Source organism: Leucoraja erinacea, chromosome 3 (genome assembly GCF_028641065.1).
Source record: "Leucoraja erinacea ecotype New England chromosome 3, Leri_hhj_1, whole genome shotgun sequence".
NCBI classification, from domain to species: Eukaryota; Metazoa; Chordata; class Chondrichthyes; order Rajiformes; family Rajidae; genus Leucoraja; species Leucoraja erinaceus.
Genome location: NC_073379.1, coordinates 5,263,520 through 5,478,305, shown reverse-complemented (window position 1 = coordinate 5,478,305; position 214,786 = coordinate 5,263,520). Strand labels below are relative to the sequence as shown.

At 46.7% G+C, this 214,786-nt stretch overlaps 2 protein-coding genes and 1 long non-coding RNA gene across 3 annotated transcripts; 2 read left to right on the top strand and 1 right to left on the bottom strand.

Moving 5' to 3' along the window:
• Window positions 1–9,171: 9,171 nt before the first annotated feature.
• On the bottom strand, window positions 9,172–122,212 carry LOC129694963 (thrombospondin-4-like). The gene is made up of 22 exons (XM_055631704.1): window positions 121,973–122,212; window positions 114,533–114,739; window positions 97,922–98,169; window positions 84,548–84,650; window positions 79,455–79,537; window positions 78,777–78,828; window positions 66,473–66,660; window positions 63,119–63,256; window positions 59,546–59,623; window positions 57,629–57,781; window positions 54,195–54,299; window positions 44,909–45,016; window positions 40,227–40,386; window positions 38,823–38,941; window positions 37,176–37,228; window positions 33,364–33,557; window positions 29,459–29,637; window positions 28,510–28,558; window positions 25,225–25,421; window positions 19,629–19,801; window positions 14,993–15,132; window positions 9,172–9,408 (listed from the first exon to the last, which is right to left on the bottom strand). The coding sequence occupies exons 1-22, from the start codon at window positions 122,055–122,057 to the stop codon at window positions 9,362–9,364; spliced, it is 2,859 nt and encodes a 952-aa protein (XP_055487679.1). The 5' UTR covers window positions 122,058–122,212; the 3' UTR covers window positions 9,172–9,361.
• Window positions 122,199–130,505, top strand: LOC129694973 (uncharacterized). Its single transcript, XR_008723090.1, has 3 exons — window positions 122,199–122,329; window positions 125,485–125,656; window positions 126,993–130,505. It is a non-coding gene; the product is annotated as an uncharacterized LOC129694973 (long non-coding RNA).
• A 5,232-nt stretch (window positions 130,506–135,737) lies between these two features.
• Window positions 135,738–166,539, top strand: mtx3 (metaxin 3). The gene is made up of 9 exons (XM_055631696.1): window positions 135,738–135,852; window positions 139,569–139,638; window positions 143,643–143,719; window positions 146,266–146,358; window positions 146,583–146,765; window positions 150,086–150,162; window positions 154,970–155,127; window positions 162,267–162,346; window positions 164,856–166,539. The coding sequence occupies exons 1-9, from the start codon at window positions 135,772–135,774 to the stop codon at window positions 164,913–164,915; spliced, it is 879 nt and encodes a 292-aa protein (XP_055487671.1). The 5' UTR covers window positions 135,738–135,771; the 3' UTR covers window positions 164,916–166,539.
• The last annotated feature ends 48,247 nt before the right edge of the window (window positions 166,540–214,786 follow it).

Here is a 214,786-nt window from a genome sequence, read left to right as displayed (position 1 = left end):
TTATATCGCAAGATAAAACAAATTTAATTAGCAATGTCACAGCCAAGTCGTTCGAGCAAATAGGTGTGAGGCCCAATGTGTGGCTGTGAAACAAGTAACTCTACTGGAAGTGTGCGTGTGTGTGTGTGTGTGTGTGCTGCTTTTTGCCAAAGGCTTGGCATACTGTTGGTTGGTCAATTAATTTCTTTCATTTCGCTAAGTGACAACTGCGCTGGCGTGTTAAACCGTTTTAAATGCTCGCTGGTAAATAAAGAAGAGTGTTGGGTGGCATCTTAGTTGGAAAACCCCATCGGCATTTCTGAGCCAAATTGGCATTCGCAGCTGTGCTTGCCACCACTGCAATGCGTGGCTGTATTTGACATTCTCCTTTAAGATTATGTTGAGTGGAAGGGAAAAGGGAAATCTTCATGAACTATCGTTCATGGCCCTCAATAAACTGGTGCGGGCGTGTGGCAAAATGTAGCGGGTGATGAAAAGGGTAAAATTACTGGTTCACATTTATTTTGGGCAGAAGATTTACAGGAAAAGTGTGAATGTTTGGAATGGGCTGTGATTGTGCCACTTTTTGTCTGGCCCGAACTTAAAGATCAGAGCTGGTTCGGGTCCCCGCGTGTGACGACGTGTATGTGATTGAGACTCCCCCAAAACCCTTTTTGTGCCTAAGCTAGCGCAGCATGGGGGGGAACTATAGTTGTAGACGCAAGCAACTGCAGGTGCCGGTTTGCACGCGAGAAGAACAACAGAAGTGCCGGAGTAACTCAGCAGGTCTGGGCAGCATTGCTGGAAGATATGCATATGTGGCGTTTTGGGTCGGAACCATTCTTCAGACTAGAAAACTATAATTGAAATCATTTAACTGTAGAAGCTTGCACACATCAGTCTACTAGGTGGAAGAACTATGTTTTTATGGTGACAAGAACTGGAATTTAGTGGGTAGATAATAACAGAATCTTGCTCTTTAACCTCTGTCTTGTGTGGGTGTGAGGTGCAGGAGTGCTAAATGGCCAAAATGCCTTATTAAAATACCAAAATAAAGCTGTAATGCTTTATTGACAATAATCTGCCAACTTTCCAATAGCATTGCTGCCTGGCACTAACCATGCTCTGTGAAGCGTTGTGTAGGGAGGACCTGCAGGTAGATGATGGTTTAGACCACAGATAGACACAAAGATGCTCTCCCGCATTTCAGTGGAAGCCGGAGCAAACATCCCAATTGACAGATGTCTGTAGATAGACGCAAAATGCTGGAGTAGCTCAGCGGGTCAGACAGCATCTCTGGAGAGAAGGAATGGGTGATGTTTCGGGTCCAGACCCTTCTTCAGACTGAGAGTCAGGGGAAAGGGAAACGAGAGATATAAACGGCGATATCGAGCGATACAGAACAAACGAATGGAAGATATGCAAAAAAAAAGGTAACGGTGATAAAGGAAACCGGCCATCGTTAGCTGTGGGCGAGCATTATACCAGAAAGAGTTAACTTGAAGCGGAGAAGCTACCTACTGTGATGTTGACACACTCAAAGGATCTGGCAACTCATTAAACGTTAAGCAAGCATAAAAACGTTCAGCTCTCTGAACGCTGAAGGTGAAAACTCTGTGGCAGATTTTATACAGGGGCCGCCCCTCTGTTACTGCACGGACCATTTGTGAGAAGGTTGGAGAGGGAAATAAGCAAATGATCTGAAGTGATGTTGCAATTTCTGGGGCGAGTCAACAGTAATATTTAAAGTGTCGTTGAATAGCAGCTGTAACATTTTGGCTTTTGGGGTTGCACCTTTGTGGATGTTCTTGCTTGCGTGAATGACAGAGGGGGAAATGCGATCTTTTTAATGCACGATTGCAACTATCTAGTACCAGCTTTTACATGGATAGAAGTTTAGAATCTGGAATACCTGGGCAGCACGGTGGCGCAGCGGTAGAGTCGCACCGTGTCACACTCCAAAGACGTACAGGTTTGTAGCTTAATTTGCTTAGTATAATTGTAAAATTGTCTCTAGTTTGTGTAGGGTAATGTTAGTGTGCGGGGATCGCTGGTCGGTGCGGACTCGGTGGGCCAAAGGGCCTTTTGCCGCCCTGTATCTCTAAACTAAACCTGATGTCTCCATGACATCTTGAATTGTGGCTCTGTAAAGGGACAAGTTTCCAGAGAGGTTTCTTAGAAACCACCAAACTCGCATGCATGCATTTTTGAAAAATCATCCAGGTATTGCAGTTACTTTCACATCAAGTTAAATGAATATTTCTAAATGGTATTTTCTCCCCTCTGGTTCAAATGTTGACGGTCTGTGTGATCTCTGGCAATTATAAAGTATTATTCTCTGTCGTTTTCTTTTTAAACAAACACATTCTTCAATACTGGTGCTAATATTGACATGCCTGCCCATTTGGGACGGGCGCGTTTTGTATGTTGGAAGCTTTTGTATTTTCCTCGTTGCCATTCCTCCTCACCTTCCAAGTGTCCCGCAAAATGCTGTCTTGTCACCACCTCCTCATGATGAAGCTAATGCCATTCAGGTTTTAAATTACTTTTTCTTTAAAGCAAATGAACCATGGGCATGTGGGCCTGAAGCGACAGTGTCTGCACCATAACGCAAGCCAAGAATTTTAAAGAACCGGTTTTGTTTAACAACAGCAGCATCATTTTTAATTGTGGGACACTTTTTTAAAAAACATGTTTAAACAAAAAAATCTCGATTGAAATAGCAATCTTTTGATATGATGATGATAATGCCGTAGCACCTTGTTATTATCTGCGTGGCTGTTTTTTTTAAATATGCCTTGTTTATTGTCTGTTTTAATGTTGAAGAATTATTTGCCAGCCCCTCTATTACTGATAAGTTCATGTTCATGAGTGATGGGAGCAGAATTTCCCCATTCGGACCATCAAGTCTACTCCGCCATTCAACTACGACTGATCTATCTCTTCCTCCTAATCCCATTTTCCTGCCTTCTCCCCATAACTCCTGACACCCGTACTAATCAAGTATCAATCCATTGACTTGATTTCCACAGCCGTCTGTGGCAATGAATTCCACAGATTCACCACCCTCTGACTAAAGAAATTCCTCCTCTTCTCATTCCTAAAGTACTGTCCTTTAATTCTGAGGCTATGACCTCTGGTCCTAGTCTCTCCCACTAGTGGAAACATCCTCTCCACATCCAGGCCATTCACTGAATCGTCTTCAATGTACGGTTCATTGAAATGTAGGTTGAGAACATGGTGTTGGTGCTGGATACGCAAGTTTATCACTGGCAATACAGCAACAAATTAGATCTTAAATATTTCTGTGGGAAGATCATACAATTAAAATTTGTCTACAGTCTGAAATATTATGCCGCTTTGCTGACTTTCGAATTTACAATTGTAAGTTGTTTGTATTTCAAATGCTCAATAAATTGGAATTCATTTCTTTCTGAACTATTATTTTGAACCATGTTTAAAAACCTACAAAAGATGTCACACTAATCCAGATCTGCATTCTTAATTTATTGGTCAAATAAAATTGCACGATCTTAAATGAAAAAGACCATTTGTATTTTTATAGCAGATTTTATGCTTTAAGGATATCTCAAAGTGATGCGTGATTATTTCTATACAGCAGGCTCCACCTGATGAGCAACTCATCTATTTATTTTGTGTGTTGATTGAGAAATAATCTTTGGCCAGGACCACTGGCAGAAATTATCATAGACAAAGAATAGTACAGCATAGGAACAGGCCCTTCGGCTCACAATACTTGTGCTGGACATGATGCCTAATTAAACCAATCACCTCTGCCTACACGTATAGTTTAGAGATGCAGTGCCGACCAGCGATCCCTGCACACACCAACACTATAGGGACAATTTTTTAAAACATTTATACCAAGCTAATTAACCAACAATTCTGAACGTCTTTGCGAGGAAACTGAAGATTTCGGAAAAAAAACACGCGGTCACAGGGAGAACATGCAAATTTTGTACAGACGGCATCCGTAGTTGGGATTGCACCCGGATCTCTGGTGCTGTAAGGCAGCAACTCCCCTGCTGCGCCACCGTGCCGATCCATATCCCTCCATTCCCTGCATATCCATGCGTCTATCCAGAAGCCTCTTAAATGACTCTATTGTATCTGCCTCCACCACTCCACTGACAGCACATTCAAGACATGCACCACTTTGTTTTCCAAACAAAAACTTCCCCTGCACATCTCCTTAAGACTTTGCCCTCTCAACTTAAAGCTATGCCCTCTATTTGACATCTCCACCCTGGAGGGATGTATGTTTCCATATCATGTATCATATAAAAATTGTCAAGAGTGTTTTATTGTCATATGAAACAGTGAAATTGTTAAGGGTCTGTCCCATGAGCATGCGACTCCATGCGGCAAGTGCAACATAAATCCCGCAGCCGCCTCGATGCCGTACGCACGGAGGTCGAGTGAGTGACGTGAAGTTCATCGAGTGAAGTCCGACGGGCGTAAGGCGGCTGCGGGCCGGCAGGCCGTTGCCGCGCAGAGTTTTTGAACCCGGTCAGGTTTTCGGAGCCCCGCGCGATGTCGGGACCAGCTCCACACAATTCCATATGGTTCCAGCGATCGAAGTGGGACCGGCCCCGCGAGGCTGTACGACTCAAGCGACCACGTTAGGTCGCGCTTGCCGCATGCTGGTGGGACCGGCCCTTTAGGTCGCGCTTGCCGCATGAAGTCGCATGCTCGTGGGACATGCCCTTTATACTTGCTGCAGCACAACAGAATATGTAATAATAAAAAAATAATATATAGGAAAACCCCCATAATAAATAAATAAATAATATTATATTATAATATATAGGGGGAAAAAAGAACAAACCATAATAATAATAATAGTCTATTGGAGTTCAGAGCTTATGATGTTATTGTGTTTAATGTGTTTAACAGCCTGATGGCTGTAGGGAAGAAGCTGTTCCTGATCCCGGACGTTACAGTTTTCAGGCTCCTGTACCTTCTTCAGTGGTGAAATGGTGGCAGTGGTGAAATGAGTGTGGGGTGATGGACTGGGCAGTGTTTACATCTTTTTGCAATCTTTTCTGCTCCTGGACGCTCATTTTGCCGAACCAAGCCACGATGCAACCAGTCAGCATGCTCTCTGCTGTGCACCCGTAGCAGCTCAAGAGAGTCCTCTTTGACATACCGACTCTCCGTAGTCTTCCCAGAAAGTAGAGGCGCTGATGTGCTTTCTTTATAATTGCATCAGTGTGCTGGGTCCAGGAAAGACCGTCGGAAATATGCACGCCCGGGAATTTGAAGATTTTGACTCTCTCCACCATCGTCCCGCTGATGTAAACGGGATTGTGGGTCCTCAACCTTCTCTTCCAAAGTCCACAATCAGTTCTTTGGTTTTGCTGACATTGAGAGCCAGGTCGGTGTGCTGGCACCATATGGTCAATCTCACTTCGATACTGTGACTCATCCCCATCTGTAATTCGTCCCACAACGGTGGTGTCGCCAGGGAACTTGAAAATGGAGTTTGCACCATGTCCGGCTACACAGTTATGAGTATAGAGTACAGTATAGAGTTTACAGTATCTGTAAGTGGCTCAATTGTAATCATGTATCGTCTTTCCGCTGACTGGTTAGCACGTAACAAAAGCTTTTCACTACCTCAGTACACGTGACAATAATCCAAACTAAAACTACACATGGTTACAATCGAGCCGTCCACTGTGTACAGATGCACAATAAAGGGAATAATGTGAATAACGTTTAGTGCAAGGTAAAGTCTGATCAAAGATAATCCGAGGGTCACCAATGAGGTAGATAGTTGTTCAGCACAGCTCTCTGGTTGTGGTAGGATGGTTCAGTTGCCTGATAGCAGCTGGGAAGAAACTCCCTGAATCTGGAGGTGTGCGTTTTCACACTTCTGTACCTCTTGCCTGATGGGAGAGGGGAGAAGAGGGAGTGGCCAAGGTGCGACTGGCCCTTGATTATGGTGCTGGCCTTGCCGAGGTAGGGTGAGGTGTAGATGGAGTCAATGGTTTGTGTGATGTACTAAATCGTTTTACAGTATAGTACTAAATGGGCAGCTTATTATGCAGTCAGGTCCCTAGATTGCACAGAGCCACAGTCGGGCTCGAGTGCAGACCTGCACAGTGTACCTGCCACTTCAAATGATTTCCAGCGCAGGCCAAGGGGTAGAGAGCTCGCTAGTTGTTTCTGCAACAATCCCAAAGTGAATTGTACGGAAATAGCCTGAGTATTATCACTAGGACAATAATCAGCGAGTTAGTTTGAAGCGAACGTCTGGAACGTCAGAGAACACTGTGTTCGGAATAGTGCCAGGAAAAATACATGTGTTCTCAGTAGGGTTGCCAACTTTCTCACTCCCAAATGAGGGACGAAAGGTCAAAATAAGGGACTAATTCCCGACGGCAATTCGTTGACCGACTCGCCCGTGGCTGGATGAATGATGAGTTGACCCGGGCGTGGGACTGCACACAAAGCCCAGCCGGCGGGCCAGCTGAGGAGTTTTGGCCCGGGGGCCCTGCGTGTTCTGCTGCACGCAAAGCCCAGCGTCCCATCCAACTCATGGACCCATGATCGGCCATGAGAGGGGGGGGGGGGGGCGTATCGGCGGTAAGCGAAGGTCCGAAGATCGGACAGCTGGCCGGGCTGCTGACCGAAGGGGCGCTGCTGATGCACTCCATGGGCTGCACTACGTTGGGCCGGAGTTCCCCCCAATTGGCCCTCCCTAACCCCAGGATCGTGGAAGCAGCAAGCAGCCCCTTCAGATACTGGTAGAGGCGCAGCAACCTCGTTACCATTGGCAACGTCCCATCTTGTGTCATTGTGGCGGTCGGCAGCCAGCTTGAGAGCCCATTGTGATTGGTGCACTGTGAGAGGCATTGTGACATCATCACTGTGAGAAGACTAGAAGCTGTATGTGAGGACGCGGTTTTCACACGCACGTGCATGCACGCACGCACGCACACACCTAGTTATATAGAGATGACCCAGCTAGAACAATGAAATTCTTATGGGCCTGTCCCACTGTACGAGGTAATTCAAGAGTTTTCCCGCGTTTCCCCTGATTCGAACTCGGAGAATTACAGTAATAGCTCGTAGGTACTCGGGGCTCTCGTGGACATGTTGAAAAATCTTCATGAGTCTTCATGAGCTTACCGAGTACCTGCTGTTAGCGTTACGAGCTGCTAAGAGGCATCCCGAGCTCCGACGTACCCGCTACGTGCATTTTACGTGCTTTCCACGAGTTTGATTTTTTTTTTAAAACTCGGGAGAGCTCTTGAATGAACTCGTACAGTGGGACAGCCCCTTTACTTGCAGCAGCACAACAGAATATGTCAACATAGTGCACTGTAAACAATATAAAATAAACAAGCTAGAAACAAGAAGTCCAGTGTGTATATACACATACTCACAAATATATATGTATAGATTATGTGTGTGTGTGTGTGTGTATATAATGAGTGAACAATGAGCCAACTACAGCTGTTTTTGAGTAGTCATACAGCGCAGAAAGAGGCCTTTCTGCCCATCTTGTCCATGCCAACCGAGATGCCCCATCAAAGCCAGTCCCATTTGCCTGCATAGACAGTCATACAACACGGAAACAGGTCCTTCAGCCTACTTGCCTATGCTGACCAAGATGCCCCATCTACATAGTCCCAACTGTCCGCCTTAAGGTCATAAGGAATAGGAGTAGAATAAGGCCATTCAGCCCATCAAGTTTACTCCGCCATTCATCCTTGGCTGATCTATCTCTCCCTACTAACCCCTTTCTCCTGCCTTCTCCCCTTAGCTGTAGGGAGAAGTTGAGTAGGCTGGGACACTATTCCCTGGTGCGCAGGAGGATGAGGGGTGATCGCTTAGAGGTGTATAAAATCATAGATTGGGTAGATGCACAGAGTCTCTTGCCCAGAATGGGGGAATCGAGAACCAGAGGGAAAAGGCTTAAAGAATTTATAGGAAACTGAGAGGTAACCTTTTCATGCAAAGCACGGTGGAACGGTCTGCCGGAAGAGGCAGTTGTGGCTGGGACTATCGCAACTTTTAAGAAACATTTATAGATAATAGATAATAGGTGCAGGAGTAGGCCATTCGGCCCTTCGAGCCAGCACCGCCATTCACTGTGATCATGGCTGATTATCCCCAATCAGTACACCGTTCCTGCCTGCTCCCAATATCCCCTGACTCTTTAAGAGCCCTATCTAGCTCTCTCTTGAAAGTATCCAGAGAACCGGCCTCCACCGCACTCTGAGGCAGAGAATTCCACAGGCTCACATCTCTGTGTGAAAAAGACAGGTACATGGATAGGACAGGTTTAGAGGGATATGGACCAAACACAGGCAGGTGGGACTAGTGTGGTTGAGACATTGGTTGGTGTGGGCAAGTTGGGGCGAGGGGCCTGTTTCCATGCTGTATCACTCTATGACTCTATGTCTTACGAACATATGACATAGGATTGACTTGGACACCCCCCGTATAATATTCTTCAAATTAAAGTTGACATTTTACCATCGTTTTACCAGCAGTTCAGTACATAGAAAAGCCTTTTACAAAAGTTCACATGCTATGGGAGTAGAATGAGCCATTGGGCCCATCGAGTCTACTCTGCCATTCATTGATGATCTCTGCTTCCAAATCCCATTTTCCTATCTTTTCCCCATTACCCTTGACACTCGTTCTACTCAACAATTTGTCTATCCCTGCCTTAAAAATATCCACTTACTTGGCCCTAAGCAATCCGATTGAGAATAAATGCAGCCTCGTTGGTGTGGCTGGTATTCGGTTATGAGTCGTGAATCTGTGGAATTCTCTGCCACACCAGGCAGTGGAGGCCAAATCACTGGATGTTTTCAAAAGATAGTTAGATTTAACTCTTAGGGCTACAGGAATCAAGGGATATGGGGATAAAGCGGGAACGGGGTACTGATTTTGGATGATCAGCCATGATCATATTGAATGGTGGTGCTGGCTCGAAGGGCCGAATGGCCTACTCCTGCATCTACGTTCTATGATTCTATATCTATGTTTCTATATTATGAGAGAAAAAACTACTTTGCATTGCCATGACAATAAATAAACTTGCCATTAATAGCTGATTTAATTATTTGAAATATTTAAAGCTAATATTAATTTTTTAGTATTTTGTCATTAGACAATAACCAAACATGAAAGAATGTGATTAAACGTGGCTTCTTCAAATTGTTTATTGTGGTTTTTAATACATATCCAACCTGACTGACTCAACGACAGACCACCTCTGTGGCAATCACCTTTCAATAACACATTTCATTTTTCACAGCTGTTTTTCCCACTTCAGGATATTCAGGACCATCTCCACACGGATTTCTCCTCCACTGTCTTTCCTCTCGCAAGGGATTGGCTACAACCGCTGTGCTCCGAACGCTTGGAAGTCCTCCGGAATGGTATCTGGAAATAGAAGCAGGCACGTTAATGGCAATAGACAATAGACAATAGACAATAGACAATAGGTGCAGGAGTAGGTCATTTGGCCCTTCGAGCCAGCACTGACATTTAATGTGATCATGGCCGATCATTCCCAATCAGTACCCCGTTCCTGCCTTCTCCCCATATCCCCTGACTCCGCTATCTTTAAGGGCCCTATCTAGCTCTCTCTTGAAAGCATCCAGAGAAACCGCCTCCACCGATTTCTGAGGCAGAGAATTCCACAGACTCAACACTCTCTGTGAGAAAAAGTGTTTCCTCGTCTCCGTTCTATTCACGTACTCTGGGCAAGAAGTTCTGCGCATCTACCTGATCTATTCCTCTCATGATTCTGTACACCTCCAGAGGGGGGGTGGGGGAGATTGCAACATTCACGTGGTCCGCCCTGTTTCGACGAATGCAATCAACCTGGCGTGCTCAATCAAATAGAACAAGTTGGCATTGTGGGCCAAGACCAAGATGGTGTTCGGCACGGGCATTGTGGGCCGAAGGTTCTCTTCCTGTGCTGTACCGAGAACGAGGTGGATCGTTGAGAACGTTGGGGGGGGGGGGGGGGGTCACGGCAGGTGGGGGGGGGGGGGGGTGAGGAGAAGGGAAGGGCAGTGGGGGGGAAGGGGGGGAAGCTGCTGCGGCAGGCAGTCGACAGGACCTTTAGGTGCACTTTTTTGTGACATCAACGGCACCAGAAACCAAAGATCCCATAGCGAGCAAGATAGATCACTCGACGAAAAAAAGACGTAGTACGGTCATGGGAGGATTCATGAGTAATTTTCGGCCCCATTTCCGTAACCGGCTTCCGTCTCCGCACCAAAGATCCCATCACAGCGGAGCAAAGATAACTAGTGCGGAGACCACAAGCCGGTTACGGAAACATCCTCGTAAAGATAAAAGTTATTTGGTGAAAATCTTCTCCTCATTTTCAGAATTACAATTTATTAACACAAACTGTTCCCCCGCAACGTTGATTACACTGCGAGTCGGGTGGGGTCGGGTTACTGAAATGGATGAAAAAAAGGCCCACGTTCCACTCCGTTGCGTACTACACGTCAGCCCGTTGCATTTAGAAGGAGTGGTCTATCTTGCTCCGCTATAGGATCTTTGCCAGAAATGAGGCAACTCTGATGTACTGCCGAGGTGAGGTCTGCTGTATAATTTTACTGGGTTGTATACACAACAAAGCATTTCACTGTACCTAGATACATGTGACCATAAGGTATCACTGAAGCATTCTCTCCTCACTGCCACATGCTAGAGTGAAATATGTGTGAAGTATGTCTGATCTGACGCTATGATTAACTGCACATGATTTTCACTTTGAAGAATGGATTTTGCTGCTGTTTCTAAGCCAACATTGTGAAACTTAATGTGTGAGCGGGGAAGGACAGACAGATGTTCACCCAGTGATGTGTTATAGAGGAAGGAAACAATTATCACCTTGTACTTTTCCAACACGCAATTTTCTGTCGAATGAATATACCACGTGGGTTTTTTGTACGATTAAAAAAAAATGTAATTCAAGTGTTTCAATGTGAATACTGTTAAAAGTCTATTTTAATCATTTCAGCTGAAGTTAATCTCTCAAACAATTAAACTTTGTCCCAAGTAAAATGCACCTTTGTAAAATGTTATCATAAATGTTGGAAATTGAGTGTAAAAACATATGAAGGGGCAAGTCTTTACTGCACCCAAAGGGAGGAAGGAGAGGGGTTATAGGTTTAATTTAGAGATACTGCATGGAAACAGGCCCTTCAGCCCAGGGTCCTGGGATGGTGGGACTGTCATACGTTGAAAGAATGGAGCGGCTGGGCTTGTATACACTGGAGTTTAGAAGGATGAGAGGGGATCTTATTGATACATTTAAGATTATTAAGGGATTGGACAAGCTAGGGGCAGGAAACATGTTCCCGATGTTGGGGGAGTCCAGAATCAGGGGCCAGTTTAAGAATAAGGGGTAAGCCGTTTAGAACAGAGATGAGGAAACACTTTTTCACCCTGAGAGTTGTGAGTCTGTGGAATCCTCTGTCTCAGAAGGCAGAGCCGATTCTCAGAAGGTAGAAAGCCGATTCTCTGAATGCTTTCAAGAGAGAGTTGTGCCCCTGTCCCACTTAGGAAACCTGAACGGAAACCTCTGGAGACTTTGTGCCCCACCCAAGGTTTCCGTGCGGTTCTCGGAGGTTGCAGGAGGTTGCTGGAGGTTGCAGGTAGTGGAAGCGGGTAGGGAGACTGACAAAAACCTCCGGGAACCGCACGGAAACCTTGGGTGGGGCGCAAAGTTTCCATTCAGGTTTCCTAAGTGGGACGGGGGCATAAGATAGAGCACTTAAAGTTAGCGGAGTCAGGGGATATGGGAAGAAGGCAGGAACGGGATACTGATTGTGGATGATCAGCCATGATCACAATGAATGGCAGTGCTGGCTCAAAGAGCCGAACGGCCTACTCCTACACCTATTGTCTTTTGTCTATTGACCAGTGATCCCCGCACATTAACACTATCCTACACACACTAGGGACAATTTACACTTACACCGAGCCAATTTACCTACAAACCTGTACGTCTTTGGAGTGTGGGAGGAAACCGAAGATCTTGGAGAAAACCCACACAGGTCACGGGGAGAACGTACAAACTCCAAACAGACAAGCACCAGTAGTCAGGATCGAGCCTGTGTCTCCGGTGCTGCAAGCACTGTAAGGCAGCAACTCTACCGCTGCGCCACCGTGCCACCCTTTAGCCTTCGTAAATTGCCCCCAGAGTGCAGTGAGTGGATGAGAACGTGGGATAATATAGAACCAGTGTGAACGGGAGATCGATGGTCGGCGTGGACTCGATGGGCAAAAAAAAACTATTGTTGTCGTATCGTTCATAAATACACGTTATAGAATCAGGCCATTCGGCCCATCAATTCTACTCCGCCATTCAATCATGGCTGATCTGTCTCTGCCTCATTACCATATTCTCCATTCTTCTCCCCATAGCCCCTGACACCCGTATTAATCAAGAATCTGTCAATCTCCGCCTTAAAAATATCCATTGATTTGGACTCCAGAGCCGTCTGTGGCGAAGAATTCCACGGATTCACCACCCTCTGACAGGATTAATCACTTGTGACGGAACTGGAATTGAGAGGTTATAAGGAAATGCCTTTATGCCTAAATTAAGAGGAAGATTAATTTCAGATTTGAAGGATTAAAAATGATCTGGTCGTACCCAACAAATGACTAGTCACATGGTTTCCCAAGTACAGCTTCCCAAATTGCAAACTTGTTTTGATTAAATTCATATAATTGCTACTCCTCTACCACAATATCTAGTTTACTCCGCACATCCTTGGAAGATAGCCCGCACGCAGCCACGAAGGCAGACGTGACCACGATGCACAATAATACAGAGACGCTGCCCGACCCACTGAGTTCTTCAAGCTCTTTGTGTTTGGCTCAGTAGTTGAGTATAATATGGTGGCGCAGTGGTAGAGTTGCTGCCTCACAGCGCCAGAGATCCGGGTTCGATCCCGACTACGGGTGCTGTCTGTACGGAGTTTGTACGTTCGCCCCGTGGCCTGTGTGGGTTTTCTCAGAGATCTTCTGTTTCCTCCCACACTCCAAAGACCTTTCAAGTTTTGTAGGTTAAATTGGCTTTGGTAAAATTTTAAATTGTCCCTAGTGTGTGTAGGATAGTGTTAATCGCTGGTCGGTGCAGACTCGGTGGGCTGAAGGGCCTGTTTCTGTGGACGGCTCGATTGTAATCATGTACTGTCTTTCTGTGGACTGGTTAGCACGCAACAAAAGCTTTTCACTGTACCTCGGTACACGTGACAATAAACTAAACGTTAGACTTTAGAGATACAGTGGAAACAGGCCCTCTAACCCACCGAGCCCGCACTGTCCAGCATTCACCCCATACACTAGCACAATCGCACCCCTTAGAGACAATTTACAATCTACAGAAGCTAACTAACCTACTAACCTGGAAACCCGGGCACCCGGAGAAAACTCAGGCGATCATGGGGAGAACGTACAAACTTTGTACAGACAGCACCCGTAGTTAGGATAGAACCGGGGTCGCTGGCGCTGTAAGGCCGCAACTCTACCGCTGCGCCACCGTGCCATCAGTTCCTCATATTCCACAATCTCTCAAACCTGTATTTACATCGTCTTAAAATACTGCCAATAATTTAGCCCGCACAGCTCTCAGGGTAAAGAATGACAGGAAATGACCATTCAAGAGAGATGTGGAGACTAGAACAACAAGCTCTCCTCGACAGCTTTGACTGTTCGTGCATTTGTTCAGCCCTGTAAAGTTTTGAGTTTCGAGACACAGCTTGGACTCTGGCCCTTCGGCCCACCAAGTGCACACCGCCCATCGATCACCCATTCACGCTAGCTCGATCATCCAACTTTCTCATCCACTCCCCACGCACCAGGGCTATTTTTACAGAGGTCCATTAACCTACAAACCCGCATGTCTTTGGGATGTGGGGGGGGGAGGAGAGCGGAGCACCTGGAGAAAACACATGCGGTCACAGGGAGATGGGCATAGAATGCTGGAGTAACTCAGTGGATCAGTCTTCATATCTGGAGAAAAGGAATAGGTGACGTTTCGGGTCTGGAGCCCGCTTCAGACTGCCTTGTCACATGGGGAACGTGCAATCTCCACACAGACAGCACCCAAAGTCAGGATCGAACCCGGGTTTCTGGCACTCGAGGCAGCGGCTCTCTCTACCTCTCTCTCTACTCAACCTGAGGAGCAACCTGTGCGAATGTCATAGTCATAGAGTGATACAGTGTGGAAACAGGCCCTTTGGCCCAACTTGCCCACACCGGTCAACATGTTCCATCCACACTATTCCCACCTGCCTGCGTTTGGTCCATATCCCTCTAAACCTGTCCTAACCAAGTACCAGTCTCAATGTTTTTTAAACGTTGCAATAGTCCCTACCTCAACTACCTCCTCCGGCAGCTCGTTCAATACACCCACTACCCTTTGCGTGAAAAAGTTACCCCTCAGGTTTCGATTAAATATTTCCCCCCCCTATGTCCTCTTGTTCTCGATTCCCCTACTCTGGGCAAGAGAATCTGTGCTTCTATCCGATCTATTCCTCATGCTCTTATACACTTTCTAAACTCACTATGGGCCAAACGCAGGCAGGTGGGACTTGGACATGGTGGCCGGTGTGGGCAAGGTGGGCCTGTTTCACACTGTATCACTCTATGACTGTTTGACTCCATGACCTCTGTAAGATCATCCCTCATCCTCCTGTGCTCCAAGGAATAGAGTTCCAGCCTGCTCAACCCCTCCCTGTAGCTCATCAGGCCCTCGATTCCTGGCAACATCCTTGTAAATCCTCGCTGCACCCTTTCCAGCTTTTGACCACATCTTTCCTCTAACACGGTGCCCAAAAGCTGAATGTAAAACATAAAATGTTTTCTGTGCAATGTCTGAAGCAAACTTTGTTCTCTTTGATGATGTCTGTGCATTTCCAGATGTCGTCTTGCCTTGAGCGCCCATCCCCTACACCAGCAGCAGGTGTCCGTGAAGGACATTGTTTCTTACCGTTGCAACGATACTTGAGGTTGGACCAGATGATGTTTTCTTGAGAGAAACAGAAGACGCCCAGCCGACCTCCTCTCATGGTGCTGTCTATCGTAACTCCAGAGTCAGCCACCAGATCCGAACCTTCGTAGAACTGTGCCCTGATGAAAAAACAGAAACACCAAAACCCATGTAAAAAGCTTGCCTTTACATTTAGTCTCCATTGCTGCTGTAAATTTGGAAACTTTGTGGTTCAATGGTTGGTTCATTATTATCACGTGTGCCAAGTACAGTCGCCGACTTACTCGCTCCCAAATAAGATTCAATATTCAAGATTCAATTTAATTGTCATTTGGACCCCTTGAGGTGCAAACGAAATGCCGTTTCTGCAGCCCTACATTACAAACAAATAGACCAAGACACAACATAATTTACATAAACATCCATCACATCGCTGTGATGGAAGGCCAAAAAAAAAAGCCCCCCCCCCCCGATGTCAGAGTCAAAGTCAAAGCCCCCGGCTGGCGATGGCGATTGTCCCGCGACCATTAAAGCCACGCCGGGTGGTGCGAGGTCGCACACCGGGTCTTGGTGTTAGAGCCCCCGGCGTGCGCTCGCAGAGTCCCGCGGCCATTCCAAGCCGCGCGGGGCGGTGATGTCAGGCCCCGCTCCAGGAGCTCTTCAACCCCACAACTCGGGCGGGAGAAGTCGCCGTTGCGGGAGCCCTGAAAAGCGGTCTCCCTCCAGGGACCCGCGGGCTCCCAGTGCCGCCGTCCGCCAGACCCGCAGTTGCAGCCTCCGAATCTCCGGAGGTCGGGCCGCAGCAGCAGCAGCGCTCCACCAGCGCTCCACCCGCTCTGGACTCAGCCAGCTCCGCGAAGGTGAGGTGAGTCGTCGGCACCAGAGTCCCCGGTCTTCTCATGTTGGAGGCCGCTCCACGTTGCAGCCCCAATGACAACGGAGACCCGACAGAAAAGATCGGGTCTCCCGTGCAGGGAGAGATTTAAAAGTCACCCCCCCACACACACACCCCAACAAAAAATAACAAAAACTACATAGAAACATAGACATAAAATAATAAAAACGCGGACGGGCTGCAGAGGCTGCTGCTGACGAGAGTCGCGCCGCCTACCGTCTTTAAATAAGGGACAAGAGGTCAAAATACGGGACAAATTCCCGACCGACTCGGCCGTCGCAGGGCGAATGGTGAGTTGGCCCGGGTGCTGGACTGCACACAAAGCCCAGCCGGCAGGCCAGCTGAGGAGTTTTGGCCCTGACCGCATAGTCCGGCGCCCCATCCAACTCGTGAACCGATGATCGGCCATGAGAAGGAAGGGGTGGTGGTGTCGGCGGTGAGTGAAGGTCCGAAGGTCGGACAGCTGGCTGGGCTGCCGACCAACGGGGCCACGGGCGAGGCGCTGCTGCTGCACTCCATGGGCTGCACCACATGGGCTGCACCACGTCGGGCGGGGCCAGACGCGGCGCTCCGCCCCGACAGTCCCTTCGACCCGAGTAGTAGCAGTCAAACATGGGACATGGGTTGTCCAGTATGGGCCAAACCAATTTAGCCCAATATACGGGATGTCCCGGCTAATACGGGACAGTTGGCAACTCTAGTACCAAGGTATGTGTGAAATTATTTTTTATTGCATACAGATCAGTAAGAAGATCATTGTCATGCATCAGTACAATCCCCGGTTTAGTAGAGAATGCACACAAACAGCCCACTGAGGTTATATACAAGAATGGCCAGTTTTGGGGCACCGTTCCCCAGTCCCCGCTGTAGCTGCCGCAAAGGCACGTTGCAGCCGTCACCTCCGTCCGGATCGTCCCGTGAACCGTCGTCCCTCTCCTCGTCCGGCCCAACTCCAGCCCACGTGACCCAGGGGGTCAACGCCCCCGGTTCTTCTTACCAGCCCTTTGCCCAGCGTCCAACATCGCGGTCAATGATGGCGCCGACTCACAGGAGAGGACGGACCACGTGGTTAGTGAGGACGCCCTTCAGCCCATCAAGCCCATGCCGACCATCGGGGTCACCTCTTCACACTAGTTCTGTGTGTTCCCAGTTTCTCGCTCGCTCCTTCAACATTAGGGGCAATTTGCAGAGGGCCAATTATCCCGCAAAACCGCACGTCATGGGGATGTGGGAAGAATCCAGAGCACCCGGAGAATCCCTGGAGCACCCGGAGCGGCACGGTGGCGCAGCGGTAGAGTTGCTGCCTTGTAGCGCCAGAGACACGGGTTCGATCCTGACCACGGGTGCTTGTCCGCTCGGGCAGTTTGTCCGCTCTCCCCGTGACCACGTGGGTTTTCTTCGGGTGCTCTGGTTTCTTCCTACATTCTAAAGACATGCAGGTTTGTAGGTTTAAGAAGGAACTGCAGATGCTGGAAAATCGAAGGTACACAAAAAAAGCTGGAGAAACTCAGCGGGTGCAGCAGCATCGATGGAGCCTGAAGAAGGGTTTTGGGCCCGAAACGTCGCCTATTTCCTTCGTTCCATAGATGCTGCTGCACCCACTGAGTTTCTCCAGCAATTTTGTGTACCTCAGGTTTGTAGGTTAATTGGCTTCTGTAAAACATTGTAAACTGTCCCTGGTAACGTGGGTAGTGTTAGTGTACGGGGATCGCTGGTCAGCGTGGACTCGGTGGGTCCAAGGGCCTGTTTCTGTGGAGTGTATCTATCTAAAGTCCCTCTAAAACCCACGGGGTCGGTCACAGGCAGAAGGTGCAACATCCGCACAGGTTACACAGGATCGAACCCAGTTCTCTGACGCTGTGAGGCAGCAGCTCTACCAGCTGCGCTGCTGTGGTGCCCTTGAATTTAATTTCCCCACAGCTACGACATGCCTGATCTCACACAGTGAACCAAAGTGTCCAATTACAGTTGAATAGGAAGCAGATGGTCTCAGATATGGCTGAACCCATGATGTGTATCGAGCCACTGTGCCACACTAGCTGGAGGCAGAGATACTGTTTGCTGCTGAGTGTTAGGAAGCCAGTTGATGTGGGGGGGGCTGGGTTATATTCACCAGGATACGCAATAGTACTGAATCCCCACATACCTTCTGCCCAGTTCCTGGTTCAGGCTGAGAGTCTGATCCACAAAAATGTGTAAGCAATTTAATAAATAACATTGTTATCTTCTGGATTGGTTTCAACCGCCTGAGGGGGTTTCTGTTAAAAGCAATTTTCCAGTATTTTGTTTTTAGCTAAGTTTCTAACTATCTTTCAATGTACGCACATAATGAATTATGATTTCCTTTAATCCAACAATTGGAGGACATTTTGTGGCACCTTTTTGGTCCTTTACGGGGCTGTCCTACTTGGCGATTTTTCCGGCAACTGCCGGCAACATTGACTGACGTGTCAGGGTCGCCGATAAAACGTTGCGCCGTGATGTGGCGTGGCGCAGCGTAATTACGCATTGACGCACGGTGTTTCCTCAAGTGTCGCAACAATGTTTTTTGTTGCCACTGGATTTTGAAATGTTCTAAATCTTTGGGCGACCCTGATACGTCAGTCATTGACGCCGGCAGTCGCCGGGAAAACACACCAAGTTGGACAGGCCCTTTAGTTCTTCCCTGCTTTTGTTATATTCTTTAGGGCCCTGTCTAATCTCTGCTTCCCTAACCTTACACTTGCGATCTTGTGTGAGCTAAGCAAAAATAAAATTGCTGTGCAGTGCATACATGACAAAGAACCATTGATTTTCCTTTTTTGACGAGATATCAAATATCTCTCATCAACCAACCTGAACCTTTTCATATTTGTATTAACTTGTTTTGAAGCATCTTCTGGAGTATGATTCTAAATCAATTCAGATTGATGCTTGGATTAGATAGTCATAGTCATAGAGTGAAACAGGCCCTTCAGCCCAACTCGCCCACACCGGCCAACAATGTCCCAGCTACACTCGTCCCACTTGCCTGCGCTTGGTCCATATCCCTCCAAACCCGTCCTCTCCATGTACCTGTCTAACTGTTTCGTAAACGTTGGGATAGTCCCAGCCTCAACTACCTCCTCTGGCAGCTTGTTCCATGCACCCACCACCCTTTGTGTGAAAAAGTTACTCCTCAGATTCCTATTAAATCTTTTCCCCTTCACCTTGAACCTATGTCCTCTGGTCCTCGATTCCCATACGCTAGGCAAGAGACTCTGTGCATCTACCCGATCTATTCCTCTCATGATTTTGTACACCTCTATAAGATCACCCCTCATCCTCCTGCGCTCCATGGAATAGAGACCCAGCCTGCTCAACCTCTCCCTATAGCTCACGCCCTCTAGTCCTGGCAACATCCTCGTAAATCTTCTCTGAACCCTTTCAAGCTTGACAATATCTTTCCTATAACATGGCGCGTATTAATTATAAGGAGAGACTGGACAGACTTGGAGTTTTATTTCCTGGAATGCTGATGTGGGGAGCTGGGTAGAGACCTGATTACTCATACAAGATTATGAGAGGTATAGATAGGGTAGCCAGTCCAAACCTTGTACCAGGTACATCGCTCAAAGATGAGAGGGGCAAAGCTAACAAGAGATGTACCGTGATGTTCTATGTTTTATGTTCTATTTTGACTCCAGGTACAGTTGTATGTAGGAAGTACCTAATAGAAAAAAAACTGGCCAATCTATAAAGATGAATAGATTCCTACTTTACCTGATGTATCCAATTTGGGGTCGATGTTGCAAGAACCAGCGGTAAGAGACCTTGTCTTTCCAGCCCACGTCTCTGGGATCTTTCCATAGTAGTCGCACCTGATCAGTGGTGTCTCCAGTGTGCCAGAGTGCATTCCGTAGATGCTCGCCAGGTCCGGTGTTGGACTTGACTGCCTACAGGACCAGTGTTGACAGCGTTACAGGGAGCATTGCAGAACAGCAAATACCCATCAACATCGCACAAGAGCGGCTACAGAAAGCTTCACTCCCCTGCAATCAATTACCATTTTCCACTATAACATTTCAATAGGGCGGTCACGGTGGCGCAGCGGTAGAGTTGGTGCATTACAGCTCTTGCAGCGCCAGATACCCAGTTTCGATCCCGACTATGGGTACTGTCTGTACACAGTTTGTACGTTGTGGCCCCGTGACCGCGTGGTTTTTCACCCGAAATCTTCGGTTTCTTCCCACACCCCAAAGAAGTACAAAAGGTTTGTAGGTAAATTGGCTTGGTGTACATGTAAATTGTTCCTAGTGCGTGTAGGATAGTGTTAGTGTGCGGGGATCGTTGGTCGGTGCGGACTTGCTGGGCCAAAGGGCCTGGTTCCGCGCTGTATCTCTAAACTAAACTAAACAACAAAAGCTAGACCAAACATTTTAAGCTACCAAGACAACATGTGAGGCAATAAATAATGGTGGATTTAAATAATGGTTCAATTTGACTCGATTGGACTAATAACTACTTTGATGAACAGTGAATAACTTTTGATGTACTTTTATGATTTTTTAATTTCATTTTAAATGTTTTAATTAATTGATATTTAAATGTATATAAAAATAAATTGATTTTTAATTTTAATTTAATTTTGACTAACATTGACACAGCGCAGCGGTAGAGTTGTTGTCCTAAAGCGCCAGAGACTAGGGTTCGATCCGTGAACAGCGTGAGTTTCATGTTTACAGTTGATAGGAGCAGAATTGGGCCATTCGGCCTATCAAGTCTATTCTGCCATTCAATCATTCAATCTATCTCAACCCCATTCTCCTGCCTTCTCCCCATAACCCCCGACACCAGTACTCATGAAGAATCTATCTATCTCTGCCTTGAATATATCCATTCACTTAGATCCCCACGGCCTTCTGTGGCAAAGAATTCCACGGATTCACCACCCTCTGACTGAAGAAATTCCTCCTCACCACCTTCCTAAAGGAAAGTCCTTTTATTCTGAGGCTATGGCCTCTGGTCCTGGATTCTTGCATGCATTAGTTCCTAGTGTGTAGGATAGTGTTAGAGTACAGGGTGATCGCTGGTCAGCGCAGGCCTGGTGGTTCCGAATGGGCCTGTTTCCATGCTGTAGCTCTAAAACTAACACTATATTCAAGGAACTTGTTTTTGGATGTTATTCACACCTCACTGTGAGAGAGTCACTTTACAATCCTCCTTGCCACTCTAGCAAGCCAGTCAGAAAGTTCGATGGGATAGTTAACCAGAACTTTTACAGACACGAGTTAAAATGCACTCGGAAGTGCACGGGGATTTTCCACCAAAATATTTGTATATTATCTCACTTGTGGTCGGGAACTCGTGTAGAAGAGGAAGAAAAATGAACCAGAACTTTTCGACCTGCACAGCATTCAATTACAGAAATCATAATATCCCGTAAATGCCTAAAAAGCGAGCCCCTTAGAGCAAGGGTTCCCTCTTAGTTTAATTGGCCTCAGTTTGTGGCAGTTTAGAGATACAGCTCTGTGGAAAAAAGTTCTTCTCATCTCGGTTTTAAAGGATTTCCCCTTTATCCTTAAGCTGTGACCCTTGTCCGCCCCTAACATCGGGTCCAATCGCCGCATCCAGCGATCACCCTAGTTTTGTAAGTTTCTATAAGATCCCCCCCTCTATCTTCTAAATTCTAGTATATCTATCCAGTCACTTAAGACAGTCTCACCCAATCAGTCTGGTGAACCTCTACTCCCTTAACACACTCGGGGAGACAAAACTTACAGGTGTGCCAATACAACTAAACCTCCCTGCTCCTATCGACTTTTGCGACACATCTTTAGGGATGTGGGAGGAAACCGGTGCACCCAGAGGAAACCCACTCAGTCACAGGGAGAACGTGCAAACTCCACACAGACTGCACCCGAGAACCAGTGTCTCTGGAGCTGTGAGACAGCAGCTGCGCATCTGTGGCTCCCCTCTGCGCATCTGTGCCTCCCTCACACTGTTGCTTGGTGGACTCGCCTGTAATTACTTGCATGTGTAGGAAGGAACTGCAGATGCACGGTTTACACTGAAGATAGACACAACATGCTGGAGTAGCTCAGCGGGACAGGCAGCATCTCTGGAGAGAAGGAATGGGTGACGTTTCTGGGAAAGACTGAAGAAGGGTAATTCGTTCTACCCAGTAATTAGTTGCAGTTGGCCTGGAATCAACAGACTAAACTTATGGAGATGCAAGGCATAGACAGATAGCAGTCTTGTCAATATTCATGCCTTCAGTGAGCTGGAAGAGAAACATTTAAGACACTTGGATAGGTACATGAATAGGAAAAGTTGGAGGGTTATGGGGCAAACGCGTGTAGATGGGGCATCTTGGTTTTTTCAAGTTTTAGTTTTGGAGATACAGTGGGGAAACAGGCCCTTCGGCCCACCAAGTCCGCGCCGACCAGCGATCCCCGCACATTAACACGATCCTACACGCAACTAGGGACAATTTTTACATTTACCAAGCTAATTAACCTTCAAACCTGTACATCTTCGGAGTGTGGGAGGAAACCGAAGATCTCGGAGAAAAACCCACGCAGGTCACGGGGAGAACGTACAAACTCCGTACAGACAGCACCCGTAGTCGGGATCGAACCCAGGTTTGCGGCGCTGCATTCGCTGTAAGGCAGCAACTCTACTGCTGCGCCACCGTGCCTCCATGGACGAGTTGGGCGAGTTTCATGCTGTATACTCTGTGAGAAGTGCCCGGTAGAACTGGAAAGCTTAAGTTGAATGGTAACAAAGATCTACTTGAGGGATTGTGCAGTAGCTGAGTGAGGCAAGTAGGAGGAAAATGTTATGAAGATGGAAATTAGAAGATTTGGGATGGGATGGATATGCGATCCTAATATTTTGGTACATGGGTACTGAGTATAGAGGTTGCAGTAGACACAAAATGTTGGAGTAACTCAGCGGGATAGCCAGCATCTCCGGAGAGAAGGAATGGGTAACGTTTTGTGTCGAGACCCTTCTTCAGACTAGTCAGGGGAGAGGGAAACAAGAGATATAGATAATGATGAAGAGAAATAAAGAACAATGGATGAAAGATATGCAAATAAAAAAGTAACGATGATTCAAGATTCAAGAGAGTTTATTGTCATGTGGCCCAGATAGGACAATGAAATTCTTGCGTTTAAGAAGGAACTGCAGATGCTGGAAAATCGAAGGTACACAAAAATGCTGGAGAAACTCTGGAGAAACACAGCATCTAGGAGCGAAGGAAATAGGCAACGTTTCGGGCCGAAACCCTTCTTCAGACAGAAATTCGTGCTTTGCTTCAGCACAACACAATAGAGAAGGCATGAATACAGAACAGATCAGTGTGTCCATATACCATTGTAGAAATATATACACACATGAATAAATAAACTGATAAAGTGCAAATAAACAGATAATGGGCTATTAATGTTCAGAGTTTTGTTTGAGTTAAGTTCAATAGCCTGATGGCTGTGGGGAAGTAGCTGTTTCTGAACCTGGACGTTGCAGTCTTCAGGCTCCTGTACCTTCTACCTGAAGGTAGTGGGGAGATGAGTGTGTGGCCAGGATGATGTGGGCCTTTGATGATACTGCCAGCCTATTTGAGGCAGCGATTGCAATAGATCCCCTCAATGGAAGGGAGGTCGGAGCCGATGATGGACTGGGCAGTGTTTACTACTTTTTGTAGTCTTTTTCGCTCCTGGGCACTCAAGTTGCCGAACCAAGCCATGATGCAACCGGTCAGCATGCTCTCTACTGTGCACCTGTAGAAGTTCGAGAGAGTCCTCCTTGACAAACCGACTCTCCGTAATCTTCTCAGGAAGTAGAGGCGCTGATGTGCTTTCTTTATAATAGCATCAGTGTTCTCGGACCAGGAGAGATCTTCAGAGATGTGCACGCCCAGAGCTGTAAACTGCCCAAGCGAAATATGAGATGCTGTTCCTCCAGTTTCATATTTTGCTTGGGCAGCTTACAGCCCAGTGCTATGAATATACCTTAGATTTAAGGTGAGATGGGAAAAATTTAAGAGGAATCTGAGCGGCAACTTCTTCCCTCAGAGGATGGTGGGTGCATGGAATGAGCTGCCAGAGGAGCTATTTAAGGCACGGACTATTACAGCATTTAAAAGACACTTGGACAGATACATCGATCTAAAATGTTAGGAAGGAATGGACCAATAGGAGAGAACATGGGCATGTTGGACGGCATGAATGAGTTGGGCAGAAGGGCCAGTCTATGAAAGATAACATTCCCTGCAAATCACACAGGATTTAGCTTGTGACTCTAGGGAGAATTATTCTTTGGTACTTGGCCGAGATAAAAACCTAACTGCATTAAGAGGGGATACTTGGAGATGACAAGATGAAAGATTCATGGAGCTGGTGTGGGTGGGGGGTGTGGCATGGTGGCAGGAAGTGAAGAACGTTGGGTCTCTAGAGGTCATAGAGTCATACAGTGTGGAAACAGGCCCTTCGGCCCAACTTGCCCGACACCGGCCTACTTAACTCCCACCTGCCCGCGTTTGGCCCATATCCTTATATAATATTCTTAAGGGGTTGGACAGGCTAGATGCAGGAAGATTGTTTCCGATGTTGGGGAAGTCCAGGACAAGGGGTCACAGCTTAAGGATAAGGGGGAAATCCTTTAAAACCGAGATGAGGAGAACTTTTTTCACACAGAGAGTGGTGAATCTCTGGAACTCTCTGCCACAGAGGGTAGTTGAGGCCAGTTCATTGGCTATATTTAAGAGGGAGTTAGATGTGGCCCTTGTGGCCAAGGGGATCAGAGGGTATGGAGAAAAGGCAGGTACGGGATACTGAGTTGGATGATCAGCCATGATCATATTAAATGGCGGTGCAGGCTCGAAGGGCCGAATGGCCTACTCCTGCACCTAATTTCTATGTTTCTATGTTTCTATCCCTCCAAACTTGTCCTATCAATGTACCTGTTTAACTGTTTCTTAAATGTTGCGATAGTCCCTGCCTCAGCTATCTCCTCTGGCAGCTCGTTCCACACACCCACCACCCTGTGTGTGAAAGTTACCTCTCAGATTCCTGTTAAATCTTTTCCACTTCACCATAAACCTATGCCCGCTGGTCCTCGATTCCCCTACTCTGGGCAAGAGACTCTGTGCATCTACCCGATCTATACCTCTCATGATCTGATACACCTCTGTCATTAGATCACCCCTCATCCTCTTGTGCACCAAGTTATAGAGTCTCTGCCTACTTATCTTGTCCCTAGAGGTCACACCGTCTAGTCCTGGCGACATCCGCGTGAAAGCTGGGGAGTATTCAATCTAACCCACATGAACCTCCCTAGTGAAGCTGGCCTATTGCCAATGGAACTAGATGCGTACCTTGAGCTGGATGCCGGGTTCGGCCACGGCACGGAAGGGGGTGGCCTGCCAGTAGGTCTGCTCCGTCTGCTTCCACATCACCACGTAGAAGCTGGAACTGTCCTGGTATCCGAAGATAAACCCAGCGTAATCGTCATCGGTCATGGTGTTGACATGGAACGTGCCTTCAAAATCAACTCCATTGAACGCCGTATAGCCTGCATGGTGACAATAGACAATAGACAACAGTCAACAGGCGCAGGAGGAGGCCATCCGGCCCTTCGAGCCAGCACCGCCATACAATGTGATCATGGCTGATCATCCCCAATCAGTACCCCGTTCCTGCCTTCTTCCCATATCCCCAGACTCGCTATCTTTAAGAGTCCTATCTAGCTCTCTCTTGAAAGTATCCAGAGAACCGGCCTCCACCACAGACTCACAACTCTGTGTGGAAAAAGTGTTTCCTCATCTCTGTTCTAAATGACTTACCCCTTATTCTTAAACAGCGGCCCATTGATAAGATCCAGCCATCAGTCATAGAGCCATTGATAGTCACAGTCACACAGAGCACAGGAAGAGGCCTCTCGGCCCCACTGTAACAGTAAGGGACAGCAGATGCTGGTTTATACCAAAGATAGAAACAAAATGCCACAGAAGGCTGTGGAGGTTAAGACAGTGGATATTTTTTTAAGGCAGAGATAGATATATACTTGATTAGTACAGGTGCCAGGGGTTATGGGGAGAAGGCAGGAGAGTGGGGTTGAGGGCGAGAGATAGGTCAGCCATGATTGAATGGCAGCGTAGTCTTGATGGGCCAAATGGCCTAATTCTGCCCCTATCACTTATTAACTTATGGAGTAATTCAGCGGGTCAGGCAGCATCTCTGGAGATCTCTGTTTGAGAAGGAACTGCAGATGCTGGAAAATCCAAGGTAGACAAAAGTGCTGGAGAAACTCAGCGGGTGAGGCAGCATCTATTGAACGAAGGAAATGGGCAACGTTTCGGGCCAAAACCCTTCTTCAGACTGATGTAGGGTTGGGGGGGGGGGGGGGAAGAAGAAAGGAAGAGGAGGAGCCAGAGGGCTGAGGGAGAGCTGAGAAGGGGAGGAGACACTAAGGGCTACCGGAAATTGGAGGTCAATATTCATGCCGCTGGGGTGTAAACTGCCCAAGCGGAATATGAGGTGCTGCTCCTCCAATTTCCGGTGGTGCTCACTCTGGCCATGGAGGAGACCCAGGACAGAAAGGTTGGATACGGAATGGGAGGGGGAGTTGAAGTGCTGAGCCACCAGGAGGTCAAGTAGGTTAATGTGGACCGAGCGGAGGTGTTCGGCGAAACGATCGCCAAGCCTACGCTTGGTCTCACCGATGTAGATCAGCTGACATCTAGAGCAGCGGATGCAATAGATGAGGTTGGGGGAGGTACAGGTGAACCTCTGTCGGAAAGACTGCTTGGGTCCTTGAATGGAGTCGAGGGGGGGAGGTAAATCGACAAGTGTAGCATCTCTTGTGGTTGCAAGGGAAAGTGCTCAGGGAGGGGGTGGTGCGGGAGGGAAGGGAAGAATTGACCATGGAGTTACGGAGGGGGCGGTCTTTGCGGAAGGGAGAAATAGGGGGAGATGGGAAGATGTGGCGAGTGGTGGGGTCACGTTGGAGGTGGCGAAACTGACGGAGGACTATTTGTTGTATGTGACGGCTAGTGGGGTGGAAGGTGAGGACTAGGGGGACTCTGCCCTTGTTGCGAGTGGGAGGATGGGGAGAGAGAACAGTGTTACGGGGTATTGTGTGGACTCACTGTGGTGGATGTTAATACGAGTTTATTGTTGTTTTTATTGTATTATATGTATGACTGCTGCAATTTCGTTCAGACTTCGGTCTGAATGACAATAAAGGCTATCTAATCTAATCTAATCTAATTTAATTGAAGAAACCCTGGTGTAAGCCTCATCTATGGTGGGGGAGGGGAACCCCCGTTCCCTGAAGAATGAAACCTCTGCTTGGGTCGAGTCTCAAGAAGGGTCCCAACCAGAGGCGTCAGCTATCCATATTCTCCAGAGATGCTGCCTGAGCTGCTGAGTTCCTCCATTGTGTGTCTACCTTTGGTCCAACTCCCCGTGCTGACCAAGATGCCCCATCTGCACTAGTCCCACCTCCCCACGTTTGGCCCCCCTCAATCTTTCCTGTCCAATTGTCTTTTGAAAGTTGTTATACTTCCCGCCTCAACTACCTCCTCTAGCAGCAGGGGCGGACATCCTTGGGGGGACGGGGGGGGGGGGGGGGGGGTGTGGGGAGGGGGGGGGGGGGGGGCCCCCACTTTGAGAGGTGGGGGACAATCCCCCCCCCCCCCCCCCCCCCATGTTTTGTAATCCGTATTTTAACAGACGCTTTCTAAGTGTTCGTGTCCCCCCGCATGTTTTGACAGCGATTTCCGTGCCTGAATAGGGGCATTGGTGTTGCATTAATCAACGTGCTTGGTCCACAACAGATCTTTGGAAATATTAACGCCAAGGAACCTGACGCTCTGAACCATTTCTACATCAGCACCATTGATACTGATTGGGACAGCAGTAGCTGCAAAACTCTTTCAGTCAGGATAAGGGCCGTAATACTGGGGCTCTGTGAGACGCTGGTCAGGCGGCACTTGGAGTATCGTGAGCACTTTTGGGCCCCATATCTGAGGAAAGGGCGTGCTGGCACTGGAGAGGGTCCAGAGGAGGTTTACAAGGATGATCCCAGGAATGAGTGGGTTAACCTACGATGAGCGTTTGACGGCACTGGGCCTGTACTCTCTGTGGAGTTTAGAGGAATGAGGGGGAACCTCATTGAACCTTATCGAATCGTGAAAGTCCTGGATAGAGTGGATGTGGAGAGGATGTTTCCACTAGTGGGAGAGTCTGGGACCAGAAGCCACAGCCTCAGAATTAAAGGACGTTCCTTTACAAAGAAGATAGGGAGGAATTTCTTCAGTCAGAGGGTGGTGAATCTGTGGAATTCTTTGCCACAGACGGCTGCGGAGGCCAAGTCGGTGGGTATTTAAGGCAAAGATTGACAGATTTTTTGACTAGTACGGGTGTCAGGGGTATGGGGAGACGGCAGGAGAATGGGGTTAAGGAGGAAGGATAGATCAGCCAGTTTGTGGGTTAATGGTGGAGTAAACTTGATGGGCCGAATGGCCTAATTCTGCTCCTATAACATGAAGTTTTGAACTTACGACTGCAATCAAACATTGCGTTCCTCTGGCAATTAGCTATGATGATGCTATTGTTTCTGTACAAGGTGAATGAATGCATTATATGATGTTACTTACCCACAGCCAGGCCAGGATCACTGTTCATTGTCTGTACTATTTCCATTCCCTGAAACAAATCAATTGGGTTAGGGAAGGTTACACAATAACCTACACATCACCTTTAGCGCAGTACAACCTGGCAAGGCACTCTACTAGAATGACAATCGAACAGACTTCATGTAGAGCCAAGGTTGGAGCAGTGCGCAGCGGTAGAGTTGCTGCCTAAAGGGCCGGTCCCACCAGCATGTGACTCCATGCGGCAAGTGCGACCTAAAGGGCCGGTCCCACCAGCATGCGCCTGCGTGCGGCAAGCGCGGCCAAACCAGAAGCGGGGGGCCGCGCGGAGGTCGTGTGAGTGACATGAAGTTCGAGCGAAGTTTACGCGTGGGTCGCAGGGCATGTTTCAGCACTGTAACTCCAAACTAAACTAAACTAAACAATGTATATTCTGTTTGGTGTCGGGGCATGTGGAAACTTGCAAAAAAAAGGTAAAGGAACCACCAGGGTAAAGAAGGCTTTTGAGCCGGAAGCCAAGTGTAATAGCAAGGAACTGCAGAAGCTGGTGCGTCATAGTGATACAAACTGGAAACAGGCCCTTCGGCCCAACTTGCCCACACACCGACCAACATGTCCCATCTACACTAGTCCCACCTGCCTGCGTTGGACACATGTCCATCTGAACCTGTCCTATCCATATACCTGTCCAAATGTTTCTTAAATGTTACAATAGTACCTGCCTCAACTACAGTTCGTTCCATACACCCACCACTCTTTATATGAAAAAGTTATCCCTCAGCTTCCTATTAAATCTCCCCACGCCCCCCCTTTCCTTAAATCTATAATTCTTGACTCCCCCACTCTGGGCATGGGACTCTGTGCGTCTACCTGCCCAATCCCTCTCCTGGCTGTTAGTATAAGACTGTACCCAGTATTAAGATGACATAACGTTGTTCATATCAACTCTCACCTGGTTAAGTACCACCCAGTTTGGATCAATTTGTGCATCGCCTTCAGGATCGAGGACAACGGTCTGGTACGCCCTGAAATCGGTTAAAGTCACCTCTGCATTCTCAGGGCAAACATCTATTCTGTCAATGATGGTGTCCTGATCAAAATCACCTTCACAGATGTCCCCAACTCCGTCAACTAAGTGAAATAAGTAAAGTTGTGCCATTGTAAAAAAGTAGACACACAACGCCAGAGTACGTCTATAACTTTTCATAAGGCATGATAATTCATGTCAACAATCGAATGTTGCTAAATTCAATTGAATTGTTTAATTAATAACCATCAAATTGTTTAATTACTAGCTATCCAAACGGGTTATAGAGGAAAAGCCACGAGCAAACACCTGAGATTTGAAGTGTTTAAGAAGGAACTAAGGATGCTGGAAAATCTCAGGTACACAAAAAAGCTGGAGAAACTCAGCGGGTCCAGCAGCATCTATGGAGCGAAGGAAATAGGCAACGTTTCGACCCGAAACGTTGCCTATTTCCTTCGCTCCATAGATGCTGCTGCACCCGCTGAGTTTCTCCAGCTTTTTTGTGTACCTGAGATTTGAACATCTTTTAGGTTTAAATTTCTATTTATTATTGTCACGTCATAGCAAAAGGGTTTGAGTATAGGAGCAGGGAGGTTCTACTGCAGTTGTATATGGTCTCGGTGAGACCACACCTGGAGTATTGCGTACAGTTTTGGTCTCCAAATCTGAGGAAGGACAATATAGCCATAGAGGGAGTGCAGGGACGGTTCACCAGACTGATTCCTGGGATGTCAGGACTGTCTTATGAAGAAAGACTGGATAGACTTGGTTTATACTCTCTAGAATTTAGGAGATTGAGAGGGGGATCTTATAGAAACTTACAAAATTCTTAAGGGGTTGGACAGGCTAGATGCAGGAAGATTGCTCTCGATGTTGGGGAAGTCCAGGACAAGGGGTCACAGCTTAAGGATAAGGGGGAAATCCTTTAAAACCGAGATGAGAAGAACTTTTTTCACACAGAGAGTGGTGAATCTCTGGAACTCTCTGCCGCAGAGGGTAGTCGAGGCCAGTTCATTGGCTATATTTAAGAGGGAGTTCGATGTGGCCCTTGTGGCTAAGGGCTTCAGAGGGTATGGAGAGAAGGCAGGTGCGGGATACTGAGTTGGATGATCAGCCATGATCATATTGAATGGCGGTGCAGGCTCGAAGGGCCGAATGGCCTACTCCTGCACCTAATTTCTATGTTTCTATGTTTCTATGTAACGAGGTACAGTGAAAAGCTTTGTTTTGCCTGCTGTCCAAACAGATCAGAGAATACTATACATAAATACAATCAAGCCAAACTCAGGTACAATAGGGAGAGCAAAGGGGAAGACACAGAGGGCAGAATATAGTTCTCAGCATTGTAGTGCATCAGTTCCAGAGACAATGTCCAATGTCCGCAACGGGGTAGAGGTGAATCAGACAGTACCCTAGCTTATAGAAGGACCATTCAAAATCCTGGTAACAGATGGGAGGAATGCTTCTTGCATAAAACCACTCTTTCCAAATCTGACTTAGGACGGCATTCACGAGCAATATTTTATTGGGTTCAGAATTAGAAATGAAAAGCTTTCCGTTCTAATAGCGGCGGAAGTTGCTCCAACTTAAGTTAGCACAATCCAACATAATTGCATAAGATGGATGACAACTAAAATGAAGGATACAGATCAGGAGATTTCCACTTCATTTACTTCTACAACTTTCGAAGTCTTAGCCTGACCAAACCACATCTTTGTACCACCAGACTCAGGAACCGTTTCTTCCCCTCTGCTGTCAGGCTTTTGAACGGTCCTCCCATAAGCTAGGGTATTGTCCGATTCAACTCCACCCCATTGCGGACATTGGACTTTGTCCCACCAGCACAGAGCACCTCTGTCCACAAAGCTCTTTGGCTGCAGCAGTAATTAGGCTAGAGTAGGAAAAATCCCCCCCCGCCCCACTCCCCAGGATGTCTCTCACCCTTACGTAAGCAAGGTCACACGTTCACAAGTTATAGGAGTAGAATTAGTCCATTCGGCCCATCCAGTCCACTCCGCCATTCAATCGTGGCTTATCTCTGCCTCCTAATCCCATTTTCCTGCCTTCTCCCCATAACCCTTGACCACCCGTTCCAATCAAGAATCTGTCTATCTTTGCCTTAAAAATATCCACTGACTTGGCCTCCACAGCTCTCTGTGGCAATGAGTTCCACGGATTCACCACCCTCTGGGGTCAAGGAAAGCGTGTTCACGTCGCGGCCCTGTCTCCACCAATCGTTCCACCACCGCGCACAAGGAGCGACAAGATAGACACCACTGTACGTAGATGCCGAGAAGTGTGTTCAACTCTGGCTGAACAACTTCTAATCTTGTATGTGGACTCGATAAGAAGGCTGCCCTCTGGCTAAAGAAGTTCCTCATCAGCTCCTTTCTCAAAGAGCGCTTGCCCTGACATGAGATATACGATGGCATGACCTCCATATTTTCAACACTGAAACCATCGGAATGTCCATAACCCACCTGGTTCTTCAGCAACGTTGTGCCCGTCCCACTTATGCCTCTGTCCCACTTAGGAAACCTGAACGGAAACCTCTGGAGACTTTGCGCCCCACCCAAGGTTTCCGTGCGGTTCCCGGAGGTTTTTGTCAGTCTCCCTAATGGTCGAAAGTGGTTTCCGCTTCTTTTATGTTGCGGTTGCGATGCCAGTTGAAGGTGGTGGTTGCCGGAGGTTGCCGGAGGTTGCAGGTGGTTGCAGGTGGTTGCAGGTGGTTGCAGGTGGTTGCAGGTGGTTGCAGGTGGTTGCCTTCCACTACCTGCAACCTCCGGTAACCACCTTCAACTAGCATCGCAACCGGCTTTGACTAAAAAATGACCGATTTTTAAAAAGGGAACCTATTTTTTTTTTTTTTTTTTAAATAATCGGCGGAACGTAGAAGAAGCAGAAACCAGTTTCGACCAATGGTTAGTGTCGCTAGATCCCGTGCTGAAACTTACAATCAGAGGCAAGAAGATGGTTTAGATATGTCGAACAATGAGGCAAATGTTGATGTAATCTGATGCTGGCTGCATTGAATAATTACATCAAATAAAATAGTGAGTGTGTGAGTTAAGTAGTGGTAGGTTGGGCAATGTTGATGGACAAGGGATCTGGGAAAGCAAATCTGCAGCTGTAACGCATTTAAGAAGATAAGTGGTATTTTTGGCCTTTGTTACAAAGAGGCTTTGAGTACAGACAAGTCAATGAGAAAGCGGGATAATATAGTACTAATGTGAAAGGTCAGAATGTATTCAGTGGGCTGAAGGGCCTGTTTCCATGCTGTATCGCCAAAAGTCAAACTAAAACTAAATCTTATATATTTAAGAAGGAACTGCAGATGCTGGAAAATCGAAGGTAGACAAAAATGCTGGAGAAACTCAGCGGGTGAGGCAGCATCTATGGAGCGAAGGAAATAGGCAACGTTTCGGGTCAAAACCCTTCTTCAGACTGAAACGTTGCCTCAACTAACCCCTGATCTATCTCATTGATGACCCTCGAACTATCTTTGATCGGACTCTACTGGCTTTACTTGAACTGAACGTTATTCCCTTATCTTGTGTCTGTACACTGTGAAAGGCTCGATTGTAATCATGTATTGCCTTTCTGCTGACTGGATAGCACGCAACAAATGATTTTCACTGGTACCTCAGTACACTGGTACCAGTTCACTGGTAATTCAGGACAATAAACTCAACTGAACTGAACGGAAAGGTCAGAATGCCGACCAAGATGAACTGAACCACCTTCACCACCTCCGCTGCAGCCAATGTTGGTGTTGCCATGATGTGCCAATTAGTTTTTCCCTCGGGCACAGCAGGGCTTCCCATACTCACAGTTATCGTCCTCCTGGCCAGGATTGGCGACCAGTCTACAATTATCTGGGCCAGGCGGGAAGACATCAGGGATTCCGTCATTATCATCGTCATCATCGCACTCATCTCCAAGCCCATCCTTGTCAGTGTCAAGCTGGGAGCTGTTGATGATGGTGGGGCAGTTGTCGTTGCTGTCCTGGTGCCCGTCTCCGTCGCTGGCAATACAAAGAAACACAGCAACATCTTAGCCACGCCATTCCTTTTGTTTAGTTTGAATGAATACGTTTATTGGCCAAGTACGAACACATACAAGGAATTTGCCTCGATGCTCCGCTCGCAAGTAACAACACGACATACAGTAAACAATTAAAAATAAAACATAAAACATTACAAAATTTCGAAATTTTACGAAACTCGATGCTCCGCTCGCAAGTAACAACACGACATACAGTAAACAATTAAGAATAAAACAGTATAATTTAAAAGTGTGAATGAAATAAAATGCCAGAGCATAAGGAGGCTACAGACTTTTGGTTATGGAGTAGAGCTACCCTTCGTGGAAAAAAGCTGTTTCGAGTTGCAGCGCGGAAACAGGCCCTTCAGCCCACCGACCAGCGAACCCCGCACACCAACACTATCCTACTCACATGAGGGACAACTAATTTTACCAAGCCAATGAACCCTACAAACCTGCACTTATTTGGAGTGTGGGAGGAAACTGGAGAAAACCCACGCAGGTCACGGGGAGAACGTACAAACCCTGTTTAGACAGCAGCCGTAGTCAGGATCGAACTCGGGTCTCTGGCACTGTACCCCTGTGCCACCGTGCCTCCCATTATTCTCGTTCTCAATATCTCTTTTTCATTCTGGTGGTGGGTGGGTGTATGGAACAAGCTGCCAGAGGAGGTAGTTGAGGCTGGGACTATAACTGCATTTAAAAGGCATTTGGTCAGGTACATGGATAGGAAAAGTTCAGATGGATAAAGGACAAACGCGGGCAGGTGGGATTAGTGTAGATGGAGCATCTTGGTTGGCGTGGGCATGTTGGCCTGTATCCATGCTGTATGAATCCATGAGCCCCAAGTAGATGTTCTATATAGGGTTGGAGTAACGCAGTGTGTCAGGCAGCAACACTGGAGAAAAAAGATCAGTGATGAGTGGGTACCCTTCTTCAGACCGAGGGGTGAAGAGGGAGTGGCCAGGGTGGGACTGGTCCTTGATTATGCTGCTGGCCTTGCTGAGGCAGCGTGAGGTGCAGATGGAGTCAATAGAAAGGTGGTTGTTTGGCGTGATGGTCTGGGCTGTAAATCGAGTTGGATTCGTATTTGTCTGCATAGTCGTGGATGGATAAAGAGGATAGATGGGGGCTGAGAGCGAATCATTGCGGGGCAACAGTGTGGAGGATTATTGTAGAGGATCATCTAGATTGTGCCCATGATAATCTATGCACTAGAACGGTACTTGATATTAATGGGAGCGCAAAACATCAGAGTTCAAACTTGCTCCATTATAATGTTTTTATCCGTTGAAATTTTGGGCCCCATATCTGAGGAAGATGTGCTGGCGCTGGAGAGGGTCCAGAGGAGGTTTACGGAAATGATCCCAGGTTAACATATGATGAGTGTTTGTCAGCACTGGGCCTGTACTCGCTGGAGTTTAGAAGGATGGGGGTGGGAGAGGGAACCTCGTTGAAACTTTCCGAATAGTGGAAGGCTTGGATGGAATAGATGTGGAGAGGATGTTTCCACTAGTGGGAGAGTCTAGGATCAGAGGTCGTAGCCTCAGAATAAAGGTATGTATCTTTAGAAAGGAGAGGAGGAAGAATTTCTTTAGTCAGAGGGTGGTGAATCTGTGGAATTCATTGCCACAGACGGCTGTGGAGGCCAAGTCAGTCGATATTTTTAAAGCAGAGATTGACAGATTCTTGATTAGTTCGGGTGTCAGGGGTTATAGGGAGGCAGGCAGGAGAATGGGGTTGGGAGGGAGAGATAGATCAGCCATGATTGAATGACGGAGTAGACACGATGGGCCAAATGGCCTAATTCTGCTCCGAGAACCTATGAGCATTATTGAAATGTTTATCAAGATTTGTCAACAAACGAAATAATTTCCACTTCATTTAAGGTTAAGTTACACAAGGGTTGGGAAATATTATTGATGTCACTGGTGTTTTAAAGGTTGTTAGACGCTCTTGATTCACGTTTGTCTTTATAGTTGGGTGGCCAAGCAAAACATTTGCAGAGGTGGATTTTCAATCCATCCCATTGATATTTGGGACGGCATTTACTTGCGTCATTTTCCACCTCATAGATTAGAGAACTGCACGCAAGGAACACAAATTTGGGTTGGTTTCCTGGCAACCGAATGTCTGACAAACAAATTTTAGTTTCGAGGCACAGCATGGAAACAAGCCCTTCGACCCACTGAGTCTGTTCTCACCATCGATCACCCGTTCACTAATTATACGTTATCCAACTTTCACGTTAAGACTGGTCACAGAGGCCAATTAACCCACAAAGCCGCGCGCCGTTGGGATGTAGGAGGCTACTGGAGCAGCTGGAGGAAACCCACATGGTCACAAGGAGAACGTGCAAACTCCACACAGACAGCACCCGAGGTCACTGGTGCTGTGAGGCAGTGGCTCGACCACTGTGCCTGCCTCAACTATCTCTTCCAGCAGCTCATTCCATAGACCAACCACCCTATTTGTGAAAAAGTTGCCCCTCAGGTTCCTAATAAATCCTCTGCCCTCACATTAAATCCATGTCCTCTGGTTCTCGATTTCCCTACTCTGGGTAAAAGATATTGTGCGTTTATGGATGAATGAATTAATAAGTTTATTGGCCAAGCATGTACACATACAAGGAATTTGCCTTGGTGCTCCACTCCCAAGTATCATCACGACATAGTTAACCATTAAGAATGCGCAAAGTTACACAAGGGTTGGGAAATATTATTGATGTCACTGGTGTTTTAAAGGTTGTTAGACGCTCTTGATTCACGTTTGTCTTTATAGTTGGGTGGCCAAGCAAAACATTTGCAGAGGTGGATTTTCAATCCATCCCATTGATATTTGGGGACGGCATTTACTGCGTCATTTTCCACCTCATAGATCACAAGGAACACAAATTTGGGTTGGTTTCCTGGCAACCGAACGCCTGACAAACAAATTTTAGTTTCGAGGCACAGCATGGAAACAAGCCCTTCGACCCACTGAGTCTGTTCTCACCATCGATCACCCATTCACTAATTATACTCCCAAGTATATCCCTTTTATTTTATTATTTTTATTTTTCCTTTTTTTCCCCTCTCTTTTTCTTATACTTTTTCACGAACTATCACTTTCACCACCTTACCCAACTTTCTTTATCTCTCTCGTTCTTGCTTCTACTACATTTTTATTATTAAATAAAAAAATAAGAAGTTGTACATGTTGTAATATAATACATAATGTATTATATTATTTGATTTATACTACTGTGTATGACTTCTAATAAAAATATTAAAAAATAAAACATAAAACATTAAAACAATAAGAATAAAACATTATAGTTTGAACCTGTGAATGAATGGGATTTTCACAGACGACACAAATGAACAAACACATACAAAACAGCAAGGAGCAGTACGCCATGGCAGCCATCTTCAGTGCCAGCCATTACCCGATCCATTCCCCTCATGATCTTATACATCATGCTGCCTGACGCACTGAGTTCCTCCAGCACTTAGTGTTTTGCCAGATTAGCCTTTAGATTGTAACGTTAGAAGTTCCTACGTAAGGCATTTCAGGTTCATATCAAAGATATCTGATCACAAAACAACCAAGAAAGTACCTGTCTTGATTTGTGTCGCAGGAATCTCCAACAAGGTCATTGTCGATGTCTGACTGTGAACAGTGAAACAAAATCATCGGGTGTTAGTGGAACAGGTCACAAAGCTCTTTACTTACAAAGGAGATTCTTTGTTCTGACAGCGCAGTATTCTGTGCACCATCGCACACACATAGATTCAGATCACAATTTGAAACACTTAAGGGCCGGTCCCACCAGCATGCGACTGCATGCGGCAAGCGCGACATAACGTGGTCGCTTGAGCCATACGGCCTCGCGGGGCCGGTCCCACTTCGATCGCCGGAGCCGTATGGAGTTGTGCGGAGCAGGTCCCGACATCGCGTGGGGCTCCGAAAAACTGACCGTGTTCAAAAATTCCGCGCGGCAATGGCTTCCCGGCCCGCAGCCACCTCGACGCCGTACGCACCGCCTTGACGGGCATACGCAGTGTCTTGACGCCGTACGTCATGCGCGAATTTCCCGCGGACTCCGCTCGAACTTCGCGTCACTCACTCGACCTCCGCTTCCGGTTTGGTTGTGCTTGCCGCATGCAGGCGCATGCTGGTGGGACCGGCCCTGTACAGGGATCACTCGACCTCTGCGCGGCCCCCGCTTCCGGTTTGGTTGCGCTTGCCGCATGCAGGTCGCATGCTCGTGGGACAGGCCCTTAACCAACAGGAGCAATTAGAAAATGATTTTTTTTCCTACCAACTGTTTAGAGATCATGGTGGCACAAGCATTAAAGTTGCTGCCTTCCAGCGAATGCAGCGCCGGAGACCCGGGTTCGATCCCGACTATGGGTGCTGTCTGTACGGAGTTTGTACGTTCTCCTCGTGACCTGCGTGGGTTTTCTCCGAGATCTTCGGTTTCCTCCCACACTCCAAAGACGTACAGATGTGTAGGTTAATTGGCTTGGTAAATGTAAAAATTGTCCCGAGTGTGTGTAGGATAGTGTTAGTGTGCGGGGATCACTGGTCGGCACGGACCCGGTGGGCCGAAAGGCCTGTTTCAGCGCTGTATCTCTAAACTAAACTGAAAGATACAGCGTGGAAACAGGCCCTTCGGCCCACCGAGTCCATGACGACCAGCGACCACCGGTATACTAGCTCTGTCCTACACACTAGGGACAATTTACAGAACCCAATTAACCTACAAACCTACATGTCTTTGTAAAGTGGGAGGAAACTGGAGCACCCGGAGAAAACCCACGCGGTCACGTGGAGAATGTACAAACTCCGTACAGTCCCTTCGGCCCAACTTGCCCACACTGGTCAATAATGTCCCAGCTACACTAGTCCCACCTGCCCGCGTTTGGTCCATATCCTTCCAAACCTGTCCTATCCATGTACCTGTCTAACTGTTTCTTAAACGTTGGGATAATCCCAGCCTCAACTACCTCATCTGGCAGCTTGTTCCATACACCCACCACCCTCTGTGTGAAAAAGCCACCCCTCAGATTCCTATTAAATCTTTTCCCCTTCACCTTGAACCTATGTCCTCTGGTCCTCGCTTCTCCTACTCTGGACAAGAGGCTCTGTGCATCCATCTACCCGATCTATTCCTCTCATGATTTTGTACACTGTGTTTGGCCCAAATCCCTCCAGTGCATGGAGTTTGCACAGGGTTAATGTCAGGTTTGCTCAGCCAGACCTGGTTTGGGTTGATGACATCCGGACAGCTGTCACAAGCATCTCCCACGCCGTCGTTATCCTTGTCCTTCTGGTCCACGTTGGGAACCCTCTGGCAATTGTCCAAGAAATTTTTAATCCCTACGGGAAGATGCAACAAGCGTCACCAAAACGTTATTCATCGTCAAAGCAAAATACACACACCGATTTTGGAAATTTTACACATCTCCATTAAACCTGCCCCTCTCACCTTATAGCTGTGCCCTCTTGAGACAAAGAGTTATAGTGTGATACAGCGTGGAAACAGGCCCTTCGGCCCAACTTGCCCACACCGGCCAACAATGTCCCAGCTACACTAGTCTCACCTACCTGCATTTGGTCCATATCCTTCCAAACCTGTCCTATCCATAGAAACATAGAAAATAGGTGCAGGAGTAGACCATTCGGCCCTTCGAGCCTGCACCGCCATTCAATATGATCATAGCTGATCATTCATCTCAGTATCCTGTACCTGCCTTCTCTCCATACCCCCTGATCCCTTTAGCCACAAGGGCCACATCTAACTCCCTCTTAAATATAGCAATCCATGTACCTGTCTGACTGATTCTGAAACGTTGGGATAGTCCCAGCCTCAGCTACCTCCTCTGGCATCTCGTTCCATACTCTCGCCACCCTTTGTGTGAAAAAGTCACCCCTCAGATTCCTATTAAATCTTTTCCCCTTCACCTTAAACCCCTGACATCTGGTCCTCGATTCCCCTCCTCTGGGCAAGAGACTCTGCGTGCAGTCTGAAGAAGGGTCTCGACCCGAAACGTCCCCCATTCCTTCTCTCCAGAGATGCTGCCTCACCCGCTGAGTTAGACCAGCATTTTGTGTCTACCTGCGTCTACCTGTGTAGTGTTGGACATTTCCACCGTGGGGGGGAAAGGTTCTGACTGTCCACCCTCTCTATGCCTCTCGTAATTTTAGATGCAACAATTGGGAACTCCGATTATTGGGAAATGGGTGAACATGCGGGGATGAGAGCGGTTGACTGCGTCGTAGATTTCCACCCAGAGAGTTGTGAATGTGTGGAATTCTCTGCCACAGAAGGCAGTGGAGGCCCATTCACTGGATGTTTTCAAGAGAGAGCTAGATTTAGCTCTTAGGGCCAGCGGAATCAAGGGATATGGGTAGAAAGCAGCAACGGGGTACTGATTGGGGATGATCAGCCATTATCACATTGAATGGCGGTGCTGTCTCGAAGGGCCGAATGGTCTACTCCTGCACCAATTTTTTTTCATGTTTCTAATATGATACTCCACTGTTCCAGTCATAGTGTCATACAACAGTGGAACAGGCCCTTCGGCCCAACTTGCTCATGCTGACCAAGATGACCTGTCTCCACTAGCAACTATGTTTCTGCTGGGATGAGATAAAAACTAACCGTCGCCATCCATGTCTTCATCGCAGGCATCACCTTTCCCATCATTATCCGTGTCTCGTTGATCATTGTTAATCGACAATCGACAGTTATCACAAGCATCGCCATAGTTATCCTCGTCAGTATTCAGCTGATTGATGTTGCGGACCAGCACGCAGTTATCCTGGAGAGAGATGTCAGTGTTCGTAAGTCAATGTTCGATGATGTCCTGGATTAGGTGGAGTGTTATGGGGAGAAGGCTCAGCAGAAAGGGGTTAGGAGGGAGAGAGATGCATCGGCCATGATTGAATGGCAGAGTAGACTAGATGGGCCGAATGGCCTAATTCTACTCCTATCCCTTATAAACTTGTATTAGGAGATAGGAAGGTTGTACCTCATCTCTGTTATGTATGTATCATCCCCTTTGCTCTATTTTATTTATTTATTTACTTTTATTATTTATTTCAAACAGAATAAAAAAATAAAAAGCAAGTGTGAAACAGCGTACAGAAAACAAAACAAAAATATTTATAAAGTGTCATAAACAATATCGATAAATATATCTATTGTACTTGAGTTTGTACTGATTGTATCTAGCTTTGGTACATCTTAGTTTTGGTTTTTAGTTTTACACGGTAGCACAGTGGTGAAGTTGCTGCATTACAGCGCCAGAGTCCCAGGTTCGATCCCGACTACGGGCGCTGTCTGTATGGAGTTTTTGTACGTTCTCCCTGTGACCACGTGGGTTTTACCCAGGCTGCTCCGGTTTCCTCCCGCACTCCAAAAATGTACAGATTTGTAGGTTCATTTGACTGGTGAAAATTGTGAATTGTCCCCAGTGTGTGGATAGTGCCAGTGTACGAGGAATGTTGGGGGGCAGGGACTCGGTGGGCTGAAGGGCCTGTTTCCCTGTTGTATCTCCAAACCGAGCTTAACAAAGGCGTAGTTTAAAAATGGACCTACAGATCTGTACGTCTTTGGAGTGTGGGAGGATACTGTAGCACCCGGAGAAAACCCACGTGGTCAAGGGGGGGAAACATACAAACTCCGCACAGACAGCACCTGTGGTCGGGATCGAACCTGGGACTCTGGCACTGCAAGGCAGCAACTCTACCGCTGCGCCGCCATGCAGCCCCAATACAACCTGATCTGTTTGACTAACATGCAAAAAGGAAGCATTTCACTGCAATTAACTTAAATCTAAACCTAAAAGCAGCCCCAAGACTGCAGCACCCGAGGCATTGGTTACAAACTGGAACAACAGGTCTGCTTGGATAGAGTTGCTGCTCCCGGCTTTAACTGATGCTGTATGAGTTTTGCCAAGTTACTTTGCTTCATCAGCAGACACACAGTGCGAGAGTTACTCAGTGGGCCAGGCAGCATCTCTGGAGAATTTGGACAGGTGACCTTTCAGCCCGGGATCCTTTTAGAGACTGATCTCTTACATAGAAAGTAGATGCAGGAGTAGGCCATTCGGCCCTTCGAGCCCATTCAACATGATCATGGCTGATCATCCAACTCAGTATCCTGTACCTGCCTTCTCTCCATACCCCCTAATCCCTTTAGATAGATAGATAGATAGATAGATAGATAGATAGCCTTTTATTGTCATTCAGACCGAAGTCTGAACGAAATTGCAGCAGTCATACATATAATACAATAAAACAACAATAAACACACATTAACATCCACCACAGTGAGTCCACCCAGCATCTCCTCACTGTGATGGAGGCAAAAGTCTTAGATCTGCAGTCTCTTCCCTCCTCTTCTCCCTCTGCGCTGAGGCGATACCCCCACAAGGGCCACATCTAACTCCCTCTTAAATATAGCCAATCAACTGGCCTCAACTACCTTCTGTGGCAGAGAATTCCACAGATTCACCACTCTCTGCGTAATCTTGCTTCAGCCTAATTTTTCGGGTGGTGCAGCTGCTTCAATCAGCTGCGGACCCCCTAACGACTGCATCTAAAAAATAGACCCGACTTGGTCTAGAAAATAGACCCGACTTGGCCGGGCCGTGTAGGTTTGTTTCCCGCCCGGCAACAGTCAATCTTGCCGGTGCGGGGAGCGACGTCGGGCACAGCTGTTCTGTGCTAAAATAGCCGTTTGGGAATCCTCTCCAGAGGATTCGCGGTAACTGCTGGTGCTGGTTCTGGCTGCAATATTTCTGCAGTCTCTTCTCCAGCTCCTGCAGCTTCTTGTATTTCCTACCTGCAAGGTAAGTGGACATTTTTTTGCAGTCTCTTACCTGCTTCTTTGCCTTTCTCTCTAGGGAGACGTTGTCTCCCACTTCTGACTCGTTCAATGCGTGTATGCGATATGACATGCATGCGCGTAGCGGGTTTCTTTCATGGAGTCCCTCACGTGACTCCGAAGTAAAATTCCACAGATTCACCACTCTCTGCGTAATCTTGCTTCAGCCTAATTTTTCCCATCTACTTCAACTCTAGTAGAGTTGGCCTTTGGGTCACAGGATGCTCTTTGGCAGTCTTATCCAGTGTCCAGGGCGGTACGGTGGCGCAGAGGGAGAGATGCTGCCTGGAAACACCAGAGACCTGGGTTCGATCCTGACTACGGGTGCTGTCTGGACATAGTTTGTCCGTTCTCCCTGTGACCACGCGAGTTCCCCGGGGCGCTCCAGTTTCCTCCCAACACCCCAAAGACATGCAGGCTTTGATTTGTCCTTTTCACACCTTTCATTCTCTTGTTCCTTGTACCTTTTCATATTTCCCTCTCCCCTGACTCTCAGTCCGAAGAAGGGTCTCGACCTGAAACATCACCCATTCCTTCTCTCCAGAGATGCTGCCTGACCCGCTGATGTTACTCCAACATTTTGTGTCTATCTTCATGTTAAATCTTCAATGGGCCACAGTTTAAGAGTAAGGGGTAAGCCATTTAGAACGGAGATAAGGAAAAGCGTTTTCACCCAGAGAGTTGTGAATCTGTGGCATTCTCTGCCTCAGGCCAATTCTCTGGATGCTTTCAAGAGAGAGTTAGATAGGGCTCTTAAAGATAGTGGAGTCAGGGAATATGGTGAGAAGGCAGGAACGGGATACTGATTGTGGATGGTCAGCCTTGATCACATTGAATGGCGGTGCTGGCTCGAAGGGCCGAATGGCCTCCTCCTGCACCTACAGTATTTTCTCTGTTTCGATGTTTCTAACTCATCGATGCCGTTGGTAGGTTAATTGGCTTCGTTAAAATTATACCTAGTGCGTAGGATAGTGCTCGTGTGCGGGGTGGTCACTGGTCTGCATGGACTCGGTGGGCCGAAGGGCCTGTTTCCGTGCTGTATCTCTAAAGTCGAATGGGAAAGAATGGAGATAGGGTACTGGCCATTCCCACTTTGCTCATTCCCACTTTTATGGAAGTAATTGACGGTGCAGTGGCCGTGGCCATTGAACCAAAGTCTTTCAGGTTCAATCTCAGGTCATGAGTCACAGCCAAGCCCTCTCACACGGACACTTCTGCACAGTTTACCTGTCGGCGCAGCCCAGATTAATTGCCTCTTCCCGAGAGTTAGTCACTAACCAGGCCTCGACTCAACCTGCACTTCGTTGAGTCACTGCCAGGTTGCCAGCTGGAGGCTGAGACTGGGTGAACCTGACTGAATTTGTTCCAGCCACCATCATCGCCTGCTGTAAATGCTTAACGCAGATTCATTCTGTACTGACTTCTATTGCACACACACGCGCACACACACACACACACACACGCAGGCGCAGGCACACACACACAGGCACACACACGCAGGCACACACGCGCACACACACGCACACACACAGGCACACACACACGCACACACACACACACACACAGGCACACACACACGCACACGCACACACACACGCACACACACACACACACACACACACACACACACACACACGCAGGCACACACGCGCACACACACGCAGGCACACACCCAGGCACACACACCGATGCACAAGCAAATGTGCTCACATGCACGCACTCATGCACACACGCACACGCACAGGCACATACAGATGAATGTGCAAACGTGTACACACACCCACTAATACAGGCACACACTAGCACGTACGCACACACATGCGCACACACACATGCACACATTCACGCACACACACGTGCACACACACGTGCACACACACATGCATACACGTGCACACACACACACACGCGCACACACACACACACACGCGCATACACACACATTCATGCGCGCGCGCACACACACCACTCCAATCCCATCAGATAAAATGTAAAGAAGTGTGAAAACCTCCAGTTTCAGGGGCAGTTTCTTCCCAGCTGTTATCAGGTAACTGAACCATCCTAGCAACAACAGGAGAGGGTTGCTGAGTGACCAGAGGACAACACCTGCCAGAGTAGGTAGTTGAGGCAGGTACGAGAAGCAACATTTAAAATATATTTGCACAGGTAAATGGATAGGACAGGTTTAGAAAGATATAAGGGCCGAATGCAGGCAGGTGGGACTCGTGTCAATGGGGCATATTGGTTGGAATGGGCAGGCTGGGCCGAAGGGCCTGTTTCCACACTGTATCACTCGTGGCTCGATGGAAACAGGTCGTTCGGCACAGAATGTTCATGGATGAAGCCCATTTTTGTCGTTAATGCTGCTGTTGCCGTGATGCCTTTAACCAGACACCAGAGATGCTGACTGTAATCATTGCCCGGTTAAACCCGCCATTTTGTTAAACACGCACCTGCACGTTGAAAATCCCATCTCCATCTGCATCATCATCACAAGCATCGCCTCCTCCATCACCATCAGCATCTTCTTGCCCAGAATTAGGAACAAATATGCAATTATCCTGAGTTTGGAGAAAGACAATGAGAAAAAAGTTACCTTTCAGTGAAATGTCTATTTTTAAATTACTTGGACTGCTTGAGTTCAATAGTAAGAGCTAGATAGGGCTCTTAAAGATAATGGAGTCAGGGGATATGGGGAGAAGGCAGGAACGGGGTACTGATTGTGGATGATCAGCCATGATCACATTGAATGTCGGTGCTGGCTCGAAGGGCCGAATGGCCTACTCCTGTGCCAGTTGTCTATTGTCTAAAGCGACACAAATCAGAAGAGTAAAACTGCTAGTAGTAAGTTCATAGGTCCATAGGTTCTAGGAGAAGTTCTTGGAGCAGAATGAGGCCATTCGGCCCATCGTCTACTGTCATTCAATCATGGCTGATCTATCTCTCCCGCTTAACCCCATTCTCCTGCCTTCTCCCCATAACCCCTGACACCCGTACTAATCAAGAATCTATCAATATCCTAGTTTTTAAATATCCATTGGCTTGGCCTCCACGGCCGTCTGTGGCGATGAATTCCACAGATTCACCGCCCTCTGACTAAAGAAATTCCTCCTCATCTCCTTTCTAAAGGTACATCTTTTTATTCTGAGGCCGATTCGGAACGCCCGGGGAAAAGCAGCAACTACACCCCAGCGCCAACATGCTGCCCTGTCCTACACCTGCTATATACCATTCTATACTAAACACTAGGGACAATTTACAGAGGGCAAATTAACCTACAAGCCTGATCGTCTTTGGAATGGGAGGAGGAAACTGCAGCGCCCGGAGAAAACCTGTCCGATCCATGTACCTGTCTAGTTGCAGTCACAGGGATCACCAGTTCCCAACGCATCACCGGTTCCACGCTCCCCTCCATTGAGTCTGTCCAAAGCAAGCGATGTCTGCGGAGGGCGCTCAGCATCGCCAAGGACTGCTCTCACCCCAACCATGGACCGTTTACCCTCCTACCATCCGGGAGGCGCTACAGGTCTCTCCGTTGCCGAACCAGCAGGTCGAGGAATAGCTTCTTTCTGGCGGCTGTCACTCTACTCAACAACGTACCTCGGTGACTGCCAATCACCCCCCCCCCCCCCCCCCCCCCCCCCCCCCCCCCCCCCACTTATTATTATTTATTCAAATCGTTTGCTATGTCGCTCTTCAATGGAGATGCTAAATGCATTTCGTTGTCTCTGTACTGTACACTGACAATGACAATTAAAATTGAATCTGAATCTGAATCTGAATCTGACGGAGAACATACAAACTCCGTACAGACAGCACCTGTAGTCTGGGTCCAACCCGATTCTCTGGCGCTGTAAAGGGTCTTTCCTACTTACGCGGCCTTTACAGGTGACTGCCGGCACCCGTGATAGGTCAGGAGAGGTCTCCTAGGGTCGTGAGAGGTCACCCGCGACATGTCGCCTGGGGTCGCCTGTATGGTCATGAGAGGTCTCCAAAGAGTCGTAGCATCTTTCTGGTCACCGCTGAATTTTCGACACGTTGAAAATTTCGGCGCCCTATCACGGATCCCGGAAGTCGCCTGTAAAGGTCGCGGAAGTGGGACAGGCCCTTAAGGCAGCAACTCTACCGCTGCACCACCGGTAGGCCTTTTGATTTTTGCTAAGCAAATGCTTCCATGAAAATGAAAGCCTAATTGCTTGCCAATATCTTCCGCAGTTAAAAGAAAAAAATGGGTTAAATAAAAACTGGAATGGAAACTCAACCTCTGCTGCCAAGCTCTATTTTGGTCGAAACGATGTCATTCCTCTTCCTAAGTAAAGAGGCCCAGTGAACAAGAATTAATATTCTCTTCCCATCTGCTCTTGGCATAAAATAAAAGCAGAGAATACGGGGAGAGCAATGTTGTGGAGAAAAAAAAAACACAGATAATACGCGAGATCAAAATGAGTTCATATGTGTTTAGGGGCGGCACGGCGGCGCAGCGGTAGAGTCGCTGCCTCACAGCGCCAGAGACCCAGGTTCCATCCCGACTACGGGTGTTAACAGTACAGAGTTTGTACGTTCTCCCCGTGACCTGCGTGGGATTTCTCCGAGATTGTCGGTTTCCTCCCACGCTCTGAAAACGTACAGGTTTGTAGGTTAATCGGTTTTGGTAAAATTTGCAGATTGATCGCAGGTCAGCGAGGACTCGGTGTTTCCACGCTGTGTCTCTAAGCTAAACTAAAAAAACTAACCAATGCATGATTACAATCGAGCCATTCACAGCGTACAGATACGTGATAAAGGAATAACGTTTAGTGCAAGGTAAAGCAGTCAGGTCTTTGAATCTCTAACGCCATCTTACTGCCAACACATTTACTGACATGTACAGTGCATTCAGAAAGTATTCAGACCCCTTCACTTTTTCCACATTTTGTTACATTACAACCTTATTCAAAAATGGATTAAATTCAATTTTTTTATCATCAATCTACACACAATGCCCCATAATAAAAAAGCGAAAACAGGTGTTTGGAAATTTTTGCAAAGTAATTAAAAATAAATAACTGTAATATCACATTTGCACAAGTATCCAAACCCTTTACTCAGTACTTTATTGAGGCACCTTTGGCAGCAATTACAACCTCAAGTTCTTGGGTATAACACTACAAGCTTGGCACACCTGTATTTGGGTCATTTCTCCCATTCTTCTCTGCAGATCCTCTCAAGCTCTGTCAGGTTGGATGGGGAGCGTTGATGCACAGCTATTTACAGGTCCCTCCAGAGATATTCGATCGGGTTCAAGTCTGGGCTCTGGCTGGGCCACTCAAGGACATTCACAGACTTGTCACAAACCCACTCCTGCGTTGTCTTGGCTGTGTGCTTAGGGTCATGGTCCTGTTGGAAGGTGAACCTCTGCCCCAGTCTGAGGTCCAGAACGCTCTGGAGCAGGTTTTCATCAAGGATCTCTCTGTATCTCTCTGTACTTTGCTCCGTTCATCTTTTCCTCGATCCTGACTAGTCTCCCAGTTTCTGCGGCTGAAATACATCCCCACAGCACGATGCTGCTGCCACCATGCTTCACTGTAGGTATAGTATTGGCCAGGTGATGAGCGGTGCCTGGTTTCCTCCAGACTTGACACTTGGCATTCAGGCCAAAGAGTTCAATCTTGGTTTCATCAGACCAGAGAATCTTGTTTCTCATGGTCTGAGAGTCCTTAGGAGTGGTTTCTGTCTGGCCACTCTACCATAAAGGACTGATTGGTGGAGCGCTGTGGATATTGTTGTCCTTCTGGAAGGTTCTCCCATCTCCACAAAGGAACTCTGGAACTCTGACCATCGGGTTCTTGGTCACCTCCCTGACCAAGGCCCTTATCCCCCGATTGCTCAGTTTGGCCGGACGGCCAGGCTCTATGAAGAGTGCTGCTGGTTCCAAAGTTCTTCCATTTAAGAATGACGGAGGCCACTGTGCTCTTCGGGACCTGCAATTCTGCAGAAATTGTTTTATACCCTTCCCCAGATCTGTGTCTCAACACAATCCTGTCTCAGAGGTCAACGGCCAATTCCTTCGTCTTCATAGAAACATAGAAAATAGGTGCAGGAGGAGGCCATTCGGCCCTTTGAGCCAGCACCGCCATTCATTGTGATCATGGCTGATCGTCCCCTATCAATAACCCGTGCCTGCCTTCTCCCCTTATCCCTTGACTCCACTAGCCCCTAGAGCTCTATCTAACTCTCTCTTAAATCCATCCAGTGACTTGGCCTCCACTACTCTCTGTGGCAGGGAATTCCATAAATTCACAACTCTCTGGGTGAGAAAGTTTTTTCTCACCTCAGTCTTAAATGACCTCCCCTTTATTCTAAGACTGTGGCCCCTGGTTCTGGACTCGCCCAAAATTGGGAACATTTTTCCTGCAACTAGCTTGTCCAGTCCTTTTATAATTTTATATGTTTCTCTAAGATCCCCCTCATCTTTCTAAATTCCAGTGAATACAAGCCTAGTCTTTTCAATCCTTCCTCATATGACAGTCCCGCCATCCCAGGGATCAATCTTGTGAACCTACGCTGCACTGACTCAATCACAAGGATGTCATTCCTCAAATTAGGAGACCAAAACAGTACACAATACTCCAGATGTGGTCTCACCAGAGCCCTATACAACTGCAGAAGAATCTCTTTACTCCTATACTGAAATCCTCTTGTCATGAAGGCCAACATTCCATTAGCTTTCTTCACTGCCTGCAGTACCTGTAAGCCAACTTTCAGTGACCGGTGCACAAGGACACCCAGGTCTCGCTGCAACTCCCCCTTACCTAACCTAACCCCGTTGAGATAATAATCTGCCCCATTGTTTTTGCCACCAAAGTGGATAACCTCACATTTATCTATATTATACTGCATCTGCCACGCATCTGCCCACTCACTCAACCTCTCCAGTTCACCCGGCAACCTCCTAACATCCTCTTCACAGTTCATACTGCCATCCAGCTTTGTGTCATCCGCAAACCTGCTAGTGTTGCTCCTAGTTCCCTCTTCCGAATCATTAATATATATGGTAAACAGTTGCGTCCCCAACACCGAGCCTTGCGGCACTCCACTCGCCACTGCCTGCTATTCTGAAAAGGAGCCGTTCACACCTACTCTTTGCTTCCGGTCTGCCAACCAATTTTCTATCCACGTCAACATCCTACCCCCAATACCATGTGCTCTAATTTTAGTCACCAGTCTCTCGTGTGGGACCTTATCAAAGGTTTTCTGAAAGTCTAGATACACTACATCCACTGGCTCCCCTTCATCGATTTTACTTGTCACATCCTCAAAAAAATTCCAGAAGATTAGTCAAGCATGATTTCCCTTTCATAAATCCATGTTGACTTGGACTAATCCTTTTACTGCTATCCAAATGCCCCATTATTACCTCTTTAATAATTGAATCCAGCATCTTTCCCACCACCGAAGTCAGGCTAACTGGTCTGTAATTCCCCATTTCCTGTCTCGCTCCTTTCTTGAAAAGTGGGATAACATTAGCTATCCTCCAATCCACAGGAACTGATCCTGAATTTATTGAACATTGGTAAATGATCACCAATGCGTCCACTATTTCTAGAGCCACCTCCCCGAGGACCTGGGATGCAGTCCATCAGGCCCAGGGGATTTATCATCCATCTGTCCCATTAGCCTACCCAATACTATTTCTCACCTAATGAGAATTTCTTTCAGTTCCTCTACCCCCTTAGATCCTCTGTCCTCCAGTACATCTGGGAGATTGTTTGTGTCTTCCTTAGTGAAGACAAATCCGAAGTACCTATTCAACTCTTCTGCCATTTCCTTGTTGCCCATAATAATTTCACCCGTGTCTGCCTTCAAGGGACCCACATTTGACTTTGCTACTCTTTTTCCCTTAAAATATCTAAAGAAGCTTTTACTGTCCTTCTTTCTATTCCTGGCCAGCTTCCCTTCGTACTTCATCTTTTCAGCCCGTATTGCCCGTTTTGTTTCCTTCTGTTGTCCTATGAAAGTTTCCCAATCCTCTGGCTTCCGGCTACTCTTTGCTGTGTTATACGTCTTTTCTTTTAGTTTTATTCTATCCCTAACTTCTCATGGCTTGGTTTTTGCTCTGACATGCACTGTCAACTGTGGGACCTTCTATAGACAGGTGTGTGCCATTCCAAATCATGTACAATTAATTTAATTTAGCACCGGTGGACTCCAATCAAGTTGTAGAAACATCCCGAGGATAATCAATGGAAACAGGATGCACCGTAGCACATTTTAAAGTGTCATAGCAAAGGTTCTGAATACTTATGGAAATATGATATTTCACATTTCTTTTTAATTGCAAAAATTTCTAAACACCCGTTTTCGCTTCTTCTTTCAGGGGTATTGTTTGTAGATTGATGATAAAAAAAATTAATTTAATCCATTTTAATATAAGGCTGTAACGTATCAAAATGTGGACAAAGTGAAGGGGTCTGAATACTTTCTGAATGCACTGTATTTTGATTACACATTAGATCAAAATGACCTTGAAGCTCTGTTGGGGGAGTCCAGAACCAGGGGCCACTGTTTAAGAATAAGGGGTAAGCCATTTAGAACGGAGATGAGGAAACACTTTTTCACACAGAGAGTTGTGAGTCTGTGGAATTCTCTGCCTCAGAGGGCGGTTCTCTGGATGCTTTCAAGAGAGAGCTAGATAGGCCTCTTAAAGATAGCGAAGTCAGGGGATATGGGGAGAAGGCAGGAACGGGGTTCTGATTGGAGATGATCAGCCATGATCACAGAGCCACTGTCTGAAAAAAGCTCTGAGAATAGCTAAGGACAAACTGCACCCCCTCCACACACACCTGGATCTCCTGCCATCAGGCAAGAGATACCGTAGCATCAAAGCCCGGACTACCAGACTGCTAAACAGCTTCCTGCTACAGGCTGTGAGGCTGCTAAACAGTCACTCTGTACTCACAGTCACCTGGTTCTGCGGCTTTGCACTGACATTTTAATAACTCTGGCACTGGCCACTCAAATCAGCTGCCCTGGACATTTTAATGACTGTTTTTACTGTATTTTAATGTTGCTGTTTTACCTGCTTTTAACTATTTATACGGTTTCATCAGGGACTGGATTGTTTTTATTGTTATTATGTGTGAAATGTTTTAAGTTTCATCTGTGATGCTCCGGTATTCCCTGGGAAACGTCTTCTCATTTTGCACTGTACAACTGTTGCTTTGCAAGATGACAATAAAGGTTGATTGATTGAATGGCGGTGCTGGCTCGAAGGGCCGAATGGCCTACTCCTGCACCTATTGTCTATTGACCCCATTGTGGACACTGGACTTTTTCTCTGGAACTGATGCACCACAATGCTGAGAAAATATATTCTGAACTTTGCATTTCACCTTAGCTCAACCTATTGTACTTGAGTTGGACTTGATTGTATTTATGTATAGTCTTAACTGGCCAGGTCATAAGGTCATAAGGAATAGGAGTAGAATTAGGCCATTTGGCCCATCAAGTCTACTCCGCATTTCAATTTAGTTTAGTTTAGTTTAGAGATACAGCGCGGAAACAGGCCCTTCGGCCCACCGGGTCCGTGCCGACCAGCGATCCCTGCACACTAACACTATCCTACACACACGAGGGACAATTTTTACATTTACCAGGCCAATTAACATACAAAACCTGTACATCTTTGGAGTGTGGGAGTAAACCGAAGATCTCGGAGAAAACCCAAGCGGATCACAGGGAGAACGTACAAACTCCGTACAGACAGCACCCGAAGTCGGGATCGAACCCGGGTCTCCAGCGCTGCATTGGCTGTAAGGCAGGGACTCTACTGCTGCGCCACCGTAACTGTGACTGATCTATCTGATGGCTGATCTATCTCTCCCTCCTAACCCCATTCTCCTGCCTTCTCCCCGTAACCTCAGTTTGGATACCATGCAAAACTAAGCTTATCCATGGTACCTCGGTACACTGCTCATTTCATTGCAAAAGGATTTGAGTATAGGAGCAGGGAGGTTCTACTGCAGTTGTACAGGGTCTTGGTGAGACCACACCTGGAGTATTGCGTACAGTTTTGGTCTCCAAATCTGAGGAAGGACATTATTGCCATAGAGGGAGTGCAGAGACGGTTCACCAGACTGATTCCTGGGATGTCAGGACTGTCTTATGAAGAAAGACTGGATAGGCTTGGTTTATACTCTCTAGAATTTAGAAGATTGAGAGGGGATCTTATAGAAACTTACAAAATTCTTAAGGGGTTGGACAGGCTAGATGCAGGAAGATTGTTCCCAATGTTAGGGAAGTCCAGGACAAGGGGTCACAGCTTAAGGATAAAGGGGAAATCCTTTAAAACCGAGATGAGAAGAACCTTTTTCACGCAGAGAGTGGTGAATCTCTGGAACTCTCTGCCACAGAGGGTAGTTGAGGCCAGTTCATTGGCTATATTTAAGAGGGAGTTAGATGTGGCCCTTGTGGCTAAGGGGATCAGGGGGTATGGAGAGAAGGCAGGTACGGGATACTGAGTTGGATGATCAGCCATGATCATATTGAATGGCGGTGCAGGCTCGAAGGGCCGAATGGCCTACTCCTGCACCTAATTTCTATGTTTCTATGTCTATGTTTCTATGTTACACATGTCAATAATAAATCCTTGGCACTCGTTGCAATATTAAACCTAAACCTAAAGCTAAGCATGCATCAATCAAAGCCACATGCTGTGGGTTCCAGAGAAAGACACAAAGTGCTGGGGTAATATTGAATGGCGCTGCTGGCTCGAAGGGCCAAATGGCCAACTCCTGCACCTATTTCCTATGTTTCTACGTAACTCAGCAGGTCCAGCAGCATCTCTGCAGAACATGGACAGGTGACTTTTCAGGTTGGGACCATTTCATGTTCTCCAAAGATGCAGCCTGACCCGCTGAGTTCCTCCAGCACTTTGTGCCTTTCTTTGGTACACATAGTCTTTGGGTCTCTTGCCCAGAGTAGGGGAGAATCGAGAACCAGAGGACAAAGGTTTAAGGTGAAGGGGGATAGATTTTCCAGGAATCAGAGGGGTAACACACCAAAGGGTGGTGGGTGTATGGAACGAGCTGCCGGAGGAGGTAGTCGAGGCAGGTACAATTGCTATGTTTAAAAAGCAATTAGAGAGGTTCATGGATAGGACAGGTTTGGAGGGACATGGGCCAAATGCAGGCTGGTGAGACTAATGTAGATGGGACATGTTGGTCAGTGTGGGCAAGTTGGGGCTGAAGGGCCTGTTTCCACACTATATCACTGTAAGAGTCTATGACGCACCAGCTTCTGCAGTTCCTTGCTATTACACATGGCTTCCGGCTCTAAAGCCTTCTTTACCCTGTTGGTTCCTTTACCTCCTTTTGCAAGTCTCCACATGTCCCTTAACCAAGCAGAATATACATTGTTTAGTTATTTGGAGACACAGCGCTAAAACAGGCCCTTCGGCCCACCGAGTCTATGCCGACCAGCGATCCCCATACACTAACACTATCCTACTCACTAGAGCCAATTTACAGAAGCCAATTAACCTGTACGTGCTTGGAATGTGGGAGGAAACCAGAGCGCCTGGAGGAAACCCACACAGGTCACAGGGGAAAAAGGTACAAACTCCCTACCGACAGCGCCCGTAGTCAGGATGGAACCCGGGTCTCCGGCGTGCGAGGCAGCGACTCTACCGCTGCGCCACCGTGTTCTCGTGAGAGAATCCCATCGATTCTGGGGCGGAACGTGCAGCGAGCGTCTACTAACCTTTCTACAACTCTTGTCAGCGCACCTCAGCTCCTGGTCAGGATATCCGTCAATGTCAGTGTCTTTGCCACAAGTGTAGCCGTTTCCAGCCCAGCCGATTCCACACTGCGGAGAGGCACAAAGACACTATTAGCAGCCTGTCACACACGTAGCTGAAGGCTAGACCGCCCCTCAGCAGCAAAACACCCCCGCTGATCATTAAGTTATTGTACAGGCACCTTACGTTTCAGAGAGAGTTAGATTTAGCTCTTGGGGCCATAGGAATCAAGGGATATGGGGGGAAAAGCAGGAACGGAGTACTGATTTTGGATGATCAGCCAGGATCATATTGAATGGCGGTGCTGGCTTGAAGGACCGAATGGCCTACTCCTGCACCTATTTTTCTATGCTTCTGTGTTTTTGTGTTTATGCAAAGCACCTTTCTAGCCTGGGCCTCCTCCACTGTCAGAGTGAGGCACAATGCAAATTGGAGGAACTGCACCTCATATTTCGCTTGGGCAGTGGTATGAACATTGACTTCTCTAACTTCAAGAAACCCTTGCATCCGCTCTCTCTCCATCCCCCTCCAACCAAATCTTTGTACTAAGTTCAAAGTCATCTTGTTGAGTCTCATTGTCTGCAACTCCTTTTCACCCCAGCCTGTCATCGCTACTTTATTGCATGTCCTTCATTCATTAGTTCTATATCTCTCTATATTACCACCTAGATCTCTTGTTTCTCTTTCCCCTGACTTCCAGTCTGAAGAAGGGTCTCGACCCGAAACGTCACCTATTCCTTCACTCCAGAGATGCTGCCTGACCCGCTGAGTTACGCCAGCATTTTGTGTACCCATTTCCCTCTCCCTGTTCACCGTGGACAGCATGATTGTACTAATGTATAGTTTAGTTTAGTTTAGAGGTGCAGCACGGAAAAAGCCCCTTCGGCCCACCGAGTCCACGCCGACCCAGTACACCAGCTCTTTCCTACGCACCACGGACAATTTACAATCTTTACCGAAACCAATTAACCTACAAATCTTTGGATTGAGGGAGGATACAGGAGCACCCTGAGAAAACCCACGCGGTCATGGGGAGGACGTACAAACTCCGTACAGACACCGCCCGTGGTCTCGACGCTATTTATTCAGTCAGCCCACCACTTAAAAAAAAAAATTTTAATCAAAAAATGTATTCAATTATAACCATATAACCATATAACAATTACAGCACGGAAACAGGCCATCTCAGCCCTACAAGTCCGTGCCGAACAACTTTTTTCCCTTAGTCCCACCTGCCTGCACTCATACCATAACCCTCCATTCCCTTCTCATCCATTTGCCTATCCAATTTATTTTTAAATGATACCAATGAACCTGCCTCCACCACTTCCACACCGCTACCACTCTCTGAGTAAAGAAGTTCCCCCTCATGTTACCCCTAAACTTCTGTCCCTTAATTCTGAAGTCATGTCCTCTTGTTTGAATCTTCCCTATTCTCAAAGGGAAAAGCTTGTCCACATCAACTCTGTCTATCCCTCTCATCATTTTAAAGACCTCTATCGAGTCCCCCCTTAACCTTCTGCGCTCCAGAGAATAAAGACCTAACTTATTCAACCTATCTCTGTAACTTACTTGTTGAAACCCAGGCAACATTCTAGTAAATCTCCTCTGTACTCTCTCTATTTTGTTGACATCTTTCCTATAATTGGGCGACCAAAATTGTACACCATACTCCAGATTTGGTCTCACCAATGCCTTGTACAATTTTAACATTACATCCCAGCTTCAATACTCAATGCTCTGATTTATAAAGGCAAGCATACCAAAAGCTTTCTTTACCACCCTATCTATATGAGATTCCACCTTCAAGGAACTATGCACGGTTATTCCCAGATCCCTTTGTTCAACTATATTCTTCAATTCCCTACCATTTACCATGTACGTCCTATTTTGATTTGTCCTGCCAAGGTGTAGCACCTCACATTTATCAGCATTAAACTCTATCTGCCATCTTTCAGCCCATTTTTCCAAATGGCCTAAATCACTGTAGACTTTGGAAATCCTCTTCATTATCCACAACACCCCCTATCTTGGTATAGAAACATAGACATAGAAATTAGCTGCAGGAGTAGGCCATTCGGCCCTTCGAGCCTGCACCGCCATTCAATATGATCATGGCTGATCATCCAACTCAGTATCCCGTACCTGCCTTCTCTCCATACCCCCTGGTCCCCTTAGCCAGAAGGGTCACATCTAACTCCCTCTTAAATATAACCAATGAACTGGCCTCAACTACCCTCTGTGGCAGAGAGTTCCAGAGATTCACCACTCTCTGTGTGAAAAAAGTTCTTCTCATCTCGGTTTTAAAGGATTTCCCCCTTATCCTTAAGCTGTGACCCCGTGTCCTTGACTTCCCCAACATCGGGAACAATCTTCCTGCATCTAGCCTGTCCAACCCCTTAAGAATTTTGTAAGTTTCTATAAGATCCCCTCTCAATCTTCTAAATTCTAGAGAGTATAAACCAAGTCTATCCAGTCTTTCTTCATAAGACAGTCCTGACATCCCAGGAATCAGTCTGGTGAACCTTCTCTGCACTCCCTCTATGGCAATAATGTCCTTCCTCAGATTTGGAGACCAAAACTGTATGCAATACTCCAGGTGTGGTCTCACCAAGACCCTGTACAACTGCAGTAGAACCTCCCTGCTCCTATACTCAAATCCTTTTGCAATGAAAGCTAACATACCATTCGCTTTCATTACTGCCTGCTGCACCTGCATGCCTACCTTCAATGACTGGTGTACCATGACACCCAGGTCTCGTTGCATCTCCCCCTTTCCCAATCGGCCACCATACTTCATACTGCATCTGCATACTTATCAATTTACCACCCCTTCATCCAGATCATTGATGTACATGACAAACAACAAAGGACCCAACACAGATCCCTCTGGTCACCTGCTAGTCACCTGCCTCCAACCCGACAAACAGCCATCCACCATTACCCTCTGGCTTATTAAGAAATAATAATTATACTACAATAAAACAAGCCGGAACCCACCACCATACGACAATACAAACATATATCCATAATAACCTACTACGCAACTATGATACAATCCTTATTGAGGATACAATCAACACCCTGCAGAGCCCAGCGGTCCCGGAACTCCCTCAGGGTGCCCGTAGACAGGGCGTATTCCCTTTCCAACCCCACCCGGGCACGGACGTAACCCCGGAAAAGGGGCAGGCAGCCGGCTCGGGTAGAGCCCTCCACCGCCTGGCGCCGTGACTCGCGGATGGCCATCTTGGCCAGGCCCAGGAGCAACCCAACCAGGACATCACGCACTCCATGTACACACGTGGTACACAGACTCTTCCAGCCCGCAACAGTGGCAGGCGGCTGGCGAGTCTGCGCTGAACCACTGGTGCACGCGACGCCTGTGTGTTGAACTCACGATACAAATGATGACACCGTCTCTCTCCAGGAAGCACTGTGCATTGGCGTGGCAGGGGTTCAGCAGCCTGTTGTTGCAGCTCTTCTCAGGCTTGCAGCCTCTCACTTGGTTTCCGGTGTATCCACCCTCACAGTCTCCACATCTGAACGAACCCTGGAACAATCAGCAAAGGAATACATTGGCAAACTGTCCGGTGTTAAAGCAAAGCACTGCGGGCGCTGAAACTCATAAAGCAAACTAACGTGTGTGGGAACTAGTCAGGAAGCAGCCACGGTGAGATAAAAAGAGGTCATGTATAAAATCATACGATCATATATAAAATCCTGCATAAAACCATGAGAGGAATCGATCAGGTAGATTCGCCCACTCTGGGCAAGAGAGCCTGTGTAGGTGAATCGAGGACCAGAGGACATAGGTTCAAAGAGAAGGGGAGAAGATCAAATAGGAATCTGAGGGGTGACTTTTCCACACAAACGGTGGTGGGTGTATGGAACAAGCTGCCAGAGGAGGTAGTTGAGGCTGGGACTATCCCAACGCTTAAGAAACAGTTTGACAAGTACATGGATAAGACAGGTTTGGAGGGATATGGACCAAACACGGGTAGGTGTGACTAGTGTAGTTCGGACATTGTTGGTCGGTGTGGGCAAGTTGGGCCGAAGGTCCTGTTTCCACGCTGTATCGCTCTATGTCTATCATATCTTAGTTCAATTACCTTCACCAGTACATAATTCACAACGTTTAAGAAACATTTGGACAGGTACATGGATATGTCAGGTTTAGAGGGCTATGGGCCAAATGCAGGCAGGTGAGACTAGTGTAGGTGGGGCATGCCAAATGGCCCGTTTCCACTGTATGGCTATGAATGTCCAACTCCCTGAAAGTGGCATGATGGCTACTAGGGATTTAATACATTGGCCATCATCACTCTTGACTCATATAGGGAGAGGTTGGGCAGGCTAGCACTATAAGTCCTTGGAGCACAGGGGCTGAAGGGTGACAATAGACCATAGACAATAGACAACAGCGATCTTGTAGAAGTGTATAAGATTACGAGGGGAATAGATCGGGTAAATGCACAGAGTCTGTTACCCAGAGTAGGGGAATCAAGAACCAGAGGACATGGGTTGAAGGTGAGATGGGAAGGTATTAAGCACTCCTTGCAAGTTCATGAGTACAATACGATACCATACGATAGAACTTTATTTACCCCAGGAGGGAAACTGATCTGCTAACAGTCATAAAACACAAAATACATGAACATGAAATTAAAGTGACAAGTGGAAAGGATTGGGGACGTGCAAAGATTGGGGAGGGGGAGGGGGGTAAAATCGGTCTCAGTCTACCCCATGACAGAAGGGGGAGGAGTTGTACAGTTTGATAGCCACAGGGAAGAAGGATCTCCTGTGGCGTTCTGTGCTGCATCTTGGTGGAACCCCAGTCTGTTGCTGAAGGTGCTCCTCAGGTTGACCAGTGTGTCACGGAGGGGGGTGGGCGAGCTGTATTGTCCAGGATGCTCCGCAGTTTGAGGAGCATCCTCCCCTCCAAGACCAACCTCACCATGAATCCAACTCCAACTCAGCCCCCAGGATGGAGCCAGCCTTCCTGATGAGTTTGTTGACCCTATTGACAATGCAAGAACCAAAGGCAGAGAGATTGGAGCGGTAGTGGAAATAATGTGACAAGTGATGGAAGATCTGGGTCACGATTATGGTCAGGATGGAGCATGGAATCATCCTTCAATTTCCTCGCCATCGGCAAATCTATTCTGGTCAGGGAGAGGAAGAGAAAGAGAGAGGCAGTGAGAGACACAGTGCTGTAGGGAGAGACCGAACGGGGTCAAATGGAATAGGATGTACCACACAGGCAAAGTCAGTGTCGGATGTGAAGTGCATTGGAAGCACTGATCGAGGATCTTACCATGGTGTTGATACACTGGGAGTTGGGGGTACAGCCTCCATTCCTTCCATCGCTGCATTCATCCATGTCCACGCACACCTGCACGGTCAGGCACATTGCAATTTGGTTAGTTACACTGCTCATGGACCTTAATGCTCAGTCCTTCTCACCTTCTGGAGCTTAGTTCAGCCTAGTCGAGTCTAGTTTCGTTTTAGTTTAGTTTAGATAGACACAGCGCGGAAACAGGCCCTCTCCGCCCACCGTGTCCACGCCGACCAGCGATCCCCGCACACTAACACTATCCCACACCCACTAGGGACAATTTTTACATTCACCGACGCCGATGATCCAGCTTCGCGGCAAGAGGGCCTGAAAACACCGGGTTGGCCGAGGAGGCCAGATATAGGCCCCGACCTCGGGTGGACTATGAGGGGGAGAACTGGATATTTTTTAGTGCCTTCCCTCACAGTGAATTCTGCTGTGGGGGGACGTTTCATGTTGATTTCTATAGTGTACTGTTTCTGTGTCTTTTTTCTTTTTTCTTTTTCTCTTTTTTTGATTTGTATGGATTTATTGCATTGATCTGTTCAATTAATTTAATCAATCTCTGTAAAGCACTTTGGTTCAAATACTGGTTTTGTTGAAAAGTGCTATATAAATAAACATTATTATTATTATTATTATTATACCTGCACGTCTTTGGATTGTGGGAGGAAGCTGAAGATCTCTGAGAAAACCCACGCGGTCACGGGGAGAAGGTACAAACTCCAGACAGACAGCACCCATAGTCAGGATTGAACCCGGGTCTCTGGCGCTGCAAGCGCTGTAAGGCAGCAACTCTGCTGCTGCGCCACCGTTCCACCCACTGCAGTGGCAGTTCGTTTTGCTAGATCGGTGTGAAGTTTTGCAGAAACTCTTTCTCAAATCCTTCTCTCTACAGTGTGGAGTTTTCAATGCACTGGTAATGCCTATTGGCTTAATTCACTGCCTGTGCTTGTTTCTTGCAGCTGTTAACTTATTTTAAATCACTGCCTTAAAATACCTTTCGATTAGAATGAATTGCAAAATCCGTTTGTCTCTTATTAAAAATAATAATTAACTGGGCACATAGAAAGAGCTGCCAGAGGAGGTACAGAAACAGGTCATTTGGCCCAACGTGCCCATGCTGATCACCATGTCCCATCTACACTAGTCCCACCTGCCAGCATTTGGCCCATGTCCCTCTAAACCTGTCCTACCCATGTACCTGTCTAAGTGTTTGCTAAACGTTGCAATAGTCCCTGCCTCAACTACCTCCTCTGGCAGCTCGTTTTACCCACCCACCAGGCTTTGTGTAAAAAAAAAGTTACCCCTCAGATTCCCATTAAATCTTTCCCCCCTCACTTTCAACCTATGCCCTCTGGTGTTCAATTCCCCTATGCTCTGCAGAAAACCCGATTCATTCTCCTTATGATCTCACAGCGAACCTCACGGTAAGATACTTTACGATACGATAGAACTTTATTTATCCTAGGAGGGAAATTGATCTGCCAACCATCGTAAAAACATGATTTTTATGTGTCCACCATAAAAACACAAAATACATGAAACATGAAATTAAAGTGATGAGTGGAAAGGATTGGGGTTGTGCTGGGGGGAGGGAGGGGGCAATCAGTCTCAGTCTACTCCAAAGATCTTATAGCGGAGCAAGATAGACTACTCCTGCTAAATGCAATGGACTGACGTGTAGTACGCTATAGAGGGGGATCATGGGCATTTTCCACGCCCATTTTAGCAACCTGAGCCTACCTGACCCGACCCGACTCGCACTGTAATCAATGTTGCGGGACAACAGTTTGTGTGGGTCAGATTCATAAATCTGTCAGTTCAAACTTCTTGTCAAGAATAAAATTTGATTCTGGTAATTGTCTTTTTTAATGTTTTTTAAATCATTTCTTTTTAAATGGCTCACAAGCAGTGTTTGAGTTGATTTTGTAGTAACCGGAACCGACCCAACTCGCAGGGTGATTGACAGGGGGGGACTTTTTGTGCGTGATTATAGGGTTAGATTCATAATTCTGTTAGTTCATAATTCTGTTGATTCTTGTTAAAGAATAAAATGTTTATAAACACACATACATGAAAATTATATAAATGTATATAATACACACAATTATATTTCTTCTAATGCAATAATGAACTTTATTTCAGACTAGACAAGGGACATTAAATAAGAAACATTGTCTTGGGGCACTCTCTCTCCTTGCTGCCCCGGGCCCCGCACTCTCTCTCCCCGCTGCCCCGGACCCCGCACTCCCTCTCCCCGCTGCCCCGGGCCCCGCACTCCCCGGACTCTCTCCCCGCTGCCCTGCACTCTCTCTCCTCGCTGCCCCGGGCCCCGCACTCTCTCTCCCCGCTGCCCCGCACTCCTTCTCCCCGCTGCCCCGGACCCCGCACTCTCTCTCCCCGCTGCCCCGGGCCCCGCACTCCTTCTCCCCGCTGCGGATCCAATCTTTGGCCTGAAGCAAGAAGGCGGGAGCAAGAAAGCGGAACAAGATGGCGGAGTCAGGTTGCTAAAATGTGTCCTATAATCTCCCATGAATCCGCCCATGAGCGTACCTCACGTTTGCGTGAGAGTAACCCATCTTGCTCTGGTATAGGATCTTTGGTCTACTCCACGACAGAAAGGGGAGGAGTTGTACAGTTTGACAGCCACAGGGAAGAAGGATCTCCTGTGGCGTTCTGTGCTGCATCTTGGTGGAACCAGTCTGTTGCTGAAGGTGCTCCTCAGGTTGACCAGTGTGTCACGGAGGGGGTGAGCTGTATTGTCCAGGATGCTCCGCAGTTTGAGGAGCATCCTCCCCTCCAAGACCAACCTCACCATGAATCCAACTCTACCCCCACCCCCAGGATGGAGCCAGCCTTCCTGATGAGTTTCTTGATGCTATTGGCGTCCGCAACCTTCGCCCTGCTGTCCAGCACACGGCAGCGAAGAAGATGGCACTGGCTACCACCGATTGGTAGAACATCTGCAGCATCTTACTGCAGATGTTGAAGGAGCCTCAGCGTTCCTGGACCAGTCCCGCTTACTATCCAGGTGCACTCCAAGGTATTTGTACTCCTTGGTAAACTGCGCATCCACGCCATTGATGGAGACAGGGGACATAGAAACATAGAAACATAGAAATTAGGTGCAGGAGTAGGCCATTCGGCCCTTCGAGCCTGCACCGCCATTCAATATGATCATGGCTGATCATCCAACTCAGTATCCCGTACCTGCCTTCTCTCCATACCCCCTGATCCCCTTAGCCACAAGGGCCACATCTAACTCCCTCTTAAATATAGCCAATGAAGTGGCCTCAACTACCCTCTGTGGCAGAGAGTTCCAGAGATTCACCACTCTCTGCGTGAAAAAAGTTCTTCTCATCTCGGTTTTAAAGGATTTCCCCTTTATCCTTAAGACACGGGTGTTCCTCTCCTCCTAAAGACCACCACCACCACCACCAACTCCTTGAGGACTCCTTGCTGGCTGTTCACTACTAACCCACTGGTACAAAATACCTTTTCGGCCATTGAGGTTTTGTGCAAAGAGTTTGTGCTTTGCCTGAAGTTTACCTGTTTATGTATCCTTGCGTGTTCCACTCCTACTCCTGACACGCTACGGCCAGTGTAGCCCGCTGGGCAATCCTCACACTTGTAACCTGGGAATGTATTCACACAGCGAACTCCAGCAGAACACGGGCTGATCCGACACTACAAGGAAACAACATGAGAATGAAAGGAGGTAGACAAAAATGCCGGAGAAACTCAGCGGGTGAGGCAGCACCTGCGGAGCGAAGGAAATACGCGACGTTTCGGGTCGAGACTCGAGACTTCAGGCTGAAGAAGGGTCTCAACCCAAAACGTTGCCTATTTCCTTCGCTCAGCAGATGCTGCCTCACCCGCTGAGTTTCACCGGCATTTTTGTCAACCTGCGATTTTCCAGCATCTACAGTTCCTTCTTAGAATTAAAGGACGTTCCTTTAGGAAGGAGATGAGGAGGTAATTTTTTTCAGGCAGAGGGTGATGAATAGGTGGAATTCAATGCCACAGAAGGCTGTGGAGGCCGTCAATTAATATTTTTAAGGCAGGGAACTAAACTAAGTTACAGAGATAGGTTGAATAAGTTAGGTCTTTATTCTCTGGAGCGCAGAAGGTTAAGGGGGGACCTGATAGAGGTCTTTAAAATGATGAGAGGGATAGACAGAGTTGATGTGGACAAGCTTTTCCCTTTGAGAATAGGGAAGATTCAAACAAGAGGACATGACTTCAGAATTAAGGGACAGAAGTTTAGGGGTAATATGAGGGGGAACTTCTTTACGCAGAGAGTGGTAGCAGTGTGGAATGAGCTTCCAGTGGAAATGGTGGAGGCAGGTTCATTGGTATCATTTAAAAATAAATTGGATAGGCATATGGATGAGAAGGGAATGGAGGGTTATGGTATGAGTGCAGGCAGGTGGGACTAATGGAAAAAAAGTTGTTCAGCATGGACTTGTAGGGCCGAGATGGCCTGTTTCCGTGCTGTAATTGTTATATGGTTATATTGTTATATGGGAAAGATAGATAGAATTCTTGATTAGTACGGGTGTCAGGGGTTATGGGGAGGAGGCAGGAGAATTGGGTTGAGGGGGATGGCTAGATCAGCCATGATTGATGGCGGAGTAGATTTGATGGGCCGAATGGCCTCATTCTTCTCCTATCACTTATTAGACACAACTCCTGATGAAAAGTGCTTGTGAATAAAGGCTAATGCGGTTTAGTTTAGAGACACAGCGCAGAAACAGGCCTCTCGGCCTACTGAGTCCGCGCCGACCACTGATCCCCATGCACTAGCACAGCAGACAGTTTGCAATTTTAACCAAGCCAATTAACCTGTACGTCTTTGGATGAAAACTGGAGCACCTGCGGAAAACCCTCCTCCTGGATCATGAAGAGAACGTACAAACTCCGTACAGACAGCATCTGTAGCCAGGATGGAACCCGGGTCTCTGGTGCTGTAAGGCAGCAACTCTACCGCTGTGCCACCATATGGATAAATAAAGATTTAGAAATAAATTGATATGTGTGTTTCTTGGTAAATTATAAGGCTAGGCTTGTATTCACTGGAGTTTAGAAGGATGAGGGGACATCTTATAGAAACATATACAATTATAAAAGGACTGGACAAGCTAGATGCAGGAAAAATGTTCCCGATGTTGGGCGACAGATAGCGCAATGGGCTAAGTGTTTGGCTGGTGACCGGAAGGTAGCCGGTTCGAATCCCGCTTGGAGTGCATACTGTCGTTGTGTCCTTGGGCAAGACACTTCATCCACCTTTGCCTGCGTGTGAATGTGTGTGAATGTGTGTGAATGTGTGTGAGTGATTGGTGGTGGTCGGAGGGGCCGTAGGCGCAGATTAGCAGCCACGCTTCCGTCAGTCTGCCCCAGGGCAGCTGTGGCTACAGAAGTAGCTCACCACCACCGAGTGTGACTGAGGAGTGAATGAATAATGCGATGTAAAGCGCCTTGAGTATCTAGAAAGGCGCTATATAAATCCCATCCATTATTATTATTATTAATGTTGGGCGAGTCCAGAACCAGGGGCCACAGTCTTAGAATAAAGGGGAGGTCATTTAAGACTGAGGTGAGAAAAAACGTTTTCACCCAGAGAGTTGTGAATTTATGGAATTCCCTGCCACAGAGGGCAGTGGAGGCCAAATCACTGGATGGATTTAAGAGAGAGTTAGATAGAGCTCCAGGGGCTAGTGGAGTCAAGGGATATGGGGAGAAGGCAGGCACGGGTTATTGATAGGGGATGATCAGCCATGATCACAATGAATGGCGGTGCTGGCTCGAAGGGCCGAATGGCCTCCTCCTGCACTTATTTTCTATGTTTCTATGTTTTTATGTTTCTTTGTTTTTATAATCAAGAATCGGCATGGTGAACAAGGGTCCTCCCACACAATGTCATAGTGGTAGAGTCCCCGGGATCGATCCCAACTATGCGTGCTGTCTATACGGAGTTTGTATGTTCTCCCCGTGACCTGCTTGGCTTTTACCCGGGTTCGCCAGTTTCCTCCCACACTCCAGAGACGGACAGGCTTTAAAGGCAGTAAAGAAAGTGAATGGTATGTTAGCTTTCATTGCAAAAGGATTTGAGTATAGGAGCAGGGAGGTTCTACTGCAGTTGTACAGGGTCTTGGTGAGACCACACCTGGAGTATTGCGTCCAGTTTTGGTCTCCAAATCTGAGGAAGGACATTATTGCCATAGAGGGAGTGCAGAGACGGTTCACCAGACTGATTCCTGGGATGTCAGGACTGTCTTATGAAGAAAGACTGGATAGACTTGGTTTCTACTCTCTAGAGTTTAGAAGATTGAGAGGGGATCTTATAGAAACTTACAAAATTCTTAAGGGGTTGGACAGGCTAGATGCAGGAAGATTGTTCCCGATGTTGGGGAAGTCCAGGACAAGGGGTCACAGCTTAAGGATAGAGGGGAAATCCTTTAAAACCGAGATGAGAAGAACTTTTTTCACACAGAGAGTGGTGAATCTCTGGAACTCTCTGCCACAGAGGGTAGTTGAGGCCAGTTCATTGGCTATATTTAAGAGGGAGTTAGATGTGGCCCTTGTGGCTAAGGGGATCAGGGGGTATGGAGAGAAGGCAGGTACGGGATACTGAGTTGGATGATCAGCCATGATCATATTGAATGGCAGTGCAGGCTCGAAGGGCCGAATGGCCTACTCCTGCACCTATTTTCTATGTTTCTAAAGATTAATTGGCTTGGGTACAATTGCAAATTGTCGCTAGTGGGCGTAGGATAGCGTTAATGTGCGGGGATCGCTGGTCGGCGCGGACTCTCTTTCCGCGCTGTAGCTCTGAAGTAAACTAAACTAATCAGATAGAGGAAAAGGAAAACGACAGCAGCCATTTTGGTGTTTGACTCTCACCTCATCTTCATCGGTACATCGGATTCCATCGCCCACAAACCCCTTTGGGCACGGTCCGCACCGGAATCCATCCTTCGTGTCCACACACTTCACCCCACGGAAGCAGGAGTCAGTGGCGCAGCGCGGTTTAGGGGTGGTGGGGACCACGGGCCGCATGTTCAGCTCCTCCAGATCGGTTAAACCAATACCTACAATAAGAAATGGGACATCAAGTAACCGTTGTGTCGGTGCCAATTTTGTGTCGGGAAATCACATCTGAAACGTCAAAGGCTTGAGGGCAGGGCGTAGGGTCACAATCAGAATCAGAATCGCACTTAATTTGCCAAGTATGTCGTGCAACATACGAGGAGTTTCGTTGGCCTGGTCAGTCATACAATTCAAAGCAACAAATCACTCAAAAACACATTTTAACATGAACATCAACCACAGTGACTCCTGCACATTCCTCACTGTGATGGAAAGCAAAATAAAGTTCAAGTCCCTTCCCTTAGTTCTTCCTCAGTCGTGTAGGTGCAGGAGCAGGCCATTTGGCCCTTCGAGCCAGCACCGCCATTCAATGTGATCATGGCTGATCATCCCCAATCAGTACCCCGTTCCTGCCTTCTCCCCATATCCCCTGACTCTGCTATTTTTAAGATCCCTATTTATCTCTCTCTTGAAAGCATCCAGAGAACCTGCCTCCACCGCCCTCCGAGGCAGAGAATTCCACAGACTCATCACTCTCTGTGAGAAAAAATGTTTCCTCGTCCCTGTTCGAATACTACTTATTCTTAAACTGTGGCCCCTGGTTCTGGACTCCCCCCAACATTGGGAACATGTTTCCTGCCTCTAGCGTGTCCAAGCCCTTAACAATTTGCCATGTTTCAATGAAATCCCCTGATGGAAAAATGTATGTAACTTATTTCCTTGTGTATTCTATCTGTGTCTGTACAAGATTGTTTACCAAAACTGCCTAGGGCACAAGTAATTGACAGGTCTCGGTCAAGAGATTAAGAGTCTATCACAGAACTTGCAGAATGGCTAATCTTGCTCCGGTGTAACTTTCCACAGCTAAATGTTATTTCCTTTGAATCCCGAGTGTCCTTGTTCATTACCATTTGTCTGGATGCTTTTTGTCTAAATCAATGTATTAAAGAGATGGTTTTCAGCATTAGCTCAGAGAGGACTCCCACATACACTTGGGCTCTGTGTGACTCTCTCTCTCTCAATAAAGTTCGTTCAGTTTCTACCGCTGTTTTTGTAATAGTCTTTGTTGGAATATTTCTAACATACCCTCTCATCCTTCTAAACTCCAGAGTGTACAAGCCCAGCTGCTCCATTCCCTCAGCATATGACAGTCCCGCCATCCCAGGAATTAACCTTGTAAACCTACGCTGTACTCCCTCAATAGCAAGAATGTCCTTCCTCAAATTAGGGGACCAAAACTGCACACAATACTCCTCAAGTGTGATCCCACTAGGGCTCTGTACAACTGCAGAAGGACCTCTTTGCTCCTATATTCGACTCCTCTTGTTATAAAGGCCAACATGCCATTCACTTTCTTCACTGCCTGCTGTACCTGCATGCTTTCTTTCATAGACTGATGTACAAGGATCCCCAGATCCCGTTGTAATTCCCCTTTTCCCAACTTGACGCCATTTAGATAGTAATCTGCCTTCCTGTTTTTGCTACCAAAGTGGATAACCTCACATTTATCCACATTAAACTTCATCTGCCATGCATCTGCCCACTCCCCCAACCCGTCCAAGTCGCCCTGCATTCTCATAGCATCCTTCTCACAGTTCACACTGCCAGCCAGCTTTGTGTCATCTGCAAATTTGCTAATGTTACTTTGAATCTCGTCATCCAAATCATTGATGTATGTTTTTAAAAGCTGCGGTCCCAGCACCGAGCTTTGCGGTACCCCACTAGTCACTGCCTGCCATTCTGAAAGGAACCCGTTAATCCCTACTCTTTCCTGTCTGCCAACCACTTCTCTATCCATGTCAGCACTCTACCCCCAATACCATGTGCCCTAATTTTGCCCACTAATCTCCTATGTGGGAGAAAGTTCAGCTACACTACATCCACTGGCTCTCCCTTGTCCATGTTCCTAGTTACATCTTCAAAAAATTCCAGAAGATTAGTCAAGCATGATTTCCCCTTCGTAAATCCCTGCTGACTTGGACCGATCCTGTTACTGCTATCCAAATGTGTGGCTATTTCATCTTTTATAATTGACTCCAGCATCTTCCCCAAAACCGATGTCAGGCTAACTGGTCTATAATTCCCGGTTTTCTCTCTCCCGCCTTTCTTAAAAAGTGGGATAACATTAGCTACCCTCCAATCCACAGGAACTGATCCCGAGTTTATAGAACATTGGAAAATTATCACCTATGCATCCACGCTTCTAGAGCCACTTCCTTAAGTACCCTGGGATGCAGACCATCAGGCCCTGGGGATTTATCAGCCTTCAGTCCCATCAGTCTATCCAACACCATTTCCTGCCTAATGTGGATTTCCTTCAGTTCCTCTGTCACCCCAGAAAACCAGATCCTCTGGTCACTAGTACATCAGGAAGATTGTTTGTGTCCTCCTTAGTGAAGACGGATCCAAAGTACCTGTTCAACTCATCTGCCATTTCCTTGTTCTCCATAATAAATTCACCATTTTCAGTCTTCAAGGGTCCAACTTTGGTCTTAACTAATTTTTTCTAGGGTCTACTTTCTCACTTTACTTCCTTCTCTAACTTCTTTTCTAAGGGGCTTTCTTTTCCTTACACTCTTGCACTTCACGACTCTTGCGCACTTTCTTTACTTTCCTTACTTCTATCTTTTTCTTAAAGCTCAAAAAAAAAATGAAACGGTACAAAAAATGTATTAAGATATATGTTGTGTAGTATTGTAATTTACCGTACTTCTAATTAAAAAATAAATAAAAATAAAAAAATAAATAAAAACCTAATTTTTTCCTCCTCACATACCTAAAGAAGCTTTTACTATCCTGCTTTATATTCTTGGCTAGCTTACCTTCGTACCTCATCTTTTCTCCCCATATTGTCTTTTTGGTTATCTTCTGTTGTTCTTTAAACATTATCCAATCCTCTTGCTTCCCGCTCATCTTTGCTACGTTGTACTTTTCGCTTTAATTTTTATACTGTCCCTGACGTCCCTTGTCAGCCATGGTCGTTCCTTTCTCCCCTTGGAATCTTTCTTCCTCCTAGGAATGAACTGATCCTGCACCTTCTGTATTATTCCTAGAAACACCTGCCATTTTTGTTCCACTGTCATCCCTGCTAGTGTATCTTTCCAGTCAACTTTGGCCAGCTCCTCCCTCATGGCCCCATAGTCCCCTTTATTCAACTGCAACACTGACACCTCCGATCTACTCTTCTCCCTCTCCAATTGTAGATTAAACCTGACCACGTTATGGTCACTGCCTCCTAATGGCCCATTAACCTCGAGGTCCTTTATCAAATCCGGTTCATTACATAACACTAAATCCAGAATTGCCTTCTCCCTGGTAGGCTCCAATACAAGCTGTTCAAAGAATCCATCACGAAGGCACTCTACAAAGTCCCTTTCTTGGGGTCCAGTACCAACCTGATTTTCCCAGTCTACCTGCATATTGAAATCTCCCATAACAACCACAGCATTACTTTTGCTACATGCCAATTTAAACTCCTGATTCAACTTACGCCCTATATCCAGGCTACTGTTTGGGGGCCTGTAGATTAGTCCCATTAGGGTCTTTTTACCATTACAATTCCTTAGTTCTATCCATACTGACTCCACATCTCCTGTTTCAATGTCACCCCTTGCAAGGAACTGAATTTCATTCCTCACCAACAGGGCAACCCCACCCCCTCTGCCCACCTGTCTGTCTTTTCGATAGGAGGTGTACCCTTGAATATCCAGTTCCCAGCCCTGGCCCTCTTGCAGCCATGTCTCAGTAATTCCCACAACATCATACTTGCCAGTTTTTAACTGAGCCTCAAGCTCGTTCACTTTATTCCTTATACTCCGCGCATTCATATACAACACTTTGACCTCCGTATTCACTTCCCCTCTCGCAATTGGCCCTGACCTTACTCTGTTGTCCATTCTCGAACTTTCCTTCCCATTAATTCGAGAATCTTTTGTAATTTTTCCTGTAGCCACTTCCCCTTCAACTCCATCTTTATACTCCCAATTTGTCAACCCCTCCCCCCCACTATTTAGTTTAAACCCACACGTGTAGCCCTAACAAACTTGCCTGCCAGAATGTCGGTCCCCCTCCAGTTAAGGTGTAACCCGTCCCTTTTGTACAGGTCACCCCTGCCCCAGAAGAGATCCCAGTGGTCTATAAATCTAAATCCTTGCTCCCTGCACCAGCCCCTCAGCCACACATTCAGATCCCCTATCTCCCTGTTCCTGTCCCCATTAGCACGAGGTACTGGAAGCAATCCAGAGATAACCACCCTAGAAGTCCGGCATTTCAGTCTTCTTCACAACTCTCTGAACTCATGTTGGAGAACATCCTTCCTCTTCTTCCCGATGTCGTTTGTGCCCACATGCACAAGTATTTCCGGCTGTTCACCTTCACTCTCGGGGACGTTCAGAATTTGGCTCGTGACATCCTGAACCCTGGCACCAGGGAGGCAACAGACCATCCTCGCATCTCGTCTGCCGCCACAGAATCTCCTGTCCGCTCCTCGGACAATGTAGTCACCCACCACTAGGGCTCTGCCCGATGTCGGTCTCGCCGGTCGAGTCCCATCTCCAGGAACGGAGCCACCGACGTGTCCGCCGCTCGGACTGGAAACATGGTCTTCCCCGGACAGTTCCCAAGAGGGCGTACCTGTTTTCATTAGGCACAGCCACCTGAGTCTTCTGCACTCCACGATTTCCACCCTTTCTCTCCATCTCTGGATCTTCCCGTATCCTCGGCGTGACTATCTCACCATAGGACCTGTCCAGGAAACACTCGTTTTCCCGGATGGCCCTGAGGTGATCCAGCTGCTTCTCCAGTGCCCCAACACGTTCCTTTAGGAGCTGAAGCTGGACACACACTTGCCACAGTTGTAGCAGCCAGAGGCTCCATCTGTGTCCCTGGGCTCCCACATTCTGCAAGCCTCACACTGTCTCATCCGCCCCCGACATGTGTTCACCGCGTTCTGTCCTCTCGCATTTTATGTGTAGCCTCCTCTCCTCAGCCAAAGACTCACACTTTTCTCACAGGGCACTTCCCTCACAAGGCCGCTCCCTCACTGCCGCTCCCTAAGAGCCATGCCTCGAGCCCCCGTTGACGGGACAATCTTGACTCCCATAGCCGGCGGCATTCGGGCCCTCCGCATCAAGGCGAACAGCTACCCCCATGCTGGACGATCAAACCTCGCGTCGGGGCTGGTCGAACCTTCCACTACGTCGGTGCTCCCGACTAGCCTCTCCCGAGACTGCGAGCCCTTGATGGTAAAGTCCACGGTGGGAGCGATCCCAGACAAGGGATCAACTCCAATGTTAAGTCCGCGCCCCGCGATAGGGGTCAAAGTCAGTCCAAGGAGGTTTCCAACTACATGGACGTTAGGCCGCAGAGCTTCCGGAGAACGTGACCCGAAAATTAATCACATCTCCGGCAAGGTAAGAACTTGAAAATAAAGTTTCCCCCGATCCCTTCCCCCTCCCCACATAAAACAAACCGAAGAACATTAAAACAAACTTTTAACACACTAAAAATAACAAAAAGAATGGAAAAACAAACAGACTGCTGGCAGAGCAGCCATCGCCCCGGCGCCCCTGGTGGCATAAAGGATAGGAGTAGAATTACACCATTCGGCCCATCAAGTCTACCCCGCCATTCAATCATGGCTGATCAATCTCACCCTCCTGACCCCTTTAAGGTGAGTGGGGCAAAGTTTAAAGGAGGTTAAACCAGCCTCAATTGACTCCATCTACATGTCACGCTGCCTCGGCAAAAACCAGTCTCACCCCGGTCACTCCCTCTTCTCCCCGCTCTCATCAGGCAAGAGCTACACAATTTTGAAAGCGCACACCTCCTGATTCAGGGACGGTTTCTTCCCAGCTGAACCGTCCTCTCCTCAGCTAGAGTCCGATCAGGAACTCCCATCTACCTCGTTAGAGCACTTTGAACTATCTTTAATCAAACTTTATCAGAAATTCCTCCCCATCTCCATTTTGAAGACACGTCCTTTTATTCTGAGGCTGCGCACTCTGGTCCGGGACTTTCCACATACTGGAAACATTCTTTCCACATCCGAGGCCCACTGTGTCTCCCATCTTCCTTCCTCGAAAATATCCCAGGGCCCTACCTCAATCTGTCACAGTCTGCCCTCTCCTCATTCTCATCCACTTCACCTCCCGGTACTTTTCCACCGGTCCCTCCTTCTCCTCGCCTGCCACTCCCCTCTCATCAGCCCAACTCTCCTCACCTGTTGCACTCAGTTGCCTCTGATTACCAATTAACCCGGTATATAGACTCTCCTCACCATTCACACAGTGCCAGATTGTTCTCAGCATTCATGCAAGACTCTCCAGCGATTTCCCGACTGACTACACGGATTCGAACCTGCCTGCCCCTGACCATTCCGTCCTGTCGTCTTCCCGGATATCACCTCAGCCTTCTGTCCCCGACGGCCTTCGTCCCGTACTTCCTGGTTTCTGTCTGCCTCTCTCCTGGGCTGTTTGGTGTATCCCTGCAACGGCTCCTCGACTTCCTGCCTGGCTTCGACTCTCCTTTCGTCTGTCCCTCGCTGGTTTGTTTGCATCGTGTGTTGGATCTCCTGGTTACCGGACCTTCCGCTACCCCGACTACGTCTCCTGCCTGCCCCTCTTCGGAACCCTCGCTCAATCCTGAGCCTCTGTGTGAGTACGGTGTACCCATTCCTGTGTTTCTACTCTGTGCTACTATTGGGTACAGGCTATACCCCGTTACATAATCCCGGTTCCCTCTCTTGTCAACCCAAGATCTTGCCTGATCTAACACCCTCTGCCCTGTTTATTAAGTGAACAGCAGGGATGTGTGAATGATCAGCCATGATTACATTGAATGGCGGTGCTGGCTCGGAGGGCTGAATGGCCTACTCCTGCACCTATTGTCTAAGTGGGGTGGCACAGTGGCGCAGCGGTAGAGTTGCCGACTCATGGCGCCAGAGGCCCGGGTTCAATCCTGACTACGGATGCTGTCTGAATGGAGTTGCCACTTTCTTCCCCTGACCTGCTTGTGTTTTCCCTGGGAGCTCCGGTTTCCTCCCACACTCCCAGCTAATTGAATGTTGGCCTTCGTAACAAGAGGATTTCAGTATAGTAGAGAGGTTCTTCTGCAGTTGTATAGGGCTCTGGTAAGACCACATCTGGAGTATTGCATACAGTTGTGGGCTCCTAATTTGAGGAAGGACATCCTTGTGATTGAGGCAGTGCAGCGTAGGTTCACAAGATTGATCCCTGGGATTGCAGGACTGTCATATGAGGAAAGATTGAAAAGACTGGGCTTGTATTCACTGGAGTTTAGAAGGATGAGGGGATCTATTATTGAAACATATACAATCATAAAAGGACTGGACAAGCTAGAAGCAGGAAACATGTTCCCAATGTTGGGCGAGTCCAGAACCAGGGGCCACAGTCTTAGAATAAAGGGGAGGCCATTTAGGGCTGAGGTTAGAAAAAAAATTTTTCACCTAGAGAGTTGTGAATTTGTGGAATTCCCTGCCATAGAGGGCAATGGAGGCCAAATCAAGATTCGAGATTCATGTGGCCCAGATAGGACAATTAGATTCTTGCTTTGTTCCAGCACAACAGAATATAGTAGGCATAAATAAATACAGAACAGATCAGTGTGTCTATATACCAATAAATATATATATATAAGTATATATATTAATAAATAAACAGATAAAGTGCAATGGGCTATTTAACTGTTAAAGTTTTGTTTGAGTTGAGTTTAATAGCCCGATGGCTGTGGGGAAGGTGCTATTCCTGAACCTGGATGTTGCAGATTTCATCCTCCTGTACCTTCTACCTGAAGGCAGCGGGGAGAACTGAATGGATTTAAGAGAGAGTTAGATGGAGCTCTAGGGACTGGTGGAATCGAGGGATATGTGGAGAAGGCAGGCGCGGGTTATTGATTGGGGAGGATCAGCCATGATCACAATGAATGCCGCTGATTGGTGGAAGCTGACAAGAGGGAGCAGCTTGTATCCAGGGTAAGAGGGGTGTATGAGGACCAGGGCAGTTTGCTGTTCTAGATGCCAGATGTGGGAGATCAAGGAATCTGACAGACGTCCACATCTGCGCCAGGTGCGTCGGGATGGGGCTCCTAAGGGACCGTATTAGGAACCTGGAGCAGCAGCTCGATGACCTCCGTCTGGTCAGGGAGAGCGAGGAGGTCATTGAGAGGAGTTACACGGAGGTGGTCACTCCAAGACCACGGGAGGCAGGCAAGTGGGTCACGGTTGGGAGAGGCAAGGGGCAGAGGCAGGGACTGGCGAGTACCCCGGTGGCTGTACACCTTGACAATAAGTACTCCTGTTTGAGTACTGTTGGGGGGGACAGCCTACCTGGGGGTAGCAACAGCGGCCGGGCCTCCGGTACAGAGACCGGCCCTGTTGCTCAGAAGGGTAAGGAAAAGAAGAGGAGGGCATTAGACTCTATAGTCAGGGGGTCGGACAGGCGATTCTGTGGACGCAGTCGGGAGACCCGGATGGTAGTTTGCCTACCTGGTGCCAGGGTCAGGGATGTGTCTGAACGTGTCCAAGACATCCTGAAATGGGAGGGAGAGGAGCCCGAGGTCGTGGTACATATAGGTACCAACGACATGGGTAGAAAAAGAGAAGAGGTCCTGAAAGGAGAATTTAGGGAGTTAGGTAGAGAGTTAAGGAGAAGGACTGCAAAAGTAACAATCTCGGGATTACTGCCTGTGCCACGCGACAGTGAGAGTAGGAATGGAGCGAGATGGAGGATAAAAATGAGTGGCTGAAGGACTGGTGCAGTGGGCATGGATTCAAGCTTCTGGATCATTGGGACCTCTTTTGGGGAAGGTGCGACCTGTACAAAAAGGATGGGTTGCACTTGAACCCGAGGGGGACCAATATCCTGGTGGGGAGATTTGCAAAGGCTACTGGGGAGACTTTAAACTATAACGGTTGGGGGGAGGGACTCAAATAGAGAAAGCTAGTAGACGGTGTGTGAGGCAGGAGGCAGAGAAGGAAAGCATTCTGACCCAACATGTAGGGGGGAAAGAAGAAAACTATAATAAACAGAGAATAAGAGGTGGTGGGGTTCTTAAATGGGTGAGCAGAGAGACAGAGGGGTGTAAAATGAGGGTAAAAGCAATAGGTAGCAAGGTGAAAAGTAAAAGTGGCAGGCAGACAAATCCAGGGCAAAAATCAAAAAGGGCCACTTTTCCACATAATTGTATAAGGGGTAAGAGTGTTGTAAAAACAAGCCTGAAGGCTTTGTGTCTCAATGCAAGGAGCATTCGTAATAAGGTGGATGAGTTGAATGTGCAGATAGCTATTAATGATTATGATATAATTGGGATCACGGAGACATGGCTCCAGGGTGACCAAGGCTGGGAGCTGAACATCCAGGGATATTCAATATTCAGGAGGGATAGACAGAAAGGAAAAGGAGGTGGGGTAGCGTTACTGATTAGAGAGGGGATTAATGCAATGGAAAGGAAGGACATTAGTTAATTCAGAAACAATGGTTCTGAACTTAAAGAAAGGTAACTTTGAGGGTATGAGACGTGAATTGGCCAAGATTGACTGGCAATTAATTCTAAAAGAGTTGACGGTGGATGTGCAATGTGCAATGGAAGGCATTTAAAGACTGCATGGATGAACTACAAAAATTGTTCATCCCAGTTTGGCAAAAGAATAAATCAGGGAAAGTAGTGCATTCGTGGATAACAAGGGAAATCGGGGATAGTATCAAACCAAAAGATGAAGCGTACAAATTAGCCAGAAAAAGCAGCATACCAGAGGACTGGGAGAAATTCAGAGACCAGCAGAGGAGGACAAAGGGCTTAATTAGGAAAGGGAAAATAGATTATGAAAGGAAACTGGCAGGGAACATAAAAACTGACTGCAAAAGTTTTTATAGATATGTGAAGAGAAAGAGATTAGTTAAAACAAATGTAGGTCCTTTGCAGTCAGAAACAGGTGAATTAATCATGGAGACCAAGGATATGGCGGACCAATTGACTAACTACTTTGGTTCCGTCTTCACTAAGGAAGACCTAAATAATCTGCCGGAAATAGCAGGGGACCGCGGGTCAAAGGAGATGGAGGAACTGAGTGAAATCCAGGTTAGTCGGGAAGTGGTGTTGGGTAAATTAAGTGGATTAAATAAATCCCCAGGGCCAGATAGGCTGCATCCCAGAGCACCTAAGGAAGTAGCTCCAGAAATAGTGGATGCATTAGTTATAATTTTTCAAAACTCTGTAGATTCTGGAGTAGTTCCTGAGGATTGGAGGGTAGCTAACGTAACCCCACTTTTTAAGAAGGGAGGGAGAGAGAAAACGGGGAATTACAGACCAGTTAGTCTAACATAACGGTAGTGGGGAAACTGCTAGAGTCAGTTATTAAAGATGGGATAGCAGCACATTTGGAAAGTGGTGAAATCATTGGACAAAGTCAGCACGGATTTACAAAAGGTAAATCATGTCTGACGAATCTTATAGAATTTTTTGTGGATGTAACTAGTAGAGTGGATAGGGGAGAACCAGTGGATGTGTTGTATCTGGACTTTCAGAAGGCTTTTGACAAGGTCCCACATAAGAGATTAGTATACAAACTAAAAGCACACGGTATTGGGGGTTCAGTATTGATGTGGATAGAGAACTGGCTGGCAAACAGGAAGCAAAGAGTAGGAGTAAACGGGTCCTTTTCACAATGGCAGGCAGTGACTAGTGGGGTACCGCAAGGCTCAGTGCTGGGACCCCAGCTATTTACAATATATATTAATGATCTGGATGAGGGAATTGAAGGCAACATCTCCAAGTTTGCAGATGACACTAAGCTGGGGGGCAGTGTTAGCTGTGAGGAAGATGCTAGGAGACTGCAAGGTGACTTGGATAGGCTGGGTGAGTGGGAAAATGTTTGGCAGATGCAGTATAATGTGGATAAATGTGAGGTTATTCACTTTGGTGGCAAAAACAGGAAAGCAGACTATTATCTAAATGGTGGCCGATTAGGAAAAGGGGAGATGCAACGAGACCTGGGTGTCATGGTACACCAGTCATTGAAAGTAGGCATGCAGGTGCAGCAGGCAGTGAAGAAAGCAAATGGTATGTTAGCTTTCATAGCAAAAGGATTTGAGTATAGGAGCAGGGAGGTTCTACTGCAGTTGTACAGGGTCTTGGTGAGACCACACCTGGAGTATTGCGTACAGTTTTGGTCTCCAAATCTGAGGAAGGACATTATTGCCATAGAAGGAGTGCAGAGAAGGTTCACCAGACTGATTCCTGGGATGTCAGGACTTTCATATGAAGAAAGACTGGACAGACTCGGCTTGTACTCGCTAGAATTTAGGAGATTGAGGGGGGATCTTATAGAAACTTACAAAATTCTTAAGGGGTTGGACAGGCTAGATGCAGGAAGATTGTTCCCGATGTTGGGGAAATCCAGGACAAGGTGTCACAGGTTAAGGATAAGGGGGAAATCCTTTAAGACCGAGATGAGAAAAACATTTTTCACACAGAGTGGTGAATCTCTGGAACTCTCTGCCACAGAGGGTAGTTGAGGCCAGTTCATTGGCTATATTTAAGAGGGAGTTAGATGTGGCCCTTGTGGCTAAAGGGATCAGAGGGTTATGGAGAGAAGGCAGGTACGGGATACCGAGTTGGATGATCAGCCATGATCATATTGAATGGTGGTGCGGGCTTGAAGGGCCGAATGGCCTAATCCTGCACCTATTTTCTATGTATCTATGAATGGCGGTGCTGGCTCGAAGGGCCGATGGAGGTGATGCACGCCTCAGGAAACCTATCTTCTATGTTTCTATGCTTTCCTGAGACGTGCAGGTTTGTAGGGTTAATTCGCTTGGTAAAATTGTAAATTACCCCGAGTGGGATAGTATGAGGGGATCGCGGGTTCGGCGTTTCCGCACATGGTATGGAGGCGGCCAGTGTAAAAACAAGCCGATTATGTGAAGAAGGGTCTCGGCTCGATAAACGTCACCCATTCCTTTCCTCCAGAGATGCTGCCTGTCCCGCTGAGTTACTCCAGCTTTTTGTGTCTGTCTGCCGGACAAACGAAAATCATCCATTCTCACGCATAAAACAGCATCGATCGTCCGAGATGAAGTGAAGAAGTAGCTGAGAAACTTACCACATGCGTGACATTTAGCAATGGTGTAGCGCAATAAGGTGGTTTCAGTGACCTGTGAAAGTAAAGCAGACTTTTAACAACTTTGGGCTTTTGTTTTTTGCTCTGGGATTTAAAAAAATTTATCGAGCCTTTTATTTGTGTGTGTTTTATGATTATATTATCTATTGAGAACTGTGTTTGCCGAACTCTTGTTGCTGCTGCGAGTAAGAATTTCACTGTTCCGTTTCTGTACACAGGAGAACGCATTTGAGTGGGATAGATAGATCAGCCATGATTGAATGGAGGTGCTGACTTGTTGGGCCAAAAGGCCTGATTTATTTTTTTTAGTTTAGTTTAGAGATACAGCACAGGAACAAGCCCTTCGGCCCAACGAATCCGCACTGATCAACGCACATTAACACCACACACACTCGGGACAATTTTACATTTATACTAAGCCAAGTAACCTACGAACCTGTAAGGTGTTTGGAGTGTGGGAGGAAACCGAAGGACTCGAGTAAACCCACGCAGGTCACGTGGAGAACGTACAAGCAGCACCCGCAGTCAGGATTGAACCCGGGTCCCCGGCACTGTAAGCAATGTAAGGCAGCAACTCTACCGCTGCGCCACCGTGCCGCACCTAATTCTGCTCCTAGAACTTATAAACGTATGACTTCCAACCCAGGAGATCAGTATTACCTGCTGTCTGAGCAGCTGCTTCATTTCTGCAAGCATTTCATTGAGTTGCGTCATCTGGACAACCAAATGCCTTCCTGAATCACCTGCAATGCAAAGAGAACTTGTTAACGTGGGAGGTTGAGTCTCAAGAAGGGTCTCATCCCAAAACGTTGCCTATTTCCTTCGCTCCATAGATGCTGCTGCACCCGCTGAGTTTCGCCAGCATTTTTTGTCTACCTTCGATTTTCCAGCATCTGCAGTTCCTTCTCAAACAACTTGTTAACATGGGAATTTTTTTCCGGGCATCGATAAGGAATGAAGGCAGATCCACAAGATAACCGTTGAGTAGGAAGGGACTGCAGATGCTGGTTTACACCGAAGATAGGCACAAAATGCTGGAGTGACTCAGCGGGACAGGCAGTATTTCTGGGGAGAAGGAAAGAGAGGGAGCCTTTCGGGTTGAGATCCTTGTTCAGACTGAGAGTCAGTTGAGAGGATGTCTAGAGATATGGAAGGGTAAGGTGTGAAAACGACAGATCAAAGCGGATGATGGTAAGGAAGTGTAAAATGGTTCATTGTTAGCTGAGGGGAAGTTGACAACGAGGCATATAATCAGTAATATTTAATCAGGAGGGCAGCAGAACTAGTAGATAACTTTTGCAAACAAATGTTCCCCGGACTCTTGGAGAAGGTCTGAAGAAGGTCTGGGTTACTCCAGCATTTTGTGTCTACCTTCGATTTAAACCAGTGTCTGTAGTTCTTCCTTGTACAGCTGGAGAACTCGGCAGGTCAGCCAACATCCATGGAGAGCTATGATCAGAGTCTTCAGATTGAGACCCTCACCTGCACTCTTTTAAGATATGGAGCAAATGTCAGAAGATAGAGATGAGGTACAGATCAGCCATGATTTAATTGAACAACAGTACTAGCTTTAGGGTGTGGGATTGAGGAACTGGATGTCTCAGCCACTTCGGCGATTTTTCAGGCCTGAAATTCATACGGTGCAAAGCCAAGGTGATACAGACACACACACACACCGCGATGAACAGGAAGGTTGGCGCTGTAATTAAGATGGCTAAAGCACAGTGTACGGTAAGTCCTTTAAAAGAGGGGGGGGGTCGAAGGAGGGAGAAGGAATGGAGACAACTTTTAAGAAGCCAGAGATACACGGCTGTGAAGCTCGGCGGACATTTAACATTACCGGTCGGTTATCCTTGGTTCTAAAAACTACTGCTTATGTTTTTTTTCCCCCAATGAGCCAATGAAATTCACCAGTCAGCACCGGCTACAACCTACGAGAACCTTCGACCTCCTGACGACCCACCTACGGCACGAGAATTCTCGCTACTCTCCATGGCGGCTTCATTCTGGTCGCCGCTAAATTTTCAACATGTTGAAAAATTCACGATGACCATAATGAGGCCGCGACTAGTTCACAGAATGCAGGAATTCCTCACGACCATGAAGGCGACTCCCCGGCAACCACCCGCGAACATGTGGCGACCGCATAGTCTCCTGCAGTCGCCTAAAAAGTCGCCTAAGTGGGACAGGCCCATTAGGATTAGGTTTAGTATCGTCACACATACTGAGGTACAAAAGGTGCTAACCAAACAGATCCAAACAGATCAGATATCTGAATCGGGTCAAACTTATACAATAGAATAGAGCAAGGTAGAAGATACAGAGTGCAGAATTTAGTTTAGTTTAGAGATACAGCACAGAAAAACCCACCAAGTCCGCTCCGACCAGCGATCCCCGCACAATAACGCTATCCTGCGCACATTAGGGACAATTTACAATTACATCAAGCCAATTAATCTACAAACTTGTACGTCTTTGGAGAGTGGGAGGAAACGGGAGATCTCTGAGAAAATCCACGCAAGCCACGGGGAGAACGTACAAACTCCGAATATGGTTCTCAGCGCTGTAGCACATCAGTTCCACGGAGTCCATTGTCCACAATGGGGTAGAGGTGAATCGGACAGTACCCTAGCTTATGCAAGGACCGTTCAGAAGCCTGGTAACAGAGGGGAAGAAACTGTTGCTGAGTGTGGTGGTGGTGCGGACTTTCAAGCTTCTGTACCTTGCGCTGGACAGGGGCAGGGAGAAGAAGGAATGACTGCGGTGGGACGATTCACTCCATTCAACAAGTAATTTTTGAATCTGCTTCTTACATCTGGCTCGGATGGATATCGTCTTTGGCAATCTCTATCTCTACATCCTTCCTGTCATGGAGCGACCAGATACAATGAATGTCAAAGATATATCCAAGACTAGCGCGAGGGTGAGAGGGGTAAAGTTCAAAGGAGATGGGTCCAGCAATGTTTTATTTTACTCAAATGCAGTGGGTACCTTTTACCAGGGGCGTTGGCAGAGGCAGGTTAGGTAATGGCGTTTAAGAGGCATTTCGATACTAGACAATAGACAATACACAATAGAGTAGTAGCCATTTGGCCCTTCGAGCCTGCACCGCCATTCAATGTGATCATGGCTGATCATCCCCAATCAGTACCCCATTCCTGCCTTCTCCCCATATTCCCTGATTCCGCTATTTTTAAGAGCCCTATCTAGCTCCCTCTTGAAAGCATCCAGAGAGCCGGCCTCCACCGCCCTCTGTGGCAGAGAATTCCACAGAGTCGCAACTCTCTGTGAGAAAAAGTGTTTCCTTGTCTCCGTTCTAAATGGCTTACTCCTTATTCTTAAACTGTGGCCCCTGGTTCTGGACTCCCCCAACATCTGGAATATGTTTCCTGCCTCTAGCGTGTCCAAACCCTTAGCAATCTTATATCTTTCAATAAGTCACCCTCTCATCCTTCTAAACTCCACAATGTACGCCCAGCCGCTCCATTCCCTCAGCATATGACAGTCCCGCCATCCCGGGAATTAACCTTGATAAGCACATAGTTATTCAGGGAGTGAAAAGAAATTGATCAAGTTGCGGCATAGATTAGGTTAAACTGGCATCATGTTCGGCACTGACATTATGTACCAATGGGTCAGTTCCTGTGCTGTACTATTCTGTGTCTGTATCAAGGAAAGACAAAAAGTGTTGGAGTAACTCAATGGGTCAGGCAGCATCTCTGGAGAACATGAATAGGTGACCTGTCTGGAATTTTTTTTTTTTTTTTTTTTTTTTAAAGTCAATGTTCATACAGCTAGGTTTAGTTTAGTTTAGTTTAGAGATACAGCGTGGATACAGGCCCTTTGGCCCACCGGTTCCGCGCCGACCAGCGATCCCCGCGCATTAACACTATCCCACCCCCACTAGGGACAATTTTTACATTCACCAAGCCAATGAACCTACAACCCTGTACGTCTTTGGAGTGTGGGAGCAAACCGAAGATCGCGGAGAAAACCCACGCAGGTCACGCACGGGGAGAATTTGGGATGGAACCCGGGTCTCTGGAGCTGCATTCGCTGTGACCGTGACCGGTTGTAAGCTGCCCAAGAGAAATATAAGGTGCTGTTCCTCCAACTGGCGCTGGGCCTCGCTCGGACAATGGAGGCGGTCTCGGACAGAAAGGACAGTGTGGGAATGGGAGGGGGAGTTAAAATTCAGATTCAGATTCAATTTTAATTGTCATTGTCAGTGTACAGTACAGAGACAACGAAATGCATTTAGCATCTCCCTTGAAGAGCGACATAGCAAACGATTTGAATAAATAATAATAAGTGTCCGGGGGGGGGGGGGGGGGGGTGGGTGGTGATTGGCAGTCACCGAGGTACGTTGTTGAGTAGAGTGACAGCCGCCAGGAAGAAGCTGTTCCTCGACCTGCTGGTTCGGCAACGGAGAGACCTGTAGCGCCTCCCGGATGGTAGGAGGGTAAACAGTCCATGGTTGGGGTGAGAGCAGTCCTTGGCGATGCTGAGCGCCCTCCGCAGACAGCACTTGCTTTGGACAGACTCAATGGAGGGGAGCTCAAAATGCTGAGCAAGCGGGAGATCAGGTAGGTTTAGGTGGACTGAGTGGGCGTTTGGTCTCACCGATATATAGGAGTCCACACCTGGAACAGCGGATACAGTAGATGTGGTCGGAGAAGGTGCAAGTGGACCTCTGACTCACCTGAAGACTGTCGGGGTCCTTGGCAATTAACTTCAAGTAACCCTTGCTTTCCATCACCTCCTGACTAGTTCTCCGACCAGTCTTACTGTCTCCAACAACATTTAATCTCCGTTTGTTTTGTTGTTGCCTTCTCCCAGTTATTGATGATCTATTCTACATTCACCTTGATCTCCGTTCACTTTGCCCTGTTTTCACGTCTTCACACGTCCTTATCTACTGTATCTATCTATCTCCCTCCCCCCTGACATCAGTCTGAAGAAGGATCTCGAAACATCACCCATTCCTTCTCTCCAGAGACGCTGCCTGTCCCGCAGAGTTACTCCAACTTTTTGTGTCTATCTATGAATGGGTAACGTTTCAGGTTGGACTTTTCTTCATGACCCGAAACGTCACCTATCCATGTTCTCTTGAGCTGCTGCCTGACCTGCTGAGTTACTCCAGCGCTTTATATCTTTCTTCAGAATAAACCAGCATATGCAGTTCCTTGTTTGGAAATAATTTGTCTGTGTCTCTGTCTGTCTCTATCTATACTTGTGTCTGTGGTCTGTGGTCTGTCATATGTCTATATCTGTGTCTATAGTCTGTGTCTTGTTCTGTGGTCTGTGTCTATGCCTGTTTCTATGTCTATATCTATGGTCTATCTGTTTCTATGTCTGTGTCTGCGTCTGTGGTCTGTGTCTACGTCTGTGGTCTGTGTCTACGTCTGTGGTCTGTGTCTACGTCTGTGGTCTGTGTCTACGTCTGTGGTCTGTGTCTACGTATGTGGTCTGTGTCTACGTATGTGGTCTGTGTCTACGTCTGTGTCTACGTATGTGGTCTGTGTCTACGTATGTGGTTGGTCTGTGTCTGTGTCTGTGTCTGTGTCTGTGTGTCTGTGTCTGTGTCTGTGTCTGTGTCTGTGTCTGTGTCTGTGTCTGTGTCTGTGTCTGTGTCTGTGTCTGTATCTATGTCTATATCTGTGGTCTGTGTCTGTGACCTGTAACTAATAAGCAAGGGGTTAAGGGGGTAATGAGTGCTCCTCTCATGAATCGTCCTGCTTGCTACTGCTCACCTGCAATGCCAGCAGCATCACTCTGTTGCAACATGCAATCCTGTAGTGCCGCCACCTTATTGATCGACCCTCCCAAGACGAACTTCACATCTTCTACAGAATCCTGCAAAGAGCAAAAAATGAATCGGCGTGAGACAAGGTTCCAGTTCCATCACTTGCACACACTCACTGGTCAATACAAGGGTATCATCAGCAATTGGGAATGGAAACGTTCCCAGGACCAAGGGATTTTTTTAGTTTAGTTTGGTTTAGAGATACAGTGTGGAAACAGGCTCTTCGACCCACCGAGTCCGCGCCGACCTGCGATCCCCGCACACTAACACTATCCTACACACCAGGGACAATTTACAATGATACCAAGCCAATTAACCTACAAACCGGTACGTCTTTATGGTGTGGGAGGAAACCGAAGATCACGGAGTAAACCCACGCAGGTCACGGGGAGAACGTACAGACAGCACCCGTAGTCAGGATCGAACCTGGATCTCTGGCGCTGTCGGGCACAACTCCACCGCTGCACCACTGTGCCACCCCTGATTGAACATTGTAATAACCTACCACAAGTGTAGTCTCTTCCTGTATAATACGGTACCATGGAATAAATGAGTTTGCAATCATCCCAGCAAGGAAGCAGAGTTCAATCCTCACCCCTGTCCCCACCTGGACCCATCTAACACGCTTTGTCACCCTCCTTCATCTCTTTTCATTGGAGACCCTCATTGGAGGGGCAGCACAGTGGCACAGCAGTAGAGTCGCTGCCTTACAGCGCCGGAGACCCAGGTTCGATACTGATCGCTGCCTCACAGCGCCAGGGATCCGGGCTCGATCCCGACTACGGGTGCTGTCTGTACAGAGTTTGCACGTTCTCCCTGTGAGCGCGTGGGTTTTCTCCGAGACCTTCTGTTTCCTCCCACATTCCAAAGACGAACAGGTTTGTAGGTTAATTTAGCTTGGGTTTGTATACTTGGTATAAGTGTAAATTGTCCCTAGTGTGTGTGTAGGCTCAGTGGGCCGATGGGCCTGTTTCTGTAAAACTGAAAACCAAAACTAAAACCCTCCGACTACATTTAGTTGAATTTTATTGGACTTTTATCCTGCACGAAACATTATTCCCTTCGTCATGTATCTGTACATTGGGGATGGCTCGATTGTAATCAATTATAGTCTTTCTGCTGACTGGTTAGCACGCAACAAATCTCCCAATCTCCCAACCTTGTGGGACATTGTACCTCCTGCAGTTTTTTGTTATTTATCGGCACATTCTCTGTAGCTATTCTACTGTAAACTATATTATTAACCACTGGTTATTTTCATGATTAGCATGTTCATGAGTAGGACTTAATCCTATACATGTACAGTATTATTTGAGATTATTTTAGTTTAGGGATACAGTGTGGAAACAGGCCCTTCGGCCCACCAGGTCCATGCCGACCAGCGATCCCCGCACACTAAGACGATCCTACACACACTAGGGACAATTTACAATTATACTAAGCCAAACCAACAATCCTGTTTATCTTTGGAGTGCGAGAGGAAACCTGAGCACCAGGTGAAAACCCACGCAGGTCACGAGGAGAACCTACAAACTTTGACCCGTGGTCAGGATCGAACCCTGGTCTCTGGCGCTGTGAGGCAGCAACTCTACCGCTGCGCCACCGTGACGCCCCTGGATTTGACTGTCATTCATCGTCGTTGAGAACATTAGCGACGCAGTGGCGCTGGTTCCCGACGGGAACGGTGACGGACGCACCAAACACCTCTGTCCTCCAGTTCCTGCGGACTTCCGCCGCTGGCAGTATAGGATTCTGGTGTTACAAAATTTTGAGATTTAAAACAGGAAAGCTGCAATTTATCCCATCAGATGGCATAACAATAAGTTTAATTTGGGACCAAATGCAGCGATATCTCAAGTATCAAAAAAGTTACACCAGTCATTGAAGGTAGGCAATTAGCATCAGGTGCAGCAGGATTTTCAAGAAACGATTGGTATGTTAAGCTTTCATTGCAAATCAAAAGCCCATTTCTATAGGAGCAGAGAGGATTTTCTACTGCAGTTGTACAGGGTCTTGGTGAGACCACATCTGGAGTATTGCGTACAGTTTTGTTCTCGAGAACTGAGGAAGGACATTATTGCCATAGATTGCTGTAGAGAAATGTTCACCAGAATCGGATTCCTAGGGGTGTGTGGACTGCGCTTATTTAGAAAGACTGACATAGCGCTGGATTAGTGCTCTCTAATGAATTTAGAAAATACTGCGGGATCTTATAAAAACCCAAAAAATTCTTAAGGGGTAGATACAGGCTAGATGCAGGAATATTGTTCCCCATTTAATGGAAAAATAGGTACAACCTTCAATTGCTTGCTTTATAAAACCCTGGGGAAATCCTTGCGGAACCGAAACAGTAATTTTAAAACTATTTTTCATATTATCGAGTGGTATAAAACTCTGGAATTCTCTGCGACAGAGGGTCTTGCAGCGACTTCATTGGCTATATTTACTAGGCTGAAGATGTGGCCCTTGTGGCTAAGGGGAAATCAGGGGGTAAACCCGCCCCCTCAGGTACGGGATACTGAGTTGGATGATCAGCCATGATCATATTGAATGGCGGTTCAGGACGATCGAAGGTTTTGTAACATACCTACTATAGGATTCTGGTGTGTGTGTGTTTCTATCACCATCATTCCTTAAAATGCCGTGTACAACAGTGATCGCAACTTCTACGGAAGTGTCGATGGCCGTTGGCTCGCTAGGAGCTCATCCGCCCTTTGACAGGTCTTGTTTTTGGTCCTGCTGGGGGTTCACAGCCCCCTCCTCACCCGGCAAAACAGGTGGCGGAGACGGTTTAGTCGCCGACTATTCGACCATGGAGCGGGTAGCACGGGATTACACGGTACCCGTGACGGGGGGGAACTCCCCCCAACCTGACCTAACTTGACTGGATAGCAAGTAAACAATGTGCTTCACTACATTAAGGTACACGGGACAATAATAAACTCACACCAGTGTACCATTGCTACTTGATGGTCGATTGCTCTTTAGTGAAAGGTATTGAGAAAACTGTAATGAAGCGGATTATTGCTTGGATTTAATTGTCTTAACATCCATCTACTGAAACTCTGCTGTCCTCTGGAAAAGACTGAGTGTCTGGACGGGAGGTGTGTGGATGGAATGTAAGTTATCCAAGTGACCTCATTGCTTCCATGCTGAGCTGTGGGAAGGAAAGTGAAGCAACACTGCCCCCCGATGGTGACAAACAAAGGTGCAAGTGATAGGATTATTTTAATATCCTTCAGTGTTTGTGGTGTTTTGTGTCGAAGTCAATGCTGCGATCCCTGGACCATCGTAAGTGTTGCTTATTAAGTCATGTTCCTCAGAGAAGCCTTTCCTTTGGCAGCATGTGTGCCTTCTGTGTAATAAAAACCATTTACACCTTATTTGTAAAAGAAGTTACCCCGCACATCTCCTTTACACTTCACCCCCCCTTACTTTCAAGCTATGCCATTAGTATTTGATTTTTCCATCCTGAGGAAAAAGTTTCTGACTGTCTACCCTGGGTGTCCTTGTACACCAGTCACTGAAAGTTGGCGTGCAGGTACAGCAGGCAGTGAAGAAAGCTAATGGAATGTTGGCCTTCATAACAAGAGGATTTCAGTATAGGAGTAAAGAGGCTCTTCTGCAGTTGTATAGGGCTCTGGTGAGACCACATCTGGAGTATTGCGTACAGTTTTGGTCTTCTAATTTGAGGAAGGACATCCTTGTGATTGAGGCAGTGCAGCGTAGGTTCACGAGATTGATCCCTGGGATGGTGGGACTGTCATATGAGGAAAGATTGACAAGACTAGGCTTGTATTCACTGGAGTTTAGAAGGATGAGGGGGGTATTATAGAAACATATAACATTATAAAAGGACTGGACAAGCTAGATGCAGGCAAAAATGTTTCCAATGTTGGGCGAGTCCAGAAACAGGGGCCACAGTCTTAGAATAAAGGGGAGGCCATTTAAGACTGAAGTGAGAAAAAACGTTTTCACTCAGAGAGTTGTGAATTTGTGGAATTCTCTGCCACAGAGGGCAGTGGCGGCCAAATCACTGGATGGATTTAAGAGAGAGTTAGATGCTCTAGGGGCTAGTGGAATCAAGGGATATGGGGATAAGGCAGGCACGGGTTATTGATTGGGGACGATCAGCCATGATCTCAATGAATGGCGGTGCTGGCTCGAAGGGCCGAATGGCCTCCTCCTGCACCTACTTTCTATGTTTCTATCTATGCCTTTCATAATCAGAACAACAGACAGCCAACCATGTCATCTCTGGGTGCCCGCTCTACCACCCACCAAACGGAGCTCAGGGCCCGGCAGACATTGACGCAGAGACAACAACCTGGCTGCTCAACACCCGGCTTGAGATCTAACTATTCCTTTGGTTTATGTTTCATTCACAAGAAAGCACCATGTTCTTATCACACATGGTACTGGAAACCGTAACTCCCTATGCCATCACCACAACAGCACCAAGCTGCCATGTCTTATTACTAAACTCGGAATTCAATAAAATGAATTACATGGCTTGAAGCAGGAGTAAATCATTTACTTGACATACTCTGGTGACACATGGAACATAGAAGTGTACAGCATAAGAACAGGCCCTTCAGCCCACAATGTCTGTGCTGAACATAATGCCCAGACCATCTTGTATCTAATGCCCCTGTCCCACTTTGGAAACCTGAACGGAAACCTCTGGAGACTTTGCGCCCCACCCAAGGTTTCCGTGCGGTTCCCGGAGGTTGCAGGTGGTTGCCGGAGGTTGCAGGTAGTGGAAGCAGGTAGGGAGACTGACAAAAACCTCCGGGAACCTCCAGAGGTTTCTGTTCAGGTTTCCTAAGTGGGACAGGGGCATAACTCACATAGTCTATATCCCTCCATTCCCTGCATGTCCACCTGCCTTTCCAAACGTCCATTTATTGAATCTGTCTCAACCACCACCCCTGGCAATGTGTTCCAGGCACTCTCCAACTTCTGTGTAAAAAAGGTTACCCTGCACATCTCCTTTACACTTTGCCCCCCCCACCCCCCTCTTACTTTCAAGTGATGCCATCAAGTATTTGATTTTTCAACCCTGGGGAAGAATGTTCTGACTGTCTACCCTATCTATGCCTGTCATCATTTTATATACCCCTACTAGGTTTCTCCACAACCTCCAGTGTCCCTGAGAAAACAATCCAAGTCTATCCAACCTCTCCCTGTTGCTGTGTAATACCCACTAAACCAGGCGTCATGTTGGTCAATGACAAAGTCCATTTAGAAATCCATTGGAAGCTGCCCAGCATGGACAATGTCAAAGGAAATAAACGAGTGAATTTGCACAGCACCTCAAATGTTCCCTTCAGGATATTTCAAAGCGCTGCACTGCATTGTAAAGGCACCTTCACAGAAAAAGATTCGAAGGACTTGCATTCACCAATTTAATTGCAAACTGCCTTTCATTATCGCAGGATGTCTTAAACGGTCAACGAAGCATTTTTCGTGTAAAGGACATTGTACAAGAGAGGCCATCGCGGCTATTTATTCACAGGTGGGTTTCAGAAGCTGCAATTGTGTAATGACCAGATGACCTGCTTTAGTTTAGTTTAGTTTAGAGACACAGCGTGGAGATCGCCCTTCGACCCAGCGAGTCAGCGCCGACCAGCGATCAACTGTTCACTCCGGTTTTATCCTACACACTAGGGACAATTTACATAAAGCGGTTGAGCTACAAGCCAACACATCCTTGGACTGTGGAATGAAACCGGAGCAACCGGAGAAAACCCACGCAGGTCAAGAGGAGAACATACAAACTCCGTACAGACAGCACCCGTTGTCAGGATTGAACCCGGGTGTCTGGCGCTGTGAGGCAGCAACTCTACCGCTGCGCCACCATGTCGCCCCTTAGAGGTGGTGGTGATTGAGGGTGCAACTGAAGAAGTGCCCAAACCATCACCCATTCCTTCTCTCCAGAGACGCTGCCTGTCCTGCTGAGTTACTCCAGCATTTTGTGTCCATCTTCAGTTGAAGTAACCCGTCTATCTGTCCTCAAGAGAGCGCGATAAGATCTTTCACATCTCATTGAGATGTGGTTCAATGTCACATCTGATTGACTGCAGACCCTATTATTGCCGTCCTCCCTCGGGCTACATGAGATTGGTAGCACTCATGTCTTTGATCAGATCTTAGGAGTAGAATTTGAATAGGAACTTCTGAACGTCGACACTTCACGCTGCCTCGGCAAGGCCAGCAACCTAATCAAGGAGCAGTCTCAGCCCTGGTCACTCTCTCTTCTCCCCTCTCCCATCAGGCACGAGGAACAGAAGTTTGAAAACTCACACCTCCAGACACAGGGACAGTTTCTTCCCAGCTGTTTCGTTTTAATTTAGTTGAGTTTAGTTTATTGTCACGTGTACCGAGGTACAGTGAAAATCTGTTGTTGCGTGCTAACCAGTCAGCGGAAAGACTGTGAAAGTGTTACAATCAAGCCATTCACAGTGCACAGATACATGATAAAGGGAATAATGTTTAGTGCAAGACAATTAAAGATGGTCCGTGGGTTTCCAATGATGTAGATAGTAGCTCAGGACCACTCTTCATTTGTTGGTAGGATGGTTCCGTTGCCTGCTAACAGCTGGGTAGAAACTGTCCCTGATTCTGGAGGTGTACGTTTTCACACTTCTGTTCCTCTTGCCTGTTGGGAGAGGGAGTGACCAACGTGAGACCCTTCTATGATTATGACTATGAAAAGACTAGGCTTGTATTCACTGGAGTTTAGAAGGATGAGGGGTAAATCTAGTAGAAACTTATAAAATTATAAAAGGACTTGACAAGCTAGATGCAGGAACAATGTTCCCAATGTTGACGAGTCCAGAACTAGGGGCCACCGTCTTAGAATTAAGGGGAGGTCATTTAAGACTGAGGTGAGAAAAAAACGTTTTCACCCAGAGAGTTGTGAATTTGTGGAATTCTCTGCCACAGAGGGCAGTGGAGGCCAAATCACTGGATGGATTTAAGAGAGAGTTAGATAGAGCTCTAGGGGCTAGTGGAATCAAGGGATATGGGGAGAAGGCAGGCACGGGTTATTGATTGGGGACAATCAGCCATGATCACAATGAATGACGGTGTTGGCTCGAAGGGCCGAATGGCCTCCTCCTGCACCTATTTTCTATGTATCTATGTTTCTATTATGCTGATGTCTGTATTCACAAGCCAGGAGTAGAATTTGAACTGGAACTTCTGAACGTCAATGAACTATCTCATCCTGGCAAGAGTGTGCAAACGCACACCTTCAGATTCAGGGACTCGTTCTTCCCAGCTGTTATCAGGCAACTGAACCGTCCCCTCACCAAGTAGAGTCATAGAGTGATACAGTGTGGAAACCGGCCCTTCAGCCCGACTTGCCCACACCGGCCAACAATGTCCCAGCTACACTAGTCCCACCTGCCCGCGTTTGGTCCATATCCCTCCAAACATGTCCGATCCATAAGTAGAGAGCAGGGTTGACCTTCCATCTACCCAGTTGGAATTCTTTAATTGGACTTTACTGGACTTGGACTAAACGTTATTCCCTTTATCAGTACACTGTGGATGGCTTGATTGTGATGTGTGGGAAAGAACTGCAGATGCTGGTTTAAATCGAAGGTAGACACAAAATGCTGGAGTAACTCAGCGGGACAGGCAGTATCTCTGGAGAGAAGGAAGAAGGAATGGGTGACGTTTTGTGTCGAGACCCTTCTTCAGACAGAAGCAGTAGACTGAGAGTCTGAAGTAGGGTCTCGACCCAAAACGTCACCTGTTCCTTCTCTCCAGAGATGCCGCCTGTCCCGCTGAGTTACTCCAGCATTTTGTGTCTACCTCCACTCGATTGCAATCATGTATAGCCTTTCCGCTGACTGGTTGGCGCGCGACACAAACGCTTTCCACTGTACCTCGGTACACATGACAATGAGAAAGTAACCAAAACTGTATCAGCGCGAGAAAGCCACCCACAGACATAGTCCATGCCTCAGCTGAGTTATGCCTGCATTCAATAAAAATTATTCTTGTTCTCAGGTTTATTAATAAACCACTTATGCAGGAAGGAACTGTAGATGCTGATTTACACAAACACAAGATTCTGGAGTCACGGTGGCGCAGCGGTAGAGTTGCTGCCTTGCAGCGAACACAGCGCCTGAGACCCGGGTTCCATCCCGACTACGGGTGCTGTCTGAACGGAGTTTGCACGTTCTCCCCGTGACCCGTGTGCGTTTTCTCCGAGGTCTTCGGTTTCCTCCCACACTCCAAAGACGCACAGGTTTGTAGGTTAATTGGCTTGGTAAATGTAAAAATTGTCCCTCGTGGGTGTAGGATGGTGATAGTGTGCGGGGATCGCTGGTCGGCACGGACCCGGTGGGCCGAAGGGCCTGTTTATGTGCTGTATCTCTAAACTAAACTAATCTCAGTGGGTCAGGGTGCATCCCTGGAGAAAAGGAATAGGTGACTTTTCGGATCATTAGTTCATAAGGTCATACATTCATTTGGTCTCCAAATCTGAGGAAGGACATTATTGCCATAGAGGGAGTGCAGAGACGGTTCACCAGACTGATTCCTGGGATGTCAGGACTGTCTTATGAAGAAAAACTGGATAGACTTGGTTTATACTCTCTAGAATTTAGAAGATTGAGAGGGGATCTTATAGAAACTTACAAAATTCTTAAGGGGTTGGACAGGCTAGATGCAGGAAGATTGTTCCCGATGTTAGGGAAGTCCAGGACAAGGGGTCACAGCTTAAGGATAAAGGGGAAATCCTTTAAAACCGAGATGAGAAGAACTTTTTTCACACAGAGAGTGGTGAATCTCTGGAACTCTCTGCCACAGAGGGTAGTTGAGGCCAGTTCATTGGCTATATTTAAGAGGGAGTTAGATGTGGCCCTTGTGGCTAAGGGGATCAGGGGGTATGGAGAGAAGGCAGGTACGGGATACTGAGTTGGATGATCAGCCATGATCATATTGAATGGCGGTGCAGGCTCGAAGGGCCGAATGGCCTACTCCTGCACCTAATCTCTATGTTTCTATGTTTCTAAGGTCATACATGATAGGGGGTAAAATGATGTAGAGAGATATAGAACAAATGAAGGCACCGAACAAATCAGAGCCGCCACCGATGACTCGGGAAAGGTGGAGCCCACAATGGTCCATTGGTGGCTGGTGAAGGGGTGATCATGAAGAGATACGGACAGTGGAACTAACAGGGTTACTAGGGTGGTGGAGGGATGGAGAGAGAGGGAAAGCAAGGGTTACTTGAAGTTGGCAAAGTCAATATTCATACCAAGGTTCACAACAATGCTGGAGAAACTCAGCGGGTGCAGCAGCATCCATGGAGCAAAGGAATAGGTGACGTTTCAGGCTGAAATCCTTCTTCAGACTGATGGGGGGGTGGCGGGTAGAAGAAAGGAAGAAGGAGGAGAAGGAGCCTCAATATTCATAACGCTGGGTTGTAAGCTGTCCAAAGTGAAATATGAGATGATGTTCCTCCAATTTCCGCAGGGGTTTCATACTGACAGTGGAGGAGGCCCAGGACAGAAAGGTCAGTGTGGGAATGGGAGTTAAAATGTTTGGCGACCAGGAGATGGCATAGGCCAAGGTGATAGTAAACCACTTGAACTTTGCTCATAGGATCGTTTGTTCTCTAGTCTTGTGCCAAATGACATTGTCATTTCATGTGTTTCTGTTCCAAATCTGTCATCTGGAAGCGGTAATCGACAAATGACTGCTCCCCTCTCACACCGTTATTTACTACCTATTAAAAATAAGAAACCAGAGTGGAACATTGTTCCGCACTTCCAGGCCGTCAGACCCTGACATGCTTCCAGAGGTAATCACCCCCATAGAAAGCCATCGTTTGGAATGAATACCAGCTGAATGTTACCGCCTGGTGCAGATGAAGCCACGGCCCATCGCAGTTCAGCCACAGTAAGCGGCCTGCTGACTTTAACGGGCAGGAGCTGAGTGGCTAAACTGTGCAAGTGGAGTGGGGAAATCCACCCAGCCTTTAAATCGGGAAAAGAACTGCTGAAAAAGGAGTATGACGGAATAATAATCCGGGGCCAAGCAGGTGGCAAGACAGACACAAAATGGAGCCAGGGCCATATAGGAGCATGGCGGCACGGTGGCGCAGCGGTAGAGTTGCTGCCTAATCCCCCCGTCCCACTTAGGAAACCTGAACGGAAACCTCTGGAGACTTTGCGCCCCGCCCAAGGTTTCCGTGCGGTTCCCAGAGGTTGCAGGTGGTTGCCGGAGGTTGCAGGTGGTGGAAGCAGGTAGAGGAGACTGACAAAAACCTCCGGGAACGGCACAGAAACCTTGGGTGGGACGCAAAGTCTCCAGAGGTTTCCGTTCAGGTTTCCTAAGTGGGACAGGGGCATTAGGGCACCAGAGACCAAGGTTCGATCCTGACTACGGGTGCTGTCTGCACGGGAGTTTGTACATTCTTCCTATGACCTGCGTGGATTTTCTCCGAGATCTTCGGTTTCCTCCAACACTCCAAGGACATACAGCTTGGTACGAATGTAAATTCTCCCTAGGGTGTGTAGGATAGTGTTAAAATGCGGGGATCGCTGGCCGGCGCGGACTCGGTGGCCCAAAGGGCTTGTCCCTGCGCTGTATCTCTAAACTAAACTAAACGAAAAGGAAAGAAGCCCAAGGGGCTACATATTGTCTCCTGTCACAAGGATGCCCCTAAATAGTGCAAAGAGATGCCTCACAGAGCCATAGACCCGGGTTTGATCCTGAGTGCTGTCTCTGTGGAGTTTGCATGATCTCCCGGTGACCAAGTGGGTTTCGTCCGGGTGCTCTGGTTTCCTCCCACATCCCCAAAACATACAGTTTTGGCCTCCATAAAGAGCCCAGAGGGTGTAGGGAGTGGATGAGAAAGTGGGATAACATCAAACTAGTTTAAGGGGTATTCAAAGATGTGCGCGGACTCCCTGGGCCGTAATTCCATGCTCCATACTCAATTCCATTCAATCAAAAATTGACCGGGGTGGCACGGTGGCGCAGCGGTAGAGTCGCTCACAGCGCCAGAGACCCGGGTTCAATACCGACTACGGGTGCTGTCTGTACGGAGTTTGTACCTTCACCCTTTGACCGTGTGGGTTTTCTCCGAGATCTCCTGTTTCCTCCCACACTCCAAAGACGTACAGATTTGTAGGTTAATTGGCTTGGTGTAAATGTAAATTGGCCATAGTGTGTGTAGGATAGTGTTAATGTGCGGGGATCGCGGGTCGGCGCGGAAACGGTGGGCCGAAGGGCCTGTTTCCGCGCTGTATCTCTAAACTAAACTCAGCTGAACAAAAATTAATTTAGGTGACACTGGTTATATTCAGGACGTTTAGGCAAACCCTGCTCCCCCTCTTTAAAGATGGAATGAACATGTTAATGTGGGCAATAGTGTGCAGGTCTGTTCACCGCATAACAGAAGACTTTGGAAAGAATGCAGAAGAGGTTTACCAGCTACCGCCAGCATTACAAGGGCATTAACTATTATGAGAGGGAGACAAACTTGGATTGTTTTCTCTGGAGTGTCGGAGGTAGAAGGGAAACCGGATAAAAGTATATACATTTATGGGAGACATAGATAGGATAGAAACATAGAAAATAAGTGGAGTAGGCCATTCGGCCCTTCGAGCCTGCACCACCATTCAATGTGATCATGGCTGATCATTCAACTCAGTATCCTGTACCTGCCTTCTCTCCATACCCCCTGATCCCTTTAGCCACAAGGGACACATCTAACTCCCTCTTAAATATAACCAATGAACTGGCCTCAACTACCTTCTGTGGCAGAGAATTCCACAAATTCACCAAAATGTTTTTCTCATCTCGGTCCTAAAAGACTTTCCCCTTATCCTTAAACTGTGACCCCTTGTTCAGGACTTCCCCAACATCGGGAACAATCTTCTTGCATCTAGCCTGTCCAACCCCTTAAGAATTTTGTAAGTTTCTATAAGATCCCCCCTCAATCTTCTAAGTTCCAGCGAGTACAAGCCGGGTCTATCCAGTCTTTCTTCATATGAAAGCCCTGCCATCCCAGGAATCAGTCTGGTGAACCTTCTCTGTACTCCCTCTATGTCAAGAATGTCTTTCCTCAGATTAGGAGACCAAAACTGTACGCAATACACCAGGTGTGGTCTCACCAAGGCCCTGTACAACTGCAGTAGAACCTCCCTGCTCCTATACTCAAATCATTTTGCTATGAATGCTAACATACCATTCCCTTTCTTCACTGCCTGCTGCACCTGCATGCCTACTTTCAATGACTGGTGTACCACGACACCCAAGTCTTGTTGCATCTCCCCTTTCCCTAATCGGCCACCAGAGACATAGATAGGATAGACACTTTTCTTCATCATTCTTCTTCATTCATCTGAACTCCATCGAGTACAGGCACAGTGAAATCCAACGCTCGTCATATGTTATCCCACTAATTCCTGAGAATTTTCTTGCAAACCTCCTCTGGACCCACTCCAGAGCCAGCAAATCCTTCCTCAGATATGATGCCCAAAATTACTCACAATATTCCAAATGTGCCTTATAGAGCCTCAGCATCAAATCCCTCTTTATGTATACAAGCCCTCTTGAAATAAATGCCAGCATTGAGTTTGCTTTCTTTACTACTGATTCGACTTACAGATTAACTTTTTGGGAATCCTGCACCAACACTCCCAAGTCCCTTTGCACCTCCGATTTCTGGATTATCTCCACATTTAGAAAATAGTCTACGCCTTTATTCCTACAACCAAAATGCGTGACTCCACACTTTGCTGCACTATATTCCATCTGCCACTTCTCTGCCCACTCTCCCAACCTGTCCATGCCTTCTGCCGAGTCCCTGCTTTCTCTACACTACCTGCCCTTCCACCTATTTTCCTACCATCCGCAAACCTGGCCACCAAGCCTTCAATCCCCTCGTCCAAATCATTAATATAGAACGTGAAGAGCAGCGGCCCCAACACCGAGCCCTGCGGAACTCCGCTAGTCACTGGCAGCCGAGCAGAAAAAGCCCCCTTTATTGCCACCCTTTGTCTTCTGCCATCCAACCTGCCAACCTGCGATCCATGCTAGTATCTGCCCTTTGATACCGTGGGCTCTCATCTTCCTTAGCAGCCTCAGGTGTGGCACCTTATCAAAGGCTTTCTGAAAATCTACTGACGTCTCCTTTGCCTGTCCTGCTATTTACTTCTTCAAAGAATTTACTTGCTTAGACTGATCATTTGACTGGAACTCATAAATCTTTCTAATCACGCTATTCTCTGTACAGTCGGTGGAACTAAAGTGCGTTCGGGGCAGTTGGCGGCGTTATCTTCAGGCGTACCTGAGCCCGCCTGTGAGCTGTGCGTATTTCGATTGAGTCTGCGTTCTGCGGCATCTTGGTGAAGATGGGGGGCAGATTGTGGGCGGAGCCGGCCTGTGTGCAGTCGATGTAGAGTTCGGCAGCCGCGGGGCCGCGCCGCAGCCCGCTGACGTGCAGCAGCACCGCGTGCCGCTTCCCGTCGGCCAGCGGCACGTTGTGGAACGTGGTCACCTGCGGCTTCCCGTCGCTCTTCACGTAGCGGACACTGACTGTGGATGGAAGCAGAGAGAGCAAGTCAATAGACAATAGACAATAGGTGCAGGAGTAGACCGTTCGGCCCTTCGAGCCAGCACCGCCATTCACTGTGATCATGGCTGATCATCCACAAGTCGTACAGTCATACAGCGTGGAAACAGGCCCTTCAACCCAACTCGCCCACACACACCAACATGGTTTATGTTCAGAAGTTCTAGGAACAGAATTAGGCCATTCGGCCCATCAAGGCTACTCCGCCATTCAATCATGGCTGATCTATCTCTCCTTCTCAACTCAATTTTCCTGCCTCCTCCCCATAACCTCTGAAACCCGTACTAATCAACAATCTGTCAATCTCTGCATTAAAAATATCCACTGACTTTGCCTCCACAGCCGTCTGTGGCAAAAAAATCCACAGATTCACCACCCTCTGACTAAAGAAGTTCCCCCTCATCTCTTTGCTGAAGTCATACAATATGGAAACAGGCCCTTCGGCCCAACGTGTCGACACAAACTAACATGACCTATCCACACTAGTCCCACTTGCCTATGCTTGGCCCATATCCCTCTAAACCTGTCCTATCCATGTACCTGTCCAAATGTTTCTTAAATGTTGCGATAGTCCCTGCCTCAACTATCTCCTCCAAGAATCCCTTTTTGCTTAGGTCCACCCTCCGCCACCTCCAGTTTAAATTCCATTTGGAATATTTTTGGAGGAGCAAGAACTAAGAAGAAGAATAAAAACCCAAGATGCATCACAGCACGGTTTGGGAACAGCTCCATCCAAGACCACAAGACATGGCAGCAAATTGTGGAAGCAGCCCAGACCATCACGCAAACCAACCTCCCTTCCATTGACTCCATTTACGCTTCACGCTGCCTTGGCAAGGCCAGCAGCGTAATCAAGGGCGAAGTCGCACCCCGGACACGACCCCTTCACCATCAGGCAAAAGGCATGGAAATGTGAAAAATGTGAATCTCCAGTTTCAAGGACAGTTTCTTCCCAGCTGTCATCAGGTGACTAAATCATCCCATCAACAACGATAGAGCAGTCCTGAGCTACTATCTACCTCATTGGAGACCCGCAGACCATCTTTGATTGGAATTCACTGGGCTTCATCTTGCACTAAACATAATTCACGTTATTCATAGAAACATAGAAAATAGGTGCAGGACGAGGCCATTCGGCCCTTCGAGCCAGCACCGCCATTCATTGTGATCATGGCTGATCGTCCCCTATCAATAACCCGTGCCTGCCCTCTCCCCATATCCCTTGACTCCACTAGACCCTAGAGCTCTATCTAACTCTCTCTTAAATCCATCCAGTGACTTGGACTCCACTGCCCTCTGTGGCAGGGAATTCCATAAATTCACAACTCTCTGGGTGAAAAAGTTTTTTCTCACCTCAGTCTTAAATGACCTCCCCTTTATTCTAAGACTGTGGCCCCTGGTTCCCCTTATCATGTATCTGTACACTATTCCCCTTTATCATGTATCTGTACACTCTGGATGGCTCGATTGTAATCATATATTGTCTTTTTGCTGACTGGTTAACACGCAATAATAGCTTTTTACTGTAGCTGGGTACACGTGACAATAAACTAAACGCAAACTCACACTGCACTAGTTCCACCTGCCCTGCGTTTGGCACATATCCCCCCAAACCTGTCTCATCCATGTACATGTCTAAATGTTTCTTAAACGTTGCAATAATACCTGCCTCAACTACCTCCTCCGGCAGCTCGTTCCATACACCCACAAACCTTTGTGTGAAAAAGTTACCCCTCAGGTTCCTATTAAATCTTCCCCCACTCACCTTAAACCTATGTTCTCTGGTTCTCGATTCACCTACTCTGGGAAAGAGACTCTGTGCGTCTACCCGATCTCATAATTTTGTACACCTCTATAAGATCACCCCTCATCCCCCTGCGCTCCAAGGAATAGATTATAGATTCCCAGCCTGCTCAACCTTTCCCTGTAGCTCAGGCCCTCAAGTCCTGGCAATATCCTCGTAATTCTTCTCTGCACCCTTTCCAGTTTAGTGTGGGAAGAGAAGGTTTATGAGAATGATCCCTGGGATGGTTGGGGAACGTACGATGAGCATTTGATGGCACTGGGCCTGTACTCGCTGGAGTTTAGAAGGATGAGGGTTGACCTCATTGAAACCTGGATAGAGTGGATGTGGAGAGGATGTTTCCACTAGTGGGAGAGTCTAAGACCAGAGGGCACAGCCACAGAATAAAAGAATATACCGTTGGAATAGAGACGAGGTGGAATTCCTTTACCTAGAGGGTGGTGGATCTGTGGCGTTTATTGCCACAGACTACTGTGGAGGCTTAGCCATTGGGTATTTTTAAAGCGGAGATTGACAGGTTCTTGATTAGTAAGAGCGTCAAAGGTTACTTGGAGAGGGCAGGAGAATGGGGTTGAGAGGGAGAAGTAGATCGGCCATGATCGAATGGCAGAACAGGCTCGATGGGCTGAATGGCCTAATTCTACTCCTACTCCTTATCTGAAAACCCACACTGCTGTGACCACCTGTCTTCTATTCAATATGTGATTCTGTTCCATTCTCTTTGTAGTTTGTTGTTTGTTTGTTGTTTACACAAAGTCCGCGAGCATTGCCACTTTTCATTTCACTGCATATCTCGTATGTGTATGTGACGAATAAACTTGACTTGACTTGACAATAGACAATAGGTGCAGGAGTGGGCCATTCGGCCCTTCGAGCCAGCACCAGCATTCACTGTGATCATGGCTGATCATCCACAATCAGTACCCCGTTCCTTCCTTCTCCCCATACTCCTTGACTCAGCTATCTTTAAGAGCCCTATCTAACTCTCTCTTGAAAGTATCCAGATAATTGGCCTCCACCGCCTTCTGAGGGTCAAAGAGCCATTCAACATGGAGACAGGCCTGTAAAAGGCGATGCAGTTCCCCCATCTATTCATTCAGTGGACATTTACAATATTGCCAGGGGCAACAATCAGAGCAATTCTAAAAACAATTATTGATGGTGTCGGATGAAACTGCAGATGCTGGTTTACACCGACGATGATCATTGTCCTCACATTTAATTTTACTGTTCGCACGCCTCGTTGTCATGTGAACAATGAACCATTCTACATTTCCTCGATCATCACCTGCTATCATCTGTCATTTTTACACCTTACCCTCCCATATCTCTCGTTTCCCTCTCCCCTCTGACCTTCAGTCTGAAGCAGGGTCTCAACCCAAAACATCACCGATTCCTTCTCTCCAGATATGCTGCCTGTCCCGCTGAGTTACTCCAGCACCTTGCGTCTATCATATGTTTACATACCTGTTGTCCAAGTAAGAATGCAATTGTTCCATTTCGAGGCATATGCCAATAAAACACTCTCTTGACTCTTTGCTCTCAGCTCGTGGAGCAATGCAGCACAGAAACAGACACTTCGGCAGAACACCCACACCGAACAAGAGGCCCCATCTACGCATTTGGCCCGTACCTGTCCTATCCATGCAATTTTTTTTTCTCTCTCTTTTTTTGTATGGCTTTGTAAATATTTGATTAGTGTATAAATGTAAATAATTTGGTGTACGTATGGTGTTTATAGCTGCTAAATATGTATAAGCAGTTGAATAAGGGGTTGGAATTAATAAGCTTTGGCTTCTTATAACCATATAACCATATAACAATTACAGCACGGAAACAGGCCATCTCGGCCCTACAAGTCCATGCCGAACAAATTTTGTTCCCCTTAGTCCCACCTGCCTGCACTCGTACCATAACCCTCCATTCCCTTCTCATCCATATGCCTATCCAATTTATTTTTAAATGATACCAATGAACCTGCCTCCACCACTTCCACTGGGAGCTCATTCCACACTGCCACCACTCTCTGCGTAAAGAAGTTCCCCCTCATATTACCCCTAAACTTCTGTCCCTTAATTCTGAAGTCATGTCCTCTTGTTTGAATCTTCCCTATTCTCAAAGGGAAAAGCTTGTCCATATCAACTCTGTCTATCCCTCTCATCATTTTAAAGACCTCTATCAGGTCCCCCCTTAACCTTCTGCGCTCCAGAGAATAAAGACCTAACTTATTCAACCTATCTCTGTAACTCTTCCTACTCCTTTTCAGCCACATACGATTCATTTATTTTAAAATAATGTTTACGATACTTTAAAAATATTCTTGTTTTGTTTTTTTGAATTTTTTATATGCTGTTTCATACTTGCTTTTTATTTGTTATTCTGTTCGAAATAATGAATTATCATTTTTTTTTTTTTTTTAAAAAAAAATGCTATTATAGTACAGGTACTTGCAAACCTCTGACAGCTCATTCAATATACTCACCACCCTCTGTGTGAATCCTCAATCTATTTGGAGTATTGCGTGCATGAATTAGAGGGATATGATTTACATGCAGGCAGGCGAGCTCTGCTCTTGACATCATGTTCGGCACAGATATTGTGTGGTATTCCTGTGCTGTACTGTCCTGCGGTCTATGTTCTGATCGCCTCATTGCAGGGAAGGTGCGCAGGCTTTGGGGGCATGGGTGATGCCTGGATTAGGAGGTATTAACTACAAGGAGAGGTTGGACAAACTTGAATTGTTCTCTCTGGAGCATCGGGGGACTGGCGGGAGGCCAGTTTGAAGTGTATACCATTATGAGAGGCAATAGATAGGATAAACAGTCAGAACCTTTTTCCAATGATGGAAATGTCAAACACTAGAGGGCTCGGCTTTAAAGTAGGAGGGGAAAAATTAAATTGTAAACTCCTATCTCACCAGGGACTAACTTTACTGCACCACTCTACTGCCTTTTGTTTTTAAATTGCTGTTTTTTTAATTCTCCTTTTTCCTTCCGCCCACAATATTTAATATGTAAAAGAATATGTGATTCTGTTCCATTCTGTTTGCAGTTTATTTGGTTGTTTGTTTGTTTGTTATTTTTTGCACAAAGTCCGCGAGCATTGCCACTTTTCATTTCACTGCGCATCTCCTGTATGTATGTGACGAATAAACTTGACTTGACTTGAAAAAATCTAAAGGAGATATGTATTCTTTAACATAAAGGATGGAGCGTGCTTAGAACGTACGGCCTGGGATTGTGATGGAGATAATTACAATAGTGGCATCTAAGAAGCATTTATTAAGGGACATGCATATGCAGAAAATGGAGCGACATGGATCACATGCAGGCAGAGGAGATTATTTATCATAGCAGTATATCAAGCACTGACATTGTGGGCCGAAGGGCCTGTTCCTGTGCTGTACTATTCTATGACAGATCACCTTTCGACTTAGACTTCAGATCGCCCGACCAGCGATCACTTGTTCACACTAGTATTATCTTACAGACTAAGAAAATTAACCAACATACTGAAGCCAATTAACCTTCATAAGGTCATATGGTTATAAGTGATAATAGCAGAATTCGCCCATCAAGTCTACTCCGCCATTCAATCATGGCTGATCTATCTCTCCCTCCTAACCCTATGCTCCTGCCTTCTCCCCATAACCCCTGACACCCGTTCTTATCAATAATCTATCTATCTCTGCCTTAAAAAATATCAATTGACTTGGCTTCCACAGCCTTCTGTGGCAAAGAATTCCACAGATTCTCCACCCTCTAAAGAAATTCCTCCTCATCTCCTTCCTAAAGGTGTTAATATTGACTAAATTAGAGTTATTATAAAATGGAGGATCATTGCATTTGCAGGGCCTGCTTGGCCTCTGTCTGTGAAAAGCTACAGGTTGTGGGTTGGCGCCAGATAGTCTGAACCATAGATTAATATGCAGGATGGGGAAAGATCCAGATGACCTCTCTATTGTTAAAATGTATGAGGACTTTGCTGAAGAGCTCAAAGACGTTTCAGATGCATTATTAGGGTTGGCCCGCTGCAGAAGGGTTGTAAATACTGTTAATAATGTTGCAAGGTGCTTGTGTTACTGTTTGATGACTGGCTGAAGTGTGAAGCCTTGTTTGAATTGTTTATACTCCCTGTGAGAATGTTGCATTACTTGATTAACTGACTTCTTTCCAGAAGCTTCTGTAGAAACATTGTAATGGGGCGCTTTGTAACTGGGTTGGGGAACGGTCAATAACACTTTAATGTAATCGATGTCTGTGATTGGTTTGTAGGGGCTGCCACCCCCATGTAGTTCTTCCCCGCAGGGTCTGATGACCTATACAAAGTGCCCCCCACTGGGATCGTTGTCGGTCTTCTGGAGGGGCGCTTGGGACTGCTTAACCTTTTGGAGGTATCTGCTTGCACGAGGCTGAAGAGCTTGGACAAGCAGAGACAAGGATCGATCCCGTGGTGGTTAGGTAATGTATTGGGAGTTCATTATTGTTTCATAAAATAAAGTTTAGTGGTCCAGTGCTTGACTCAGTGTTTTACTGGTTGGGAAAATGCCATTGTAGAGAAAGGCTTATGCAGAGAGACCTGACGTTCGGCCCCGCAACGGGACTGTTCCAGATTAGACTAAGGGGGTAAACGCCTTTCTCACCACTAACTCTAGCAACGTTTTTTTCATAATTACAAAGGAACATCCTTTTATTCTGAGCCTATGACCTCTGGCCCTAGACTCTCCCACTGGTGGATACATCCTCTCCACATCCACTCTATCCAAGCCTTTCACTATTCTGTACGTTTCAATGTGGTCCCCCCCTCATTCTTCTAAACTCCAGCCAGTAAAGGCCCAGTGCCATCAAACGCTCATCATAGGTTAACCCACTCATGTACATGGATAGGACAGGTTTATAAGCATATGGGTCAAACGCAGGCAGGTGGGACTAGTGTGGATAGGGCATATTGGTCTGTGTGGGCAAGTTGGGCTGAAGGGCCTGTTTTCACACTGTAAGACTCTATAACTCTATGAGATTGAGTAACAGTGGCATTCCTTTCCTGGAAGTGGAAGGTTTATAATTATCTGTTGGTTTCATGGTGGTATTGATAATAATCTTTCAAACTTATTCCATGTTGTTTGTTTTACTGAATTTAAATTCCGCTGCTGCCTCAATAAAATACAAATTCATGTCTCCTAATAGCCTCTGACACCCATAGTAATCAAGAATCTATCTATCTCTGCCTTTAAAAAATATCCACTGACTTGGCCTCCACAGCCTCCCGTGGCAAAGAATTCCACAGATTCACCACCTTCTGACTAAAGAGATTTCCCCTCATCGCCTTCCTAAAAGAACGTCCTTTAATTCTGAGGCTATGACCTCTAGTCCTCATTAGGCCTCTCCCGCTAATGGAAACATCCTCTCCACATCCACTCTATCCAGGCCTTTCACTATTCTGTACGTTTCAATAAGGGCCCGCCCTCCCTCATTCTTCTAAACACCAGCGAGTACAGGCCCAGTGCCGACAAACGCTCATCATATGTTAACCTACTCATTCCTGGGATCATTTTTTTAATAAAATCTCGTTAAAAAAAACCCTCCACCTCTGCGCCACAATGACTCAGACGTTATACTTCTGAAAATAACTCCGAAATGAAGGAGAATCAGTCTGAGGCAGGTACACAAAAATGCTGGAGAAACTCAGCGAGTGCAGCAGCATCTGTGGAGCGAAGGAAATAGGCAACGTTTCGTCCCGAAACGTTGCCTATTTCCTTCGCTCCATAGATGCTGCTGCACCCGCTGAGTTTCTCCAGCATTTTTGTGTACCTTCGATTTTCCAGCATCTGCAGTTCCTTCTTAAACACATCAGTCTGAGGCAGTCGGATTTTGTTTTGGAATCAGGCCCTGGTTCCAACTGGGGAATATTGTCTGCATTCTGCGGCAGCTGCGAAACCCTTTGAAATATCTTCCTGCCTGGAGTCCTGGTCTCCGGAGTCTCCCTGATCTTAATTGTTCGACCATTGGTAGCATGTGTTTAGCTGTCGAGACGCTACAATTCCCTTCGGAGGAATGCTGAATGAAGATGAAATACTGTATTTATAGCAATGTGCATGAATCCCGTCTAAATTTACCTTGGCTCGGTAATAGCAGCCACAAAGTAAATATTGTGTGAAGCACTTTGAGACGTATTTGAGTAATGTGATGATGTGCTAAATATGTGAAAGTCAGTTTGTTTCTCTCGCATCATTTTCTTGAAGCTACTTGGATCAGAATTTCCACGTCCCAGCGCAGATGGGACTAATCTAGGCACGAGAGACTGCAGGTGCAGGAGACATGAGCAAAATACGAATGGCTGGATGCTAAACTCAATGGGTCAGGCGGCGTCTGTGGAGGGAGATAGAGAGACCATATTTCCAGACGGGACCAGAGACCTTCATCGGTCTAGTCATAGAGTCAGGCAGTGTGGAAACACTGGCCCTTCAGCCCAACTTGCCCCACGCTGACCAACATGCCCCATTTACACTAGTCCCACCTGCCCACGGTCAGCACATAACCCTCTAAACCTATCGGTGGTGCAGCGGTAGAGTTGCTGCCTTACAGAGCCAGAGACATGGGTTCGATCCTGACTACGGGTGCTGTCTGTATGGAGTTTGAACCAAAGATCCTATAGCAGAGTTTGAACGCTCTCCCCCCCCCGTCAGTCTGAAGAAGGATTTCGGCCCGAAACGTTGCCTATTTCCTTCGCTCCATAGATGCTGCTGCACCCGCTGAGTCTCTCCAGCATTTTTGTCTGCCTCCCTGTGGCTGTGTTGGTTTTCTCAGCGAGCTCCGGTTTCCCTCCCACTCTCCAAAGACGTGCAGGTTTGTAGGTTAATTTGGCTTCGGTAAAAATTGTAAATTGTGCTAGCGTGTGTAGGATAGGGTGATCGCTGGTTGGTGTGGACTCGGTGGGCCGAAGGGCCTGTTTCCGTGCTGTATCTGGAAACGAAATTAAGCTAATCTCTAATGGAAGATCAACTCGTCAAACCCTTCATAACTGTGTGACTCCTCTTGTGGCTGGCATTACAACAAGTGAAGCACGAGTCTCCATATGGGGTGATAGAATATCCACTCTACCTGCCTCTACCGCCATGGGACTAACAGCAAGTGAGCAACTCCTGCCTGGTGCAGACGCTACGGTCAGGCAAACGCCTTCGTTGCCATGCAGTGAGAACGGAGAGGATGAGAAGGAGTTTCTTCCCAGAGGCAATTCGGACTGTAAACGCCTTTCTCACCAGGGACTAACTCTACAGAACGTTTTTCCTTCTATTATTTATTATGTAAAAGAATATGTGTGTTATGATTGTGTTTATAATTTGTTTGGTTGTTTTGTTGTTTGTCTTTTGCACAAAAGTCCGCGAGCATTGCCACTTTCATTTCACTGCACATCGCGTATGTGTATGTGACAAATAAACTTGACTTGACTTGACTTGAGTTGACGCTAGTTGGGCCAGATGGAAATGCCTCAATCGATTGAGAACTGGTTTGGCAGAGCCACGGTTTCTCCAAACAAGTGGGGATATAACTCCAACAATATCACCTTGCGAATGTGGTATTGAACCACAAGCAATGGAACACCTGCTGGAATGCCCTCAACTGGAAGACGCAACATTCTGGAGTAACTCAGCGGGTGAGGCAGCGTCTCTGGAGAGAAGGAATGGGTGACGTTTGGGAATGGGAACGTCGCCCATTCCTTCTCTCCAGAGACAATAGACAATAGGCAATAGGTGCAGGAGTAGGCCATTCGGCCCTTCGAGCCAGCACCGCCTTTCAATGTGATCATAGCTGATCATCCCCAATCAGTACCCCGTTCCTGCCTTCTCCCCATATCCCCTGACTCCGCTATTTTAAAGAGCCCTATCTAGCTCTCTCTTGAAAGCACCCAGAGAATTGGCCTCCACTAAGGCAGACAATTCCACAGACTCACCACTCTCTGTGAGAAAAATTGTTTCCTCGTCTCCGTTCTAAATGGCTTACCCCTTATTCTTAAACTGTGGCCCCTGGTTCTGGACTCCCCCAACATCGGGAACATGTTTCCTGCCTCTAGCGTGTCCAAAGCCTTAACAATCTTATATGTTTCAATGAGATCCCCTCTCATCCTTCTGAACTCCAGAGTGTACAAGCCCAGCTGCTCCATTCTCTCAGCATATGACAGTCCCACCATCCCGGGAATTAACTTTGTAAACCTACGCTGCACTCCTTCAATAGCAAGAATGTCCTTCCTCGAATTGGGGGATGCCGAGATGCTGCATCACTTGCTGAATTACTCCAGCATTTTGTGTCTACCTTTGATTTCAAGCAGCATCTGCAGTTCTTTCTTACACAACTAATCTTGTGATGTGGACTCAATACAAAGAGCTCTTCAAAATCACTGTAGGCACAAGATCCTAAACCGACAGAAGACTTGTAATGAACTACAAATGCTACAGTTAAGATGGTTAGGTGCCAGAAGGCCAATAATTGGGATTAGTTTACAGTCAAGTTTGTAGGATAATGTGAGTGTAAGGGGTGTCCGCAGATCTTGGGGCCGATGGTCCTGTTTCCACACTGTATCACTCTCTAACTCTGTCCTATCCATGTACCGATCCAAATGTCTCTTAAATGTTACGATAGTCCCTGCCTCAACTACCTCCTCTGGCAGCTCGTTCCATACACCCACCACCCTTTGTTGAAAAAGCTATTATTCCTATTAAATCTTTTCCCCTCATCTTAAACGAATGTTCACTGGTCCTCGATTCCCCTACTCTGGGCAAGAGACTCGATGCATTTACCCGATCTATTCCTCTCATGATTTTGTACACGTCTATCAGATCACCCCCTCATCCTCCTGCATTCCAAGGAATAAAGTCCTCGCCTGTTCAACCTCTCTCTACATATAACCATATAACAATTACAGCACGGAAACAGGCCATCTCGGCCCTTCTAGTCCGTGCCGAACACTTATTTTCCCCTAGTCCCATCTACCTGCACTCAGACCATAACCCTCCATTCCTTTCCAGTCCATATACCTATCCAATTTATTTTTAAATGATAAAATCGAACCTGCCTCCACCACTTCCACTGGAAGCTCATTCCACACAGCTACCACTCTCTGAGTAAAGAAGTTCCCCCTCATGTTACCCCTAAACCTCTGTCCCTTAATTCTCAAATCATGTCCTCTTGTTTGAATCTTCCCTACTCTCAATGGAAAAAGCTTATCCACGTCAACTCTGTCTATCCCTCTCATCATTTTAAAGACCTCTATCAAGTCCCCCCTTAACCTTCTGCGCCCCAAAGAATAAAGACCTAACTTGTTCAACCTATCTCTGTAACTTAGTTGCTGAAACCCAGGCAACATTCTAGTAAATCTCCTCTGTACTCTCTCTATTTTGTTGACATCTTTCGTTTAATTTGGCGACCAAAATTGTACAGCGAAGGACCGTGACCTGAAATGCTGCCTGTCCATTTCCATCCACAGATGTTGCCTCGGCTATTGAATTTCCAGAGCAGTTTGTTATTTTTTCTGATGGGGGAATAAGGATCTGTTGAACGATAAATCTGTGCCTGAACTGAACTTATTCTTGGACTGACTTGTTTCAGCCGGGAGATGAGCTTCACCAGTTCTTGGTCACCTGCCAAAGGCACGCTTAACATCACTGTGTTGTACTGCAGGGCTGGGTATTCAGATGCTTGGTGGGAGGTGGGGGAGTAGAGGATCGGCGGTCCGTTGCTATCCATCCACATTCACGCTACCAAACGAGGGAGTGCAGCGTAGGTGCACAAGGTTAATTCCCGGGATGGCGGGACTGTCATCTACTGAGAGAATGGAGCGGCTGGGCTTGTACACTCAGGAGTTTAGAAGGATGAGAGGGAATCTTATCGAAACGTGTAAGATTGTTAAGGGTTTGGACACTCTAGAGGCAGGAAACATGTTCCTGATGTTGGGGGGTGGGGGGGTCCAGAACCAGGGGCCACAGTTTAAGAATAAGGGTGACGTTTTGGGTTGAGACCCTTCTTCAGATCCTTATTCAACCCAGTGGTATGAATATTAATTTCTCTAATTTCAAGTAACCCGTGCCATTTAGAACGGAGATGAGGAAACACGTTTTCTCACAGAGATTTGCGAGCCTGTGGAATTCTCTGCCTCAGAGGGCGGTGGAGGCTGGTTCTCTGGAAACTTTCAAGAGAGAGCTAGATGGGGCTCTTAAAAATAGCGGAGTCAGGGGATATGGGGAGAAGGCGGGAACGGGGTACTGATTGGGGATGATCAGCCATGATCACATTGAATGGCGGTGCTGGAAGAATGGCCTACTCCTGCACCTATTGTCTATTGTCAAACGTCAGTGACACAGTGCTGGAGTAACTCAGCGGGTCAGGCAGCATCTTTGGAGAAAAAGAATGTGTGATTTTTCGAGTCGGGACCTTTCTCTCAGAATGAAGAAGATTCCCAACCCGAGACGATACCTAACCATGTTCTCCGGAGACCCAACTTGGAGGAACAGCACATCACATTGCGCCTGGGCACCTTACAACACAGTGGATAGACACAAAGTGCTGGAGTTACTCAGCGGGACAGGCAGCATCTCTGGAGAGAAGGAATGGGTGACGTTTTGGGTTGAGACCCTTCTTCAGATCCTTATTCAACCCGGTGGTATGAATATTAATTTATCTAATTTCAAGTAACCCTTGCATTCCCTCTCCCCCCCCCCCCCAGCCAACAATGGACCATTGTGGGCTCCTTGGCCATCGCTGCCGGCTCTGATTTGTTCTGAACCTTTTCATACCGCTAGTTCCTATCCCCCCCTGACTCTCAGTCTGAGGCAGGGCCTTGACCTGAAATGTAATCTATTTCTTTCCTCCACAGATGCTGCCTGACCCGTTGAGTTACTCCAGCGTTTTGTGCCTATCCTCCAGAGATACTGCCTGATCTACTGAGTTACTCCGGCATTTTGTGTCATTTTTTGGGGGAGGAAACCAGCACCTGCAGTTCCTTGTTTCTGCCTAACATCCTCCCCACTCACAAATACTGCCCGGATTGGGAGCAGTCTGTGAGAGTTCATCGTCTCTGCTGGCAGAGAAACTCAACCCAAAGGTTAAAACAAGCTGGAGATACAAGAAACTGCAGATGCTGGAATCTTGAGGAAAAATAACAAAGTGCGCTGGAGGAACTCAAGGGACTAGGAAGCAACGGAGGGAAATAGACAGAAAATATTTCGGGTCGAGACCTTTCTTCAGACTCAGAAAAGTTCTACAGTTCATTAAAATAGGTACAATTATTTTCACATGCTTCAACAATATGCCTCACAGCGCCAGAGACCTGGGTCCGATCCTGACTACGGGTGCTGTCTGTACGGAGTTTGCACGTTCTGCCCGTGACTTGCGTGGGTTTTCTCCGGGTGCTCCGGTTTCCTCCCGTGCTCCAAAGACGTGCAGGTTAGTTGGTTAATTGGCTTGGAATGAGTGTGAGTTGCCCCTTAGTGGGTGTGCGATGGTGTTAGTGTGCGGGGATAGCTGGTCGGCGCGGACTCGATGGGACGAAGGGCCTGTTTCCGTGCTGTATCTCTAATACTAAACTAAGATGAACATAGTGGCGAGTCCCAAATGACCATGGCCACTGCCTTAACCATCTTTTATATCCAAATACATATCATTTCAACTCTCCTTCCCACTCCCACACCATCCTGTCTGCCCTTGGCCTTCTCCGTTGCCGCAGAAAGACCAAATGTAAATTGGAAGAAAAACAGAACACATCTCACTTGGGTACTGTAGCTTACAAGCCAAAGGTGTTAATGCAGGCATCCCCCGACTTGCATAAGGGGTTATGTTCCGTGAACCATTGCGGGCGTCAGTTATTACGCAAGTTGTAATCGCCATCCCCATACCCATCCCCATCCTGAAATCAGTGAGTGAGAGCATTAACTGTCTCAGCCGCATCCAGGGCACTTTCTGCGGGGCACGGCCTTCTGGGTAATCACCGCCGCCATTGCCGGCTTGATTCCGATGTGATCTTCACTGATCGTACAGTGTTGTGGAAATTACAAACTGCTTTGTTCGCACTCGGGGGCCGAGTACAGAACTGTTTACGTAAGGGAGAGTTCACACAAGACACAGGTGCAGAATTAGGTCATATAGCCCATCAATAGACAACAGACAATGGACAGTAGGTGCAGGAGTAGGCCATTCGGTCCTTCAAGCCAGCACCACCATTCACTGTGATCATGGCTGATCATCCACAATCAGTACCCCCCGTTCCTGCCTTCTCCCCATATCCCTTGACTCCGTTGTCTTTAAGAGCTCTACACAACTCTCTCTTGAAAGCATCCAGAGAATTGGCCTCCGCCGCCCTCCCAACTCTTTGTGTGAAAAAGTGTTTCCTGGTCTCCGTTCTAAATGGCTTACTCCTTATTCTTAATCTGTGGCCCCTGGTTCTGGACTCCCCCAACATCGGGAAAATGTTTCCTGCCTCTAGCTTGTCCAATCCCTTAATAATCTTATGTGTTTCAATGAGATCTCCTCTCACCCTTCTAAATTCAAGTGTATACAAGCCGAGTCGCTCCATTCTTTAAACATATGACAGTCCCGCCATCCCGGGAATTAACTTTGTGAACCTAAGCTGCACTCCTCACTCCAAGTCGCATCGAGTCTATTCTGCCTTTCGTTAATGGATGATCTATTTTTCCTTCTCTACCCCATTCTCCTGCCTTCTCTCTGTAACCTTCAACACCCTTCCTAATGAAGAACCTAGACAAACCCTGCCTTAAAAATACCCAATCATGTGGCCCCCACAGCCATCTGCGGCAATTCATTCCACAGATTCGTCACCTTCTGGCAAAAGAAATTCCTCCTCAATAAATGTGAGGTTATCCATTTTGGTGGCAAAAAACGGGAAAGCAGACTATTATCTGAATGGTGGCCGATTGGGAAAGGGGGAGATGCAGCGAGACCTGGGTGTCATGGTACACCAGTCATTGAAGGTAGGCATGCAGGTGCAGCAGGCAGTAAAGAAAGCGAATGGTATGTTAGCTTTCATTGCAAAAGGATTTGAGTATAGGAGCAGGGAGGTTCTACTGCAGTTGTACAGGGTCTTGGTGAGACCACACCTGGAGTATTGCGTACAGTTTTGGTCTCCAAATCTGAGGAAGGACATTATTGCCATAGAGGGAGTGCAGAGACGGTTCACCAGACTGATTCCTGGGATGTCAGGATTGTCTTATGAAGAAAGACTGGATAGACTTGGTTTATACTCTCTAGAATTTAGAGAGTATAAACCTTTAAAACCGAGATGAGAAGACCTTTTTTCACACAGAGAGTGGTGAATCTCTGGAACTCTCTGCCACAGAGGGTAGTTGAGGCCAGTTCATTGGCTATATTTAAGAGGGAGTTAGATGTGGCCCTTGTGGCTAAGGGGATCAGGGGGATGGAGAGAAGGCAGGTACGGGATACTGAGTTGGATGATCAGCCATGATCATATTGAATGGCGGTGCAGGCTCGAAGCGCGGAATGGCCTACTCCTGCACCTAATTTCTATGTTTCTATCTCTAGTTTAAAGGTACGTCCTTTTATTCTGAGGATGGGCCCTCTGGTTCTAGACTCTCCCATTATTAGAAATATCTTTTTCACGTTCATTCTATCCAGGCCTTTCATTATTCAATAGGTTTCAATGAGATCACCATTCATCCTTCTAAACACCAGCGAGTACAGGCCCAGTGTTTTCAAACACTGGTCATTCGTTAACCCAACAATCCTCGGGATCATTCAGGCCCCCCTTTCAAAGCCAGCACATCCTTCCTCAAGGGAGATTTACTAGAATGTTGCCTGGGTTTCAACAACTAAGTTACAGAGATAGGTTGAATAAGTTAGGTCTTTATTCTCTGGAGCGCAGAAGGTTAAGGGGGGACCTTGATAGAGGTCTTTAAAATGATGAGAGGGATAGACAGAGTTGATGTGGACAAGCTTTTCCCTTTGAGAATAGGGAAGATTCAAACAAGAGGACATGACTTCAGAATCAAGGGACAGAAGTTTAGGGGTAATATGAGGGGGAACTTCTTTACGCAGGGAGTGGTGGCGGTGTGGAATGAGCTCCCAGTGGAAGTGGTGGAGGCAGGTTCATTGGTATCATTTAAAAATAAATTGGATAGGCATATGGATGAGAAGGGAATGGAGGGTTATGGTATGAGTGCAGGCAGGTGGGACTAAGGGGATTCGGCATGGACTTGTAGGGCCGAGATGGCCTGTTTCCGTGCTGTAATTGTTATATGGTTATATGGTTATATGGAGAGGGAGAGACGAAGAGAGGAAGAGGGGGGGAGAGGGGGAGAGGGAGAGAGAGAGCTTGAAACAGAGGTGCACTTGCTCCTAAAATGCAAAAAAATTGACAAAACAAGGAAAACATACTTTGACAAACTCAGTCTGGCAACCCCTGATTTTAAAGAACTAGATGATACATCAAAACTAAGAATAATCATTGGTGAAGGAAATATGGCACATCTTGATGCACAATATGTAACAGCATGGTTTTTTTACCTTTATTCAGCCGACCCAAAACTGAAAATTCAAAGTATCTAACGCTGCTCCTTGTGGAATAAAGTCCGAAAACGACGGCGAGGGTTTTTGGTTGTACTTTTAATGTTGACACGATATAAATATCATTGACTGCTGGAGTATTGGTGAGCGCTTGTTGGAGTAGGTCCACATAACTTCTGTGTTCCGAGAGGGAGAGGAGGTCAAGAACTGCAAGAGAAATTTCAAAAAGAAAAGAAAAATGAATAAGATTGAACGGCAAAAGCTCTTCTTGTGAATAGCAAATATATCTCTTTCTCAGTTTCGCCCCCATTCCCTCACCCACTCCATCATACACTCTGTACGCACAGAGTCTCTTGCCCAGAGTAGTGGAATCGAGAACCAGTAGGTATGTAGGTTCATTGGCTTGGTAAATGTAAAAATTGTCCCTAGTGGGTGTAGGATAGTGTTAGTGTGCGGGGATCGCTGGTCGGCGCGGACTCAGTGGACTTAAGGGCATGTTTCTGAGTTGTATCTCCAGAAGAAAATGTGGCTTAGCCTATCGGACCTTCCACATTTCCTGAAGAAGAATCCTGACCCGAAATGTCTCCTGCCAGTTCCTTCCGCAGATGCTGCCTGACCCGCTGAGTTCCTCCAGCACTTTGTGTAATGCTCAAGGTTCCAGCAGCAGCAGCAGCAGTTCCCTTGTCTCTTCAACATATCCTGTTTTGCCCACTGGGCCTGTTTACTCCAACCTCCACATCTGCGGCAACTTTTACATCTAGAGGATTCATTTGGGTCTCACTCGCTTGCCTGGCTGATTTGAACCCCCCCCCCCCCCCCCCGCAACAAGATGTGTCCAGCAAAGTTAGCTGAGAAAGGGCATATTTATGCAATAGAGCAATTATGGACAAGATTAAGAATTCAATATAGAATTCATCATAGACCCAAGCATCCGCGGTTCCTTCCTATATATTAAGAAGGGTCTCGACCAGAAACGTCGTCAGTTCATTCTGCCTCAATAGACAATAGGTGCAGGAGGAGGCCCTTCGGCCCGTCTGGTGAGGGAAGACCGATCCTGGACTAGATTCTGGACTCTGGTCTTGTCCACGGGGGGGGGGGGGGGGGGGGGGGGGGGGGGGGAGGAGGACAAACATTTTTTGTGCCTTCCACCACAGTGATGAATGCTGTGGTGGATGTTTATGTTACATGTTGTGTCCTGTTTATGCATTTTATTATTTTGTTAACCCATCTTTATGCTTTGTATGGAACTGATTTTTAATTTATGTAAAGTACTTTAGGGTCAATGAAAATTGACTATAAATGTGCTATATAAATAAACTTATTATTATTATTATTATTATTATTATTATTATTAAGTCAGCACCGCCATTCAATGTGATCATGGCTGATCATCCCCAATCAGTACCCCAAACTCACCCGATGAGTTTCCCCAGCATTTTGTGTCTACCTTCGATTTTACCAGCATCTGCAGTTCTTTCTTAACCATATAAATTAAAGTGGTTATAAATGAAGCAGTTAATTTTAAGTGGTAAAGAAGGCACCAACAGCTTAGCTTGGCCAGGATAATGTGTCTTTATGTGTAAGATGGAACTGCAGTTGCTGGCTTACACCGAAGGTAGACACAAAATGCTGGAGTAACTCAGCGGGTCAGGCAGCATCTCTGGAGAGAAGGACTGGGTGACGTTTCGGGTCGAGAGTCTGAAGTCCGAAGAAGGGTCTTGACCTGAAACGTCACCCATTCCTTCTCTCCAGACATGCTGTCTGACCCGCTGAGTTACTCCAGCATTTTGTGTCTATCTACAGAGATTTGTCAATTGGGATGCTTGCTGCTGCTTCTGCTGAAATGCTGGTGAGCAGCGACATTAATAGTTGGGATGAGCAGAACTGCTGTCATGAAGATGAGGCAACCGTGTTGAAGGGAGAGGCTATCTCTTTGAAGCACATTGTGTGTGTGGTTAGATGGGTTGAATCTAATACAGTTGCATTATTATTGGACGAACAAATGGGGAACTGGTGGATGGGGGTCAGGGGGTGATCCAACCATTATTCAGTCAGAGTCACTGCAAACCATCTACAGGAACATATTGGGTTAACATATGATGAGCGTTTGATGGTGCTGAGCCTTTACTCACTGAGTGGGGGGAGCCTCATAGAAACTTACCAAATAGCGAGAGGCCTGGATAGAGTGGATGTGGAGAGGATGTTTCCACTAGTGGGAGAGTCTAGGACCAGAGGGCACAGCCTCAGAATAAAAGGACGTACCTTTAGAATGGAGATAAGGAGGAGTTTGTTTAGGGTGGTGAATCTGTGGAATTCATCAACGCGGTTGGCTGTGGAGGCCAAGTCAATGGGTATTTTTAAAGCGGAGATTGATAAGTTCTTGATTAGTAAGGGTGTTAGAGGTTAGGGGAGAAGGCAGGAGAATGGGATTGAAACGGGAAAATAGACATGGCATGATCAAATGGCAGAGCAGACCTGATGGGCCGAATGACTTAACTCTGCTTCTATGTCTTATGATTATGATCTAATATTGACTGGGAATACACTCTGCCTACTGATACCTATTTGGAAATTAACCAGATTAGTCCTTAATTTCCTGTTGAGTGGAGCTGAGACGAACGCCTTATGCATTCCATATGTGTACATCTGTGCATCGTGGACATTCTCCTTAGTCAGTGAAATTGGACACCACAGGGGGAATAAGTGTTGTAAAATTCACTCCGTCCTTTTAAATGAGAGGTTTTATGGTTTTCACTTCATCAAGATTTCTTACTCCTTCGAGTTCAATTCCTACACTCCTGAAGATTCAGTCAGCATGTTATTCCAACTTCCCAGCCACCTAAGACATGTCCCATTTGAACAACGCTGTACTACTTTAGTAATTTCTCTAGAAACAGACTGCTCACAGTCATAGGTAGACAACACAAATGCAGGAGAAACTCATTGGGTGAGGCAGCATCGATGGAGCAAAGGAATAGGCGACGTTTCGGGTCAAGACCCTTCTTCAGACAGTTACTCATAGAGTGATAGTCCCTTCAGACCAACTTGCCCACACTGGCGAACATGTCCCATCTACACTAGTCCCACCTGCCTGCGTTTGGTCCATATCCCTCCAAACCTGGTCCTACCCATGTACCTGTTTAAATGTTTCTTAAACGTTGGGACCGTCCCTGCCTCAATTACCTCCTCTGGCAGCTCGTTCCATACACCCACCACACTTTGTGTGAAAATAGTTACCCCTCAGATTCCTATTACATTTTTTCCCCTTCACCTTAATAAACCCATGTCCCCTGGTCCTCGATTCACCTACTCTGGGCAAGAGGCTACTGAAGAAACGTCTACCCGAGATCAGATGTCCCTTTTTTCTACCAGGAGTGAGTAATACCCATTACAGGTAGTCAGTCTCCTGAGTTTTGACGATAATAGCTCTAATTAATATCACAACAGAGGATTCAGTCTACTTGGATTCCCTTGGGGAAATAATACAGACTTTCCAAAATAATTCAGTCTCTTTCCAACTTTTCCCCTATTCCATAAGGCCATAAGATATAGAAGCAGAATTAGACCATTTGACTCATTGAGTCTTTTCTGCTATTCAATCTTGGCTGATTGGTGGCGTGGACAGGTTGGGGGCAAAGAGCCTGTTTCTGAAATGTATGACTGTGATGTATTTTTCCCTCTCAACCCCATTCTGCCTTCTCCCCATAACCTTTGACACTTGTACCAATCAAGAACCTAAATCCCATTGACTTAGAAACATAGATAGAAACATAGAAAATAGGTGCAGGAGTAGGCCATTCGGCCCTTTGAACCTGCACCGCCATTCAATATGATCATGGCTGATCATCCAACTCAGTATCCTGTGAGCAGTAGCCTCCTCTCCATACCCCCTGATCCCTTTGGCCACAAGGGCCAAATCTAACTCCCTCTTAAATATAGCCAATGAACTGGCCTCAACTACCTTCTATGGCAGAGAATTCCACAGATTCACCACTCTCTGTGTAAAAAATGATTTTCTCATCTCGGTCCTAAAAGACTTCCCCCCTTTTCCTTAAACTGTGACCCCTTGAACTGGACTTCCCCAACATCGGGAACAATCTTCCTGCATCTAGCCTGTCCAACCCCTTAAGAATTTTGTACGTTTCTATAAGATCCCCCCTCAATCTTCTAAATTCTAGCGAGTACAAGCCGAGTCCATCCAGTCTTTCTTCATATGAAAGTCCTGCCATGCCAGGAATCAGTCTGGTGAACCTCCTCTGTACTCCCTCTATGGCAAGAATGTCTTTCCTCAGATTAGGAAAGACTTGGCCTCCACCTCCGTCTGCGGCAATGAATTCCACAGATTCACCACCTTCTGACTAAAAAAAAATCCTCCTCATTTTCATTCTAAAGGTACGTCCTTTTATTCTGCGGGGTTTGCCCTCTGGTCCTAGACTCTCCCACTGGTCCTAGACTCTCCCACTAGTGGAAACATTCTCTCCACGTCCACTCTATCCAGGCCTTTCATCGTTCCATCATTCCATAGCTCACATCACTTGGAAAGGTCATAGAGTTGCCAGGAACATAGTTCAGTTCAGTTCAGAGATGCAAGCTGGAAACAGGCCCATCATCTCACCGAGTTCATGCCGTCCATTGATCACCCATTCACATGAGTTCCATCCACTCCCTACACACTAGGGGCATTTTACAGTGTGCCAATTAACTTACGAAACCCCTGCACATCTTGGGGATGTGGGAGGAACCCTGAGCACCCGGAGGAAACCCACGCGGTCACTTGGAGAACGTGCAAACTCCTCACAGATAGCACCCGAGGTCAGTCAGGATGGAACCCGGGTCTCTGGCGCTTCGAGGCAGCAACTCTACCGCTGCGCAATGAAACACCTTATCATGGCAAGAACAACTACTGTTTGCTGTTTCCGCTATTTTAATAACACTACAATCTGGCTGATTGTTTCCTTATTCACCGAGTGTTTGGCTGCATTAAACTTAAGTACTTGAAGGTGATTTCACTGGGTAGCCGGTTAGCAGAGACGGATGAAGCGAAACAGCTGCTAACTTGCTCTCTGGCGCTGAGTTCCAACGCGACCCGGACTTTAATCTAAAAAAAACCCAGTTCGGAATTAAAAACCGCATTGTTGCATTTTTAATTCCGACGCAGACGAACTGTTTTTTTTTAATTCATACTATTAACCAGCTCATTCATATAACATAGATTCGATTGGACATTCTCAAGAGAAATATGTTAGAGAGACAAAGACTATTTCAGGTGGAGTATCTCTAAACAATCAAAACTAAAACACAACACTTTAACATTAAACAGATGGTTTTCTCGTGAGAGAAATATCAGATGTACACGGCTTCAAGCAGAACAAAGGTACACGTTACCAGAGGAGAATTAAAGAACCAAGGAACTATTATTGTCTGTTTATCTGTCTGTTCTTGCTCGACTCGAATCATCACCTATTCCTTCACTCCAGAGATGCTGCCTGGCCCGCTGAGTAAACTCCAGCTTTTTGAGCCGGTCTTGGGTGTAAACCAGCATCTGCAGTTCCTTCACACACACACACACACACACCCACACACACACCCACACACACATACATACACACACACACACACACACACACACACACACACACACACACACACACACACACACACACACACACACACACACACACACACACACACACACACACACACACACACACACACACACACACACATACACACCCACACACATACATACACACACATACACACACACACACACACACACACACACACACACACATACACACACACACACACACACACACACATACACACACACACACACACACACACACACACACACATACACACACACACACACACACACACACACACACACACACACACATACACACACACACACACACACATACACACACACACACACACACATATACACACACACACACACACACACACACACACACACACACACACACACACACACACACACACACACACACACACACACACACACACACACACACACACACACACACACACATACACACACACACACACACACACACACACACACACACACATACACACACACACACACACACACACACACATATACACACACACACACACACACCACACACACACACACACACATACACACACACACACACACACACACACACACACACACACACACACACACACACACACACACACACACACACACACACACACACACACACACACACATACACACACACACACACACACACATACACACACACACACATATACTGAACGTTGTTGTTATTTATTACTGGTTTTACAGAGTTCTATGTCTACATATTTTTGCAAATGAGAATGTCATTGTTCCGTTTCGGGACATTTGAGGATAAAATACTCTTTTGACTGTTAACCTGTAGTTGCTGGTTTACACATGTGTCCCAGGACATGCAGCATCTCTGGAGATTATGGATAGGTGACAGTTTTGCTGAAGAAGGGCCGCGACCGGCTTCTTCGCCTGTCCATGTCCTCCAGAGGTGCTGCCAGTCCCGCTGAGTTACTCCAGCACTCGGCTGAAGAAGGAACTCGACCCGAAAGGTCTCCCATTCCCTCTCCCCTTGTGTGTCTGTCTACCTTTTGTGTAGGAAAGAAGTGCAGATGCTGGTTCACACCGAATATAAATGAGAAAATAATGTTGGAGTAACTCAGCAGGACAGGCAGCATCTCTGGCGCGAAGGAATGAATGGGTGATGTTTCGTGTCGAGGCCATTCGTGTGTCTATTTGTTTGATAACTAAATGAGTTTGTTGCGGGTCAGAACTCAGCACTGAAGGTGACCCCGGGAACGTCGGAGTTGGAAGTTTGCTTTCTTATTATTTTGAAAAGAACGAAGCAATTTCAATTGTTTGAACAATTTTAGTTTAAGTAAAACACATCACAGAAGCCAGACTCTGGGAAACATGTCTATACCTAGGAGTTAGACGCTTTCTACAATGCCCATATAAGTATGTTTTTAATTAAAGTCACATTATTTCCACGGGCAAGCAATTGAATCCTGATAAACCAGGTGAATTATTTTACATTTATACATGCATTCATGAAAACTAGTGTGAAAAAAAAAGTCATCGGCAAAAAACTTAGATTTACACGACGCCTTTCACGAGGCATTGAAACGTCCCAGAGCACAAAATGGAATAAATGATGCTAAATAACTTATAACTGGGATTAAAGTCAAAGTCTGAAGAAGGGTCGCGACCCGAATTGTCATCTATTCTTTTTCTCCAGACATGCTGCCTGAGCCGCTGGGTTACTGCAGCACTTTGTGTCTGCCTTTGGTTTAAATAAACCAGCATCTGCCGTTCTTTGTTTCTACAACTCTGAAATTCTCGAGTGTCGATTTACTACACACACACATACTCACTTTCTGGTTCTGCGTCCGTTGAGGAACTGCCAGCTGACTCGTCCAGCAGAAGCCGGAGAAACAATAGCACACAACTCCACTTCATCTCTTCGGATCTGGTTTTCCAATGAACTCGAGTAAGCTAACTTTAAAAAAAAAGTTTTCAGCAGAAGTGTGTCCTCTTCGGTCTGAAGGCGTTGGAGAGACGGCTGATCTCATCCGGACATGCTGGCACTTTGCCCTCACCCACCTGATGTGATCGAGACCCTGTTGCTGGAATGTGCAGGGTTCCTGAGCGACTTTCCTTTTTAACTCTCCCGAACGCTCGCCGCACACTGAGACGGCGTGACGATGTAAACTTGCTCCATATGTGCCCAGGTTTGCTTGACTTCTCACACTGTAGACATAACTAACCTTTCACGGCCGCTAAGAGTCAAGAGAGCTAATACTATTGTCGTATGTCCCAGATAGAACAATGAAATTCTTACTTACAGCAGCACAACAGAAAACAGAATATGTAAACAGAGTAGGCTTGTATTCACTGGAGTTTAGAAGGATGAGGGGGTTTCTTATAGAAACATATACAATTATAAAAGGACTGGACAAGCTAGATGCAAGGAAAATGTCCCCAATGTTGGGCGAGTCCAGAAACAGGGGCCACAGTCTTAGAATAAAGGGGAGGTCATTTAAGACTGAGGTGAGAAAAAAACGTTTTCACCCAGAGAGTTGTGAATTTGTGGAATTCCCTGCCACAGAGGGCAGTGGAGGCCAAATCACTGGATGGATTTAAGAGAGTTAGATATAGCTCTAGGGGCTAGTGGTATCAAGGGATATGGGGAGAAGGCAGGCCCGGGTTATTGATAGGGGACGATCAGCCATGATCACAACGAATGGCGGTAACAGTCACGATAAAACACCATTGATCAAGCATGTGAACCAACAAAATACCAGATCAAAGGGAGACTACAGATTTTTTGCTGTTGAGTAGAGCAACTACTCGTGGATAAAAACTGTTTTTATGTCTGGCTGTGGCAGCTTTGACAGTCCGGAGTTGCCTTCCAGAGGGAAATGATTCAAAGAGTTTGTTGCCAGGGTGAGAGGGGTCAGAGATGATATTGCCCGCTTGCTTCCTGGCCCTTGCAGTGTACAGTTCGTCAATGGAGGGAAGGTTGCAGCCAATAACCTTCTCTGCTGATCGGACGATTCGCTGCAGCCTCCAGATGTCGTGCTTGGTGGCCGAGCCAAACCAGACCATGATGGAGAAGGTGAGAACAGACTCTACGATGGCCGTGTAGAATTGGACCTGGAACGACTGCTTGGGTCCTTGAATGGAGTCGAGGGGGGAGGTGAAGGGACAGGTGTTGCATTTCTTGCAGTTGCAACGGAAAGTGCCCGGGGAGGGGGTGGTACGGGAGGGAAGGGAAGAATTGACAAGGGAGTTGCGCAGTCGTTCCCGGTGCGACAAAGGTTCACCTGTATCTCCTTCAACCTCATCTACTGCATCCGCTGCTCTAGATGTCAGCTGATTTACATCGGGGAGACTAAGCGGAGGTTGGGCGATCGTTTCGCCGAACACCTCCACTCAGTCCGCAATAACCTAACTGAACTCCCGGTGGCTCAGAACTTCAACTCCCCCTCCCATTCCCAATCCGACCTCTCTGTCCTGGGTCTCCTCCATTGCCAGAGTGAGCAACACCGGAAATTGGAGGAACAGCACCTCATATTCTGCCTGGGTTGCTTGCGTCCGGATGGCATGAACGTTGAATTCTCCCAGTATTGCTAGCCCTTGTTGTCTCCTCCCCTTCCTTAACCCTCGAGCTGTCTCCTCCCATCCCCCCCCCCCTCAGGCTCCTCCTCCTCCTCCCTTTTCCCTTCCTTCTCCCCCCCACCCCCCGTCAGTCTGAAGAAGGGTTTCGGCCCGAAACATCGCCTATTTCCTTCGCTCCATAGATGCTGCTGCACCCGCTGAGTTTCTACAGCATTTTTGTGTACCTTCGATCTTCCAGCATCTGCAGTTCCTTCTTGAACACAACAGACAGCACCCGTAGTCAGGATTAAACCTGGGTCTCTGGCGCTGTGAGGCAGCAACTCTACCGCTGCGCCAACGATTCTGTTCTACAACCTACAAACTTATGATATAAAGGAGGGTTTAGGTAGCAGATGAACAGATCCAGGAGCAGGGAATAATTTAATAATACAGTAGTGGGAGTAAATGCTTTTTAGAATGGATTTTCTGACCTTCACCTTAGGATGGATTAAATGTAATCCCACAAGTTTTGCAAATACTGTGTGATCCCACATTAGACAGTTGCCATGGAGAGGAATGAAGCTTTTCCTTTCCTACACAAATGTGAAGGAAGTATTCAATCATCCATCAGTAGCATGAATGCAATCATTTCATTCAGAGAGGTGGCTGTGCGATAGTTTCTAACGTGTAAGGAACTTCTCCTTCAATTTGTGATTAAAGGGCCTGTCCCACTTTCCCGAGTTACTCACGAATTCCCCCGAGTTTTCCCCTTGATTTCCAACTCAGAGAATGTCCGTAGCGAGTCCGTAGGAGTCCGTAGATATATCGTAGCGGCTCGTTATGCCAGCGTAGGTACTCGGGGCATCAGGTAAGTCGGGACGTTTACCTGTCCAGCCTGACAAAAAAGTCCACGAGTAAAAAGATAGTCGGGAGGAGGAGTTCGTAGATCATAAAAATCTTGATTTTTTTTTAAGGTCCTTTCAACTCGGCAGAGGACTCGGGAAAGTGGGACAGGCCCTTCACTCTACAAAAAAATGATCGATCCTAAAGTGGAAACAATGTCAATTTGTTGGCAGCCAGATTTCAAGCTTTATGTTGAATGAAATGTGTCGTTAGATTAGAGAACTATGAATGGTATAACAGTGTAGGGGCTGCCCAGTGGCGCAGCGGTAGAGTTGCTGGCTTACAGAGGCAGACACACAAGTTCGATCCTGACTACGGGTGCTGTCTGTACGGAGTTTGTACGGTTCTCCCCGTGACCTGCGTGGGTTTTCTCCAGGATCTCCGGTTTCCTCCCACACTCCAAAGACGTACAGGTTTGTAAGTTAATTAGCTTGGTGTTGAAAGTAAATTGCCCCTAGTGTGGGTCGGATAGTGTTAATGTGCGGGGATCGCTGGCCGGCGCTGACTCGGTGGGCCGAAAGAGCTTTATCCGCCTTGTATCGCTAAACTAAACTAAACCCTGACTATGGTCCGTAGAGTCTTGGAGTCGTCCTGCAGATCTGTGCCAATTATCAACTTGTCGCCATGGTATAAATGATTGAATGCCAATCTACTCATTTTCCTAACCACAGGTTGTGGTTCAGGGTGGAGCATTAACGTTCACTTGAAGAATGTCCCTTGAGATAAATTTACAATTAACAGCTGATCGGTCTGGTTGTTTCTGCAGCTAAAAACCAAAATGTCATTTTTATTTTGCCGTGTCTTTTATGAAGCGAATGGAGGAATAAGGTATGAGTTTCAATGTGTATTAATGTCTCTCTTTGTTTAAACTAATCCCAATAAGGACAACTTGAGCGGCACAGTGGCGCAGCGGTAGAGTTGCAGCGCCAGAGACCCGGGTTCGATCCTGACTACGGGGTGCTGCCTGTACGGAGTTTGCACGTTCTCCCAGTGACCTGTGTGGGTTTTCTCCGGGTGCTCCGGTTTCCTCCCACATTCCAAAGACGTACAGGCTTGTAAGTTAATGGACTTCATAAAAAATTATAAATTGTCCCTAGTGTGTGTAGGATAGTGTTAGTGTGCGGGGATCGCTGGCCAGCACCGCCAAAGGGCCGAAGGGCCTGTTTCCGCGCTGTATCTCTAAACTAAACTAAATTTCCCTCTACAGATGATTATGATAGGGGGTTTATACTTTATCACAATTTTAATAAATATAGAAACATGGAAAATAACTGCAGGAGTAGGCCATTCGACCCTTTGAGCCAGCACCGCCATTCAATATGATCATTGCTGATCATCCAAAATCAGTACCCGTTCCTGCTTTCTCCCCATATCCCTTGATTCCCTTAGCCCTAAGAGCTAAATCTTATAGCTAAAGGTATAACATTACATGCTTTCTAACCAGATGCATGACTCATACATGAAATAGAAGAATCACTGTGCATATTATGCTTCCTACACATATCGGGTGTTCCCAAGGTTGCAACTTCATTTGATTGGGATTAGTTGTAAAAGGCATTAATTTTGTGTCCACCAGTAAATCGTCAATCCGTGTATAAGTTTTATGTACGGATGAATAAAAGGAATATTCTCTTCCGGATGGATTTGCAATCCTCCACACGTCTGTTATATTTGTATTTTTTATATACGTATTTAGGAGTTTGCTGGATTTTGATTTTGTGTTATATCTCTTTCGTTTAGAGGATTTATCCAAATATTGATCCAAAACACAGTTGAAATCTCCCCTGATTATCAGGTTTTTCTGGGTGGAATCTGAGATTATATTAAAAATGCTGTTAAAAAATTGTGGATTATCAAAATTGGGAGCGTAGATATTCACCATAGTAAGTGGGGTAGAATATATCTCCCCAGATACTATGATGTACCTACCCTCTTTATCTGCTATGGTGGGTTTATGTTTAAATGGTATACCCTTATGGATTATAATTGCAGTACCTCTGGTTTTGGAGAGAAAAGAGGAGTGATATATTTGACCAATCCAGTTAGCCTTCAGCCTGATATGAGCTCGATCTTTGAGGTGCGTCTCCTGTAAAAATATTATATCGGCATGAATCGATTTTAATTGGGCAAGAACCTTACCCCTTTTAATTGACTCATTAACGCCCCTAATATTCCAGCTACAAAATGTAATTCCTCCAGTTTTCTTCAGAGGGTCGTCTTGCATTATGGCTTACATGGATTCCCTTGTTTTAGATGGGGCAACACAATATATAAAATCAACCTTCTGTATGTTGGGTGGGTGATCCCAATTGCAAAACCCTGCTGGTATATCGCAAGAAAAATTGCAAGATGCGGGTAAGTATTTTTCATTTGGTCTGTTTTTCTTTCCAGGTGTTTCAATGCGTTTTAACGCATTTTTCGGAGCAGAGCTAAAAGGAGCACTTCTAACTGCTCCATGGCGCCACCGGAAGTCTCCACAAAACAATATTTATTAAATGTCATAAACAATATCTATAAATAAATGAAATCGTATGTGTCTGAAAAGGAGCAGGAAGAAGCCAAAGCTTATTAATTCCCACCCTTTATTCAACTGCCTATAATGATCTGATACAAATTTAGCAACAATATGTACACCATATGTACACCAGCAGCGATATGTACACCAAATTATTTACATTTATACACTAATCAAATATTTACAATGCCATACAAAAAAAGAGAGAAAAAAGAAAAATGGCAAAACCCTCCTGTATTATACAGTACATCTTCGTCATATAGACAACCCATCACCCTATAATCACCCTTCCCAATACAATCAGTATAATAAATATCCCACTCACAATCACCTATCCTCATCCCAATATCCTTTAAAAAAAGTGTTTTTGTACATCTTTTTAAACTGAATTATGTTTGTGCTAAGTTTTATCTCCTGTTCCAGACCGTTCCTCAAATTCTCCCCACAGATTGCTATGCACATACTTTTAAGAGTTGTTCTGACATTGAGTTTTTTTAAATTAAGTTCCCCTCTCAAATTATACCCACCCTGTCTTTCCATAAACAGTTTTTGTATATTTCCTGGAAGTAAATTATTTCTTGCTTTATACATGATTAGCGCAGTCTTAAATTTAACCAGATCGGTGAACTTCAGTGTATGTGATTTTAAGTATAATAAATTGGTATGTTATTGATAATTCTTATTGCTCTTTTTTGTAATGTGCATAACGGCTGTAGGTTGGTTTTGTAGGTGTTACCCCACATCTCCGCACAGTAACTCAGATATGGCAATATGAGTGTATTATACAGAGCATGTAACGATTTGTGGTCCAGAATGTGTCTTGATTTTCCCAATATCGCTATAAACTTTGCCAGTTTTGCTTTGACGTGGTTTATATGTGGTTTCCAGCAGATTTTGTGGTCCAAGGTCACACCAAGAAATTTATTTTCACATACTCTTTCTATACTTATGTTATCCATTTTCAATTGTACGCGTTTTTAGGGGCTAAGTTTCTTGCACAGAAGCTTAGTTTTTAGTTTAGCTTTGGACCAGCATGGGGAAGGTTTACCTTTTGACCATGTGGAGTGTAACGGAGACACGAGGAGTTTTCTAACCTTGAAGGCGATATGCTGGAGTTCAATGAAGATTATAGTGTACGAGTCGGAAGAAGTTTGGATGTACCTTATTGTTTTTCATCAACAATGAAGAGTATATTAATCAAAAGACTGTGTTATGAAGATTGATCTATGAAGAAGCTCTGAAGGTTCCCGACGGAGAGCTCGCATGCGTATAACGACATTCCCCTTAACCATGTAGTCCACTTAGCGGCTAGAGGGAGTAATCTCTTGAACGGTATACAAATCCATCGCTGCACAGAAGCTGGGTCTTTTTTTCCGCTGAAGCATAGGGAGGCTAAGAGGTGACATTATAGAGGTTTATAAAATCATGAGCGGCACAGATAAGGTGAATAGGCACATTCTTTATCCTGGGGAAGGGAAATGAAAAACTTCCAAAAATGATGTAAACATAGAAACATAGAACATAGGTGCAGGAGTAGGCCATTCGGCCCTTCGAGCCTGCACCGCCATTCAATATGATCACGGCTGATCATCCAACTCAGTATCCCGTACCTGCCTTCTCTCCATACCCCCTGATCCCCTTAGCCACAAGGGCCACATCTAACTCCCTCTTAAATATAGCCAATGAACTGGCCTCAACTACCCTCTGTGGCAGAGAGTTCCAGAGATTCACCACTCTCTGTGTGAAAAAAGTTCTTCTCATCTCGGTTTTAAAGGATTTCCCCCTTATCCTTAAGCTGTGACCCCTTGTCCTGGACTTCCCTAACATCGGGAACAATCTTCCTGCATCTAGCCTGTCCAACCTCTTAAGAATTTTGTAAGTTTCTATAAGATCCCCTCTCAATCTCCTAAATTCTAGAGAGTATAAACCAAGTTTATCCAGTCTTTCTTCATAAGACAATCCTGACATCCCAGGAATCAGTCTGGTGAACCATCTCTGCACTCCCTCTATGGCAATAATGTCCTTCCTCAGATTTGGAGACCAAAACTGTACGCAATACTCCAGGTGTGGTCTCACCAAGACCCTGTACAACTGCAGTAGAACCTCCCTGCTCCTATACTCAAATCCTTTCGCAATGAAAGCTAACATACCAAATTTAAAACATACCAGATTTAAAAAAATCATTCCAAAAATAATGTAGGGCAGCAATGAAGATTAGATGCGGCCTTGCAGTGGATTCTCCTCCACTCCAGTGTGTTCTGGGCCAGCTTCTGGACACTACCCCAGGTCAGGTCCATTGTTTTTATTTCCTCCTCTACAGTTCGACGCCAGGTGGTTTTGGGTCTCCCTCTTTTCCTTTTCCCTTCCGGTATTCTTGCGATGCTATCAGGTTCTCTTCACAGTATATGGCCAATCCAGTTTCAGCGCCTTCTCGTGATGATGGTGCCCATGGTCTCTTGTTGGTATTGGGCAAGGAGATCTTGGTTGGATATGGCGCTTGGCCAAAATATTCTACTTCCACCTTCCTGCCAGTGGCTTCCTTTCGGCTTTCACCATTGACATTCATCCTAGTATCTGTCGATAGCCCTGGAGGTCCATCACGCCCAGCAGTGTTGATTCCTTCAGTTGCTGTTTCCGTAACATATTTGTTTTACAAGACAGGGTTGTTCGCCGTGTAGCTCAACCTCCAACCTGGAGGACCAGTGGATCGCTCTTCGTCTCGCCTCTACCCTTCGACCTGTCCAGCACGGGAGACCCTAACAGGAGGCCAATCTCCCACTGGCATAGCTCTAGGGGTCACTGAGCCACACACACGCTCCCCGACCACGACAAGGTTGCAATCCAACGGGGAGAAATAACAAACATAGTACAGTAATAATATAGACTTTTCCAGTTCAGAGCTCTGAGCTTATTTGTTATCGTGTTTAATAGCCCGATGGCTGTAAGGAAGAAGCTGTTCCTGTACCTGGACGCTACAGTTTTCAGGCTCCTGTACCTTCTTCCTGATGGCAGTGGTGAGATGAGTGTGTGGCCAGGATGGTGTGGGTCTTTGATGATGTTGGCTGCCTTTTGGAGGCAGCGACTACGATCAATCCCTTTGACGGAGGGGAAGTCAGAGCCAGTGATGGTCACATCTTTTTGTAGTCATCCAAAGGCGTGTTAAACACCACAGGTGTATCTGCCTCCACCACCATCCCTGGCAATGCTTTCCAGTTACCTCCCTAGACAACTTCATTGAGCATGTTACATGACATGGAACACAGTAGAAACTTCGGCCCACACGCTGTACAAAGAAAATGCAGTTAAGAAACACTTGGTCAGCAGAATCTCTATCTCAAGGTTCCACCTTATTCCGGGATCATTGGCATGGTAACACAAGAAGCAACACACAATTCAAATATTAAATTTTTTTTTTTTTAAATCATTCCAAAAATAATATTTGGATTAATGAGGTACAAAGGGCAACAATGCAACGTAAAGTTTGGGGTGAGGTGGGATTGAGGCCAATCAAGAATCATTCGAGACCCACCAGCTATTTCTGTAGCAAGAAATATTTTATGATCTCCAACTTACATCTCATAAAATGTCAGTCCTGGTACTGACCCAGATTGGAAACCTGAGTTAGTGAGCGGAGATTACTGCCTGCTTGCTTGCATTGATTTGGAAAGATCAGTAAAACATGTTTTCTCACATTGCCGGGAGAACCTGCCAAGCGTGTGAGGTTTTATGAGCAGAATGAAATGGGGATTGCAAACGAGTGCAGTTTAGTTTTGAGACTCAGCGTGGAAACAGGTCCTTCGGGTCACTGAGTGCACGATCACCTGTACACTAGTGTGCAGCAAAGAACTGCAGATGCTGGTTTAAACCAAAGATGCTGCAATAACTCAGCAGGACAGGCAGCATCCCCGGAGAATTGGAATGGGTGACGTTTCGGGTCGAGACCCTTGTTCAGACTGATCTTTTGATTCTTCAGACCCGTACACTAGTTCTATGTTATCCCACATTCGCCTCCTACAGACTAGGGGCAATATACAGAGGCCAAATTGACCTTTGAACCTGCATGTCTTTGAGATGTCTTTGCACACTGGCCACTCCCTCTTCTCCCCTCTCCCATCGGGAAAAAGGTATAGAAGTGTGAACACGCACACCTCCAGATTCAGGGACAATTTCTTCCCAGCTGTTATCAGGCAACTGAATCATCCTACCACAACCAGACAGCAGTGCTGAACTACTATCTACCTCATTCATGACCCTCGGACTATCTTTGATCGGATTTTACTCACTTTACCTTGCTCTAAACGTCATTCCCTTATCATGTATCTGTACACTGTAAATGGCTCGATTGTAATCATGTATTGTCTTTCTGCTGACTGGTTAGCCCGCAATAAAAGATTTTCACTGTACCTTGGTACACGTGACAATAAACTAAACTGAGATGTGGGAGAAAACTGGAGCATCCGGAGGAGACTCACGCGGTCACGGGGACAACATGCAAACTCCACACAGACAGCAGCCGAGGTCAGGATCGCACATGGGTCTCTGGTGCTGTGAGGCAGCAGCTCTACTGCTTGGGTGAGTCAAAATTCAGATGAGTTAATTGTCAGTTAAACCAGGTTGCAATGAAATTCCTAGTTCGCATGAAGCTCATAGCGTAAACAATTCATACAAACAGCACCAGAATAAATACAGCATGAATGCAGACGCAGCAGAATGACACAAATAATGTAGTGCTGGAGAGGTGCTGATTGAATAAAGAATGAAGCAAGAACATCTTTATCTCAAGCAAAGAAAATATTCAAACATCACTTTTGCTATTTGATAAAATTGAACATGCAAAAAAGTTCAGGAGTCATATGACTTTAATTGTCATATGTACCGAAAACAGAACAATTACATTCTTACCTGCTGCAGCATATCAGGTCTGCAAACTGAGATGACGGTAGGCGTTGACGGTAGGCGGCGCGACTCTCGTCAGCAGCGGCCTCTGCAGCCCGTCTGCGTTTTTATTATTTTTTGTCTATGTTTTTATGTAGTTTTTGTTATTTTTTGTTGGGGTATGTGTGTGGGGGGATGGGGGGGGGGGGGGGGGGGTGGGGGGGGGGGGGGGAGCGAGGGGTTATCTTTTAAATCTCTCCCTGCACGGGAGACCCGACCTTTTCTTTGTCGGGTCTCCGTTGTCGTTGGGGCTGCAACATGGAGCGGCCTCCAACAGGAAGACCGGGGGCTCTGGTGCCGACTACTCACCTCACCATCGCGGAGCTGGCCGAGTCCAGAGCGGGTGGAGCGGTGGTGGAGCGCTGCTGCTGTTGCGGCCCGACCTCCGGAGATTCGGAGGCTGCAACTGCGGGTCTGGCGGACGGCGGCACCGGGTGCCCGCGGGTCCCTGGAGAGACCGCTTTTCAGGGCTCCCGCAACGGCGACTTCTCCCGCCCGAGTTGCGGGGTTGAAGAGCTCCTGGAGCGGGGCCTTACATCACCGCCCCGCGCGGCTTGGAATGGCCGCGGGACTCTGCGAGCGCACGCCGGGGGCTCTAACATCAAGACCCGGTGTGCGACCTTGCATCACCCGGCGTGGCTTTAATGGCCGCGGGACAATCGCCATCGCCCGCCGGGGGCTTTGACTTTGACTCTGACATCGGGGGTGGGGGGGGAGTGCAGTGGAGAGATAAGTTTTTTTGGCCTTCCATCACAGCAATTTATGTAAATTATGTTGTGTCTTGGGTCTATTTGTTTGTAATGTATGGCTGCAGAAACGTCATTTCGTTTGGACCTCAAGGGGTCCAAATGACAAATAAATTGAATCTTGAATCTTGAATCTTGAATCTTGAAGTACAGAGAGAGCATCAGAAACATAATTAATGTTCAATAAATTAAAAAAAATTAACACTATTAGTGATTAAAAAAAAAGCTCCCCAATGCAACCAACAGGGATGGAATAGCACTGGTCAGGCCACATTTGGAGTATAGTGAGCAATTTTGGGCACCATATATGAGGAAGGATGTGCTGGCCCTGGAGAGGGTCCAGAGGAGGTTTACAAGAATGATCCCAGGAATGGGTGGGTTAACATATGATGAGCGTTTGACGGCACTGGGCCTGTACTCACTGGAGTTTGGAAGAATGAGCGGAGCCCTCATTGAAACGTACCGCATAGTGAAAGGCTTGGATAGAGTGGATGTGGAGAGGATGTTTCCACTAGTGGGAGAGTCTGGGACTAGAGATCATAGCCTTAGATTTAAAGGATGTTCCTTTAGGAAGGAGACGAGCAGGATTTTTTTCATGTGAGGGCGGTGAATCTGTGGAATTCTTTGCCACAGAAGGCTGTGGAGGCAAAGTGAATGGATATTTTTAATCCTTAATTAGTACGGGATCAGCCATGGGTGCTGTCTGTGTGTGTGTATATGTGTGTTTGTGTTGAGCTTAGTTTATTGGTATGTGTACCGAGGTACAGTGAAAAGCTTTTTGTTGCATGCTAACCAGTCAGCGGAGATACATTTAAAGGGCGCTCTTTTAAAAAGGAGGAACTTCCTTAGCTAAAGGGTAGTTAATCGGTGAAACTCATTGCCAAGTGGAGGCCAAGTCAGTGGATATTTTTAAGGCATTGATAGACAAGTTCTTGAATAGAATGGGTGTCAAACGTTATGGGGAGAAGGCAGGAAAATAGGATTAGGAGGCGGAGATTAGCCATGATTGAATGGCGGAGTAGGGTCAATGGACCGAATGGCCTATATTCTACTCCTACAACTTGTTATGATTGAATGGCGGAGTAAACTTGATGGGTCGAATGGGCTATTTCTTTTCCTATCATTTATGATATTATGACGCTTTGTAGTTCAGTTTGTGTTTGTAGTTGCCATAACTCATTCTTTATTTGACATCTTGAAATTGAGACATAATCTCTTTGGGCTGTGGTAGAGTTGCTGCCTAACAGCGACAGAGAACCGGGTTCGACCCCGACTACGGATGCTGTCTGTACGGAGTTTGTACGTTCTCCCTGTGATCGCGTGGGTTTTCTCCGGGTGCTCCCGCTTCCTCCCACATTCTAAAGACGTGCAGGTTTGTAGGTTACTTAGCTCTAGTAAAGATTGTGATTTGTCCCTAGTGTGAAGGATAGCATTATTATATGAGGATCGCTGGTTGTTGTGAACCTGGGGGGGCTGAAAGGCCTGTTTCTGCACTGTCTCTAAACTCTGTTTATATATAGATTTAAGAAAGTCCCATTGCCTTGGGTACATTATGGAACAAGTTGTCTGAAAGAGAGGTTGAGGCAGGTACAAATGACATTTAAAAGACATTTGACACAATAGGCTAAATGCGGACTCACCACGTCTTATATAACTGCAACATGACCTCCCAGCTTCTATTCTCTATACTCTGACTGAGAAACACCAAAGTGCCAAAAGCCCTTATGACCACCCTATCTACCTTTGATGGAAACAAGCCCTTTGGCCCATCAAGTCCATGCTGATCATCGATCGCGGGGTGGCACAGTGGAGCAGCTGACACAAACAAACAAACAAACAGTAATAGTGCAAAAAGACAAAACCTATGCTCCCAAGTCTAGGTAGTTCAGAGCTTATTTGTATGTGATTATTCATTGGGGGTGGGGGGGGGGGGGGCAGGGGAGGGAGAGAAAGAAAGGGGGAATCGGAAGGCAGAGAGTGAGGGGGAGAGGAGGGTTGTTGGAGGGACTGCAGAGAGAGAGAGGAGGAGAGAGAGAGAGAGAGGGAAGAGAGAGAGGGAGAAAGAGAGAGGGGAGGGAGAAAGAGGGGGAGAAATTAAGGAGGGGGGAGGGGAGAGGGAGGAGGGGGAGAGATTAAGGGAGGGGGGGGAGAGAGAGGGAGGGGGGAGTGCGAGGGATTTGGCACTCACAGAGGATAGGAGAGGGGAGAGAGGAGAGGAGAGAGGAAGGGGGAGGGAAGGCGGGAGAGGGAGAGAGAGAGGGAGGGGGAGAGGGGGAGAGGGGAGGGAGAGAGAGGAGTGGAGAGAGAGGGAGAGGAAGGGGGGGAGAGGGGAGGGGGAGAGGGAGGGGAGAGGAGAGAGGGAGGGGGAGAGAGGGAGGAAGAGGGAGAGGAGGGAGGGAGAGGAGAGGAGTGGGTGACAGAGAGTTGGAAGCACTGCATTGCGTATCAGGCTGTGCTTTGCTGGGTTAATTCAGGCTGCGTGCATGAGCAGCTGGTGACAGACGGTGCTAGTGGTTCCGGCTCAGACAGAGTGAAGACATGGCGTCTTCCATGGAGCTGATGTGCTGGGGAGGAGACTGGGGGCTGCCCTCTGTCCACAGACGACTCTCTCATCGGAGAGAAACAAACACAAACAGAAAGGGCGTTCGGGGGCGGGGGGAGCGCGTCCTTCCTGGAGGCTGAGTTGTGTGGAGTGGAGGAGAGTCGCTTAGAGAGAGAGGCAGAGGAAATACAGGGGGAGAAAGAGGGCGAGAGGGCAGGGGGGGGAGAGGGGGGGGGGGGATAGGAGAGGGAGCGAAATAATAACGCGTGGGAGTGAGAGAGAGGAAGAGCTGTGTGAATGGGATGTGTTATTGTGGGTGTGACAGAGTGGAAGCACTGCATGACGTATCAGGCTCAAGGGTTCATTCAGGCTGGCCCATGACAGCTGGTGACAGGAGGGTGCTAGTGGTTCCGGCTCAGACAGAGTGAAGACATGGCGTCTTCCATGGAGCTGATGTGCTGGGGAGGAGACTGGGGGCTGCCCTCTGTCCACACCGACTCCCTCATCGTGCTGGTAAACAAACACAAACAGCTTGGCTTTCGTGCATTGGTGGTACAAGCGCGTCCTTCCTGGAGTTGCATGTTGTGTGTTGCTGTCGCTTAGAGAGAGACGCAGAGGAAATACAGATGCAAATATTAGCAAAGCAGCGAAATAATAACGCGTGGCCGTGATCAGGCTCCTGCTGTGTGAATGGCATGTGTTATATTGCAGCCCAAAGGCGCCTGACCCGCCACTCAAGGTCAGGCTGGCCGGCCCGGGACCGAGGGAGGGAGGGAAATGCTCACACTGTCAGTGTCACTGGGGTTATATTATTAAAGAATGGGAATGGGAGCTAAGAAATCATTTCTGCGCTGCATTGGAAACTCTTTTGCAAGTCAGGCTTGAACTCTTTCTACCAATAATAAATAAAATGTATGTGTATATCTGCGTATATATGTATATATATTCATGTGTGTATATATATTACATATCTGTGTATACATATATATGTGTGTGTGGGTATGTGTATATTTATGTGTATATGTGTGTGTGTGTATATATATCTATATGTGTGTGTATATGTATATATATATATATATATATATGTGTGTGTGTATATATATATATGTGTGTGTATATATATATATATATGTGTGTGTGTGCATATATATGTGTGTGTGTATGTGTGTGTGTGTATATATATGTGTATATATGTGTGTATATATGTGTGTGTGTATATATGTGTATATATGTGTGTGTGTGTGTATATATATATCTGTGTGTGTGTATGTGTATATATGTATGTGTGTGTGTGTGTGTGTGTATATATTTATGTGTGTGTGTGTGTATGGAGGAGGCCCAGGACAGAAAGGTCAGTGTGGGATTGAGAGGGGGAGTGAAAGTGTTGAGCATCTCATGTAACTTGAGTAACAGCCACGCATATTTTGCTTGGGCAGTTTACACCCCAGCGGTATGAATCCACTGTTCCAGTTGTAAACACCTGTATATCGGCGAGACCAAGCGTAGGCTTGGCGATCGTTTCGCTGAACACCCCCGCTCAGTCCTACCTGATCTCCCGGTTGCTCAGCACTTTTAACTTCCCCTCCCATTCCCAATCTGACCTTCCTGTCCTGGGCCTCCTCCATTGTCTGAGTGAGGCCCAATGCAAATTGGAGGAACTGCCTGCCACCTCATATTTTGCTTGGGCTACTTACACCCCAGTGGTATGAACATTGACTTATCCAACTTCAAATAGCTCTTGCTTTCCCTCTCTCTCTCCATCCCCTCCCCCTTCCCAGTTCTCGCACCAGTCTTACTGTGTCTGACTACATTTTATCTCTGCTTTGTCGTTACCTCCTCCCAACTAACAATAACCTATTCTATATTTTCCTTGAACTCCATTCCCTTTGTCCTGTTTTCACACCGTACACTTCCTTATCTATGTACTTCCCACTTCCCCTGTTATCAGTCTGAAGAAGGGTCTCGACCCAAAACGTCACCCATTCCTTCTCTCCAGAGATGCTGCCCGACCCGCTGAGTTACTCCAGCTCTATCTTAAGCTCATCAGGAAGGCTGGCTCCGTCCTGGGGGGAAGGATTCATGGAAAAAGGGGGAGGAGGAGCTCCGAGGGCAGGGGGACAATACAGGAGACCCCCTCCGTGGGGTAACCTGAAGGGCAGAAGACTGGTTCAAAGAGCACAGCAAAAGATCCTTTTTGCCCATAGAAACTGCATGCTGCACCCGCTGAGTTTCTCCAGCAATTTGTGTGTACCTTCGATTTTCCCAGCATCTGCAGTTCCTTCTTGAATACATTTTATCTCTGCTTTGTCGTTACCTCCTCCCAACTAACAATGACCTATTCTATATTTTCCTTAAACTTCATTCCCTTTGTCCTGTTTTCACACCTTACACTTCCTTATATATCGTACTTTATACCCACTTCCCCGTTGGGTCTGCTCCACCAAGAAGGGTCTTGACCCAAAATTCCACGTCACCCATTCCTTCTCTCCAGAGAAGATTCCAGCACTGCCCGACCCGCTCAGCAGTGGATTTACTCCAGCTCTATCTTAAGCCTCATCAGCAGTTCCAATTGGCTACCAATTGGCTCCATCCTTGAAGGGTGATATCCCAGAGGTGGAGTTCAGATTCACGGGCAACTTTGTTTTGAAGTGTGTGGAGGGGATAGATGCTCGAATCAAAAGGCAGAAAGGCTGCGGAAACGGATCAGCAGGGACAATACAGACTCACCCCCTCCTATGACATAAAACAAATCTGGTCCGCCTGAGGAGGATCCCTTCAGCCTTTTGACGTTGACTGGTTCCACCCAAGACACTTCGAAACAGCAAGACAGAACACTGCCACAGGAGAGCAGGCAGGGTTCTTCCTGTGGCTATCAAACTGCATAACCCCTCCCACTTGGTCTGTTATGGATATACTGTCTCCCCCCCGCCTCCCAAATCTTTGCACAGCTCCCCAATTCCTGGATTTGCTCCATTATCATCACCTTAATTTAATATTTGCATGTATCTTTTTGTTTTCACTGTGAGCTGTTGGGGAGACCAATGTCCCTCCTGGGATAAAATAAAGTTCTATTGTATTGTATCGTGTTTATATGTTATACTAGACCAAGTGCAGACCCGTTGGGTCTGCTCCACCAATGGTGTGATCCCCCAACCCAATATTCCACCATGCACCGGAATGGCCGTCTCGCTCCAACGGAACTGAACCCGTTGCCCAAATGTAAGATTCCAGCACTCCCAATCCAGCCTCCCTCAGCAGTGGATTTAAAAAAAAGAGATTTCGCTTTTTTTCACCTTCCTGCCATGCTTTTGTCAGTTGAAGTTCCAATTGCAATACCAATTGGCCCTCCCCCTCCTGTTGAAGCACTTGCTGTGATATCCCATTGAGGTGAAAAGTTCAGAGTGTTCCTGTCTTGCAACTTTGTTTTGAAGTGTGTTGGAAGCTGATAGGAAGGAGCAGCGAATCAAAAGGCAGAAAGGCAGCCGGACAGACGGGTGGCAGGCGGCAGCCACAGACATTTATATAATAATAGATAATAGATATATCTACCCATATCCCTCTGAACCTGTCTAATCCATGTACCTGTCCAATCCATGTACCTGCCTCAACTACCTCCTCTGGCAGCTCGTTCCATACACCCACCTGTGTGAAAAGTTGCCCCTGAGGATCCTATTAAATTTTCTCCCTCTCACCTTCCATCTCATTAGACAATAGGTGCAGGAGTAGGCCATTTGGCCCTTCGAGCCAGCACCGCCATTCAATGTGATCATGGCTGATCATCCACAACCAGTACCCCGTTCCTGCCTTCTCCCCAGATCCCCTGACTCCGCTATCTTTAAGAGCTTTATCTAACTCTCTTTTGAAACTTTAAACTTTGCCCTTCTCACCTGTGCTATATTTACACTAGACAATTGTGAACTGGGAACTTTATAAAATGAGGTCCATTACAGCAGCTTTCCTCAATGAATGTCAATCTCGCTGGTTTACTCAGACGGAGATAGAGGGGGGCTGAAATGCTGGAGCTAATGTTAGGGACAAGATAAAAATCTCTTTATTCTGTGTTTAAAAAGTTACAGCCAGTAAGTGCTTGTAAATGGCAGGGGATGCAAAGGAAAAAAAATTGAAATGTTACTCGTCTTGCTGCAAAGTAAAACCTTTTGACCATGAGCAGTATCTATTTAAAGACTTTGAAATGACTGTGCATAATATCCTTTCTCTCTTCACTGCAGGCATATGCCAAATTTTCACGGGCTCCACTGAATGTGCACTTCATTAATAATCCCTGGAAATCACCCACAGGTAGCATTTTAAACTTATTTATATTGCAGTAAATCTTCAAACTACTAGTATTACAGGTCCACCACTGATTTTCCACCACTTTTGGTTCCAAATTCCGAATAAGATTCGGATTGCAGTTGTATAGGGCCCTAGTGATGCCACACCTGGAGAATTGTGTGCAGTTTTGGTCCCCTAATTTGAGGAAGGACATTCTTGCTATTGAGGGAGTGCAGCGTAGGTTTACAAGGTTAATTCCCGGGATGGCGGGACTGTCACATGCTGATTGAATGGAGCAGCTGGGCTTGTACACTCTGGAGTTTAGAAGGATGAGAGGCGATCTCATTGAAACATATAAGATTGTTAAGGGTTTGGACAAGCTAGAGGCAGGAAACATGTTCCCAATGTTGGGGGTGTACAGAACCAGGGGCCACAGTTTAAGAATAAGGAGTAAGCCATTTAGAACAGAGACGATGAAACATTTTTTCTCACAGAGAGCGGTGAGTGTGGAATTCAAAGTACCACCATTCAATGTGATCGTGGCTGATCATCCACAATCAGTACCCCGTTCTTGCCTTCTCCCCTTATCCCCTGACTCTGCTATCTTCAAGAGCTCTATCTAGCTCTCTCTTGAAAGTATCCAGAGAATCGGCCTCCACCATCCTCTGAGGCAGAAAATTCCACAGATTCACAACTCTCTGTGTGAAAACGTGTTTCCTCGTCTCCGTTCTAAATGGCTTCACCCCTTATTCTTAAACTGTGACCCCAGGTTCTGGATTCCCCCAACATCGGGGGCATGTTTCCTGCCTCTAGCGTGTCCAAACCCTTAGTAATCTTAAATGTTCAATAAGATCGCCTCTCATCCTTGGAGGTCTTTCAATTGTGTAACCTGACATACATGCCCTGTATATTAGGTTTACAGAAGTCATATATGTCAGAACGTATCCAATGGAAAATTGCATTTTAAGTTGTACTTATTCGGTCTTTTGAATTGTTCATGTCATAGGAGCAGAATTAGGCCATTCAACCCTTCGAGTCTACTCCACCACTCAATTGTGGCTGATCTATCTTTCCCTCTCAGCCCCATTCTCCTGCCTTCTCCCCATAATCGTTGATCTTTAGCAGGAGGATGAGGTTGAACTTATGACACCCTTACTAATCAAGAATCTGTCAATTTCCTCTTTAAAAATACGCAATGATTTGGCCTCCACAGAATTCCACAGATTCACCACCATCTGACTAAAGTAATTCCTCCTCATCTTTCTAAAGGTACGTCCTTTTATTCTGAGGCTGTGCCTTCTGGTCCTAACCTCTCCATAGGTGAAGCATAGAAACATAGAACATAGGTGCAAGGGTAGGCCGTTCGGCCCTTCAAGCCAGCACCACCATTCAATATGATCAGGGCTGATCGTCCTAAATCAGTTCCTGCTTTCTCCCCGTATCCCTTGATTCCATTAGCCCAAAGAGCTAAATCTAACTCTCTCTGAGTTAGACATGAATTGTGGAATTCAGTGAAGAATTGAGCTTCAACTTTTGGCAAAAAAAAATGTATGGTATGTATAATAGACAAAGACTTCTGTGAGGTTAGGTTTCATACATTGAGTTTCTGTTATGTACAAGTCCATTATGACATACGTTAAAATAACACCATTCAGAAAATCCAGGCTTGCACCAAAAAGGCAACAGTGGGTTCTGCTTATGCCTTATTCAATCCTCAGAGAGGGATCAAGACCAGTTTCAACTGCATAAGATTACGGGTCAGGTCCCAAGGGAGTCCCATACACTGTGCGTTACTGAATCCGTTAACTGAACGATACATTTGCTGCTATTCTCAATAACCAAGGTTGCAGGTTTGCTGAGGGGGGATGGCGGAAATCTATGAATAAGAAAGGATTAGTTTAGAGACACAGCATGGAAACATGCTCTTAGGCTCACCGAGTCCACGCCGACCATCGTTCACCAGCTCACACTAGTTCTATGTTGTCCTACTTTCTCATCCAATCCCGGCACTCTAGGCACGATTTACAGAAACCAATTTACCTGCAAGACCGCACATCTTTGGGATGTGGGAGCGCAGGCTGGCAGCACAGTGGCGCATCGGATATGAGTTGCTCCCCACACAGTGCCTGAGCCCCGGGTTCGATCCTGACCTCGGCTGCTGTCTGTGTGGAGTTTGCTCGTTCTCCCTGTGACCTCGCGGGTTTCCTCCCACATCCCAAAGATGTGTGGGTTTACATGGAAAATAGGTGCAGGAGTAAGCCATTCGGCCCTTCGAGCCAGCACCACCATTCAATGTGATCATGGATGATCACCCAAAATCAGGACCCCCGGTCCTGCTTTCTCCCCATATCCTTTTATTCCCTTAGCCCTAAGAACTGAATAGGTGAAGAAAGCAAATGGTATGTTAGCATTCATAGCAAAAGGATTTGAGTATAACTACACTGGAGTCTCACGAGCTTCGTTGGCTCGTCTCCAGTTGGTCCAAAATGCTGCCGCTCGCCTTTTAACCGGAACTCGAAAGAGGGAGCACATTACGCCAATTTTGGCCTCCCTTCACTGGCTCCCAGTGCACTTTCGAGTTCATTTTAAAATTCTTTTATTTGTTTTTAAATCATTGAATGGCCTCGCCCCGCCTTACCTCTCTGAGCTGCTCCACCTATATGCTCCTACCCGGTGCCTCAGGTCAGCGGATCAGCTGCTCCTTGAGGTACCAAGGTCTAAGCGGAAGCTCAGAGGGGATAGAGCCTTTTCTGTTGTTGCCCGGCACTCTGGAACACCTTGCCGCTGCAGATCAGACAGGCCCCTTCACTGTCCATCTTTAAATCCTCCCTAAAAACTCACTTTTATTCACTGGCTTTCGACACTGGCTGAGACATTGTTCCTGTTTTAGTGCTTTTAATGTCTTTTAATTTTTTACTGTTTTTATAGTCCTGTCGTCTTAATGGTTTTAGTAGTTTGTAATAACTTTTTGTTGATTTCCCATGTACAGCACTTTGTGGTAACTGATGTTGTCTAAAAGCGCTTTATAAATAAAGTTATTATTATTATTATTATAAGTGCAGGGAGGTTCTACTGCAGTTGTACAGGGTCTTGGTGAGACCACACCTGGAGTATTGCGTACAGTTTTGGTCTCCTAATCTGAGGAAAGACATTCTTGCCATAGAGGCAGTACAGAGAAGGTTCACCAGACTGATTCCTGGGATGGACTTTCATATGAAGAAAGACTGGATATACTTGTACTCGCTAGAATTTAGAAGATTGAGGGGGGATCTTATTGAAACTAACAAAATTCTTAAGCGGTTGGACAGGCTAGATGCTGGAAGATTGTTCCCGATGTTGGGGAAGTCCAGAACTAGGGGTCACAGTTTAAGGATAAGAGGGAAGTCTTTTAGGACCGAGATGAGAAAATAATTTTTTGCACAGAGAGTGGTGAATCTGTGGAATTCTCTGCCACAGAAGGTAGTTGAGGCCAGTTCATTGGCTTTATTTAAGAGGGAGTTAGATGTGGCCCTTGTGGCTAAAGGGATCAGGGGGTATGGAGAGAAGGCAGGGATGGAATACTGAGTTGGATGATCAGCCATGATCATATTGATTGGCGGTGCAGGCTCGAAGGGCCGAATGGCCTACTCCTGCACCTATTTTCTATGTCTATAACTCTCTCTCGAAGTGTAAGCCAATTGCCCTGTTTCAAATATGCGGATGTTGTTTAACCGGTATAACTAAGGCTAAATATCCTGCGATCTCAGTAATGCTGCCACAGTATTCGTATGAAGAAACTGCAGATGCTGGTTTATTCTGAAGATAGACACAAAGTGCTGGAGTAACTCAGTGGGACAGGCAGCATCTCTGGAGAAAAAGGATTGGTGACGAAGAGTCCTGAAGAATTGTACCGGCCTGAAACATCACCCGTCCTTTTTTCCCAGAGATGCTGCCTGAGCCGCTGAGTTACATCAGCACTTTTTTTGTCTCTCTGCCTTAGTATAAATAGTGAAGAATGCTTTATAATGCTGTTCATTTCCCTTCTTTAGGTGACATTCCAGTATTGATTTATGATAATAACAACTTTGTGCAACCTGAGAGCATTCTGAATTTTCTACGAAAACAGGTAAGTTTGTTGTGACAGTTTAATTAAATGTCAGTGGAGACGTATAATAGTCATAGCGCAGCTAATTGGATTCCACTTGAATGTTTAGGACAGACTGCAGCGTTATTCAAGTTTACTTGTACACTTGTACTCAACAACTAAGTTACAGAGATAGGTTGAATAAGTTAGGTCTTTATTCTCTGGAGCGCAGAAGGTTAAGCGGGGACTTGATAGAGGTCTTTAAAATGATGAGAGAGATAGACAGAGTTGATGGGACAAGCTTTTCCCTTTGAGAATAGGGAAGATTCAAACAAGAGGACATGACTTCAGAATTAAGGGACAGAAGTTTAGGGGTAATATGAGGGGGAACTTCTTTACTCAAGAGAGTGGTAGCGGTGTGGAATGAGCTTCCAGTGGAAGTGGTGGAAGCAGGTTCATTGGTATCATTTAAAAATAAATTGGATAGGCATATGGATGAGAAGGGAATGGAGGGTTATGGTATGAGTGCAGGCAGGTGGGACTAAGGGGGAAAAAAAATTGTTCGGCACGGACTTGTAGGGCCGAGATGGCCTGTTTCCGTGCTGTAATTGTTATATGGTAATGTGCGGCTTTAGTTCACATTTGTATAGTATTTTTCATAATTGAATGTCAGAATGCTGGGCGGCACGGTGGCGCAGCGGTAGAGTTGCTGCCTCACAGCGCCAGAGACCCTGGTTCGATCCTGACCACTGGTGCGGAGTTTGTACGTTCTCCCCGTGACCTGCGTGGGTTTTCTCCGGGTGTTTCGGTTTCCTCCCACACTCCAAAGACGTGCAGGATTGTAGGTTCATTGGCTTGGCATAAATTGTGAATTGTCCCCAGTGTGTGTAGGGCGGTGTGAATGCGCGGGGATCACTGGTCGGTGCGGACTCGGTGGGCCAAAGAGCCTGCTTCCTCGCTGTGTCTCTAAAACTAAACTAAAATGTACTCCTGAAGTGTGGCTCCTGTTGGTACCGTGACGCTGACATTCTGTGAACTATTCCCTAGGTTGGAAATGTCAAAGACTAGCGGGCACAGCATTAAGATCAGGAGGTGCAACATTTATATAGGTGTGCGGGGCAGTGTTTTACACAGAGGGAGGGTGTTGGATGCCTGGAAGGTGCTGCCAGAGGTGTTGGTGGAGGCAGAAATGCGGTCGCATTTTAGGAGGCTTTTGGGTCAACACAAAGGTATGGAGGGATATGGATCACGTGCCAGCAGATGAGATTAGCTTATCTTGGCATCATGTTTGGAGCAGACATTGTGGGCCGATGGGCCTGTTGCTATGCTGTATTGTTTTATGTTCCATGTACAATCTGGTAGTGACCCATTCATGTATTAATTGAGTTATAGTCATACAGTGTGGTAACATGCACTTCGGCCCATCTTGCCCACACCGACCAACATGTCCCATCTGCACTGGTCCCACCTGCATGCCTTTGGCCTATATCCCACTTAACCTAATTCTTTCATAGATGTTGGAATTGTCTCTGCCTCAACTAACGCGTCTGGGATCTTGTTCCATACACCCACTACCCTTTGTGTGACAAAGTTACTCCACAGATTCAGCATGCAGTTTTAGTCTCCTAATTTAAGTAAGGACATTCTTGCTATTGGATATAGTGCAGGAAATCGGAGATGAGAAGAACTTTTTCACACAGGAGTGGTGAATCTCGGAACTCGCCACAGAGGGTGGCGGGCCAGACATTGCCTATGGTGAAAGGGAAGATGGGTCCCTTGACTAAGGGGATCTTGGAGAGAAGGCAGGTACGGAATGAGTTGGAGATCAGCCATAATCATATTGATGGCGGTGCAGGCTCGAAGGGAATGGCCTACTAATTTCTAGAAATTCAACGTACAGTTTTAGTCTCCTAATTTAAAAGGGATTAGAGCAGGTTTGATTTGCGGGATGCGGGAGACATAAAAGAATGGGTCGACCCATGGAATTGGGCATGAGTCCATAGAATCAGGGACAGGTTTGATGCACAGTGTTCCCCATTAAGAATCAGGGGTAGTTTAAGAATAATCATTAGGATTGAGATGAGGAAAAACCTTTTCAGCCAGAGAGTTGTGAATCTGTGGAATTCTCTGCCACAGAAGGCAGTGGAGGCCGATTCACTGGATGTATTCAAGAGAGTTAGATTTAGCTTGTAGGGCTAATGGAATCAAGGGATATGGGGAGAAAGCAGGAACGGGGTACTGATATTGGGTGATCAACCATGATCATATTGAATGGTGGTGCTGGCTCGAAGGGCCGAATGGCCTACTCCTGCACCTATTTTCCATGTTTCTATCCCTATTAAATGTTCCCCCCTTTACCTTAAACCTGTCCTCTAGAGGTACTTGTGGCAGGGACTATTGCAATGTTTAAGAGACATTTGGACAGGTGCATGGATAGGACAGGTTTGGAGGGTTATGGGCCAAATGCAGGCAGGTGGGACTAGTGGGGTGTGGGCAGGTTGGGCCGAAGGGCCTGTTTTCACACTGTGTGTGCCTCTATGACTCTACGACTAATTGAAAGTGTGTGTTGTTTTTGTTTCATTTGACAGAAATACAACGCTGACTACGAACTGACAGCTACACAGGGAGCGGACACGCTGGCATTCATTGCACTGATTGAGGAGAAACTTCGCCCAGCTTTGGTAAAAATCTGTTGGAGGGATATGGGCCAAATGCAGGCAGGTGGGATTAGTGTAGATGGGACATGTTGGTTGGCGGGTTAAGTTGGGCTGAAGGGTTAGTTTCCACACTGTATCGCTCTATGACTCTGACAAAAGCTTTTCACTGTACATGTGCATGTGACAATAAACTAGATTAGCTCACTAGCTAACTCATTTATATGTTGTTTAATGACAATTCTGTGCAGCTGCATGCTTTCTGGGTGGACATCGAGAATTACTGCAATCTGACGCGGCCATGGTTTGCTTCGAGAATTCCCTTTCCGTTGAATTTCTACATACCAGGGCAGATGTCGAGGTGTGCCATGAATCAGATTGTTCTGTCCAGGGGGGAACCTCCTTTCTTCAACATCAAGGAGGTGGAAACACAGGTAAGGGAGCCAACACCGACCGACCCCTGATCACTTCCAGAAGGCTTTCGACAAGGTCCCACATAAGAGATTAGTATACAAACTTAAAGCACAAGGCATTGGGGGTTCAGTATTGATGTGGATAGAGAACTGGCTGGCAAACAGGAAGCAAAGAGTAGGAGTAAACGGGTCCTTTTCACAATGGCGGGCAGTGACTAGTGGGGTACCCCAAGGCTCAGTGCTGGGACCCCAGCTATTTACAATATATATTAATGATCTGGATGAGGGAATTGAAGGCAATATCTCCAAGTTTGCGGATGACACTAAGCTGGGGGGCAGTGTTAGGTGTGAGGAGGATGCTAGGAGACTGCAAGGTGACTTGGATAGGCTGGGTGAGTGGGCAAATGTTTGGCAGATGCAGTATAATGTGGATAAATGTGAGGTTATCCATTTTCGTGGCAAAAACGGGAAAGCAGACTATTATCTAAATGGTGGCCGATTGGGAAAGGGGGAGATGCAGCGAGACCTGGGTGTCATGGTACACCAGTCATTGAAGGTAGGCATGCAGGTGCAGCAGGCAGTAAAGAAAGTGAATGGTATGTTAGCTTTCATTGCAAAAGGATTTGAGTATAGGAGCAGGGAGGTTCTACTGCAGTTGCACAGGGTCTTGGTGAGACCACACCTGGAGTATTGCGTACAGGTTTGGTATCCAAATCTGAGGAAGGACATTATTGCCATAGAGGGAGTGCAGTAGGCCATTCGGCCCTTCGAGCCTGCACCGCCATTCAATATGATCATGGCTGATCATCCAACTCAGTATCCCGTACCTGCCTTCTCTCCATACCCCCTGATCCCCTTAGCCAGAAGGGCCACATGTAACTCCCTCTTAAATATAGCCAATGAACTGGCCTCAACTACCCTCTGTGGCAGAGAGTTTCAGAGATTCACCACTCTCTGTGTGAAAAAAGTTCTTCTCATCTCGGTTTTAAAGGATTTCCCCCTTATCCTTAAGCTGTGACCCCTTGTCCTGGACTTCCCCAACATCGGGAACAATCTTCCTGCATCTAGCCTGTCCAACCCCTTAAGAATTTTGTAAGTTTCTATAAGATCCCCCCTCAATCTCCTAAATCCTAGAGAGTATAAACCAAGTCTATCCAGTCTTTCTTCATAAGACAGTCCTGACATCCCAGGAATCAGTCTGGTGAACCGTCTCTGCACTCCCTCTATGGCAATAATGTCCTTCCTCGGATTTTGAGACCAAAACTGTACGCAATACTCCAGGTGTGGTCTCACCAAGACCCTGTACAACTGCAGTAGAACCTCCCTGCTCCTATACTCAAATCCTTTTGCAATGAAAGCTAACATACCATTCGCTTTCTTTACTGCCTGCTGCAACTGCATGCCTACCTTCAATGACTGTACCATGACACCCAGGTCTCGCTGCATCTCCCCCTTTCCCAATCTGCCACCATTTAGATGGGACATGTTGGCCGGTGTGGGCACGTTGGGTCGAAGGGCTTGTTTCCCTGCTCTATCACCACGACTATCTTTCCCTCTCAGTCCCATTCCCCTGCCTTCTCCGCTTTTTGTTTCTGTTATTGAAAGATATTTATTCTTTTTAGTGGAAGCTAGATTTTAAATGTTTTCGAAAACATACCCAGCTTTTTTTTAAATTAAATGTGAACAACGTCAGTTGCATTTAAACTATTTCAATTATTTTTTAACACCACAACATATGCAGACCAAAGAAAAGCAACAGCCCAGTCATGTTCCTAAGTGACAGGAGCAGAATTAGACCATTCGGCCCATCAAGTCTACTCCGCCATTCAATCTGTGGCTGATCTATCTCTCCCTCCTAACCCCATCCTCCTGCCTTCTCCCCATAACCCCTGACATTCGTACTAATCGAGAATCTATCTATCTCTGCCTTAAAAATACCTATTGACTTGGCCTCCACAGCCTTCGGTGGCAATTAATTCCACAGATTCACCACCCTCTGAATAAAGAAATTCCACCTCATCAGGGACCTGGAACCCCTGACAGTCGTTTGACTAAATCGCTGTTTCCCAAACTCAGGCTGGGCTCTTAAATTGGTTGTTGGCTTGAAGGGTTGAAGACTGGGGAGAGAGAGGGGGAGAGGGGGGGGGGAGGAGGGGGGGGTGTGGGGGGGGAGGGAAGGGGTGGGGGGGGGAGGGGGGTGTTAGAGAGGGGAGGGGGAGTGTTAGGGAGGGGAGGGGGGGGGGAGGGGGGGATCCAAAAATATGAAAGCAAAGTTGGAGAAAATGTCAGCAAAAGTTGTTGAAACGATTGTACAAGTGTCAGCATGCAAGGCGCAGCTCGGGAGAGCAGCAGTACCACTCCATGCTGTTGCAATGCTCATTATGAGTCTTTTACTTCAAAATTCAATTTTGTTCTCAGTCATTGAATTTGATTTTTATTTGATGCCTTAATTTTCCAATTAAGCCAAAATAAAATATTTTGAAAGTCTCGAATCATTTTGACGGAATTATCAGTTCGTTTATTGTAATCTATCTGGTAAAATCTGTGCTGCAGACACAAATTAGTTTACTTTAGGGATGCAGCATGGAAACAGGCCCTTTGGCCCACCCAGTCCGCGCCGACCAGCGATCATCCCGTACACTGGTTCCATCCTACACACACTAGGGACAATTTACAGAAGCTGTTTAACCTGGCAAACCTGCACGTCTTTGGAGTGCGGGAGGAAACCGGAGCACCCGGAGAAAACCCAGGAGGAAACCTTGCCGAATTCTGCGCTTACAGCTTATGAACTTACGAAAATGACTTTCTAAGAATTTAGACATAAGGAACTACCGATGCTGGTATCTTGAACAAAACACTTAGGATTCTGTGAAGAATCCTCCTCCCGCCCCACCCCCCGAAACATCTGTCTCCTGCCTTTTGTCACCACTGATGCTGCCTGACCCACAGAGTTCCTCTATCATAGAACATAGAGCAGTGCAGCACAAGAACAGGCCCTTCAGCCCAAAACGTCTGTGCCAACCCCAATGCCGACCAGCTCTTATCTGCCTGCCATAATCCAATATGCCTATCCCAAAAGCTTGATCTATTCCTCTCATGATTTTGTACACCTCTATAAGATCACCCCTCATCGTCCTGCGCTCCAAGGAATAGAGTCCCAGCCTACTCAACCTCTCCCTATAGCTCAGGCCCTCGTCTCCTGGCAACATCCTCGTCAATCTTCTCTGCACCCTTTTCCAGCTTGCCAACATCTTTCCTTTACAACATGGTGCCCAAAACGGAACACAGTAGTGATACGTGTGTCAACTTAATTGTTGCTTATTTCCATCTGTTTTGCACAGATATACCGAGATGCGAAGGAATGTCTGAACCTTCTGTCTTATAGATTGGGAACATCTAATTTCTTCTTTGGGAAAACGTGAGTAATAAGAGGATAAAATGGTTCCATCATGTTGTTTTACTGAGTTGTGCAGCGTTTGGGGAAGGACATAAACGATGTACTGAGAACTTTAAATTCTGTTTAGTTCATCATGAATGAATCTCGAAGATAGACACAAAGTGCTGGAGTGACTCAGCGGGCCAGGCAGCATCTCTGGAGAAAAGAAATAGGTAATGTATCAAGTCGAGATCCTTCATCAAGAAAAGGGGAAGTACAACGGGATCTGGGGGTCCTTGTACATCAGTCTCTGAAAATAAGCATGCAGGTACAGCAGGCAGTGAAGAAAGCAAATGGCATGTTGGCCTTTATAACAAGAGGAGTTGAATATAGGGGCAAAGAGGTCCCTCTGCAGTTGTACAGGGCCCTAGTGAGACCACACCTGGAGTATTGTGTGCAGTTTTGGTCCCCTAATTTGAGGAAGGACATTCTTGCTATTGAGGGAGTGCAGCGTAGGTTTACAAGGTTAGTTCCCGGGATGGCGGGACTGTCATATGCTGTGAGAATGGAGCAGCTGGGTTTGTACACTCTGAAGTTTAGAAGGATGAGAGGCGATCTTATTGAGACATATAAGATTGTTAAGGGTTTGGACACGCTGGAGGCAGGAAATATGTTCCCGATGTTGGGGGAGTCCAGAACCAGTGGCCACAGTTTAAGAATATGGAGTAAGCCATTTAGAACGGAGATGAGGAAACACTTTTTCTCACAGAGAGTGGTGAGTCTGTGGACTTCTCTGCCTCAGAGGGTGGTGGAGGCAGGTTCTCTGGATGCTTTCAAGAGAGAGCTCTTAAAAATAGCGGGCTCTTAAAAATAGCGGAGTCAGCGGATATGGGGGGAAGGCAGGAACGGGGTACGGATTGGGGATGATCAGCCATGATCACATTGAAGGGCCGAATGGCCTACTCCTGCACCTATTGTCTATGGTCTATTGTATCAGAGGAAGGACTGAGGAAGGGTCTGGACCCGAGACGTCACCTATTCCTTCTCTCCAGGGATGCTGCCCGACCCATTGAGTTACTCCAGCTTTTTGTGCCTATCTTCAGTGTAAACCAGCATCTGCATTTCCTTGCTACACATAAGTTCATGTTCATAAGTGATAGGAGCAAAATTAGACCATTCGGCCCATCAGGTCTACTCCACCATTCAATCACGACTGATCTATCTCTCCCTCCTAACCCCATTTGCCTGCCTTTCCGTAAACCTTGGCACCTGCAATTAACCCCCAAACCTGTACGTCTTTGGAGTGTGGGAGGAAACCGGAGCACCCGGAGAAAACCCACGCAGGTCACGGTGGAGAATGTACAAACTCCGTACAGACAAGTACCCGTAGTCCGGATTGAACCCGGGTCCCTGGCACTGCAATTCATTCCTCATCGTTGAAAACATTAGCGACGCAGTGGCGCTGGTTTCCAACGGGAACGGTGACGGACGCACCACACATCTCTGTCCTCCAGTTCCTGCGGACTTCCGCCGCTGGAAGTATAGGATCCTGGTGTGTGTGTGTGTGTGCTTTATCATCGTTCCTTACAATGCCATGTACGACAGTGATCGCAACTTCTGCTGAAGTGTGGATGGCCGTTGGCTCGCTAGAAGCTCATCCGCCCTTTGACAGGTCTTGTTTTTGGTCCTGCTGGGGGGTCCACAGCCCCCTCCTCACCCGGCAAACCAGGTGGGGGAGACGGTTTAGTCGCCGACTATCCGACCACGGAGCAGGCAGCACGGGATTACACGGTACCCGTGGCGGGGGGGACTGTAAGGCTGCAACTTTACCGCTAGGCCGCATGAAGTAATCTCAAATGGGACCACTCAACCCAATATTTGACTGTATCCTCCACAACTGCCCCTGACTCCTCGTCAATGGGGAAAACTCCTTTAAAAATACTTCAAAGAAGAAGAGTAGAAGCCTCACTTGTGCGTGACTGAGATAAAATATCAAAGTGTTGGAATATAGAAACAAAGAACTGCAGATGTTGGTTTAATACCCAAAAGGACACAAAGTGCTGGAGTAACTCGGCGGGTTTGGCAGCAGCCCTGGAGAACATGGGTGGATGAAGTTTTGGGCGGGGGCCCTTCTTTAGAATCAGAATAACTCAGTGGGTCAGGCAGCATCTGTGGGGGGAATAGGAGAAGATGACATATCAGGTCTGGACTTACCCCATCCCATGCTCCTCTCTCTCCCAGCTTTCTTCCCTCCATTCCATCAGTTTGAAGCAGGGTCCCCGACCCGAAACTTTTTCCGCCCTTTTCTTTCCGCAGATGCTGCCTGACCACCTGAGTTCCTCTGGCTCTTTTTTTTTGTCTGCTCAGGATTCCAACATCTGCAGTCTCTTGAGTCTCCGTTGTTCTTTAAAGCGCGACCTAAAGGGCCGGTCCCACCAGCATGCGCCTGCATGCGGCAAGCGAGCCCTAACGTTGTCGCTTGAGCCATACGGCCTCACGGGGCCGGTCCCACTTAGATTGCCGGAGCCGTATGGAGTTGTGCGGAGCTGGTCCCGACATCGCGCGGGGCTCTGAAAAACTGACCGTGTTTAAAAATTCCGCCCGGCAACGGCCTGCCGGCCCGCAGCCGCCTCGACGTTGTGTCACTCACTCGACCTCCGCGCGGCTCCCGCTTCTGGTTTGGTCGCGCTTGCCGCATGTAGGCGCATGCTGGTGGGACCGGCCCTTTAGGTTGCGCTTGCCGCATGTAGACGCATGCTCGTGGGACAGGCCCTTTACTCCAAGAGCACAGTTAGATAGTGTAGTCAAGAAGGCTTTTAGCTTTCATCAGTTAGAGTATTGGAAATTGAAGTTGGGAGTTTCACGTTACACATATATGACGTTGGTGAGGCCACATTTAGAATATTGTGTTCCGCTTTGGTCACCATGTTATATTGAAAGATGTTGTCAAGCTGGAAAGTATTCAGAGAAGATTTACGAGGATGTTGCCAGAACTGGAGGGTCCGATGTGCAGAGAGAGGTTGAGCAGGCTGGAACTCTCTTCCTTGGAGGGTGATCTTTTAGAGGTGTATAAAATCATGAGAGGAATAGATCGGTAAACTCTAATCTGGCACACTTGGGACTTTAGTCGTGCCCGGCAGGCAGTTGTATGGACTGCTGGTTGTTACTTAATAGCCAACGGATTTAGACAGAGCAGCACAGAGATAGAGTTGCTGTCTGACAGCACTAGAAACCCAAGTTTGTTCCTGACCACTGGTGCTGCCTGTACGGAGTTTGTACATTCTCTCTTTAACCGCGATAACATTTCCCGGGTGCTCCGGTTTCCTCCCACGCTCCAAAGACGTACACGTTTGTCCGTTAATTGAATTCGCTAAAAGATGTGTAAATTGCCCGTAGTGTGTTGGATAGTGTTAGTGGATAATGCGGGGATTACTGGTCGGCACGGACTCGGTGGGCCGAATGGCCTGTTTCTGCGCTGTATGCCTAAACTATACTAAACTTTACTTCAGAGCTACAGCATGGGAACAGGCCCTTCGGCCCCCCGAGTCCACACCGACCATCGATCACCCGTTCACACTAGATCTCTGTTGTCCCAGTTTCGCATCCACTCCCTAAACACTGGGGGCAATTAACCTGAAAACCTGTACGTCTTTGTGACGTGGGTGAGAACCGGAGCACCCACAGAAAACCCACGAGGTTCACGGGGAGAATGTAGATACTCTGCACAGACAGCACCTGGAGTCGGGATCGAACCCAGGACTCTGGCGCTGTGAGGGAGCAAGTCTACTGTTGCGTCAACGTGCTGTCGGTAAGGCTGTAAAAGAAGAGACGGCAGGAGAATGTGTGTGAGAGGGTTAATTAGATCAGCCAGGATTGACTGCACTCAATGGCTTAATTCTGCTTGTGTGTCTTACAGTCCAAAATATTGATAAAGCTTTTACAATAACATCTCTGATATTGTGTTGTCTTTAAGTGTGGAAACAGGCCCTTCAGCCCAACTTGCCCACACTGGCCAACATGTCCCATCTACACTAGTCCCACTTGCCTGTGCTTGGTCCATATCCCTCCAAACCAGTCCTGTCCATGCACCTGTCCAAATGTTTCTTAAACGCTGCCTCAACTACCTCCTCCGGCAGCTCGTTTAATACACCCACAATCCTTTGTGTGAAAAAGTTGCCCCACAGGTTCCTGTTAAATTTTTCCCATTCACCTTAAACCCGTGTCCTCTGGTTCTCGATGCTCCAACTCTCGGCAGGAGACTCTGTGCATCTACCCGATCTATTCCTCTCATGATTTATACACCTCCATCCGCCTGCGCTCCAAGGAATAGGGTCCCGGCCTACACAACCTCTCCCTATAGCTCAGGCTGTCGAGTCCTGGCAACATCCTCGTACACCAGGGGCCACAGTTTAAGAATAAGGAGTAAGCCATTTAGAGCGGAGACGAGGAAACACTTTTTCTCACAGAGAATGGTGAGTCTGTGGAATTCTCTGCCTCGGAGGGCGGTGGAGGCCAGTTCTCTGGATGCTTTCAAGAGAGAGCTAGATAGGGCTCTTAAAAATAGCGGAGTCAGGGGATCTGGAGAGAAGGCAGGAACGGGGTGCTGATTGGGGATGATCGGCCATTGAATGGCGGTGCTGGCTCGAAGGGACGAATGGCCTACTGCTCCTGCACCTATTGTCTATTGTCTATATCTTCTCTGGACCCTTTCCAGCTCGACAACATCTTTCCTATAACCCAGGGCCCAAAACTGCACACAATTACACTAAATGCAGCCTCAAGGAACAACTTCTTGTACGAGTGCATTTATTTGTACGTTGCAATTTATTTTAATCGTTTCTCGTTTCAGACCAACGAGTTTTGATGCCTTTGCCTTTGGATTTCTGGCTCCGCTCTATAAAGCAGAGCTGCCTAACGCCCATCTGCAGAAACATTTGCATCAGCTCCGAAACCTGTGCCACTTCTGTGATCACATCTTGACTCAGTACTTTGCGCAAAGCTCTGCAGGTGAGTCACTGGGCATGCTGGGGGGGGGAAAGATGTGCGTACTTGACCCAAGTTAATCGTTAGCTCGGAGAAAATACAGCGGCCTCCTGTCACTACTTATTTATGGGTCATTGTGTGTATCGAGAACAGTCAGCGAGGAGGGGGAAGAAGGGGGTGTGAGTAATTTGTTGCTTTAGTCAATATGTACTTGTGAAATTGGTTTCATCATGCAAGTGATGCAAGGATTGTGTTAAGAGTGTGGCACAAATGGAGTGCAGTGTGATGAAGTCAAATCAAATCAAATTTATTTATAAAGCACGTTTAAAAACAGCCCATGTTGACCAAAGTCGTAGTCATAGAGTGGCCCCACTTCGGCCCCACTTGCCCACACCGGCCAACAGTGTCTCAGCTACACTAGTCCCACCTGCCTGCGCTTGGTTCATTATCAAGGATGCAGAAAGTTGTGACCACTGCCCAGTCCATCATCGGCTCTGACCTCCCCACCATCGAAGGGATCTATCGCAGTCGCTGCCTCAAAAAGGCAGCTAACATCATCAAGGACCCACACCATTCTGGCCACGCACTCATCTCTCAGCTCCCATTGGGCAGAAGGTACAGGAGTCGAAAATCTGTTACATCCAGGTTTGGGAACAGCCTCTTCCCCACAGCCATCAGGCTATTAAACTCAGCAACAAACAGACTCTGAACTGTAACCGCCTATTGCACTTTATCTGCTTATTTATGTGTATATTGAACTGATCTGTTCTGGATTTTTGCGTACAATATTCTGTTGTGCTGCAGCAAGCAAGAATTGCATTGTCCTATCTGGGACACATGACAATAAAATCTCTTGACTTGACTCGATCCCTCCAAACCTGTCCTATCCATGTACCCGCCTAACTGTTTCCTAAACGATGGGATAGTCCCACCCGCAACTACCTCCTCTGGCAGCTTGTTCCATACACCCACCGCCCTTTGTGTGAAAAAGTTACCCCTCAGCTTCCTATTAAATCTTTTCCCCTTCACCTTAAACCAATGGTCTCTGGTCCTCGATTCACCTTCTCTGGGCAAGAGGCAACTGAAAAAATAGTTTCTAATAGAAAAGTAAAAGAAAGAAAAAGAGGGAAAAGAAAAGAGTAAGGGAAGTAAGGATGTGTAAACCCCTGGTGTACCAGTCCAAGAGTTGTTTGAGAAGAGTTAACAAGTGATAGTTTGTAGAAGAAAACACCCGTAGTTGTAAAAAACCCCAGAAAAACAGAAAGGGGATATACCTACTTCATATCTTTCCACACCCCTCACCCAGTTCAGAAACGGTTAATTTCACGAGTTATGTTGCACCATATTATACTTGTAATAAATCGATGAAAGGAGACCATATCTTTAAGAATTGCTCTGATTTTCCTGCTAGGACGAATCTCATATCTTCAAGATGTGGCGTCTCAGACATGCTGGTGATCCACATTTTAAGCGTTGGGGTGGGTGCATTTTTCCCAAATTTGAGTTGTAGTTAAGGAAACGTCTTTGAAATGAAGTTAGCTCAGAGCCGGCTCTCATGATTTTGTACACCACTATAAGAGCACCCCTCATCCTTCTGCGCTCCAAGGAATAGAGTCCCAGCCTACTCTATCTCTCCCTAATGCTCACACCATCCTGGCAACATACTCGGAAAGATCATCAGTGAACCTTTGCAACTTTGTCAGTACCAAGGCGTGCACCATTTGTGTATTGCCCACTTGAGGTCTGCTATATGATTTTACCGGGTTGTATGCAAAACATAGCAGCTCGCAAGTGATAGGAGCAGAATTAGGCCATTCGGCCCATCAGATCTACTCCATTCAATCGTGGCTGATCCATCTTTCCCTCTCAACCCCAAGGCCTGCCTTCTCCCCATAACCCCTGAAACCCGCGCTAATTCAGAACCTTGATTACAATCTCACTGTACCTGGCTACCTGTGACAATAAGGTATCGTTGAATGTCATCCACCTTGGCCCAGTGGCAAAAGCAGAACCGATAACAGACTTCAGAGTTGTTTCACGAGCAGAGATTAAGTGGGTCCAGGTAACTGAAATAGTAAGCGTTTAGTTAGCAAGCACACAAAAATGAATAAACCAGAGGCTCTCGATCTTGAGAGGCAGAAGAGAAAGGAGTGGAGTCATAGAGAGATACAGCATGGAAACAGGCCCTTCGGCCCACCTTGCTCACGCTGACCAACATGCCCCATCCGCACTAGTCCCACCTGCCTGCCCTTAGAGGGGCCATATCCCTCTAAACCTATGTATGGGACGGAACTGCAGATGCTGGCTCGTACTGAAGGTAGACACCAACCGCTGATGTAACTCAGTGGGTCAGACACCATCCCAGGAGAAAAGGAATAGGCGACGTTTCGGGTCGAGACTCTTCTTCAGACTGGGCGTCGGTGAAAGGGGGACGAGAGATGTAGACGGTATTTGGAAGAAATGAATGGACGTTGTACTAAAAGCAGCGATAACCAAGGAAATGTGTGGCACACAACAGGCCCTTGTTTGCTGTGGGCTGGGTGATTAAAAGTAAACAGACAGAGGAACTTAGCAGAACGACAGTTATACAATGCCACAAATTGGGTGTGTGAGGGACCTAGAGAGAGGGAACACAAGGATACAGCAGGGGAAAAATAATAGTCCACGTTTCGTGTCGGAACCCTTCTTCAGACTGAAAGACCTTCTAAGGCAATCCGATCCATGTACCTGTCCAAATGTTTTTTTTTAATGTTGCGATAGTCCCTATCTCCTCAACTATCTCCTCCAGCAGCTCATTCCATACACCCACCAAGAAAAGTTGCCCCTCGGGTCCCTATTAAATCTTTCCACCCCCTCACCTTAAACCCATGTTTTCCGTTTCTTGATTCCCCTACTCTGGGCAAGAGACTCTGTGCATCTGCCCAGTCTATTCCTCTCATGATCTTATACATCTCTACAAGACCACCCCCTCATCCTCCTGCGCTCCGAGCTTTGTTTTGGAGCTCAGTTTGATTTTGTGGGTCAGGTTGGAAAGATATTTAGCCTCGGGAGTTTTAGATCAGTTTTGTTTAGAGATACAGCGTGGAAACAGGCCCTTTGGCCTGCTCAGTCCTCGCCGGCCAGCAAACCCCATACACTAGCACTATCCTACACACACTGGGGACAATTTACAATTTTGCACAAGCCAATTAACCTACAAACCTGTACGTCTTTGGAGAATGGGAGGAAATCGGAGCACTCGGAGAAAACCCGTGCACGTCACGGGGAGAACGTACAAACTCAGAACCGACGGCAGCGTAGTCAGGATGGAACCCAGGTCTCTGTTGCTGTAAGGTAGCAACACTCCACCGCTGCGCCAGCGTGCTGCACTAACAGTGCTGTAGAGCAAATATGCTGCAATGAAACTGGATTGTTACATCTCGAAGATATGAGATTTGTTCTAGCAGGAAAATCAAAACAATTCTTAAAGATATGGTCTCCTTTCATCGATTTATTACAAGTATAATATGGTACAACATAACTCGGGGAATTAACCATTTCAGAACTGGGTGATGGGTGTGGAAAGATATGAAGTAGGTATATTTCTTTTCTGTTCTGTTTTTTTTTCTCTTCTTCCTTTTTCTTTTCTATTTCTTTTTTTTGCTCTTCCTTTTTGGTCTTCTCTTTTTTCTACACCTCTATGGGCTCTTTCTTTCTATCTATCTATCCACAAACTACTAATTGTTTACTTTTGGGGCCTACACATCACTACTTTCCTCAATCTCTTCTTTTTTCTTCTTTTCTTGCGTCTATTATTTTTCTATTGTTAAATTTAAAACAAGAAGTTGTACACTAAATGTATTATGTTACTAGACTAAGTGGGACCCGTTGGGTCCCATGTTCACACGGGAGGGCTGGTCCCCCGACGCAATATTCCACCTCTCCACCAATTCCAATATTGGTGGCCAGTGGGGGGGCTTTCTGGAGCACTGGTATGGGTTCTTGGGGTGGCAGCTCAGTCCCTCAAGCCTGATCTGCTGGCAGCTCACTCACGGCTGGTGGGCTGGCAGTTGACTCATGCCTATTCCTTGAAATTCCATTTCAAGCAGGTTGCAAGGCCACCAAATTCAAGTGCAGTTTCTTACCACTATGAGTAGGGTGCAAGGCCACCAAATTCAGTGCAGTTTCATACCACTTCAAGCAGGATCGAAGGCCACCAAATTCAAGTGCAGTTTCATTACACTTCAAGCAGGGTCGAAGGCCACCAAATTCAAATGCAGCTTCATACCATTTCATGCAGGGTGAAACCACCGTAAAACCACACAAAACACCAAACTCACAGTTCAGTAGACAATCAGTGTGTTCAGTTGATTCACAGATCAGCCAGAGTCATGACCTCTCCCTCCCCCATCATGCAGAGACTGAGCCACACCCACACTTCTGGGTTTTATAACCCCTCCCTCTCCGACCGGAAAAGGTGTGGCTTTCAGGGCGTGATTAACAGGAGAGAGATTCTCAACATTTTTTAAACACTAATAACACTTGCTCAGCGGAGGGGGGACTGAGTAAGATGGCCAAAAATCACAGCCGTAAGTGGTAGCGTTTTATCTAAAATGAATATACAGAGCAAACAGGAAGTGCATTTGCAGTAGTGCCTTTTAACTTCAAGCCAAAGCACCCAAGCCGCCATTTGCAGTAAGTAGTGCCTTTCAACTTCAAGCCAAAGCACCAAGCCACCATTTGCAGTAAGTAGTGTCTTTCAACTTCAAGCCAAAGCACACAAGCCGCCATTTGCAGTAAGTAGTGCCTTTCAACTTCAAGTCAAAGCACCCAAGTCACCATTTGCAGTAAGTAGTGCCTTTCATCTTCAAGCCAAATCACCCAAACAACCATTTGCAGGCAGTGCCTTTTTACCTCAAACAAACCATATTTTCATTTTCAAACCACATTAAGGGTACTCACAGTTGTGTAGACATTTGTTCAGTGTTATTCAGAGCTCAGCGAGACGTGACCCTTGGCTTCATCCATCTTGCAGAGACTGAGTGAGGCACACCACTTCCTGGTTTTATAGTCCCTCCCCCTCCCTCCAGCAGGGGCAGCAGAGAGAATGGTGATTTTAAAAAAACCCATTAATATCTCTCTGATTTGTCATCGATTGGAAAAATCCTCCGCACCCGTAAGGCGGAGGGAGGCTCTGAGCGAGGTGGCCAAAAATGACGGCCGTATGTTGCGGCGTTCTGTCGGAAATCGCAGCACAGTGGGCCAAAAGCGGTCAAGATCAGAGATTTAGTAATATAGATATGCCATGGTTTATACGATTGTACATTGCTTCTAACAAAAATATATATATTTTAAAAGAAACTGGATTTTAGTGTGAAGTGAAGGACGCAGGTTGCAAAGATTATATTTTTAGACCGCTGTGTATATAAGATTAAAGAGCAGATCTAACGGCAAAAGAAATATTCAGAAGTATAGAAAAGGGAGATATTCTGATTTAAATTAGACCCCGGTTGATGTCAGAAAGCACATCTTAACGCAGTGGTGGAGATGTGGAATTCCAATTATCGCCACACTTGCCAAAATACAAATGTAACGCTATGTTAAATGTCAAAGCCAGGATTGATGGCATTCAGGGCAATGAAGCCATGAAGGGGTTGAGATATGAAGAAGTCTCAACATGCCTGCTTGGCACAAGTGTTGAGGGTGCCTAATGACTAGTCCCGTTCTCCGAGGTCCACACATGTTAATAAATCTCAGTGCAGACCGTCTACTGACTGGATATTGGGTTTCATGCACATCTGGGGATGGTGGGAAGGGTTTCGATGCAAGCAGACCTAACATTTCTCATCATGCCCAGGAGAGTGAATAAGGTAAAGGAAAATGTTTTGTCAGCTTATTCAAAGCTGACTTCAGAGTGAATCCCATCTGATTTGAAGATAGACGCATAGTGCTGGAGCAACTTGGCGGGTCAGGCAGCAACTTCGGAAAAAGGAGCAGTTCTTAAGTTCTTGGAGCAGGAATATGCGATTCGACCCATCAAGTCAGTCTACTCCACCATTCAATCATGGCTGATCTATCTTTCCCTCTCAGCCCCATTCTCCTGCCTTTTCCCCATTACCCCAAACACACGTACTAATGAAGAATCTGTCAATATCTGCCTTACAAATATCCTTTGACTTGGCCTCCACAGCCTTCTGAGGCAAAGAAATCCACAGTTTCACCACCCTCTGACTAAAGAAATCCCTCAACATCTCCTTCCTAAAGGAACGTCCTTGAAATCTGAGGTTATGAACTCTAGTCCTAGACTCTCCCAGTGGTGGAAACATCCTCTCCACACCTACTCTAAACAGGCCTTTCACTAGTCAGTAAGTTTCAATGAGGTTCCCCCTCATCCTTCCAAACTCCTTTGAGTAAAGGCCCGGTGCTGTCAAACGCTCATCATATGTTAACCCACTCATTTCTGGGATCATTCTTGTAAACCTCCTCAGGACCCTCTCCAGGGCCAACACATCCTTCCTCAGATATGGTGCCCAAAACTGCTCCAAATGCCGTCTAACCAGCGCCTTGTAGAGCCTCAGCTTTACAACCTGTTTTTGTATTCTGGTTCCCTTGAAATAAATGTTAGCATTGCACCATGTTGTCCAGCGATGCTCCAGGACCCAATAGACAACAGACAACAGGTGCAGGAGTAGGCTAGACGGCCCTTCAAGCCAGCACCGCCATTCAGTGTGATCATGGCTGATCATCCACAATCAGTCCCCCGTTGAGTTACTCTAGTATGATGTGCCCACCTCTCGCCGGGCTTTGTCCCACCCCAAACTCTGTTTTCCAGCTATGTGTTCACCCCCAACAAAGCTGAAAACAGCCTGAAGAAGGACCCCGACCCGAAACGTCACCTGTCCATATTCTCCAGAGATGCTGCCTGACCCGCTGAGTTACTCCAGCACTTTTATCTCTATTTTATTTTGTAAACCAGCGCCTGCCGTTCCTTGTGTCACCGAAATACGTTGATTTTGCAGAAACCAAGATATACAGCAGAGGTAACGTGTGGACTTGCGGACAGCTGAGTTAGATGTGATGTGAAGGTCATTCAGTCCTGAGAGTATTTCAGGTCTTATATAGATAGTCCTTTTGTCTCTCTCTTGTTTAAAATACATCTCTCTCTAATTTTCTTTCCGTATTAGTCACCTCTGAGGAAATGATGGATGAAAACCTGCAGAAGCTAACCCAACTTGTCAATAAGGAATGCAACTTAATCGAAAAGGTTGATCACTTTAATCATTTTCTATCGAGCTGATTTGTTTCATGGTTTCCTCCCACTCTCCAAAGACGTGAAAGTTTGTAGGTTAATTGGCTTTGGGTAAAATTATAAATTGGCTAGGATCGAACTAGGGCGATCGTTGGTCGGTGTGGACTCGGTGGGCCGAAGGGCCTATTTCCACGCTGTATCATAGTCACCTTACTGCTGCACACAAACTAAACTAAACTGCATTTTTGATCTTAACGGTGGTAGACAAAAATGCTGGAGAAACTCAGCGGGTGAGGCAGCATGTATGGAGCGAGGGAATAGGTGACGTTTCGATCGAGACCCTTCTTCAGACTGATGTGGGGGGGCTTCAGTTATTACAGAGCTAATATTTAGATTTGCGTAATCAACTTGAAAATCAAATTGGGTAAATATTTTGTCAAGACAAGTTCATTTATTTCATAGTTACACACTATACATTGTCAGCTTTAAATAATAGGCTCAATAACCGGCTTTGAAATCAATTTTCCTGTTTCATAAAAAAGGCAAATGTTATCATTTTGTTATTTGACCCATTCCTAACTGACACAAAGACAGTGGTAGGTATATGGAACGAGCTGCCAGTTGAAGTAGTTGAGGCAGGAACATAAAACAGTACAGCACAGACGCAGGCCTTCGGTCCACATTGTTTGTGCAGACATGATGCCAAGTTCATAACAAGAGGATTTCAGTATAGGAGTAGAGAGGTTCTTCTGCAGTTGTATAGGGCTCTGGTAAGACCACATCTGGAGTATTGCGTACAGTTTTGGTCTCCTAATTTGAGGAAGGACATCCTCGTGATTGAGGCAGTGCAGCGTAGGTTCACCAGATTGATCCCTGGGATGGCGGGACTGTCATATGAGGAAAGATTGAAAAGACTAGGCTTGTATTCACTGGAGTTTAGAAGGATGAGGGGGGATCTTATAGAAACATATAAAATTATAAAAGGACTGGACAAGCTAGATGCAAGAAAAATGTTCCCAATGTTGGGCGAGTCCAGAACCAGGGGCCACACAGTCTTAGAATAAAGGGGAGGCCATTTAAGACTGAGGTGAGAAAACACTTTTTCACCCAGAGAGTTGTGAATTTGTGGAATTCCCTGCAACAGAGGGCAGTGGAGGCCAAATCACTGGGTGGATTTAAGAGAGAGTTAGATAGAGGCTAGTGGAATCAAGGGATATGGGGAGAAGGCAGGCACGGGTTATTGATTTGGGACGATCAGACATGATCACAATGTATGGCGGTGCTGGCTCGAAGGGCCGAATGGGCTCCTGCTACTATTTTCTATGTTTCTAAGTTAAACTGATCTCATCTGCCTGTACATGATCCATAACTCTCTATTCGCTACACTTCCATGTGCCCATTTAAAAGCCTCTTACATGGCACTATCGCATCTACCTCCAGCACCACCACCCGTTGCAATGCATTTCCTTGTACCTTGTACCTTCTGAAGAGTCCACCACTGGAAGTTGGACAATTTTATACTGGACAATTGTTTACATTTACCAAGCCAATGCACCTACAAACCTGTACGTCTTTGGAGTGTGGGAGGAAACCGAAGACCTCGGAGAAAACCCACGCAGGTCACGGGGAGAACGTACAAACTCCGTACAGACAGCGCCCGTAGTCAGGATCGAACCCGGGTCTCCGGCGCTGCATCTTGCTGTAAGGCTGCAACTCTGTCCAGCCCCCCACAATTCTAACAACATGGCCTGGGTAGAATGAATGTGGAGAGGATGTTTCCACTAGTGGCAGAGTCTAGGACCAGAATAAGAAGGAATTTCTTTAGTCAGAAGGTGGTGAATCTGTGGAATTCATTGCCAGAGACGGCTGTGGAGGCCAAGTCAATGGATATTTCTAAGGTGAAGATTAACATATTCTTGATTAGTGCGGGTGTCAGGAGTTATGGGGAGAAGGCAGGAGAATGGGGCTAGGAGGGAGATAGATCAGCCATGATTGAATGGCGGATTAGACTTGATGGGCCGAATGGCCTAATTCTGCTCCTATCACTTATGAACTGCTATGTTTTGCATACAACCCAGTAAAATTGGTTAGCAGACCTCAATGCATTTCGTTGTCTCTGTACTGTACACTGACAATGCCAATTAAAATTGAATCTGAATCTGAATCTGAATCTAGGCTGCACGTTTTGGTGCTGACAAAGTTTCAAAAGTTCACAGATGATCTTTAGAACTTATGAACTTTTAAAAGACATTTGGACATATACATGGTTAGGAAAGGTTTGGAGGGATATGAACCAGACTGTGGCAAAAGGGACTAACTTGGTGGAGCATCTTGGTCGGCACGGCCAAGATGGGCCGAAGGGCCTGTTTACGTGCTGTACGGCTCAACATGTGACTGGTGTTTAAAAGCAAAATCCATTGCAGCATAAGAAGCCATCAATGTTAACTTGCAAACAATTTTTGTAAGTTAAAGGGATTTTTAAACTCTTCAAAAAATAAGACCTTTGCGTGTCCTTTTCTTTCAGATGGACGACAATCTTCGCAACAGCCCCCAACATAAACCCCAGGGAGCCCCCCCTCTTTAAAAGTGGCAACCGCGACCAGTGAAGTGAACTCCTCGCAGCACTGACACGCCTTGACTGGCCTTGTTGCAGGGACGTATATATATATGCAGCAAGTCGGGGTAGGCAGATCTTTCACAGTTGCTACAGACACGCGAGGAGGAAGGTGGAGATGGGAGGTAAACAAAGAGACCTTCTCAAGGGGGTGTCTGAAACTGAACATGGGCAGAAGAAGCCATCCAGAAACCACGCACAAATCACTGGAGCTCGATTCTAATTCAGCGGCCGGTACTGAAGAAGCAGCCGCGTCTGTTCCGATGCGACGCCTCAGGCCTGCTTCTGAATTTGGCTTTTAAACGTTAAATTTAAGATCATGTGATAGGAGTAGAATTAGGCCATTCGGCCCATCAAGTCTACTCCGCCATTCAATCGTGGCCGATCTATCTCTCCCTCCTAGAGACAGATCAGCCACGACAGACTTAACCTGTTCACTGACAATAGACGTATGTGGTGCATATTAGGTTCCAATGAATGGTATGCATGGAACCAGATTAGTGAATGTAATAGCTGCTGACATGCCGGTGTTGATTGCTTCACCAAGTGGCTGCCAATTTTGGAGACATCAGTGTTTCCTAGAATATTCCTCTGTTTCCCCTTTCTTGTTTGCAATAGACTATAGCTGACCAACACTGGTCTGAATGTGCCAGCTACACATAGACGTCTTGCAGCGCTCATTACTGGGAGCTTGTTTGAACTGCACAGGTATTAACCTTGGGTAAACTATCTAAAATGCCCCAGTTACTATCCCTCAATCAATGCAATGCTGACGTTGTAGCTTTGTAGACACCTTTAGTGTAGAATTATAAAGAATTGTAATTTTATTTTCATAATATTTCCATACATTGGTTATCAAAGTATGGACAACACCTGAATGTATTTTAAAACAATATGGACTTCAGAGGTCCATAACAGGGCGGTAGAGTTGCTGCCTCACAGCGCCAGAAACCCGTGTTCGATCCTGACTACGGGTGCTGTCTGTAGAGAGTTTGCACGTTCTCCCCGTGATCGCGTGGGTTTTCACCCGGGTGCTCCGGTTTCCTCCCGCACTCCAAAGACGTGCAGGTTTATCGGTTAATTGGCTTAGGTAAAAATTATAAGTTGACCCCTAGTGTGTGTAGGATAGTGCTAGCTTTCGGGGTGATCGCCGTTCGGCGCGGACTCGGTGGGCCGAAGGGCCAGTTTCCACGCTGTACCTCTAAACTAAACTAAACTGAACTTAATAAGCAACATAAGCTTTTACAGCAAAACATGTCTTGAGCTCTACTCTGCAAAAGTGAATGTAATGGCTTGTGATCCATGGGAAAACCACTTGATTCATCTTGGATCAATACTCCCTATCAGATTTAGTTCCCATGCTGCAGGGAACAGAGAAGTCACTGAATTGATGTAATGTGCTTTAATATCATCCTGGACAATTTGGAGCTTTTTTTTTTAGAAGTGGAATATTAACAAATTGATTTTAACAGTATCATTTGAAACCCAGCCATTCAAGGATAGTAGCGACTTAGTGAAAGCATCCAGGTTTTGAACTGGAAATTTGCTTCAGGTTTAGGTTAAATCGATAAGTGAATACAAAGAATATCAATTTTTTTAAAATCGACAACAAAATCGAATGTACAGTATCTGGTGTAGGCTCTGATATATCGGCGGGACCAAGCGCAGGCTGGGCGATCATTTCACTGAACACTTCCGCTCAGTCCGCCTAGGGCTACGTGACCTCCCGGTTGCCAAACACTTTAACATTCCCGCACTGACCTTTCTGTCCTGGGCCTCCCCCATTGTCAGAGTGAGGCCACAAATTGGAGGAACAGCATCTCCTATTTCGCCTGGGTGGCTCACACCCCAGCGGTATGAACTTCGATTTCTCTAATTTCAAGTAACCCCGACATTCCCTCCTCCACCCTAGTCGGCCTAGTAGTTCCAACGTTTGCATCCTTGAATCCCTTTGTTATGATCCTCTTCCCTAGCCAACGATGGACATCACGGGCTCCATCCCTCTGTGGCCATCTGTTGCTGGCCCTGATTTCTTCTGGCCTTTTCCTACCTCCAGTTCTCTGCCCCAACCCCCCCCTCCACCCACCTCCATCACCCTCTACTGACAAAGAGGGGTGTGGGGAAAAACCCTTCTGGGCTCAAAATATCAACTATTTTCTCTGGAGATGCTGCCTGATCCGCTGAATTGCTCCAGCACTTTGTATCTATCTTCCGTAAAAACCTACAGATGCTGTTAAACAAGAAGTGAAAACTGCAAAATGCTGAGTCAGCGTCTGGGAAAATAAATTTGGGTCAAAAATCGTTTGTTAAAAAAATGAATATGACATGGTTTAATATTCTACTGTGATAAAACCAACTCATTTGTAGAGGGCTCATGAATTATTATGCCACTGATGACAGATTTTATAGAATTAGATTCTGCCTTGATGTTCATTCTACTAAAAAGTGGAATTCATTTTCATGAAATAATGGGAAGAGGCTAAATATATAATACATTTATAATAATATCTAACACATTTATAACAATAATACAATAAATCCATATATTTATAATAGTCTGTAAACTAATTCTATGACGATTTAGCATGTTGTGTTATACACAGTACCATATTTTAAAGTTTCTCTGTTTAATTAACAAATTCCGACATCCTTAGGCAGTCCCAAGTATTCTGTGAAACGTATTTAATGGCAATTTCAATGTATGGAAGTTGTGGGGGAAAATCCTATTGGAAACTATCCCCTTCACTGATAGCTGATCACAAAGGTTTCTTGGTAGTCTGAGGAGTGTGTTTGAGGATGTTTAGCAAATCTGATTTTTTTTAATTCATATGTAGAGAGTGAATACGCTTTTAACCCCTGTCCCACGGTACGAGTTCATTCCAAGAGAACTCCCGAGTTTGCCCCGATTCGAACTAGGAGATTTACGGTAATGGCCGCTCGTCGGTACTCGGGGCTCTCATGGACATTGTTCAACATGTTGAAAAATCTTCACGAGTCTTCCCGTGCTTCACTGCCGTCAGCGAGTCTTCCCGAGTACCTGCCGTTAGCGATACGAGCCCCTAAGGGACGCCCCCGAGCTCCGACGTACCCGCTACGTTCATTCTCCGTGCTTCCCACGAGTTTTTTTTTTAACTCGGGAGAACTCTTGGAATGAATTCGCACCGTGGGACAGGACTTTTGTTAACGGTATTCATTGGTGTCCAGCTTAAATTCAAATAGCTGGTTGCCTTTGCTTTGTTTTTGTGTTCTTAGCATAACTTAAGCCAGTATAAGCACAGTTTGTGTTTCAATCATTATGAATATGGTTAATGTGTAAGTCGCTGTTGAAGATGGTTGAACTGAATTTGAGATTGTCGCTAATTTAACGTTTAATTCTGTCCGTACGTAATTTAGAGTTAAGATCGTGTGACTACTGCTGCAGATTGCACTTTATCAATAGCTATACATTTGTTTCACGATGGCATGAAGTTAGATTGGTCGCCTCGAAATGTAGAAACGAGGAACTGCAGATGCTGGTTTACACAATAAAGACTCAAAGTGCTGGAGTAACTCAGCTGGTCTGACCCGCAGAGCTAATCCAGCACTTTGTGTCCATCTTTGGTTGCCTCTATGTACTTGCTGTGCTCATATTCCATCTTTTATTTTTTTGGAGGATTTTTCAGTCCTATTAATGGTTCCTGATCATGTGAAATGCAACAGCATTTTAAAAACCTAAGCCTCTAGAATGGATGTAGATACAGTTCCTTCCTACACATTTTGTCTGCCCCACAATGAAATCTCCTCAAGGTATGTCTACTTTGAGGAAGTTCTCCTCCTCTCTCCGACGAGAGTTGTGCAACACTCTCTTTCACTGCTCCCCCTCTCTGATTCATATCTTTCATTCATTCAATAGACAATAGGTGCAGGAGTAGACCATTCGGCCCTTCGAGCCAGCACCTCCATTCAATATGATCATGGCTGATCATCCCCAATCAGTACCCCGTTCCTGCCTTCTCCCCATATCCCTTGACTCTGCTATTTTTAAGAGCCCTATCTAGCTCTCTCTTGAAAGCATCCAGAGAACCTGCCTCCACCGCCCTCTGAGGCAGAGAATTCCACAGCCTCACCACGATATGTGAGAGAAAAAGTGTTTCCTCGTCTCCGTTCTAAATGGCTTACTCCTTATTCTTAAACTGTGGCCCCTGGTTCTAGACTCCCCCAACATCGGGAACATCGGTTTCCTGCCTCTAGCGAATCCTTAACAATCTTATATGTTTCAATGAGATACCCTCTCATCCTTCTAAACTCCAGAGCGTACAAGCCCAGCTGCTCCATTCTCTCAGCATATGACAGTCCGGCCATCCCGGTCTATATCTCTCTATATTACTGTCTATATTTCTCGTTTGCTTTTCCCCTGACTGTCAGTCTGAAGAAGGGTCTCGACCCGTTCCTTCTCTCCAGAGATACTGCCTGAACCGCTGAGTTACTCCATTAATTTGTGTCTATATGTTTGCCAAGGTGTGGACAGTTTTTTCCCCAATTTGTCTTGAACTTGTTTTATCACATTTGGTGGGTTGCTTGTGAATTTTCCTCGTCGTAGCAGCACTGAGTCATGAGAAAATTCCGACTCAATGCGCCCAAGAACTGCTCAGAGAAGTGTGTGCGCCTTGCAGGGTGACTAGGCTCATCAACGTTCTCACTCCCAAATAAGGGACAAACGGTCAAAATCAGGGACAAATTCCCGACGGCAATTCGTTGACTGACTCGGCCGTGGCTGGGTGAATGATGAGTTGGCCCGGGTGCTGGACTGCACACAAAGCCCAGCCGGCGGGCCAGCCGAGGAGTTTTGGCCCAGGGCTATGTCACGCGCAAAGTCCGGCGCCCCATCCAACTCACGAACCGATGATCGGCCATGAGAAGGAGGGGGTGGTGGTGGTGTCGGGCGGTGAGCGAAGGTCCGAAGGTCGGACAGCTGGCCGGGCTGCCGACCGACGGGGCCACGGGCGAGGAGCTGCTGCTGCTGCTGCTGCACTCCATGGGCTGCACTACGTCGGGACGGGTGAGGTGGGGCCGGACGCGGCGCTCCGACCCGACAGTCCCCTCGACCCGAGTAGTAGCAGTCAAATACGGGACAAGGGCGGTCCAGTACGGGACAAACCAATTTAGCCCAATATACGGGATGTCCCGGCTAATACGGGACAGTTGGCAACCCTGTGTGACACATGTAGATCTAAGGATTATGGCGAATAAAAACGCTCAAAGGTGTCCGCGGATAAGTAGATTTGCTCAAACTCTCTGCATTTTTCAGTTAACCCAAAAGCTAAATGCAATTTGTGATGTGTTGATTCAGAAAGTCAACTAAAGGTTTCATTTCAATAGGAATCTAATATATCATTGACCAATGACACAATATCCACTTTAAAGAATTAAATCTGCCATTGACGTTAGCAACAGCATTTTGAAGTAACCTTTTTCTCATTATATAAGCATAAAACCAGAAAAAAAAGACATTTCATTTGTTATTCTCTAATTTGTTTTCTCCAGTTTGAAGTGTAGACTCCATCTACACCTCACGCTGCCTCGGCAAGGCCAGCGGCATAATCAAGGACCAGTCTCACCCCGGTCACTCCTTCTTCTCCCCTCTCCCATCAGACTTCAGAATTAAGGGACAGAAGTTTACGGGTAACATGAGGGGGAACTTCTTTACTCAGAGAGTGGTAGCGGTGTGGAATGAGCTTCCAGTGGAAGTGGTGGAGGCAGGTTCATTGGTATCATTTAAAAATAAATTGGATAGGCATAGGGATGAGAAGGGAATGGAGGGTTATAGTATGAGTGCAGGCAGGTGGGACTAAGGGGAAAAAAAAATTGTTCGGCACGGACTTGTAGGGCCGAGATGGCCTGTTTCCGTGCTGTAATTGTCATATGGTTATATGGTTATAAGAGGTACAGAAGTGTGAAAATTATTGCACACCTCCAGATTCAGGGACAGTTTCTTCCCGGCTGTTATCAGGCAACCGAATCAATCCTATCACAACTAGAGAGCGGTCCTGACCAACCATCTTCCTCATTGGAGACCCTCGGACTATCTATAATCGGACTTTCCTTGCTTTATCTTGCACTAAACATTATTCCCTTCATCATGTATCTGTGGACAGCTTGATTGTAATCACATATGGTATTGTCACTGACTGGATAACGCACAGCAATAATTTGTTATCACTGCACCTCGTTAAACATGACAACACTAAACTAAACTGAAGAAGGGTCTCGACCCAAAACATCACCTATTTCCTTCGCTCGATAGATGCTGCCTCACCCGCTGAGTTTCTCCAGCATTTTTATCTACCGTCCAGCATCTGCAGTTCCTTCTTAAACTAAACTATAAGATCAGTCATGATAGCAGACGGGCATTTTGAAAGCATCAAAGGCCCCTGCAGCTTTGAGAGGGTTCCACTTCTTGCAGAAGAACGGTTCGGACCCGAAACGTCAACCTATTCTTTTTCTCCAGAGATGCTGCCCGACCCGTTGAGTTACTCCAGCATTTTGTGTCTATCTTGCAGCTTTACTTTCATACTGCGTTTGAAGTGTCTGATGAGGAGGGTTGGAGACGGAACAGGCATTGTCATTCACCTCCATTGTGGTCCTTGGCCTATGGTGGTGAGCTGTCTTCTTGAAAGACGGCCTCATGTGTAGTTATTCATATTTTGTTTAGTTTAGGGATACAGCATGGAAACAGGCCCTTCGGCCCGCCTGGTCAGCGCCGACCAGCGATCCACGCACGCTAACACGATCCTACACGCGCTAGGGACAATTTACAATCTTACCCAAGCCAATTGGCCTACCAAACTGTACATTGTTTGAGTGTGGGCGGGGGAACGGAGAAAACCCACATAGTCTAGGGAGAACATACAAACTCTACAGATAAGCACCCACTGTCAGGATCGAACCTGGGTCTCTGGCACTGTGAGGCGGCTAGCATGGTAGAGCTTGGTGCAATCCTGTGGCCCGTTTAAATAATTTCCGGGCAGAATTAAAAACACACTATGTCCCTGGGGCATAGTTCCTTCCAGGGTGGAAATGTCAAAGACTAGAGGGCATAGCTTTGAGGTGAGAGGGCAAAGTTCAAAAGAGACAATTTTTCTTTTCACTCGGAGCGTAGTGGGTGCCTGGTATGCACTGGCAGGGGCGGTGAGGGCAGATATAAACGGCATTCAAGAGGCTTTTAGATAGGTACATGGATATGTTGGGAATGGAGAGATATGATCACGTAGGCAGAGGAGATCAGTTTATCTTTCTGTCCTGGGCCTCCTCCATTGTCAGAGTGAGTAGGCCCAGCGCAAATTGGAGGAACAGCAGCTCATATTTCGCTTGGGTAATTTACACCCCAGCGGTATGAACATTGACTTCTCTAACTTCCGATAGCCCTTGCTTTCTCTCTCCATCCCCTTCCCAGTTCTCCCACTAGTCTTAGGACTGAGATGAGAAAAACATTTTTTACACAGAGAGTGGTGAATCTCTGGAATTCCCTGCCACAGAAGGTAGTTGAGGCCAGTTCATTGGCTATATTTAAGAGGGAGTTAGATGTGGCCCTTGTGGCTAAAGGGAACAGGGGGTATGGAGAGAAGGCAGGTACAGGATACTGAGTTGGATGATCGGCCATGATCATATTGAATGGTGGTGCAGGCTCGAAGGGCCGAATGGCCTATTCCTGCACCTATTGTCTATTGAATGAATGAAAGATATGAATCAGAGAGGGGGAGCAGTGAAAGAGAGTGTTGCACAACTCTCGTCGGAGAGAGGAGGAGAACTTCTCGACGGGGCGAATGGCCTACTCCTGCACCTATTTTCTATGTTTCTAGTCTTACTGTCTCCACCTATCTTCCATCTTTGTCCCGCCCCCTCCCCTGACATCAGTCTGAAGAAGGGTCTCGACCCGAAACGTCACCCATTCCCTCTCTCCAGAGATGCTGCCTCACTCACTGAGTTACTCCAGCATTTTGTGTCTACCTTCGATTTAAACCAGCATCTGCAGTTCTTTCTTACATATCTTGGCATCATGTTCGGTACAAATAATGTGGGCAGAAGGCCTTTTGTCTGTTCACTGAAAATGTTAATACTCCAGTCGCCAATTGATCATGGCAAATTGCCCCATGTGTTTGTATAAGTGTTACATTCTGGGCAAGATGATGGAAATGTGGGGAGAATCAAGGTTTCAAGGCCAGTTTATTGTCACATGGTACCAGTGAAATTTGAGTTAGAATAAGAAAAGAATGAATGTTGTACATGTACGATTGTCGCCATGGACTATGGGCGGAAGGTTTTGTTTCCGTGCTGTATCTGTGAATGTGTAGGAAGGAACTGCAGATGCTGGTTTACACTGAAGATGGACACAAAATGTTGGAGAAACTTAGCGGGACAGGCAGCATCTCTGGAGAGAAGGAATAGGTGGCAGTTTGGGTCGAGACCCCTCTTCAAGCCGAGATGCTTCCTGTCCCACTGAGGAAGGGTCTCGACCCAAAACGTCACCCATTCCTTTTCTCCAGAGATGCATTCAGACCCACTGAGTTACTCCAGCATTTTGTGTCTATCTTTGAATGCATTTTTTTGGTTCTTACAACATCCTGGCAGTTTTATGCTCATTTTACTGAAGGCAGTCTTATTTTGAATGGTTGTTTAAACATTGTTAAATTGCCATGTGGAGACCAATTAGTCTAGGCCGTAGACAGACACACAATGCTGGAGTAACTCAGCAGGACAGGCAGCATCTCTGGGAAGAAGGAATGGGTGACGTTTCAGGTCGAGACCCTTCCTTCTTCAATCCGAGATGCTGCCTGTCCCGCTGAGTTACTCCAGCTTGTTGTGTCTATCTTCGGTTTAAACCAGCATCTGCAGTTCCTTACACAATTAGTCCAGGCCTCTGGATTGCTGACCCAGTGAACACCACTACTACCATACAGGCTTATTAAGATGTAATCACTGTTCGGGTTGTGGGGAGGTTACAAGTTAAAATGACAGTAAGATTGTGGATGAAACTTCGGTTTGTCCCGGCAATGATGTTTTAAATTTCCATGACACTAGTTAGAACATCAAGAGCCAAAGCACAAGCAAACCTTGGGATGATGAGTGTGCAGAAAAGTTGTCACGATGTGCAAAAGGCAGAGGTTGGGTGGAGAGAAAATAATTGTATCCAACCATTTCAATAATATAATGAAAGGGCGAGAGTAAAATGTTGTTAGCTTTAACATTTAAGAAACATATTTAAACTATAATAAATTCACGCGTTCAAGAGCAGAATTAGGATATTCGGCCCATCCAGTCTACTCGTGGCTGATCTATCTCTCCCTCCTAACCCCATTCTCCTGCCTTCTCCCCATAACCCCTGACACCCGTACTAATCAACAATCTGTCATCTCCCCCTTAAAAATATCCATTGACTTGGCCTCCACAGCCGTCTGTGGCAAAGAATTCCACAGATTCACCACCCCGTTTACCAGATTTACTACGCTATCAGTCTGCTTTTGAATTTAATGTTCGAGGAATGTGTTTTGAATTAAGACACGGCAGGCACAGTAACGTGCCAAAGGAGCGGGTCTGAACGCAGAGAAGGGAATCCCTTTTGTGCTTCTTGCTATAGTTTAGCAAGTGGAAGATTTGCAGTGAAGATAGACACAAAATGCAGGAGTAACTCAGTGGGACAGGCAGCATCTCTGGAGAGAAGGAATGGGGTGACGTTTTGTGTCCAGGCCCTTCTTCAGACAGTTCATAGTATTGCCTGCACCTGAAGGGGAAAGTAGTAAGTCCATAATACATAGGAGCAGAATTAGGACATTCAGTCCATCAAGTCTACTCTGCCATTCAGTCACGACTGATCTATCTCTCCCTCTCAACCCCATTTCCTTGCTTTCTATACACTAATCAAGAGCCATTAAAAATACCCCAATGTCCAGTACTTGAGAAAACGACAAGACACCCTTAGGATACGGAGTCTCCCAGAAAAAGAAGAAATGGGAGAATTTGAGTGCAAGGGAGTGCAGAGAAGGTTCACCAGACTGATTCCTGGGATGTCAGGACTGTCTTATGAAGAAAGACTGGATAGACTTGCTTTATACTCTCTAGAATTTAGGAGATTGAGAGGGGATCTTATAGAAACTTACAAAATTCTTAAGGGGTTGGACAGGCTAGATGCAGGAAGATTGTTCTCGATGTTAGGGAAGTCCAGGTCAAGGGGTCACAGCTTAAGGATAAGGGGGAAAACCTTTAAAACCGAGATGAGAAGAACTTTTTTCACACAGAGAGTGGTGAATCTCTGGAACTCTCTGCCACAGAGGGTAGTTGAGGCCAGTTCATTGGCTATATTTAAGAGGGAGTTAGATGTGGCCCTTGTGGCTAAGGGGATCAGGGGGTATGGAGAGAAGGTAGGTACGGGATACTGAGTTGGATGATCAGCCATGATCATATTGAATGGCGGTGCAGGCTTGAAGGGCCGAATGGCCTACTCCTTTACCTAATTTCTATGTTTCTATGTTTCTAATTGTAGATTGCAAAGCCCTGAGGAAAGTTGGTGTGTGTTGTGTCTGTGTGTGTTGTGTCTGTGCTGGTGTTGTGTCTGTGCTGGTACTTTGAAAGCACCATGCAGTTAGACTTTTGATATCAGAGACGCAGTGCGGAGACAGGCCCTTCAGCTCAGCGATTCTGCGCAGACCAGTGCACTAGCACTATCCTCAATATTTCAACATTTGTAAATTGCCCCTAGTGTGTAGGATAGTGCTAGTGTTGGTCGGCGCGGACTCGGTGGGCTGAAGGGCCTGTTTCCGCGCTGTATCACTAAAGTCTAAAGGACTGCCCCAAACATTCTAGGAGGCTCACTGCATCTCTGAAAAACTATCGACTCGCAGCAGTCTGGTATTGGTAGGGAAAACCAGTGGTGGACCAGTATAACAAAGAGGATTTTAACATCGATTTTCATCATGTTAGCATTGAAGTTCCGTGCCAGCATGCAATCAGTGTATACATCCTGGAAATGCAACTGATATCATCCTGCGTTAAACACTTGAATGGTGGAGGAGATGAGTGCAGGTAACCCAGGCAACACAGATTAAAGGAACTGGCAATGGAGCTAAAAGATGACAAAATGCTGGAGTAACTCAACGGGTCAGGCAGCATGTCTGTGGAAAAGGGAATAGGTGACGTTTCAGGTCAAGACCCTTCTTCACACTGAGAGCCAGGGGAAAGGGAAACGAGAGATATAGACGGTGATGTAGAGAGATATTGAACAAATGAATCTTGTTCTCCTTGCGAATGAAACATAAATAGACCAAAGGAATAGTTAGATCTCAAGCCGGGTGTTGAGCAGCCAGGTTGTTGTCTCTGCGTCAATGTCTGCCGGGCCCTGAGCTCCATTTGGTGGGTGGTAGAGCGGGCACCCAGAGATGACATGGTTGGCCGTCTGTTGTTCTGCTCCACATTCACAGGCTGGGCTCTGGCGGAGCCCCCATCTATCTCCACACGCTGGCATTGAAACGCCCAACTCCAGTACCAAGTTTGTTGAGCTTCACCCATGCTCCTCTGGGGAGCTCAGACCCTGGACAGCTTTTATCTGGTGAAGAGCATGTAGCTGTGTAATGGAGATGAGGTTGCCTTCCACTCCTGTGACCACTTGGTGATTATCCAGTGTGCTTTTGTCCCAGTTGGCTGGATGGACGCTAGGAGTTGTTTTCTATGTGGAGCGAAAGGGTGACGGGACTTCAATCGGGGTGGCCTCTGTGCTGATAGCCTGATGGAGGAGGAGATCTGGGTCCATGGCACGACGAATGAATGAACAATGTGCAAAAAAATAACAGTGATCAAGGAAAGGTGGAGCCCACAATGGTCCATTGTTGGCTGTGGGCTGGATGATAACGAGTTATACAGACAGTGAAACTCAACATGACGACAGTGAAACTAGTACAATGACTAGGGTGGGGCGGGATGGCGAGAGAGGGGATACAAGGGTTACTTGAAATTGGAGTAACCAGTATCCATACCGCTGGGTCATAAACTGCCCAGGTGAAATATGAGGTGCTGTTCCTCCAATGTGGCCTCACTCTGACAGTAGAGGAGGCCCAGGGCAGAAAGGTCAGCGTGGGAATGGGAAAGGGAGTTAAAGTGTTTGACAACTGGGAGATCAGGTAGGCCGAGGCGGACTGAGCACATGAATTGATGGCAGGATTGGTCATTGTCATTTAGCCTGAGTTGCGGTGGATGGTAATGATATTAGTGTGGTGTTAGTGTGTATGTGGGAGAGAATAGGTTATAGGGGAAATAAAAGTGAGGGTGTTAGTATAGACTCGACGGGCTGAATGGCTGCCCCCTTTATTAGGAAAACTGGAGAACTATGAGAATGCCAAAGGGCGTGTTTCCTCGCTATATCTCTAACGTTCCTAAAGGTTTGTCGGTTGTTTGGCTTCTGTAAATTGTCCCTGGTGTGTAGGATAGAACTAGTACACGGGCGATGGACTCAGTGGTTGGCATGGACTCAGTGGGCCGAAGGGCCTGTTTCCTACTGTACCTTTAGTTACTTTACTGTAACGACTACAGACTCTCTAACCTAAATTATGGGCCTGTCCCACTTAGGTGATTTTTTTTTTTTTTTTTTAAATATTATTTATTTATTTATTTATTAATTTTTTTAGGCGACTATTGGCAACTTGGCTGTCGCCACTTGGTCACTGGGGTGTCACCGGACGTGAGTAGTCCCCTCAGTCGCCCAAAGAGTTGTAGCGTCTTTTGGCTCGCGGCAAGATTTTCCAAGGTGTTGAAAAATTTGGGGCGACAGTGGGGTTTGACGCCAATGGGCATATCTTGACTTCTCCTGACGTAGGTGCTGTGGTAGGTTGTCGCCGGGCGCTGACTTTGGTGAATTCCATTGGCGAATACCTACGTCAACCGGCGACTGAGTTGTCTTACCTTGTCGTAGCTTGTCGCGGGTGGACGTCCGTCCTCGTAGGTGTGGTCGTCCGAATGGCCGCCGGTTGTCGTTAGCTTGACGTCCACTAGGTGGCAGATTGTCGGGGGGGGGGGGGGGGGGGGGGTCACCGTTTCTTTGGTGACCTTCTACGACTATGACAGTCACCGGCACTCGCTGAATAAAACACCTAAGTGGGACAGGTCAATAAATCTATCAGCAAGGGAACTGGGTACTTATGAAATTTGTGTGTGTGTGTGTGGGGGGGGTCAGAGGAGCATTGGCAAAGACTTTTCACCACAGGCATGGTACATGTGTGATCGTACAATGAATGCATTGGTTTTGTGGGAACTGGGAGGCAAATTGAAAATGCCACATTTTTAGAGTGCAACTTTAGAATGTAAAATCTTGTACTGTAATGTATTTTTTTAATGCCCCTGCAGTTACTGCAGTGAATGTATGGAAAGTCAACCAAATAAAGATTTTTTAAAAGTATTTTTGTGAATAATATGATGCCACAAACGTACATTATTTTTTCATCGCTACGTTCCATCTACAAGATTTAAAGCCACGATTCGTTAACGAGAGGTTAAAACCGCACGGAAAATGCACAAGCCCCAAAACCCAGAGCCGGAAAGATTCCAGGAATGAGGATTTATGGAAGGTGTGTGGGGGGGTTTGATGAAAGATTCCAGGTAGGTCACAGGTAGGTCGGGTGGTCAAAAAGGCTTTTGGACATTGGCCTTCACCTGTCAGAGTATTGAGTATAGAAGTTGGGAGGTCATTTTGCAGTTGTACAAGTTCAGTTTTGGCCACTATCTTATCGGTAAGATGTTGCAAGTTGGAAAGGGTGCAGAGAAGATTTACGAGGATGGTGCAAGGACGAGAGGGCCTGAGCTAGGGAGAGTGGTTGAGCAGGCTGGGACTATTCCTTGAAGCGCAGGAGGATGAGGTGTGACAATTGGTGCAGGAGTAGGCCATTCGGCCCTTCGAGCCAGCACCGTCATTCAATGTGATCATGGCTGATCATCCACAATCAGTACCCCATTCCTGCCTTCTCCCCATATCCCCTGACTCTGCTATTTTTAAGAGCCCTATCTAACTCTTGAAGTGTTTCCTCATCTCTGTTCCAAATGGCTTACTCCTTATTCTTAAACTGTGGCCCCTGGTTCTGGACTCCCCCAACATCGGGAACATGTTTACTGCCTCTAATGTGTCCAAACACTTAATAATCTTATATGTTTCAATAAGATATCCAATCATCCTTCTAAACTCCAGAGTGTACAAGCCCAGCTGCTCCATTCCCTCAGCATATGACAGTCCTGCCATCCCAGGAATTAACCTTATGAACCTACGCTGCACTCCCTCAATAGCAAGAATGTCCTTCCTCAAATTAGGGGACCAAAACTGCACACAATACTCCTGGTTTGGTCTCACTAGGGCCCTATACAACTGCAGAAGGACCTCTTTGTTCCTATAGTCAACTCCTCTTGCTATGAAGGCCAACATGCCATTTGCTTTCTTCACTGCCTGCTGTACCTGCATGCTTACTTTCATTGACTGATGAACAAGGATCCCCAGATCCCATTGTACTTCCCCTTTTCCCTAAGAGAACCATTTAGATAATAATCTCCCTTCCTGTTTTTGCTACCAAAGTGGATAACCTCACATTTATCCACATTAAACTGCATCTGCCATGCATCTGCCCACTCCCCCAACCTGTCCAAGTCGCCCTGCATTCTCATAACATCCTCCTCACAGTTCACACTGCTACCCAGCTTTGTGCCATCTGCAAATTTACTAATGTTACTTTGAATCCCTTCATCTAAATCATTAATGTATTTTGTAAATAGCTGCGGTCCCAGCAACATATTACCATATAACAATTACAGAACGGAAACAGGCCATCTCGGCCCTTCTAGTCCATGCCGAACACTTATTCTCCCCTAGTCCCATCTACCTGCACTCAGACCATAACCCTCCATTCCTTTCCGGTCCATATACCTATCCAATTTATTTTTAAATGATAAAATCAAACCTGCCTCCACCACTTCCACTGGAAGCTCATTCCACACAGCTACCACTCTCTGAGTAAAGAAGTTCCCCCTCATGTCACCCCTAAACCTCTGTCCCTTAATTCTCAAACCATGTCCTCTTGTTTGAATCTTCCCTGCTCTCAATGGAAAAAGCTTATCCATGTCAACTCTGTCTATCCCTCTCATCATTTTAAAGACCTCTATCAAGTTCCCCCTTAACCTTCTGTGCTCCAAAGAATAAAGACCTAACTTGTTCAATCTTTCTCTGTAACTTAGTTGCTGAAACCTAGGCAAAATTCTAGTAAATCTCCTCTGTACTCTCTTTATTTTGTTGACATCTTTCCTATAATTTGGCGACCAAAATTGTACACCATACTCCAGAATTGGCCTCACCAATGCCTTGTACAATTTTAACATCACACCCCAGCACCGGGCCTTGCAGTACCCCACAAGTCACTAGTCATCTTCTAGAGGTGTCTAAAATCATGAGAGGAATAGATCGGGTAGATGCACAGAGTCTCTTGCCCAGAGTAGGGGGATCGAGAACCAGAGGACATCGATTTAAGGTGGGGGGGAAGATTTAATAGGAATTTTTCACACAAAGGGTGGTGAGTGCGTGGAACGAGCTGCCGAAGGAGGTAGATGAGGCAGGTACTATCGCAACGTGTAAGATGCATTTAGACACGTACATGGATAGGACAGATTTCGTGGTATATGGGCTAATCACAGGCATGTGGGACTAGTGTAGATGGGACATGTTAGTGTGGACATGTTGGGCCAAAGGGCCTGTTTCCATGCTGTATGACTATGATTCAGACTGTGCCGTTAACCTCTATCTACGCATGGCTTGATTCTATTCATGTATAGTCTTCTCTGACTGGATAGCATAGAAACAAAAGCTTGCCGCTGTACCTCAGTAAGTGCCAATTATAAACTAAACAACTAAATTAAAATGTTCTCTGAGATTCAACAGCAACCTTGGGGCACCTTTGAACCAGTGTAGGTTGGTTTTAAGTTCCCTTTACATCTGGGGACTTTATTAAGTTTTTTTTCTCAATACGCTGACCTGCTTAAATAAACTTTTATGCTGCCTGTGTATTAGAATAATATTTCTCTTGGCATGTGAAGCTGAAGGACTGAATATTAGGAACAGCCAATGAAGATATGTTTAGTTTAGTTCAGAGAAGTAGCGTGGAAACGAGGCCTAGAGCCCACCGAGTCCGCGCCGACCAGCGATCCCCACACACAAATACAATCTTACACACACTAGGGATAATTTACATTTATACCAAGCCAATTAACCTACAAAAACCTGTACGTCTTTGGAGTGTGGGAGCAAACCGAAGAACTCGGGGGGGGGGAAAAACCCACACAGGTCACGGGGAGAACGTACAAACTCCGTACAGACGGCACCCATAGTCAGGATTGAACCCGGGTCTCTGGCGCTGTAATGCAGCAACACTACCGCTGCGCCGCCTTTATGTCTCTTATGTTTGGCACGGCGGCACGGTGGCGCAGCGGTAGAGTCGCTGACTCGCAGCGCCGGGGTCCCGGGTTCGATCCCGGCAATGTTTGCTGTCTACGGGATTTGTACATTCGCCCTGGAACCACCACGTGGGTTTTCTCCTGGTGCTCCGGTTTCCTCCCACACTCCACAGGCCTACGGGTTTGGAGGCTTCTGTGAATTGTCCCTGGTGTGTACGATAGCACTAGTGTAGGGGGTGATCACTGGTCGGCACGGACTCATATAACCATATAACAATTACAGCACGGAAACAGGCCATCTCGACCCTTCTAGTCCGTGCCGAACACATAATCTCCCCTAGTCCCATATACCTGCTCTCAGACCATAACCCTCCATTCCCTTCCCATCCATATAACTATCCAATTTATTTTTAAATGATAAAAACGAACCTGCCTCCACCACCTTCACTGGAAGCTCATTCCACAAACTACCACTCTCTGAGTAAAGAAGTTCCCCCTCATGTTACCCCTAAACTTCAGTCCCTTAATTCTCATGTCATGTCCCCTTGTTTGAATCGTCCCTACTCTCAGTGGGAAAAACTTTTCCACGTCAACTCTGTCTATCCCTCTCATCATTTTAAAAACCTCTATCAAGTCCCCCCTTAACCTTCTGCGCTCCAAAGAATAAAGCCCTAACTTGTTCAACCTTTCTCTGTAACTTAGTTGCTGAAAACCCAGGCAACATTCTAGTAAATCTCCTCTGTACTCTCTCTATTTTGTTGACATCCTTCCTATAATTAGGCGACGAAAATTGTACACCATACTCCAGAATTGGCCTCACCAATGCCTTGTACAATTTTAACATTACATCCCAACTTCTAGACTCAGTGGGCCAAAGAACCTCTCACTATTAACACCAGCAGATACCTCGTGGAGCTTGAGATCAGGTCCCTGACATGTTAACAGCCTTGTGTGTTCATTACATAAACTTGGCAATTACTCATTGTGATCGAATCAATAGTTGCAAAGAAAAAAACAACAAATCATCCCACCACACCCTCCTCCCCAGCAAATAAAATAACCATGTAGGGCCAGATATAAGGCAAATTGGATAAATTAACTGCTGTATTACATTCTGCATTTCCCCTGAGAGTGGGATCAAGAGTGAGGATTGCCATGGTTACCTGTGGTGCTGTTGATATTATTAGCATTTTTTTTTAGAAAAGAGGAACTGAGCACCGAGGGAAATTATCACCGTATGTGGGGTGATCTTGTAGACAATAGACAATAGGTGCAGGAGTAGGCCATTCGGCCCCTCGAGCTAGCACCGTCATCCAATGTGATCATGGTTGATCATCCCCAATCAGGACCCCGTTCCTGCCTTCTCCCCATATCCCCTGACTCCGATATCTTTAAGAGTTCTATCTAACTCTCTCTTGAAAGTATCCAGAGAACCAGCCTCCACCGCCCTCTGATGCAGAGAATTCCACAGTCTCCGTGTGAAAAAGTATTTCCTCATCTCCGTTCTACATGGCTTACCTCATATTCTTAAACTGTGGCCCCTGGTTCAAGACTCCCCAATCATCGGGAACATGTTTCCTGCCTCTAGCATGTCCAAACCCTTAATAATCTTACGTTTCAATAAGATTCCCTCTCATCCTTCGAAATTCCAGAGTATACAATCCCAGCCGCTCCATTCTATCAACATATGACAGTCCCGCCATCCCGGGAATTAACCTGGTGAACCTACGCTGCACTCCCTCAATAGCAAGAATATCCTTCCTCAAATTTGGGGACCAAAACTGCACACAATACTCCAATACAATACAATACAATACCATTTATTTGTCATTTGAACCTCACATGAGGTTCAAACAAAATTTGGTTTCTGCAGTCATACAAGAACAGAACCAAGACACACACCAACACAATTTACACAAACATCCATCACAGTGAATCTCCTCCTCACTGTGATGGAAGGCAAAGTCTTATCTCTCCCGTGCACTCCCCATTCTTCTCCCGATGTCAGGTGTGGTCTCTGTTATACACAGAGATGTATAAAATCATGAGAGGAATAGATTGGGTAAACGGATGCACAGAATCAGAGTAGGGGAATCGAGGAAATAGGTTTGTGAGAAGGGAAAGATGTGATAGGAACCTGAGGGGGAACTTTTTCACACAGAGAGAGGGTGGCGGGTGTATGGAATGAACTGCCAGAGGAGGTGAGGCAGATACTATTGCAATGTTTAAAAATCATTTAGACAGGTACATGGACAGGTTTAGAGGGACACGGGGCAAATGCAGGCAGGTGGGACTAGTGTAGATGGGACATGTTGGCTGGTGTAGGCAGGTTGGGCTGAAGGGGCTGTATTCACCCTCTATGATTATGTGTGCCAGTTCCATCGGTGGTGATCAGATGTAGTGCGGGATGGGTATTGATCTGAAGGGAAAATCACGTGCTCCAGTTACTGCATGGGTAGCGAGTCCCACACTTAACCTGGTCTGCATGATTCCGCACCTGCAACCTGCAGCTTATCAGAAGGGAACTTTCCACATCAACCATTTCTGAGCCTGTGGTAGACAAAAGTGCTGGAGAAACTCAGCGGGTGCAGCAGCATCTATGGAGCGAAGGGAATAGGCAACGTTTCGGGCCGAAACCCTTCTTCTGAAGACTGAAGGGGGGGGGGCGGGGGGGGGGGGGGGGGGGGGGAAGAAAGGGAGAAAGGAAGAGGAGGAGCCAGAGGGCTGAGAAGGGGAGGAGAAGAGGAGGAGACAGCAAGGGCTACCGGAAATTGGAGAAGTCAATGCTTATGCCATATCTAGACTACACTTCTTCCCACCGTGCTTCCTGTAAGGACTCCATCCCCTACTCCCAATTCCTCCGTCTACGCCGCATCTGCTCCCAGGATGAGCTGTTCCACACCATGGCATCAGAGATGTCCTCATTCTTCAGGGAACGGGGGTTCCCCTCCCCTACTATAGATGAGGCTCTCACCAGGGTCTCTTCAATACCCCGCAACACTGCTCTCTCTCTCCATCCTCCCACTCGCAACAAGGGCAGAGTCCCCCTAGTCCTCATCTTTCACCCAACTAGCCGTCACATACAACAAATAGTCCTCCATCATTTTTGCCACCTCCAACGTGACCCCACTACTCACCACATCTTCCCATCTCCCCCACCCCCGTCTGCTTTCCGCAAAGACCGCTCCTTCCGTAACTCCCTGGTCAATTCTTCCCTCCCCACCCTACATTAGTCTGAAGAAAGGCTTTGGCCCGAAACGTTGCTTATTTATTTCGCTCAATAGATGCTGCTGCACCCGCTGAGTTTCTCCAGCACTTTTGTCTACCTCCGATTTTCAATCTGCAGTTCCTTCTTAAACATTTCTGAATCTGCCCCAGTCAAACAATAGACAATAGACAATAGGTGCAGGAGTAGGCCATTCGGCACCAAGCCAGCACCGCCATTCAATGTGATTATGGCTGATCATCCACAATCAGTACCCCGTTCCTGTCTTCTCCCCATATCCCTTGACCCCGCTGACTTTAAGAGCCCTATCTAGCTCTCTCTTGAAAGCATCCAGAGTATTGGCCTCCACTGCTTTCGGAGGCAGAGAATTCCATAGATTAACAACTGGGTAAAAAGGTCTGTCCTCATCTCTGTTCTAAATGGCTTACCCCTTATTCTTAACAGTTCTCTGAAGATTGCATACAAATCGCAAGAGGAATAGAGAGGAATAGATCGGGTGGATGCACAGAGTACAGGAATCGGAAACCAGAGGACATAGGTTTAAGGTGGGGGGGGGGGGGGGGGGAAAGATTTAATAGGAATCTGGGGGGTAACTTTTTCACACAGAGGGTGTTTGGACTGAGCTGCCGGAGGAGGCAGTTAAGGCAGGTTGGATTCGGTAGGCCAAACGGCCTGTTTCCAGGCTGTATCTCGAAACCAAACTAAATTTGGCTGCACCATGAAGGGTGAATAAAATGTTGGACTGATGAACACACATGATTCTATCTGATCTGCCTCTTGTACTCCATTAGTCTTATTCTCCCTCATCTTTGCCACACTGATCTCGTTTATCTTCTGATGCTCAGTTGAGGAAACAACCGTAGAAATTTTCAAAGACTTTCAATCATGATTGTTTGGCCAAGAGCGATTAGTGGAGCAGCAAAAATGAATAGACAATAGACAATAGGGTGCAGGAGTAGGCCATTCGGCCCTTCGAGCCAGCACCGCCATTCAACGTGATCATGGCTAAAATGCGATCATGTGTTGGAAGGAACTGCGGATGCTGGTTTACACCCAAGGTAGACACGAAACGCTGGAGTAACTCAGCGGGACAGGCAGCATCTCCGGAGATAAGGAATGGGTGACGTTTCGGGTCGAGACCCTTCTTCAGAATTACCTTCAAATAAATAAAAAAAATTGTTGGATATGCTGTGCGTTTTTTCGTCAATGAGACTACATTACTGGTAGGCCGATTGGGAAAGGGGGAGATGCAGCGAGACCTGGGTGTCATGGTACACCAGTCATTGAAGGTAGGCATGCAGGTGCAGCAGGCAGTAAAGAAAGCGAATGGTATGTTAGCTTTCATTGCAAAAGGATTTGAGTATAGGAGCAGAGAGGTTCTACTGCAGTTGTACAGGGTCTTGGTGAGACCACACCTGGAGTATTGCGTACAGTTTTGGTCTCCAAATCTGAGGAAGGACATTATGCCATAGAGGGAGTGCAGAGACGGTTCACCAGACTGATTCCTGGGATGTCAGGACTGTCTTATGAAGAAAGACTGGATAGACTTGGTTTATACTCTCTAGAATTTAGAAGATTGAGAGGGGATCTTATAGAAACTTACAAAATTCTTAAGGGGTTGGACAGGCTAGATGCAGGAAGATTGTTCCCGATGTTAGGGAAGTCCAGGACAAGGGGTCACAGCTTAAGGATAAAGGGGAAATCCTTTAAAACCGAGATGAGAAGAACTTTTTTCACGCAGAGAGTGGTGAATCTCTGGAACTCTCTGCCACAGAGGGTAGTTGAGGCCAGTTCATTGGCTAATTTAAGAGGGAGTTAGATGTGGCCCTTGTGGCTAAGGGGATCAGGGGGTATGGAGAGAAGGCAGGGTACGGGATACTGAGTTGGATGATCAGCCATGATCATATTGAATGGCGGTGCAGGCTCGAAGGGCCGAATGGCCTACTCCTGCACCTAATTTCTATGTTTCTATGTTTCTATGTTTCTATTACATTATTGACTTCACTTGGCTAACTTAACTAAAGAGGTTGGAAGAAGCACATGGGAAGAAATGAGTTAATGCGTAAAAAATGTTAATGTCCCTCTTCTCTGCGGTTGTTGAGATTTATTTGACGTGAATATTAGGTAATGGACTGGAAATGCATAAAATATAAAGCACATGTTGATTGATCTTGAGATTTAAGAGATTTCCAAACACTGACACCAGTCAACGATCACACACTGTGAGAAATTAGACCATGAGATAATGAAACGTGAGACCTGAACACACTTCAGAGCTGCTTGTTTGAGTGATACTTGGATTATTCAGCAGCAGTTGAGCAGCGCGGTGGCGCAGTGGTAGAGATGCTGCCTAATAATCCCCCCTGTCCCACTTAGGAAACCTGAACGGAAACCTCTGGAGACTTTGCGCCCCACCCAAGGTTTCCTGCGGTTGCAGGTGGTTGCCGGAGGTTGCAGGTAGTGGAAGCAGGTAGGGAGACTGACAAAAACCTCCAGGAACCGCACGGAAACCTTGTGTGGGGCACAAAGTCTCCAGAGGTTTCCGTTCAGGTTTCCTAAGTGGGACAGGGGCATTAGGGCACCAGAGACCCGGGTTCAATCCTGACTACGGGTGCTGTCTGTACGGAGTTTGTACGTTCCCCCCGTGACCACTTGGGTTTTCTCCGGGTGCTCTGGTTTCCTCCCACACCCCAAAGACGTACAGATTTGTAGGTGAATTGGCTTCTGTAAATTGTAAATTGTCCCTACTGTGTGGGATAGTGTTCCCACACATGGGCTGAAGGCTGGTCGGTGCGGTCTCGATGGGCCGAAGGGCATGTTTCCATGCTGTATCTCTAAAGTCTCAATTAGTAATTAAAGTAATACGATAGACAAAAAATGCTGGTGTAATTCAGCAGATAGGAGAGAAGAAATGGGCAACGTTTCGGGTCAAGGCCCTTCTTCAGACCTGAGGTAAGTCTAAAGTACTAAAACGTCCACCAGCTCCTGATCTGAAAGGACGTCTGTCCATTTTCTCCGAAGATGGTGCCCGACCGACCCGTTGAGTTCCTCCAGCAATTTGTTTGCTGTTAAAACAATTTTAAGCAAGTCCATGATAGGTGGAAGCATCCCATCACCTTATCTCTGGTTGGCATTTTATGTCAAACTGCTTAGATAAAAAGCAGATGTTCATTGTTCGTCAGGGCTCTGTCAGGGCCTAATTTGGAGACACACGGAACTGCAGATGCTGGAACCTTAAGAAAAGCACAATGTGCTGGAAGAACTCGGCGGGGTCCGGCAGCATCTATGGAGGGAATGGATAGGCATCGTATCAGATCACTTCTGGTCTTTGTTACTTATTCCACCATCTCCTAACTTGGCACGGTGGTGCAGCGGTAGAGTTGCTGCCATACAGTGATGAGTTAGATAGAGCTCTAGGGGCTAGTGGAGTCAAGGGATGTGGGGAGAAGGCAGGCACGGGTTATTGATGGGACGATCAGCCATGATCACAACGAATGGCGGTGCTGGCTTGAAGGGCCGAATGGCCTCCTCCTGCATGTTTCTATGAGACCCGGGTTCGATCCTGACTACGGACGCTGTCCTGTGCGGAGTTTGTGCGTTCTCCCCGTGACCTGCGTGGGTTTTCTCCGGGTGCTCCGGATTCCTCTCACATTCCAAAGCCGAACAGGTCTGTAGGCTAAAATTGTAAATTTCCTAGGATATGGGAAAGGATAATATGAGTGTGCGGGGAATCGCTGGTTGGCAGGTCAAAGGGCCTGTTTCCACGCTGTATCTCTAACATAAACTAAACTAAACTACTCACTCCCCCTGATCTGTATCCAACTATCACCAACAAGGCTTTGTCTCCACCCCACCTATTTTTTCCAGCTTTGTTCCTCTACTCCAGGAAGAGTCCAGACCCAAATAAACCTAAACCTAAACCTTGTGTGTAAGAATGACCTGCAAATGCTGGTTTAAGTCGAAAATGCTGGAGTAACTCAGCGGGTGATTCAGCATCTCTGGAGAGAAGGAATGGGCGACGTTTTCGGGTCAAGACCCTTCTTCAGACTTCGACCCGAAACATCGCCCGTTCCTTCTCTCCAGAGTTGCTGGCCTACCTAAACCTAAACCTGGGCCTCCTCCATTGTCAGAGTGAGATCCCAGCGAAAATTGGTGGAACAGCACCTCATATTTTGTTTGTTTGGGCAGCTTACACCCCAGCGGTATGAACATTGACTTCTCTAACATCTAGATAGCCCATTCGGCCCTTCGAGCCTGCACCGCCATTCAATATATCATGGCTGATCATCCAACTCAGTATCCCGTCCTGCCTTCTCTCCATACCCCCTGATCCCACAAGGGCCACATCTAACTCCCTCTTGGCTAACGTACTGTCCCCGCCTACATCTCCTCCACCTCTTTCTGTCCCCGCCTCATTCTTTCCTTGCCCCTGACATCAGTCTGAAGAAGGGTCGCGACCCCGAAACGTCGCCAATTCCTTCTCTCCATAGATGCTGCCTCACCCGCTGAGTTACTCCAGCATTTGGTGACCATTCTCCAGCACTTTGTTCCATGCTCCAGCTTCCAGCATCTGCAATCCGCCTCGCTAGGCGTCACAGACACAATCTCATACCTTGGTCCAGTCAGGAAATTGTCTTCTCCACATCCTCCCTTCATAAACTTAAACACTTCTCTCAAATGTCTTTCTCCGACAGAAGCAAATCTTTTATATCAATTACCGTCCGATTAATGGATCCAGATTCTTTTAAATCCAATAAATCTCCCTTATATTCGTTATCCAGACATCTAGTTGAAGACGTCAATAAATTTTATTAAACTATTGTGGGACACGGTCTCCTACATTTGTGAGCAGTGTTCCTAGAACAGACCCCTATGAAAGCCTATAGTCCCAGCTGCCCAGCTAAAGAACTTATACACTTCTCGTTTGCTTCTGTTTTAAACTGCCAAGCCTGCTCCCATCCAAAAATATTACCGCTTATGATGGCAATTCAAGGTGTGCTTTGGAGAACATTGTCTACTTGGGTTACAGGATATACTGCAGAAGAGATACCTTCAGAAGAGCAGCCAACAATCAGAAGATTTTTAGACTCTTTTGGAAACACTACTCTGAAAATGGCACTGCTTTCCTCAAAATAAAAGTTTTGAATTACTTATATTTTCAAGAAACCAAAGTCCTTTTTGGACTTCAGTGAAAACCACAAGTTAATTATCGAATGGAAGCATCTATTCATCAAATCTATGTTTTAATAGTGACTGCATTTCCAATCCACCTTTAGTTTAGTTCAGCGATACAGAGCGGAAACAGGCCTTTCAGTCCAACGGGAACCAGCGATCCCCGCACACTAACACAGTCATAGAAACATAGAAACTATAGAAATTAGGTGCAGGAAGGCCATTCGGCCCCTTCGAGCCATAACCCTCTGGCATTCAATATAATCATGAATCTATCTAACTCTGCCTTAAAACCTGCCATCTCTCTTGGCCCCTGATCCCCTGTGGCAACAAGGGCCACAGATTCATCAACCCCTAACTAAATAAAGCCAAGAAGGTAGATCAAAATGCTGGAGAAACTCAGCGGCAGAGAGCATCTATGCAACGATTCACCAGGTCTCTGTGTGGGTCGAAACCCTTCTCATCTCGCCTTCAAAGGACTTTCCCCCTCATCCTGAAGAAGTGACCCCTTGACCTGGATTTCCCTAACATCGTTGCAACAATGCTGCCTGCATCTAGTTTCTCCAACCCCTTAAGAACCTTGTAAGTTTTATAAGATCAGCATCTCAATCTCCTAAATTCTAGAGAGTATAAACCAAGTCTATTGAATCTGAGGCTATGTCATCTGGTCCTTTAACTAGTCTCCCATCCTCTCCTCCTCCACTCTATCCCCATTTCACCTTTTGCACCTAAACGTAATCATGAATTCTAATCATATCTGTAAGCCTTAAAAATCTCGATTGACATGCACAGTCTTCTGTGGCAATAGAATTCCACAGATTTTCACTCAACCACTAACTAAAATAATTAAACTCCAGGTAGATCAAAATGTTGGAGAAACTCAGCGGGTGAGGCAGCATCTATGGAGCGAAGGAAAAGTTGACGTTTCGGGTCTAGACCTTTCTTCAGTCTGAAAGAAGGGTCTCGACCTGAAACGTCACCTATTCCTTCGTTGCATAGATGCTGCCTCACCCGCTGAGTTTCTCCAGCAATTTCAATCTACCTTTGATTTTTACAGCATCTGCAGTTCCTTCTTAAATAAAGAAATTAAAGAAATGTATTTTAAATTTGAGGCTATGACCTCTGGTCCTGGACTCTCCCACTAGTGGAAACATCCTCTCCACATCCACTCTATCCAGGCCTTTCACTATTCTTGCACTAAACGTTATTCATGCTATTTCCTTAATCATGCATCTGTAAACTGTAAATGTCTCGATTGTAATCATGTATTGTCTTTCTTCTGACTGGATAGCACGCAACAAAAGCTTTTCACTGTACCTCGGTACACGTGACAATAAACTAAACTCCAACTCAGATACGGACATGATGTCACATACTTAGCAGTGATGTGCGGTGAACCTCACTGTCTCTGGTGCTTCCTGGTTCCACAGTAAACGACCCATCATTACGCAGAAATCATTCAAGTTCAGCAGAAGTAGCCGTGTCCCCGGAACTCCGGACCATGGGCCAAGTTGCAATATTGTTGAGACAAGCTCACATTTTGATTTAAATTGAATTGAATTGATTTGAATTCAATACTTTATTGTCACATGTGTCAAGTCACAGTGAAATGTGTCTGCTTGCATACCCAAAAGGTATGCAAATAGTGGCCGGACATAAAGGGTGCATACATTTGGTCACAATAGTAACCCAACCACATTTTGCGAGATTCCCCCTTTTTTCTCCCCCCCCCAACTTTCGATTCTTAAGTCCCCCCCATTTTGCACTTGCCCCTCTTTAGATTTGGAATGCCTGAGGTTTGTGCCCTCAAGTGAAATCCCATATTGTGCGGGTCCTGGACTTTGTATGAGGGCCCCAACTGCACTCGAAAAAGGGTCCTCCACCTGTAATAGAAACATAGAAATTTCGTGCAGGAGTTGCCATAATCGCCCTTCGAGCCTGCACCTGTCCACTATCGCTGCCGGGCCCTCTCTGGACACAGTATCCGTGGCCCCGACCCCGGCCCCAGCTCCGTCGACCCTACCCACTCACACTGAGTGAATTAAATACACTAAGATGTCAACAGTAAAAAGGTGCATTAAACAATAAGAAACCCTTTAAAAACTGTAATATAAATGTTTTAAAGATCACCTTTAAAGGCTCTTGCCGCTGATATTTTTTCACATGAACTCATCGGGAACAATCTTCCTGCATGGAGCAGAGTCCAACCCCTAAGAATTTCAGGTTTATAAAGATCCCCTTTCCATCTTCTAATTCTAGAGATTTAAACCAAGTGATATCAGTCTTTCTTCATAACACAGTCCTAAAATCCCAGGAATGTCTCTGGTGAACCGTCTTGGAAAAGGAACTCCCTCTATGGGAAAATGTCCTTCCTGTTTGGAGACCAAAACTGGTGAAAACTCCAGGTTGGTCTCACCAACCACCTGTACGACTGATTTAGAACCTCAATGCTCCTAAACTCAAATCCTTTTGCATTCTTAAGCTAACATACCATTTGCACTTGCACAAAAGCTCTTTAGATTTGGAATGCCTGAGGTTTGCAACCTCAAGTGGAATCCCATATTGTGCTGGTTCTGGACTTCTGTATGAGGATCCCAACCTGAACTCTGAAAAATGGTCCTGACCAACAGGTTAATGTTCACTAACCTGTGCCCCCTGCCATAATGAAACCTACCCCCAAATGAATAGATTCTAGAAACACTAGGAACTGCAGATGCTGGAACCTTGCGTAAAAGACAAAGTGCTGGAGTATCTCAATGGTCAGGCGGCATCTCTGGAGGCCGCGGACAGACAACGTTTCAGGTCGGGACCCTTCTTCATTGTTTCCAGTCGGGACATTTCTTTAGGCCTGAAGAAAGTTCCTGACCCATAAAGGTCACCTATCCACGTTCCCCAGAGATGCTGCCTGACCCTCCAGCACTTTGTATCTTTTTTCATTTTAGGGTGCACTGCAATTCTAGTTTAGTTTAGATAAGAGATACAGCGCGGAAATAGGACATTCGGCCCATCGGGTCTGCGCCAACCAGCAAACCCGCACATTAACACTATCCTACACACACTAGGAGCATTTTTTTTACCTTTACCTAGCCAATGAACCTGCAAACCTGCAAGTCTTTGGAGTGTGGGAGGAAGCCAGAGATCTCAGAGAAAACCCACGCAGGTCACGGGGAGAACACACAAACTCCGTACAGACAGCACCCGTGGTCGGGATGAAACCCGGGTCTCTGGCGCTGTAAGGCAGCAACTCTACTGCTGCGCCACCGTGCCACCCATAGAACACAGCGTGCTGGAGTAACTCAGCGGATCAGGCAGCATCTCTGGAGAACGTGGACAGGTGACCTTTATGGGTTAGGAACCCTCTTCAGGCTTACAGAAGTGTCCCGACTGAAACGCTGAAGAAGGGTGCCGACCTGAAACGTTGTCTGTCCACGGCCACCATAGATGCCGCCTGACCATTGAGATACTCCAGCACTTTGTCTTTTACGCAAGGTTCCAGCATCTGCAGTTTTTTGTGTTTCTCGAATCTATTCATTTGGGGGTCGGTTTCTCTATGGCAGATGGTACAGGTCAGTGAAAATTAAAGTTGATTTTGGAGAGGGGGGGTCCTCCAATTCGGCATTTTTTACTCCTTCACCTATACTATTCTACTCTAGTCTAGCACCGTGGCACAGCGGTAGAGTTGCTGCCTCACTGCGCCAGAGTCCCTGGTTCGATCCCGACTACGGGTGCTATCTTTATGCCTCTCCTCTCCTCTGCTCCCCTCTTGGTACCCGGAAGTGGCGCCGATGGACGAGAAGCCGAAGCAAAGAAGTGGAAGCCAAATAACCGAATGGAAACGAAGCCGAAACGCCAAATAACCAAAAGGGTGGGACACCTAAATGCAAACTAACTGAAAGGATGGGTCTCCACCGGCGGGAGGGTGGGGGTCATTTTCCCCACACAAGCCATAGGTGACTGGACAATCTGAACCCAAGCACCAAGTTGTAAGCGGCCGAAGGTGCGCATCCCTCGGGACAGCCCCCACTCTCCCACGGCCACCCTCCGCGGGCTGCGGGTCGGGTGGAGCGGAGGTGTGGGTCAATGTTCATCCCTCCACAGTGATGTGATGGACGCGGGGGTCTGGACCAATCGCTGACAAGTCCCGCCTCCCGCCAACGTCATGTACGTTATTTGACTTTTCTGTTGAGCGGCAGTCGGTCCGTTGGCTTGTAGGCGACGCTGCCTTTCGGGTAGGTGGCGTTTCGGCTTCGTTTCCATTCGGTTATTTGGCTTCCACTTCTTTGCTTCGGCTTCTCGTCCGTCGGCACCACGTCCGCACATGTCTCCTCCCATCCCCTCTTCCTCCCCTCCCCTCCCCTTTCCCACCATCCCCTCTTTCCCTACCCCTCTCACACCCCCTTTCTTTTCCTCTCCTGTCCTCCTCTCCTGTTCTTCTCCCCTCTCCTCCTCTCCTCCCCTCCCTTCATCTCCTCTCCTCCTCTCCCCCCCTCCCATCCCCTCTCCTCTCTTCTCCTCCCCTCTCCCCTCCTCTCCTCTCTTCTCCTCCCCTCTCTCCCTTCCTCCTCCCCCTCCCCTCTCCCCTCCTCCTCCTCTCTCCCCTCCTCCCCTCCCCTCTGCTCCTCGCTCCTCCCCTCACCTCCCCTCTCCTCTCTTCCTCCCTCCCCTCTCCTCCTCTCCTCTCTCTCCTCCCCCCCTCCCCCCTCCTCCCCCCCCCTCCCATCTCCCCTCCTCTCCTTTGCTCCCCTCCCCTCTCCTCTCCTCTCCTCCCCTCCCCTCGCCATCTTTGTGCCCGGCATCGGGAGTAACTCAGCGGGTCAGGCAGCATCTCTGGTGAGAAGGAATGGGTGACGTTTCAGGTCCGGTCCCTTCTTCAGACAGTTCTCAGTGAGAAAGTTGGCAACCCAACATCGACCTGACATGTTAATGCTGTTCCTCTCCCTATAGACTGGGCCTGGTGGGCGGAGTATCTGTAGCCTCCTCCCTCAACTCTGACCAGAGACCCTGACAGTCCTTTCAGGTGAGGCAGAGATTCACTTGCACACCCTGCAACCTCGTCTACTGTATCCAGTTCTCCAGTGCTCCCGGTGTGGGCTCCAGTATACCGGTGAGACCAAGTGTAGACCAGGCGATCGTTTGACTGAATACTCAGTCACTCAGTCTGCCTTGGCCTACACAACCTCCCAGTTGTCAAACACTTTAACTCCCCCTCCCATTCCCACACTGACCTTTCTGCCTGGGCCTCCTTCACTGTCAGAGTAAGGCCACAAGCAAATTGGAGGAGCAGCACCTCATATTTTGCTTGGGCAGCTTGCACCCCAGCGGTATGAACATTGATTTCCCTTATTTCAAGTAACACTGGCGCTGTAAGGCTGCAACTCTACTGCCGTGCCACCGTGCTGCACAAATCAATTCATCATTGGTTCAGTGTTGATTGTATTGATGAAAGCTGGAACAGTGTGCCCTTTAGAGTAAAAGGGCATGGCTATTAGCAACATACACTTGCAAAACGTTGCTCCTATATCTTGTGGTCTATGCCAGGGGCCTCCAAACCTTTCAGCATGAGGGCCACATTATATATTTGGCACATTATTGCGGGCAGTACACTCACACACTCTCTCACACACACACTCACACACTCACTCACACTCACACACACACACACACACACAACACACACACACACACACACACACACACACACACACACACACACACTCACAAACACACTCACACACACACACACACACGCACACACACTCACACACACTCACACACACACTCTCACACACACACACTCACACACACACACACTCACACACACACACACACACACCCATTCACTCACTGTGGCCACCGCCACCACTGTTGCTGATCTTCACTGTTTCCGTGGGGTCATCAACAGTAACCTGTCAGCAGCTGTACACAAACCCTCAACTTGATAGCCTTCGGCAAACTGACGTGTAAGTTGCCGCGCTGCCACAGAACCCGCTAAATAGCCCGCCGCACGGAACGTGTTAAGAGCTTGCCGCGGGCCGGATAAAATCTCATGGCGGGCCGGATGTGGCCCTCGGGCCATAGTCTGGAGACCCCTGGTCTATGCCCTCCAGTCTTTCACCTTTTCACTCTGGGGAAAAGGTTCTGACTGCCTAACCCGATCTATACCTCTCACAACCATATGAACCTCTATCAGATCTCCCTTCAGCCTCTGTCACCCCAGGGAGAAAGATCAAAGCCATTACGGTGATTAGACATGGTATGTATCTCTTTAACCAGTGCAGCTCAGGTCTCACAGTTTGCGAGACTGAATTCCGATACTTTTGTTTTACAGTTATGTTTGACTTTTGGTTCCTGTATTTTTATAGCTGTTTTGTGAACCTTCGCTATTTCTTGGCGAGGAGAACAGTTAAGTAGGCTGCTAAATCTTTCATAGTTTCCAGTCTCGGTTGTGCTCAGTTAAAGCAGCTGTCAGGAAGCAACCACACAAAGCCTGGTGCATAAGGTTAGGATTGTTCACTTTCCCCGCAGTGGGTATTCTGTCTGCAGCCAAGCTGAGAGTCTATAACAACTCGTTAAAAAAAATGTAGCCCAGTCGAGCAGAAAAATCCCCAAAATACCCTTCTATCTCATGCCCCATCATTCCTTTCATGGTTTAGTTCAATTCAATTCAATTGCCCTTTATTGTCATTCAAACGAGCAAGGTTAGAACAAAATGTCATTCCCTGCAGTCATAACACAAAAATCCCCCCAAAACTCACAATTAACACATAAATATCCACATAAATATCCATCACAGTGAATCTCCAAACACCTCCTCACTGTGATGGAAGGCAAAAGTCTTAAGGACCTGTCCCACCAACATGCAATTGCGTGCGTCTAGCGCGACCAAACGTGGTGGCTTGAGGCGTACGGCCTCGCGGGGCCGGTCCCACTTCCAACCGCGGAGGCGTCTGGAGTTGTGCTGGGCTGGTCCCGATATCATACTCACCAATCAGCTGGGCAGGAGGCGGGCCGACTGAATTTGGACGTCGCACGGCGTCGGGCGGTGACGTCATCACGCAACGCCACGCGCTTGGCGTACGCCGTCAAGACGCTGCGTTACGACGTCAAGACGCTGCGTACGCCAATTGAGACACTGCGTACGCAGGTCGACAGGCCGTTGGCGTGCGGGATTTTCGGACATTGCAAGATTTTTGGAGCCCCGCGCGATGTTGGGACCAGCCCCGCACAACTCCATACACCTCCGCCGATTGAAGTGGGACCGGCCCCGCGAGGCGGTACGCCTCAAACGTTTGGTCGCGCTAGACGCATGCTGGGTGGGACAGACACTTCATCTCTTCCCTGTCCTTTGTTCTTCTCCTGCGGTCAGGCAGCCAAACTGCAACATCAAGGAAACTGGGGCTCCCGATATTAAAGCCCCCGGCGGACGATGGTAAATCCCGTGGCCGTTTAACTCCATGTAAGGCCCCGCTCTGGCCAATTCAAACACCCACGATTTGGGGCGGGCGAAGTTGCCGTTGCAGGAGCTACCTGAAAATCGGTCTCCCACCAGGGACCTGCGAGCTCCCGACTCCACCATCCACAGGGCCCGTGGCCGGAGTTCGGAAGCTCCGAAGTCGGGTTGCAGCCGCATCCGCATCCGCAGCGCCGCCACAGCTCCCACGTCGGCCAGCTCCGCGATGGTGAATTTGCAGGCTCTACGGCTGGAGCCCTCGGGTCGATTCCGGTTGGAGGCAGCAAACTCCACGATGTTAGGCCCCAACGACAACGGAGACACGAAAAGGAAAAAGTCACGTCCCCTGTTCAGGGAAGAGATTAAAAAGGTCCCCCCCCCTACATATACACAGCTAGAAATAAACCAAAAACATACTCCTAACAGGACAAAAAAAAGAAAAAAGACAGACGGATCACAGGCAGTCACTGCCACAAGGCGCGGCCAGATCACAGTACAGCTTAGCTTGGAGATGCAGCATAGAAACAGGCCCTTCAGCCCACCGAGTCCGCGCCGACCTGCGATCCCCGCACCCCAACAGGATCCTTTACACACTAGGGACAATTTACAATTTTACCAAAACCAAGTAAACCTACAAACCTGCTCGTCTTTGGAGTGTGAGAGAAAACCGGAGATCCCAGAGAAAATTCACGCAGGTCAGTGGGAGAACGTACAAACTCCGTACAAACAAGCACCCATAGTCAGGATCGAACCTGGGTCTCTGGCGCTGTAAGGCAGCAGTTCTACCGCTGCACCACTATTGTCTAGGACCAGAGTCTAGCCATCGCTTCAGAATAAAAGGATGTACCGTTACCAACATGTCAAATCTACACTAGTTCCACCTGCCTGCATTTGACCCATATCCCTCTAAACCTGTCCTATCCATGTACCTGTCCAAATGTCTCTTAAACATAGCCACAGTACCAGCTTCAACTACCTCCTCCGGCAACTCGTTCCATATGTCCACCACCCTTTGTGTGAAAAATGTACCCCTAAGGTTCCTATTAAATCTTTCTCCCCCTCTCACCTTAAACCAATGACCTCTGGTTCTCGATTCTTCTACTCTGGGCAAGAAACTCTGTGCGTCTACCTGATCTGTTCCTCTCATGGTTTTGTAAATTAACACAATGAAATGTATTAAAGCAGTCCATACATTGGGGCAGCACAGTGGCGCAACTGGTAGAGCCGCTGCTTGGCAGTGCCAGAGACCCAGGATCGGTCCTGACCTCTGTTGTGTCTGGGTAACTGTCCTTACAATCACCACTAGAGGTCTCTGCCCCGAAATGTAAGTTTCCCTCGGGCCCATCTTGACTAGTTTTGACGCAGCCTTTTTCTTGAAATAAACGCACTTATGGTCTCGGCACAACAAGTGTCGATTGTGAGTTATTAGCCGTCAAACACAATATCTGGCGACGAGGATGGCTAGTTTAACTCTCGCTGCCCCATCTCCATTCTTGGAAAGTCCAGGAGAGCCTCCTGTACCATGGACACGATGGTTTGAAAGTTTCACCACATACTTGATCGCAAGCGGCCTGGAAGGCGAGGCCATTTTGGACGCTCGTCGCCGAGCGGTCCCGCTGCATTGCCTCGGAACGGAGGGATAGTGGATCTTTGCGCAGTTCGACAGTGCTGCAACGAGTCAGTACAGTAATCCTGTTAATGCACTTGGCAAATATTTCGGCGCAAAGACAAGCGTGATGATAGAGAGACACCGTTTTCGTCAGCATAGCGAACCAGTGAAGCAATTTGTTTCTTCATTGAAGGGAATGGAGGGTTATGGTATGAGTGCAGGCAGGTGGGACTAAGGGAAAAATAGTTGTTCGGCACGGACTTGTAGGGCCGAGATGGCCTGTTTCCGTGCTGTAATTGTTATATGGTTATATATATTATATAACTGGCTGCAAAGTGCAATTTTGGGGCACTGACTGGTGAGTTAGTGCGAGACGAGCTGATAGAAAAGATTTCTATCCCACGGATCAGAGAGCGCCTTCTAGTGGAGGATGATGATCTCAAACTCAAAGGGCACAAGAATTGGCCGTGTAAAATGAAAGTGTGATGCATGGAGCCAAGTTGCTCGAACAACATTCGTTGGCAAGCACTGAGGGAGCATCTAGTCGCTCATCTCATCAGATGGACACAGCACCAGTGCAGGGCATTCAGAAACAGTGAAAAAACAATCGCTCAAACAAGCAGTGAGTGAATTGTGACCGGACGCATGCTCCCAAGGAATGCCCGGCTTACGGTAAACGGTACAACGCGTGTTCAAAGCTGAATCACTTTGCAAACGTCTGCCGGTCGTTGAAGAAGAAAGCGTCATCTGTCCGCCACGTAGACGATGAATCTCCGGGTGTACTCGACGTATACTCCATAATGGACAGGGCTGTCGGTCAACAGGTGCTTTCAAAGGCTGCAGGGTCGAGATCGCTGGGACCTCGGTATCGCTTCTCATACAATACAATACAATACAATACGATACAATTTTAATTGTCATTTGAACCCCTTGAGGTCCAAACGAAATGCCGTTTCTGCAGCCATACATTACAAACAAATAGACCCCAGACACAACACAATTTACATTTTACATAAACATCCATCACATTGCTGTGATGGAAGGCCAAAAAAACTTATCTCTCCACTGCACTCTCCCCCCCCCGATGTCAGAGTCAAAGTCAAAGCCCCCGGCTGGCGATGGCAATTGTCCCGCGGCCATTAAAGCCACGCCGGGTGGTGCGAGGTCGCACACCGGGTCTTGGTGTTAGAGCCCCCGGTACCCACTTGCTCCCCCGAGGGACACTCTTCACGCTTATGATGGTTCAACCATACCCACGACAGGGCTAGTGGCCGTTCCTGTCTGCTACAAAGGAGTCAAGCTCAATAGCTTCACATTCTACATCACAGAAGGAAAGAGTCTGATGGGAGACAATTTGTTTGATCGACTAGGTTTCAAGCTTCAGGACTCAACCGGCCAGAACATCAATGTGATCAGCGACGCGGACTATGGGCATGAGTACCACTCCCTTTTCTCCGGTTTTGGGGTAGTTAAAGGGTACTGCCACGCACCTAATGTAGACACATCAGTCCCGCCTGTTTCATAACGCCTACGGCGTCTACCGTTTTCCATTCGCTCAGACGTCTCAACTGAACTGAAGCTACTCGAAAACAGACACATAGACAATAGGTGCAGGAGGAGGCCATTCGGCCCTTCGAGCCAGCACCGCCATGCATTGCGATCATGGCTGATCGTCCCCAATCAATAACCCGTGCCTGCCTTCTCCCCATGTCCCTTGACTCCACTAGCCCCTAGAGCTCTATCTAACTCTCTCTTAAATCCATCCAGTGACTTGGCCTCCACTGCCCTCTGTGGCAGGGAATTCCACAAATTCACAACTCTCTGGGTGAAAAAGTTTCTTCTCACCTCAGCCTAACTGCAGATGCTGGTTAATACGCACAAAAGGACACAAAATGTTGGTGTAACTCAGCAGGTAAGTCAGATCTGGGAAGAAAAACATAAAAAGCTGGAGTAAGTCAGCGTGTCAGGCAGCATCTCTGGAGAAAAAGAATAGGTGGCGATTCGAATCGGAACCCTTCTTCAGACATCCTAATCGGAATTGAGTCTGAAGATGTGTCTCGTCCCGAAACATCACCTATTTTTCTCCAGAGATGCTGCTTGACTCGCTGAGTTACTCCAGCTTTTTGTGTCTGTCTTCGTTTTAAACCAGCATGTGCAGTTCACTCCTTTACACGGGTCTCTGGAGAACATTGATTGGTAGCGTTCCGGACCCTGCTTCGGAAAGGCATCGATCGCTGGTTGGCGAGGACTCCGAGCTGTATCTCTCAAAGAAGTACATGTGAAAAATTTCTCACGGACCATAAAAATGCGGGACCTTTCAGTAAAGTCCCTTTTAAAGATTATAGTTATTTTCTTGAATCTCATTAACATAACTCATGAATAAGTTGATGTCCATATGCGGATGCAAATCTTTATTTTTTAAATTCAATCCCACAGAAGACAATTTTTACTCATCTTCTGTCCCCTCTGTCCAGCTTCCGGGTTCACCGTTCGCAGGAGTTCCCACGGTACACGCAAGAGTCAGTACGGATATCGCACTGGCCACTACGTGCATATAATGTTGCAATGTTCAACCACAAGTGTACAAGTCACTCTTGGAGAAATTCAAGCTTGTTTGAATTTTCTCCCGAGTCACCAAGTTACACGAGTACCTGCCGTTAGCGCCACGGTGGTCCACGAATGCCGTACGGTTATCGCAAGAGGTTCCCACGATGTTCAACTCTGGTTAACTCTTGCGTCAAGTCGCCCCGTGAGAAAGGGGTTTAAGACTGTGGCCCCTGGTTCTGGACTCGCCCAACATTGGGAACATTTTTCCTGCATCTAGCTTGTCCAGTCCTTTTATAATTTTATAAGTTCCAATAAGATCCTCCCCCTCATCCTTCTAAACTCCAGTGAATACAAGCCTAGTCTTTTCAATCTTTCCTCATATGACAGTCCTACCATCCCAGGGATCAATCTTGTGAACCTACGCTGCACTGCCTCAATCACAAGAGTGTCCTTTCTCAAATTAGGAGACCAAATGATGGTTTCATTGAACGCATCGATTCATCCCCGTGGATATCGAATCTTGTCATCGCGCAACGCAAGAACGGTGAACTCAGACTTTGCATCGATCTCAAATCAGTCAACAAAGCCATCATTCCAGACAAATATCCTCTGCCAACAATACAAGAGCTAGCTGCGTCGTTCCACGGTTCAATGGTGTTCACAAAACTAGACCTGCGCCAAAGCTCTCGTCAGGTACCACTAGCAGAACGCAGTCGGCATTTGTTAGCATTCATCACACATGAAGGAGTATTTCAGTACCGTAGAATGCCATGCGGACTGTGCTCAGCGCCGATTACGCATTTCAAAAAATCGTGGCTGGCGTCGGTTCTGGCAGGCATTGACGGAACACTCAACCCCACTCGATGATGTTGTCATCCATGGCAGGGACAAGGAGGAACACGATCGACGACTGGATGCAGTGTCAGCTCGTCTCGCGCAACACAACTTGACGCTCAACGCAGCGAAGTGTACATTTGCAGCATCCGAGATCGATTTTCTTGTGTACAGAGTGACATCGAGTGGAGTTGAGCCTACTCAGCACAATGTCCAAGCCATCAACGCGCTCCCCACCCCAACTAACGCAAAAGAGTTAGCTTCATTTCTGGGCACCACCAACTTCTTCCGCAAGTTTGTGCCGCAGTGCGCGCAGATCGCAGAACCGCTACAGACGCTGCTACGGGAAGACACACAGTGGGAATGGACAAATGAGCAGGACTTCGCGTTCAACATGCTGAAAGACAAAATAGCATCTCCGCCTGTTCTCGCACACTTCGACCCAAGTGCGGAAACGTAGGTCGCAACAGATGCTTCCAGTATCGCGATCGGAGCAGTGTTAGCGCAGTGCATTGATGGAAGCGAACGACCGATCGCATTCGCGTCCGTCCCTTGACTGCAACCGAACGCAAATACTCCACCGGGGAACGCGAAGCATTAGCGTGCATCTATGAGTGTGAACACTGGCACGTATACCTAAACGGGAGACCATTCACTCTCCGTACAGATTACCAAGCGCTAACTACGTTACTGGACACGTCAGGCTCAGGACACCGTCCGCTCAGGATCTACAGATGGTCCGATCGTCTTCACCAGTACAACTTCAAAGTAGAATACCTCGCAGGTTCACACAATCGCATCGCAGACATGCTCAGTCGCGTCCCAATGGTGGCACCCACACGCACACGCACACGCGATAGCGACATAGACGATTACGTTCTCATGGCGATTTCGCAAGCGACGGCGAATCTAGTAACGCGGGGAGAGCTGAAAGCAGAGTCGACAGCTGACGGCAAACTGCAAATCGTCTGCCAGTATCTCAGGACAGACTGGCCCAAGGAGATAGCAGACGACTTGGTTCCGTACCACCGGGTACGCCACGAACTGGCAGTGTTTGACGATACATGTGTCACGCGCGGAACTCGAGTGTTTATACCCAAATCACTGCGACACCGCGTGTTACAACTGGCACATGAAGGACACCCAGGCATTGTTAAGGTGAAACAACGGTGTCGCGAGGCAGTGCGGCGGCCAGCAATAGATCGGCGCGTAGAAGATCTCGTCAATAATTGCGCAGCATGCACAATTAGTGAGAAAGCAACAAAACCGCGTCCTGCCCCTCTTCAGCCCATCCCATGGCCGGACAAACCATGGAAGCACGTGCAAGTCGACATCTTCAGAGAGGTGCAAGCTGCGCCAAGAAGCCAGCGGTTTCTACTGGTAGTACATGATCTCCACAGCAAGTGGCCTGAGATCGCAACTACTTCTTCAGTCACAACAAGCTCGATCATCGCGATTCTCGAAAAGTTGTTCACCAAATGGGGGCTGCCGGAGGTCACAACGACATATAGATATAGATATGCCATTTATTGTCACTATACATGTACAGTGAAACTGAAAGCTGCTCGTACTCAGTGCATACATACAATTTAGCACAAAATACAAGAAACAGAAAAAACAAAAACAGAAGGGAGATGGGGGGTGGGGGGGGGAATAGGTGCACAAATTCTGCAGCGCTACATACATATATACAGATGGAAGTCCGTGTTGCGCGGTGTAGTCAATGCATGTGTGAATTTGAATTTATAGTAGATATAATTCTCGGAAAGCAACTATTCCTGAGTCTGTTTGTCCTGGACTCAGGAATAGTTGCTTTCCGAGAATTATCTGAACAGTTCTCCACTTTCCTCGTGAGCAACGGCATTTAACATCAGCGGACGTCGCGTAACAACCCCCAATCGAACAGCGGGGTCGGACGATTCAATCGCGTGATCAAAGAAAGCGTAAACGTGAGCGTGACGGAGGGGAAAACATTTGAACAGTCAACACTTACAGGCTCGGTACAACAAGTGCCGATTGTGAGTTATTAGCCGCCAAACACAATAACCTCGGGTGCTGTCTGTGTGGAGTTTGCACGTTCTGCCTGTGACTGCATGGGTTTCCTCCGGGTGTTCCAGTTTGTTCCCACCTCCCAGAGACCTGCGAGCCTGTGGGTTAATTGGCCCACTGTACGATTGTGTTTATTTATTTATTTATTTTTTGTTATTTTTATTAGAAGTACGGTAAATTACAATACTACACAACACATATATCTTAATACATTTTTTGTACCGCTTCATTTTATTTTTGAGCTTTAAGAAAAGGATAGAAGTAAGGAAAGTAAAGAAAGTGCACAAGAGTCGTGAAGTGCAAGAGTGTTGGGAAAAGAAAGCCCCTTAGAAAAGAAGTTAGAGAAGGAAGTAAAGTGAGAAAGTAGACCCTAGAAAAGAAAGAAAAAGAAAATAGGAACAATCGCTCTATTATAACATTAAACTCTGCAGAAAGGGGACTACCAACCAAGTCTGTTTTTGTTGTTTTACCTCCCGTTACCAGGTCCTGATACCATTTATTTATTTATTTATTTTTAAAATTACTATTGCATCTCATACTTGTAATAGGTCCAGAAACATAGACCACGTCTTTTGGAATTGGTCTGCTTTACCTGCTAAGAGGAATCTCATCTCTTCCAGATGTAATGCATGGGTTTCCTCCGGGTGCTCCAGTTTGCTCCCACCTCCCAGAGACATGCGAGCTTGTGGGTGAATTGGTCCAGTGTACGATTGTGTTTAAAGTGGGATAGCATAGAACTAGTGGACTCAATAGGCCAAAGGTAGACAAAAGTGCTGGAGAAACTCAGAGGGTGTGGGAGCATCTATGGAGCGAAGGAAATAGGCGACATTTCGGGCTGAAACCCTTCTTCAGACTGATGGTCTGATTGTCATGCTGTAACTCTAAAAACAACTGAAAGAATAAACTCATTAATGTCAGTTAAACATGCCTAGACAAATGCAGACTGCGAAAAAATGTCAGTAATTCCTTCAGAACTTGCAACTGGCCATACTACATCAAAGGAAAGCAATTAAGGCTGAAAGCTGATCTAGCATTGGGAACAGGGTCAAATCCGTAACACATGGGATATTAATCATTTCATTTAAACCCCCAGCAGGTAAAGCAGGTGCTGTTTGCAATCCATTTGTTAGCCCTAAACAGCAGGATGATCCTTGATCAAAGAGCCAGCGTTCATTAACAGGAAAGCAACCAAGAAAACACAGAAGCCAAGGCACAATTGTAACACTGGTCATTAAAAGACTCCCAGGGCTCGATGTCAGTTGAAGAGAACTTGTTATTGTGTGAAAGAGAATGCAGTTCATTAGAATAAAATGTAAAAAGGAAATCGCCACTTACTTTCCATTTTAAGATCATTTTCTGTTATTATTGATAGACTAGAAAATGCTGGAAAGGCTTGAATAGTGAAAGGCTTGGATTGAGCGGATGTGGAGCGGATGTTTCCACTAATTTAGTTTAGAGATACAGCGCGCAAACAGGCCCTTCGGCCCACCAAGTCGGCACCGACCGGTGATCCCCGCACGTTAACACTATCCTACACACACTGGGGACAATTTTACGTTTATATATATTTTTACCGAACCCAATTAACTTACAAACCCGTACGTCTTTGGAGTGTGGGAGGAAACCAAAGATCTCGGAGAAAACCCACGCAGGTCACGGGGAGAACGTACAAACTCCGTACAGACAAGCACCCGTGATCAGAATCGAACCCGGGTCTCTGGCGCTGTAAGGCAGTAGCTCTACCGCTAAGCCACTAGTGGGAGAGTCCAGGACGAGAGGCCATAGTGTCAGAATAAAAGGACGTACCTTTGGAGATGCGATGAGGAGGAATTTCTTTAGTCAGAGGGTGGTGAACTCATTGCCACAGAAGGCTGTGGAGGCCAAGTCAATGGATATTTTTTAAGGTGGGGATTGATAGATTCTTGATTAGTAAGGGTGTCAAGGTTTATGATAAGAAAATGCTGGAGTAACACAGCGGGACAGGCAGCATCTCTGGAGAGAAGGAATAGGTGACGTTTCGGGTCGAGACCCTTTGGAAGAACATCACCCATTCCTTCTCTCCAGAGATGCTGCCTGTCCCACTGAGTTACACCAGCATTTTGTGTCCATCTGAGACTAAATAATAGACGGGTAAGTGGGCCCAAATTCATTCAGAGCTCATGTATTCATTCGCAGCAGAGTAGTACTTGGTGGCGTCAAACCAATTAGTGGTCCCACATACCACTGAGTCACCTAGTTAGTAGGTGTAGGCAGCTTCTAAGACTGAGACACTGACAGCACTGGATCAAAAGTGCTTGCATTGTGCGGGAACGGGTGGGGGTGGAGGTGGGGGGGGGCTCTTTACTAACAAGCGACAATAGGAGAGTGTGGACAGAGTTATATGAAAATAACGTGGTTTGTCAGAAGAACGTTCCAATATACAGCCCGTAAAATGCAACTGGCCAGGCTTGAATAATTTAATATGGAATGAATGGTTGTAACAACATCCTGAATGACGTAATTGCATTTAATGGACGTCTCTTTAGAAAGGAGATGATGAGGAATATCTTTAGTCAGAGGGTGGAGAATCTGTGGAGAATACATTGCCACAGCCGGCTGTGGAGGTTTAAGGGTCTGTCCCAATTGGCCATTTTATCGGCGACTACCGGCAGCATTGACTGACGTATATGGCCACCGATAAATTTGCGGTGTGATGCGGCGCGGTGACGTGGCGTGATTGCGGGATGACATATGACGCGGCATGACGACGTATGACACGGCATGATGACATATGACGCGGCATGATGACGTATTAACGCGCGGTGCTTTTTTCAAGTCCCGCTGCATTATATTTGTCGCCGCTGGATGTTTGTAATGTTCAAAATCTTTTGGCGACGCTGATATGACGCGGGCAGTCGCCGAAAAAAATTCGCCAAGTGCGACAGGCCCTTAGGTCAATGGATATTCTCCTGCCTTCTATCCATAACCCCTGACACACACACTAATCAAGAATCTGTCAATCTCCGCCTTAAAAATATCCAAATAAGATGATGATACCTTGATCAAAGAGCCAGCGTTCATTAACAGGAAAACAACCAAGAAAACACAGAAGCCAGGGTACAATTTTAACACTGGTCATTAAAAGACTCCCAGGGCTCGATGTCAGTTGAAGAGAACTTGTTATTGTGTGAAAGAGAATGCAGATCATTAGAATAAAATGTAAAAAGGAAATCGCCACTTACTTTCCATTTTAAGATCATTTCTATTATTAATGATAGACTAGAAAATGCTGGATGATGATACCTGCTGGCCTCTCGTTTGTTGCAACGCTCTGTGAATTAAAATCAGCCTTTTACAAAAATATGCAGGACAACACAAAGAGGAAAGACATCAGCTACAGGATCATCAGTGTGTACGACAACTCACTCCTTTTTGTCCTTGACGGCTGCATTGTGAAAGGATTGTCCTCCCTCATGGGCCAAAACCAATCTGCCATTTCTCAGTCACTTCAAGTGATTCTTCTTTCGTTCTTACTGCTGGTGCAAATGAGGGAATGGAGGAGACTGATGCATGCAGGCAGGGAAGGAAGTGGATGTTGTCCACATGGATTTTAGTAACACTTTTGACAAAGTCCAGCATAGGGAGGTTTCACGGCAGTCGGGTCACGACCCATGACCCGTAGTGTTGCTAGGCTACTCCAAATGGATTATACGCGATGAACTGCAGGTAGGCACTTACCATTGTTTCCAGCGTAGCGAGCCCGTCAAAATCCGCTGAAATTGTCAATTTCTGCGCTGTAAATAATTATGGAAATCGGGTTTAAGCGTGTGAGACATTTAGCCTACTTCAGAATTCCAAAAGTGAGGAGAAATGACGGTAGATAGAAACGAGAGCTGAAGGGACAACAACAGCCAGAGTGCTTGACGAACATTGGCAGTTTGCTCACTGCATTTCATCAACGGTAAGGCATTATTTGTGTTTTTTCTTGATTCCTTTGGCATCTAAAAAGTTTCAGAAGTGATAAATCTGGCTGTAATTTTTTTTAATCGCCGATGGTTCCCGTGGGTTTTTACATACAAAATGAAAACGCATCTGAAGAAAAATTTACAGCCAGATTTATCACTTCTGAGAATTTTTAGATACCAAAGGAATCAAGAAAAAACACAAATAATGCCTTACTTTGATGAAATGCAGTGAGCAAACACGATAATTCCCAATATTTTCAATGTTTACCAAGCTGCTGTAGTCCCTTTAGTTCTCGATTCTCTATACCTTCATTTCGCTTCACTTTTGAAATTCTGAAGTTGGATACATGACTCTCATGCTTACCCCGGCTCCCACCATTTTTTTTCAGCGCAAAAATTCAACATTTTGGCGGTTTTTAACAGGTAGGAAAGTACGCATTTCTAGCATTAATAACATATACCGGAAGTGACGGATGTCTTCCAGTTGGATTTAGCGGCTCCGTGCGTCGAGCCCTATGACCCAGTGACCTTACGTGCAACCACCCTATTGCTAGTTGGTACTGAAGATTAATGTCCGCGGTTGAGGGGAGACTTCAGAGAAGTATACCAAATTATGAGAGGCAAAGATAGGGTAGACAGTCACAACCTTTAACAAAAGGTGCAAGTGTCTGAAAATTAGATGGCACAGTTATAAGGTGAGAGGGGGGAAGTTTGATGCAGATGTGCAGGGCAAATGTTTTTTTACACATAGAGTGGTAGAGGTCATAAGTTCGTAACTTCTAGGAGCAGAATGAGGCCATTCGGCCCATCAAGTCTACTTCACCATTCAAGCATGGCTGATCTATCTCGCCCTCCTAACACTACTCTCCTGCCTTCTCTCCATAACCTCTTACAGCTGTACTAATCGAGAATCTATCTATCTCTGCCTTAAAAAATATCCATTGACTTGGCCTCCACAGCCTTCTGTGGCTATTAATTCCACAGATTCACCACCCTCTGACTAAAGGAATTCCTCCTCACCAGGGGCCTAGAACGCATTACCGGGGGTGGTGGTGGAGGCAGATAGCATAGCGGGGTTTAAGAGGCTTTTAGATGGGCACATGGAAGTGGAGGATATGGATCATGTACAGGCAGATGAGATAGTTTAACACGGTATCATGTTCGGCACAGACATTGTGGGCTGAAGGGCCTGTTCCTGTGCTGTACCAATCTATGGTGAAGCATGTGGGACCACACTGGTGCATCCAGGTTGGCTGGGTGATCGGTGGAAAGTAGCAGTGGATGTTTTTCTGACACGAGATTTGGTCTCCTAATTTGAGGAAGGACATTCTTGCTATTGAGGGAGAACAGCGTAGGTTCACCAAGTTAATTCACGGGAATTATGATGAAAGAATGGGTCGACTGGGCTTGTCTTCGCTGGAGTTTAGAAGGATGCGAGGGGATCTTATAGAAACATAAGATTCTTAAGGGATTGGACAGGCTAGATGCAGAAAAAATGTTCCCTCAGATATTGGAGGAATCCAGATCCAGGTGTCACAGTTTAAGAATAAGAGGTAGGCCATTTAGGACTGAAATGAGGAAAACCTTTTTCACCCAGAGAGTTGTGAATCTGTGGAATTTTCTGCCACAGGAGGCCAATTCACTGGATGTTTTCAAGAGAGAGAGTTAGATTTAGCTCTTAGGGCTAATGGAATCAAGGGATATGGGGAAAAAGCTGGAACGGGGTACTGATTTTAGATGATCATCCATGATCATATTGAATGACGGTGCTGGCTCGAAGGTCCGGATGGCCTACTCCTGCACCTATTATCTATGTTTCTATGTTTCCTCACAAAAAGCTCGTATAATACTTAACAAAAACCAGAGTAAGAACATGCTCCAGGCTTATGATTGAGGAAAAGACCACTAGCTTCAAGGCGAGGTGAACATGCAAAAAGTTGAAAAGATGAGCGTACCAGACCAGCATTTCCAATGATCATTTGTCTTTGGCGGTGAGGATATGTACTCATTAATACTTTGTGCAGCATAATGGTGCAGCGGTAGAGTTGCTGCTTTACAGCGCCACAAACCCGGGTTCGAACCTGACTCCAGGCGCTGTTGTAGAGAGTTTGTACGTTCTCCCCGCGACTGCGTGGGTTTTCTCCGGGTGCTCCAGTTTCTCTCCCACACTCCAAACACGTACAGGTTTGTAGATTAATTGACTTCGGTAAAAAAAAATGTAAATTGTCCCTGGTGTGTAGGATGCTGTTTGTGACTGTATTGATTTGTTTTAATAAGACTTTAGTGGATTGCAACTTAAAATTAGCTTCATGTTGAAGGGAAGGCTTGCAAACTTTCAGAAAATGATTCACAACACGCGGCACAGTGGCGGAAGGGAAGAGTTGCTGCCTGACTGCGCCAGAGAGTCGGGTTCAATCCTGACTATGGGTGCTGTCTGTACAGAGTTTGTACCTTCTCCCCATAACCTCTCTGGGTTTTCTCCGGGTGCTCCGGTTTCTTCCCACACTCCACAGGGGTGAGAGATCCATCTATGAAAGCAGGGGGGTGGGGGGGGTGGGGGCGGGGGGGCACTTTTAGTAAAAAAAGAAGACATCCTGGATTAGTTCAAGGGGCAGTATAAGGCCATTCGGCCCTTCGTCTACTCCGCCATTATATCAACGCTGATCTATCTCTCCCTCCTAGCCCCATTCTCCTGCCTGCCTTCTCCCCATAACCTCTGACACCCGTACTAATCAAGAATCTATCTATCTCTGTTTAAGAAGGAACTGCAGATGCTGGAGAATCGAAGGTACACAAAAAAGCTGGAGAAACTCAGCGGGTGCAGCAGCATCTATGGAGCGAAGGAAATAGGCAACGTTTCGGGCCGAAACCCTTCTTCAGACGGATTAGTCTGAAGAAGGGTTTCAGCCCGAAACGTTGCCTATTTCCTTCGCTCCATAGATGCTGCTGCACCCGCTGAGTTTCTCCAGCTTTTTTGTGTACCATCTATCTATCTCTGCCTTAAATGTCCTGAAATGGAAAACGTCATCTTTCATCCTGTGCAAAATACTCATTTGGTTTGTTTGATATAGAGTCACAGTGATACAGTGTGGAAACAGGCCCTTCGGCCCAACTTGCCCTCACCGGCCAACATATCCCAGCTATACTAGTCCCACCTGCCTGAGCTTGGTCCATATCCCTCCAAACCTATCCTATCCATGTACCTGTCTGACTGATTCTTAAACGTTGGGATAGTCCCAGCCTCTGCTACCTCAATTGGCAACTTGTTCCATACACAATATCAATGAATACTTATTTACAATCAGAAAGCACACATTTTTCAAATTTAAAATCACTTTATTTTACTGTATATATATGTAGATAACATCATTTGCAGTATTCAGAGAGACCCAATTACATTTCTTTCCAGAAAGGCAAAAGGGAAGTTAATAGTCGCAATAAACAAATCTTCAACAATCTGTGCCAGGAGTCAAAAGATCATATTTCATGAGGATGAGGACACTCTAATAAATTATCTTCATAAACAACGGAAATTGATTCAATCATCTAATATGTATGTTCAGAACACAGACAATCAAGGTTTCTTATCGCGAAAGAGTTGACTTTGTATCCCACTTGACTTAATTCGCCTTTACGGTGAATATATAAATAAATTATTCATTTATAAATGATTCATAAACGTTCAAAGTGCTTATCTTTCAAAGGCTCGATTTATGCTGTAATCTTAGAACTGAGATAGAAGGTTAGTTAGTAAATAATACAATAAAGCCACTAGTGTTCTGAAGTCTGAAGAAGGGTTTCGGCCCGAAACGTTGCCTATTTCCTTCGCTCCACAGATGCTGCCGCACCCGCTGAGTTTCTCCAGCACTTTTGTCTACCTTCATGGTTGAATATAAAATGTCTTTGGTGTATAGCATACAATTATCATTTCTATTTTTCCTATTAACAACATTATTGTATGTATGATGCCAAAATGTCATTAGCTCAGATGACAAGTATCAAAGTTTAGTTTTAGCTTGTATAAAATTATCCATGAAACACGGGAACCAAGTAATTTTATATAAGCTAAAACAGAACTTTAATAAACCTTGTTGCTTATGTGAGAAGCAATGGTATTGTAAACTTCTCCCAGCGCAAGAGTCTCGATTGATTGATACAGTCCTACGCCAAACACTGATCACCCGTTCACACTAGCTCTATGTTGACCATTCCCTACACACCGGGGACAATTTACAGAAGCCAATTAACCTGTACGTCTTTGGAATGTGGGAGGAAACCAGAGCACCCGGAGGAAACCCACGCGGTCACAGGGAGAACGTGCAAACTCCACGTGGACAGCACCCGAGGTCAGAATCAAACCCAGGACTCTGGCGCTGTGAGGCAGCAACTCCAACAGCTGTGCCACTGTGCTGCCCTAGCACTCAATAACGTTTATGAAAATATCCAAAATTATCCATTAATCTTACTCATTACAATATTCTCAAATTTCTCCTGGCTTTGGGTGTGATATAATGTCTATAATGCCCACATTAAAGGGGTATTTTCAGCTCAATAGGGATTTTTTCTAGCTGCAATGCATAGCATTGACATTCCTAATTACAGCTTCACTTTAATGAAATAAAATATAAATTAATAAATAAATTCAGAGCAGAAAACGCAGCTGACAATCGACTTGCCTAACAATATATTGCACCTTCTAAGAACTTCCTTTTTAAATGTATTCTTTCACATGATGTATACATCACTGGCAACACCAAAGCTAATTGGCCATCCTTAATTGGCTCCAAGACTAGTTTTGATTCAACACCAAGAGCCCGTCCCACTTACGCGATTTTATCGGCGACTAGCCGGCACCCGTCATAGTGGCAGCAGGTCTCCGAACATCTTCAACATGTTGAAAATCCAGTGGCGGCCTGAAAAAGGTACCACTCTTTCGGGCGACTACTCACGGCCATACAGGTGTCAACACGTGACGGCTGTACGCTCGTGAGTCGTCGCCCAAAGAATCTTACCTTTGTCTGGTCGCCACTGGATTTTCAACATGTTGAAGATGTCCGGAGACCTGCTGCCGACAAGTTGCGTAAGTGGGACGGGCTCTCGGTCAGATTGAGTCACATTAAGGCTTGACTGAGTTTTAAGGATGGCAGATTCCCCTGAATGGTATTCCTGAACATGATGAATTTTAACAACAATCCATTCATTTCACGTTACTGAGACTAATTTCTCTTCTTTTTCGTTTATATAGATAAATAACCGACCCCAAATTTATTTGAGTACTTGGATTTAAATTAATTTTTAATATAATTTAAAGACACAGCACGGAAACCGGCCCTTCGGCCCATCGAATCCACGCCGCACATGGATCACCTATTCAAATTAGTTCCATGTTATTCCACTTTTAACATCCATTCCCGACATCCTGGGGGCCCAATTTTACAGAGGCCGATTTACCTACAAACCCTCACGTCTTTAGGATCTGGGAGGAAACCGGAGCAAACTCATGCAGTCAAAGGGAGAACGTGCACATTCCGTGCAGATAGCACCCGGGTCTCTGGCGCTATGAGGCAGCGCCTCGACCAGCTGCGCAGGTTTTGAATTTATGTCACTGGATTAAAAGCACACAATTTACACAACTAATCCAGTAATTTAACTCCTGTCCTACGATACTTTCAATACAGAAACTTAGAAAACTGGCTCTCTACTACTCCGCAACACAATATTATTTCAATAAACTTCATAAACAAATCTTGATAAGAGCTGTACAAACCTCTTATTGCAAATGAAAAATAGATCAGCCAAATATTTTCACCCATTCTGAAACAAAAAATCTGATCACAATACCTAATGTTTTCTGAAATAATCATAAGGTTACATAAACTTTCAAATATCCATTGCACAATCAAAACTAAATCTATCATTGACCTCTTTCTTTTGACCAAGGTCTCGGATGCGAAGAATTAGCCTTATGATTATCCTACAAAGTTAGTTTTAGAGATACAGTGTGGAAACAGGCCCTTCGGCCCACCGAGTCCGCGCCGACCAGCGATCCCCGCACATTAACAATATCCTACACACACTCGGGACAATTTACAATTTTACCAAGACCAATTAACCTACAAATCTACACGTCTTTGGAGTGTGAGAGGAAATCGGAGATCCCGGAGAAAATTCACGAGGGACAATTTACATTTATACCAAGCCAATGAACCTATAGACTTGTACGTCTTTGGAGTGTGGGATGAAAACAAAGATCTCGGAGAAAACCCATGCAGGTCACGGGGAGAACGTACAAACTCCGTACAGGCAGCACCCGCAGTCACGATTGAACCCGGGTCTCTGGCGCTGCAAGTGGTGTAAGGCTGCAATTATCCCGCTGCGCCACCGTGCCGCAGATCGATTATCATTTCTATGACGTCCATGTTAATGGGCACAACCAGATAATTTAAATTCTCTGTAAATTCATCCATGCATCATCTGTGTAGTTATGGCAGCATGTTCAGTACACTTCTGAAAGATGTTCCCATTGAAGTTAACTATGGGGAAATACATTGGCATCCGCTGAACTAA

Excerpts from the sequence above, each read along its gene's own strand:
- mtx3 (XM_055631696.1), top strand. The coding sequence starts at position 135,772 with ATGGCGTCTTCCATGGAGCTGATGTGCTGGGGAGGAGACTGGGGGCTG. Across the intron at positions 143,720-146,265 it reads TGAATTTTCTACGAAAACAG|AAATACAACGCTGACTACGA; the intron begins GTAAGTTTGTTG and ends TTCATTTGACAG. Across the intron at positions 162,347-164,855 it reads AATGCAACTTAATCGAAAAG|ATGGACGACAATCTTCGCAA; the intron begins GTTGATCACTTT and ends CTTTTCTTTCAG.
- LOC129694963 (XM_055631704.1), bottom strand. The coding sequence starts at position 122,057 with ATGAAGTGGAGTTGTGTGCTATTGTTTCTCCGGCTTCTGCTGGACGAG. Across the intron at positions 45,017-54,194 it reads CTGACAAGAGTTGTAGAAAG|GATAATTGCATATTTGTTCC; the intron begins GTTAGTAGACGC and ends CTCCAAACTCAG. Across the intron at positions 29,638-33,363 it reads TGGCCAGGAGGACGATAACT|TTGACGGAGTTGGGGACATC; the intron begins GTGAGTATGGGA and ends TATTTCACTTAG.